General features: G+C 45.3%; 2 long non-coding RNA genes, 1 other non-coding gene and 1 pseudogene across 31 annotated transcripts; 2 read left to right on the top strand and 2 right to left on the bottom strand.

Annotated features, from left to right (window-relative positions):
• Window positions 1–69,487: 69,487 nt before the first annotated feature.
• LOC100457480 (uncharacterized) lies at window positions 69,488–284,907 on the bottom strand. Of its 29 annotated transcripts, none has more exons than XR_010141307.1 (15): window positions 243,252–254,043; window positions 236,852–237,020; window positions 193,265–193,565; window positions 191,025–191,388; window positions 188,191–188,320; window positions 167,741–167,869; window positions 167,008–167,134; window positions 139,799–139,875; window positions 138,358–138,421; window positions 115,539–115,659; window positions 107,026–107,227; window positions 96,938–97,065; window positions 81,864–81,989; window positions 81,027–81,163; window positions 69,488–76,705 (listed from the first exon to the last, which is right to left on the bottom strand). It is a non-coding gene; the product is annotated as an uncharacterized LOC100457480 (long non-coding RNA). The 29 variants fall into 29 exon arrangements; XR_010141314.1 differs by lacking the exon at window positions 69,488–76,705 and adding an exon at window positions 194,976–195,095 and having other exon boundaries at window positions 77,832–81,163; XR_010141328.1 differs by lacking the exon at window positions 69,488–76,705 and adding an exon at window positions 173,822–173,901 and having other exon boundaries at window positions 77,832–81,163.
• Window positions 130,837–157,774, top strand: LOC129047543 (uncharacterized). Its single transcript, XR_008509298.2, has 3 exons — window positions 130,837–131,177; window positions 131,618–131,710; window positions 157,252–157,774. It is a non-coding gene; the product is annotated as an uncharacterized LOC129047543 (long non-coding RNA).
• On the top strand, window positions 166,841–166,913 carry LOC112134857 (U4 spliceosomal RNA; annotated as a pseudogene).
• Window positions 178,211–178,374, bottom strand: LOC112134837 (U1 spliceosomal RNA). Its single transcript, XR_002916184.1, has one exon. It is a non-coding gene; the product is annotated as a U1 spliceosomal RNA (small nuclear RNA).
• Window positions 284,908–288,358: the final 3,451 nt, after the last annotated feature.

Here is a 288,358-nt window from a genome sequence, read left to right as displayed (position 1 = left end):
TCCTCAGTTGAGAAATGGAAATAACAAAACCTATCTGATAGAGTTGCTAGGAGGATATTAGGAATAATTATAAAACAATGAATATAAGACACCTGACCCAGGACTTGATATATAGTAAGTGCTCAAGAAAAACAGTGGCAGTAGAAAGAGAGAAACACCCTAATAAAATCTGGCCAAAAAAAAAAAAGCAAAATGCTTTTGAAAAGCAACTGTTAATATTTTTAAATAATGAAAGAAATAATCACAGCCAGATCACATTGGTTATTTTAACTGTGATGCATTGCTGTAAAATGCAGAGCCCTACTAAAAAGTTCCAGCAACATAAAGTTGTGGAATTCATGACTCTATCGTGTGTGTGTGTGTGTGTGTGAGAGAGAGAGACATCTGTTTGTCTCAGAAAACACTATCATCTTCAGTGTGCCACACAATATGCTGAGGTTACAGGATAAATAGGGCAAGTTCCTGTCATCAAGAAACCTATATTTTATCAATATCTCATCTCCCTCTCTGTCTCTCTGAAGCTCTCTCCTCTTTTTATTTAGCACTTCCTAGGTTATAGGCACTGTGCCAGGTATTTTACATCATTTCACCTAATTCTCATAGCAACCTGATCAGATAGGATCTGTTATTCACACTTCATAGTAAAGAATCCTGAGGCCACATAACTCTTCGGGGCAGAGCAAGGATGTGAACTCAGGTTTCTCTATTAACCCCTAGGTCCTCTATAACTTCCTGTAGGAGCACAAATGTGTGATATCTTTCTTCGTCCTTCCTCGTCGTAAGGATGGCACCCCTATAACAAAAGAAAGGAAGACAAGAGAAAAGCATGATAATTTTTTTAAATGAAAGTTTGATGTGACAAAAGAACCTTCAAAATGAAGACCCAATGAGCTACAGAAAACTATCCATTTTTATGCTTAGATTCAATGAAGGATGGACTGCCATGTAGAAATGTGATCAGGCAAGAGGATATGATCTAATGGTAACAGGGGGGATCTCAGCATGATCTGTCTGTTCCTTTTCTTCTCGGCTTCTCTGGGTGGCATTTCTTCCTCCCAGGTTTGGGGTAGGATTCCTCTGAAATGAGAGCCTGATGACCTACTATCCAATAAGGTAGGGCAGAGAATTTCTTTTTGGCCAGCTCCTCCACAGTAAGGTGGGAGAAAGTTAGTGTAGCATTTCTAGTTTCTGTGGCTGGTTCTGGGCAAAAAAGAAGAGTGGGAGCAGAAGTTCAAAAGGATCTCACTTCTATGAACTCCCTATGTCCTTCCGCTCAAAGTACTCAGCAGGCCATGGTGCCATACTTTGGGGTATCAGGTTCTAAACGCCAACACTCCCAATTCTACTCCTATGAATTGATAAGCATAGATAGAAAGTTCACCAGATACAACATAAAATACTAGTTATGTGGTGCCTGTCTGTGTAGATCGTAACAGCATAGGGTAGGAGCTGAGAACATGGATTTCAAACTTGGCTAGATCTAGGTTTGAATTCTTGTGGTACCACTTAGCTCTGTGGAGAGAGAGAGAGAGAATTGGATTGAAACATGATATAATATAAAGTTTACATAAATACATACACACACACCGTACACACACACACACACACACACATACATGCACATACCACCACTCCCACAGGCTCACTGTGAAAGGTAACTTAACAGAAGACTGAGAAGATCTAATTCAATCTCCTTACTTTGCAGTGGAGAAAATCAACCCTCGGTGGGGACAAGGGCACAGTGGATTTCCTGCCAGTGCTCCCACAGGGAAGGAGAGACTGTCACCATTGGTACCCCAAGCTCCAGCCCTTCAGCCCTGTGCTTTTCCCAGCACTGCATCCCAGGAGCCCAAATTTTCTATAAATGTGTCCAAGTTTTCAAGTGGTTACTCCTGAGGTCAAAGGAAATGGCCATCCCAGACAACGCAGAGTCCTGAAGAGGAAGAAAGTTCCTCTCATTCTGAGATTTTCCTCTATCTGCCTCATAGAGGTCAAGAGAAGGGCAAGGGAAAGCTCCCATGACTTGACTCCTAGGTCTTCACATCCAAGAATGTAGTGGAGGTTTAAATAAATCAGGCTGTAGGCAACAATTCAGACAGGCTCCCCAACATGTTCTATGTTTTTTGTTTTGTTTTGTTTTGCTTTGTTTTGTGTTTTTGGTTTTTTTCCCCCCTAGTGGATACCATCAGCTGTCTTGTTGCTAAGAGACCAGAGTGGGTGGGAAAGGCCAACAGCCATGTTTTTCAAACTTATCTGCAAAACCGGTTTTGCCCTTGCTCCCCCAAGGGGTTCTACTTCCTTAGGAACAGGATATTACAACTAGGCAGATGGAGAGAGTGAGACTACATTTTTCGAGAAATAGACTGAGCTTTTCCTGGACATTTGGTGTCATCCAGCAGAGTACTGGGAGCTGCCAATTACAGGTCTGATGCAATGTTTGGGAAAGAGCCGCAGAGTACACATGACTCAACAAAATATTACGATTTGCATTCCTATCTCTTGGGAAGTTGCACTTATCAGAACCAACAAGTGCCATGCGGTCAGCGAGAGTGCTGGGCTGAGTTTGTCATTGGAGAATTAAAAAGGAATTAAAAAAAAAAAAAAAAAACCAAGAAGGGGTTGTGGGGAGGTGAGTGTTTGAATCATTCCGGGACTTTCCTTTCGGGTTGCATTCCAATCAGACAGACCTAAACCTGGCAGAGCCATATCATTGCTCAATGTCAGAAACATTCGCCTGGAATGTGGGGACATGTGAACTTGGACACCCCCTGCAGCTTCCCTGTGTGGCCCAGAATGCTGAATCCACCATAAACACACCATCAGGAGAGCAGAGGCAGAGCCCAGAGCCGGGGTTAGTGGGGAAGTGGCACATTTCATATAAAAGAAGACACAAAATGTGATGCTCTCGGCAGCATTCCCCCTCTAAGGCCTTTGTACAGGCTCACAATGCACACTGATGACCTAAGCAGAGATGGAAAATGAGCTGGTCCTTTTTTTTTGCCCTTAGAAAAAAGTAAGAATGTGAATTAACTTCCTCCTTCTCTGGGCTTCTATTTGGCAGTCTGAGACAGACCAAAAAAAAAAAAAAAAATCCCTATTTCCAAAGAACTCTAAAACTCTAAAAGTGGATATATGTGGACATCAAATTCCCCGCCCTGCCCCTGTCCAGGGACATTTTCCACCCCAGCTAAGATAGTCAGGGTTCAATCCTTGTCACATGAGTATAAATTAGAACATAAATCAGCATACCCAAAAGCCCATTTACACCTTGCAGCTTGTTCCCCAGCTCAGTCTCCCAGGCAGCAGAGAACTGATCATTGGCAGAGCATTCTGGGTAACTATATGCAAATCACAGCACCCCTCCACCCCAATACAGAAGAAAGGAAGGCATCATAGCCAATCTGCCATTAACAGCAGAAAATAATGGCACAGGGTGCGATGTTCGCAAGGGTCAGAGACACACAGAGTCTAAAAAGTAAAAACAGCCAAGCTAAATCAAATGCATACTATAAACAGGCAGATAGTAAGAATGTGATGGCTTTGTTGTATTTAATTTTCACAACAACCAATGGGATACATACAATAGCTTTTCACATTCACCACTCTGATGATAAACCAGTCAAAATAGCATTGGCAGTCCCTATCACACAGAAGGTATAAACTTACTGCTAAAACAGTGACAATTACTCATGCCAGCTGTCAGAGATGGTGCAATCTTTCACATAGGATAGCAATTAGCCGAAATAATCCCAAACCACTGTTGCCCTTAATCCCTAATTGCCTATCTGGGTTTGTGGTTTTGTCTACCAAAAAAGACACATAGAGTGGCAAGTGAAAGGGCTTGCCAATGAAGATTCTAGGGTGAGGTTGAGTGTGTCTTTTTGGAAAACTGACAGGTGCACAAAAGATCAGTCAACTGAGGGAGACCAAAGGCAGTGTGTTCAAAATTGAGTTTACTGCCTTTAAACTCTAGAATTAGGGAGGAGGTTGAGGTAGGTGGGGACAGAAGATAGAATCACAGTAACTGTGAGCTCAGAGCCGATCCCAGTATGGTTTTGGTTATGAACTGATTGGGTGACATTAACATTTTATTCATGGAGGCAACATAATGTAGTGTCATAGATATCAGCAGCCTTAGTTCTCCTTCACAGTCTGATAACTCTCATTATGTAACATCAGGCAAGTCACTTCTTCCTCATGGGACAAAAGAGCTGAACCCAAGATTACACTTAAAGCCATGGCTATGATTCCTACAAAGGCATTTATAAGTTATCTCTCAGAAGACAGAGTTTAATCAGAGTATATGGCAATAGATAAAACAATGAGTCACATTGAAATCTAGATTTGTATTTTCAGAAGGTAGTAAAAGAGTGTGTCAAATTCTCCTTCGCGGCTGGGCGCAGTGGCTCTCGCCTATAATCCCAGCTGTTTGGGAGCCCAAAGCAGGCAGATCACCTGAGGTCAGGAGTTCAAGACCAGCCTGGCCAAATGGCAAAACCCCATCTCTACTAAAAATACAAAAATTTGCCAGGCTTGGTGGTGAGTGCTTGTAATCCCAGCTACTTCAGAGGCTGAGGCAGGAGAATCGCTTGAACCCAGGTGGCGGAGATTGCAGTGAGCTGAGATCGTGCCACTGAAGACACAGCAAGACTCTCTCTCAAAAAAAAAAAAAAACCTCCTTTGCATTGTGTAGGACATGCAGAAGAATGTTGTCCCCACAGTGGATGTCCCTTAAATAGGGGTGTGCTTTGACATGTGTCCAGTATAATGGTAATCACTGTCAGGTTAAGCTCTAATAGTGTCTACTGAGCCTTTAGGAAAATTGCCACTAGAAACTTGTCGGCATTATAGTGCTAGCATCCAGCACAGTGCAAAGCTGTTGAATAAATGTTTGTTGAGTAAATTGACAGCTCAATGAAACTCAGTTTTGAGTTGAGTTAAAGGTGATATTTCTCTAATGAATATTTGGTCAGGGCCATGACTTTCAACCTCACAATCTTGCCCCTCCTCCTATATTTCCTACATTGGTTAACTCTGTTCCCCCGTTTATGGTTTATGAAATACCATCCCCCCACATTTGCCTAGCAAATTCCTATTCCTATTTTGAAACCTTTCTCAGATGTCTTCTCCTCTGAATGCATGTCCCTGCCACAGCCTTGAGGATAACTGATCACTTCCTCTTTTGTGCCCACACTGATACAAAGAACGCAGTGCCTGACAGATAGTATTACCTCAATACATTTTGATTAATGGGCAGATGAATAAATGAATGGTCTGCAAGAATGCTGACAACTGAGTAAATCAATCAATAGCAATTAGGTGCCTACTTGGTGTAAGGCATTGTGTCTCTGCCTTTTGTTAGAATCGCATATCACAGTAAATGTCTTAAGGCAGGGAGGTAAAGAATCTATGCAATGAAAATCCTTGTAGCTTTTGCTGCGCCTCAATAATCCACTCAGTGCTTTGGATTGGCCCCAATTACTAATATTCTCCAAAACTGAGGAATCAAAGGAAGCATTAATGCCAATATTATCCCTGAAATGTTACTCATTGCAAAGCGCTGTGTTCAGCACCATCTCTGAAGGCCTTCCACCCATTCTCAAAAGAAAAAAGAAAGCAGAAGCAACTGCCTTCCTCCTCTGAAATGGCGTTTGTCATTTTCATAAATGTCTTTGACTCACGCAATTTGTCATTCAGGCACATATTTCCTCCTGGGCCTGTCCCCTTTCTCCTTGAATGGGGAAGGATCATTCTGGCTAAAGGATCCAAGTCCTTCAGGAGAGAGATCTGGTTTGAGGCACTGTCTTCCGAAGCAGAAGTATAATAACTAGAGCTAAAAGCTTTAGCCATATGGAAATGTTAGAATGTCAAGAGGATTCCTGCCATTTCTAAATTCAGTAGGCATCTGGATTTGTTAATATCCAACCCAGACCAAAAAGTCATGGAAAAACAATTAAGATTGTGGAGCCCATTCGACTCTTCTCTGTAGCCAGCATTTTATTTTCATCACAAAAGTTTCATGAACATTCAAGTCATGGACCATTCATAGTGTTGGTGAGGAAGTCTGTACATTTGAACATGCATGTTTCGAATCCCTAATAAAATGTCTAGAAAGATACACAGACAACCCTTCACCCTTGGTTGTCTTTGGAGAGACAAAAGAGATTAGAAGAGTCATAAAGAGGAATTTTTACTATTTTCTCTAAGTGTTCCTGTATAGTTTGATTTTTTGTACCATGGACATATTGGAAATTTAAAAATAGTAATAAATTTATTAAAATGAGAACATAGGATGAGTTTGGACCAGCTCCCTTATATTTCTAACTCTGTAATTTTCCCACCTTTGTCATGGAGCCTCTTGGTACATGAATTTGTTCTCTTGTTCTTTAACATTTATCAGGTCACTCAGTAGGGAGTGAAGGGCTCACAGGGAAGAGATGAGACTAAAACTGGTCCCAGCACTGTCTGAGCCATTTCCTTGCACAATCTCATTTTCATCCTCCTAAAATTCCCACAAAATAAGTACTACTGGCTACAGAAAGTTGAACATCCAAGTCATATCACTGATTTTCAGATTTTCTTTCATCTATAAATGAGTGCTATACATGTCCTTCTATTTTATAACCTGCTTTTTGCATTTACCAGTACATCATAAGCATCTTTTTCAGTAAATGAATTTCATTCCTGTAGTCATTCTTGATGGCTGCCTAGCATTTGTTCATATGGATGTGCTGAAATCAACTCAGCCAAGTCCCTATCACATTTTGAGGATAAGAAAATGAAGTTCAGAGAATTTAGTGTGGTGCTCAGGGCCACATAGCAGGTGAGTAAGAGCAGGAATTAGACTCCTGGTCTGCCAGGGGTCTGGCTCCCACTCTTACAAACGTGCCCCGCATTATGTTCCAAGGACTCCATCCTCCAGCTTCTCCTGGGAGCCCTGGCCAATGACATCCTTGCTGGATCCATCCTGGCACCTTCCCCTATTCATTCTTCCATCAGAAGCAGTCACTCTTTCCAGATGAGCAAAAAAAAGAAAATGCAAAGCTCATGCATTTTACTACCCCTGTGCCTCTACAGTGTGATTGGCAACTTTTCACTGCCAAATTATAGTAGAATTTAATCAGCAACTTTTTACTGACAAATTACAAGGCTTATTCTCGGACTTCCTCATAGTCATCCACCTGTCTGCTCAATAATAAGTTCACTTAAGTCCAAAAAAATAAGACAAAGCACAACCGGAGAATAGAGGAGACATGGCCAGTATGAAAATATCTGGGGGTTTTAGTCAAAGTGGTTCCAGAATGAGTCAGCAGGGAGATGTGGATGACAGGAAAACAGATTTCCACTTTAACAACATTGAAATAACTCAAGTACTAAGAAGAGGGAAAGTCACCATCCCCTTGAATGTAGCACTGGGACAAGTTCCTTAGCCTCTCTGAGCCTCATTCTCATATAGAGAATGGGAATAATGATAAAAAGTATGCATGTAAATTGCTTCACAAAGTGCCTAGCCCATAGCAAGCACTCCAAAAACAAAACTAGTTTTATCACTCTCTCAACAATACTAAAGCAAAGTCTATTATATGCCTTACTTTACAAATTATGAAACTCAGGTGATGAAGCTAAGTGGCAGAAAATAGACTAAAACCAAGTCTGTCCGATTTTGAAGTCCATTTTCATAACCACCAAGTTATTACTTCCTCCCTTAATAGAAAATTTAGAACAAGAAAATCCCTCATAATCTCGTGACCCTGAGATAAACACTTTTACTCTTTTAAACACTTTCAGATTTCTCTTCCATATATAAATGAATACTATTATTCAAAATTGGAGACCATGCATTACATTCTATTTTATAACCTGGTTTTTACATTTACTATTACATTGTAACCATGTTTTAGATCAATAAATGATCATTCCCATAGTCATTCTTGATGGCCATTAGTTAATACAGATAAGCTGTAATCTGTTCAGCCAGTTCTCTGTTGCTAGACATCTGTTCACAATGTAATCAATACTGCAGTGAAAATCCTTGTTGCTAAGTTTTTGTCTTAGTCATTATAGGTTAAGACAATGTAGATACATTGGAGTTTGTTCTAAATTAGCAATTGGGTGGATGATGAGAGTTTAAGACTTATTCCATGAGAAAAAAAAAAAAAAAAAACGTGGAAAAACTGGTATCCTCCTCTCTGGAAAAGTGAGAGTCCATAGGCTGAAGTGGTGGCATGACAGCTGCCCTCAGATGGCCAGGAAGGTGTTGGTGACACAGTAACTAGACTTTCTCCAAAGGCTCTGAGCAAGTAGGACAAGAAGGCAGCAGGCTTCTGATGAAAAGCATTTTCTCACAGACTCAATTGTCAAAGGACAGACTCAATTGTCAAAGGAGTGATAAATGCCCCAGGATGCAAGAAGCTCAATTATATGCTAACCTCCCCACTGTGCAGGGATGTTAAAGAAGAAAGCAATCAGTCTTAATTCTTAGGACTGCCTGAATTTTAAGCATCTAAGCTCTATCTCTAACTTACTGCCTTGCAATGAAAGTTGGGAACCTACTAAACACCGAGCACTCTACAACATTATTTCACTTCGTTCACAGACACTTAATAAAGAATGAGGCACAAGAAGGAAACCTAACTTATTTCAATGAACACAGCTAGTAAGTCTTGGGAACTTAAACCTGTACATTTCTGGTGCCCAAGCCCATGCAGTTTGGTCCAGTGATTAAAAGCATGGATTTTAGAGGAGAACAGACTCAGGTCAACAGTTATCCTTCACTTGCTGGCTGGGCAACCTTAAGTAAGTGATTCAGACTCTCTGAACCACAGTGTCTCATCAGTGGCTGCAGGATAATAACACTCACTTCTGAGTAGGGCTATGAAGGTTGACGGAGTTGACTTATGTAAAATGCTCATTACCGTGCCTAGCACAAATGAAGCACTCAATAAATGTTAGGCAACATTAGCTAGTTGGCATGTGCTGAGAGGTTCAGGAGAAGAAAATTAAGGGTTGCATACTTGGTTCCATAATGTGTTCATCCTTCTCTAAAATGAGTTCATCTGTGTTTTTCCATGAAGTTTTTAAGTGCCCTGGCTTCCAGAGCAAAAATCTTAAACATTGACTTACCCATGCAATTCATTTGTTCATGGTTGGGCACTGGGCAAGGTGCCATGACTATGAAATGAATGGGCAAGACAATTATAGTGTCTACCCTCATGGAGCTTCCAGCTTCCTGGAGAAGACAGATATTAACACATGACAATGATCAAGGATGAGAAGGGTACTATAGGCGAAAAGAGGGATGCTATGGAAACAATTTGCAGGGCTCCTCACTTTGTCAAGGGGAGTTCAAGTAGGCTTCATAAGTGGGTGATATCTAAGCTGGGCCCTACAGGAAGAAGAGGTAGAACAGAGAACAAGGTGCTGGATGAACACAATTACTTAAGGATCAAGCACAAGGGGGTGAGAAGTCATGGAGCAAGTCTGTAAAGCTCATCAGGAGCCCCTTTTACAGCAAGTGCACTTTACTGTGAGAAGAATGTGTACTCACAGTGTGGAGGCTTAAGCAAAGAAGTAATATGAAGAGACAAGCATTTAGAGAGCTCATATGGGTGTAAGAATGGATGAAGGGAGCAAGCCCAGAGTCAGAGGCTTCTGGAAAATAGTAGTGACTTCAAAAAGAGAGTGGCAATGGGACCCAGAAAGTGGTCAGATTGGGGAAACCATTAGGAGCAGTGTTAGCCAAGCGCATTCATTCTGGATGTAAACCTAGAGCATCTGCATGAATAGGGTTTTCTGTCTGGGTTTGGTGTGGGGCTTAACGTGGTAGCTTGCACTAGGATTTTAAAAAGCCAAACAAATAAATATTTTGGTGTCAGACTTTTTCAACTCTTCTTCTTTGAATCCACATGTTTAAATAAGAGGAATTAAGAAGATTCCTTGGTAAGCAAAGCAGAATGATTTCTAGGCTCTGGCCCCAAAGGTGTGCTTCTACAGATCTCCAGCCTCGAGCCAGCTCAGGGGATGGAGAGGATCGGGGAGCTGGAAGAATCAGGAAAACCAGTTCTTAATAATAATAGGTCGCCTCTGTATAATAACAGCTTCTGACTTACAGAGTACTTTCACAGGCATTATCTCATTTGATTCTCACAGTAAATGGAACTGTGGGGAGGTAGGTGGGGAGAAATAGGGCAATTAGCATTAGCCCCATCCTTCCAAATATAAACACTTGTGGCTCAGAGAGAATAAGTGATTTGCCCAAGATTATAAAACTGCTGAGTAGTGGGGCTGGGAATGAGAGTTTTATGACTCTCAGTTCAGTGCCTCAGCGCCCTGTGTTATAGCTATTTTGGTGGAGAGAGAGTGGTTCATTATGCCTACTGAGAAAGATAGCATATATTTACTCATTAACACCTAAGAACGGCAAAGCCAAGGCTAGAAGAGGATCTCTGAGCAGATGAGGTACAAAATAGGACAGTTTTGAATGGAGTGAGCAGAAGATACTCATAAAAAGAGTGCACACACTCAGTGCATGCCCAGTCTGGGGCAGGCTGGGTGTACTAGACGCAGGAAACCACTAGCACTTGTCTGAATCCAAGGAAATTACATTAGGTGAGGAATGGAGTGAGGAAGGAAGAGTAGGCACTCCACACAAGAATCTGGGGGCCTCTGGTTGGCGAGTCCTGCAGCCGAGTCTGAAGGCCCATCCAAAAGTCAGGAAGCAAAAACAAATTCCACAGATTCACCAACTCTGAGCAGGAGCATTCAGGTAAAGAGACCTTACTCTGGTGCCTGTTCATGTCACCAAAGAGTTGATAAGAAAAAGGACCTCAGACTGTGTCTGTACAATTCAGTAAAATCCTCAAAGCAGAAACCTGGCCCATGTGGTCCTGCTAGCACCAGGGTCTGGCAGCTGCCCAGGAGGTTGTGAAAGGGTTTAGTTTCAAGAGCAGTTGAGCTATGCCCTCCAGCCCTGGAGAACCACAGAAAGTAATTTTGCAGGAATGATCCACAATGGCCAACCAGGAAGAAGGAAGGAGAAAACTGTTCCCAGAATCCGCTGGAGACCTCTATCAAAATGGCCCTGCCATCTACATCTTGAAGGGTAAGAATGAGGGCACACAGACCGAAACCAAAGGCACTCTTGGTCCTTACTGCACATCACTGTACCCCCAATTTTCTGCAAAGTCCTTTATGTTTAACACCATTCCATTCTCACAACAACCCTACATTACATTGAGGAAACTGAGACCCAGAGTAGATGTGGTCTCTGCTCAGGGTCCCATAGCAAGTGAACTACAGAGCTGGGATTTCCCAGGAGGTCTGGTAGCTCAGAGCCCACATTCTTTCCACTCCTCACAAAGCCTTGTGAGTTTATGTGCTTGAAATAACATTGGAGGGAGAGAAGAGGAAGGGAGCATGCAGCACAGTGGAAATTGTGTCTTAAGCCACCACCCTGACTCACTCCCTTAGTTAAGCAGGGAATGGCAGCTGAGGTGTCTGCCTTTAAAGGGGGGGGGTGGTGGTTCTAGAATGCCAGTGCTTATGAAGGGGAATCCAGGCTGCCAGTGACTGAGGCATGATTCAGCATGGTGACTTCCAGATCAAAGAGGAAGCCTAAACCAACAGCAGCCCCAGATACAAGAAGAACAGTGCCCATGCTATCTGACATTTCTGAGACCCGCTGTGGCTCCCTGCTTCCATCTCCAGCCTCGTTTTAAACTAAGATGCAAACGGCTGCAGTTTTGTTCTAGGATGCCCATATCAGGAGCCCCAGTGGCCTTTGGCCTTTGCTCCTGAATTGGTCCCCATTGGGAATGTTCTTGCTCTTCTCTCTGCCTCCCTAACTCTGAGTCATATTTCAAAGATGACCCCCTCAATTCCCTTTTGTTAGACCAGATTTGTTTACCCTAGTCTGTTTACTCATGGATTCATCCTATCATTCATTTAGCCAATATTTGCTAAGCACCTTCTATTCTTGGGTTCTGTGGAGATTTTAGGATGCGGTGTTTAAAAGAAAATTCAACTCAATCCAGTAAGTGTTTAAGATGCTCACCTGGTGTGTCCATCCTGGTTCTAGTCCCCATGAAGAAGGCAGAGGAGCATCGTCCAGAGGAGACCTGACCTGCACCTACTCATCTCCTGTCCTCATTGCCACATAGGAATACGAAATACATGGCAATAGAGGGTAATAAGAGTAACAACAAGAGCTTGGAAGATGCATCCCTGTTATAGAAATGTTTAACTTCTCTGGTCTATCGAGGGGTGGGAAGGCCTCCAAAAGCAGGTTGCAATCTAGATGTGTTTGAAATGATGAGTGAGATGAATGAACAGCTGGAATCAAGAAACCTGGGTTCTGGTGCATACTCTGCCTCTGTCTGTGCTGACTTGGAGCAAATCATCTCATCTCTTTGGATCTCATGAGGGGGCAGGATTGGCACAACGACGAAGGTCTCTCTTGCCTGAGCTCTGATCTTCATATTGAGTGACTTCATATTAACTTCATATTGCTCATCTTGCATCTCCAGGCTTCCATTTCCTTGTCAGTAAAATGAAGATGCTAATAACCAAACCTTGAGACTCTAGAAGATTCAATAGGAGAATGTACAGAAATACAAACATGCTGAGCCCTGGGAAGGGATGAGTAGGTGCAGGTCAGGTATCCCCTGGATGATGCTCCTCTGCCTTCGTCATGGAGACTGGAACAAGGATGGACACACCAGATGAGCATCAACATGTGCTAGATTGAGTTGAGCTTTCTTTTTCACACACACAACACTCAGAGACATACAGTTATTATCATCTCATCTCAGAATACTCTCCTCCTTCATTTCCATCAAAACACTGAACTCCTCTGTCTAAACCCTGCTCCACCAGCAGCCCTAGCACCATTGCTCCCAGGCCCTTCACTTGCTCTCCTTTGTGGGTTCTTACATTGCATACATGCTGAGCACAAGGCTTTGGGGGAAGGCAGAGTTGAGAATTAAATTCTTCCTAACTGTATGACTTAAACTCACTGGGCCTCAGTTTTCTCACCCATAAGGTAGTAGAAATAATTTACCTACGTTATAGGATTCTTTTGAGAATTAAGTAAGACAATCCATGAAAAGTGTGTGGCAGAGTGCCTGCACATGATAAGTGCCTGTTACACGTTAGTTGCTGCTATTCCTACTCTGTCAATCACTCGCAGTGTGAGTTTGACCAAGTGACTTCACCTCTCCATGCTTCTATCTTTTAGGATTACTAAGAGGATTGGGTAAATTAAAGTATATAAAACAGTTCCTGGCATACATAAACACTACAGTGTGAGCTATCATTGTCATTATTTTTATTATTACTTTTTGCACACAACTTACTTTTATTAATAACTCCTATTATTTCAATAAGACTTTTTTAGCTCATTGATTTTAAAACAATGGCTGCAAATTCTTAAACTGTCTTCCCATGGAGAAGCGGAATCTATATTCCCTCTCCTCGAATCTGGGCAGGTTTAAGATAGCTTTGACTAATAGAGTAGAACATAAATGACACTGTGTGACTTTTAAAGCTGGGTGATAAAAGGTCATGTTCTTCTGCCTTGTTTGCTGGAACACCTCATTTTGGAGCTCTAAACAGCCATGTGGGAAGTATGACCGTCTTGAAGCCACCATGCTTGAAGCAAGCTCAAGCTACATCTAAGGGCCATCTGTAGGCACCTGGTAGCCAGTTCCAATTGATTTCTGGCTTCCAGTTAACCTAGTAGAGAAATTCCACCCCTCAGTTATTTGAACAATCCCCAGCCATTCAAGTCTTCCTAGCTGAAGCCCCAGATAGCATGCAGCACAGACAGGATATTCTTGCTGTGCTTTGTCCAAATCCATGGAATCCTGAAGAATCTGTGAGCATAATATATGGGTATTGTTTTATACCACTAAGGTTGGGGTGGTTTATTTTATAGCAATGAATAGCAGGAATTAACTTGTTTGATAAGCCTGTGATCTATCAGAGACTTCACCAAGATTTATAGAGACCAGTTTGATATCTGTCTATGTTCCAGCTTCCTCAAAGACTTTCTCAGTATCTCTCTTACACTCTCTAGGAGTCTCAGTCACACCCCTCACTATTTCATCTCTTAATGATTTATGGGCATCCCAATGGGCTCCATGCCTGTTTGCAAAATCTTCATCTTTATTCAATGAGTTCTCAGGTCAGATCATGTTTTCTATTTTATAGATACTAAAGCAGAGGCTAAGAAAAATTAACTGACTTGTCCAATGTCATCCAGGTGTTTTGTAGGATGCCTGACTCCCCCTCCAGTGCTTTTTCTACTACAATCTGTCACAATCACAGGGATAAAAATTGTCAAACCTCTATATTCTGCATCTGAAGTGGGGGAAAAAAATCATCCTGGAGCCAGAGGGATTACTAACTCCTTGAAAAACTCTAAGCTTCATTTCTTTATAAGCCCTACAGAACTGTCACCCAGCCTGCCTCTGCAGAAACAACCTTTTAGTGGCTTAATCAGAATGACAGCCAAGCATTTGCTTCAGAATAAAATGCTGCGATTACTCTTAGGTAATAGGTGCATGGGTGCTTATGTGTGTGTATAAAGCACTTTAGCTAATATTGCCAGTCACCACAGCACCTAGAAATCCTGAGTCCTGCCCAGCCATCCACTGCCCCTTCATTCTTTCCCATTCCCCAGGGCCAAAACACAATGAAGATTTGTAATTGTATACTAGTGAAACAGCACTTCAAACACATACACACACACACACGCATGCACACACAATTTCTTCAAAGCCCTGATTTGTAACACTGCTGGTTTCCAGGACATAAACACTTTCACCATGTTCATTTCATGTTAGCGACATGAGGAGCTGGGAAGATGTGAGCATAATAGGCTCTTATGAACCAATGAGTCAGTTTCAGTGCACAAATGAGCCTCACTTCTCACTCTGTTGAAACATAACCACAGAGTCAAGCTGCCACACTGGTTTTGTCTCTTTACTAGTTTGCCTTCTGCAAATTGTCCTCAAAGACCAGTGCTCAGGGAAAAATTTATTCTCAGTACATTGAAGGAGCCATTTTCGGCTAGAACACAACTCATACAAGATTAGAACATTTGTCTGGTGTAGTTATTGCTTGTTCATTCGTGCACTATTTGTATGGGACTTAAAGCTGTTGATAATTCAAAAAATAACTCTTGCATTAGCAGAATTCAATACTCTGCATTTTGGCTTGGAAGCCTAGCATCTACTCAGCCTTTGAGCCCCTAAGACATACAGTTCTACCCGAGATACTAATGTAAAGAAACGTAGAATGATAAAATCCTTAGAAAAGTACCTACACTAATTCAGTATATGCTGTGTGCCAGACATTGTTCTAGACACTCATGGCAATACAACCATGATTAAAATAAAGTCTCTTGCAGAATGAACTTTGATTCAAGTGGAGGAGATAGGTGATAAACAAGTCAACAGGGAAATGAACAAGATGAAGTCATATATTGTCAAATGTTGAAAAAAATATAAAAGGGTGAGGTGAGAAAGTGTGGTATGACTTTAGATTAGGTAGTCAAGGACAGCCTCTCTGAAAAGGCAACATCCAAGCTGAGACTTGAATGGCAAGGAGGAGCCAGCCATGCCAAGAGCAAGGGGAGGAAAGAGCTTGGTGTGTTAGATGAAGGGAAAGGAAACCTCCGTGGCTGGAGAGGTCAGAAAGTCAGAGAGTGCTCAGCTTTATGAGAAATAGTAAGATGTTGGGATGTCATTCCAAATATGATATGTTGACAATTGGAGGGTTTAACTCAAGAAGTATATAATGTGTACTTATGAAGAAAGTCTGGCTGCTGTAGAGAAAAGAATGAATGAAGGTGTGAGATGATGGAGAATGAATTGATTGAAATAGAGTGAGAGTGAAACATATGGGAAGAAGAGAGTGGAGTAGAGTATATTTTGGAGGTAAGGATAGGAGGACCTGATATTGCCTGGGCATGGTGTGGTGACCACTCTTGTTCACTCTCTTGCTCCAGGTGCAATGGGAACATTCCACAAATGTCTTTAACACACAGTGAGTGAGCACCTAATGCATGAATGCATCAAGCTAGGACCAGAAACTCTGCAGTTAAAGTGGCAGGGTCACTAGCTTATTGGGGAGACAGGCACATAAACAAATGACTTTAATATAAGGTGGTGAGTATCACAACACGGCTATGTCTAAATCACCATGGGATATGGCAATGGACTGTATCTACAGGAGTACCAAGAAGGATATCAAAAAGGCAGTAGCATTTCAGCTGGATATGGAGTGACAAACATAGGTTTTTTATGAGGATAAAGAGCCAGACAATGCAGGGAACTACTTCCAGTGACAATAGTGCTGGTGACAGGATGCTAGGCCCAGAAGAATAACACAAGTTGGAGGAAGCTGATGGGAAGATGAAGAAGAAAATCCACTGCACTGGTCTTTGAGAAGACAACCTGAAAATACAGTAAGCTGAGTAACTTTGATTGAGGAAATGGCTAGGACCATTCTAGACCTCCTGGGACCTCAGCTGTGTAGTAGTCACCATTGAAAGACACTTTAATTCATTTCTTCCTTTTGGTATTAATAACTGTCTTCTCTGCTCCTCACCACGAATCAGCCACCAACATACCATATGTGAACACCATCTCTGGGTCCTACTCCGAGTGTCCCCTGGGGCATCTTAGGCCTTGCTGGTGTATGTGGCCAGTGATACTGCCATAATAATTACAACTACTTATTGAATGCCTGCTCTGTGATCAGGCTCTGTGACATTATCCCACTGATCCTCACAAACCTCTACAAGACAGGAATTATAATTCCCAATTTACTGACAGTAATTGCTGTCATGAAGTGAATGCTTAGCGTGTGCCAGGCACTATACCAGGTATCTTCTGAGTATAAACATATTTCATTCATGCAACAGTGTGATGAATAGGCATTCTGTTAGTTCCATTTTACAAATAAGAATACCAAGATACAGACCGGGCATGGTGGCTCACGCCTGTAATCCCAACACTTTGGGAGGCCAAGGGGGGCAGATCACCTGAGGTCAGGAGTTCAAGACCAGCCTGGCCAACATGGTGAAACCCTGTCTCTACTAAAAAATACAAAAATTAGCTGGGCATGGTGGCAGGTGCCTGTAATCCCAGCTACTCGGGAGGCTGAGACAGGGAGAATCGCTTGAACCCTGGGAGACAGAGGTTGCAGTGAGCTGAGATCGCGCTACTGTACTCCAGCCTGGGTGACAGAGCGAGACTCCATCTCAAAAAAAAAAAAATAATAACAGCAAGATACAGAGAGGGGTCAAGTAACCTCCTGAGTTTAGCAATTGGGGATCTGGAATTCAAACCCGGGTCTACCTTACTCCAAAGTTCATCTATAACATGTTAGTTTGACATGCTAGATGGACAAGACCCAAAAGTGACCTAAAGTCAGCGTTTGGGATAACTATATAACTGCTTTGCCTCTGTCATATACTGAAGCACAGGGCTGATTTGGGGACTGCTGTCTCTCTGGACTCTGGTTTTGTTACTTTGCCCTGATGAGACTTCAATGCCATGTCACTAAAGGGCCTCACTCTTCCTTTGTGGCAAGCTTCTAATTCCGGATGGCTGTAAAAGGTGGGAAGCAGGTGTGCCCCATATTCCTACTTCTGCAGCTCAGCTGGACACAGGGTTATACTCCACTTCCTCCTTTCCTCACACCTCTGAGTTCAGAAATGCCACATGCCAATGTCAAATGCACATGACAGTGATGGTTCCCCCCCCATCAAATGCTGAGTAAGAGTCACTGTAACAAACAGCTTAGAAAAAAGTAAATTTTTCAAACTAACATTAGAGAAATCCATAATCTGACAGACTCTGTGAACAGGTTACTGAAATCTGTTTCCTCTTGCTCCTGGGCACAGAGATTGACTACATTTCCCCTTCTTCCTTGTAGTTAGGTGTGGTCACATGGCTGGGCTCTACCCAGTGGGAAAGGAGCAGATGAGATAGGCACCACTTCCTGACCTGGCCCTTATAAACCTCCTTGGGTGACCTCCTTCATGTTCTATTCCCTCTAGGTCACTGGGATAGTTATCAGGTTGGTCTCCAGAGCCACGTTTGGGAGGTAGATAGCATAAGCACCATCAGTTAGGGTCTCTGACTGACCGCACTGAGCAGATTGCTCAGCTCTTAGTCCACAGAACCATCCTAACACCTACTCAAATACTTATACTTCTAAAACTAGATTGTAATTACTTGTTCATGAATTTTTATAGCCAGTGGAATATGAGCTCACTGAATACAGTCATTATTCATGTTTAGATCTTCATAGCCTAATACATCTGGGAAAAAAAGTGGTACCCAATACAGCTTTACTTAATCATTAGTGTTAGCTGCCTTTGTTAAATTCATGAGCTGCTTCTTGTTTTTTTTGTTTATTTGTTTGTTTTCATAAACCAGATTGGGCAAGAATTACCATACCCGCAGGTGGATGCTTGCATTTCATCCTAAGAGTATAATCACTTAGTATAAGCTTTGAACTCTCATTACATACAAAGGGCTCTAAAAGTTTGTGAGTCATGGTTACCTTTGTGCACTAGGGAAACTGGAGTCACCTCCACTGAGAGCCTGAGAAATTTGAAAACCCCGGAAGTAGAGGAAACTTCTACTTCTGGCCAAATTGGAGTAACAGGGATGAGATCTGCCTTTTCACCTAACAAAAAAAAAATGGACAAAATATGAACAATAGTTTGGAAAACACTTGACATCAGGCAACAAAGGACAATAACACATACCTGAGGCATGGTATGGAAATATAAAGAATGTTGACTGGAGAGGCAAAGGCTGGGGTTCTAGCTCAGGTGAGTCCTACGATTGCCCCAGATGACCACCTCGAGAATTTTTCCAGGTCTCAACACAGGGAGTGGGATCTAGGCAGAGCCCAGCAGGCAGGCTGAGTTGGGGAGACAAAGGTGAGTCCAAGTAGAACAATGTAGCTGGAGCTCACAGACCCCAGAACCAGACAGAAAAGAGCTGCCCAAAGAACTGCAGAAGTCTGCATTATGTGCCTATTAGAATAGCTAACATGGGAAAGACTAACCATATTCAGCGTTAGCAAGGGTGTAGAGAAACTGTAACTCTCCTACACTGTGAGTGGAAATGTAAAATGGTACAACCACTTTGGAAAACAGCTTGGCAGCTTCTTAAATAGTTATACATCCACCTACCACATGATCCAGCCACTCTACTTTTGGGTATTTTCACAAATGAAAGCATATGTCCAACAAAAATTTGTACAAGAAGGCTCATAGCAACTTTGAGATAACCAAAAACTGGAAACAATCCATATGTCCATCAACAGACAAATGGATCTACAAATCATGTTACATACATACAATGGAATACCACAGAGCAACAAAAAGGAATGAATGATTGATACATGCTACGACATGGATGAATTGCAAAATAATTACGCAGAGTGAAAGAAGCCACATGCTAAAGAGTATATGATGGTTAATTCTTTGTATACAAAATTCTAGGAAGTGACAACTAATATCACTAATATCACAGTGACAGAAAGCAGATCATTGGCGCCTTGGGGGTGAGGGGACAGGAGGGTTAATATGGACAGCCTGGAAGAAGAGATTATAAAGGGGCAAAAGAAAATTCTGGGGGTGATTGGCATGTTCATTATCTTAATTTCGTGGATGTAGACATATGTCAAAACTTACCAAACTACACACTTTCAATTTAAGTATAAAATATACACACTTAAATAAAGCTGTTTGTTTTAAGAAAACCCTGAGATTAAAGGACATAGGGATATAGGTGTCAATTATAATGAAAGCTTTTTTTTTTTGAGTCTTGCACTGCCACGCAGGCTAGAGTGCAGTGGCATGATGTTGGCTCACTACAACCTCTGCCTCCCGGGTTCAAGTGATTCTCCTGCCTCAGCCTTCCCAGTAGCTGGGATTACAGGTGCATGCCACCACCCCCAGGTAATTTTTTGTATTTTTACTAGCGACAGGGTTTCACCATGTTGGCCAGGCTGGTCTCGAACTCCAGACCTCAAGTGATCCACCCGCCTCAGCCTCCCAAAGTGCTGGGATTACAGGCACGAGCCACTGCTCCTGGCCTATAATGAAAGCTTCTTAGTCTTGTGTAAAATGGGCTTCTGTTGTATCCCAGAAACAGTCACATTGAGGCATCTGCTGGGGCTTCCCCAGAGGTGACTAGTGGGGAAAAAAAGAGTATCAGTTGATATTGGTTGAGGAAGAAAAAGACCTGGGTTCTAGCTCAGACTGTTCTTTTTACACACTGTGTAACTTCACATGGAGCTGTCCCAAAACTTGGTTGGGAAGGAGCCAAGCTCTTATTTTTAAAAAGCAAGAGGAGATAATGGAGAGCATGATTTTGCAAACCAGACACACCTGGATTTGTTTTTCTACCTTGTCGCTGAAGAGTAACACCCATAGACGAGTGCAGGAAGCCCAAGTGTATGGTGATAAATTTTTACACACTGAAATTCTCTCCTGAGCTGCCCACATCCAGATCAAGAATCAGGACACTACCAGGCCCCCAGGAGCACCCCCTCGTGCTACATTTCAATCACTACATACATCAAACAAATCTCGATTTGAATTCAACCTCCACCACTCATCGTCCATGTGACTTTCAGCACATTTTCTCTTTCATAAAGTGGAATTCATAATGCTAATTTGACAGATTTTATTTTTTGAAGAATAAAATGAAATCGCAGGTTTAAATCACCTACCACAACATCTAACATGTCAGAGGGTTTTATACACAGGAGTTTCCTTCCCAAGGAGAAGCTTGGAAGGGCCAGACTCCAAGGGGCAGGAGACAGTAGAGGACTCAGAGGATCCTAAGTTGCATCAGGGGCACACCTGTGGGTAAACCACTTTGCCATTCTGGGTTCCAACTCCAATCCCATGAAACGAAGGCCCTGTAAACACTGGATTCAATATGGTACTCCTTCGGATACCTTGCCAGGGATACAAGGATGAATAAGACATGGCCCTCACCCTTTGAAAGTTTGGAAGTCAGAGCTCTCTAGTTCTGATCTCCTGTGAGTTTGAACTTCAGTTTCTGTAAAATTGTGTAAATATATGTAAGTGTACAAATGGGGAGATAGTGCCATCTTTAAGGATGGTTCATCACAAGTACCAAAAGCTTTTATTTATTTTTATTTTATTTTATTTTGAGAAGGAGTCTAGCTCTGTCACCCAGACTGGAGTGCAGTGGTGCAATCTCAGCACACTGCAACCTCCGCCTCCTGAGTTCAAGCGATTCTCCTGCCTCAGCCTCCCAAGTAGCTGGGATTATAGGCCCCCACCACCATGTCCAGCTAATTTTTAGTAGAGACAGGGTTTCACTTTTTTGGCCAGGCTAGTCTCGAACTCCTGACCTCATGATCTGTCCTCTTCGGCCTCCCAAAGTGCTGGGATTACAAGTGTGAGCCACCGCACCTGGCACAGAAAAATTTTACAACCAGCATCTCGCCTCACACTCCCAAATCAGAAACTCTGGAGTTAGACCCCAGAAATGAGTATGTGTTGCTAATCCCCCAGGTGATTCGGACACAAGCGGTCTACACAGAGCACATGGGAACCACAGTGAAGGAGCCGGGATGATGGAAGTTGTACTGAGCCCAGGACATACATTGCCAAGTTAATCATTACTAATAAATCTCTAAGGCCAATTTGCATCCTTTTCATGTGCCTCTTTTCCCTAAGACATACCAAAAATATACTCTCCTTAATTAAGAATATCCAATTACTTGAGCTCCAAACAAGTCATTCTTCTTTCAAACCAGGATCTAAGTTCCCCATCCCTACTGAACATCAGCTATCAGAAATGATTTGCCTGTTTCTCAGCAGCAACTGATCATGACACGACAAGCCTGTCCTGGGGCCTCCTCTGAATAAACAGCCCACAGCACTGAGAACAAACTGTTCTGTCAACCAGCAGGCTGCTAGCATGGACAACTCTGTACACCTGTTGTCACAAGTGCTAATGGTAAGTGACACTCGTCACTGAGGATGTCTGAAACAGCTTTCCCAAAAGAATGGACAGTTGCATCCAATTTCTAGCCTTGAATTATACAAAATAAAGAATGATAACTAATAATTATAATAATAACAATAGCCAGCATTCACAAGGCATGGATCATATGCTCAGATACTTCTGGGCACTTTTAGTGTGTTATTTCACTTACTCCCTGGTATAGAATGAATTATTGATTTCAGTTCTTCATCTTTCATTTTTCCCTTTTTTACATTCTTTACCATGTGACTTATAGTTGTCCCTAAAGGTGGGGTGTATTTCCCCACTTCTTCCCCTCAGGCAAACCTAGGCTACATCAGCTAACCACAGATGTTTCAGTAAGAATAAATGGTTCAAATTAGTGGATAGGAAGCCACTTACATGGTGACTTGTTACGTAACAACGACTGACCAATTCCATCTCCTAGAACAGTGATTGGCAAACCAAGGTCTGGGCCTAGGCTCTGTTTTTGTAAAGAAAGTTTTATTGGAACAAAAAAAAATCCATGTATTTACATATCATCTATGGCTGCTTTCCTGCTGTAACAGCAGACTTGAGTAGTTGTCACAAAGACCGCGTGATTTACAAAGCATAAATATTTACTATCTGGCCGTTTACAGAAAAATAATTGCTGGTTCCTACCCTAGAACAAGGTTTCTCAAACATTAGCCTGCATCAGAATCACCTGAAGGACTTATTAAACAGATGTAGCTGAGCCCGAGACCCAGAATTCTGATTGGGTAGGTCTGGAGTGGGACTCAAGAATTGCACTTCTAACAAATTCCCAGGTAGATGCCAATGCACTGGTCTAAGGACCACACTTTAAGAACCACTGCCCTACAACAGTGGTTCTCAACTCTGGCTATCTATTAGAATCACCTGGAGAGCTCTAGTGCTGAGCCCTGGGGTATATCAGTAATTGCTGAAAAGCTGGCTGGTCACAGTGGCTCATGCCTGTAATCCCAGCACTTTGGAAGGCCAAGACAGGCGGATCACGAGGTCAGGAGATCGAGACATCCTGACCAACATGGTGAAACCCCGTCTCTACTAAAAATACAAAAAATTAGCCGGGGGTGGTGGCATGTGCCTGTAGTCCCAGCTACTCGGGAGGCTGAGGCAGGAGAATCGCTTGAACCTGGGAGGTGGAGGTTGCAGCGAGCCAAGATCGTGCCACTCCACTCCAGCCTGGTAACAGAGCAAGACTCCATCTCAAAAAAAAAAAAAAAAAAAAAAAAAAAAAAAAAGCTTCCTGGGATTTTTAGATTTAGAACACTACTCAGGAGCAACCCTTTCAGTCATTGAATTATTGGTTGAGCAGCTACCGTGAACAAGCAACTGTCTTGAAAACCGTTTTGAGGACACAGTACTGAACCTGAAGGAACTCCTAGTTTGAGGAGGAGACACATGGGTAAATAGCAAAAGGGAAGCTATGTGCATGCTGGAGGTTAGCATTCAGTGAGAGGGGCATCCCAGGGATGAGCTGTCAGGCAAGGCTTGGGAGAAGAGTAGGAGGAGGTTACCTGGGGGAGGTGACACCAGAAACAAATTTTGAAGAGAGAAATGTAATACACATTTCACCAATAAGGAATGTGGACTCAAAGTTTTAGGTCGCTTGGCTAGGATCACATTCTAGTATGTGGCGGGTCAGGGTCAGGAGCCAAACCCAGTTCTTGGAACATTTCCTTCACACCCCGAAGCCTGTTTATGTTTGTCCTTCTGCATGGCAGGTTAGTCGGGGGTTCTGTTCCAGACTCCAGTCTCATACACGAATGTAATGACATCTACAAAATAAGTACCTTCTAAAATTGTTGTTGTTAAATGATGGATGTAATTGAATCATGGTATGATTCAGAAGGCACATCAGGGTCTTCAGGTGTCTCAAGGCCATCCATTCAAGCAGCAGTCATCCAAATATTCTAGGTACGTCAGAATCCTCACTCATCTACATTGCTGGTTGAAAATTGTTTTGTATATTACAGAGAGACAAGAAGATATCATTTGCCTCTGGATGGAAGTATACACCACCACCTGATGTAGTATTCTTGCCTGAAAATCAAACTTAAATTCAATCAAGGATCTAAGTACCATTTATCAGGAAAACAGGGAACCACAGAGAGGCAATCTGAGAAATCCAGACAGAATGAATAACTCAGTGCAGAACAAACAACTCAGCTTCTTCAATAAATGTAAATTGTGAGGAAAAGTTTGTTATGAGCTAAACTGTGTCCCCTCTTTACAATTAAGATGTTGAAGCCCTAACCCCCAGTACTTCAGAATGTGACTGTATTTGGAGATAAGGCCTTTAAAGAGGTAACTACGTAAAAATGAAGTCATGTGAGTGGGCTCTAATCCCATATGACTGGTGTCCTTATAAGAAGAGGAGATTAGGGCCGGGTGCAGTGGCTCACGCCTGTAATCCCAACACTTTGGGAGGTCGAGCAAGGTGGATCATGAGGTCAGGAGTTCGAGACCAGCCTGGCCAGCATGGTGAAACCCTGTCTCTACTAAAAAACATACAAAAATTAGCCAGGCATTGTGGCATATGCCTGTAGTCCCAGCTACTAGGGAGGCTGAGGCCGGAGAATTGCTTGAACCCTGCAGGTGGAGGTTGCAGTGAGCGGAGATTGCACCATTGCACTCCAGACTGGGTGACAGAGCGAGTCTCCATCTCAAAAAAAAAAAAAAAAAAAAAAGGAGATTAGGACACAGATGGTCCTACAAAGGACCATGTGAAGGCATACAGAGAAGATGGTAACCCACAAGCCAAGGAAAGAGGCCTCAGAAGAAACCAACGCTGCCAAAACCTTCATCTCAGACTTCCAGCTTCCAGAACTGTGGGAAAATATATTTCTGTTGTGTAAGGCCTCCAGTCTATGATATTTTATTATGGCAGCCCTAGTACACTAATATCAGGTTCCTTATCTTTAGAGCCAATGCTTTGGGCATTATTCAACATACCTTTGCAAACAGCCTCCAGCAACTTCCATCAGCTGGTCTGGTCTTTGGTTACAAGTTCCGGCATTACATAATAAAAAGTCTTATCCTTCTTCCACATTTGAACCCTTTATGTGAGGAAAGCTGCCTGCTACTCACAAGACTTCCCTTTTCTGCCCTAAACACCTCAGTTCTCTCACTTGTTCCCAGGCCGCAGCTTCCAGACCCTCCCCAAGCATGGTGCTCTTTACACATCTGAAGAAGGCCTACACCCCTGAAGGCCCGCCTTGCTCAGGGCTTATGAATTCACTGTTCCCTTTGCCAGAGACCATCCTGGCCTCGGATATCTGCTGGGCCCACTGCTTTGCTTTGTTTGGGTCTCTGCTCAAATGTCACTTCATCAGAAAAGTATCCCCTGGCCTTTTCATCCTTCACCCCTTTACTTTGCTGCTTCTCTTTCTATAGCACATATTAGACATTTATACAAATCATTATGGGTTGTCTGTCTCCATCCAATAAACTGCAAGTTCCCTGAGGACAGGTACTCTGTATGCATCCCTGCTGCGTCCGCTGCACTGAGGACAGGGCCTGTTGTTCTGAAGGGGCTCAACCTGTATGTCTTGGATGAGTGAGTAAATGATAGCTGTTTTTAAAGTGAGGCATTTCAGTTCCAGGTCACAGCAAATATCTTTGCTTATTTCCCCTCCTTCCCTTTAAAAAGGCTCAGCAATAAGCCTAAAAGTAGCAGAAGGAAGCTCTGTCAGCGGCCACCCAGCACCCTCAGCATCACTGCCCCCACAAAAAAAAAAAAAAAAAAAAACACACCAGCCCGCCCAGGCTGCAGCTGGACAGCCCAGAGACACTTTGTGGCCATCTGCAGACCATCGGGCCCAAGTCAGCCAGCCAGGGAGACAGCAGGAGGCCTCAGGGACACATGCTTCAGGCAGACACGCATCCACTCTGAGCACACTCGACTTTCTCCTCATCAGACGGCTCGTTTGCATCTGCCCATGTGTACCTTGGCTTCCACAGCCTCTGTTTACAAATCTGGGTCAAGGAAGGACAGGAATTCCAACAACACGCGATTTACAGAAGTCGGCCCGCAGCCTGTTCTCATTTTTCCTTGTAAGAAGGCCGTGTGGAGCAGTGTTGAGTCACTGGAGTTGGAAGTCACCCAGACCCAGTTGATGTCCAGCTGTCATCTGTGTTTACCATCATTGCAACTTGGGGAAAATAGTATGATCTCTGTGAGCCTCTGTTTTCATGCTTTTTAAAAAGAAGATAATGATACAAGCTTATCAGAATTAGAAGTGGTGTATAAAGAGAGTAGCCCATGGAAATCATTCAATAATTTGATATTATTATTTACATTCCCAAGTAATGCTCTAGTATGTCCCATCTCAGGCAGAATCCTGGAGTTGTCCTTGATCCCACTTTCTCCCAAAGACAATTGGCCACAGTTCTACCTCTTACTTTATCATGAATTCGTCTATTTCTTCCTCTTTCTGTGAGGGTCTTCACAGGAAGACTGGCTGTTCCTAGCACAGGCTCAGGAGTTGTCCCCTGTGAGGTTGGCCATGTCTCCACCACTTCTGGCTGGGTGATGTTGAGCATGTTATTTATCTTCCATGTGACTTGGTTTTTTAATCTGTAAAATAGAATGACAATGGTAGGTGTGGAGTCAACACTGTTGATTCCCTACTAAAAGCTTCCCCCAACACTCTTCTCCATTGCTACCTCTTGTATGAAAGCTGAGAAGCCAAGTATCAGAGTTCCTAGCCTTCTCTGCAGCCAGGGGTGTGCTGTGACTCATTCTGGCCCAAGATACAAGCAGAATTCTGCTGGTAAGTGTTGACAAAGCTTGAAGGTTAGATTATAATATCCATGGGAAATGCTTACGGAAAGGACTGCCTAATAGAACAGAGATGCCCGTGGAATGAATGCAGCAAGGTAGAGACCAAGGAGGAAACAGAATTCAACAAGAGGAACGAGATGAGGACCAGGTGCTATGAGAAGATTTCAGGGAGGTGGATGGTGCTGGAAGAAAAGATAGGACCTGGGCAGGGCCTGGACATCCCACACTGCTTTAAGACGATCTCGGAAGCCGCCTGTTCCTTGAAGGGAGCTAATTAAAGAGTCAGCACAGGGACCTACCATTCATCATTGAACCGTGAAGTGGTTATGAATTGGTCTCCATATCATCTGGTTTACATGGCGCACATTCCAGTCACCATTAAGTGTGAACGGTGTCTTTCATCTCACACTGTCTGGCAGCAGTCTCACCAGACAGGGCAAAGCTCGGTGGGAAACCCCAGGACATAGGGTTGTGCACAGCAAGGTCCCCTGGGCTGCTCTGCAGTGGCCACAGCCCCACTTGGGGGAACACTCATGTATGATACCCCCTCATGTGCCCTGTCCCAGCTGGAGAGCTGCTGCACTGTGTCCAGGCCCTTGGAGGCACAAAGGTCATGGAGAGATGTCAGGAAAAATTCCAGTGAATGGGTCTGCTATAATCACAGAAACTGCTCCTCACTTTCCTGAATGTCGTGGGTCCCTTCCAGCCACCCCATGGTAGAACTGCTAATATTGGTGAAGAAGCCAGAAAACAGACAGAAAACATTCCCCTGAAAGAGTGGCTCTTAGGTGTCCCAACAAGGTGACCAATTACGGTCCAGAGAGTGTGTCCAGATTCTGACTCCCAGCAGGGGTGGTGCTAGCCCCAGCTTGGAGATTGTTCAAATATGTAAAAGGTTATATTATGCTAGGCACTCAGTAGCCCTTTTGAAAACATGTTTTAAATACCTTCAGTGTCTAGTTTCTCATAGGCTTAACCTGGAAAACAACCACATAAATGTTCTTTCCAAAATGCAAATCAGACTGTGTCACTTTCCTACTCAGAGACTTTGGTGGCTCTGCCTTAACAATGAAATTGAAGCTCAGCCTGGCAGATGCGTCCACTGTTTCCTCTTTCTCATTTCTCTTTATAGGGATGTCCCAAACTCATTTATATTCCTCAGACACACAGTGATACTCCTCCCTGCTTGCTTCTGCACATCATTGCATTCATTCAATAACATACTCATTCATTGAATGAACATTTATTAAGCACTTACTGCATGCCCATATGTTACTTATTAAGATAGAATGATGAACAAGAACAAATGCCTGTCCTCAAAGATCATATCATCAGGAGTACTCATGCCTGGCAGCACATCAGAATCGTCCACAGGGCTGCTTGAAAGCTCAGAGGTTTGGGCTTCATTCTACTATCTCAGAATGAAAAGAGAGGGAAAGGAAACAGCAAGCAAAAACATCAAAAGAGAATGAGGGGAGCTGATTACAAATTTCTCCTATTACCTTCCTGACAACCAATTGGGTGAATGGGCTGGGCTGTAGAGACAAAAAGACTGGTTCAAAACTCAGGCATTTTTATATTCTGGCTTGCTGGGACATTTCCCTTTTGCATCTGTGGCTGTGAAATTATTACTAGTTCTCCCTTTTACTTTCAAAAGTGCCCTGTTTTGGATGATAAGTTCCGTAATCACCTTATTCTATAGTCAGTTTTACCCTTTCCTACCCGTGAACACTTGGGGGAAATGGCTGAAACTTTCTGAGCCTCAGTTTCATGGTCTGTATCATAGAGTGAGTCATACCTACTTGAGAAGGTGTGAGAATTAAATGAGATGATGTTTGCCAAGTGCCTGGCCCAGTAGATGTTTAATTCACAGAAGCTGTTGTTACTGTTTGCCTTGTAGAAAGTGGTTCTCATCTGGTCTGCATTTTTCACTGTCAAATGAAACGAGACCTCAACGATGAGAACATTGAGATGAAGCACAGAGCATTTATATCGGTGGAGTGGATGGCCTGAGTCAGCAAGACATTACTTGGATAGTCGCTGGCCAGGGTGACAAGCCTGTCTTAAGAATCTCTGTTACAATATTAAAACTTCAGCTCAATGGCCTAGAAAGCTTAACTTTACTACCCTCCTTGTTGGTTTAAATTTCTATAGCATTAGGTCAAATGCCAGCAATGGGCCCAGAAGGAGGAAACTGCAGTCTATTTTGATGTCCAGGGTCAGGCTGAGGAGAGAGACTGACACATTATCTGTCTGGCTGACCGTCCACTCCCCCCCACCACAGTGGTGACTCATCAGATGGCGAGAAAGACCCGTCTCCGCCTGTCTGAACAGTGATTCTGCCGGTGATTCATTGTTGCCCACCAGAAAGCCCCCTTCTTAATGTCCTCTTTCTGAGCTCTTCAATTAGCATTTGAGGCCAAGGGATATTTAGAGGGAAGGGAGGATAGAAAGATCTGCCAGCCGGACCAAGTGTGGCTTCACTCAGTGGCAGTGAGACAACAGGGAGGGAGAAGAGGAATTGCTGGGTATGGCTTGCTCCCAGAGTAGGAACTTGGAAACAGCTAGAGGAAAAAAATATATATAATAAATGGTGAATATTTATAACATTGCAGAGGTCCTTAGGGGTGAAGGAATCTCACCAAAGACAGGAAGAAGGGCCAAAACTTTATACAAATCAGAAATCTTTTTGGATGACATTGCATGAAGGTTGCTATGTGAATGGGTTGTTTAAAAGTCTAAGGTATGTCAGACTGAAGATAAAGTGGATCAACATGAAAAGAATATTTGTAGTCTAGGATAAAAGGAAGACTAAGGCAGGAGTTATCCAGTGCTGTTCTAGAAAGACAGTTACTGAGGCTGATAGATATTCAAGTCTCCAGAATTATCCATAAGTTCTCTAGTATGGACCTAAAAGTGGTTAGTTTTCCCAAAGTGTGATAGGTAAAATTAATAACATATATACACATAAAGAAAAATTCTTTTAGAAGTAATCTATGAGTTCATACCACTTGTACATCAAACCAAGATTATCACAATTAAGTAAAAATATGCAAACTTTTTCTTTCTCCAGACATGCCAAGCTTCAGCTGAAACTCAGGCCTCATGCAGTTTTCTCTGCTTGGAATGTTCTCTGCTCAACCTTCACCTGCCCAGCTTCTTGTCCTACAGGTCTCAAGTCAAATGCCTTCTTCTCAATGAAGACTTCCCTGGCGACCTTGTCAACATAAATGTCATCTGGTTATTCTCTCTCCAGCCTGTGGCCTATTTTTTCTAAAGAACTTTTCAGGCACCAGCATGGCACATGTATACATATGTAACTTACCTGCACATTGCGCACATGTACCATAAAACCTAAAGTATAATAATAATAATAATAAAAAATATATATATATATTTAAAAAAAAGAACTTTTCAGGATCTCATCCATATCTTGGTTTACTTGTTTGTAACCTGTCTCTCTCTTCCAGAATGTAAGCTCCAGGAGAGCAGCACTTCCTCCTTGACGTTATTCCTGCCTCAATCCTTAGCGTCTAGCCCATTGCTTAATACATATTTGTTGAATAAAGATCCATTAAAGTGAATTACGGACTTAATAATGCCATTCTTGCACTGGGGAAAAAAACTGTGGAATTGTAGTAAGGACATGGAGAATTCTGTGTCATCCTGGACATGGCTATAGGAAAGTGTAAAATGTTTGCTGATAATTATACTTTTTTCCCCCTCAAATGAGCCATAGACCTGAGAGTTAGGTAGGGATGAACTGTTTTCCTATGCTGGTAAATATGGATTAGAACACATGGCTTAGAAATGAGTCAAAAACAGGTTTCCCACTCCTGCCTCTTCTGATAGAGATGACTTACTCAGTTACAGCTAGAAAACTGCAAGCTTCTCTCTTTCTTTTCCTCCCTCCTTCTCTTCCCCACCCCTCCTATCACCCTGACTCAGGGAAAGGGCTGTCCCAGGGGACTTGACCTTACAGAAGAGGTAGAAGCTGAGAGAACACCTGTGACTCTGAAAGCCATTCTTTCATGGGGAAGAGCAGACTAGGATAGAAGCTTCCTCCCCAGCTTTTCTGAGATTACAAGAATTTCTATATGGAAGTGGGCTAATGCAGGAACGGGTGGAAGTAAAATGGATTTCCCTAGAGTAAATATTGTGGTCATGCATGTGTCATGGGTGAAAAGGGAAGCTGAGGACCACTGTAAACCACCATCAGTTCCTAGAGATCTGGGATCAGGTCTTCGACTACTATTCAGAGACCACTGATCCTAGCATGTATCTTGTGCCTGGCACACAGTAGTGGTCAATCGGTGTGTGCCTAACAATGTGCTCCGAAGGAATGGAAGACTATATGAATGATTGACTATATGAGTGATTGAGTGAATAAAATATGCATTATACTTCTGCCTCTTGCAAATCTAGTTAATGTGAGTCTAATCTTAAACCCTGCTCACCTTAGAATACAGAATAAAAAATATATTTTTTAGATACACAAGGCTGAAACCAAGAACCTGGACAGAAGTGACCCCACTAATTTCTGGCAATGTTGTAAACCCTCTTGGGACACCTTTTAGCCCCAAGGAATCTGGGGATCTTACAGTGGGTAATTCACATAACCTGTGATGAACCAATAAGCCATCTCTGCCTGCATTCAGTCTCTTGAGGAGAGGTTCTTAACTTAGGTCCATGAACTCTTCAAGGATCAGAAGGCAGACGCCTGGAGGCCTGTGAAGAATAAGGAAAAAATACAGCTTGATTTGCACTTACTTCTAATTGAAATTTAGTATTTCTATCACTTGTGTATGTAGACAACACACAGTTTATTAGCAATAGCTGTGATTTTTGTCATCCACAGAAATGACAGATAATTTCATATCATATGTCAGCTGTGGCAGAAATCAAGAAATATTGCCCTCGTGTCTATTTCAAAGTTACATTAGTTACTGTACTTCTGCTAGATCTTCTTTGATGCCTTCAAATAGCATATAGAGCACCTGTGGTACTCAGGCTTCTAAGATGACCTTCGATGACTCCACCTTCTGGTTTTCACAACTCATATTCAGCTCTCCCTTTAGTGTGAGCTGAACCTACTGATTTGCTTCTCATGGATAGAATAGGGCAAAGATGAGGAGGTGTCACAACCACGAGGAGATTATAAAAGATTATGACTTTGGTCTTGCTCACACTCACTTTCCCTTTTACCTCCTCACTCTGACAGAGCCAGAGGCCATGTTGCGAGCTGTCCGCAGAGAGGCCCACATGGCAAGAAACTGAGGGCAGCTTCTGGCCAAGAATCAGTGAGGAAATGAGGCCCTCAGTTAGACATCTTGTGAGAAACCAAATTCTTCCCACAAGCCTGTGAGTGAGCTTGGAAGCAGGCTCATCCCTAGGCCATCTCAAGATGACTACAGCTCTGGCAGACACCTGAATTGCAGCCTCATGAGAGACCTCGAGCAAAAGGACCCAGTTAAGCCACACCCAAGCCCCTGACCTGCAGAGACTGGGAGATAATAAATACCTGTTGCTCTAATACACTTTTTGTTGCTCAGCAATGGATAACTAATATGGTTTGTGTGTGTGTGTGTGTGTGTGTGTGTGTGTACTGTTCCATAACAGTTTTTTGCTATGATTAATTTCCTTTGAAATCCCATGTATCTTTATTTAATTCATTTAAAGTCATTATTCTGAGAAGAGATCATAGGCTTCACCAATCTGTCATGGATATCTATGCAACCCAGAAGAGCCCCTGCCCCAGACTCTATTTTGAAGGAGACATGGGTTCTTGGAAAAGGGATTATATATCATTATTATATAAATGGTATATGTGTGTGTGTGTGTGTGTGTGTGTGTGTGTGTGTGTGTGTGTGTGCATGTGCGTGCACGTATACATACCACATTTTCTTGACTTGGAGGTGGTGAAGTGGAATTTGGTCCGGCTGATTGTTGCTCCCCTGAGGTTGGAGATGTAGATTCTCTTCCAGACAGCAAGAGACACCAAAGGGAAAGAAGAGAGCAGAGAATCTGTGTGGCAAGTTTGAGCCCAAAGTCTGAAGAGTGACAGAGCAACGGGGCAGATAGAGAAGACAGGGATAGAGTCAGGAATGTCAGAGTTTGGGGAAAAAGAGGCAACCTGAGCTGCAGTAAAACAGGCGTCCTGAGAAAATTCTGTATCCCCAAGTGATTTGGCCTGATTCAATTAAAAGTCTAGATCAGCAAAGAGAATATCATCCCCCCTCCCATTTAGAGTAGAAATCCCTTGCTGTGTGACAGGCATTTAGGCACTGCTTTCTTGCACCTGTTACCAAAGTCTTCCCGCCCACCTAAATGGTAAGCTCCTTGCGGGCAAGGCCCATGTGTCCTTGTTTCCTTTTAATTCCAGAGATCTACTGCAGCATATATGTTCACACATCAAATATCTGCTCAGAGACAGTGCTGGGCCTGGGAAACAGAGATGAATTAGGTTCAGTCTATCTTGAGTTGATTATGGCTAAAGAGGAAGACAGATCAATACAGGCATTGACATTAAAGAGCTTCAGTTCAAATGTGAACTGCATTTCTGACCAGATTTGGAGTCTCTCCAACCCTTGACTTTACATCTGTTAAAGAAAGTTATAACACTCATCTTGCTGGTTTGTGGAACATTAAGTGAAATAATATATTTCAAGAGCCTTACATAAGGCCTGACATGGAGCAGACACCTCTACCTTGCTTCTGATTCTCACACCATTTCCAGTCTTATGATCACAAGGCCACAAGTGTTTATGTGAGATCAAATTCCTGTGTAAAAGCTGTGGCAGACTTCTAAAGACAAATCCTTCTCCCAACAAGCTTTCCTTCTCATTGCAAGATAATGTTCACCCACGTGCCATGTTCTGTGAGCTCTTGGAAGCAGAGACCATGTGGGACTCATTTTTGCAACCCCAGCAAGTAGAAGAGTGCTGCATCAAAGTAGGGTCCGTTCAGCACAGGTTGAATGAATGACTAGGTTGATAAATAACAAATCACAATAAGCTCTCCAAAATCGAGTGCAATAATGTCATGCAAGAAAGGTCATCATGAGCTGGAGGACAGGGGCCTTGACCTGGCTCTTTCAAATGTAGAGGACTTAGTTGAATAGAAGATAACTGGGGTAGAAAATAGAGGGAGATAGTGAAGGCCCACAGTCACCTCTGGAGAGGAAGGAGAAATATTGACTAGGAGGTGTGTAAAAAAGCTACAATGGCTTCTGCCAAGTTTCATTTTAAAAGAGAAAAGATCAGAAGTAACTGTGGCAAATGTCAACATGTGTTAAATATGAGTGGTAAGTGCAAAGGTGATTAGTATATTCCCTATGCTTCTTGCTATGTTGAAAATATTTCATGACAAGAGAGGAAAAAGGATTTTAGGTGGGAAGAATGCCACAGGCGGGTGCAGAGAAGTCAGGAGACATGTGGCAAATACAGAACAGGAAGCCTTGAGGTAGACTTCTTGCTCAGGTCCTACAGGCCAAGTCCCAAGTGAGGGGCAGGGGAGCAAGCTTGGTGCTGTCCTTGGTCCTGAACCAAAACCACGCCCTTGAGCATTGCTATTTCTAGTTAAAAAGCAGTGAGTTCCTGCCTAATCCCCCCAGTGCTCAGAGGTTTCCTTAGTATTCTTTAACTTAATTTTTTAACTTATTTTAAGTTTATGAGTACAAGTGCAGGTAACATAGGTAAATTTTTGTCATGGGTGTTTTTTGTACAGATTATTTCATCACCCAGGAATTAAGCCTAGTACCTGTTAGTTGTTTTTCCTGATCCTCTCCTTTCTCTCACCCTTCACCCTCTGAAAGACCCCAGTGTGTGTTGTCCCTCTCTATGTGTCCATGTGTTCTCATCACTTAGCTCCCACTTATAAGTGAGAACATGCAGTATTTGGTTTTCTGTTCCTGCATTAGTTTGCTAAGAATAATGGCCTCCAGCTCCATCCATGTCCCTGCAAAGGACATGATCTCATTCTTTTTTATGGCTGTATAGTATTCTGCGGTGTAAATGTACCACATTTTCTTTCTCCAGTCTTTATTTAGGTTTATTCCATGTCTTTGCTATTGTGAATTGTGCTGCAGTCAACATACGAGTGCATGTATCTTTATAACAGAATAATTTACATTCCTTTGGGTATATACTCTGTAAAGAGATTGCATGATTGAATGGTATTTCTGTCCTTACGTCTTTGAGAAATCGCCACAGTGTCTTCCACAGTGGCTGAACTAATTTACACTCCCACCAACAGTGAATGTGTTTCTTTTTCTCCACAATCTTGCCAGATCTGTTACTTTTTTACTTTTTTTTTTTTTTTTTTGAAATGGAGTTTCGCTCTTGTTGCCCAGGCTGGAGTGCAATGGCACCATCTTGGCTCACCACAACCTCCACTTCCTGGGTTCAAGCGATTCTCCTGCCTCAGGTTCCTGAGTAGCTGGAATTACAGGCATGCACCACCATGCCAAGCTGATTTTGTATTTTCAGTGGAGACAGGATTTCTTCATGTTGGTCAGGCTGGTCTCAAACTCCTGACCTCAGGTGATCCGCCTCAGCCTCCCGAAGTGCTAGGATTACAGGAGTGAGCCACTGTGCCCAGCCACTTTTTTACTTTTTAATAGTAGCGATTTTGACTGCTGTTAGACAGTGTCTCACTGTACTTTTGATTTGCATTTCTCTAATGATCACTTATGTTGAGCTTTTCTTCATATGATTGTTGGCTGCATGTATGCTCTCTTTTGGAAAGTGTCTGTTTATGTACTTTGCCAACTGTTTATGTCATTTGCCAACTGTTTATGGGGTTGTTTGGGGTTTGTTCTTGTAAATTTAAGTGTATTATAGATGCTGGATATTAAACCTTTGTCTGATGCATAGTTTGCAAAAATTTTCTTCTATTCTGTAGGTTCCCTGTTTATTCTGTTAATAGTTTCTTTTGCAATGCAGAAACTCTTTAGTTTAATTAGATTCCATTTGTCTGTTTTTGCTTTTGTGGAATTTAATATTTTTAAGTCCAACTTTACCCAGCTACTATCACTGCAAAAGAAATAAAAAACTCTAGCAACAGAATACATTTTTTTCCAACCTGATAGTAGTATGTATCTATTATTTATCAAGCTTTTGTATTTTCTGGACACTGTGATAAGCAGTTGTTATATATTGTCTCATATTGCTATAATTATCTTCATTTTATAGATGAAGAAAGACACACAGAATGATTGAGGTCACAAAGCTCATAGATGGCACAGTTGAGATTAAAAGAGGTCACATAAGTACATATCCCAGGAATTAGCTAATCACTCCCTGGAATAGGCAAATAAGGCCTTAACTATGTAGAAGGAAGTAACTCTATGAAGTCACTGTCTTACTTTCTTGATTTTTCCATCTACAAAGGCAAGATTGTGGATGCCAAAATGGCAGTGTAGGTGAAAGTACCTCATAAACTATTAAGTCCTCTGCTAGTGTTGGCAGCTCTCTCTGCTCTCTGTTATTAATAGTGATGGTTATAGTGACAATCATATGTCTTCAGCAGATGCCAGCAACATAAACTAGATTTTACTTCCGTGGCTCATGGAGGTAAGCCAAGGCAATACATACATACATACATACATACATACATATATATGTACATACATACATACATGGTAAAAAAGAGAGAGAAAGAAATAAAGAGAAAGAAAGAGAGAGAAAAGGAGAGAAGGAAGGAAGGAAGGAAGGAAGGAAAAAAGGAAAGAAAGAAAGGAAGGAAGACCCAAAATGGAGTGGGACAGACTTGGATTTGTGGCTTTATTTTAACATATATTAGCAATGTGACTGTGGGAGACTGATTTGATCACTTCCCAACCTCAGTTTCCTCTTCAAAGAAGGGGTTGTGTCAATCCATAAGGATAAAATGTGTGATAGGGCAGCCTAGGAAAAACTACGGCATTGCTGATGACGGTGATGGCAGCTACTACTTATCGATTCCCTTCTGCCTTGTGCCAGGCACTGTGCTTAGGCACTTTATGCACACAGCTCCAATCCTCATGCTGGTTCTAGAAAGTTCCTATTACTATCTACATTTCAAAGATGACAGAAGAGTTACTCAGGGAACCCTTAGTAACTCTCAGCTAAATCAGAATGCAATTTAACTCATCTAATCAGATGGCACTTGGGAGGCTGGATGGCAAGGGCTGGTAGACAAGAAGTGGCCCTGCCCTATTTTTTCCACAGTCTAGGCAGGTACTTCTAACAACAGGACCCATTTCAAGCTGAGAAAGAGAAAATCTCCCAGGCTACCACCCAGTTTACCAAAGTGCCAAATTCCAAGCACAGTGGAACCCAGTCTGGCTCCCCGGATGTTCAGAAGGCAACTGCCTCGGGTCCTCCCCTATGTCTCCCTTTCTCTAGTCTCTGAATCAAAGAAAAACTTGCCCTCCAGGCAGCAAAAACCAGTTCAAGGGAGCTGGGCTCCTTCCTCCTTGCTGGGCGAGCAGGGGAGAGGATAGAGGAAATCGTGCCAAAGGTCACAGTGTTCTGGGTCAGCGTGTCCCAGCTTTGAAGTCAAAGCTGCCAGCAACGAGGCAAGAAAAATGCTGTGGGCTGCTCCATCTATCAGGCCTCGGACAAGCTCTTGCTGGGCCTCGGCCTGCACAGCAGCTGTATACTTCAGGGAGGGCCACCCACACGAGAGACACCCCCTGGTCGCCACAGCAGCACCCTTAGGAACCTGTGACTGCAGAACAGCCAAGACACAGAGCACACAACAGCTTCACAGGTGTGCCCAGGTACCTTGCCCTCTTGCCTCCATCACCAAACTCCCCTGGGGAGAGTAAGCATTTTTGCATTCCCCAGGTTGTCCTCCTTTCTCTTGATACTTACAACTTCTCCTTAATTTGTTCAATCCTGACCCCCACCAAAAATAAATATAAAAAAAGTTAATTGTGCACTTACAATTCTGTGATATGAAAAAGGGCCAGGTAATGGTGGTCAAGTTATAAAAACACCACTGTCCCTGTCTTTGTAGAGTTTATAGAGGGACATAGACATTAACTAATAAATGAAGAAGTTGGTATAAGATTAAAAGTTGTGGTGGCGTTATGAAGGAAAGAGAACAGGGTGCCAGAGGACAGAAGAGAGAGTAATACAGCAACCTCCAGATAGGAGGATAAGAAAGGTTTCTTCCAGCAGGGCCAATGAGATTGAGGACTGAAGAATCAGCAGGAGGCTGCCTTCAAGGCCTGGTGGGGTGTGGGGTGAGGGATTTTTCTGGGAAACAGCATGTGCAAACGTCCTGAGGCAGGAAAAAGAATAAGATAGTCAGGAAAGTGAAACAATATATATAATAGATAGATGTGAATCCCTGATTAAGCTGCGGGACCTGAAGTCTATACTTAAATTCTCCATCTCAGTATTCTCAGGTAGAATCAGGTAAGGATTCTGGGAGGAGGTACGCTTGATCTTAGTATGAGAAGATGCAAAGATAGAGAATCAGAAGACAAATGGCTCCAGTTTAGGGGTTTTTTAAGCAGATACCCAAAATCTCCCAGCTAGAAGGGATAGAACAGCAACTTGAATACACAACTAACAATAACTAACTTATACATGCATATTTTCTAAGTTTCTTCGTCCAGTGCTTCTTCATCATACTTCAAGTTGGTCTAGAGATAAGTTTGTCTACAGATAGGAACGGAAGTAGGAAAAATGAGAAGAATCCAAGTTCCTAACTATTTCTGTTCTCCTTACCACTGGGGTGAACCAGTCTATAGGAATGGGTGAACTAGTCTGTAAAAATGGGTGTTGAAATAGAAGTGTCACCACCCAGCTGTTCAGAGTTTCCTAGTCCAGCCATCCCCAGCAGGCCAGCAAAATCAGACTGTGGACACTTGGATGATTATCAACTCCTAGACCTAAGACAAGCCACTGACCTCTCTGAGCCTCGAGTTGCTGTTCTCACAAGAGAGCAGAGCTGACAGCATAATAAAAATGAGTGTCCTCTTCTTGGAAAAGCAGGGGGAAATTATCATTCAAAGTACTATTAATAAAATATAAAACTATTTCCTTTCTATCAGTCTCTCTTTTGACTTGTCATGCTGTTTTAAATTTTTTATTTAATATAAATATGAGTAAAGCATAATAAATATTTTAAATCATCAGCATACATTTTATCATTCATCTTTATATTGTACAATTCCAGTTTTAAGTGCAAGTATAAGAGCATTGAATCCACATACAGAATCACCAAAATTACCCAATTTGTATTTTCTAGCCTATACATGCAGGTATATTTTGTTCTTACCAAAAGAATAAAAACACTGCCCAAAACAAACTCAGTTATTTTTATTTTACCTTTCAATACACACACGTTATACCAACAGTCAAAATGGCTGGCAGCTTTCATCACACACTTACCTCGTACTGGCCGCGAGTTCCATTGAACTTCCGGGCTCTGTGGGTCCACCAGAATTCTGTTCTCATGGGGCATGGCAAGGACGATATGTGATAAACAAGAAATGTGATACAGTGCCTATCTCCTCTCATCACTTACGTGCTGCATTACCCCATCAGACTTTACTTACAAAACTCAAATTCAAAGATAAAAATCTGTGAGAGTTTCAAGCTAGTGACTGCAGAGCATTAAACCAAGCCTGGGGCTCTTCTGAGCAAGGGGCTGTGTGTGCTCGCCCTTGCCACACCCACATGAAACCTGCAAGTATGATGCTCTGGATAGTAATCCTGACTATATGTGCTTAGTGTCACCAATTATGTTTTGACCATCATAAAATATTTCACCTTTCTGAATCCAATTTCATCTTCCTAGAGGCTTTTGCCCTGTACATGCAGATATATTTTGTTCTGCAGATATATTTTGCTTTGGCAGATAAAGTAGGGTTCATGTGTATAGACTTGAGAACCAGGGGGAAGGTCTCCTAGAAGAGTCCACACTGGCTTAAGTTCTTAGTGAACCTATATTCAAAGCCCTGCTTCCCCACTGAGTAGCTTAGTAACATTTAGCAAGTGATTTAGCCATCTGAAGTCCCACTTTCCTATGTTGTAAAATGGGGATAATGGCTGCCCTATTAGAGAAGGGCTGCTAGAACTCAACACAATCTAGATCAAGTCCCTGAACATAGGAGCAGAAAATTAACAATTACTACTATTTTTAAGTTCAGGTCTGTGAACTTCAGGTGTCCTGATCACTTTTAGTGCCCCCAGTCACTCCCCAGAGCCCCCTCCTTGTTACCCATAGACACATGCCTGGTCTAGGAGGCAGATTTGTGCCATGGAGTGGAAGGTTAGGGGGGCTTCCAGGTCCACTTATTGGAACACAGATTCCAATTTTAACACCATTTACTGTGTGACTCTGAGCAAGTGACTTCACATCTTAGGGTCTCAGTTATCTGATAGACAGCTGGCATAACAGAAACTTTATACCAGTTATCCTCTTACCAAGAAGTATTACGTGGTACCTACTTTATAAAGCTATTGGGAGAATTACATGAGCTCTATGTGCCACTCAGTATTCTATTTGGCACAAATTAATGCTCAGTAAATTATTCCCTGCCTCAATACCTATCTGCAAAATGAGGATACTGGTAGTCTCTACAACAGGAGGTTGTTTTCTGAAACAAATGACAATGTCCATGTCATGTGCTCAGCATGGTGCCTGGCATATGGTTATACCACAATGAAGGTGAGAAAATAACAATAATAATGATTGGCAGTTATCATATTCCTGGTGGTAACAGATAACCACCACAACTCTCACTTCTCCCCACTTCCCCTGCCTGGGGCGACAGTTCCCAAGGGCATCTGTTCATTCAGTATCCATTTTTCTGACTGCACTTCAAAACCCCCATCCTTACCCTGAGAATAGTTTACTCAAGGACTGAGTCTATTTTTGTTTTTGAAGAAGGAAAACAAACCCATGTGCCAAAGAACAGACTTCTTCAAAACAAGGCAAATCCCAGACAAGGCCATGGCCCTGGCTTTTGGGAGTTGGGAGGAAGGTTTAATTTTGAGTAACCTCTTGGCAGAAGATAGTAACTCCATCTCCCCCGCCTCTGTGGTTGTGAGTCAAGGTCTATTGTTCTCTGGTCTAGCACAAAGGGTCATGTGCTTCCCTATTTGAAGCTATGAAATTATCTCGCTTCAAACAACATCAGAACATCAGTCTTTTTCACTGTCCCCAGGCCCCTTTACCCCCTCTTCTGTAACAAGGAGTCATGTTCCATAAACGCTTAGAGTTTATTACGCTGGCCTTAAGTTGCCCCCATCAATGTGCCTTTCTGATAAACCTCTCATTTTCCCCAACACAACTCGATCCACTTTGTTTAGCTCATTTTTTTTTTTTTTTTTTGCACCCAACAGACATTTCTTGAACATGCATTATGTACCAAGCATAGTGCTAGATGCCAGGGACAGACCTGTTGAGTGTGATACAATCTGTTTTCTGTGTGTAAGCAGACTACAAAGGTACACCTACATTTCAATATAATGTGTTAAATGCAATAAGAAAGGAAAAAAGACAGCACCATGGAAACCCAAAATAGAAGAGAGGGCTTAGCCCTATGTGAGGGGTTTAGCATAAGTTGAAAAAGAGGACATCTTCAAGAAAGAAAGTGAAGAAAGAAAATGGCTATTTCTCACTCATAACTTCCCTAGTCATTCATCTCACAAACACAGATTAAGCAACATTTCCCCAACCCACCCATATTCTCTGGCAGCTCCCCTCTCCCATCTCAGCTCTCAGCACACAGTTCTATAAATGCACATTTCATTATCTTACTCCCAGAATAGACTAGGGTCTCTATAAAGGCAGCAAGCAGGTCTGCCATGTTCTCTGTTGTAGCTATAGCCCCTGATATTAGTGCCCAGCATATAAAAGGCACACAATCAATATGTATCACATTGAACAAAACATCTTTTGGCAACCTAATGCTGTGAAGGCTCCATGCTAGATAATAGTAATCCTGCTTAGACAAATATGCATAAAGAAGTAAATAACAATAGAGGTTGGCAAATGTAAATACTAAATGAATGATACAGACTATAGATGTTAGGTAGACTGATATACTTAACTCTGTTTCATTAAATTCAGTCCAATGAATATTAATTGTGCCTTCCAGAAACATTATAGGAACAGGAGGTGATGCAAAAATTAAACAGAAAAAAAAGAAGTCCTTACGCTCAACCTGTTAACGTAGAAGAGCCAATACAAATGCACCAAAAAAAAAAAAAAGAAAAGAAAAAGAAAAGACTATGAATATTCAAGGGAGGGTCACCAGAAAAGATTTCAGAAAGTGTTTAGAAAACACTGGAGTAAAGCACTTCTGTGTGGGTTCAGATGGAGACAGAGGAAGAAATCATTCCAGGAAGAAAAAGCATTTGAAGCAAACAGAAAGAAAGAAAATGGGTGGTGCATTTCAGAAAAGCTTGATTAGACAGCCATCTAAAGACAGTGCTCTGGAGCAGAAAGAGTCTAACTTCAAGTATTCAGCAAGCTCACCAGCTCTTCCAGAATCCTCCTATACCCACAGTGCTGGAACATCATGCATCTGGCCATGACTTCCACACAGAGGCACTGGCCCTTTTTGTTTCCTTCAGCAAGGAAGTAACACAATTAAAAGTGCATCTTAAGAACATTTATAGGCAACTACGCAGGAGACAAGTGCTGCTACTGTCTTCCCAGTCCTTCTACTTCCTTGAAAGAACCACACCCTTTTCCATTCCAAATGGGTCTAATAGGTCTTCAGTCAGGGTAGTCTCACTCTAACCCTCAGTCTCAGGAGTGGATGCAAGAAGGTCCATCGTAAAAACCCATCCACTGTAATAATGACCAGTCCAGTGGTGGGCAGATTCCTCAACAAGAGCCACTCAGAATATTTTTCTGGATCAATACACAGATATTGGGAAAGAGAAGTCTTTTCTCAGCTGATGTTGCTAAACTAGGAGGAAACAAGTTGGAAATATATACAGCCATGTTCTCTACCCCATAGAGAAAGCCAGCCAGGTGGCATGAAGCCAACATGTATAGGAAGCCAGGTTGAAGGATGGAGAAGGGGCCTGACAACATGCTCTGACAGATGGTGTGTTTTAAACCTTGAATGACTAAAAGGACAATGGACCCATCAACAGAAATGCAGAAGTCAAGGGGATGATCTGATTTTCAGAGAGAGATAGTATCATCTCAAATCATCAAACCTTAGAATCAGAAGGGTTGCAAAGGGATTTGGTTCAAACACTTATCTGATGTCTGAATTGCTCTATCTTTTGTTTATGTTTTTCCCAGAATGAGTTTTATTCTGCTGGTGGCCTCATTCAGTCAACAAGTGTTGATTAAGCAGTTGATCGATTTGGTGAATAAAACATGAAGAGCCCTCTTTTTGAGGGGCTTTCCATTTACTTGGGGAGAAGGCAATAAACAAATGAACATATACTATACAGTCAGGTTTTGCATATGGGGTAGTATGAAAATTAAAACAAGGCCCCATAACAGCTTTGGGGTATGCTGTGTTATATCATGTAGCCAGGGAAGGGATGTTGAAGGGGATTATATTTAAGGAGAGACCTGAATGGTGGAAGGAAGTGAGTTATGCAAAAAGAAGAGCATTCCATGAGGTGGGAGAGTGCTTCGCATGCAGCCACAAAGCCAGGCACATGTAGAGCTGGGTAAGTGGAGGTGAGGGGGTCTGGTTGTGGGAGAGGCTATGGTCACCAGTGGACAGAGCACAGAGGACTTTGCAAGCCATGGTGAGTGTGATGGAAAGGTGTTGGAGAGTTTTAGGTAGGCGAGTGTTATACTAGAATACCTAGGAGAGTATCTAACCCAGATTTCATATGTGGAATTCAACTTGTCTTGAAAGTAAAGAAAGATAGATATAGGAACAGGGGAAAGTGTTCCTGGCAGGGCGGCCACGCAGTCCTTGGAGAAGCAGTGAAAATGCACTTTAGCTGCCTGGAGGAGAGTGAGTGGGCAAATGGGGACAGACACAGTGGAAGTTCTGGGGAAAGGCCCAGTGGACCAGAAGCTTGAAAAAAGAGGTTGGAACCCTACTTTAGTGAGACTTAGATGCCAGGCTAAGGAAACAACTCCTTATTAAATGGGCAAAGAAAAGCCATTAAAGATGTTTGGAAAGGAAAAATGACTCCACTCTGCCTCAGCAAAAACTTGTATCCCTGGAGAAGAAGTGTGACGAAGGAGGAATAAGCATGAGCTGGGATTCAGGCAGACCTGGTTCGAATCTAGTCGCACTCTTAACTGTGCAATCTTGGGCAACCACACCAAGAGGATAAAACCAAGTAAGAAAATCAGAAATACACCAAATCACCTCATCTTTCACAAGGAATGTTCTAGAACAGACACTGGCAAACTACTTTATCTTTACAAATAAAGTTTTATTGGAAACACAGACACATTGCGTGTTTGCACATTGCCTATGGCTCTGTTTTGCTCACTGCAATGGCAAAGGTTAGTAATTGAAACAGAGACCTATGTATGACCAACAAAGCCAAAAAGTAATTACTATCTGATCCTTTACAGAAAGAGTTTGCTGACCCTGCTCAGAATAAAACTTTATTTTACAGAATAAAATTTCCCATTACAGGATGGCCCCTTTGCAGTAGGAGAGGAAATAAAAACTTGATGAACTTATCCCAATTTAGGAGACAAGAAAAGCTAAAGAATTTGGCAATTACCTCTAGACTTAAAAGAAACATTATTTTCTCGTGATAAACAGTCAATGGAAGATGTGTTGTGAGACCTGAGACAGAAACAGAGAAATGCGGATGAGAGAAATGAGTACCATGAAGAGGCAGAAAGACATCCATGGAGATGGGCGAAAAGAAATAGGGGGTTGGGCGTGGTGGCTCGCACTTGTAATCCCAGCAATTTGGGAGGCCAAGGTGGGTGGATCATCTGAGATCAGGAGTTCGAGACCAGCCTGGCCAACATGGTGAAACCCTGTCTTGACTAAAAATACAAAAATTAGCAGGACATGGTGGTGCACACCTGTAATCCCAGCTACAGGGAGGCTGAGGCAGGAGAATCACTCAAACCCTGGAGGTGGAGGTTGCAATGAACCGAGATCATGCCACTGCACTCCAGCCCTGGTGACAGAGCAAAACTGCCTCTTAAAAAAAAAAAAAAAAAAAAAAAGGAAAAGAAACAGGGACACAGGGAAAAGGGACAGGCAGAAAACAGGACAGGACAGCTTATCACAAAAAGTACCACCCAATGAGGGGAATAGGAGACATTTTAAAAACTATGTATATCTTATGTGTACACTGGTATTACCTCTCTAGGGTTGTGACAGTGTTTATGTCCTCAACACAAAGAAAATGTCTTGACTGGAAATGTCAAAAAGTCGTTTCTTCACTCCAGCCTGTGCTGGGATGGAAAATCAGGATATATTGACCCAAGGGATACCTGTGTTGACAGAGACCAAGACAAGATCAATATAAGGCTTCATAGGCAAAGTTTGTGGAACATTGAAGAATGTTTCCCGCTTGTTTTTATCAGAAATATCTGTAAAGGTTTATGGGCCCTCCTTTCTAGTCTGTCTTTCTAAGCTTACAAAAGTTCTTTTAGGGGATGTCTTACTGATTGCAAACATGACAAATAGAAGTAATGAGTTGTTTAAAGTTCTCCTTCTCTCCCTCCCAAAAAACAAAGCTATTTCCTGATTTTAAAGACAAGAGGAGGAGTCTGTTACCGTAGGGAAGAAAACTCAGGCAGGCCTTAAGTAAAATTAACACTTCTGTTCAGAGTGCGGGCCATCCCCTGCGACCACAGTGTGATGACTGAACTTGGTCAAAAGCCCTGACAGCTAGGGGAGAGGGCTCAGGATAAAGAATAGGATGGAGGAATGGAGAGAGGGGCCTTCCATGCCATTCACTATTTTTGCTCTGGAATAAGTCCTTGTTCCTGTTATGCATACAAGCAAACCAGAATTTGAATTCTAAATCGGACACATGGATAGGGAGGAGAACGGGGGAATAGGGAGAGGTTGGTCAATGGGTACAAAGGTACAGTTAGACCGACAGTAGCAATAATTTCTAGTGTTCCATTGCACAGTTGGGTGACTATAGTTAACATATTATCTATTTCAAAATTGCTAGAAGAGAGGCTTTTGAATGTTCTCACCACAAAGAAATCATAAATATTTTTGGTGAGGGATATGCTAATTATCCTAATTTAATCATTACACACTATATACATGCATTAAAACATCACCATGTACTCCAAAAATATAAATAATTATTATGTGTCAACTAAAGTTGAAAATAATATTTTAAATTTAAAAATAAAAGGTAAATTAAAAAGAAAAATTATGACACATGGAAGCTGGTTGATCCTGAGCAAGAAGTTCTCTCAAGTTCCTTGGTCTAAGTTCTGTTTAAAGAACTACAAACAGTTTACTATAGTTGGAGCAGGCAGCATTTGTGGGGCTGTGGCAGGAGAGAGTGATAACGATAATGATAATAAATGATAACAATAGCTATTTACTAAGTGTTTCATGTGTGCCAAAGCCTGTTTTAAGTGCTTTAAAATATAAACTCATTTTATTCTCACCACCACCTTATTAAGAAGTGAGTTATTATTCTTATTAGCTCTGTTAGGTAACTGAGACCCAGGATGTGATAGTTAATTTCATGTCTCAATTTGATTGGGACTTGGGGTACCTAGATGTTTGATTAAACATTATTCTGGTTGTGTCTTGAGGATGTTTCTCAGTGAAATTATCATGAAATGGTGGATGAGTAAAGCAGATGGCCTGCTCCAATGCAAGTGAGCCCCATTCAATTCATTGAAGGGCTGAAGAGAATGAGACTGAATGAGAGATAATTCATTCTCTGCCTGACTGCTGCTGACCAGGGACATTGATCTTTTCCTCAGGCCTTAGTACCTGGACCAGAACTATACTATCAGCTCTCCTGGGTCTTGCTGACTTTGGATCTTGGAATTTCTCAGCCTGCATACCCATGCGAACCAAATCCTTACAATGAACCTGTTTTTACTGTATCTATCTCCTATAAATTCTGCTTATCTGGAAAACCTGGACTACTACAGAGATTTAAGTAAAATGGCCAAAATTTGAATTCAAAGAGTCCAATTCCAGTGTCTGTACCACTATCCGCTGTGCTCTCTGTTGCCTCTATAATGAGGCTGGAAAGATAAGTGGGAATTACAGTGTTAGTCTCCTAGAGCTATCATAACAAACTACCACAAAGTGGGTGGCTTATAACAATAGAATTTATTCTATCTCAGTCTGAAGTCTAGGATTCTGAAATCAAAGTGTGGGCAGAGCCACGCTGCCTTTGAAGGCTACAGGAGAGAATCCTTCCTTGACTTTTCCAACCTCTGGTGACTACTGGTAAACCTTTACATTCCTTGTCTTGTAGATGCATCACTCTAATCTATGCTTTCATCTTTGCATCACCTTCTTCTTTGTGTCTCTGTGGATTCTCTCCTCTTCTTACAACCACAACAGCCATTAGATTTAGGACCCACATTAATCTGGTATGATAGCATCTCAATTTTCAACATCTGCAAAGATCCTATTTCAAAATAAGGTTACATTCTGAAGTTCCATGTGGACATGAACTCTGGGGAGATATTATTCAACCCACTACAATTATTTAGGGTCTTGTGTGATTCTAATGCATCCGTGAGATCTAAAGAGACAATTAATTATTACTTTTTAGTCAGGGTTCCTTGGGTCCCAAGTGATAGAAACCTAACTACCTCATACTGGCTTTGGCATAAAAGAAATGTATGAGCTCAGGTTACTAAAAAATTTAGATGTAAACTTTAGGTATAAAAGTTTCAGAGATGGCTGCTTCCAGGAACACAAACAAATGCCATCTTTTAAGTATAATTTCTCCTGTTTTGATTTCAGTGAGGCAGACTCTTCCCAGGAGACGTCAAGGTGGCTTCCATCTCTCCAGAAATAGGACTAAAAGAACCAATGCCCAAATCCACATTGCTTTTATTTTTCTTTGAAGTTATTAATAGTGAGAAGTCAATAAAGTTTCATTCTCTATCTTCTTAGCAATATCAGGTGAAGGACAATTTCTTTTTCTCCAAAGTTAAAAAAAAAATTTTCAGGAATAAATTTCAGTGGACCCAACTGGATCATATTACATCTTCAATTACATCTTCAGTCCCCAGCCAAGGGCAGGGACATTTTAATTAGCCTGGATATAGACCCATTGCATTTGGTTCTACTCATCTGGATGAGTCAAGGATGGTTCCAGAAGGAGAAATTAAGACATTGGATCAAAAGGGAGGATGGCTGCAGGGCAAGCAAAACCAATATATGCCAGCCTTAGATTCAAAAGAGGTGAATGACAAAATTGAATAAACCTTGGGTGTTCAGAAGAAAGCATCCAAGTGGCTGCCATTACATTCAATCTTCCATTTCTAAATCAATGTAGTGCAAAGCAAATAGTGTAGAATCCATAGTAAGTGCTTATTCCTCTAGTAGGAATGCATTAAGAGGACCAATTGCTTTTATTTTCACCATAGTTATTGTTATTGATGAGGCTGTATAATTTACTGAAGGTTTTCAGCATACCCAGTTCTATTTCATGAAGAGCTGTAGCCGCAAGAGCTTGCATTTTATTTGAAGACATAGCCGCTAGGAATTTCACAGGAGACAAAGAGGAATGAAAGGAAACCAAATGACAAAAAATGGACTCAGCTTAATAAGATGTCTGAAATAGAAAAACCTTTCACCCCACCCTGCGTGTCTTACATATAGTATTTTCACAGGGTCAAATCTAATTAGGAGCAATGGTACGGGAGTAGAGTGGTTACATGAATCCTCCTGCAGATGGTTATTATAAAAACTGGATTTAAAAAAGCTTTAAACAATTTAAAGACACTGGAAAGCATCCCAAACCAGACAGTAGCCAGAGGAGAGTTTAATCCTGAAAAACCACAACTGCGAGAAGGATTGGTAATTTACAGCTTTCTCAATTGAGGGTGCTCTGCGATCCCCATGGCTGCAGATGAGAAAACCAATAATCTTACTGGCCTAAAGTGCCAGAGGTCGGAATCTAGGGATAGAAGAGGAGGTAACACTTTAAAGGATGATTCCTGGCAATGAGAATCATAGAAGTAGTGAGATATAAACACCAGTTATAAATTCTGCCAAATTCCTCAGCTGACTGCTAAACTGTACATGCACAGGAGTGTCCCAAAGGGACCAGTAAAGGGCATAAGTAGACCAGCTGGACATTTACTCTTCAAAGATAGAACTACAAAGGATAAGATCTGTGAGTTTTCTATTATTTTTTTTAAATTACGTGTCTTTCCCGTTTTGCACAGCTTGGGCGGCAGAAAAAGGAAGTCTTATAGGCCTGAAATGTCAGGATAGAAAACCTGAGGTGGGTAGACAAACTAGAAATTAGGGGAAAAACCTAGAAGAAAACAAAACTGAGAGGGTGAACCTCACACCGCCTAAATTCTTGGCAAGTAACCAAGTTTTGTAGGCACCTAGGAGATTCCCAGAGAGTCAGGCTAAAAATACAACACTGGAAGCCATAAGAAGAGACTAAGGCTATCAGGTGCTACAAACTACAAGGGAGATAATGTTTGAGCTTTGAATCCTTTTAAGTTAACTACTTACTGTAACAAAAATCCTCAAAAGTACACAACATAATCTAGAGTCACTATAATGTGTTGTCTACAATGTCTGCTTTTCAACCATAAATTACTACACATGCAAAGAAACAGAAAAGAGTGACCCATACTCAGGAAAAAAAGGCAATAAAAAAAAAACATGGCATGGCAAAGATACTGTAGTCAGCAGAAAAGTGTTTCAAAATGTGACATGAATGAATTGTCTAATAAGGAATTCAAATGGGGAGTTAGAAACTATTAAAATGGAAATTATAGCTCTGAAAGAATAATTAGTTAAATTTTAGAGATATCACAAGAAAAAATCAGTGAATATGAAGATACAGCAATAGAAATGATTCGATTCAAATAACAGAAATTTAAAATATTTAAGGAAAACAGAAGTTCAAAGACCTGTGAGACAATATCAAGCATGATCCAACATGTATATAATAAGAATAGAAGTAAAGTGGTAGAAAGGAATATAAATGTTGTTTGAATATATAATGGTCTGAGCGTTCCCAAAGTGGGTATAAAAGATTAATTTAAAGGTCCCCAAAACTTAAAAAACCCATAGCATAATAAGCACAAAGACATATATTCCTGAACACATCACAGTAAAACTATGACTATCTTTGGCCAGAAGCATAACATAAAGCTAAAACCTTGGAAGCAACCAGAAGAAATAATACATTCCAATAGGGAACTAACAATAAAATCTATGGCAGACATCTCATCAGAAACTCTGTAGATCAAAAGATATTGAAACAGCAAAGTGCAGTTAAAACAAAATAAATTATCAATCAAGAATTGTGTTTCTAATTATTTTGCTTAAAAAATGAAGGTGGAAGAGATATTTTCAGATAAATCAGAATTAGTTTAATATTAACTCAAAGATCCATAGAGAAATCACACACAAAAATATCAGAGATATAGATAGAAAACAAGGAATTAAAACAAAATATTAAAAAATACTTGATAAACAAGAAGGCAGGAAAAGAGAGAAAAAGTAAAAAAAAAGTGAGATAAATAATAAAGATAAAAATAGATGACCTCAATACAAATTTACCAATAATTATAATCACCTCAAATAAAAGGGAGAGAGTCCACAAGAATCGCTTGAGCCCAGGAGGCAGAGGTTCCAGTGAGCTAAGATCATGTCACTGCACTCCAGCCTGGGCAACAGAGTGAGACTCTGTCTCAAAAAAAAAAAAAAAAAAAGAAAAAAGAGAGTTTCAAACTGAATAAAAAATTAAGAACCAACTATATGCTGCCAACAAGGGACATATTTTAAAATTAAGACCCAAGCAGGTTAAAGGTAAAAGAATAAAAAAGATACCATGCAATCAATAAGCATAAGAAAGCTAGAGTGGCTATATTAATGTCAGACAAAATAAACTGCAGGATTACTAGAGACATTGAGAGACACTATGATAATAAAGAGGTCAATAACTGATTAGATTTAGATAGATATAGATATAGACATAGACATAGATATAGAAATAACAATAATCAATGGTATTGAATGTCTCTGATCCTGTAATATGAGGATATAGCATATACTGCAGTAGCATATGTAAGCATATATATTTTTTACTAAATTTTACTAGCATATTTTTTCCTCCCCCACCAGAACATAAGCTCACAGAATGTGATTTTTTTGTCTGATTGTTCATTTCTGTATCCGCAGCACCTAAAACAGTGGCCGATGGATGATAGTTACCCCAAAATTTTGGTTGAAAATAGATCTGTGTGACTAAATAAATTAATAAAATGCCATTGAAGAGCTTGGGATAGTGTAGGGGCTCAATGAGTGTTATTTTCCTGCTCTGTTTTCGTTTCCTCCCACATTCAAAGAAATACATCCGCAAGTTATTGTGAGACTAAGTTCACAGCTCAGGACTCATTCTCTTCCCAGTCAAAATAATATGATTACTTGCTGAATGAGACAGGAAATGACCAATAGCCACAACTAATGACACAGTCCCTGGCTGAGGAGATGAATGAACAGCTTCTATGCAGAATAAGCAATAAGGAACCACAGGAATGTGAGGCAGAAACATTTGTTAATGATTTTTAAATGAAATGATACAGCTTGCCTTCCAGTTATTCTTTGATGAATCTGACACTCACCCTACAAAATTTAACTGCCATTTTTTCAGACTAAATTCTCTTTGCCTGCACACCCAATTCTGAGGAAAGTGATAAATCATTTCAACAAGTCAGAGAATTAGAGTTCCTCATCTTCTGCAAGTAGCAGGCCCCTTCCAAGACCTGATGAATAGTATAGATCCTCCACTCAGAAAAATGCATTCACACACAGTGTTTTGCATACACTTTTAGGAGACTGAAGGACTCTGTTGGCCAGATCCATACACTATGTTTTCTGAGGCAAAGTTCTTCATTTTACAGAGGAAAATACCAGGGTCCAGAGAGGAAAATCATCTAACTCAAGGTCACTGGACTTACTAGAAACAGCTGTGAACCAACTCCACATCTCCTAATATCAAGTCTAACGTTATTTTCATTATAATTACTTTGCTTTTCATAGCAGACAAAAATCTTTGCAGCCACCTCTGGCGAATGAGGTGTGTGACTCAGCTAGTTAATATCCATTTTGGAGGGGGAAAATATGAGTAGAAAGTAATGAGATTAGGGTTTGCGCCTGAGAGGAATGCTGATTTCAATCTTGACTCTCCACTTAGCTGTGTGATCTTGAATGCATTACTGAATGTTTCTGAGCTTCTGTTTTTCTTGTTTGGAAAATGAAAATTAAGAACACCTATCTCACATAGCTTTTGTGAAGATTAAATAAGAAAATCTTAGAAAGTATTGGCTGTTAGCAGGAGTACTAGTGTTATCAGGAGTTTAGTACTTTTATAATGTAAAGCAGTTTTTTGAATGGAAGTAGAAAATATTTTGGGTAATGACAATATCATTGGGAGAATTGTCCAGCCATCCACAGAAACAACTACAGCCAGTTCACAGGGCGCTCGAATAATGTGCCTCTGCAATTTAGGAGAAAGGCTCTCCTGTAAGAGCTAATCTCATAATATTCAATAGACAATGAATGTTTGAGTTAGAATATGCTAGTTCGTGCTCCTGTAATAAATCATGAAGGCTTACAATTACAACAAATGTCTATTTCTTATTCACATGACTTGTTCATCACCAGTTGCCTTTGAAACTGCTGGACCCTCTGGGAAGAAGACTCTGTCTGCAACTTCTCCTATCATCAGGGTAGAAGAGAAAGACAACTATGATAAACCACATGCTGCCTTCTGCCTGGTAATGACACGTCTCACTTCCACTCACCTTTCATTGGCCAGAGCAAGCTACATAACCATGCTGTATACCCATGGGGCAGGACAATATAATTCTCCTTCTGTGAAGCCCAGTGAATATCTGTGAACAATAATTCAATCTACCTTGCTTGGTTGGAGCTACCCTTGTAGAACGGGCCACTTTAAGTAATGAAACATGGAGCTGAGGTATTCGAGCCCAACCAAAATGACCAGCTGAGAGGAAGGAGTCCTCAGATGACACAAACAAAACCCAAGGCCATCAAAATTATCACAACTAGGCAATGTGAAAAAAAGAAGCAGATGAACAGAAAGGCCATAGTCTCCATAGGAGCTGGAAAAGGGAGCGGGTGACATAAAATATGAATTCCCAATCATTTGGCAAGAGTGCCCTGGTGCACTTGGCAAGCCTTTTTTGCCTTCGTGATATCTGTAAGATGGGATCATAATAATGAGCAGGTCTTAGAGCAGTCACGGGAATCACTAAACGAAATGATTGATATGTGCACAAGCACAGCACAGTATGTGGTCCATATTAGATGATCATTAAATGCTAGCATGTGTGTGTATACACAGATATACATATATATATGTACATACACACACGCTATATCATCCGTATGTTATATCTCTATATTGTGGATCACATCCAGGGTCTGGACCCTGAGAGGAGGCTGAGTCTGCAGACCCCACCTGGCTCTGTTGCTGCCCTCCATGATCATATCGCCTGGCTTGGATTCCTCACATCTATGTTGTGCATTACCATTTGCAAAAAGTGTATGTCCACCCTCTTTTTCCCATGCAATCCCTGCAAACCCACGAAGTGCAAGATCCCACTGTTTGTAAGTGGCAAAGCCAAACTCCAAGCAGGACTTTACCTGAAGCCTTTGGGATCCAAATCCTGTGCTCTTTCTCAAACAAAATCCTGCCTGAGGCAAAGTTCTGGCCACCTTCTTTGATCTCTCCATCCCCTCCCCACCCACCGCCTACCGTCATTTTCTCTCTCTCACCCTCCCTCTCTGCAATAGCTACTTCAAAGGAACAATATTTGAAGAATAATGGTGCTCAGTTACCCTACTTTTCATTCACAGCGTGTGCCTCCCCTTCAAGTCTCCCGGTGTGTCCAACCCAGGACGTGCCTGGCTTTGGGTTGGTTCTGTCCCTGTTCTGGGCTCCATCTGCCCTGGCACTGAACGCTGGGCCTGCTTCTCATTGTAACAAGGCTGCACTAATTAGCTGTGTTGGATTTTGCATATGGAGAGAGAATGCAAATAAATGCAAAGCAGCATGCAAATTAGCATCATCTTGGCTCTCCCAAAGAACCAGCCTGCAATACTGATGTCAGCGACCAAGTATATTAATAGCCCATCTCACTAAGGCATGCTATTTTTTCAAAGGAGGCAGGCATCAGGGTTTTTCTTTTCTTTTTTTTTTTCTGGAATAATAGTGACTTTATATTGAATTCCGAGTTTATGATCCTCGACAAGAAGTTCATTGACCACAATGCTGTGTTCTCTCTAGAAGGTTCTTGTGAGCAATAGGCTTTGCTGGAAAGAGAGCACAGACTCAGGAACTGAGTCATAGAGATCAGAGTTTCAAATCCTGCTCTTTGCTTGGACAGTTACCTAGTCTGAGCCTCAGTCTCCTCAACTGTAAAATGGGGTTAATAAATCTACTACAGAGTTGCTGATGAGGACTAAATGAGATCACGTTTAAAGTAGACTGAAATACAATAGATTAGCAGTAAGTTCATCTCCTCCTCTCATATTCCTTCTCCGCTTTGAGGAGCTAAGTTGGTAATTCATGGAGACCGGAGGGTGCTCATCTCCCCCTCCTCGTTTTCCCTGTATTGCTTGCCGTTCCATTAAATGTGTTTAAATGTGTCTTTCTAGTACAAAGCTGTGACAGTAACACACAAGCCCAGTCATTTTTTGCAAGAAATTACAGGGCCTCTTACATCTTCCAGAAACGAGATTATGACTCTGTCCTGCTCCCGACAGCCCACCTCTGTAACACAGCAGCTATTCTTACAAAGCCTCTTCTAGCATCCTCCCATCCCTAATGTCGTTCTTGGGTTCCCTGGGAGGTTAGGGGCTCTCCTCTGTGCTCCCAGAACGCCCACTCTGTGTCCCCTTCAGGACTGTACACTATTGCCATAGCCTGGTTTATCTTCCCCCAAAACAGACTAGAAGTTTCTCACAGGCAGGGACTAGTTCTGAATCATCTGTGTGTGCTGAGTGCACATGGAAGACGTCCTGGCCCAGAGAAGGTGCTGAGTATATGTGGGAGTTAGAGAGATGGGGGAGGGTAAAAGGAAAGAAGCATCACCATATATTTAGCAGGGGCCACATAAAAATCTGCATAATTATTCATAACAAAACACAGACAGAAGTGATACTTATATTCTGGAAATGCATGAAAACCTGAGCTTGGGTGCCTGACACTAAGCCCCACCTCAAGCAGAAAGAGGCCACAGGGACACGGATCTTCTCTAACACAGAGATGGTGCCCTGAGGTGGGCACTGTGGGGACAGTGGGGCTCCTGGTTAGGGCTCCCGGTTTCCCAGACCAGGCTCATCCACTCGGAATTGAACATCCCAGTGTTCTGACCAGATGTCCAAGATTCACATTCTGTCACTGGAGCCCGTGTCTGATGCAAAATAAATAAATGGCTATTGTTCGAACTTCCTGCTCCCCCACTGGTGGGGAGGGCACACGCACACATATATACTAAGGGGCACACATTTGGAGCTGCTCACAGGCAACAGACACACACTCTGAGATTAGCTTTATCTTCTTATGTGTTCCAAATACCCAGACACTGCTCTTGGTGGTTACTGGCATTTCTGAAGCTCCACAGATGCCAAGCGTGAAGATAGCCCCAGAGTCCCGAACTGTTTCGCCTTCCCATGCCCACTGCAGGGCCTCAGCTCTGGATAAAGATGGCACCCCTAGGATCCCACTCAACAGTCAGTCTCCAGAGGATCCCTTGCCACTGGGCTGAGGAGTGTCCTGGGTTCTCCTTTTTGGGCTGTTAAGTTAATTTCAAGGCCAAAAGGCAGAGGTATCAGCTGAGTGAGCCAGAGGACCTACAGAAAGGAAACCCTAGCCCCTGGCCCTCAGCTCTTTCTCACGGCAGCTCCTGGGAGAGTTGTTCTCACTTTGCCGGTGAAGAAACTGAGAGATGAGGTGGCACATACACTTGCACTTGGCCCCCGGACTGGAGCCAAGACCACCGTGCAGCCTCCCGGGGCCTGGCCTGGGGACCCAGGTAGATGGTTCCTGGGTCCTGGGTGGATGGTTCTCAAAGAGCTCTGAGCTATTTGAGTAAACAGGTTCTTAAGAAGAAAACAGTCCAAAGAGCTAGGGCAAAACTTCTAAGCCCTCAGAGGGTCTCACCTCTCCATAGGGGGAGGAAGGAGGGATGGGCACGGCCCTTCCTGGGGACAAAGCTGAAGGGTAACATTTGGCCCTTCTGGGCAGAAGCCTCTGTGGGAGGAGGAAACGTCTGGAGAGACTGAGGAGTAAAGCGGGGGAGAGAGAGAAAGAAAAGGGGAAGAGGAAGGGAGAGAGAAAGAGAGGGGAAGTAAGGAATGCAGGGAGAGAGGGAGGAGGAAGGAAAGGGGAGAGGGAGAAAAGGAGCAAGGTGGGGAGGACCATCTACCTTAGAGGGAAGAGTGGGTTCTCCATGGAAACAAAAGTGCCTGTTTGCCTTAGGATGCCACCAAGGAGGAAAATTGTAAATCACTTTCCAGGCAGGAGGCAGGATGATTGCCCTGTCTTTGACAGCTGAATTTGAAAACACTCCTATCAATCATCATAGATCCTGTGGCGCCCACCTATGCCAGGTGCTATGGGGGCTATTAAAAAAAAAAGACAGGCCTCACACACACTGTTTTATCTTACACATTCCTTTTAGACAAATATTATGCAAGAATTATTTCATCTCTTCCCCCATCCTTAACTGCAAAGACAGCAAGGGAGGGAAAGAAGGAGGGAGGGAGGGAAAGAGGGAGGGAGGGAAAGAGGGAGGGAGGGAGGGGCCAACAAACTTATTTACCTGCCGATCACACCAAGAAGGATCTTTCATCCAGACACAGGTGCTGGAGATGGAGAGACTTGAGTCTGAAACTCAGCAACCCCTGTGCCATTTATTGAGCGCTTACTGTGTGCCAGACCTGGTGCTGAGTCACCCACGTTCTCCCATTTAGTGCCTACAGTGTGCCCTGGGAAAGGTATTGTCACTACTCCCATTTTTCTGAAGAAGAATCTGGTTTTCAAGAGATGTCACACAAGTGGTTCAAGTCACAGCACTAGCAGGAGGCAGGTAGCAGGACTTCAACAGACTGAAATAAAAGGTGCTTATTCTCAATTCCCATAAAATGGCACTTTCTCTTTTTCATTGGAGAGAGAGTCTCGCTCTGTCACTCAGGCTGGACTGCAGTGGCATGATCTCAGCTCACTGCAACCTCTGCCACCCCAGTTCAAACAATTCCCCTGCCTCAGCCTCCCGAGTAACTGGGATTACAAGCGTGTGCTACCATGCCCGACTAATTTTTGTATTTTTAGTAGAAACAGGGTTTCACCATATTGGCCAGGTTGGTCTCAAATTCCTGACCTCAAGTGATCCACCCGCCTCGGCCTCCCAAAGTGCTGAGATTACAGGCATGAGCCTGCTTTCCTATTTATATGTCCTAATTCCATGTCAGCAAATGCCATAGTGCTGGGTTGGAGGAAGCCCGGCCTGCAGGAAAAATGACAAGCTGAAGGAAGGAGGTTGACTCCTGCTTGTCTTAACAGGCACTTGGTGGGCCTTAAGAGGTCGCTGTGCATGTGTGCCTGCATGTGTGTCTGTGCATGTGTATGCGTGTATGTGTGCGTGTGTACATGCATAGATGTGTGAGCATGAATGTGTGTTTATGTGCCTCTCTATGTACCTGCATGTGTGTTTGTGCACATGTATGAGAGCAAGTGTGAGTGTATGTGCATGCGTGTGTGTGAGAGAGCATAAGTGTGTATGTGTGTGCCTCTGTGTGTGTGTAGTAGGTGTATGGTGCTTGGTGGCGAGGAGATTGAGCATGACAGGGTAGCTGGAAAGGCATTAAGAGTTCCCTTACTTTACATGCAGATGATGTTTTTCACCAAAATGGAGTATTCTCTCTCTCTGTTTTTCTATTTGTCTACCTTTCTCTCTCTCTCTCTCTCTCTCCCTTTCTCTCTCTCTCTCTCTCACTCTCACACACACACACACACACACACACACATCCTTGTACGTGATTTCTTCTTATGTGTGACAGAGCTAACTGCTTAAAAATTACCTGGCTGGCAGACACTGCGATCATACATTCACAAGCTTTACCCCATGTGGATTCCATGAGGGGAGTGTTGTCACCCTCATTTTACAGAGAAAATGAGACTTGCAGAGGTCAAGTGGTGTTTTCAAGGTCACCCAGGCTGTGACTCAATGGTGGCTTAATTTCCCCTTAAATGTGACTGATTCCAGACATACCAAAGAAAAAGTATATATGGGACCATAATGAGTACTCACGTACCTGCTCTTCTATTTAAGGTAAAAATCCCTGCTTCCCAAAAGTAACTTAGACATTTCTCATTCCCTTAAATGTGTGTATAGTCTGCTGTTTGTGAACAACATACATCCTGGTTATTCTGTTTGCCACTGTCCTACCTAGATCCATCTCTGTGCCCCAGAGACTGCTCCCAGTAGAGGGCATCTCCCAGATGCCCTTGTTATCTGGTTCTTATTGGGTTCAGCCAAAGAGCCTGGCAAGAAATTGCAGCTGGGGCAGGAGGAGAGAGAGATCGGGGTATTTCCTACCGCACTTCTTCCTTGCTATGGTTATGTGATCCTGGGGCCTGCCTGACAGCCTCTCCTCTTACCCTCAGGCCCCCACCGGGTTCCTGTAACACTGCCTCCTATACTTGCCCCTTCAGGTAACTCCCAATTTGCTAGTTCCTGGAAACCTCAGAACCTCCTTGGTTCCTTGAATCCACTATGTTGATTATATATATTCATAAAACACCCAAAAACTAGTGGCTTAAAACAATAACCAGTTCTTTGCTCATTATTCTGTAGGCTGGTAATTTGACTTGGGCTCACCTAGGCAGTTCTTCTGCTCAAAGTGGTGCTGATTGGGCTCATTGTACATTTGCAGTGTCAGCTCGTCCTGGTTGGTAATGGCTGTGGGTTGTATCTTTCTCTCCAAAAGGCTTCCAGTAGGCCATTGCAGGCTTCTTTACATGAAGTCAGAAGCATTCCAAAAAGGTCAAGGCAAAAATCACAAGACCTCTGGAACTCACCCCAAATCACTTTTGCCGCAGCCTATTTGTTAAAACCAGTCACAAAGCCAGCCCAGACTAAAAGGGATGGGAAAATGGATTCCTTCTCTGGGTATAAGGAGCAGCAAATAGGGAATAAATAATGGAATGGGAGGAATCTGTGGTTATTAAACAATCTCTTCTTTCTGAGACCTCTATAAATATCCCTTCTTTTCCTTCTCTTTAGAATTCCAGTTGCATCTGGATGTGCCTTCTGCTTCCTACTGGGACCCTACCAGGCACAGTATATAACATTATTATGATATACTACACCTATTTTTTTTTTTTTTTTTTTTGAGATAGAATCTCACTCTGTTGCCCAGGCTGGAGTACAGTGGCACGATCTCAACTCACTGCAACCTCCATCTCCCAGGGTCGAGCAATTCTCCTGCCTCAGCCTCCCAAGTAGCTGGGACCACAGGCATGGGCCACTCCCCTGCCCCTCTGGCTAATTTTTGTATTTTTAGTGGAGACGGGATTTCACCATGTTGCCCAGGCTGGTCTCAAACTCCTGGCCTCAAGTGATCCACCTGCCTCAGCCTCCCAAAGTGCTGAGATTACAGGCATGAGACACCATGCCAGGCCATATACAGATTCTTCAGACTGTTTTTTATGCTTTACATCATGTTTTTGAGATTCATCTATATTTACTATATGTAGCTCTATTCTCTGATTTTCACTTCTCTGTGATATTCTTTGTGTGAGTTTATTTGTCCATTCTCTGTTGGATGGACATTTAATTTAACATTTTTTTTTTTGGTGTTGCAAATACTACATTTCTGCTTTGCACATGAGCATTCTCTAGGGAGTATAATTAGGAGTAAAGTTGCTGTAGTGTAACACTGCCAAATTACTTTCCAAAGTCAATATAGTCTTTAATAGAACAAATAGAATTTGAGAGCTGAACAAAGCTGGAAAACCAGGTTCCCCTTACATTAAGCAATTATGTGTTTTGAAGAACTGTAGCAATATCTGGTTGGAATGAGCCACCCACCCAATGTAAGAATCCTTTCAACAGTGTTCCCAGGGGATGGTCAAACAATCCTTTCTTGAACTCTTGGAAATCCACATGGGAAGCCTGATACTTTAACTGTGATTCCCTCTGCAGAGCAAGAATAAATTTGGGAAAAAAAATAGTCCTCTTTTTTTTTTTTGCTGTGCTACTGAAGCCTGCACTCACCACTGGAACGTGTGGCAAAAGGAAAAAGGAACAATGGATGAAGGCAGCTGGCAGTAGGCTGGGTAGATGCAGAAGGACCATTCTGCCCTGTAAGAAGTGAGTGCTTTATCCTGGAAGCAATGAAAAGTCACTGAAGGAAGTTAGGCAGGAAAGAAGCATGTCCAGATTTGGTTTTCAAAAATTCATTCAATCTGGAGTATCCACAATGATGGCAGAGGAACCAAAGAGGGAACAGTTACAGCGACCCTGAAGAAAGATGCTAATGCCCAGATAAAAAGATATTAAGGCTGGAGAAAGGAAACTGCTTCAGTGGTTGAGACTAGAACCTGGAAGAGAACTGGTTTATGGCACTTACTTGCCCTATTAACCTCCTTGAGCGTTTGTTTCTTTATCAGTAAAACAAGGGTAATAATGGTACCTATTCCATAGAGTTTGTATGAAGATAAAATAAAATCTCACATTTGAAAAGTTTTCTGTCTGGCTCGTGGTGTGTGCTTATAGTGTAAGTGTCAACTATTGTTATCGTTGAAGAACTGTTGAGAACACTTAGGGACAATAATAGTCAGGGTAGACTAAAGTGCCGCAGCTGAAATCCTCAAATTCGTAATGGTTAAAACACAACAGGATTTTATTTTCTCATACATGGGAGTCCAAGGTGAGAGTCTCAGATTTACAGACAGTCTCCTCGACATGGTGATTTAGGGCCCCTAGTGGCCCTAATCATCCAGCCTGAGGAAAGGAAAAGGACACATCCACTTTTCTTTTTCTTTTTTTTTTTTTTTTTTTTTGAGATAGAGTCTCACTCTGTCACCCAGGCTGGAGTGCAGTGGCGAGATCTCGGCTCACTGCAAGCTCCGCCTCCCAGGTTCACGCCATTCTCCTGCCTCAGCCTCCCGAGTAGCTGGGACTACAGGCACCTGCCACCACGCCCAGCTAATTTTTTGTATTTTTAGTAGAGACGGGGTTTCACCTTGTTAGCCAGGATGGCCTCAATCTCCTGACTTCATGATCCTCCCGCCTCGGCCTCCCAAAGTGCTGGGATTACAGGCGTGAGCCACCGCGCCCGGCTTAGTACATCCACTTCTTAAAAGCCCTCCTCCTGGATGTGGGCACAGCTTTCCTGCTCATGGTCGCTTGGTGAAAACCAGTCACAAGGCCACAGCTAGATGCAAGGGAAGCTGGGAAATGTAGTCACTGACCAAGCAGCCACTTCTGTCTCCACCAGGGCTTCCCAACCTCAGCACTATTGGCATTGCAGGGTGGATAATTCTTTGTTATCAGGCTGTCCTGTGCACATGGTAGGATGTTTGGTAGCATCCTTGGCCTCCGCTTACTAGATACTAGTAGTGTTAGCACAGGCACTAGTACACACACACACACACACACACATACAGAGGATACAATTCCTACCAAGCTGTGACAACCGAAAAGTCTTTAGACATGTCTTCTGTGGGGCAAAATTGCTCCTGGTTAAGAAATATTGCTTTACACTAAAGAAGGGGAGAAGAGATACTGTGAGGCAACTGGCAACCTCTTTTGGAGAGAGAAAATTCAAGTTACTAGCTCAGCTGAATTCCTAGTCCCTACTAGAATGTGAACTCCCTGAATGCATGGGTTTTGTATGCTTTGTTTTCTGCAGAATCTCCACCTCCATACCTACAGTAGCACCTGACTCCAAAAAGGTGCTCAATAAATAGTTGTTAACTAACTGAATGTGTTAGGTAGACTAGACCAACATGTACTAGTCAAACATACCTGGGGTGTTTTCCATAAACCGAACACTGTGCTTATAAAGGATGCCCTCTCTCCTCGCCACAGGTAATAATTAATAATAACAATAATAATAAAAGCCCAGATCCACTGGAAGAAGGAAATCACATGAGATCTGCCAACCCCACCTCTGGAGGTGATGAGCATTGGTACCTAAAGGACAAATATAAAATTCCGGCTCCATCAGCTGCTCCCCACCACTGCTAAAGGGCCTCATGATACCCGAACGCTGGAGATCCCTCTGCCATACCTGACATCAAGCCATTACATTCTCTGAAAGAAGACCTGATTATGCCATAGGCAACAACCTACAATTTCTCATCTGCTAAGTGAGGTTCCGTGGGATTTTAATTCTCCCGTTCACTTTAGAGGCTCCCGTCCCATCTTTGAAGTATTTTCCCTCCTCCTGGCTCTGACACCTCTGTCAACACTACAAGGCAGGAGATGCTATGACATTATGGTTGCCATGGATGAATCTAATGGTTATATTGATTTCTTGGTTACATCTGCTCCAAAAGAGCCACGGAAAATCAGGCCCTGAGGGTCTGGAAAGATAAAAGAAGAGAAAAAATTAAATGGACTTCTTTTTTCTTCAGGGAAATAATTACTATAAACAAATTAACATGTGAGCCCATGTTTAGAAGCGTTTATTACAAGAGACCATGAAATACAAGCACAGCAGTACAGGGCACACACTGTGCAACCCAGAAAGAGTCAAACACCAAAATCGCCTGAAAAAGAACCTCGAAGTTAGCTTCAAGGCAGGATGATTAAAAAGCCAGCCAGATTGTACATGTCATGAAAAAAAGATGTTTACTAGCTTTATGAAATTAAAATCCCTAAGCTGCAATTTCCTCACTTGTAACATGGAACTAATAATATTAATACCTACCTTGCAGAATGATCATGAAAAACAAATGAAACAAGTGTGAAAATACCAAGCAAAGTCTCTGCCACACATTACAGTTTCAATTAATATTATTTTTGCTTCACAGGGAAAAGAAAAGTGGATAGTCAGAAAATATGCATGGCTTTAAGCATGACAATTAATAAGAAGGAGTAAAAACTGGGACAACCACTGAACAACCTCCTATAAATAGAAACAAAACCAAAATGTTGATAAAAACCACGTGCCGTTCCTCCATGACATGAGCAGGCAATAACCAAGAGGGTCCCTCTCAGGAGGCCATATGACATGGAACCCAGACAATGACTTTCCAAACCCCAACATCTGCACCTCTTTCCACAGTCAGACCAGCACCAGCACAGAAGGTTCTATCCTGGCCAGCCTTGGGGAGAGCAAACTTCCCACCTTGCCACCCCCAAGAGACAAACAAATCAGGCAATTAAAAAGGGTGAGAGAGAAAGGGAACAAATTAATTTTTAGAGCCAGTTTGCACATCAAAACCAGACCCCAGCTACCAAAGAAATCAGACAAATTCATGAAACAAGAGTCTGAGGGTCGGTTTTAGCGCAGTGTTACCATCCACACCATGAGGCTAGTAGGGCAAACATTTTGGCTCCAAATCCACATATCTAAGACATTGGCCAGTGGTGGAAAGGCCCCTTCTTCCCTCTTTCCTTGGTTACTAGGCACTAATCTAAGCACTGTGGTATCAGAAGATGATGAGACAGATACTCTGCAGTATGTCTTCAAATGTGGCAACTGTTGAGAAGTTTTGGATAACTCTAGGGATTGTCCAAGAAACACAGATGAAATAGTGCCTCTTGCATTGTTCAGAGAGCCCCCCCAACCCCCAGACATTTTAAACTTGGTCAGGCTAGACCACGGACAGCCTTCTGGTTCTGAAGGTGGCAAAATTTAGATACACTATTTATTTATTTATTTTTATTTTATTTTATTTTATTTATTTTTGAGACGGAGTCTCTCTCTGTCGCCCAGGCTGGAGTGCAGTGGCGTGATCTCAGCTCACCACAAGCTCTGCCTCCTGGGTTCACCCCATTCCCCTGCCTCAGCCTCCCAGATAGCTGGGACTACAGGCACCCGCCACCAGGCCCAGCTAATTTTTTGTGTTTTTAGTAGACACAGGGTTTCACTGTGTTAGCCAGGATGGTCTCGATCTCCTGACATCATGATCCGCCTGCCTCGGCCTCCCGAAGTGCTGGGATTATAGGCATGAGCCACTGCGCCTGGCCAATACACTGATTAAAAGTAGCCCTCCCACAACTAGGGCCTTTAGATGATATGCATCCAGAGTGATCTGGTTGCCTGCAAGAGAAAGAGTCCTGGGTAAGCACCTACAATGCACTAAGCATTGGGAACAGATTCAGAGATGAGAAACATTCATATATTCATTCAGCAAATGTTCATTAAGCTCCCACTATGTGACAATCATGATATTAGGAACTGGGTTCAGAGCAGTAAATTCAGTAGGAAATGAGCATCTTTTTTTCTGCCTTCAAGTTGTTCACGGACATACAGAAAAGTAAACAGAAGTCAAAACAGGAGTGGTAAATCCAGTGGGAATAGACAGGAAGGGCCAAGACGAGTCTACAGGATGAGCAGGAATGAGTTAAGCATAAGGTTTTTTAAATAAACGAATGAATAAGTATGAATTAATTAATTCAAAGGTGAGAGACAGGGACCTCTGAGCAGAAGAAATTAAGTGCAAAAGTGAAGGAGCATGCAAGATCATCAAAACTGTCAGCTAGTAAGTGATCTGGTGCAGCTGGTGTGGGCTAAAGTGGCAAGATACTAACAAAAGCAATGATAAGAACACAATGACGGCTGGCATTTCCTGAGTTTTTTCCATGCACTGTTCAAAGGGCTTTAGGTGCATTATTTCATTGAATATACACAACATTACTACCTCCATTTTACAGATGAGAAAACTGAGGCATTCATGAGACTAAGAATTTCCCCTTGGTCACACAGCCCACAAGTGGCTCAGCTGGGATTCAAACTAATGCCAGAGACTTCCTTCTTCACCTGTGGATCTTGAGGAGGGTTTTGCAGGTCACAGGAAGGCTTCTAGACTCAGTCTTGTCAGAAATTAAGAGGCCAAGAAAAGATGCTACACAGTTTTGGCTCATGAACATCTCACGTTCTCTAAGGAGAGGCAGGCAAGTGCAAAGTCTACACAGGCCTTGACAAGTGCTAGACCATAGGTTAGACAAAGAGACATGCCTGTGCCTCTGACCCAGAATGAGGGTAAGTTGAATATTTCTTTGACAGATTGATGAAGGCTTCATAGAGCTGGTATCATCTGAGTCAAGTCTGGAGGGAAGAGAAAGATATCAGGCAGATGTCACAGTATATGCAAAGGAAGGGAAGGTAGAGACTGCACCACGTGTTGGAGGCAGGTAGGTTTGGAGCAATCTGAAGCATAGGGGAGGAGCGGCAAGAAGGACTCGTTTTTCACTCAGAGCTTGTCTGTGGCCTGGAGTCCAGGGTTTAGGTCCTGGAGAACCAGTAGCTTGAGGGTTCTTCAAATTCAGAGATGGTGGCCCTGAATCACTTAACATGGTACAGATGAAACTTATGCAAGAATGCCCTGCACATACATGGAGGGCTTTCAAGGTACTTATCAACTGTCACCTGCACCTCTAAGATGAAGTGAAGTTGGGTGAAGTCTGCTGGCAAGAGAGTGGGCTGAAGCACCTCGAAAATGTCTCTTTCCTCTTCTCTTTTTTCAATTTCACACACATACGTACAGAAGTTCCTTAATACTGAGAAAGCCCACCAAAAACACCTGGACCAGGAAAAAGGCAAGAGAAGAAGGAGGGAAAGCACCTGAGCACAAATCCCAGCCCTGCCCTGACCAGCTGTGTGCTCATCTTAACCATTTACTCCTCCTGGGGAAGACTACATTTCCCAGCCTCCTTTGCAGTTAGTTTGAGGCCATGGGGCTGAGTCTTGGCCCATGGAGGCTGGGCAAAATGCACAAAAGCCTCCACTTCCAGGCCTAGCCTTTTTGAACATCCTAAGTGACCCTCTGCCCTCTCTTTTTCCTTCCATGGTGACTTTGGGGACCACATGCTCCAAATGATAGGGGCTATAGAATGAAGGACGGCTGCCCTACCCCAGTAAGACTGCAACTTAAGCAAGAAATGTATTTGATATGTTAATCCATTGAAACTTTAGGGTTTGTCTGTTGCTGCAAAAGATATTGATTCTCCAGTGATTCTAAAAGCTTGATCCGCAAGCCCACAGCCTCAGCCTCAACTTGGAACTTGTCTGAAATACATGTTCTCTGGCCAGGCACGGTGGCTCACGCCTGTAATTCCAACACTTTGGGAGGCCGAGGTGGGTGGATCACCTAAAGTCAGGAGTTTGAGACTAGCCTGGCCAACATGGTGAAACCCCGTCTCTACTAAAAATACAAAAATTAGCCGGGTGTAGTGGTGGGCACCTGTAATCCCAGCTACTTGGGAGGAGGCAGGAGAATCACTTGAACCAGGAGGGCGGAGTGAGCCAAGAGCGTACCACTTCACTCCAGCCTGCTAGACAGAGGGAGACTCTGTCTCAAAAAAAGCAAAAGCAAAAGCAAAAGAAAAAAGAAACAGATTCTCAAGTCCCACCCTAAAGCTGCAAAATCAGACAGAAACTCTGTGCTCAGGGCTTAGAGATTGTTTTCAAGCGATTCTGATGCAGCTACAGTTTGAGAACCACTGGCTTCCTCTGAGAGGCTACTGTGTGGCCTTCATGTTTTTGAGCTTTGGTTTCCTCCTTTGTCAAATGGAGATAAGAACACCTCCCTTTCCAGGGTTCATAGGAGGGTCAAGTGATACTGCATGCAACGATGTGTTTAAGGAGTCTGGCATGGTAATTGATACACAGTCAATACATAATAAATGCTATTTCTTAATAAATAAAAATGTTAAATGTTAGTTCTTTTTCTTTTAGCTAGGGGCCTGGGACTGCCAGAAAAACAGAAGGTGGGGATGGGGATTGCCAGAGAAATAGAAGGTGGGGTCAGACTCATACCTCTAATCCCAGCACTTTGGGAGGCCAAAGTAGGCAGATGATTTGAGGTCGAGAGTTCAAGACCAGCCTGGCCAGCATGGTGAAACCCCATCTCTGCTAAAAAATACAAAAATTAGCTGGGCGTGTTGGTGGGTGCCTGTAATCTCAGCTACTCAGGAGGCTGAGGCCGGAGAATAGCTTGAACCCAGGAGGCAGAGGTTGCAGTGAGCCGAGATTGCGCCACTGCACTCCAGACTGGGTGACAGAGCAAGATACATTCTCGAAAAAATTAAAAAAGAAATTTAAAAAGCAAAAGAAGGTGTGATTCCTGTCTCTTGGCACTGAGCTACACAGCTTGTAAGATGCCCTCATTGATTCCTGCCTCCCGGTATTCAAGCCTTTGTGTAATGTACTCCTGTTGCAGGTGGACTGGACCTAGGGACTCACTTCTAATGAATGTAATATATTAAGCTAAGCTCCTTTTAAATGTCCCAGGGGAGAATTATTTGCCTCTTCCAGCTTCTGGAGGCCCCAGGTGTTCCTTGAGTTGTGGCTACATCACTCCAATCTCTGTTTCCTTTTTCGAATGACCTTCTCCTCTTCTGTCTCTTATAAAAATACTTGTCACTAGATTTAGGGTCGCCCATAGAATCCAGGATGATCTCATCTCAGGATCCTTAATTATACATGCAAAAATATTTTTTTCCAAGTAAGATGATATTCACAGGTTCTGAGATGTAGACATTTCTTTTGGGGGTCCACCATCCAACCCACACAGTGCCCAAAGAAGAGTCAGGTCTTGTTCAATCTTAGATTCCACTGACCAAGACACCTCATGTGTAGTGCATGACACAAACTTAAAATTTGACCAAGTTTTTTAACAGAATGGCAGAAGTGCATAACAGTAAAGCTACTGGGCTTTAGAATTAGCTAAACTCCTATTCAAACTTCAACCACTTACAAATAAGTGACGTTAGGCAAATTACTTCACCTCTCTGGACCTCAGTTTCCTCCTGTAGGCATTTTAATAGTGCGTGTCTCATGGGGGTGTGATGAGGATTAAGGTAGTAAATGCAAAGCCACTACACAGTGTCTTGCATCAAGTAGGGCTGCAAAGTGTGGACACGGTGCCTGGCACACAGCGAGTGCTCAGAGAGGCTTGCTATTCCAACTAGCATTTTGAGGGCTGGAGTTGCTGTTGTTCTTACTCTCACAAAACCTCCTAGCCTTTTGCTCTGACTGCCACAGGGACCCTTTCACCTGCTCAGAAAGGAGAAAGAAAGAGGGAAGTCCCTGAGGCACCCAATAGTTCTCCTTTGAGACGCTGTGTACTAAATATCCCAGCCCCGCCCTCCCATCTCCTGGCTGGTTTCCTCCAGCGATGTCTCTCAGAGAAGGGCTGGTGGCGAGCTCACCTAGGCCCCTCATTTTTATTCCTGGCATGAGGTAATACTGCCAGCGTCCTCGGAGGCCCATAAGAATCCCCGCAGTTTGTCTTTCATCAGAGCAACTCAAAGCTGTGTGGCATCCTCCCCAGAAGACCATGCTCCCAACCGGGTTGTGGGAGCCGCCTACTTCCCAGGATGGTCTGGTATGTGCAAGGCAGAGGGAGAGAGTGTGAACCAAAATAACCCAGCCCAGCACTGGCTCGAGGGCCACATGCCTCCAGACTGCCAGGGAGATACAAGGCTTCGTGTGTGGAAAGAAGCTTCCTGGGATTTTCTGGACATCAATGCTCTGAGTCACACTGCAGTAGGCCCACATTCTCACTGCCGTACTGAGTAGCTGTGTGATTCTGAACATTTCACTTAACCTTTCTGTGCTTCAGCTTTGGCTTCTAGGAAATGAAGAAGAGGATAGTAACATCTACTTCGTCGAGTTGCTGGGAGGATTAAAAGAGACAGTGTGAGTAGAGACTGGAAGAAAATATTTGCAGCACGTGTATCTGACCAGGGATTTGTATCAAGGATATATAAATAACCCTTGTGACTCGATAATAAAAAGATAAACAACCCATCTTCCCAAATACAGAAAAGACCTAGACACTTCACACAGAAGATATATGCAATAAGTGCGTGAAACAGTGCCCAATGCCATTAGTAATTAGGAAAATGTAAATAACAACCATGGCGAGACAGCACTCCACACCTACTAAGATGGCCAAAATCAAGAAGACTGTCAATACCAAATGTTGGTGAGGATGTGGAGCAATTGGAGCTCTCCTCTGCTCCTGGCAAGAGTTCAAAAATAATACTGGCCAGGCATTGTGGATCACACCTGTAATCTCAGCATTTTGGGAGGCCGAGGCAGTCAGGAGTTTGAGACCAGCATGGCCAACATGGTGAAACCCCGTCTCTACTAAAAATACAAAAATTAGCCAGGCGTGGTGGTGGGTGCCTGTAATCCCAGCTACTCAGGAGGCTGAGGTAAGAGAATCGTTTGAGCCTGGGAGGCATAGGTTGCAGTGAGCTGAGATCACGCCATTGCACTCCAACCTGGGTGACAGGGCAAGACTCTGTCTCAAAAAAAAAAAAAAAAAAAAAGATACCACCACTTGGAAAAACAGTTTGACAGTTGCTTAGAAAGCTAAAAATACACTTAGCATATGATCCAACAATTCCTCTTCTAGGTATTTCCCCAAGACATATGTCCATAAAAAGACTTGTCCATGAAATCTCACAGCAGCCTTATTCATCATCAATGCACACTTAAAACATCCCAAATGTCCATCAAATAGATTAAATAATAAATAGTGTGGAGTATCCGGACAATGGAATACTAAATAACGATAAAAAGGAAGTGTTTTTGATCTATGCAACAACCTGGATGAATCTCATAAACAGTGTACTGAAGAAAAGAAGCTAGACATGAGGAAAGTAAAGATGATTCTAAGAAGTTCTAGAACAGAGAAAATGCATGGGTAGGACAGAAATTAGAACAGTGGTCACCTTCGTGTGGGGTGAGCAGGACGGAAAATAGAAAGAGACACAAGGAAACTCCCAGGGGTGAAAGAAATGTCCTGTGTCCGTGTTTGGGGGTGAGAGGTACATGGATGTATACATTAGCAAAACACACCAAATTCTAACTTAAGATCTTTGCATTTTGTCATCTGTAAACTATATTGCGATAAAAAAGATTTAAAAGGGATATTGTATGTAGTAGAGAGATTAGCAAGGGGGCCAAGCTCATAGATGGAACTCAGCAAAGGCCAGCTACTAGTAACAAATTGTAGAAACAAGTAAAAATGGCTCAGTTGTATGTTGGGAATTTAGAGCACCGATCTGAACCATGAGCCTCCCTAGTCAGGTCCCCTCTTGGAGAAGGGGCAAAACTTACCCAACGAACCCGAGGCGAAGACTGTTGTGCACTGCCTCCCACGCTTCCTATTTTTTTCTCCGGTAAACAGAGAAACAGAAAAAGTGCATTTAGTGATGCAAAAATGAAAGATGCAGCTCTAGGAGGAGTGGAGCAAATGCAGAGGGTGGCGCTGGGGGAGTAATGAGAACAGGCTCACTAAGCAACAAGGAGGCATGGATGCCGCAGAGTGTCCACAGCTCGGGCTGCTCCATCTGGGGGTTTCAGAGATGCCTGAAGCAGCTGTGGAAATTAGATTGGGCCTAGCCACTGGAGCAGTGGCCAGTTTTTTTTGTTTGTTTGTTTGTTTGTTTTTGTTTTTGAGAAGGAGTCTCGCTCCGTTGTCCAGGCTGGAATGCAATGAGGCGATCTCGGCTCACTGCAACCTCCGCCTCCCGGATTCAAGCGATTATCCTGCTTCAAGAGATTCTCCCGCCTCAGCTTCCCAAGTACCTGGGACTACAGGCACGCACCACCGTGCCCAGCTAATTTTTGTATTTTTAGTAGAGACGAGATTTCACCATGTTGGCCAGGATGGTCTCCATCTCTTGACCTCGTGATCTGCCCGCCTCGGCCTCCCAAAGTGCTGGGATTACAGGTGTGAACCGCCGCGCCCAGCCGGCAGTGGCTTCTTGAAGACTGCATAGGCTCCAAGGGTAAGAAAAGGGGCTGGAGCCCAGCTGCCTCTCCCCGACCATACAATCCCAGGCCACATTTTCTCATACTGGCCTCCCTTAGGGGGCTTCTCCTGCATCGTTAACTCTTTCCTGGAATGTTCCACCCTCTGCTGTGCTGTGGCCTACACTGAAGCAGGAGACATCGCTCCCAGCCCAGCGTGGTCTATTCTACTTTAACTGAGATCTCTCATTGGACACAGGTCTGCAGTGGCTCCCAGGATTGGCTTCGAGTGGCTGCTCGCTCAGATCTCAAGGAGCCTCATCTATTTCACATGAGATAAACCAGATGAGGTGTCCTCCCTGGTTCACAGCCCTGTGCGGCTGTGATCTTCCCATTACTCTGGCTGTGGCTGCTGAGTCTTCTCCCAGAGGTCCAGGGGGCAGCAGAAGAAAGTTACTGATACCGGCAAGCAGGGCCTCCCTCCTGGTCCCCTGCCCAACCCCCACAGTCCACTTTCCAGGTTTCCATGGCCTGACTCCAGCCTTGCCAGCCATCCAGAGATGCCCACGTTTGCATAAAGTAATTGCCCTTTAAAAGCGTCTTTTAAAGAGAACACTCTGCATCTGAGGATTATAACAACAGAAGAAGAAAAAAATAAGATTGCCCTCTCATCCACTACCAAACAGGAATGTCAGTGGCAAAGGGCCCATATTTTAGATGCAAATCTTAAAAAGAACTCAGGAGGCTTTAGGGAAAAAATATATCTATATTTGTAGAAGGTGGCAAAACTATTACCTTTCAGCTAAAGACTTTGTCTCTACCTGTGAATCAAAAGTCAGAAGAAACTGCACTCAATTACTAAACTTGGAACAAGTATTTTGGGATTTTTTTTTGAAGTGAAAGAGTGCTATCATTTCATTCCCACCCGTGACATGCTATGCACCCAGATCTCCGTCCTGGTGTGTTTTGTTTTGTTTTTATCTGCTATTTAATGTCATACTCTCTTGGGCACAGGAATACTTGCAGGGTGAATACAGCCCCTTGAAGACCTACACAGCCCTGCCCCATGGCACAATTATGGGATTGACTCTGACCCTCTTCAGTCTTGGGCACATCTGGGGAAAGGGGGAGGTGGCAGAAGCAGAACTTCACTTACAAAACACAAACTCAAAGATAAAGTGATTAAAATTTTCAAGAATTTCGAGATGGCTATTGCAAACCTTTAACTCCAAGTGGGGAGCCCCCTTATATCTAGCAGTCAGCATAACTGAAAGTGAGAAGCCTCCCCCTAGAATGTCTTGTCAGTCTGGGCTCAAGAGCTGCCCCTCTGCCCTTGGCCACGTTACTGATCTTTCCTGTTTATAAAATGGGGCTAATAACAGTACCTCCTTTGTCAGGCTGATTGGATAATTAGTTGACCTAAGAATAATGGCTAACTCTTCTACAGCACTTGTTGACATGAGTGGCATTAGGGACTAGCCTAATGCCCCACACTGATGTGTTTTAGAAATATCAACTCACTTAACTCTCATAACAGGCCTGGGGGGTTGCTGTTACTGTTTCTGCCTGACAAGAGAGCATGTGGAGGTGTGGAGCATCGCGCAACTGGTCCAGGACCAAACCGCTTGGGCATGGAGGAGCAGCATGGCCAAGATTTGCACCCATCCACTCAGCTCCAGAGCATGCACTTCTGCCAGGTGCCTGAAAGGTAAACAGCGGTTATTGTTTCATTTCATCTAGCTCTCATAATGAGCCTATGAGGTGGGGTTGTTACATTCGAGATCATTAAAGGGAAGGCTACGGAAGCTCAGAGAGGTGAAGGAACTTGCCCAAGGTCCCCCAGCAGGACTAACTCCAGGGAGGAGAGGATGTCGACTGAGGGGAGGAAAGGGATAGAGAAGCTGGGTCCTCTGACAGAAGGGACCTACATGGATGCCTTGGGAGTTTTTATGTAAGCCACGGCTCCAGATAGGATAGAAAGGCAGGAGTTTGAGGGGTATGGAAGAATGAGTCATTATAGCCCTGGGATACTAAAATCCCTGATTATCAGGGCAGGATGGCAGAGTGGAAAGCATATCTATGTCTTAATTTTATAGTTGGGGAAACTGAAGCTGGATGTGGGAAGTGGCTAGCCTAGTGTCCCTTAATTAGAAAACACAGCCCCAAGAGCAGATGACCCCAGGCCAGCATGCTTGCCAGGTCTGTGGCATGTGCTGAGCACATACCAAGGGTCCCAAGTCCATAAATCCAACAGTCCAACTCCTCCTAAGAGGCTGCTGGATAACCACCAGGCAGTCCCAGGCACAGCCCAAATCCTTACAATAAAGCCCATTGCCATTTTGAGCTAGGGTGGGTTTTTAGTTGTAACATTTAGGAAAGGAAAATCACCAACTTTGTAGTCAGGCAGACGTAGAATTGAAAATGGCTTTACCATTTATTAACTGTGTGACCTTAGGCAAATTACTTGACCTCTCTGAGCTTCAATTTCCTCATCAGTAAAATGGATCAAAAGCAAGATCACATCATAGTGAACATAAGTTTCTGGAACAGATTAAATGAAAAAGAAGTTACAGAGTGTCAAACTGCCTAGTGTAAAAGCTAGCACTTAGTAGGTGCTCAATAAAGACCATTCTGCATCCGTCAGCGGCCAAACCTACATAGCATGTAAGAGAAGGGTCTCACAGGAGATGTCAGTTCTAGAGGCACTTACCATACATCTCTGTCTAAAACCCAAAGAGGGGAAGTTCAGCAGAATTTGGGGAGGTCTGAAATAGGGGCCACCATTCATCATCACCCAGGAAATAAGATCTGGCGGTTCTAGTGATGGGAAGCAGGAAAGGGAAGTTGAAAAGGAGGCTTAAGTGTGAGAGAAGTTACATTTTTTGGAGTTTCCTTTCTATTTAAGGTATTGCTAACCACTCGGTAAAACTCATTTCTGGTTCATGTTCTTAGCAGGAAAAGACATTTCATGCTAAATAGTAAGAACAGGCCCCAGCTTGGAAAGTCCTCAGAGGTTCTCATGTTTCTTGTGTCATCTGCAACTGTAGGGTACCATGGACTGAGTGACTCAATTTGAATAATTGTACTTTGAGGATTTCTAGGGGAAGCACCCAGGGCAACCTTCTGACTGGGATGTTATAACACACAGACAGAGTCAAATCAAGATGCTTCTGAGGCCCAGAAGGCTCACTCCAGATTGCAATGCATTCATTCAACAAAAATTGATTGCTCACGCAATGTGTGCTGAAGATGCTCTCAGAGACTGAGGACCCATATTGAGCAACCTGGACACAAAGGGGCTTACACTGTGTCGGGGGAGGCTACCAAAAGAGAATCTCCCGTGGGAATAGGCTGCAGAGCTAAAGGTGTAGAACTTGGGAACCTAGTAATGACTGGGAGTTGAAGAATCGCTCTTCAAGGAGATGGCACTAGAGGTATGAAATGAAGGAGACGAAATAAATGTATTCATCTCCTGGGGCTGCCATGACAGAATATTGTAAATTGGGGAGCTTAAAATAACAGAAAAGTATTTTTCCACAGCTCTGAAGACTAGCAGTCTGAAATCAAGGTGTCAGCAGGACTGTGCTCCCTCTGAAAGCTGTAGGGAAGAACCTTTCCTTGCCTCTTCCTAGTGTCTGGTGGTTGCCAGCAATCCTTGGTGCTCCTTGGCTTGTAGATGCATCATTCCCACCTTTACCTCCATCTTCCCAAGGCCTCCCCACTGTGTGTCTCTGTCCTCAGGACACCAGCCAGTGGATTAGGGGCCACCCTCATCCAGAGTGACCTTATCTGAACTTGATTGCATCTGCGAAGACCCTATTTCTATTATACATAAGGTCACATTCACAGATATGCTGAAGTCCGAACTTCAGCATATCTTTTGGGAGACACAATTCAGCACACTGCAGGAAGCAACACAGGCAGGGTGAGCGTCTAACAAAGCCCTGAGCTCGGCAGCAGATGGAGGCTTCAGGAAGGAAGGAAGCTAGTGTGTCTGGAGCCCAGTGAGGAAAGGGAAAAGTGGGTGTCAGTCAGATCATATGGACCCAGGAGATGGTAAAGAGCAACAGGGGAATTCACCAGTTTTTAACTCTGAGATAGACACACTTTTTCCAGCTCATGCTGTTTGCCTCAAAGAGGTCAGCATCCCGGCACAGAGTTGTGGCCACCCAGTCTCTTCATAGTCTGATGCACCACACCTGTGACTGGCCTGCCACTCCAGAGCACCAGAGGTGAGGCAAAAATAGCTTATGGTGTTGACAGCTCTCTGCTCTGGGAAACCAGAGGCTAAAGGTGTCACCTTTACTGTACAGTTGCTGCCTGAGTGCATCCTGATGGGCAGCAGGGGAAACCAGAAAGGGCCCTTCTCTGAAAAAAAAAAAAAAATGAAACCTTGGACATATATGTGTATATCAAAAGGTTTGTGCTTGAAGTAAAGATTTGTTTTCTGTGCCGACCGTCTTTGGTATAAGGAAGTCCAATCATTTGTTTTACAAATACTTATGGAGTGCCTACCATGTCACAGATACTTTTCTTGGAAAGAGATAAGACAAAAATCACTGACTTCCTGAAGTTTATATTCCAGGGGAGTAAGAAAAACTAATAAATCAACTGAAACAATTAATTGTAGGACCCACTAGGAGACACCAAGAACAATGGAGGAAAATAAAACCAGCAAAGAGCATAGTGAGCTTCATGGAATGTGAGGAAGTTTCAGTGTTAAATTTAGTGGCCAGGGAAGGCCTCATGGAAATGATGATACCCGAGCAAAGACTGAGAAGGGATGAGGAAGTGGACAAATAGGCTAGAGAGGAAACAGCAGGTGCAGAGAACTTGAGGCAGACGTATGCCTGGAGGGTCTGAGTTATGACAAAGGGGCCAGGATGCCAGGGTGAAATGAGATGGAAAGGACGAGGACATGATCAGAGACATCACAGGGCTGCATCCCATGGGCCTCGCAGGCCACAGTGAGGCCTGTGGCTTTTACTCAAAATTAGATGGAACCCTTTGAGGGTTTTGAAGCAAATGGGCTTATGTGCTCTGGCTGCCATTTCAAAGGATCACCCTGGCTGCTGTTTTGAAGACAGATTGAGAGGCAAAGGCACAAGCTGGGAGACCAGCCCAGGGGCCGTTGCAAAAATTCCAGGCAGGAATGAGGGTGGCTTCGACCAAGAAGTGAGAGGAGGTCATAGTCTGGATACATTTGACAGATGGACTGGATAGATAGCATAACTGCCCAAGAGATTCTTCCTGCCCACTGCATCCATGCACCATGGTCAGCAGTGTCCCGCTGGTAGAGATGGTGCCAGAGTCAGCCCCCATCTCTCTGCCAGGAGAACTACGCAGCCGATTGAGCTGGCCTCCAGGCCTGTTGCCAGCTGGGGGCTACCGAATCATACACAGGTAGCCACCAGCACAATCCCACATGAGACTCCAAATTTGTTACTGCCCAAGGGGCTATTCCTGCCCACTGCATAAAGAAAGACCATGGCATTGTAGTATAAAAAGAACTTAATAGACACGAGGCCGGCCACGCCATGTGGGCGATGGAGTTCGTACTCATATCATCTTATTCAAAGCTCATAGGTTAGGGATTTTTCAAAGGCAGTTTGGGGGAAGGGGTGGGGGTGGACAGGTAACAGGTGCTTGCTGCTGATTGGTTGGGGCAGAGATGAAATTGTAATGGGTTGAAGCTGTCCTCCTGTTGGGCTGAATTGCTTCTGGGTGGAGCCATCAGGTCCAGGTGGAGTCATGGGTGTCAGACATGCAAAAAACCTGGAAAGATATTTCAAAAAGCCAATCTATAATAGTAGTGTTATTCACAGGAGTAATTGGGAAAGTTGCATATCTTATAACCTCCGGAATAATGTCTGCAGCTTAGTAGGATTCAGGCTCTTCTCCTCCCCACACCCTGATGGTCCCCTATCAGCTTTACAAAAGTGGTTGAGTTTTGGGCAAGGCCTATTATCATTGAAACTGTAGCCTAAATGTCTTCCAAAGTTAGCTTGACCCAATAGCCCAGGAATAATTAAAGAAAAGGCAAGATGGAGGTTGGGTTAGCTTAGCTTACGGTTATAATTTTCTCACTGACACACCTTTTGCAAAGGTGGTTTCAATAGGATGGATGAGAGAGGGAATAACCAACTGAAGTTCCTCATCTAAACCAAAGCCTTCCCCATCTCAAGGCCTTTGTCAGAACATCTTTCCCATCCTCCCTGCAGCAGGTTCCTTTAGGTCTGGGCTTGACTGTCACCTCCCCAGAGAGGGCTTTGATGGACCCCAGCTCAAGTGTGCTCCCCTGTAATTCTCGTTCCCGTCCATGTGGATGTTGTACTTAAACACAAGTTAGTGGCCTGCTTAGGTTTTGTCTATTGCCTTGATTTGAGTCTGTGTCCCACACTGGATGCATCGATCTCCAGGAGAGCAAAGACCTGGTTTCTCTTGTGCAGTGCCACATCCAAGAACCAAGCTCAGGGCCACTCAGAGGAGGTGCCCACATGATATTTAAATGAGTGCATATTTACATAAAGATATAAAATATCTAACAAGGCATTTGTTTTGGGAAGGAGGGAAGGAAGGGAGGGAGGGAGGAAAGAAGGAAGGAAAGAAGGAAGGAAGGAAGGAAGGGAGGGATGGAGGAAGGTTGAGAGGGAGGGAGGGAGGGAAGGAGAATTTATGGAATTTGCAGACTGAGCATTTAAACCCAGGTTTGCTTACCCAAATCTCACTCACTTTCTACTTCCCTCCTCCACCCCATACAGCCATCAATCAATGAACAAACCCACCCTGCGGCTGGCTGGGGAACCTGAGGGCTTAAGACATTTATAATGTAACTGAAGATGCTAAACTAAGATGCACATAACACAACAGTGACCATGATAAAAAAAATTCATTAGCAAAGTTTGTTGTAGAAGACTATTTAATTATAAGGAAAGATGTTTATGATACAGTTTTAAAAGAACGTTTTAGAAAACAGCATGTAAAATATAATCTCCTTCCTAAAAATATATATATGTACATAGAAAATGTACTGGAAGATTTTACATCAAAATATGAGCTGGGTATATTTGACTGGGGTGATTACTGGTATTAATTTGGCTATTTTGTTTATTTAAATTTTCTATCATGATTCGGTATCACTCTCGAGCAATACAAAAGTAATTAAAATTATATTTCTGCATACATATAAGTCTATAATAAGCTGCAAGGTCAGTAGTGATTCCCATAGAAGGGGAAGGTCAGTGGTCAGGCAAGGCTTCCAGAAGGAGGGAAGGCGTGGACTGAGGTGGAGCACGCAGGCGAGAGGACATTTCCTGCTGCCGTTTTCCCACAGTGACACTGGGTGGTGGCCCCAGACTCCTCTGGGGTGTTCTGCCTCTTCAGACCTCTGAAGGAGAAATGCAACTTGTTGGCTGAGCCCCTGAGAGGACCCTCCTGCCTGGCTTTGACCTAGAGGTCTCTTGGCCTCCACTGCCTTCATTCCAAAGCACTCCTGAAAGCATCCTTCCTCGGAAGATCCAGGAGAAGCTCACAATTCCATATCAGCTAGGGATGTGTGATCATGTGACCTGCATGTCGCCATATACGATGAGGTGGAGAACAGGAGTCAGAGTGAGAAGGCCTGGGTGGGAGGCCCACTCTCCACTGCTTAGCTAGGCGACCCCGGGGGAGTCACTTCATCTCAGAGTATTAATTGTCTGTAAAATGGGGTAATGAACCTCTCACAGGGCTGTAGTAAGGGCAAAGGAAGATAACTTTTGTGAAATTAATGGGAAGAGGCCAGAAAAGCTGGTTTCTGGACAGTAACTCACTCACAAATGTTAGCAAGCAATGATCCCATGGAAATTCAGTGCATGACTCACTCTTGCTGGTAACAGAGAAGGAGGGCACAAAAGTCCCTGTCCACAGGGGCTAGGATCCCTGGGGGTCTCGAGGGCTGGGCAGAAGGCACTAGGGTGCACCAACAGGAACTTAGGTGCTACCAGCTTGTTCAGCATGAAGGAAACCTCTGCAGAGGAGGGGTGGACTGATGAAGGGGAGCAGCAGAAGACAATTTCACACCGAGTGCTTACAAAGTGCCAGGAACCATATTATTTCTAATATAAGACACCCTGCCAGGTAGTTATCATCTTCATCATTTTAAAAATGAGTAAAGTGAGGCACAGAATGTTATATAACCTGTGCAAGGTCACACAACCAGAACATGGCCTCTCTACCTTCACTCTACACGCACTAATCTCCATCCCCAGGGCTGAGAGGCCGCAACCGGATGGTGAGGTTTAGTCTTAGCCCTGATGGTGGGGTGGGGAGGGGACAAGGGTGACTTGAAAAGCTCTCTGTTCCCCTTGGCAGCTGTCTTTCCATTTGCACCCCCTCCTGCACTCCTCTGTCAGGCCTGCTGATCACAGAGGCACCATCCCATCTGCTCAGCCTAGTTCAGAATCTCCCGAGGTTTCTGAAGCCTCCAGCACTGTTCTTTGTGACACTCTAAACACAGCAGCTTCTCCTCCTGGGGATGAGAGAGGGTCAGCCAGAGCCCTGGGCCTCTGTTCCCAACCCCTGAGCCCAGCCCTGTTCCCAAGGCTGCACACTACAATTCCAGCCCCAAGGACATGGTGGGACGGGGGGAAGGCAGAGAGGAGAGGGGACATAGGAACTGCCCCTAGGAAGGGAGACCCTGAGGTCCAGAGAGGGGAACAACTTCAGGCCTGGCTCATGGAGACGTGTCCAGCCTCAGAGGGAGCAGGATCAAGCAGAGTTCCAGGTGCCGGGTAGGGCAGAAAAGGAGGGTGGTCCCAGAGCCCCATCTAAGTCCCTGCAGGAAATCTCTGAGAAGGAGCTGGCTGGGGACAGGCTGGGGTGCAAAATGCCTGTCCACTGGCTGTGGGGCAGGAGAGGGCAGAAACTAAGAGGGGAGTTCTTGTCTGAAGCTCATCCCTACACTGATGGCCCAGAGTGCAGCTAGGAAGTATGGACTCTGAAGCTGGACTGCCTGGGTTTGAACCCTGGCTGTGTTACTTAATAGATTCTCAGGTAAACGAGTTAAACCTCTCCATGCCTTAGTTTCTCCATGTTTACAAGGAATGATAATCACACCTGCCTCAGTGTTGATAAGAGAAAGGAAATGAGTCTGTGTGGTTGAAATTTTCACAGGGAGCCTGGGGTGCGGTTGGCACTGCCTAATCCAGCGACTGGCACACCTTTTCTGTAAAGGGCCAGAAGGTCAATATTTTAGGCTTTGCTAGCCAGATGGTCTCTGTTGAATATTCTTTTTGTATTCTTCAACCCTTTAGAGACATAAAAATTGTTCTTAACTCAGAGTTCTTACAAGCACAGAACACTGACCAGATTTAGCCCAAAGGCTGTAGTTTTTGTTTGTTTGTTTGTTTTGAGACAGAGTCTCACTCTGTCGCCCAGGCTGGAGTTCAGTGGCACAATCTCAGCTCCCTGCAACCTCCACCTCCAAAGTTCAAGTGATTCTCCCGCCTCAGCCTTCCAAGTAGGTGGGATTACAGGTGTGCACTACTATGCCTGGCTAATTTTTGTATTTTTAGTAGAGATGGGGTTTCGCCATGTTGGCCAGGCTGGTCTCGAACTTCTGACCTCAAGTGATTCACCTGCCTCGGCCTCCCAAAGTTCTGGGATTACAGGCGTGAGCCACCGTGCCTGGCAAAGGCTATAGTTTACGGACCCCTGATCTAGACTAAAGGTGACCCTAGAGTTGTAGGTGTGGTTAGGGGCAGACATGTTGGCAGGCTTCAGTTAGAAGCAGTTTCTAGGCCAGCCTGGTGAGGCACAGGAAACAAGGCAAGACTGGGGGCCTGGGTGGGGTGGAGCACAGCCGCTGTGAGCTCTCATGCTGAGCCCTGGGCCCACCTGCTGCCATCATTCCCATCACAGTTTAAGAAGCACCCGAGGCTGGAGCCTCTGAGGACAATGACAATGGACAGTGTGCCATTCAGAAGGGATGACCCACCATACATCCTCTAATAAACATTTACAAGTTGTTTACTATATGCTAAGCACTGGCCTAAGCCATGAACAAGGCAAAGGGGCCTGGGTTCAACCCCTGGAGGTCTCAGCTGGCAGGCTGCACCTTTGACAGCCCCAAGCTGGGTCTTCATCCTGAGTCTCAAGATGCAGTAGCCTCAGTGAACTCCTCAGCCTCCAAGGGTTCCTGGGGTGATCCTCTTGGTGGGGCTTGTGAATCTGGGAGCCCATTATTCTGTCCTTCTGGAGAGAAAGAGAAAAAAAAAAGGATCCACTGACTATAAAATGGTAGCAGGACGGTGGCCCACCCACATTGCTCAGCTGGTACAGGGGACAGGGCACCCTTCAAGTGAGGACCTCAGAGCATTTGACACATGTTCACTCATTTCAGAAAGCCCTCCTTCACCGCTCTAGATACCAACGTCTCGAGAGGCTCCTAACTGTGGGCCCTGCCCATCAAAGAGAGTGACAGCATATAGTGAACACTGTCATTTTACAGATTGGAAAACTGAGTTTGAATAAAGCTAACTAAGGTGTCTAAGATCATGCCATTCACCATGATGGAAAAGTAAATCAGAATCTTATGTACCCTGTGCCCCACAGACACAGTGGACTCCTTCCTGTACCCCATCAGCATTCTATTCTATAATATTACAAAGCACAGTTGTACCTGGTTGGTTATCTTTTTTTATTTTGACTCATGTCCTCTGTGCCCTGAGCCTACTTGTTGCAGGACCCATGGTTAATCCCTAATGAATATACCAGCAATTGACAGATGGGTTGAGTTTCTTTTCACAAAGAAATGAAAGTAACACCATCTTACATATGAGATCTGGAGGGCACAGAGAAGCCAGTTATGACCATGCCGAAAGAGCGTGGCGGAATCGGAGTGGAAAAGAAAAGTCTCCATAAGTATCTTAGAAAGGGCCTCGAGAATGCGTACCTCAAGCTGGTTCCTTGTTTTCAACTTGTGGCTGACCGCAACACTAACAAACAAGGGAAAATGAAATCCATGATCATCCTCAGACAGGGTCACCCTGACATTCAGAGCAGAAACCACAAAGTTTTGCTGTAAAGAGCCAGACAATGTATATTTTAGGTTTGGCAGGGCACAGGTCTGTCTCACGATTCCACTCCCCCACTATAGCAGGAAAGCAGTCACAGACAATATGTAAAGAAATGGGCATAGCTATGTTCCAATAAAACTTTATTTACAAAAACAGGCTGTGGGCCATAGTGTGCCAATTCCTGGTTGAGTACAGACAATGGCAATGTGACCACTTAATGAGATTCTATCATGTGCCAGGAACTCTACATTTAATCTCCTTTCTAAGGCAGGTGTTTGCTGAGTGCTCACCCCCAGCCAGGCACTGTTCTAGAAGCTGGGCTTCAGTGCAGAAAAAGACAAAACCCTGCTCCCTCAAGCTTACATAGTGGAGAACCCTGCCAACACCCCACCCTCACCCCAAGAAAAAGCATCACCCCCACTTTTCAGAAAAAGAAAAAAGTATGAATCCTAGAACTTGTGAGGGGCACAGCTGGGATTCCAGCCCAGATTCCAAATCTCGGTTCTTTTCAGGATGCCATACCATCTCTCAAAGCAGAATCAGGACCCTCAATTTCAGCCCAGAGGCTGCATCTCATCTTAAGCCAACCCAAACTGCAGCTGCAATCTCCTATGCAACAGCAGCCCAAGTTTTAAAATGCCCAAAGCAAGAAAAGATGCAGTGGATGCTGTCCAGCCTCTGATAAACCTAATAGAAGTTTCTCTCCGGGGCAGGCCATGCAGGGCTGGCCCCATCCACGTCTGGAATCATGAGATGCAAAAGACGCAATGGATTTAAACGCTGCCTGTCCACCAACAGTCCCATAGACTGAGAGGTCTGGGGGAGGCTCTGGAGCGGGAAGGTGGAGCTGACAAACACAGCTCTGCTGTTTGACGCCTGGTATGGGCGTGGAACTAGTTCAGAGTCTCCCTGTCATCCTTTTTCTATGGTTTTACATGGCTTGGACCCTGAAATAAAAGAGCCCTCTGTGAAAGGGAATGAAGACAGGGAGGAACAGACAGTAGAAGAAAAAACTTTTCTTGAGTGCCCACTTGATATCAAGTACTTTAACATTTTACCCACACACGATGGGTAGGTATTCATCATTGCTCCTGTTTCATACACCAAGGATCAGCACAAAATTTTTTTGCAATGGGCCAAGTAGTAAATATTTTGGTTTTGTGGGCCATCCCATCTCTGTTGAAACTACTCAACTGTGCCATCGAGTGAAAGCTCTGCACACACCAACTATAGCTTATGTAGACAATACATAAATGAACAAGCACAGTTGTGTGCCAATGAATCTTTATTTACAAGTGCTAATGATAGAATTTCCTATAATTTTCATGCTATAAAATTACATCTTGTGATTTTTTTATTTAAACATCTAAAAATGTAAATGTTTATATTTGCATTTAATTTACACTTACATTTAAAAATGTAACATTTTCTATGTAAAAACCATTTAAGAACATAGCAAAAATCCTTAATGTGCAAGCTGTACAAAAAACAGGCTGTGGACTGGATTTAACTTGCGGATCATAGTTTGCTGACCCCTGTTTTAGAATTCACAGCTGTCATTTAGGTGACCTGGCAACCTGATGCAGAGCCTGGGTTTGCAGGTGCATACGCCATGCTGCTGATGTGGCATTAAGAGGGTTGGCGAGGACTGTAGCAAAAACCTATCCATTTTGACAGTTTCAAGTAGAACAGTAAAGGCCTTTATCCATTCAATCATTCAATCACTTATTCATTGGTTCCTTAAAATGTGCAGAGCTGGCACGGCGCGGTGGCTCACGCCTGTAATCCCAGCACTTTGGGAAGCTGAGGCAGGCAGATCACGAGGTCAGGAGTTTGAGACCACCCTGGCCAACATGGTGAAACCCTGTCTCTACTAAAAATACAAAAATTAACTGGGCGTGGTGGCGTGCACCTGTAATCCCAGCTACTCAGGAGATTGAGGCAGAGGAATTGCTTGAACCTGGGAGGCGGAGGTTGCAGTGAGCCGAGACTGTGCCATAGCACTCCAGCCTGGGCGACAGGGCTAGACTCTGTCTCAAAAAAAGAAAAAAATGTGCAGAGCCCTGAGGGAGGTGATATTCATGCCAAAGGCCTCTTTCAAGCCTTATAGCAACTCTTTTTATTTTTTGAGACAAAGTCTTGCTCTTGTCCCCCAGGCTGGAGTGCAAAGGCGCGATCTCAGCTCACTGCAACCTCCGCCTCCCAGGTTCAAGAGATTCTCCTGCCTCAGCCTCCTGAGTAGCTGGGATTACAGGCACCTGCCATCAAGCCTGGCTAATTTTTGTATTTTTAGTAGTGACGGGGTTTCACCATGTTTGCCAGGCTGGTCTCGAATTCCTGACCTCAGGTGATCCTCCCACCTCGGCCTCCCAAAGTGCTGGGATTATAGGCGTGAGCCACTGCGCCCGGCCAAGCCTTACAGCAACTCTTAAGAGGGTTGGTTATTTACAATGCTTATCCCCATTTTACTGATGAGAGAACAGAAGTGGGGAGAGAAGCCCAAGCTCTTTCCATGATCCAAGCTGCTTAGGCATTGTGAGGGTGGAATCTTTTCCTTAAGGAATATGGCAGCAAATAACCAAAATAGAAATAAAAAAATATGAAAAGATCAAAAAAGAAAGACAGATCTTAAAGTTGCATATATGTATTATTCCAGATGCGGCAGTCGGAAAAGTTTGGTGGAGGAGGCATCTGGGCAGGATGGGAGAGGGCAGCATTTCAGCCACAGGAGGTGGGGGCACTGTGGGCAGCAAGAAACAGAAAGAATAGAAAGAATAAAGCCCCAGAGAGTGGGATGGAAGACTGAGTAGATGGCAGGAGATCTCCTAGTGGTGCAAAAGTTATTAGGTTGATGCAAAAGTAATTGCAGTTTTTGCCATTATCTTTAATGGCAAAAATCGCAATTACTTTTGCATCAACCTAATAGTTTGGACACTGGGAAGTGGGCTGGATCAGTCAGAGGAAGGCCTGAGGCCCCTGCCCAGGGGAGGGGAAGGGAAGAGCTTCAGGGAGCTGGAGACACCTGAGCCATCTGTCTGATGTGACAATTAAGCAAAGGTTGGTGTGTTGATAGTACAGGACTAGGGAGTTTCAGAAGGTGCTGGAAGGGGAGATGGAAAAGGAGATAGAGAAAAATAAATGAGACACAGCAGGGGGGCTGATGGATAGCTGAAAATTCTGAGCCTAAGGGTTCTTTGCAGCTTCCCAGCCCCTGCACTGGGAGGGTCAGCTGGGCCCGCCCGGTGGGATGGAGGGATAGGTGTCACCACCAGGCCCAAAGCTTGCACACGGCCCAGGGGAGAAGGGGAGAGCTCAGTCCAGTTGTTGACCTGTTAGGCTTTGGCTTTCTCAAACTCCTCTCATATTCCCACCCTCACAACCTTATGAGGACAGCTCTCAGCAACCCCACAGGACAATGGGGACACTGAGACCCACAGGCCACAAAGCCTGGAATGGAGACACACCCTGAGTTTTCCTATGGCTGCTAATGATGCCAGCTGGCACCTGTGGGGTGCTTATGATGTGCCAGGCACTGGGCTAAGCTTTTACCATCCTCACAATGTTACAAAAATTTATTACATATTATAAATGTATGTATATATACATGAAATACTGTATATTATCCTGATAAGTAACTTTAAAGGTAGAGCAGTTGTTCTGTCCCACACTGAGTATGCAGCCAGGATTGAACCCAGCTGTTTTCTTTGTCACCTTACCGCTCTTTCATGTATCCCTCTAGAGTCTAAGCAGCACCTCTGGAGAACAGAGAGTTATCAAGAATGAAGAAGAAAGGAAAATCAGTTGTCTTGGGGACACTGGAGCCCCATTATCTCCCCAGATGAGAATGTAAAGGACATGTTGGAGGAGGGGGGGGTGAGCCAGGGTGCTGTGTGATGCGGGCGCTGGAGGATGATTCTGAATAAAGGTCAGGTTTCTCCAGCGTGAGAAAGCCAGCTGGAAAGGAGTGATTCCCTCACCCACAGCAGTGCAGGCTTAGCCGACAGCTGGGACGAGTACCGGACTTGGCCCGGAGTGCAGGTTGTATAATCATCTCAGCCCTGCCGGTCACTGCAGAGCACCAGGGCAACCTTGGGACAGGAGAAACAAACTCATGAACGCCTGCCAGGCTGGGACAGTCCGAGGAGTAAACAGAGGAGTGATCGCCCCCAGGGACCTAACACTCCTCCCTGTCCTGCTGGGCTAAAAATAATCACAGTAACTAACATTTAAGGAGCACTCACATGCTAGGCACGTGTGCTCAGAGCTTTAGTTACATCCTCCCTTTAATCCCCCAGGAAATTCTGTGGGAAAGGTGAAAAAATTATTCCCATTTTACAGACGAGGAGCAGGAACTGACCTGGGATCATCAAGCTATTTAAATAGAGGAGCTAGAATCGAAACCTGGCAATCCGACTCCACAAGCTGCACCCACGACCTCCATGCCACAGGGAGACCGCTGGGCATGTGGCAATAGAAAAAAAAATATTTAGGAGCCTAGATTATGTGGAATCAGATCTTAGCTCCACTGCTTCTCACTGGAGGATCTTGGATTAACTATGCTCAGCAACTGTTGTCTCAGTGGTATAGTGGGGACCCCAGGTCCTAGGGTGGTAATGAGCATGGGGGGTTGACATTAATGAGCAAAGTGTCTGCCAGTAGTTCCTTCATAACTGGTGTCTGATCTCACGGGACCCACAGCCCCTGCCACCTCCCAGAATATGACCTGGGTCCTCCCCGAACCTCTAACTTCTCCTCAGCCCCCCATCCTCCTGGGCCGCACTCTCTGTTTGGTGAACTCCCAAAGAGGATTCCAAAGCCTAACAAGTGACAAAAGGCTCCCTAAGAAACACGTTCTCTGAGGACTTAGCCCCCCATCAAAGTTAGCCTTTAACTTTTCTCTTCCCTCCATTGCCAATTCATTATATCCCATCCATGGAACAATAAGGGAAATGTAAAAGGTGGGCAATTCAACTGCATCAATATGTCTACTTTCTGGAAGTTTGGGCACACAGTCTTTTGAGAAAAGAAACAGAAACCGTAAGCTCACCAAAGGCAGGTAAAGACAGTCTTCTGTGGAGTTACTCAAACCTATTTGAAAGTAAAAACTCCAGTCAGGCCCTCCTTGGAGGTAACGAATTCCATATATATAGAAAACTGCTGGCCCTGGGAAAGACTTTTTCTTTGTCTGCAAAGTATCTCCCCACTACTCCATAAACATCCAGGTCCCTGTCCCATAGATTGAGTGAGGTGGAGGGGAAGGCCCATGTGTAGAACTGAGTTCAACGCAATTGGTTTTCTTTGCAATCCTTTGAAATAAAATCCGAGGATTTTGTTACATGCATTTTAAAAGCATTATTCTGAAAAGATGTCCATAGCTTCTCTAGTTTGCCAAAAGGGTTTATGGTACAAAAAATGTTCCAAGCATTTCTGATCCTAGTGGGTGAGGCCCTAGCGAACTCACATGTTCCTTACTCTTCATGAAATCATTCTCTAATGGTTTCTAATAGGTTTATAGATAGGATCCTGTTGTTTTCCCCTTTCAGCTTCCCTGTAGAAATCCTCCTGGTTTGTCTGCAAATATGTGTAACAGAGAAAGAGAGAGAGAGAAACAAATAAAGAACGATTTTCTTCTAATCTGGACATACTTTTCCAATTATGACCCCCCCACCACCCTGCTATGTGTAATTACGTGTTTAATCATCTGTATGCCCTCATGGCCTGCAGATTCCAGAAGGGCAGGGGCAATGTTGAATCCTTGCATCCCAGTTATAGACTGAACATTTGTGTCCTCCCAAAATTCATATGCTGAAATTCTAACCTCCAGGGTAATGGTATTGGGAGGTGGGGCCTTTTGGGGGTGATGGTCATGACAGTGGAACCCTCCTCATGGTTGGGATTAGTACAATTATTGGGGGGTGATGGTCATGACAGTGGACCCCTCATGATTGAGATTAGTACCATTATAAAAGGGACCTCAGAGAGCTCTCCTGCCCCTTCCTTCACATTAGGACACTGCAAAAAAGTAATCATTTATGAACAAGGAAATGTGCCTTCACCAGACACAGAATCTGTCAGCACCTTGATGTTGGACTTCCAAACCTCTAGAACTGTGAGAAGTGAACTTAGTCTTAAAGTATTCCGTTGTAGCAGCCAAAATGGACTAAGACAGTAGGTCTCTGATCACATCAGTTTTGGCTAAGTGCTTGAGATGAGAAGGGGTGTCACCACACATAGCTCCTCTCATTTCCATGGGTAAATTTCCCTCCCTCCAGTAAATCTCAAGATATTTTCCCCTGGTCTCAGCGATCTGTTTAGAGTTCTTGGCCTTTTCTTCTTATTTGGGCCACGTGGAGGACAAGTTGGCACAGCACCTGCCTCCTGGGGTCAGGGCCTGGCAGTGCCTTCTCACCCACATGGACTTTTTCCCTCTCTCCTCCTCTGAGCTCACTGCAGAGTGAAGACTACATTCTCTCCCGAAACCGCTGGTCTACACAACTAGCAAAACAGCCTCTTGCTTATAGGTTTATCTGGTAATCATGGCAATAAATGAAAGAATAAGCTTTTCTTGAACAGTGAGTCTATACCAGCTGAGTACTGGACCTTTCACAGTTGATATTTATGGAACACTCCATCCCCAAACTGCAGAGGACACATTCTTTTCAGGTGCACATGCAACATTCGTCACAGAACACTGAGCCAAAAAATAACCTCAATCACTTTCAAAGGACTGCAGTCATGTACAGCATCTACTCTGAGGACAATGGAAAGAAACTAGAAGTTAACAATAGTCAGTAGGTAGACAATCCCCGAATACCTGCAAATGGGGAACCTCGCTCAGTGCTTGGCACAAAGTACGCTTTCAATAATATTAGCTCCATCCCCCAACCCCTACCCCGACATCTTTCTCCACCTCAGGTATGACCAACCCTTCTGCTGCTGCTGAAAGTAAAGGTAAACCAGCAGCCAAGGACATTGCTGAGGCCCTGAGTGTGTCTTTCACTGGCCAGTCTGCACCATGAGCTGGGACCGTGAATTAACCTTGGCCCCCGCACTGAGCCCATGGGCTTTCACCAGATCCATGCTTAGTCAGGAAGATCTCCACCATTCTGCCAAACAAGGCACCTACCTTGCTGAGGGGGCTGCCCAGGTGTGGGGTGAGGCTTGATTTAGTAATGGATCTTGTTCTGCTTACTCAGAATATTCTCTGGCAAATAAAATCAAACTTGTTTTGTTTGGAGAATTTAACTGTTATGTCTTGAGGAAAAAAAACAAGTAGCGGCTGGGCACGGTGGCTTACACCTGTAATCCCAGCACTTTAGGAGGCTGAGGTGGGCAGATCACTTGGGGTCAGGAGTTTGAGACCAGCCTGGACAACATGGTGAAACCCCATCTCTACTAAAAACACAAAAAATAGCCGAGCGTGGTGGCACGTGTCTGCAATCTCAGCTACTCGGGAAGCTGAGGCAGGAGAATGCTTGAACTTGGGAGGCGGAAGGTGGAGGTTGCAGTGAGCTGAGATCGCTCCACTGCACTCCAGCCTGGGAGACAGAACGAGACTCCATCTCAAAAAAAGAAAAAAAAAACAAAAACGTAGCACATCAGGAATGTCAGCAGAGTTAGAGGGTTCCCATGATTGCAGCAACACAGAAAGCCAGCAAAAACCTTGGTGAGCCAATCATTCAAAGTAAATAGGAGGCGTAGCCCTGGCATTCTTTGGGTTGGAAAACGAGGTGGGCCCCTTAGTTATGCTTAAGAGTTTGCTTGAGCTTTTCAAGGCCAATAATGGGCGTGATCCATGTTTTCGATTCATTAACTAAATGGGCAGTTGTGGTGCTAATAATCTGCCATGCATAAGAGCCAGGTGGAGGGACACATTATTGCCAGACGCCTGAAATGTGTAAACAACCACAGTTTACAGAGACAAAGCTGGTTGCAGCATCATTTTCCTGCAAACTAGGATAATGTCACCTAGGCACAAATGAGTGGAAAATTAAGATCTGAATTAAAATACATCTAAAGAGACTGATACATGACAAAACATCCTTGGCAATCAGTTCATGGAGGCTTTCACTGGGATTCCATCGAGGGAAGGGAGTTTAAAAAGGTACGATTACAGCCCAGTTTTGTCACATCTGAGCTGTGGAACCATGGGCAAGAGGTTTCACCTGAGTTTCCTCATCTGTGGAAAAGGGGTGGTAGTGAAAGAACCTACCTCAGAGGGCTGTTGAAGACTGAGATAATGCACAAAGACGCTCCACAAGTGCCAATCACATAACAGTAAACAATATTGGGCACTGACCATGCAATCTAAGCAACGACACTGCATTACGACAATTCTGGGAAGTAGATAAGAAAATTAAAGCTCAGGAAAGCTAAGACATTTGTCCAAGGCCATAGCTGTAAATCATAGAGTCAAACTCAGTGTAACTCCAGAACCTCAAGAAACTTCCACTCCAATAGGAGTAATCAACAGAAACCACTCCCAACAATTCCAGGAGCGCCAGCCATGCAGCCCCAGGGACAATATGCTGGAGCCAAATGCAGCCAGGGCCCACCCTGTAGGAACAAGGAGTTAAACTGTCCCATTTGAGCTGGGTCTTGAAGGATGTTTTGGTTTTTACCAGAAAGAGAAGGAGGTAAGAACGGCCTTATCGGAAAACCCATACTGAACAAAGTAAGATGGTATGGACTAAAAGAAATTCTCTGTTTAGGTAAAGTTGATAAGACAGCTGTTGTGGTGTGAGCTTTGGGTTTGTTGGAGCCTCTTATGACTATTTCTGTGTCTTTGCAAACATTCTGGTTAGTACAGTGCTGTGGGTATAAGTACAGGCTCTGGTGTCTGATGGTCTAAGTTGACATAATCAAGCTGTGTGACTTTGAGGAAGAGACTTAACCTCTCTGGTCCTGAAGTAGGTTTGCCTTTCACATGAGGATTAGCATAGTAGCACTCTGGGCAGCTGTACTGACTGCAGAGCTCCATGTGAACACTTAGCATCAAGCCTGCTAGGAAGCTGATGCTTATGTTTCTGTCCCACTAGATGTGGCCCTGGGTCTCCTTGTGTCATCCTTTTGCCCACTGCCTAGACCCCTTCTGCCCATTGGCTGGAATACTCAAGGAACTACTAGTTCATGTCCTAAAAAAAGGAAATTCTCAAGAACCAAAGAGAAATGGGGCTTGGACTATTACTATTACTAGGGATGAATTACTGCTGAAAACAACTTATTGACTCACAGCCAGATTTAGGGATCTGACTTCATCCCTTTTGCAAAATATATTTTGGCTAAATAACTGTGACGTGATGTCATTTGAATTCTAACCATTTGACGGCTGACAAGGAAGGCACTTTTTGTCTGGACCACAAGGTTGTCTGCACTAATCCTTGTGTTTTATCATATAAAACAGAATGGCAGATTGGAGACTTTCATACAAAGGTACATTTGCTTTAACGTCTCCTCTTACACTTCACAAACTCTAATCTTGGGGATCTTGTTTTTCGCTCTAGGTGCTTATGTTAATCAGTCTTTAAATCAAAGATGCTAAGACATACATCTTTTCAAATTTCAGTATTTCCAAAATAGGTATGTGTCCTACAACCAGTGGCATACAGTAATGCAGTAGTTTAATTGGAAGCATTTGTTTCTTTCTTAGTACACATGAATTAAGGGTGAGTCATAAAATGAAGGCACTTAAATTTGAGAAAATATTGTTTGTGTGGAGAAGCATGCTAGGTTTTGGACAAAACTTGCTTTTGCTTGAAACAACAACCACATCAATATATCTTATCACTCTTAACTTACAGATGAGAAATCTGATGCCCAGAGTGTTAAAAAAAAGGGTTTTCTCATGATTGCCTAGTACGTAGGAGGAAGAGTTAAGGTGGGGTTCTCATTACTATTGCAGATTACAGATTTACTGCAAAACTTAGTGCTGTAAAACAATAATTGTTTCATGTTGCATGATTTTTTTGGTCAAGAATTTGGGATGGGCTTGGCTGGGTGGTTCTCACTTGGAGTTTCCCATGCCCTTGTGGTCAGATGTCAGCCAGGCCGCGGACTTTTGAAGGTGCAGAGGGCCTACATGTGCATCCAAGATGGCGGCTCTCAGGGTTGCTGGCTGATGCTGGGAGCTCAGCTGAGGCTACAAACAAGAGCACCCACCAGGGACCTCTTCGGCTCGACAGTCCCAGTGCTTTCCCCGGAATAAGTATGCTCAGAAAACCAGGCAGGAGCTGCATAAAGCAGTCACAAGCCTGCACAGACTCAAGGAAAAGTCATATATCCCATCTTTCAATGGAAAGAATATCAAGGAACAAGGTCATTTTGTTTTTAAACCACAGACGGGAACCTCGTTCTGACTGGTACCAAGACCCCATATTTGGAATGACTTGTCTGGTGCCTAGGAGCAAAGCAAAAAAAAGAGAGCGTGAACTAATCATGATGAAGAGGATTTTTCAACAAACGTAAGAGGGTTCATCCAGTCACATGTAGCTTCATTTTCACTTTCATGTATTCACTTTGGAACCTCAAACACTGGTCCAGCATTGCTCCCATTATTCAGAACATATCTAGAGCTTTCTGGGAGGTGGTTTCAGGGCCAATTTAGCAGGCTCATAAGAAACATCAGGCTTAGAATTGTGTCAGCTATACCTTATTTCTAACCCAAAATGGCTTTTTGTAGTTTAACAAATATTTAGTGATCACCTGCTACAGAATGTTCTGGTTTCTGTGGATTCCTTGATGAACAAAACAATACCTCATTCTTCACTTGGCTTACATTTTGCTGGAGGATGCAAAAAATAACCAAATTTGTAATAACATCCGCAAGTCATCAGTACTACAGATAATGATAGGAAATGAGGGGCGGGGGAAACTCTTTTAGAGGGAGTGGTCAGAAAAGGCCTCTCTGAGAGTTGACATCTGAGCAGAGAGCCAGGCAGATGTGCAAGGAAGAGAGAGTGTTCCAGAAAAGGAAAATGGTATGTGCAAAAGCCCTGAAGCCACACTGGTCTCAGATATGTCTGGCCCACAGCAAGGAGGCCAGTGTGGGAAGTAGGATAAACAAGGGGGCAAAGTGGCAGAGGAACGGTGCACCTGGGGTTCACTAAGGACAAGAGAAGGCACTTAGGATTTTAATCTGAGATGAGATCCATGGGAAGATTTTGAGTGGTTTAGTCCCATGCTTTGGTTCACATTTTTAAAGGATCCCCTGGCTGCCAAGGGGGGATAAAGGATAGAGTAGAAACAGGAAGATAGATTAGGAGGCTCCTGCAGTAAATCAGGCCAAAGGTGGTGACAACTTTGTCTGAACTGTCCTTGGTGGAGAAGGTAAGTAGGGGGTAAAAAGAGCAGATATTTGTTCCATAGGATTTGCTAATAGACACACCTACCAGTTGATCCTTTAAACCCATGAACAAGGTATATTTCAAAATATTGCTTAGTGGCTGCCCAAATTAGAGTGGGACCTCGACAGAGGTGGCAACTTGGATGGTAGAAAAGGAGAGACCCAGGTTACAACAGTTGCCTCAAACACCAGCTGAGGATCTTGACCCTCACTGCATAGAAAGGGCAGGAGCTCAGGCATTAGCCCTTCCTTCTCACTCTCACTCTCTGGCAAGAAAGGTATGAGGAGAGTCAAAGAATAAACCACTAGTTGGAAAGACCCTCTCAAAAAAGGAGTTCACAGATAAGTCTAGAGCCTTCAAAGGGGGCTGCCAGGAGAGACCCAAGCCCATTTGCATGGGCAAGTTTGGGTATTTCGGCCATTCAGTTGTTGACACGACTTGGTAGTCACAGCCTCTCCTTTGCAAGCCAACGTTCTCTAAGGAGCCTTTTTTTGTCAAAAAGAAACCACCATTGTGGCTGCTTTGAGACAGATTTTAGGGGGAGTTTCATGCTCTATGAGCCTCAGTAGTGAAAGGGTGAAGGTTCTGCTTAAACACCACAAGTGGCCCAATGATGGGATCAAGATGCAAACCCAAGCCTATAATAGTGACTACTTTTCTTTTAATTTTACTTTGACAAGCACACCTGCAGCCAATTACAATGTGCCAAGCAATGTTCTAATCATTTTATAAAATGTTTAGTCATTCAATGATCCTAACAACCATATGAATTCAGTATCACTATTATCCTTTATTCAACAGTCAATACACAGTTACTGAGCATTTTATACATGAGAAAAGCGAGTCACAGAGAAGCTAAGTGACTTGTCTAAAGTCACGCCACAGAGCCAAGATTAGAACCCAGGAACTCTTGCTCTGGAACTTTGGCACATAGGTACCACGTTAAGCTGCTCTACACTGTGCTTTGTTGGAAATCTGTATATCTATTAGAAATAATTTCAGCTGAAAATAAGAAACAATCCAAGTTAGAGTGACTTAAACAACAGGATATGTTGTACATAACAAGAAGTCTGGAGATAGTCATCTGTCTTAGGCTGATGGAACAGTTCAACAATGCTATAAAAAATCCAGACCTTTTCTATCTTTGCTGCTCCACTATCTCAGTCTATTGACTTGTCACCTCATAATTACAAGATAGCTGCCGCACATCCAGGTATCATGTCCAAGATCTACGGAGGAAGAAAGGAAAAGAGTAATAAGCTTCCTTTGCAACGGGCTTTGCCTTTTCATTTGAGAAGAGACTCTCTCCTCAGCATACTGTTCCTAACAAGACTGGGTAACTTGGCTGCCATTACCATATCTAGTTTAAACCAGTCATGATTCATCTCACCAGATTGGGATAAGAGTCTGACTTCCGTGAGACTTGGTGCCTCCTGCCAACTCTTTGAACATATTGATGTTCTGTACAGTGGGAGGCAATGGTTTTGAGGTAACAAGGGACAGCGTCTGCCATGGATGTTACTACCCCATGATGGGAACATTGCAGCTAGAAGGCACAAGGTTAAGATCACATGACTGACAATATGGCTGCTCCAGAATACTAATGCAGGTCCATCTAACTCTAAATCTCATTATTTTAACTGTAAAGTAGTACACTGCTAAGTGGAGTCGAGAATGGATGGACACACATGTGGCTTTACCACTGAAAGTTGTAGCACCCCGAACAAGTTATTTAACCTCCCTAAAGCTCAATCTATTTATCTCTAAATTGTGGCTAGTAATGATGCTGAACCAAGGGGCAGCTATGAGTGTAAAATGAAATAATATATGCAAAGACCCTGACAATACTAAGCAATCAATAATTCTTGGCTATTTTTTATTATTGTTGTCACTACTATTATCACTCGTTACCCTACGAGACTTTGTAGCTACAGTGGCCTTATACTCAGATTAGAACACCATTTTGGGCATCTTTGGGCAATCTGGTAATGGCAGTCAGTAGTGGGTAGGCCTGAAAGTGACGGGGGGTGGGGGGTGTTCAATGCAGTACTAACTACAGATTTAAGAATCTTCCAGCTTGTCTTGCTAGAATGTAGTGAGTCAAGGACTGCTGGCTCAAAATATAGGTCTATAGATCTACAAGGCACAATAGTTTAGTTTTAGTCTTGGTTCTCTTACTAGTAAAATGCCGTTTGGCCAGAAGTATCTCATTTCTCATTTTGGGACCTTTGTGTTTTCATTTGTACGGTGAAGTGGTTTTTCCATAATTGGTATTCAGTGTGTAGTGGACACTAATTCAGCAACTAGTGTCCACTATGGTACTCATGGTGTACTCATGGTACTCATGGTGCCATGGAACCCATAGAGGAGCAGTGATAGGGGATGCGGATCTCACACTCAGAAAGCTTAGAGGCTTAGGAATCTTCAGTGTTTCTTTCAGCAACAACATTTAATAACATTAGCCAGAAGGCAAGGCTAATAACCCCCAACCCAAAGGTTTATTCTGAGAATTAATCATGTTAGTGACATGGTAACAAAAAAATCTCTGAACAAATGCAAAAAACATATAGCTATGGCAGTTTCCTAATGAGCTAAACATAGTCTCACCATGTGATCCAATAATTGTGCTCCTTGGTGTCTACCCAAATGAGTAGGTTTCCTGTTCCCACAAAAACCTATGTATGAATGTCTGTAGCACCTTTATTTGCAGTTGCCAAAAATTGGAAGCAACTAAGATGTCCTTCAGTAAGTGAAGAGATAAACAATCTGTGGTATGTCAAAATCCCAGCAAGTTATTTTGTGGATATTTACAAGCTGATTCTTTTATAGCGAGGCGGAAGACCCAGAATAGCTGACACAATACTGCAGGAAAAGAACACACAAGCTGGAGAACTGACACTACTCAACTCCAACACTTCCTATAAAGCTATGGTCATCAAGATGGCGTGGTATTGGCAAAAGAATAAACAAGCAGATCAATGGAACAGAACAGACAGCCTGGAAACAGACTCACATATATATAGTCAATTGACCTTTGACAAAGGAGCAAAGACATTGCAATGGAGGAAAGATAATTTTTTTCAACAAATGGTGCTGAAACAACCAGACATTCATTTGCAAAAAAAGAATCTAAACATAGATCTTAAACCCTTCACAAAAATTACCTCAAAATGCATCATAGACCTAAAAGTAAATTTAAAATGATAAAACTGTCAGAAGATAACAAAGGAGAGAATCCTAGATGACCTTGAGTATGGCAATAACTTTTTAGATGCAACACCAAAGGCAAAATCTATGAAAAAACTAATTGATGAGCTGGACTCCATTAAAATTAAAAACTTCTGATCTGCAAAGACACTATAAAGAGAATGAAAAGACAAGCCATTGACTGGGAGAAAATATTTGCACAAGACATGTCACTTAAAGGAATTTTATACAAAGTGTACAAAGAACTCTTAAAACTCAAGAACAGGGAAATGAGCAACCCAGTTAAAACATGAGCAAAAGACCTTACCAGGCATCTCATCAAAGAAGGTATACAGATGGCAAATAAACATATGTCATCAGGGAAATGCAAATTAAAACAACAATTAGATACCACTACACACCTATTAGAATGCTGAAATCCAAAACGTGAATACCAAATTCTGGTGGAGGATTTGGAGCAACAGGGACTCTCATTGTTGGTGGGAATGCAAAATGATATAGCCACTTTGGAAGACAATTTGGCAGTTTCCTATAAAGCAAAACATATTCTTACCATAAGATCTAGCAACAGAACACCTTGATATTTACCCAAATAAGCTGAAAACTTACATCCACATGAAAACCTACACACAAATGTTTATAGCAGCTTTATGCATAATTGCCAAAAACCTGGAAGCAATCAAGATGCCTTTCATTAGGTGACAGGGTAAATAAACTGTGGTAAATCTAGACAAAGAAATATTATTCAGCACTAAAAATGAATGAGGTGTTAAGCTATGAAAAGACATGGAGGGACCTTAAATGCATATTACTGAGTGAAAGAATCAGTCTTAAAAGGCTACATCCTTGGGAGGCCGAGGCGGGCGGATTACGAGGTCAGGAGATTGAAACCATCCTGGCTACCATGGTGAAACCCTGTCTCTACTAAAAATACAAAAAATTAGCCGGGCGCATTGGCCGGCACCTGTAGTCCCAGCTACTCGGGAGGCTGAGGCAGAAGAATTGCTTGAACCCGGGAGGCAGAGCTTACAGTGAGCCGAGATCGCACCACTGCACTCCAACCTGGGCAACAGAGTGAGACTCCATCTCAAAAAAAAAAAGAAAGAAAAAAAGAAAAGACTACATCCTATGTGATTCCAACTGTGTGATTCTGAAAAAGACAAAACTATGGAGATTAGTGGGTTGCCAGGGGTTAGGGGGAGATAGGGAGTAATGAGGAGAGATAGGGGAAGCACAGGGGAATTTTAGGGCAGTGAAACTACTTTGTATGATATTATAATGGTAGGTACATAACACTATGCATTTGTTAAAACCCACAAAACTATACAACACAAAGAGTGAAGCCCAATGTAAACTATGGACTCCAGTAACTCTTAATGTATCAATATTGGTTCATAAATTGTAACAAATGTACCAGAATAATAGGGGATATGGAGGGAGAAGAGGAGAATATAGGGGAATTCTATACTTTTGACTCAATATTTTTGTAAGCCTACAACTGCTCAAATAAACAGCCTATTAATTTACATACACACAGAGAGCTGAGCAACAGTCATATCCTTTGATCTAATGATTCCACTGATGAGATCCTCTTGAGATACAGGACATACTAGGAAGAAAACTTTATTTACAGAAGGGGAAGAAAGTCAGCAACCTGTAGTTTATCACAAACAACCACATGGATAAAAGCAAATTTCAAAATGGTAGTTGAAAAGGTTATGGAATAACGTGGACAATGCTTGTGGAAAAATGTAAGTGGAAAAAAAAAATTGGAAATCACCTTAAGATAACAACTATGTAAAAAAAAAAAAAAAAAAGAAAAAAAGAAAAAACTCCAAAAACAAAACAAAACAAAAAAACCCTAACTAGCCAAGCGTGGTGGCTGGTGCCTATAGTCCCAGCTACACGGCGGGGTGCTGAGGTGGGGGAATTGCTTGAGCCCAGGACGTCGAGGCTGCAGTGAGCCAAGTTTGCGCCACTGCACGGCAGCCTGGGCAACAAAGTGAGACCCTGTCAACACTTGTATAAACGGACATAAATGGGGTATAGCACATTGATAATGATAATTGATGGTATGTTACCAAGGGCACAAGATTAGGATAACTATTTTATTCATTTTTTCAATTTCTTATAATATTTTTGACTTATCTTCTAAAAATATATATGAGGTCTCAAATATATATATAGTCTACGAATCCTGTTACAATTAGGGGGAAAAAAAGACAAAAACTGGTAGTAAAGCCAGATGGCTAATAACAATAGTACCACCTCCACCTCCTCCATTACCATTTCTTAGGAACTTACTACGTGGAAGTCACTGTTCTTAGTACTAAGTTCTAACTAATCTGGGCTAACTCACTCAAAGTCTCAGAGCTAGATAGCATGGGGTTGCTTACGAGCAAGTAAGAAACTGATCACTGAACCTCTGGCTTATTCAAAATATACTTATTGAGAACCCAGTAGAGTCACCAGGTGCTTCAAACATGCAAAGAAAAATGAGAAATAACTTAGAGAACAAGGAGGGAAGGTTAAGAAACCACTTACTCACTCACTCGCCTACCCAGCAAGCATTTATGTATTAATTCTTTACAAGAGGCTAGGCACTGGAGATACACATGATTAAATGTTATCTCTGGCCTTTAAGAACTGCCACTCTACTCTCCTCAGAACCCTACATCTTCCAACCTGTGACACTTCTAATCGTGGACAGGCACGCTAACTGTTTAAGAGGCTGGGACCACAGGCATAAACTGAAGCTCCACCAGCAACCCTGGATGTGTGATCACCCTAAGTCAGACTTGGAAGTGCAGCTCCTGAAGGGCAGGAACCATCCCCACGACCCCTCTCTGCCCATTCTAGTTCACTTGAATTGACTTTTAGGGTCAGGAAATTTATTTTTGTTTCTACCCCATCCACCAACCCCACACCACCAAGCATTTCAGATCAAATATCTGTGAATCATAGGTCAGGTTGACTCATTTCTTAAAGTTTCCAGGCTGTGAATGAAAATGGTATTGATGGCTGGGAAGATGATCAGATGCAGGGAGCGTCAGTGTGACTTGTTCTGCATTTATCTACAAAAATGCAAACCAGATCTACAAAAATGCAAACCAGATCTGCAAGCATTTTATTAAAATGAGGAAGGCAGCTGCTGAAAAATTTGCAGTCAGAGAGGCTTGATAAATGGAAACGATCACCATTCCTGTCTTAGAAAACTAATTTATCATGTACACCTTCCTAATGACATTTTCTCTATTCTTGATACTGCCTTTTTGTTTATCTTGGTTAATGTGAAAAAATGCCCAGGGTGGGTTTTTGGAAGCTCAGTTATAGATTCAGTGCTTATAAAATTATGAGTTATTTTTTCCATATAAAACAGGAAAAGGGAAACAAAAGAAATGTGGATTGAGCACCTATTGCAGAGTCTCATTTCACCCCTTGAAGCCCAAGCAGGTTAGGAAGCAGATGCTAGGAGAGGGTTAGTCACCTACCCCAGCGAGCTCAGCAGCGGAAAAGCACCACAGGCTTTGGTCTCCTTTGGTAGAAACCTGCTCAACCAGGGAACACTTAACTAAGGGGTGTTCAGGAACAGAAACTCACAGTAGGGGCAAAAAACAACGTTCTGGGACTAGGGGAACCAAAACCCCAGACACTTAGCTGGGCTATGCCTCCCATGTGGCTTCACACCCATTTACACTGACCTTTCACCTTCAGAACCGCATTGAGTCTGCTGACCCATATGAAACACCCAGCAGGGGGCCATAACTCTTGCCCTACATGGAAAGCCTGATTGGGCCCCCTAGGGAAATCCGCTGGCATCTGAATCAGATCCTGTGACCTCTGTGGTCCTGAGCCTCAAAGCAGGGGAATACCCTTTGCCGTGGATCCACCACAAAGCCTCAGGGCCTAGGTGAGAAAACTTCACCTGTGAATCATGGCAGCTCAGCACCTTCTCTGGGCCTCTCTTGGAAGCCCCTGAAGGGCTTAGCATGTGTCACCAGGGGCCAGGACAGCTGCAAATTCTCCTGTGAAACAAGGTTTCATGGGCTCTGGTGGTCTCTGAGGATGCCTCATCAATTCATGAGATGACCTATTTGCAGGTGACAAGGCTCACAAATGCCAAATGAATCACTCATAAGTGAGTGTGGTTTTCAACTTTTCAGTGTCATTTAAGTGGATACCTGGCTCATTTGGAATTGTGATGTCAATAGACGGAAGCCCAGAGAAGGTAAGTGACTTGCCTAAGAACACACAGCTAGAATTAAACAAATTTGGAAGTAGAATTCAGGGGTCCACAACCTTTTTTCCCATCATCATACCGCCTTGCTTAGAACAAAGACAAACCTAAGCAAAAGAAAAAATATATATTCATTTTAATTGGATGGCAAAATAGTAGGAAAGAGGAGGAAAATCTAAAGACAATACATTCCTTGCCACTCATGGGCTCTTTGAGACATTGTCTCACCTCAGAGCTCTGGGCTGGAGCTTGGAGCTTTATCAGGAATTGCCTTTCCCCACCCCAACATGTAGTGAAGGGTGAGCTAACAGGACGTTCTTTATGTCAATCCTGGTGGCAGTGTATAGGCCCAGTTATTCAGTCTAAGAGCTTCAGGCTGCTCACTGAGTCCACTGTGCAGATAAGAGAAGTAACGTCCCGGGAGAAGAAATGATCTGCTCAAGGAAACCCAGCTGGCTGTGGGCAGAGCAGACACCAGATCACTGTGTCACAACACAGAGGGAGTGGTGGTCAGCATCACTCACTGTCCAACCCTGTGGGGTTCCTAGAGCACAGGGTACTTCTCTAGACTGTGAGGACAAAGGAAACTCTGGTCCCTCTGACAACCTTTTGAATTTTACATAATCTGTCTACTGGTTTGATATAATTTCTAAGGCAAGTGGCTGATTTTGATAAAATGTGTTGTAGCTACCAAAAGACAGCAGTGAACCTGGCTGGGTTTGTCAACTTACACATGAGAAGCGATCTGGAAGTATAATGAATGGGAAAGCAGATAAAGAATTTGTGTATTCGGTCCAAATAAAAGGTGGGTACATCCACATGATGCAACAAAACAATGTAGCAGTTAAAAAGAATAGAGTGGCTACCATGGATAGCACTCCTCAATATATTGCTGAGTGAAAAGGGGTAAACCACAAAATACTCTACCAGAGGCGTACACAATGTGTACTCAGTGTGTGTATGTGCATGCGTGTACACTTAAATGAATTAGAATGGTCTGCAGGAATGTGCTCTAAAAGATAACAAATGTGACCTACACAGAACTAATGAGGAGACAAGGATTGAGGATGGGTGAGCTAAAAGGACTTTGGCCTTACGTGGAAAGTTTTTAATTTTTCCGAAATGAATGCAATCATTTAATATTTACGTAATAAAAGATTTTTTTTAAAAAAGGAGAAAATAGAAATATAATTTTAATGATTCATCGATCTATTCACTCACTATTTGAGCATCTATTATGTGCCAGGCATGAAGAAGGTAAAAAAAATCCAGCCCCTGCCCACAAGAATATGTTCTAACATAGAAGGAGGAGGTTTCCTGCTTATAAGCATGATGAGATATATTACAAGTGCTCTGGTGAATGAAGAAATCAGAGCAGAGTATGAAAATAAAGAAAGGGATCTCCATGTTTCACAGGAAATCCAAAGGCCAAAACAGAGTCCCCAGTAAATTCTGCCAAGGCCTGCCATCTTGGAAAAAAATGAGTATTATGACAACAGTTTGCAAAAGGACACATCTTTTGTAATTTTGAAGTAATATCCATGATCTCTCACTTCAGCTAGAGTTCACAAATGAATATAATAGTACAACGGATAGTTTGCAGTTTGTAAACATTTAACCCCCATGAATGGAGAGAGACGGTTTTGTTACTTTTTAAAGAGACTAACTCTTTGGCTGCATTTATCAGTACATATGGTTTACTCCACTAGACTAGAAATGGCTCTGCCAAAATTGCTGCTTAAATTTGGGTTTCTAAAAATAACTCATGGGAAGCCTGCAGTGTGAGAGGAAGATGGTTGCACACAGCTCCAGGGAGGAAAATCTCAAGCGTTTGATTTGAATTACCTAAGAGCTGAAATTGAGTGCAAGTATCTCCTTGTAGCAACTACTATATAATTAGCCATCCTAACGGAATCCTTTCAAAACCGAGGCAGTTCAGCAAGTTATTTTAATTGAAAATAAAATTTCCCGACCAACTATTCTGTCAAAACCACATTAAATGAAGACAGCTCGGCAGTGACCAAATCACCATAAAAAGCATTATGTGTTACGGGAGAAATGAGCAGGAAGGAAGAGGGGGATATGCCTTTTTTTTTTTTTTTTTTTTGAGACAATCTCACTCTGTCACCCAGGCTGGAGTGCTGTGGCACGACGTCGGCTCACTGCAACCTCCGCCTCCTGGGTTCAAGCAATTCTCCTATCTCAGCGTCCCGAGTAGCTGGGATTACAGGCATGCACCACCACACCACACTAATTATTTTTTTATTTTATTTTTTTATTTTTAGTAGAGATAGGGTATCACCATATTGGCCACGCTGGTCTCGAACTCCTGACCTTGTGATCCGCCCACCTTGGCCTCCCAAAGTGCTGGGATTACAGGCGTGAGCCACTGTGCCTGGTCGGGATATGCTTTTCTATATGGGTAAAATGTGGCAGTTTTCTGGGCTCCTTTTTCTAGCTTCATGTGTCTTCTGGTCTCTTGGAAAAAGTATTCCATTTTCTCTGCATCAATGTTACTGCTGGGGCTATCACCTGAATACAGTGCATCACTGTCTTCTGAAAAGAAGCAGACAAGTTAAGATCTCAGAGATAAAGAGGGGAAGAGAAGAGAAAATGGCACTTGCTTTCTGTCCTGTTCATGACTAGCACAAGGACACCTTCCATCCCAGGAGGGTCACATTCATCCATCAGCTCTTGGAGAAGACTACAGAGACTTGGAACTGCCTCTGCACTTGGACTTTCATCTTTGCTACTTATCAGCTGTGCCGAGTTATTTTTAGCATCTCTGACTAGCAGTTTTCTCATCTTAAAAAAAAAAAAAAAAGAAAGAAAAATTGTTGTTATTCTCACACCTCCCAGGATGGTCAGGGAGATCAAATGTGTGCACAATCAATCTGGTATTCTAGACAGTATCTGCAACCACCTGTGTGAGGAGGACTAGGGAGGGGACCAGACCCCTCCTCATGAGTTGAAATGGGTTGGTGCATGAGGAGGGCTAGGGAGGGTACCAGACCCTTCCTCACAAGTTGAAGTGGGTTGGTGCGTGGACCAGCGGCATCAGTACTGCCTGGGAGCTCATTACTAGAGTAGATGCTCAGCCCCACATGGAAAAATTGGTCAAAACTCTGCATTTAACAAGGACCCCTGGAGATTTGTGTGTGGTTCAAATTTGAGCCTCACTGGCTGGCACCATCTCCCAGGTATGTGATTCTATATCGGGTGACCTGTGTCGAAAGGAAGGGAGGGAGGAATGAAGGGATGGAGGGAGAAAAGGAGGGAGAAAGGGGTCAGTTAAATTAAAAAACAATAAAATTAAAAGATCTTCAAGTTACTAGTTATGCAGGTTTAAGTTAAAATGTCCTGCCAAGGAAATCTAGACCTTGAAGCCATCCTTTTTGCTTAAAGCCACATCACTGAGCTTGCGATCCCCATTCAGACTGAACATGCGGCCCCTCAGACCCATCACCAGGTCTACATCTAAAAATGCTCAGGTGGGCCGGGTGCGGTGGTTCATGCCTGTAACCCAGCACTTTGGGAGGCCGAGACAGGCAGATTACTTGAGGTCAGGAGTTGGAGACCAGCCTGGCCAACATGGTGAAACCCCATCCCTACTAAAAATACAAAAATTAGCTAGGCATGGTGGCACACAACTGTAATCCCAGCTACTTAGGAGGCTGAGGCAGGAGAATTGCTGGAACCCAGGAGGTGGAGGTTACAGTGAGCCAAGATTGCACCACTGTACTCCAACCTGGGCAACAGTGAGACTCTGTCAAAACAATAAAAATAATAAAAATAAAAATAAAATAAAAGTGCTCAAGTGGACAAATGTGGTAAGGGAATGTCTCGTGCGACAGAAAGCTACCTGATTTATTTTTCCCCAAACCGCTAGGCACTGTGGTTAACCAACCTTCTAAAAACACCAGCGGTGCCTGCCTCCAAACCATTCAGCTTGGTTAAGAAAGGAAACATCTCTTCCAGAAGATTCTGAAATTCTGGTTTCCTGAGCCTCGCAGTGACTAAAATGGAGTTGGGGGGAAATGACTCTTAGACTTTTTGTCAGTGTAAGTGGAAATTGAGATGTGACACATAATATAAAGTGACATATAAAATCCTAATTTTGGAATAAGGAACGCTAGAGATGGTCAGCTTATAAGGCACTTTTAAAATCCTTACTGGGAGGAACTATAATGAAAACCTGATTTTAAAAATAAGGAGGTGGAGGCTCTGCAAGGTTGACTGGTCAAATTAGGAATTGAGCACTGTGTCTTTTCCATCCCATGCATGCTTGCTCTATGGCCCAGTATCCATGTCCCTAGCCACCTTCCAGAAATGATCCAGTCATGTGTTAAAAGAATTACACTATGTCTTTGTGGTCTTTGTCACCGAGTCTTCACCTGAAAATTGATTCTACTGATGAGGGGAGTAATGGTGATATTCCCTTGGATAAAAGCCCAGCTTCGGAGCCAGAAGCTTTTGGATTCAAATCATGGCCCTGCTACTTATAACTAACTTTTGGTAAATTGACCCCTCTGAACCTCTCGATTTCTTCATTTTAAAAAATGGCAACAATAGTAGCTAATAAGTATCAAGTGCCATTCTAGGCACTTTATGTTTATTAACTCTGTGAGCAGGTGCACTATACTATTATCATTCTTCATGTAGAAATGAGAAAGCTAAGGTACAAAAAACTGAAGTGACTTTCCTAAGGCCACATGGCTGATAATCGTCAGAACCAGGATTCTATAAGAGCCTGTGATGTGGCAATAATATATCAATGCTCTCAGAGGGCTGCCAAGAGATATCTATGAGATCGTAGAAATAAAATGCTTCCCAGGCCACCTGGCAAAGATAAGTGCTCAACAAATTATAACTATAAGGTTTCCATTTCTTTTATTTTTATTTATTTATTTATTTATTTTAGAGACAGAGTCTCAAATCTGTCTTTCAGGCTGGAGAGCAATGGTATGATCATAGCTCACTGTAGCCTTGACCTCCTGGGCTCAAGCGATCCTCCCACCTCAGCCTCCTAATTAGCTGGGACCACAGGCATGTGCCACCAAAACTGCTTTTTTTTTTTTTTTTTTGTTTAATTTTTATAGAGATGGGGGTCTCCTTAGTTGCCTAGGGTGGTATTAATCTCCTGGCCTCAAGTGATCGTCCCGCCTCAGTATCTAAAAGTTCTGGGATTACAGGCAGGACCTGCTGCACCCATCCTATAAATTAATTTCTTGAGCTAGCCAGAAACACAAGGTTACTATGGCATCCACATGGCTGATAAGAAGGGGAAGTTGCTGCTTGCAGAAGTGATACTCTCTGACAGGTATTCATCTCCACCTGTCCTCAGCAGGCATTCTGCTTTGACACTATGGTGCAGGGCAGGAACTTTGGTGCTCTGCCCTTTGAATCTTTCTATTGATTTCTGTCATGCAGAACCTGCATGGGAATCTCAGCTGGAGCAGCTGGTGTGGAAATGGGTCTCATGTCTGCCTGGCAAAAAGAATTGCCGTTTCCAAAATGAGCTGGATGGATCTAATCCCCAAAGCAATGGACATGTATGAGTGACTCGCTGCTTCTGAAATTCTCTGCAAATCAAACAGATGTGGGGGAAGATCCCTTGTATAGAAGAGGCAGCATGCATGCAAAAAATTGGCAAATGCAGAACTCTGATGTAGAAGACTCTGTTGGCTGCCAAGTTACTGATCAGCCACTGCTCTCTTCTCCTTTATTAAAATATTCCCAGTTCTATTCAAGGATAAGGGAGATAGCAATGTCCTCAAAAGAAGTCCATGGCAGGGGGAAGAATTGGCCCTGGCTTGAAACAGCCATGACAATCTTGTTATCTCTGTCAGGGACTGGCTGGGAGCTTATCTGGCCCAGTTTGGCCATTGAGACATAGGGGAAGTCTACTGGGGATTTCTGGGGAAAATTTTCTTCCCTAACAGAAGATAGGGAGTCACAGTAAAAAGGCCCCTTTTTTCCTGCCTGATGCTTCTTCCTGCTCAAAATGCTGTTATGACAAAGTGATGTCTGCAGCAGAAAGGACCATCACAGGGATGCTAATCAAGTGCTCTGATGCGGTTGAGCTGTCAAATGCATCCTTTTTGATGCATCTGCCAATACCAGGTGCTGGCGAGGACAGACGGAAACAGAAATCTTGAGCACTGCCTGTGGAAGTGTAAATTGGTACAGTCATTCTGGAACACAATCTGGCAGTACTTGTGAAATTAAGTGTGAGTGTGCACTATGACTCACCCGCATCACGGTCCATATCGGAGAAACTCTCCCACAGTCCATATGGGTACAGGTGTGAAGAGCTCATCACAGAACTAGGCTGTGGTTACCTCATGTCCACTAGCAGCAACAGGAGAAGCAAACAGGGCAGGATCTATGGCAAGGGCAGGGTAGATGCAGCCCCTCAGATGAACCAGGTGAACACAGAACACCAAGACTGGCTCTGAAAAAGAGTGTTGAGTAAGCAAAAAAACCAGATTGAGATCTATAGCAGAATCCCATTTGTCTAAATTAAAAACAGATACCCAATCAGAACAAGACAGGGAGGATCCTCATGCAGGCCCTCATGCAGGGCCTGCAGCAAGCACACTGGAGTGGCTGCCTATGGAAGAGGGAAGGGAATGGGAATAAAAATTCCACACTTGTCTCCTCATCTCCTCTTGCAACAGAGGAGGCAAGTGGCTGGGGGTAGGGGACCTGGTAGAGATCAATAATGATGACAATAATGACAATGAACAAAGAAGGCATTCATAATAAAATTCAAAAGAAAAAAACACATCCAGATTTACAGTCAGAGAACCCAGGCGTGAATGCTGCCTTGATCCTTACTGGCTACGGCTCTTTGGCAAATCACAGCACCTCAGTTTCCCCATCATGAAGAGCAGGTTTGAACAGTGGCTCTGCAGAGCTGTTATGTGAGCATCCAAGGAGATAGTGTGGGGAGATTCTAAGCTTGGAAGGTAGCAGGGGCTTCCTGGATGGCAACTGCCAGGAGCCCTAAGGACTCAGCTCTCTCCTCTATAAAATGGGGATTTACATCACCCACCCAGCACGATTATGGTGCAGTTGAAATGAGACATGACCATGAGGGACAAAAAGCAAGATCATGATACCCAGGAGCACCTCCTGCTCTGACCCCTGTATGCAGCAGTGTGCGCTGTGCCCATGCTTGATACAGCAGCGAGGGTCAGGCTGTCCTTTTGTGACGTCATTCCTAGTGGAATATGGGCCTTACACATTCAATATATATATTGCCTTTTACTTTTTTCTATGGTAATGACTGAAGTTTAACTGAATAAGACAAGCTATAAAAAAAGAGAAGAGATGAGATGAAAGAAGAGAAAAAAAGAAGCTGTCATGCTCTTATTATTCCAAGTAGGCAAAACCTTCATTTTTCCAGTGAACAGCTAGCCTCTCTCTATACAGGTTTTCTGTAATCTCAGGAAGGACGCAACGCCTTATGTAATTGTCACATCACAGATTGTCACTGCTCTCCTTAAGGTGCTGCCTCTTCTCCATGATGACCCTTCAGATGTCTGGGAAAGATTCCATGAAACAGAAGGACCCTGGAGTACGCTTTGTTTCTAATTTTGCCCTGAGGTGCAATAGGCTGCAAGAACCCCCTTTTGGCACACAGCTTTCTCGTTTTCTGGAAACTCTCTTCTAAATAAACTTCCCAAATAGGGATACAAGGTCAAAGTAAGGCTTTGATGCCTCTTGACAAATTGTTACTCCAAAAGAGCAAATTATGCTGCCACCGGCAATGGAGGCATATGCCAGGCTCTGACACGTTCTTAAAATAAACCCCAAAACCGGCCGGGTGCGGTGGCTCACGCCTGTAATCCCAACACTTTGAGAGGCCGAGACAGGTGGATCACGAGGTCAGGAGATCAAGACCATCCTGGCCAACATGGTGAAACCCTGTTTCTACTAAAAATACAAAAATTAGCTGAGTGTGGTGGCGTGTGCCTGTAATCCCAGCTTCTCAGGAGGCTGAGGCAGGACAATCGCTTGAACCAGGAAGTCGGAGGTTGCAGTGAGCACTCCAGCCTGGTGTCAGAGCAAGACTCCATCTCAAACAAACAACAACAAAAAACACAAAACCTATTCTAATTTTTGGCAACCTGATGGGGGAGGTACATTACCATTGTCTGATTTTCTGGTGAACATCACTGTGACTCCCAGGGACTCCAAGTTCACTGATGTGCTATTTTCCTCATATGAGGTCTGTGTAAGAGCACCCACATCTTGTTAAAGTGGGTTTTCTGCATAGAAAGAGACCTCTTTCATATAGGCAGGCCTGAGGGGTGGAGTGGTGGATGGACAGAGAGAAAGTCAGGGAGAGGAGAGTGGGAGCCTAAAGCCTCTGGGAAAGAAGGAAACAGGAACAACAAATGAAAATGTTTGTATAAAAAACTGCAAAAGAGAAAAAAAAAATCTCACGTCCACTGAGGACACATCTCTACAAAATGTATGCAGGCACAGCAGGAACGGGGGCAAGAGGCCAAGCAGACGTGAAGGCAAGAGTTGTAATTGGGTGAGATGATGGCTCTGGGGTTTGGGCATTCTTTAAAATTGTTTTTATAGATGTGGTTATATTGATTTTCAAATAAGATAACCAAAAAAAACACAAAGTATGTTAGTCCAAGAATAGAAAAATAAGAGCAGAGTCAGGAGAAGAAAGGCAGAAAATGAAATAAGGGCACGAAGACAGTATGATCAGTCTCTTCCATCCTTAAAACCCCTCTAGGGCATCCCTCAGGGCTAAGGATGAGGTCAAGCTCCTTCCTGCAAGCAGGGAGGTCCCACATCACTCCTCCAGCCCCGTCCGTGGTCGCTGGTCAGAGGTTGCTCCAGCTCGCCCCTAACTCCAGTTATCCAGCCCAGGCCTGGGTTGGGATCTCCACAGAGCATTCCTCTGGCCCCTCTGTTGGGTTAATCCCCACACCTTCTTCTGGGAAGAGCCTAAACATCCTTTCCCCTGGGAAGCCTCCCCTTTCCCCTAAAGTCGAATTGCTGCCTAGTCTCATCCTGCCAAGACATCCTGTGTGTTCCTTTTCTGAGTGTCCCACTGCAATGGCTTCTACTGAGCTGCTCCAATATAGACCTTTTGATTAGAAGTCTAACCATTTCAGGAAGGGGACATCACACGGGGACTGTGCCAGCCTGGAAGGAAGGACTGGCCTGGGAGACGGGACAGGCAGAATGGGCTGGACAATGCCCACTAGATAACTCCACGTCAGTTTTCCCCTTCTAATCTCTAGCCCCACACCACCAATCCAATCAACTCTTTAAAAACTTATTTCTCAAGTGCCTGTTATCACCAAGACATTGCAGTGAGAAATTGCAAAACCCAGGCCATTCCTTGAGTGTATAACCTAGTTAGGGAGTCGAGACTTCAACATGAGGATTGTTAGATAACCATGCAGCAATGAAGTATAAGATAAAACAAGATTGTCAAAGATTAATTGAGTGTGGGCACTGTGTGGTCTGGGTTCAGGAGAGCAGGGTCACTGTGGCTGCAAAGGAAAGTCCTCTGAGAGCCAGACTTAAAGGATACCCACAGGACAGGTAGGTTTGCAGGGGGTGGGGTGAGAGGATAGCATTCAGTGATCAAGGCCTAGAGCAGGGAAGGGGTATTGCATGCTCAGTGGCCAGCAAGAAGTCCCCTGAGGGAGGGTGTGTTAGGGTCAGAATTTTAAGAACCTTAAAACCCAATGAGAAGAATCTGTACTAGGAAAGAGACGAGCGAAGAACCACATAAAGCAGAGCAGCTGATGAGAGTCATTTATGAGGATAGATGCTCAGGACAGACTAGAAAAAGATCCTGTTAAGAACCTCTTATGAAAGTTAAAGCAGGAAGACAGGCATGTGGTACCAGAGCTGCCACCTCCCACCTACAGGCGTGTTGGTCAACACCAATTCATTAGAGCCCACTTTCCTACCAGGCCCAGTTGGGACCTCAGAGTTGTTTCCCATTCAGGGCCAAGAAAACCCCTACCAATGGATCCAGAGTGACAGTTCAAACTTATTTTGCCTTGCAGGTTGTATTAGTACTAGTCAGAAGTGATGCTGTTATGCTGCACTAACATGTCTTTCCAAATTTTAGTGGCTTAAAGCAACAAAGATTCATTTCTTTTTTCAGCTGCATGTTCATCACAGGTCAACCTGAGATCATGCTCAATCTCAGCATCATCCAGACCAGGCCAACGTGGCAGCCTCTACACATAGCACTGATCAGCAGCAGGCCAGAAGAGAGAATGACCTCTGAAGGGTTTTTCACTAGAATTCCAACATGAAGGCCAGAAATGACATGTCAATTCTGCTCACTACTCCTTGGCCAGAATTGCTCACAATGGGCAAGAAAGTTCAGTCTTACCCTGTGGAAGGCAGAATCAGAAACAATAAATGGCCTAAGTATATCCCCTTTCAGGTCACGTGGAATTTACTATTCATCCATTCAACTAGCAAGAACTTATTTTAAAATGGCATGCTCTGCACCCAGCCACTTTCCTTCTCATTATCTTCTTCTGTTTTCTTCATAGTAATTGTCACTATCTGAAATATCTTAACTGAAATGCCTTGTTTATTGATCTGTCATCTGTTGTTGCCTGTGTCACAGACTAGGTTCTAAGCTCCATATCTGCCTTGTTGGCAGTGTGGGGCACACAGTAGGACGCTCAGCAAATATTTGTGAAATGAGTAGGTGAATGAATGAAAGGTTCCACAGGGCAAGGACTCCGTCGGCTTAATTTAGTGTGCACAATGTCCAGCACATTGTCAGAACTCAGTGGGCTGCTAAGAAGTTAGCCAGTTTTTTATGTGTCTGCTTGAAGTGACATGACTCAGCACTTCTTCCCCCCTTGGTGCATTTCCTCTCTCTTTCCCCCTACAGGGACTTAAGCTGAAGACTGGTCTTGACGGATACTATGCCTATTGATTTCAACCCTGAGATCCCCCAACTAACCTTTCTTCCTTACCCTCAGGGTTCAGGGCCAGGTTTCAGACTGGCCTGAGAACACAGGGACCAAAGGGAAAAAAAACAGCCAGAGTGAAAGAGAAATGAAGAAGAGACTTCCGGCTGGGCGTGGTGGTTCACACCTGCAACCCCAGCATTTTGGAAGATTGAGGTGGGTGGATCGCTTGCGGTCAGGAGTTCAAGACCAGCCTGGCCAACATGGCAAAACCCTGTCTCTATTAATGATACAAAAATTAGCCAGGCGTGATGGCATGTGCCTGTAATCCCAGCTACTCTGTAGGCTGAGGCATGAGAATCACTTAAACCCGGGAAGCACAGATTGCAGTGAGCTGAGATTGCACCACTGTACTCCAGCCTGGGAGACAGAGTGAAATTGTGTCTCAAAAAAATAAAAACAAAAAAGAAGAGACTTCTGAGAGGGATGTAACCAGCCCTTGCACACGCATGCATGTGCACGTAAATTGTAAATGCTTCACTCTAGTCTGGCCTCTTCAGGAACTTGCTGTGCAAACTTGGGCAAGTCCTTCCCCCTGTAGGCCTCTGTTTCTCTGATAGTAAAATCTGGGTATTGAAGAAGGACATTTCTAAAGGGCCTTCCAGATCTAAAATGCTACAAGCAAGAAATCATCTAGGGGCATATTTCTCAGAGCAGGGTCCATGGGGTTACAGCTTTTATAAGGCTTTTGTAGGCCTCACACACATTGTATCAAATACATTAATTGCACTCATATCCTTCATTAAAAAATAATTCCTATGTAACTGTGAAAGTTGAGGCGAACTTGACAAGTTGACATAAAGTTCTATAAAACATACAGTATAACTATTTCTATTTTGCAGTTTTGTTTTCATAATTTTCAGCTAAGAATTTTACATGTTTGTTCTCAAGGCTGCTTGTGGGTCTCTGAAATATCAATAAGTCCCAGACATTCTGTTTATAGCACTTAACTGGTCAAATGGGACTATCTCAGATGTTCGGTAAAAATGTCATTTGCAGGCAGGGCCCCACCCTAGACCCACTGAATTAGAAAATCTGTTGGGGGAACCCAGGAATCTCCATTATAGCACGTTTCCCAGATGATCATTTGCAAACTGAGGTTTGAAAACCACTGCCATAAAAAGAGGCTGAGGAAATGGGCTGGGGGAGGCAATTAGGGAGGAGGAAGGAGGGTTACAAAGGTGACCAAACAAGGGTGAAAAGATGACGGTGCATGGCTTATGTTTTGCATGTGTGCAAATGTGCTTCTGCCCATGTGAGCCCACATGTTCCACCAGAGTAAACACATTTTGCAAAACCATGAATCGCTCTCTGCTGAGTCCCTCCTCCAGACCCGGAAAATAATACTCAAACTCAGTCTGAGACTGCATCCCCTCTGGTGATTTGCAGGAGGAGTTAATATTTCTAGCATATCACTGGGCACCCAGCCTGAAGACTGAAGGTGTTTCTGCCAGGGACGGGTACTGCAGGAAGGACTATCAATAGCGCTGTCACCCAGATGCTTGCAGCAATGAGTTCTAGCTTTGGTTAGTAATACATACTGGTTCCATCAGTGAGCAGTCTTAACTCATCTGTGGGGATGGAGGTTTTCTTTAATCTTTTTTTTTTTTAATTCACAGATAAAATTGTATGTATTTACTATTTACAACATGATGTTTTGAAGGACACAGTGGATACATTATGGAATTACTAAATCTAGCTAATTAACATGTGCATTACCTCATGTAGTTATCCTTTTTGTGGTAAGAACGCTTTACATCCACTCTCTTAGCCTGGTTCATGAATACAACACATTATTAACTATAGTCAAAATCGACTTCTTGTACTTATTCCTATCTAACTGAAATTTTATATCCTTTGGCCAATATCTCCCCAACCCCCTCCCCAGACTCTGATAACCACCAGGCTCCTTTCTACTTCTTTGAGATCAACTTTTTCAGATTTCACATACGAGTGAGATCATCTAGTATTTGTCTTTCTCTGCCTGGCTTGAGACACACACACAAAAGTTGCATGTGTACATGTGTGTGTGTGTCTGGCACACACATAAATCTCAAAATTTATTTATTTATTTTTTGAGACAGAGTGTCACTCTGTTGCCCAGGCTGGAGTGTAGTGGTGCAGTCTCAGCTCACTGCAATCTCCACTTCCCGAGTTCAAGCAATTCCTGTGTCTCAGCCTCCAGAGTAGCTAGGACTGTAGGCATCCTCCACCGCACCTGGCTAATTTTTGTAGTTTTGGTAGAGATGGGGTTTTAACATGTTGGCCAAGATGATCTTGAACTTCTGACCTAAAGTGATCCTCCCACCTCAGAATCCCAAAGTGCTGGGATTATAGGCTTGAGCCACGGTGCCTGGCCTGCGTGTGTATTTAAGCATCTGCAACAATTACAGATGAAACCTAGCAATAAGAAGTCATCAAACTGTACTGCTGAGTGCTGGTTTTCATGGTGCCAGGAAAGACCAGGATAAAGGTGTAGGTTGGAAAGAAAGGGTAAACTAATTCAAAAGGCCAAGTACTGTGCTAGGGATTGCCTAGTATGTCTCACATCAATCCACTGGGGAGAGCATTATCTGTCCCTTTCTTCCAGTGAGGAAACCAAGACACAGAAAAGATCTGTGACTTGCCCCAGATACTGCAAGATCAAACCCTGACCCAGCTAACCACAAAGTTCACGTTCAGTGCCCCGTGCAGTGCTGCCTGAAAGTTCCCTAGCTTTAAACATAGGAGGGATGGGAGAAGGAAGCCTGTTCTAAAAAGGGGGAGCCTGAGGAAACTGATCTCTCAAATCAGAAATAACAACCCAAGTAATTTCTCAACAATTTAATTCACAAGCAACCAGTGGTTATTAGAAAAAAAATAAATCACAGATTAGCAATAAGAAAAAAAATACACATATAACCACATCCTCCCCCAAGTAATGGTGTTTTTATACGTCTATATTTTTACTAGCAAATACATATTTTTTCTAGCCTACAAATGACATGATACTATTTTTGAAATTTATGAAAATTTATATAATTTTGCCTTTTTAAGAACATGGATAATGTGTTTGCTTGCCCAGTTCTCACCTTCTGTGAATTTATGTCAATCCATACACTTCTTTCCACCTTCTAAGGGGGAAAGAGGAAATCCTTCACTTCTTTTTTATTTGTTTGTTTCCTGTTGTTGCCTGCTCCTCTGAACAGATGCATTTAGGAAGGGTTAAAGAGTATCCTAGGAAATGTTGTGTTCTGGCAGATAATGTGGCCTTTAGAAACACACTAAACAAAAATTAAGTTGGTTTCTTCCTCCTCATAGATGAAAATGAAGAGTAGGTTTTGTAGCAATTGAGAGAAAATAATTTTTTAAAATTATCTTAATGCCAAAGGAAAAAGCAGCTGTCCTGTCTCCCCCTGCACCGCAGGGAGCAGCCCTCCAAGTGCCCCCATCACCCCTTCCAGGCATCCACCAGTTGGGAGAGTGAAAAATGGCCTCCTTTTCACTCCCCTGTTGTTAAGGAGGCTCCCTATTGAGATGCAGTTAATCACATCAATTAAGAGCTTTCCTTGCACGTGGCCTTGCCTGCCAGGCACTGGCCCTGTGTCCATGGGAAGGTGGGTAAGATAAGCAGCCAGTCAGGTCATGTGATAAATAAAATACAGATATTTTGCTTTTTCCTCTCTATGTTTTTTCACTGTACATTTTTTTTAAATCGGGCATAAGTCACATGCAGTGAAATGCTCAATTCATAAATAAACAGTTTGATGAGTTTTGACAAATGCAAGTATTCAAATGCACCAAACCAGCAAGATGTTCCTCCCAGAAGATGTTCCTGGGCCCTTCATAGTTTCCTCTGCCGTCGTCCCAGAGATAACCACTGGACTGACTTCTAGCACCGTCATATGAATGGAGTCACATTCTGTGTTTAAAGATAAACACGAATAATGAGCCCAAGAATGAGCAGCTTCTAGCGGAAATGTAAAACAGAGCAGACACTTTGGAAAAGAGTTTAGCAGTTGCTCAAAAGGTTATACACAGAGTTACCATATGACCCAGCAATTCCACTCCTAGGTAGATACATGCCCAAGACAAATGAAAACATACATCCATACAAAGTCTTGTATGAACCTTCAGAGCAGAATTAATCGTAACAGCCCCACCCCCAAAGAAACAACCCAGTGTCCATCAACTAATGAATGAATAAATAAAATGGGGCATATATTCATACAATGGAATATATTTTGGGCATAAGAAAGAATGAAGTATATGTTGTAACTTAGATGAACCTTGAAAACATTATGCTAAGTGAAAGAAGTTACTCACAAAAGGTCATATATTCTGTGGTTCCATTTACATGAAACGCCTACAATAGGCGAATCCATGGCCAGGCACGGTGGCTCATGTCTGTAATCCCAGCATTTTGGAGGCCGAAAGGGGCAGATCACTTGAGGTCAGGAGTTTGAGACCAGCCTGGCCAACATGGCGAAACACCATCTCTACTAAAAATACAAAAATTAGCTGGGTGTGGTGACTCACGCCTATACTCCCAGCTACTTGGGAGGCTGAGGCAGGAGAATCACTTGAACCTGGGAGGTGGAGGTTGCAGTGAGCTGAGATCACGCCACTGCACTCCAGCCTGGGTGACAGAGGAGACTCCATCTAAAAAAAAAAAACAGTGGTTGCCTAGGACTGGGGATAGAAGGGAGATTGGGAGGTGATATCTAAAGGTTACAGACTTTCTTTTGAGATGAGGAAAATATTCTAAAATTGGTAAATTGTATGGTATGTAAATTATATCTTAACAAAGCTGTTTAAAGAAAAAAGAACATTCAGAATCAAAAAGAGTAAAGACAATTGTAATGGGCAGAAAAGACAGACCAGTTTTCCTTCATCGGAAGTTTAACTGCAAAAGTGTTTGGCATTGTGGCCTAAGGACCCCATGCCACCTGGGAAGCATAATTGGTGTTCAGGAAAGAAGGTCTCCTTCCCTCCCATGAGAAGGTTGAGGAGTTGTCTGCTTTCCTTAGGAGTCCCTGCCCTGTTCCCAGAGTTTAGACTCTGAGAGTCCAGGAACTATTCATCAGATTCATTTGTTTATTCCACAAACATTTATTACGCTTATGTTTAGTAGGAAGTACATAACCACATTTAGTCTTGACATTGCTATCAAGTGGCTGCATTTATAGGGATATCTTGAATGCCTCTGTGTGTCTGGCCCTGCGTTTAGCAGGTGATCCTAGGAGACTAGAGTGGTGGAAGGAGCTCATCATGAGAGCGAAACCAAGAACTTCGAGAGCAACGAACTGGTTCTAAATTCTTTCTTTTTGACGGAGTCTCGCTCTGTTGCCCAGGCTGGAGTGCAGTGGCATGATCTCGCTCACTGCAAGCTCCGCCTCCTGGGTTCACGCCATTCTCCTGCCTCAGCCTCCCCAGCAGCTGGGACTACAGGCGCATGCTGCCACACCTGGCTAATTTTTTGTATTTTTAGTAGAGACGGGGTTTCACCATGTTAGCCAGGATGGTCTCGATCTCCTGACCTTGTGATCCAACCGCTTTGGCCTCCCAAAGTGCTAGGATTACAGGCGTGAGCCACCACACCCAGCCTCTAAATTCTTATTCTACCATACATTAGTGCATGACTTTCTTTTTTCCTGCCTCACAATTCCTCACCTGCAAAGACCAATGACTTACCCTATGGCTGAACGATGAAGAGTCCCAGCTCTAGGAACCAGAAACCAACTCTACCACTTCATGCTGCATGTGGCTTCAGGTAGTTTCTGAACCTCTTTGCACCTCACTTCCCCATGTGTAAAACGGGGATGGTATGATAACTGCCAACACTATGCGGGATTGGATGAGCTTACACCTGTAACCCAGGGGGTCAGCAAACTCTTCCTATAAAGTGCCACATACTCAATATCCTGGGCATTGTGGGGCCACCTGGCCTTACTGCCCCTCGTCATCTCTGCCATTGTAGCATAATGCAGTCATAGGAGATATGTTAAGAAAAAGGGTCTGCTATGTTTAATAAAATGTTATTTATGGACATTGAAATTTCCATTTCCATTTCATGTGATTTTCATGTATCACAAAATATTCTTCTTCTCTCGATTTCCTTCACTACCACTAAAAAATATGAAAACCATTCTTCACACTAGGATTGTACAAATACAGTGGTGGGCACAGATTTGGCCCATGAGGCATAGTTTGACCACCCCTGGTGGACATGTAAACAGTGTCCAGCACATAGTCAACTGCCCTGCCCAGCCATTGAGCCTGGGCAACAACGGCTGAGCATTCACCTGTGTTGAGCTGCATACAGAGCCTTTCCCTGCCATATCTCATTCAAACCTTATCATAATTGTACAAAGGGGGTCCTCACATGAAAAAGCCAGGACTCAGGCGAGAAAAGAAGCAGAGTCATTGTAAATCCAGGTCTTTCTGACGTGAGCCATTGCTTCTATCCATGATAAAATATGTGCTGGCCACCAGGACACAACAGGGAACTGACTCACTTGGGCTCACCTCCAAACAATACAAATCATGATTTAATTAATCTGAGATGTGTGTTGCACAAAGCAAGGGCTGGAAGGAGGAATGAAAGGGAACTCACTGCACAGTAAGCAGTGAGGGAGACCCTCTAAAGAAGGGATGATGGCCTGAGAACAGCCATGCGTCTGGCGCAATACGGAGTGCCAAACAGATGAGGCTGGAAAGGTAAATCCACCCTGAAGCCCTGCTGTGGAGGGCTCGAGGACATGGTCGTCTCTCACGCTGGGGGTGGAGGGAGACACTGGTCCCCACTTTATGAAAGGGAACTCTGCAACCTCAATAGCCTAACCAGCGCTTGTTTCAGCCATTCTAGTTTATGGGAATATGTCCTAATAAAGTAGGGAAACATATTCACAAAGACTTAGCTTTAGGAATGTTCATGCCAACACTGTTTATAATAGTGCCAAAGTTGAATTCATTTCCTAAATGTCTGCCCTAGACACTTAGAAAAATTCAAAGGGTTTTGCCACTTAGGTCTGAACAACGGTGAAGGCTGGTGTCCAAGCAATCAAATGGTGATGTAGTAGAAGTGCACATGTTGATGTCAAAGTATATTTATCATGTATTTAGTAAAAGAGCTATTTACAAACTAATGTATATACCACCATACAACTATACACATACACACACACACACACATGCATCAGTTTGTTTAATTAGTTACATCTAAGTGATATAAGGGTTTTTCACTTTTTCAGGAAGAGGTATGTACTGCTTTATAATAAGACGTGAAATAAAACTGATGTTGGACAAGAGTTTAAAACTCCCAGTGATTTAATTGGTTAGGTCGAATCACTATTCATTAATTTACTCAATACATCCTTAGGAAGGATCCATCACAAGCTAGGAACTGAAGAATCGAGAGAGATGAGACAGACAGAGCTCCATGTTGAGTAGGAAAGCTGGTCAGGTAACCACCTCCATTCATTCAGTGGCGCTGATGTTCTACAGTATTTGCAGAGAGGAGCCCCAGATCCTGATGAAGGGTCCAGCCTCTTCCCCTAATTTGATCTCAGGGTTGGCTTACACCCCACACAATCAGCTTTTGATCAATTTGACAGAAGACCTTCTGGTATCCATGATGAGACTAGTGTTTGGATTGAAAGCTAGGCCAATGATACCACCATGTGAGCCTTTCTTTTCCTCACTCACAAACAGGGTAACCTCTCACAGCTGTCAGGATAAGCCAAGGCTCGGGAAGTGTTCTGCAAAGGGCAAGTCCCTGCACACACTGTGGGGGAGATTTAATGCCGAGATCCGAACCTCATTCTACAAGGATGACAACCTGGAATTTAAACGATGATGGATGCCAAAATGCAGGGAGGAAAGCATGTTTATGAACTGAAAGGCTGAACAGAGACAGGCAGTGAGCAGTGGGATTCTAGGTCGCCGCGCCTTGGAGGGACGGACACCTCATTCTGTACCTCCCACCTCAGCCAGTGCCAGGGTGGCTCCTGACTTTCTGGTGCTTGTTTGTAACCCCAAAGACAATCTGTACATTTGAAATTGGATAAAATTTCCCTGCAGGTTTTTGTTCACATATATTAAAGAGAAGTGTATTTAGGAAGAATTTAGGACCTAGGGCCATGAAAACAAATCTTAACATATCTTTGCCGGTATAGTAGAAAGAGAAAGGGGTTTTTCCAGTTAGGTCATAAGGGTTTGAATCCTTGTTCTGTGCCCTTTTGTAAGCTATTATCCCTTAGCTTCAGGGTAATAATACCTTTTCTACATGGTAAGTAATAAGAAAAGCAACGTTTGTATACAGTATTGATGCTCAATAAAGAGCAGTTGTAATTTTCTTAGTGGGAAGGCCTCAAGGAACTTACAAAGCAATGAGGTCATATCACCCAGAAACTGGACCTGGGGTAAATCAGCTCACTCTGAATGGGAGGGAAGCTCAGGGTGGTCTGGTTGTCTCACAGCTAAACTTGACGTCAGCTCAGCCTGGAAGTGGTGAGGTGAGAATACCCTGTCTTTCTCAATGATGCGGGAAGCTAAACTAAACTAAAACTCCAAATGTGAAACTGGCCCCGTGTTCTGTACTCCTCTGAGATCACAGTTGTGCATGAAGAGAATGCATTGAATTTTTCTGGGGAGGGAAAGGAAAATGAATTAACCAGAGAGTAAAGAAGGTACTGCTGGGGCAAGCATGGGCTGCCAGGGACCCATCACGATCAGAAGCGCCTGTGACGTTTCTATCAGAATCACCCTAGAGCAACTCGCGAAATAACCAGATTCTAGGTCAATCTCTTGGAGTCAGCAGGCCTGGCGTGGGGCCCAGGATTCTGTATTTTACCAAGACCCACTGATATACTTCTGATACATCCCAAGGGCAGTCTTGGCAACCATTTGTGCGGTGGAGAAGGCACTAGGCATTGGCCTCGGGAGGTCCCAGTTCAACATCCAGCTGAAGACCAGCTCTCAAGCGCAGTAATAAAATTTTCTCAAATACACTGGGGCAGGGCCCAGGTTAAAGCAGCCTGGGACTTGTGTACAGGCTGCAAACATATGTATAAACAGGGAAACATCTTTGTGAGCTATGCATGCAATTTTATGTATATACGCAATGAATATATATTGTATATATAAATATATACACATGCAGGTGTATACGCAGACACATATGTATGCATATATGAGTATACGTACATGCACATTCAAATGTAAATACATGAACGCATGTATACAGGCATGCATATGCATATAGGCATGAATACACACATACTCCTATTTCAATTAATCCTCACACAAGTTCCACTTTAGTATCAACATTATCCCCATTTCCCTTATAAGGAACCTGAGGCATGAAGGAAATAAGAAACTCACCTAAGGTCCCATAGCTAGTCAGTGGCAGAGGCAGGATTTGAAAAGGACAGGCTGACTCCAGAGTTTCTGTTCAGAGGTCACTACATTATTACAAACCAACCCAAGAGGTTAAGCAGAGTAGAAGCTGAGAGTCATAAACTTGAAAAGCAACTTGTGCCCAGGGTGGACTGTGTCCAGTAATGAGTGATATGAGTCCTCCCATTTCTGTACATGCATATTGTTTCTCCCATCAAGAGTTGGAGTTGGTTTCCCTGCCTTGAGTCTGGGCTGGTCTGTGGCTGCTTTACCAGGGGAAGGTGATGGAAATGATTCTGTCCTAGGAAACTTTCACATCTACCCACTTGGGATTCAGCTACCCAACCTACCATAAAGAAGGTTGAGCTAGACTGCTCATGATGAGAGACCTCATGGCAAGACAGAGGCCACCAGCCACTCCAGTCACCCCAGCTGAAGCACCAGACTCCTAATTTAATGCAGCCACACACCGATTCCAAATGCTCCCATGTGGAACAGAAGAACCACCAGCAGAGCTCAGCCAACTTATAGAACTATGAGAAAAATAAGTTGTTTAAAGCCACTACATTTTGTTATGGTTTGATGTGCAGCAAATAGAGAACTGATTCATGCATCTACATGGCTTGCAGTAAAGTATAAAATTTAGAATAAGCAGCATTATGTGTTGAGCACTAGGCCAGGCAGTGTATTAAGTGCATTACATTCATTGTCTTGTTTAGTCTTTATTGGCATTAATGTAGGAGGTGTTAATATTATTTCCATTTTATTGATAAGGAGACTTAAGCCCAGAAAAGTTAAGTAACTTACCCTCAGCATTGGCAGTTCTTGGAGCTGTATCTAAATCTGTCTCATTCTAAAGTCTGTATATTATGATGTCCAAGGTTTTTAAAATAAAAATAAAACAAACACAAAGCTTGCATGTAATATCAAGATTCTCCAAAGAAACAGAATCAATAGAATGTGTGTGTGTGTATGTGTGTGTGTGTGTCTGTGCATGTGTGTGTTTGTAGGGACATTGAGAGATTATAAGGAATTGACTCACACAATTGTGAGGACGGTTAAGTCTAAATTCTACAGGGCAAGTTGGCAAGATGGAGATCCAGAGAAGCCTTGATGTTGTAGTTTTAATCCAAAGGCATCCTGGAGGCAGAATTTCTACTTCCTTAGGGAACCTCATGTGTTTTCTCTTAAGGCTTTCCACTGATTGGATGAGGCCCAACCACATTATGGAAGATAATGTGCTCTACTCAATGTCTGCTGATTCAAATGTTAATCTCATCTGAAAAATACCTTCAGTGACATCTGGACTGGTGTTTAACGAAAACCTGGGTAACTACCCAAGGTGACAGATGGAATTAACCATCACATGGCATTTCTCTTACTCTGTGATCTGTGTCCCTGAAAACCTGGGCCCAGCATTCCCAGTCACAGTCATGATTCACACAAGCAGCAAAATAAATGAAAACTGCAGTCAGAATCTGTCAGATTAAACATGGAGTGCCCAAATCATGTGGCAAGAGGCAACCAGACACATTGAACCCATCAAGGAATGAGCCCAGAAGACAAGGAGAACTGACACAGTTGAAGCAGGCCATCAGTGTTTCAATCAACAGGTGCAAGGAACTGAGGATGGCAACAATTAGGAAGCCATGGTTGGTTCAGGGAGTCAGCTTTACCCTCAACTTGCTGTGAGACCTTGGGCCATACCTCACCTCTCTGAGCCTCAATTCTCCATGTAAGCTTGCTGTTCTGCAAAGAACTGTCAAGTTCTTTCCATACTTCTCTTCAACTTCATCTTAGGCACAGGTCATTGCCATAGCAACCTCCTTTCAATTGTGGGAAAAAATCTAACAAATCCCATTTTGCCACTACAAAGAAAGTGGGGTACAGAGTGCATCATGCACTTCCTGGTGGCAATAAAGTAAGTCACTGGTGAAATCTCAAAAATTTGGGAACCCCCAAAACTCAGGCTCTTCTCTTCCTATTTGTTGGGAGAACCAATAGGAGGTTCTCACCCTGTTGTCACACACTGGATGCTAACTTAGCATTTGTAGGAATTCACATCCTCCCACCACCTCCTACAGTCACCAGCAGATATGCAACCCAGAACCCAGACTGGCAAGAGGTTATCATTCACACTGGATTTTGCTTTTTTGTCCCCACTAAAGGCAGCTGTTTCCTACAAATTTGTGTCAATCAGGCCAGGAAGTTTCTTTTTCCCTGCAATCCATTGTATGCAGGAAGATCAGAGGGCCCTGTCAGATACAAGGACGGAACCAGCTGGGCACTTGGAGATACAGGCTGGCTGCCCTGGCCTGGCCTTGCCCCAGCCCTCCTGGTTGCTCAGCCAGTCCACTGTGCTGGTGCAGCTGTACCTACCGACAGATGCTGAGAACAGGAGACTTGTTATGATAATTAATTAGGAGCACTGGCATCACCGTAAAGAGCCTCTGTTCTGTTCCAAAGCCAGCTAAGAAACTCACATCACTCACATCCTTTCCTGTCTCATAAACATGCTGCCTCTAGTCCACTGAGGGGCAAGGGATTGAGCTTGTGTCCTAGGGGTAACCTCTCCAGTAAAACAAAGCCATTCTGAGGAGCCTGTGTGGACATCAGGCTGGACTACATCACATTCTCATCTCATGGATGAAAAAGCTAAAGCTGATAATGATACCTATATATATTAATACCTATATATATAATACCCATATATATAAAATACACATATATAGGTATATGTGCATAAAATACACATACATAGGTATTTTATATATATAATATATATAAAATACATACACACATATATATATATATATGTATATATACCCCTCCAAGATGGCAGATGACACTGTCTGAGCACCCACTATAATCTACACTCTCATTTTTTTCGCCATTAATGTAAGATTAATAGTAAATTATTAATGCATTTCTTCCATGTTGATCTAATAAAACCAAGACTTAATGAAGTTAAACAGTTTGTTCATAGTCACTTAGTGATGAATGAGCTCAGATCTCAATCCAGCTGTGTTAAATTCCTAGATCCAGGTCCCTTCCTCTTTACTATGCTGTTAACTCTGTGCCCAGAGCATAAACTGCAGTGAGAACTTATCCAAGAAACAGGATAATGACCCTTTGTTTCATGCACCACCCATTTGCTGAGCATCTTTGCTGGGGTGGTCACTAGAAGAAAGCACTAGAAAGGTCTGGCAGAGTGGGTAGATACACAAATCCTGGAGCCACTGTGAGGTTTAAAATCCTGGTTTTACCATCTACTGTCTTCATGGGAGAGCTAGACCACATTACTTAGCCTTTGTGTGCCTTGGTTTGTTCATCTGTAAAGTGAAGTTAGTGACAGTATATCTCAGCTGGGTCTAATGAGGAAAAAATAATTTGGTAAACATAAAGAACTTAAAACTGTGCCCTACACATAGTGTGACAACAGCACTGGTTTTATTGTTATGACTGTGGTAAACACAATTGACCTCATTCTTCCCCTTACAGGATCCCAATCTAGTGAAGGAATACAGATGTGAAATAAACAAAACTAAATGTATCATTTTAAATAATACTTTGAAGAGAAGAGTAATGTGAGCAAGATGGCAGAATAGTAGTTTCCAGTGTTTATCCCTTCATAGAAACAGCAATTTGAACAACCACCCATGAACAATATACCTTCACAAGAGCTAAGAAATCCAGATGAGCAATTACAGCAGCTGGGTGGAGCATAGAATAATAAAAGATGCATTGAAAAGGGTAGGAATAACAGTTTCACATCACACACATCACCCTTCCCCCAAGATAGCACAGTGCAGCATGAAGACAGAAACCCTTCATGTGGAGGAAGGAGAGTGAAGTAAGCACCCAACAACAGGGCAGATCCTAGTACCAGGTTGGCCTTCACAGACCCATGCTACAGGCATGAACACAGTCAATAAAGCCATCCCAGTGTATCTCAGTGCTAGTCTGGCCCCCAGGGACCCAGAATCTAGGCCTGTACCCATGGACTCAGGCACCAGGCTAGCCTGCTTAAGAATTCCAGCAGTAAACCTGCCCTCAGACCCTGCCAGCCAATCCACCCAAAATATCTTGACTGGTGAACAACTTTCTTGGCCAAAGCTAATTGGTAAAGAATAAAAGAGATCTCTACTTCTTAAAATATGTAGACATCAACACAAGACCACAAGGGTTACAAATAGACAAGGAAACATGACTAAAAAACAAACTAAAGCACCAGTAATCAATCCTAAAGAAATTGAGACCTATACATTGTCTGACAAAGAATTCAAAATAATTGTCTTGAAGAAACTCAACTGAAAGAGAGCACAAACAACAAAATCAGAAAAACCATACATAAACAAAGTAGAAGTTCAACAAAGAGAGATAAACCATTAAAAAAAGACCCAAACAGAAATTCTGGTGGTAAAGCGAAATGACTGAACTGAAAAATTCTATAAGGAACTTCAGCAGCAGACTTGATCAACCAGAAGATGGAATCAATGAGGTCAAAGACAGGCCATTTGAAATTAGTCAGAAGAATAAAAAGAAAAAAAGAATGAAAAAGAAAACCTATGGGACTTATGGGACACCATCAAGTGAACTGAAATACACATTATGGGAACTCAAGAGGAGGCATAAAAGCAGAGGAGAAGGTGATAGAAAGTTTATTTAAAGAAAAAAATACACAGAACTCTCCAAATCTGGAGAGGAAAATAAACATCCCAATCCATGAAGCCCAAATAATTTGTAATTTATTAAACATAAGGAGATCTTCATTGAGACACATTAAAACCAAATTCTTAAAAGTTAAAGATAAAATTATGGGCATCCATCTGAAGGGAAGAGTCCTCCTCTCCTTGGGCACAGAACTTCCCCCAGTCCCCAGTCAGCACCAGATTCTCAGCTACCTATGTCTTATGCAATCCAGGCTTGGCACAGATTCCCAATAATGCAACCTTCTCACTGGGTGATAGGCTATGTGAAGACAGAGTCTTCATTTTATGCATCCTTACAACTCCAGTGTGAAGCACAAACACAACATATCATGTGCACTCAATCAAATTTCGTTCAATGAAAGAACAAGTGACTCTCTTTCATTCTCTTGGAGTTGAATACTCAATGGTCCCATAAATGGTTCCAGTGCTCAAGCTGAGAATCTTACACCACAGCCAATGCCCTGAAGAAATTGAGACTGTGCTGGGAAGTCAGACACAAAAAGAAAGAGATGAGGTCCACTCTTGCTGTCAGACATGAGGAACTAAGAGTCTTTCAAACAGAGGAAGATGACTTTGTGGCAGAAAAACCCACAGAGGAAGTGAATGATGGAATGGAACTTGAGGACAGGTGGAGTTTGAATAATCAGTGGGGTAGTCAATTAGAAGGTTAGGGAAAGCCCCATTCATTTATCTGACAAATCAAGCCCCAGCAGGAGTCTTTAGTCAGGTTCTTCTCACAAGAACCCTGCAGGCAGGAACTATCAGCCCAGGTTAATGTCAAGGATACAGAGGCTTGGAGTGGTGAGGTGGCATTCCTAGGGTCACAGAGCCAGCAACTGTTGGAGGTGAGGTCTGAATCCAGCACTCTCTGAAGCCAGAGCCCATGGATCTCTCAGGCATCCAAGGGAGAAAAAACAATGGGATCAAAGCACAGACGTCAAGGAAAGCAAGTAGTGTTTAAAAGACAAGAAGTGAGACCTGTTTACCAGAACTGACTCCCCACATAAGAGGCTCGGAGGCATTCAGTCTTTATTCACAGGCTGGAGTGATGTTGTGGTGGACTTAATGCCCCCTGAGAGGTCTGACTTCAAGCCTGTGGGTGACATGGAGCTACTGTTTTTGAGTTGGATAGGGACATGGTCAGAACTGTGCTTTCAGAATTCGGACTTGGCCACTGGAAGAAGAGACAGTTAAACTCAAGTTGCCCAACATGAGGCATGGGATGGGAGAGGTTGGGGGAGGGATGGAAGGAAAACAGAGTGGGCACCAACAGGAAGGAAGCAAAGTCAGGAACTGCTGGCTGGAATGGGTCCAGGGAGAGGGAAAACCACTTCTCCTTCCCTTTCTTATGATTGCAAGATTAGTACTTGAGAATTAGGCTGCACAGGCCAGGACTTCCCAAAACTCAGGAGGGAAAGAGCCCAGAGCATGTGTCTCCAACGGAGGCTATAGCTCCAAATCATGTGATCATCAGTCATCTCCTTGCCCAACCTGGAGCCCTTGTCCCCAGTGTACTTTGGGCTCAGACAGTCCCTCAGGGGCTACAGCAGTGTCCTTTCCTTCAGCATTCAGGGCAAATGAGAGGCAAAGAGATCAATGGAATGCAAAAGCATTACTATAGACGAGAAGTCAGACGCACAGAGAGGTTCCACTACTTGCCTAATATCACACAGCAAGTACGTGCCAGAATCAAAATTTAAACCTAGAGCCCCTGTGTAAACCTTACCTGAATCAGTCAGGGAGCAGCAGGGAGGCAGTGGAAGAACAGGCCCCCAGACCTCACTCCCCAGCTGCCTTCCCATCCTGCCAGTACCTTCCAAACAGATACCAGAGAGCACGGCAGCCCCGTGTTGCATCCACCCTGATAATGCATCCACGCAGGTCAGCCTTCTGGGCACAAAATAAGGCAGAGAAGAGCAAGGAGTGGACCTGGAGGGGCCCATGGAAGCTCCCCAGCACCCACCACTCCAATGGCCCAGCCCCTGGTAGGTCCGCAGTGCCCTTTACCCTACAGAGCCACAGAATCCCCAGGCCTTGACTCTGCCGCAAGGGCCCGCCTGCCTCTCAAGAGAAGGGCAGGGCCCCACACAGGCAAGTGCTCTGCCTCCGCCCAAAGCTGAGCATGCATCTCACACTCCCACCTTCCTTCCTCATTCACTCTCCCTTGCCCTGCTTCTGTCAGCGGCTCCAAGATGCAAACATCTCGAAATGACCTACTTCTGTGTAGGTCAGCTAACAGGAGTGCTGTCTTAAGAAATGAGGGCCAGCTGATGCCCACTACCAGGCCCAGCCAGCCCCTCCCAGCCTCCCTGCCAGCCCTGCACATGGAGGCCTGGCGGCCAGGAAAAAGAAAGGGCTGCTATCTCTGATTCCTCAGGGCCTCTGATAAGAAATGTCATCCCTTGCTGGGTAATATTACCAAGCCAGATAAAAATCTCTATCAAGCTTAAACATATGGCTGGCTGTAGAACACAGAGCCCAGTGGAGAAGGGTAATTTATTTGCTTAAGCTGAAAACCCTGGGCAGCCGAGAGAAGTGCCTGAATAAAAGAGTAAGAGCCAAATTATAACCTCTTCTGACTTGGCATGGGGATTTTTCCCGGGAAGGATGAGACACCTGAGAACAACAGGGGGCTCTCCACACATTTCTCCTGACACAATAAGCACTTTCGCCTTTCTCTTTCTTCAAAGGGCACTTTCACTTATGTTATCACCTTTAATCCTCACTACAACCTCAAGAGAAGCATTTTTAGCTTCCTTTTACAGATCCGGAAATTGAGATTCAGCAAGGTTAAGTAAAGTGGCCAAGGTCACACACGCAGCCATGCTGGAGCGAGGACCCAAACCCCAGCAGGTCTGACTCATCATCAGATGGGGAGGCTGATCCCAGCTTCTGGAGAGGATCAGCTCATACATTCACTTAATCAGCGAAGTCAGATCTGCCCGACTTAACTGACAATATCAGCTACACATTGTAATCTTGAAGGTCCATTTCAAGGCTCTCCCCTGTCTCCTTGTTTCTCTATAGCCTAGAGGATAATGAGAAAGCCTTGCAGAGCATAGAAACTCAAGGAAAAGGATGGGAGGCCAGGGACAGTACCCAGGAGAGCAGTGAGTGACCTCAGGGCTTAGATTCCAGCCTCATGTGCTCAAGGAGTAGCAGGTAGAAGGAAATTGTGGAAAGAAAACTCCTCTCTCTGTTCATTCATTCATTCACAAATATTAGTGGAAAGCCTATTGTGTGCCTTCTCTAGCTTGGCCTTGGAGATACCAATGCAAATGGTCAGGCTAGGACCTGCCTTCATGGAGCGTCTGTCTTCTAGAACTGACTTACAGGTCAGTAAAGAGGCAATAGCCACAGAGTGTGTTAAGTGTGTTTGTGAATGCAGAAGTTCACATAACTGATCTGGGGTTGGTGGCTGTGCATTAGTGTGTAGCTGTTAGCATACTCCACACACTGTTCTAGGCACTATTCTTTAAAAAGTCAGCATTGTTAAGGTTGGCTTTGCTCTTTGGTAGTTAATATAGCTTCAAGATTGTTCCCAATTACTTCACATAGCCACTAATTTTTTAGATTAATTTTTGATTCACAAATAAAAATTGTATATATTTATAATATATGATGTGAAGTTTTGAATTGTGTATACATTGTGGAATGGCTAAGTTGAGTTAATTAACAGGTGCATCATCTCACATACTGATTTTTTTTTACTAATTTTTTAAACAGCTGTATTAGTGTTCCGTTTTATCACAATTTAATCAACCAATCACTAACTAATGAGCATTTAAGCTGAGTCTCATTTTTCTATGTCAAACAATGTTGTAATGAAGATTCTATTCTCATCATGCATGTGTTTCTGCACGAAAAATTCTTAGGATTCACCCAGTGTTTTTTAAGCTTGGCTTTTCCTGTGCTCTTCACTGTAGCAGTAGCAAGGTCTCAACAGTGTCCTTTACAAGATAATGGCTCCCATGCACCCATCCTCTTCAGACCCTGGTGGGGCTCTAGTAAAAGGGTTTTAGTTCTCTTTAGTGAGCAACTGCCACCATTTCCACAAAAGCGCACAAGAAAACAAAAACATTTCCCTTCAGGTGGCCAAGAAACCACTCCTCTTATCCCTGCCTCCTCTGGCCCGTGGTGACTTAGTTCAGAACCAAGCTGAACTTAGCAGCAAGACACCAACCTCTCTTCTCACAGGTCATTCCTAGAAAGTGTCAGCTTTCCTTTTCTTCTGGACTCTGAGGGATTCAAGAACACAGAAAGCCCAAGGCTAGCAAATCTCCACTGAAGCTCAGCATTCATCAAAAACGAAAGCCTGGCCTCAGAAAGCACAGCAAATGTCAACTGCACACTTTGGAGCCCAAAGTACCTTGGAGGAAGGCATCAGTCCCAAACAGAACACCTTTGGATAGTTAAAAGATAAAGAGAGTATGACTCCATGGCTGGAACAAAGTAGAACCTCAGACAAGAGGACATCCTGTTCATGAGAGGTTGGCCATCCACTGAAGACACTGTGGGGGGCCGTGAAGGGAGAACAGACATGAGAAAGGCAGAGCCCCGCTCATTGGTCCCCTGGAGAAAACCAAAAAAAGGGCTGTGATCTATGTGATCAGAGATGGAGAAACTAAGAGCCTGGGAAACAAAGAAAAGGGCCTTACTCACTCTTCCTGGACAAGTTAGAGAAGAGGATATTTGAGTTAGATATTGAAAAGTGAGCATTTAGAAGACAGAGAAAAGGCAGGGGACCTTCAGATAATACTAACAGAGAAGTGTGGCATGGAGAGTGAAAGAATGTTCATCCAGTGGCCAGGCTGTAAAGGGTATTTCTCAGGTGCTGTGCTAAGGAGCTGGGCTTCTCCCTCCAGATGCAATGGGGGGCTGTGTAGGCTCCAGAGCAACAGAATGACAGATTAGAACTATGCTTCTGCATCACCATGGAGCACGAACTAGTGAGAAGATTCTCGGCCATGTGGGAACCGGTATCCCACAGTTCTAAGAACATCCCAGAAGGCAACAGATGCAGTGACTTAAACAGGGGCCTACGGAGCCAGGCTCCCGGTCTTCAGATCCCAGCTCTGCCATTCCCAGGTTGAACAAGTTACTGACTGACCCCATGGACAGTTTTCTCATTTGGAAAATGGGGATGATATCAGCAGAGGCCTCTTAGGGCCATTTTGTTGGTTGCGAGCTGGATGAGTTAATATAAGTAAAGTGCTTAGGACAGTGTCTGGCACACAGTAGGGGCACAACACAAGACAGCTGTTGGGATGGCTGCCATCTCTCTTGTCCCCTTGGTTTCCTCTTTCAGCATTGTCATTTCTTCTGAAAGGTGAGCAGCTATGAATCTGAGCAAGAGTGAGCAGGTTTGAGCCAACACTTGCTTAGGAGAGCTGGAACTACATCTGAAATAGTTTGGGGTCTGTAGCTTCTTGTTAGTCCCCAGAATCCCTATAACAGGGATGCTCTAAGACTGTGGTCCTCAAATTCCACTGCATAATAGAATCACCTGGGGAGATGTTATAAATCCAAATGCCCAGGTCCCATTTCAGACAAAATCAAAATCTTTGCAGCTGGGGTACTAGCAGCAGGATTCAAAAAATCCTCTAGGCAATTCCAACCTTCAACCCAGTCTTAGAACAACTGATCTAAGAGTCAAATCCAACAGGAAAGGAAAACATGGCAGAGAGGAAAGCATCCCCACCCTTGAGTGGTGTCATCTGCAGAACTACTTCAGCTCATTATGAAGCCTCTCCTCATTACACCTTACAGGGCAGCTCGGCTGTCACATGGAGTTAGCAGACTTGAAAGTTGCCCTGGATCATTGCATTTGTAACACACCCTTCCAAAGTCTTCTGGAAGCAGGTAAGGGTAGAAAACACCAACAAATACAGCCATGTGGGTAACTCTTGTGGAAAAAGCATTGGGTTGCATGCAGACAGCTGGTTCTGGCCCTAGGCTCTTTCATTAATACTACGTAACTTAAAAAGCATATAACACTTATGCATCAGTTTCTTCAGTAGTGAAATAAAGATAAGAACTTACTTACCCATTAGATAAAGTGTTTTTGGGGTACAAGCCAGAAGACATAGGTCAGCTGTTGCAAAGCATTTTTATTTAACATGTTTTCTAGGTCTTCAACGGAACATGAAAAGTTTAGGAGTGAGAAATGTCCCCTTAAAAATTTTTTTTAATGAGAGAAGGGAGGAGTCAAGGAGTAGAGTTGGTCGGCCACATGAAAGCTCCCTTCAGAGCAGGCTGCAGTGGTGCCTGCCCACAAGGGGTACAAGTGGGGCCAGTGATAGGGCAGGAGCTCAGGGTGTGTCCAAGGGCTGCCCCAGCAAAGACGTTAAGATAGGATATGTTATCTGGGAACAATGGAACAACTGTACCGTTGTCCTAAACCTGAATCTGCCAAGAGGGGATAAGACTCCAGGAAGCATGTCCCCAAACCACTGGCCAGAGTGGCCCCAACAAACCACTGGCCCATTTGTTCATTCCTTTATCTACTTACTCATTCATGTACCTTACAGTAGTGTTTGTCAACTACATATCAAGAATTGTATGGATGTACAAGATTGTAGGAATGCTGGAATGAATAAGGCTCACTCTGCACCCTCAGAAGGGACAAAGATAAGTAGGGCAAACAAGTGGTATTTAAGTACAACACAATGTGCTAAAGTATAATAAAATAACAAGTATAATAGTAAATAGCCACCACTCCTTGATGGCCAACTATGCACAGGCACCATACTTGGTATTTTATATTGAACATCTCAAATCCTTGCTATCTCCTCAAGGTAAGGATCTTTCTGGGGGCAAAGATGGTTGTTATAAGCATTATTACCTTTATTTAACATTTACTGAGTCCTTACTGTGTTGCAGGCACTGTGCTGAGGTTTTGTTTGTCACCAGCAGGGAGGCAGTAATGATTTAGATTAGAGCATGGGCTCTGGGCCCAGATTTGCCTGTCAGTAGCTGGGTGATTTTGAGGAAGTTACTTTACCTCTCTGTGCCTGACGCTGGGTGTGGAGGTCATCTCCAAAATAGAGACTTATGCATTTAACAAATATTTAGTAGGCACTTACCATTTTCCAGGGAATAAAGCACTTAATAAAATTAACAGAAGTCTCTGCATTCCTGGGGTTCATGGGGGGCTGGGGGTGTCAGACTGTCAACAAACAAATGAACAAGTAACTATATGGTGGGTCAGATGATGATAAGTGCTATGGTGATCAATTAAGACAGAAAAAAAAAAGGAAGATGGAGGTGCGAGGTGGGTGTTGTCTGCATAGAGTGGCCAAGAAAGGCTTGTCCAATAAGATGTTTGGGGCTAGATGCGGTGACTCATACCTGTAGTCTCAACATTTTGGGAGCCTGGGCAGCAGGATCACTTGAGCCCAGGAGGTTTACACCAGCCTGAGCAACATAGTGAGACCCCTTCTCCACAAAAAAAAAAAAAAAAAAAAAAAATCAAAAAATTCACCTGGTGTGATGGTGCATGTCTATATTCCCAGCTATTTGGGAGGCTGAGACAGGAGGACCACTTGAGCCTAGGAGGTCAAGGCTGCTGTGATTGCACCACTGCACTCCAGCCTGGATGACAGAGCAAGACCCTGTCTTTAAAAAAAAAAAAAAAAAAAAAAAAGACAAGATGTCCGGCCTCCTTGTGTGTGTGTGTGTGTGTGTGTGTGTGTGTGTGTAGGAAATAGTTTGGGAAAATACTTAAGTAATACTATACAGCAGTTAAAAAATAATGTATGTGTACACACACATATGGACACACAAAGATCTCCAAAATATAATGTCGACTGAAAAAATTGAGATGTTGAAATACTTGATTTTCCCAAGCTCTGAATGCCATGGAGTCCACAGAGCCAGAGACAGCAGGTGGAGGACACAGGGATCAATCCCAAGGGGATGGGCTGCTGAGGCTCCTGCTGTAGGCCGTCTCCTTCTATGAGCGAGTGAATGCCGTGCACTCTAAGTCTCTAGGCAACAGCGTCTTGTGACCCAGCTTCCAGTCTGATTTTGTTCTCTTAGTTCCTTGAAGATACTTACACTGATTTCAAAACAAAACAAATCAAAAGAGCTTCCCTCACCTCCTGACCCCCAGCCTGTGAGAAGCCATGGAGAGCAATTCATGAATGCTGAGTTGCAACGTGAAGTCCTAGGGGCTTTATCCAGCTACAGATCTAACCCACAGGGTGTTTCAAATATTTCTGAAGTTATTGCCTACATCCAAAATGCAGAAATTTTCATTATATTCAAAGTCCAAAAATTAATTTGGCAGCACTGAACGCACCCTCCCACAATACAACATTAAGTGGATGCTAATGGAGGGCTGGCCCCTTTATTTAGGGAAGGCACCCTCCCATTGACCCATCCCCACTCCTTAGAAAGCACCTAGTCCAAGGCTGAGCACAGTGGCTCACGCCTGTGATCCCAGCACTTTGGGAGGCTGAGGCAGGCGGATCACCTGAGGCCAGGAGTTCAAGACCAGCCAGGCCAACATGGTGAAACCCCGTCTCTACTAAAAATACAAAAATTAGCCAGGTGTAGTGGTGCAAGCCTGTAATCCCAGCTACTTGGGAGGCTGAGGCATGAGAATTGCCTGAACCCGGGAGGCAGAGGTTGCAGTGAGCCAAGATTGCGCCACTGCACTCCAGCCTGGGTGACAGAGCAAGATCTTCTCTTAAAATAAAATAAAATAAAATAAACCACCTAGTCCAATCTCCTCATAGATGGTGATCCCACTGCTCAGACAGGTGAGAAGGCTCACACAGCAAGCCAGGGCAGTACCAGAACTACCATTACCACTCAGTATTCCTCACACAAAGACCTGTGTCTCTTCCTCCTGCCAGGCTCCACTCCTTCTTCTTCAGGACCAATTACAGTCTTAGAAAGTAGATGATCCACTTGACATTAGGTGACATGGGGCTAGAGCAAGGCCCTGAGGAGTACCCTGTGTCCTGCACATCTTGGGGGGAAGTGGTGTTCTTATACTGTATGATGGTCCAAACACATTGCAACACTATCGCCATAATTAGTCCAGGCCTGGTCATCAGGAGGACTCTTGCTCAATATTATTCTTTGCTTCTTGGTTTCCACATCCAGAGAAATAATACTTCTCTAAAAATCAATTGCCCCCAGCAACCCACCTACACAGTTCTTGGAAAATATGGGTTAAACATTCTGCCTTACAAAGAAAACAAGGAACAAAGAGGGTGAAGGAAATTCATCACCATGGTCCTGCACTTTGCATTATTCACACCAACCGTTTTTCCAGTCACCAAGTTCAAATGACCCTGTCCCTTGGGGCTGCAAAACTATTTGTACCAACACTTGCTATTAAGGAAGCTTCACATGCTTTAATAAACGGGATTACTCAGTACCAAGAGACGCTAAATGGCTTCAAGAGACTGGAGGTTAGGGGAACTGAAAATGGCATGGAAGGAAGATGCCAGAATAATCAATTTCTGACACAGGAGAAGGAATGGCTGGATGCCAGTCTGCTGCCCAGAACACTGGAGGGACTGTGATACAGGAACTGCAAAACATCAGTCAAATACATAGGTGGCCCCATGAGAATCCCTTCCCAAACTTCCAGAAAAAGGAAGGAGATAGATGGCTCTCCATGATGACATCCAAACTGTTTTAAGAAGAGGCTGCCTCTAGTAACAGGGGATGCTTGACACATAGCAAGTGCTCAGCAACCAATACAAACAGACACACACTAAACACATGCACACACGAACAACACACACACAAACACACACACACGAACAACACACACTCACAAAATACACACACATTCACCACACACACACACAACACACATGCACACACACACCAAACACACGTACACACACACAAACAACACACACAAACACACACACAACACACACACAAAATACACACATACATTCACCAAACACACACATGTACAAAACACACATGCATACACACACAAACACACATACGCCAAACACATACACACCAGACATACACACCAGACACACACACCACACATACATGCCAAACACAAACACACACACATGCACACAAACACAAGAGCACAAACACACACATGCATACAAACAACACACACATACACATATGCACACAAACACAAACAACACATGAGCATAACACAAACATACAAGCATAAACACAGATGCACACACATGCACAAACATGAGCACAGCACAAGCATACAAGCATAAACACACAGATGCATACACATGCACAAACACACAAACAACACACAGACACACATGCGCACACACACAAAAACACATATGCAAACACACATGAGCACAAGCACAAAACACACAAACACAGGCAGAAACACACATATAAGCAGAAACACACATGCACACACATGCACAAACATACACACAATCACACACAAGCACACATAAACATATGCACAAATACACACAAGCACAAAACACACAAACACACATGCACACAAACAACACACACGAGCACAAAGCATACAGAAACACAAAAGCATAAACACACACACAAACATATGCACAAACACACCCAAGCACAAAAGACACACATATACAAGCACACACATGCACAAACATATACACACAAACACATGCACGTAAAGAATACACACACAAATACACAAGCACAAATGTACATACACAAACACACAAGCACAAACAACACACACAAGCACTCACACACAAGCACACACACACAAAAGCACAAAAACACATACAAACACAGAAGCACTCACACCCAAACACATATAACACACACAAACATACACACATAATTTCTGAATCTCTTAATCTGTGCTGTGCGGCCCCATGGACTGGCTCCTCTCTGCCCACAATTGTCTCTTGATGATCATGCTCATATTTAAGGCTTAAATAACTTAAGTCCCAAATAGAAATCAGAATATCCATTTTTGCATAAATTTTGGATATCCAAATTTATCCCTTTCTTCCATGTGTTAGGATTTTCCAGAAAAACAGAATCAGTAGGATGTGTGTATGTTGAAGAGAGAGACAGAAAGAGAGAGATTTTAAGGAGTTGGCTCCTGTGATCATGCGGGCTGGCAAGTCCAAACTCTGCAGGGCAGACCAGCAAGCTGGAGCCCCTAGGAAGAGCTGTTACTGCAGCTTGAGTCCAAAGGCAATGTGGAGTCAGAATTCCCACTTCCCATTTCCTCAGTCTTTTTACTCTTAAAGCCTTCAACTATTGGATGAGGCCCATTCACACTGTGGAGGGTAATGTCCTTTCCTCAAAGTCTACTGATTTAAATGTTAACCTCATTCAAAACATATTCCATGTGACATCTCAACTGGTATTTGATCACATGTCTGAGTACCATGGCCTGGCCAAGTGGACACTCTGGATCTGTACATGCAGCTGCCTCCTTACCGTCTCCACTTGGATGTCTGACCAACATCTCTAACATAACAATTCCACCTCTATCCACAAAAAAACAAATAGGCACTCCTGCTCACCCTGAGGATTCGCCCATATCAATAAATGGAAACTTCATTCTGTAGTTGCACAGGATAATCAACAATCGGGATCATATTTCTTATGGCACCCCATAGCCAATCCACCAGCAAATGCTACCTTTGAGATATACTCTGAATCTGATCATGTCTCACAATCTCCTCTGCTTCCACCAGTCCAGGATTACTGCAATATCCTGGATTACCACAATAGCCTCCTGATTGGTCTGTCTTTCCATCTTTGCCACTTCCAGTCCACTTTCAACACAGCAGCCAGAAGGATCTCATTAAAATGCAAATCAGAACCTGCTAAAAAGTTTCTGATGGTCCCATCTCAACAGAGAAAGAGCCAAAGTCCTTACCAAGACTCCCTCTGAGCCATCTCATCCCTATCTTTTTTGCTCTTTGTGGCTAGACTGTCTCCCCCACCACCATCTCCCCTGAGGTATGGCTGCCTATCTCTCATGACCAGATGGGGCATTTCCTGAAACCCACCCAGCTACAAGGGGAAGCAGCACCCATCAGGGCCTTAGAGGCTGAGCAAGGGCCATGACTTTAGGGCATTAACTTAAGGACAATAGGAAGGGAGGGAACACTGAAAGGTGTTAACTAGAGGACAGGTGGGCACAGGGTAGAATTTGTCTCTTTGGACGATTCCCCAACCAGCTGGTGTAGACTGTTCTCTGAACTGTATTTTAAAAGAGAAGAATTAGGTGGCTGCCAGGTAAGGAAAGGTGGGAGGAGGGAGGAAGGGGGAAAGGAGGTGAGGCAAGAACCTGAGCAGGTGCTCTGCAACCTTCATGAACTCCCCTGCCAAGCAGCTACTATTTCCCACAGCAACAGTCATTGACTCACAGGGAACAAAGGCAGAAAGAAGAAACGGTGTTTGATTGTGGCCAGAAGAAAGAAAGCCTTCCAGTGGCCAAGAGGAGGGGCACCTGGTGCTGAGTAGGTTGGCTCAGCAAATGGAGCTGATCTGTCCCTCCCCTTCCTTCTGCCTCCCTTCCCTCCCTCAGACAGTACCTGAGCACAAAGACACAATGGCTGCAAGATCCCTTCTGTGTTCTGATGACTTGGTTGCAGACATCTGGAGAGGGAGAGAGGAATTACCATCTTTCCTACTGAAGAACATTAAATCTCCTTCCGAAGACCTGCCCAGCTCTCAGCAGGGTGCTTTGTCCACCAGGCCAGATTCAACATACCTATAAGGACTCCTCTTACTGAATCTAGTGAGGCAGGGCTGATCCACTTCTCAGAATCCCTCTCAATTAGCAAGACACAGCCTACTGCAGAGTACATTTTTGCAAGCAATAGAGGATTCCATCCCCAAGGAGTCAACTAGCAGGAACTGGGCCCTGTCAATGAATCTGTGAAATGATCCTAAACAGGCCAAGTGAAGACTGTGCTTCAGGGCAGGACTGGGAAATGGGTGACTTGATTATTTCCAGAGGCTTGTTACTCCAGAGACCAGCACCCTCAAGCCCATTCACGTGCCGTACCTCCCTCTTAGGACTTATCACTGCTGGAAATGACATTCTTTCTTTCTTAGCCTCCCTCACTTGGCTACAGACCCCATTAGTACCATAGATGCATGTGCTGTTCACCGCGGCAACCTCACACCCAGGGAAGTGCCAGGCATGTGGCGATCACTGAATAAATACATGCTGAATAATGACACTGCTCATGCTAAAAGGGGACAAGATAGGATGGAGGCTCCCGGGGAAATGTGGAGCTCAAAGAAACCTTCCATCAGCATTTGATCCAAATTCTTAATTCCAAACAGCAAAATAAAAGTTTATACCAGTGATTCCAATCTCACGACTCCTCCATGGGGGTCCTCAGTCTATTTTTCGAAGGGTCAAGAAGTCTACCAGAAATTTCACCTTCCTTTCCAATAAGACCACAGTTGTCACCTAAAATATCAAGCTTCTTTGTTCGATACTGGCCAGAATTATATCAACTCAGACTGCTGACCCAGATCAGGAACTCCCACTGGCAGATATTTTTAGATAAGAAAGTAGAGGAATAAATACTTAACAATGAAGTTTGTTCGGTTGATAAACTCCCTCACAGGGAAGGAGAACCACTAAAAGGGATTTCTGATATAGCAAATGTTGGGAACCACTAGTCTACACCAGCGGTTCTTCATCAAGGGTGACTTTGCACCCTCACCTGCCCACCAACCCCAGGAATGGCACTGAACTAAATGTGCTGCTGGGCTCTAAGCCACCAACGCGAGCAGCATTTGTGTTTACCTGGAAGGCAGGGGCAGAGACTGAGCTTTGTGTGCTCCTGAGAAGCTCTGTGTCCCACTGAGGCATGGGGTTCAGAACCCAGGCTTCTCAGCAAGGGCAGAGAACCTGGGAGGGTTGGGTGCCCCCTCTGTCTGTGGGCACAGCCAGCCTAGCGTGTATTTACGCTAAAAAATGCATTGAGATCCTCCCTCCAAATGGACTGTACTTACAGGCCAGATGCTTCAAGGCTGTCCCCCACTTCCCTTTCCAAGCCTGTTGCTGACATGGCCTCAGGAATGCAAACAAACTGCAACAACACAATAACAATGACAATTGCATTTCCAGGTGGGGAAACGAACATTCTCTACAGTGAATCAAAGCAAGCTCCCACAAACCCACACCTGAAAAATCCATTAAAAGCATAAATTATAGAATCTCACCTGGGATCACCTCTACTCATTGTGTGACCATGAGTCAGCCAGCCTCTCTGTTCCTCAGTTTCCCCAGTGGGAAGCAGTGATAATGATTACTCCCCTCTGAACATACATGCAAAATGAAAACAAATGGGTGTATGTCCCATCACCAACTGAAAGACACGCGAGGAGACTGTAAAATGGACCCAGTGGCTCCTGCCCCTCAGAGGTGTGGTGACTGCAGGGCCTAAGGCCCCAGCACGGTGCCCAACTTCCCCAGAAGTGCTGGGTCTCGGGCACCCCTGCCTCCTCCCATTGCCTGGGGGAGCCTCCATCTGTGGACCTCTGGCAGTGGCAGTGGCTGACTGGTCAGGAGGAGAGGGGCCCAGGCAGCTATTTGGTGAGAATCTCAACAGCAAGTATGCATCAAAATCATCCCAAATGTCCCAGGGAAGGAGTCCAAATCCATGGTGGGCCTGGAGGCAGCATCCTCAATGCAGCAGAGGCAGGCAGGAATGGAACAGCAGGCTGCAGCCAAGTCCTGGCCCTAATGAAGCCTCAGGTTTCTCTAACAGTCACTTGCTCAACTGTCCTCCAGGAGCTGCTTTGACAGCCTTCTAGTACCTTTCTGGCAAAACCCAGGTGTGGTAACCCTGCAGCAGTTTCCACTCACTCCTACAATGCCTGACAGGTACATGGCAGGGGCGAGATTCCCGTTTACTAAATAAAATAATGATGTATGCTCATGAGTAGCTTACAGAGGTAAAACTAAGGCTGCCTGTGAACTGCAGTGCCTGGGAGGATCAGGAGTGAGTGACTGTTTCAGAATAGCCACTAAACTACTGAGGCCCCAGCACAGTGCCCAGCCCCCCAGAAGCGCTGGGTCTCGGGCACCCCTGCCACCTCCCACTGCTAACTTCTAAATGTCTTATCAATCCTATCCACAAGCCTTAGCCCAGAACACCTCTGCAGACATTGCCCTGCATTGTGACATCCCTGCAGAGAGGTTCTCCAGCATCCAGTGCCCTCCTGTCGATGAGGAGGTGCAAGAGGCAAGGCATGGGAGGAAGGTGCTGGGGTACACACTGCGCTCCAGACAGCCAACTTCATGTGCATTTCACAGCTCAATCCTCACTACCATGCATGAGATGGAAATGACTATTACCCTTATTTTATATCACGATGTTACATCAGATGACAGACAAACCTGGGGCTTTGAGAAGTAACATGGCAAAAGGCCCCTTAACTAACAAAAGGTGAACGTGAACTTGAACAAAAGCACTGGGACTCCAGGGATCTACCTTGGAACCACTGAGCCATTCAGTCTCCTTCATCACTAGGGAAGTGGTGTTAACACTTATAATACCGCAAGGACACATTGTATCAGTTCCTTTTGCTGCTGTAACAAATCATTGCAAACTTGGCAGCTAATAACAACACAAATTTATTCTCTTACCCTTCTGGAGGTCAGAGGCTGAACTAAGTCATAAGGAACTAAAAGCAAGGCATCAGCAGGGCTGGGTCCTTCTGGAGCTCCAAAGGAAAATCAGTTTCTTGTCTTCCACTTCTAGGGGCTGCCAGCATTTCTTGGCTCCTGGCTGCATCACTACAATCTCTGTTTCCATGGTCATATCTCCTTCTCCTCTAGGGTAGTCAATCTCCCTCTGCCTCCCTCTAATAAGGAACCACTAATAAGTAACTAGTTGCGATTGCTTTGGGTCCACCTGAGTAATTCAGCACTCTTCCCATCTCAAGATCCTTAACTTAATCACATCTGCAAAGTCCTTTTCGCCACATGAGATAACAGTCGAAGGTCCCAGGGATTATGGTCATCTTGGGGGGCTGCTGTCCAGCAGACCACATGTGTTGACTTGTCTGTACCCTGCACTGTCTTATTCGTCATCACATTCCCAGCACCTAGCAAGGCTCAATAAATGCAGAAGGAGGGATGAAGGGTAGGAACACAAGCATTCCATCCCTTAGCCCCCCACAGAGTGTGAGAGCAGAGAGAGATGGGCTCAGGTCCAAGGAAGGCTGAGCAGACACATACATACGTACTGGGAACCCTTAGAAATTGCAAGGTGTCAGCACCTCATTGGCTTGAGGACGGAAGTCCCCAATGAGTCATGTGTTTGTTTTCCTAACCCTGTGTGTTCCCACAGCTATTGCAGCCTAAATAGCAGGCCCACAAGCAGCAGGCAGCTCCTCTCATGCCAATTTCCTGGGAACCCAGGCAGGGCTAGAGTAGCCAACAGGTTTACTGCTGTGCCCTGGTGAAGGCACTTTTCCTGCATGACAGCAAACAAAGCCAGACAGAAGAGAAGCCTGCAAATAACTGGATCCTTGCCACAAATGCTTTTATTGCCCCCTACCCCTGCCCGCCATGTGATACTATGAACAGTTGCTTTTCAGGGTAAATAAAATAGCTACTGCTCATGCCAGGACTTTGCAAACATCATCTCTATTCTTTTCAACAAATCAGGCAAATCAAGTGTTTCTACATTTATTTCACAGATGGGGAAACTGTGGCAAAGGCAGCAGTGAAGTCACTTACTCAAAGTCCCCTGCTTGGGAAAAGGCAGAGCAGGGTTTCAAACCTGAACCTGTCAAACTCTAAGGTTGAGCTCTTTCAGCTTTGGCACACATTTGCCAAGTGTGAGGAATAAATTGTGTATATGGAGACGCAGGTCTTGTCTGTGTAACAGAGCCAGGTGTTCCAGCTTCCAAGTTAGAGCTAAGTGATCTGGAGCCCAAGCTCCCTGCTGAACTAAGGGTGTCCCTGCTTGTACCTACATTTGTCCATTTTGCACATGTATGTTTAGCTTCCATGCTGTGTTTGACACTGTAGTGGGCACAGAGGACACAGAGATAAATAAAGGAGCCACAGTCATCCCCTTCAAATGGTTCAGTTGACACACACACCAAGAGATGAGCCAGAACAGCACAGGGTGTTCTGGACCAGAGCAAAGCCCTGGAAGTGTGATGTTCCAAAATGGAGAGTCAGCAACTCCACCCAGGTGGTGAGAACGGTCTTGTGGGAAATGGGTTTCTTCCCCCAGATCCAGAAGGATGAACAGGAGTTTTCCAAGGGAAGAGAATACTAGTTCCTGCAGAGAAAAGGGCATCCTCCTTATAAACCTTTAGTTCACTGGGAAAGATAAATACATCCCTGGATTTATGTTTGGCACAGAATAAGTGTAGAGAGGGAAAGAGGAAGAAGAGGAGGAGGAGAAGGAGGAGAGAAAAGAGGGGGTGGGGGAGGTAGAGAACATCTTGTTTCTATCTCCCTCATTCAAAGTTCTGCACTTTGCTTTTATTAGGCCAAAGGTCAGGGCCAAAAAAAAAAAAAAAAAAAAAAGATGCAGAAGTGCAGATGGTACCACCTGTAAGCTCACAGCTCGGCAGGGTTGGGGAGGTGGCCGGCAAGGCAGACGGCTGCCCAGGCTTCTGACTTTGGCCACCCAGGAATCACTTTCAAATATGTCTTCTTAACATGGGAAAGCAAGTAAAAGTGTGGAGAGAGGCCTCAGGCAGGCAAGTGAAGAAAAGTATTCCTAAGGGAATGGACTTCAGGATACAGGCCAAAGACTTAATTTGGCATCTGGACTCCCTGGGGCTATGCCATGGTGAAGGGGGACAAAGGAGGAGGGGAAGCAGCTCCAATTACACAAGGAGGAATGCCTTACTTCAAGGCCATTATCAAAATCGGAGCCCCAAGTCCGTTTCAGTTCTCAAGACTGGAGATTGGTGAGGCTCCAGCCTGCACACTATGGCTAATTTATGGCTCAAAGGCCCCATTTCTCCATGACCTATCTCAAAAGACCTTCTTCTGAAGACTCCAAAGATTTTACGAAAAATCCTCTGCTATGTTCTAGCCTCTGGGGTGGCCACCCAGGGAAAAGCTTGTGCAAAGCCTGTGGCAATAGCAACCTGTGGAAAGGAGGTCACAATTTCTCTCTCCTAAAGCTTCTTTTCCTTCCAGCCTCCAGCACCCAAGCAACACTGTGAGGGAGAACTGGCTGCAAGAGTCACATAAGTCTGACTTGGGCACAGGTTTGGGTTCATACACACACATACACACACACACACGGGAACCAGGCAGGTGACATTTCAATGCTGGCTGAACCACTGCTCTGTTAGGCAACCTTGATAAAGCCCCCTGGTCCCACAGAGCCTCGGAGAATCATACCATTGATCTCCTTAAGTGGATTGTTGTGTATTCAGTCACTGCTAGGTGCCTGTTAGTCTCTTCTTCTTTCTAACAATGCAAATAGTTTTAAGTAAGGATGACAGCAAAGCTCAGAGAAGCCTGAGGGACAGTTGAGATGACATCACCTGTGATCAAGTGCAAACAGGTCCTGACTCTTCACCCTACCTACACCCTCACCCTCCACCATGTACCTCTGCAGTGCCTTCCCACTCCGACACTCAGTGTGGTGAGGTCACTCGTCTCAGCCAATGGGGTGCTAGCAAAAGAGAGGCCAGCAGAAGCTTGGAAAGGGCTTGCTCACCTAGGAGTGGTCTTGTCTTGCTCTGTGCTTTTCACCATAAGAAGGACATTCCCCCAGCTAGTCTGCTGGTTTCAGAAGGAGATGAAAGACACAGAGGGCAGAGTGGAGACACCCCAGCCACTCCAGCAAAATCACATCAGCCACCAGGCAGCCACACCCCAGACATGGAGGCAGTCCAGCCAAGATCAGCAAGGCTGCTTGGCCAATCTCCCCAGATATGTAGATAATAAATGCTTAATATTGAAAGCCACTGAGATTCTGCAGTTGTTACTTGGCATTGCCGTGGCAAAAATTAATTGATGCAATTATGGTACACCATGATAGAAATATAATATGCATCTCCCAGGGCTACTGATGAGATTAAATGAAATAAATGAAGGTCTTAACTCAATGAATGGTAGCTGTGATCCACCATCTCATAAGAGGGCTTGAGATCACCACTAAGCTGTCTGGAGAGGTCAAGGGAACAGCCTCAGTTTCCTGTACTGAGGGAACAATGAACGTTCATGAAGGAAGCAGGAGTGGGGCAACCTCCTCACCCTTCTTGCTATAGCCCCACAGGTTCCAGCAGCCCTGGGCCCACTCACACAGTCAGGATCCAGAGCTGTAGGCACAGCAGTGTGGGCTGTGACCATTTCTACACCCATGTCCTCCTCCTCAGCTCTGGGCCTCACAGAATCCACCAAATGACTGCTTGGGTCTTCAGCCGTCTCCTAAGGCCCGGTTTCCTGGGATTTCAAAATGACTCTGCCTCCAAGGCTTGTTCTCAGGATCAACAATGAAAATGGATTTGAAATCCCAGCAAGAAGCAGATTGCTATACGAAATGAAGGGATGTCTTCCTCCTTCACCACCGCCATCGCTATCATCGTCATCGTCATCATCGTCATCATCATCATCATCATCACATGGTTGTCCTCACTATCATAATAATTAGGGGAACACAATATTCCAAAGGCTAGGGGGAAGCAATGGGGAGCAAGGTGGCTATAGACCAGTGTTTCACAACCGCAGTGCCCGGTTCAAATGCCGGATTGTCTTCTCATGTGCTGTGAGATCTTAAGAAAGTTACTTAACATCTCTGAGCTTCGATTTTCTCATCTATAAAATGAAGATAACAGTATTACCTACCTCTTAGTGTCATTATGAAGATTAAATGAATATAAAAATCAGTTAAAATAGTGTTTGGCATATATGAAATGCTCAGAAAGTATTAGCTGCTACTGTTATTACTACTGTCACTGTTATCATTATTAGATGCACACACACACAGAGTAGGCACTTTAACTTATCAACCTGTCTAATCCTCACAAAAACTCTAAGAGTTTGGACTCATCCAGTCAGTTTTGCAAGGTGAAGAGCCTTGCTTATCTTCCAGGTTAATGGTTTGTACACAATACCAGGGGCCCTGGCAACATGCAGGCAATCACAGGGCCCAGAAATGCTCCCCGTGCCTCCCTACACCCCATACCTATGATCAGGAAACAGGCTGATAAGCTCCCTGGCAGTTTCCTGGGTCGTTTTCACTTTATTTGTGCTGCTTTCTGCAGCTTTTGTGTTCTACAATGCCCTTGGCTGGGCGAGCAGCCCCTGGGGCATCAAAGGCCCCGCTAGCAGCAAATACAAAGCCACAGCAGTGCCAAGGGTCCCTCCCCTGCCAGCCACCCGCCACCCGCCACGCAGCCCGGGAGATTCACAAGAAGGAGGTGCCCAGCCTCCTAACCACTCCAGGTGTTACTTAACCCTCAGCCTTGTGATCTGTCCCGGAACAGGCCAGGTGCGCCAACCCCAGTGTGACAGGCAGGGCTGATGTCCAAGTTGCTCCTGGACTGAGGGCAGCAGGCAGATAGCTGTCAACACGATGGTTTGGAGAACTCTGGCGTGAAAGAGCTCAGAAAAGCTTCATAGGGAGGGTGCTGTCTTGAATCCAGAATGGAGAGATCCCTGTTTCCACAATTCGATAGTCATTTACTGAACACTTGCTCTAGGGCAGGCCTGAGACTGGGGCTGAGGGATTCAAAGACAATCTGACATGGTCCTGGACTTGGGTACAGAAGCTAGTGAGGGGGCCATGTAGAAAGACATGTTCAATGCTGTGATGAGCTTTGAGCAAGAAATGAGATAAAAAAGAAGACTGAACTTCCTGTGTCTATTCACTCAGTAACCATTAACAGAATGTCCACTTTGCGGCAGATGCTGGGGAGATGACAGTAAGTGAGGCACACAGTCCCTGTTCTTAAGAAACTTATGTTCTTGTTGACTCTGCCTTGGGGAACTCCAAAAGCCTTCCCAGAGAAGCTTCTGGATGTCAGCTGTGCCTCAAGTAGCGTAATTTTGGGGAACTTATGTTGCATCTCAGCACTTCCAGGTCCTCAACTGTAAAATGGATATAACATGTTTGTATTATAACATACCAGGTGGCCCTGAAATATTTTCCTGCAGAAAAATTCCCTAACAGAAAAAAAATTCAACTTACATTAAATGACAAAAGCTGGTTACAAAACCAGAGGAACCTATTTTTTACTTTTTCAAATATATGTATATGCAAGAATCTGTATTTAATATGAAATGAAATATATATGAAAAGTACATAAAATGCATTACATATGTACATAATATAATAGGCATGCACTGTTATGTCCATATAAACTATTATTACACATGGTTATAAACTAGCAATTCTAGTGTGTGTAGGGGTATGCATACGTGTGTGTACATGTGCACACATGAGTATATACGTTGGTAGGATAAAAAGGTTTTTTTAATTTTTCTTTTTCTTAAGATGGCATCTCATTCTGTCACCCAAGCTGGAGTGCACTGACACAGTCACAACTCACTGCAGCCTCTAACTCCCAGGCTCAAGTGATCCTTCCTCTTCAGCCACCAAGTAGCTGAAACTGCAGGTGCCCACCACCATGTCCAGCTAATTTTTTAAAAAAAATTTGTATAAAGACAAGATGTCACTCTGTTGCTCAGGCTGGTCTCAAGCTGCTGGGCTCAAGCAATCCTCCCATCTCAACCTCCCAAAGTGCTGGGATTAGAGGCGCAAGCCACAGCACCCAGCAACAAGTGTTTTTTTGTTTGTTTTTGAGACAGAGTCTCCCTCTGTTGCCCAGGCTGGAGTGCAGTGGCGCGATCTCAGCTCACTGCAACCTCCACCTCCTGGGTTCAAGTGATTCTCCTGCCTCAGCCTCCCGAGTAGCTGGGACTACAGGTGAGCGCCACCACACTCAGCTAATTTTTGTATTTTTAGTGAAGACGGGGTTTCACCATGTTGGTCAGGCTGGTCTTGAACTCCTAACCTCGTGATCCACCTGCCTCGGCCTCCCAAAGTGCTGGGATTACAGGCGTGAGCCACTGCGCCCGACCACAACAAGTATTTTTTAAGTTTTCTTTCACTTATCTGAATTTCTTAAATTGTGCAGTCAGCATGTACTACTTTTGAAATTTAGAAAATAGGAGGCCGGGCACAGTGGCTCACACCTGTAATCCCAGCACATCGGGAGGATGAGGTAGGCAGGTTGCTTGAGCCCAGGAGTTCGAGACCAGCCTGGGCAACATAGTGAGACCTCGTTTCCTGCAAAAAAAAGTCAAAAAATTAACTGAGGGTGGTGGTGTGCACCTGTGGTCCCAGCTACTTGGAAGGCTGAGGTAGAAGGATTGCTTGAGCTTGGGAAGCCAAGGCTGCAGTAAGCAGTGATAGGGCCACTGCACTCTACAAAAAATAAAATAAAATAAAAAATTAGCCAGCCATGGTGGTGGTGCTGTAGTCCCAAGAGCTGCTTGGGAGGCTAAGGTGGGAGGATTACCTGAGTCCAGGAGTTTGAGGCCAGCCTGGGCAACATAGTAAGACCCCATCTCTATAAAAAATAAAAAAATTAGCCAGGTGCAGTGGTATGTGCCTGTAGTCCCAACTACTTGGGAGGCTGAAGTGGGAGGATTGCTTGAGCCCAGGAGGTCAAGGCTGCAGTGAGCTGAGGTCACATCACTGCACTCCAGCCTGGGTGACAGAGCAAGACCCTGTCCCCAAAATAATAATAAATAACATTTAAAAATTTAAAAATAGGAACAGGAGACCCCTCTTTCACACGAGTCTTTTAGGCTCCAATGCTCCTCAGCTACTAGAATGATGATCCCCCACATATTAACAGTGCTCCCCACAACTCCTGTTGAAGACTTAGCTTTCAATGTGCTAACCTACAGTATTCATCACCCTTCACTGTGCCGGTGAACTGGGTGCTCTATGCTCCCCACTTACAGAAGAGAAAACTGAAGCATGAAGCAGATAGGTCCCTAGCTAGAGATGGCAGAGTGAGGCGCTCGACACTCATCTGAAGCCAAAGCCAGCGCTCCTACCCTTTGCCCAGTCCTGCCTCTCCTCAGAGAGCTCAGAACCCAGCCAGGCTATTCCTGCTGCCAGTTCTCCTTTGTGGAGACAGAGGCTGTGGGATGCACTGCCTGGGACAAACCAGAGGGCTTCACTATGGAGAACAGGGAGCCTGGGAAAGGACTCTGGGCTGTGGGAACAGCCCCAGCCGGCGGCCCTGGACGCAATGCCCATGGCAGCTGAGGAGAACGTCCAGGCATTTCTGTCCCCATGTGAATGGGCCTGGGAGCAGCCAGGTCCCAGGAGCCAGAAAGGCGGGAAGCAGCTGCCAGCGCGCCGGCACCAGCACCCTGCCTTGCACGCTCGGGCCAGCTTGGTTGGCTGCCTGTCAGGGCTTCAAAGGAGTGTGCAATGCAGGCTGGGGGACCTGGCTGGACTGGTTTGCCTGAAACTGAGGTGGCTGAACAAAAGGAGGCCGTGTGGGCTGGTTTGGCGGGAGCCCATGGCGGGACGGAGGGCAGGAAGCGGGAGACAGCAGTGGGAGGGCTGGGGAGAGATGCAAGGTGCACTTGGCACTGGGCAGCCTACGCCTGCAGGAGGGGACCAAACGCCAGCTGGGGGCCTCAGGTATGACCCACATACAAGGGAAACAGGCTCAGGGAAGGCTGTGCCTTGGCAGGAGATGGCCAGCAAAGTGCAAACTCTTGTGCTGGTTAAACTCCAAGGGATTCGGTGCAGCATCTGTGCATTCTGGGAAATTCATTGAGTCATTTCTCCATTCATCCAACAGTGGCTGAACACTCACCATGAGCCAGCACTCAGTAGTGCTGAGAACCTAGCTGGGGGCCAGAACACCAGGGCCCCTACCTTGGCCACCTTGCACAGTGCCACAGCCCAGGGAGGTAAGAACCCAGGGTCTCTCCAGGATGAAGAGAGGGCAGAGACTTGTCACATGGCACAGAGCATAGACACAATGCCTGGGCTCCCTGGTGATTCCATCACTGACTCTGGGACTCAAAGCCTATGACTTCATCCCCTGAGCCTCAGTGCCCATCATTCACTATATGCTCAGTAAGTGTTGGCCAGGCAGTCAAGCCCATCAGTGCATGGGTAGGAGTGGGTAAACCCAGGATATAGGATGCCTGTCCCCACCCAAGTTCCCTTCTGACTGCATCCTGCCCACTCCCAAGGGAATCACCACCTTGTGGATGAGAGGTTCCACTCTCCAGGGACCTCAAACAGTGAAGTCCTGGGCACAGAGCCTGGCACTCTAGGTGTCCAGCTAAGGGGAGCACTGTTAGTGCTGCCGGGGAATACAACACGGGGAGGAGCAGTCACTTGACTTCAGAGCCACACAGGCAGGGTTGGGACCCAGATCCAAGGGACTCGGAGCCTGGCTTTTTCCTCAACTTCAAGCCAGCACCAAAGAGAAGGTCACAACCTGACCCCTGTCTCTGAGATTCTTATGTAAGAACAGAGGGAGATCCACACATAAATGGAAGCAGGGGAACCGTGCATGGTGTCTTGTAATCAACGGTCACAACAGATGACCCATTAGAGAACTCAAGAAGATCAAGGAAGGCAAAGAGAGGGGCTGGGAGATGGCAGACAAGAACGCCTCAGTGCACAGGCCTGGGAGTCAGGGGTCCCGGATTCTGCTCCAGACTCTGCCATCTCTTCTATGGAATGAGGCCGGTCACATTCCCCACAGAGCTTCTTCTCATTTGGTAAATGAGAGGGCAAGAGCAGAGGATCCACAAGGTCTTTCTTTGCACACTACAGTTCTGTGCTTCCAGAGGGAGGGTAGGTGGGAGACTATAAGGAGAAGGCCAATATTTGAACTTTTCTGGCCTCTCGAACAGGATCAGCAGAGCTGGAACAGCTCTGGGTGCTGCCTGCCCTCCCAGGGGTCTAGCCAGCCTCCTCACCCTCCAGCCTGCCCTGGTGCAGCTGATCTCAGTCGTAAGCCAAAGTGGCATGCAGAGAGATAGGTTGCAGAGATGGAGACAGAGGGATCTGGGCTCATTTTCTACCCACTGCTAGATGTGGGGCTTGGGGAAAGATATTTCTCCTCTGTGAGCCTCAGCTTCCTCGGGTGTAAATATGGACGAGAATAACATCTGCTGCAAAAGGTTGTCAGAGAGATTAAATGAGAGCCCAAACAAAAAACAGCGCAGAGAAACATGAATTCCTCTCTCCCTACTCTCACTTTATTTGAGCACAAGCCCTTTGAATAAAAAAAAAAATACAAATAAAAAAATAAAAAGTCTTCTTAAATGTCCACTACTACAAAACAAGAGTGAATCAGAAAGAAGGCTGGGGCTGGGCGCGGTGGCTCACGCCTGTAATCCCAGCACTTTCGGAGGCCGAGGCAGGTGGATCACTTGAGGTCAGGAGCTTGAGACCAGCCTGGCCAACATGGTGAAACCTCGTCTCTACTAAAATTGCAAAAATTAGCTGGGTGTGGTGGTGCACACCTGTAATCCCAGCTACTCTGGCAGGAGAATCACTTGAACCCTGGAGGCAGAGGTTGCAGTGAGCTGAGATCACAACATTTCACTCCAGCCTGGACAACAGAGCAAGAGTCTGTCTCAAAAGAAAAAAAAAGGAGGCTGGACTTTCATAAGGAAGATCTGGGCTGCAGTCTCTGCTCTGATATTTATTCTACATTAAGGCACTGGGGGAGCTACTCAAGCTCTCTTGGTCTCAGTTGCCTCACCTGTAAAATGGGGCTAAAAACAATGCTCCATTCAGAGGGTTTGGGAGACCTTAAGTGAGCTAATGTATGTGAAAATGCTTTGGAAATCAGGAAGCTTTCAACACGTTAATTATTGCAATGCTCTGTCTTAGCAAGGCAGATCCTCTTGTAAGAAACAGCCTTGGAAATAGTCTCTCACATAGTTCCAACAGGAAGGGAGCTATATTGAGATTCTGCACGAATTTAAATCTTCCCTAACATCTAATCAAAGGCAGGCAGTATGACAAATTCTTTCTGATGTGGCCCAAATGGTCTGGGAATGGTGCAAGACTGGGCATTTGGAGAAGGGTGCCTGGGGTGAGCTGGACAGGAGACTCTCTCCCCTGAGGGCTGAAGGTGCCTGGTGCAGGGCTCTCAAGGCACCTTGTCAGTGTTTGTTCTGTGCACATTGAGCAGGCCTCCTGCCTTCTCCTCGGGTACATTAGGTGATGGTGGGATTATTACCTGCCTGACAGGTAGTTGAGAGACAGGGGTACATAGAGGGCAAGAAACAGCTCCTCAGAGAAGCTGCCAGCCCAGCAGCTGGCCCCCGAGGCCCGGAACACCCAGGGTGCAATGACGGAAGGCATCCTGCTTCCATACCCCAAACCACTGAGCAAATACACAAGTGTGGCAGGTGCCCGGGGCTGCTAGCCAAGTAGGGCTCCTGCCTGGCCAGCGCCAGCCCAACCAGCTCCCTGGCACTGCTCCCACTCTCTGAGCTGGCAGGCAGAACAAAGGATAGGTAGATGCCGGGGCAGTCAGCATGAGGGGCTTCTCTCCTCAGATCCTTGGAGCTGTTGTCTAGAAATGGCATGTCTGGGGCTGGGCACAGTGGCTCATGCCTGTAATCCCAACACTTTGAGAGGCCAAGATGGGATCACTTGAGGCCAGGAGTTTAAGATCAGCCTGGTCAACATAGTGAGACCCCACCTCTATAAAAATAAATGAATGAATGAATGAATGAATTGATTAGAAATGGTACACCTGCAGCTAGCCAGCCCTCGGGCCTCTTCCCAAAAGGCATCCTCCTCATGATGCTGACTTGCTTCCCTGAAGACAGCACAGGAGCATAGGAGCAGCTCAGGTGTTCCCTAGTGCATCTTTTGTTGTTGTTGTTAAACTACAGTGCTTCTTTTAAGGTGCTCACGTGGAGACCTAGAAACTGATAATGCCTCCATGGGAAACTTTTTTCTTTGAGACAGGGTCTTACTCTGTCACCCAGGCTGGAGTGCAGTGACACAATCATGGCTTGCTGCAGCCTGGACCTTCCTGGGCTCAGGTGATCCTCCCACCTTAGCCTCCTGAGCAGCTGGGACTACAGGCACGCACCACCATACTAGGCTAATTTCTGTTATTTTTTTTGTAGAAACGGGGTCTCGCCATGTTGCCCAGGCTGATCTGGAATTCCTGGGCTCAAACCATCCACCTGCCTTGGCCTCCCAAATTGCTCCCCAAAGTGCAGGGATTACAGGCATGAGCCACTATGCCAGCCCTCCACAAGCAATTTTTATCCAGGAATTTCAGTGACACCCACTGGCCCATGAGATCTCAATAAGTCACACCAAGGGCCCTGGAAGGGGTATCAGGTAATCTGGTTACACTCACTGCCATGTAGCCTTGGGCAGGCCACTTCCATTCACAGGTGCAATTCCTTCATTGATAAACAGGAGCTTCACCTGGATGCCTGCTGCGGGCTCTGCAGACGGTGGTGGGGTGTTAAGAGGCTGTCGTTTGCTGTGAGGTAGCTCTGGATCTAGAAGTTCGAGCTGTTACCTCCTTAGCTGTGTGCTCTCTGATCATCTATTTGATGTCTCTGAGCTGTTTTGTCCCCTTTAAAAATCAGGAGAGCAATTTTTCCATGCAGAATAGATAAGAAGTGCCTGGTGTAGAGCAAATGCCCAAAATATGTGGACTGCTGTTTCTTTTGTTCACTCATGCTGTGTTCTCAAACTGATACTGATGTCAAGCTGTTTTCTCCTTGAAGAATATAACAGGCTTGCCTTGAAGCCAGGGACCCAAATTACTCCGTAGATCAATTGACATCTCACGTAAAACTAGGAACCTAGCTACTTCACGTCTCTCTCTCTGAACGTCCAGCAAATGGCATTTCCACTCTTAAAGAATTTCAAGTGAGTGGCAGTGATTGCAGCCTACTAGAGATGTTCTGAATAGAGAAATCAGGTGCAAAGGGGTTACATAATTTATCCTTATAAGACCATTCGGTCATTCCAAAAGTAGTTGATGTATCAGGCAATGCATGTAGCACTAACCAACCCATGCCCTGGCAGGATTTGAATCCAATAGTTATTACTATTGTAATAGTAATAGTTATTACTGAGTTTCCCACTGTATCTATTACCAAAACAATGGTGCACAACAAGCTCAGTGGCATAAGCACTAAGTGTCCACATATCTGCGTGGTCAAGTAGGTAGCTTTGGTGATGTTGGCTGGGCTCACATGGAGGTCTAGGAGTTGGCTGGCTGTCAACTGATCTAGGTTGGTGTCAACTGGGACCATTAGAGCACCTGAGTTATGTTTTATGTGTTATTCTTTCTTCTCCCGGAACCAGTGACTAGCCCTGAAATCCCTTTTCATGGTGATAAAAGAGATTCAACAGTGGAAATGGAAACAGTATTTCAAAGCTCAGCTTGCAGCCGGATACAGTGGCTCATGCCTATAATCCCAGCACTTTGGGAGGCCAAGGCAGGCAGATCACATGAGGTCAGGAGTTTGAGATCAGCCTAGCCAACATGGTGAAACTCTGTCTCTACTAAAAATAACAAAAATTAGCCCGGTGTGGTGGCACACTCCTGTAATCCCAGCTACACGGGAGGCTGAGGCAAGAGAATTGCTTGAACCCAGGAGGTGGAGTTTGCAGTGAGACAAGATCAGGCCACTGCACTCCAGCCTGGGCCACAGAGCGGGACTCTGTCTTAAAAAAAAAAAAAAAAAAAAAAAATCTCAGCTTGCATCATGTCTACTGACAGCTTATGAGACACAGTCAGTCCAGAATGAGATACAGGGAATGAGTGAAGAGTTAGGGCCATTCCTGTAATCAGTTTACCACATCATTTTATAGATGAAGAAGGGAGGGTCCATATAATTATGGTACTTACATAAAGTTACTGAGCTCAGTATCTGAGTCAGGATTTGAACTTGGTCTATTTCAACTGTACCAAGTTCCATGCTGCTGCCATCAGATATCATGGGTACAAAGGAGAGGCAGCAAGAACTTGGAAGGCCAAGAGTGAACCGGACACCAGATTTGGCCCTGCCAGGAATTCTTCAGTGCATCTCATGTGTGGAAGGCCTTTGTGAGTGCAGAGAAATGCCTTCCTGGCCCAGGTGGAGATCTAGCACAAGCTCTGGCCAACAAAAGCTATCCTCACCCTATACAGAATGAAAGCAAATAGCATGGAATTAAATAGCCGCAATCAACCAGCAGCTTTATTTGGGAGAGTGGATACGAATTAAGCAGTTCCTCAGAGAAGAATGCAACTTTCCCTTTATTTCTAAGCCCCATAAATCCAGGGTAAAGGTCAAGCCAAGACTCCAAGTTAATTGATCCACTCCCACCCCCTCCCCACCTTAAAATGTCCTGGTTTTACTGGGGATAAGGAGAGCACATTGTAACTCACCTCCATACAAGGCCTGCAGCTCTGCTGGGTTGACATAGGAAAGAAAAGGACAAACAGGGTCTAGAGCTGACACCCAGCATCTGATTCAGTGGTTCTGGGCAGGAGCACAGAAGCTGACTTTTCTTTTTTTTTTTTGAGACAGAGTCTTGCTCTGTGGCCCAGGCTGTGGTGCAGTGGCATGATCTTGGCTCACTGCAACCTCTCCCTCTCGAGTTCAAGCGATTCTCATGCCTCAGCATCAAATAGCTGGGATTACAGGAACGTAATGTTTCCCCACTCCTGCACTCTCCCTCACTCCCAGCACCTTCTGTAATGCCACAAACATAATGATGCATGCCATCTGAGCTCAGACGCTAATCAAGAATGAAGGAGAAAGGACACTGAAGACCTCCCTGCCATATTAGGCATATTGCCTACAGTTGTTCATTAAAATAGCACATAAATGAGTATTTATTCAGTTCTTTTTGCACTATTTTAAGATGGATGTCTCCAAGGACTTGAAAAATCCCAGGAGTATTTTTAGCACACTCACCCTGCAACAGCATTTCTGTTTGTGGGGGCTGCTTACACTGAGTATAAAGATGGCCTAGACAGGCCGGGCGCTGTTGCTCACGCCTGTAATCCCAGCACTTTAGGAGGCCAAGGTGGGTGGATCACGAAGTCAGGAGATAGAGACCATCCTGGCTAACATGGTGAAACCCTGTCTCTACTAAAAATACAAAAAATTAGCCGGGCATAGTGGCGAGCGCTTGTAGTCCCAGCTACTCGGGAGGCTGAGGCAGGAGAATGGCGTGAACCCAGGAGGCGGAGCTTGCAGTGAGCCGAGATTGCGCCACTGCGCTCCAGCCTGAGCAAAAGAGCTGGACTCCGTCTCAAAAAAAAAAAAAAAAAAAAAAAAAAAAAAGCACAAGTCCTGGGGAATCCGACTGGAGAGGCAATGCCCCTGTCCCCAGTAGAGATTGTGAATCCTAGGCTGGGGGTTGAATCCTAGGCTGGGGGATGTGCCCTGGATTCAGTAGGAACAGGAAGCCCACAGGATGTCTGTAGCTAGGGAGCGATGGAAGCAAAGCTGCACTGCAGGAAGATGCATCTGGAGGCAGTATGAAGGATGGTTGGGCAGAGGGAGGGCCTGGAGTTGAGAAGACCCCTAAGGAAGCTACCAAAACATCCCAGGGGGTCTGAAATAGGAAGCCAAGGCCCACACTGCAGTGGTAAAAATCCACCAAGCGGTGATTATAGGCAGGTGGGGGACATGAAGTGTTTGGAAGATGTTAGAACCTGTTCATTCAGGAGCAGCAGGGCAAGCTGGGCTGAGACACGTGAAAGTGAACTGCCGGGACTTGAGGGTCCCCTGTGAAGGTGCAAACACGCTCTGGAAAAAGAGGGGCCTGGAGTCTGCATTCCCAAACACTAGGATCCTGTATTAATTTTCTACAGCCACTATAACAAATTACTACAAACTTACTGGCTTAAAACAACACATATAATTACCTCAGTGCTCCTTAGGTCAGAATGTGGGTTGGCTCAGCTGGTTTCCCTGCTCCTGGTTCACGAAGCTGAATTCAAGGTGACAGCGGACTGGGCTCCTATCAGGAGGTTCTGGAAGGATCCTCTTCCAAACTTATTCATGTTGCTGAATTCAGTTCCCTGCAGCTGTAGGCCGGGGGTCCCCACTTCTCTGTTGCCTGTTAGCTAGGGGCCACCGTTAGCAACCAGTCTCTCCCTCCAGTTCCTACAAGTGGGCCCCACATTTCAGAGCCAGCAGTGGCACATCAACTCCTTCTCACACTTAGAATCTTTCATGGCATCTTCCTGATCACAGTCAGAGAAAACCTCTGCCTTTAAGGGCCCGTGTGATTGGATTGGGCCCACCTGGATAACCAAGGCTACTCTCCCTATTAGAAGTCAATTGATTAGCAACCTTAATTACAACTGCAAAGTCTCCTTTGCCATATAAAGTAACATATTCATTCATGGGCATAACATCAGAGATGAGGGCGTAGGCATCTTTAGAGAGCCATTCTGTTTACCAGAGCTTCTCTGCTTCTCCACAGGAAACAGGTTGAGACATCACACAATAAATCATAAGGGGTAGAGAGCCCTGCCACAGAAGGAGGCCTGGGTTCTAAGCATCATGGAGAAGAAGGACTTTACCCAGCCTCAGTGAGGGGTGGTGGAAAAGACGAAAATCAAGAAACATTTCCCAAAAGAAAAATGAGATTCTCTGATGGAACCTGGAATTGAGCAGAGCAAAGGGATGTGTTGCCAGCAGAGTTGATTAGGCTACAGGTCATTGGAAGAACATATTTAGAAGAAACCGAAGCTAGAGTGAACTCCAAGTAAATGCCAAAGTTTACTGCTTTGTCCACTGCAAGTGGACAGCATTGCAGGAGCTAGCCTCTGAGTGCCAAGCTGCTGCCATTCCCGTCTCCTGGGGGACCGATTCTGCCTTTCCAGAAGCAACACAGTGCGCCTTCATGGAAACCCCATCCCACAAGTGAGAGAAGCTAAGTGAATCTGCACATGCTGGTCTAGGAAGACATCCGTGATACTGTAAATAAAAATGGCATGCTTATCAATACCATTGCAAGTTTCCATTTCCTGCCTCCCTCAAAACGAAGTACAAAAAAGCAAACGTTGTGAGCATGTATGCGCTTGCAAAAGCTGATTGTTAAATATTCAAGAAATTTGCGAACTTGTTTTTAAAGCTTTGTTTGCCTGAAATCGGCAGTGGTGGGATTTCGCCATTGAAATCGACAAACCTACAATTCAGAGTTTTTGTTTCTCCTCTTGAGAAGTTTAACAGTGCACCACTACGTTTGCATAAATTACCAAATTGATAACAGGGATTATCTCAAGAAGGGGCGGGATGGGTTTCAAGCTGGTGTTGGTTACTCTCCCTTCTTTATATTATTAATTTTTAAAACTGGTGCAATTATAGCAATTTTTAATTTTTTCCATTATCTTCCAGATGTAAAAAAATTAATGAACATAAAACAAAACCACCAGGCTGTAATTCCTTATTTTCCGAGTTCTTTTCCTTGGAGGCAGCAGCAGCATCCTGGGCACCATGGCTGCCTTCAGCTGGTCCAGACGCAGTGGCTCTGACGTTCTCTGGCAGGCGGGAAACGCTGCCTGATGGCCAGCGGCTGCTCATCGCTGATGCACTGCTAAGAACTGGGCAGCCCAGACCAGCTAGACAGCTGAGGTTTTCCCGGGAAGCTGGACACACCTCCCCAGAGAAGAGCCTTCCTTAGCTGCAGACTGAGTCATGGACCTCGGGGCTCATCTGCTGCAACCATTATGAATCATACTAGGATTATCAAGGAACAATCTTCTCCAGGATCAGCCCTTTCCCTACCACTGTCAGATTCAGGGAATTTTAAGTGGTGGGAGGAGGAGGGAGGTAGCCGGTGTATTCCAGACAGCAACACTAACTGCCTGTCCTGAGGATGCAAGATTTTCTCATTTGTAAGGCTCTGCGTAACACACTCATCCTAGCACACAGGGCTTCAATGTCAGGATGCAGCCTGCTTCCCAGGAAGCTGGCTGGACACTAGGTCACAGACGAGCTGAAGCTCTCCCAAGAATACACCCCCTGTTTGACCCTGACATTCACTGCTATGGCCACCTGAAGCCGAGACTTTCCATCTGGAACATTTCGGTACCTACCTCTCTGGCATTTCTCCAGCACTCTTTTCCTCTGTGATTGTTTAGCCCAGTAAGCACACAGAATGGCATTACACATAGTGGTAAAGAAGCTGTTACATGTGGTGATGAAGACGTCATTACACGCAGCAATGAAGGGGGCTTCCAGAAGCCTAACAGAGGTGGCAGAGGCACAGAGGGGCAGCTGCCCACTTCCTGGGAAGAGCATCTACCAATTCCCAGCCTGTGTGTCTGGCACAGAGCAGCTAATCATGACATGATTGCTGATCTGTGGGTGACTTTTTGTGACCTTTTACAACATCTTTTTCTTTCCTTATCGTGTCATCATGCCATTTGAACAATTTGCATCCTGTCCCTTTTCCCCATAATGTAGTCATTTTTAACCCTCATTTTCACGTTTAAATGGCTGAAGAAAGAATTCTGTGCACGAGCTGGAGGGCCTTCAACCACTCCCCTCTCACAGGAGATTGAAGCTATTTTGGAGTTTTCATGGTTATAAACACACTGCAGCCAATATTTTTGTGCATATGCGCAACAGGATTCTGAAAATGTTCTCTGAAATAATCTACGTATTTATAGATTATTACAAACTTCCAGGGTGCAGGAGGGTAAGATGTGCTGGTATTCTATCTGATCCTGGTGAACACAGGAGCTGAATGTGACTTACAGCTGGGCCACATGTGGCATCACCCCTGACACAAGGAGTGAGAGCCCCAGAGACCTCATCTGACATGTGGCAGGCTGTGATGGCTGCCAATATAAATGAGGCTGTGTGTGTCCAGGTCCTATTAATTCATGTTAAAAAATTAAGGAGGGCTGGGCATGATGGCTATACCTATAATCCCAACACTTTGGGAGGCCAAGGCAGGAGGATAACTTGAGCCCAGGAGTTCGAGACCAGCCCTGGCAACATAGCAAGATCCCTGCCTCTAAAAAAAAAAAAAAAAAAATAGCGCTTGGTGGCATGCACTTATAGTCCCAGCTGCTTGGGAGGCTGAGGTGGGAGGATCACTTGAACCTAGGAGGTTGAGGCTGCAGTGAGCTCACTGCACTCCAGCCTGGGCTACAGAGCAAGACTCTGTCTCAGAAACAAAACAAAACGAAAAAATTAAGGAGGAGGCAGCTGGCCATGTAGTTGTATAGACCATACATTCTTAATGTCTCAGGAACTGGGCAGCAGAATTTTTGCTGTTGCAGGAATCTTCCCACCTGTTCTTCTGTGGTCACTTCTGCTCCATTCTCCATTGCCCTCTGGCACACTGAGAAAGCCCTTTGACATGGAGACATTCAGAGGCAAATTTTGGAAAATAGGACTCTGGGACCTCCATACAAGGGCAAGAGAATTTAATTCAGGTTAGAAATGTCTGGATTTGAGGTCCACTGGATTTGTACAGCTGACCATATGTCCCCCAACCTCTCTGAGTCTATGCATTTCCATCTATAAGCAGGTGGGGTGACGATGGCCAGATAATCTCCAAGAGCCCCTCTCTGATGTTCTACACCATCTTGGAATCTTTTTTTTTTCTTTTGAGACAGGGTCTTGCTGTGTTTCCCAGTTTTGTCTTGAACCCCTGGGCTCAAGCCATACTCTTAACTTGGCCTCCCAAAGTGCTGGGATTACAGGCATGAGCCACCATCTTGGAATCTAAGCTGCTGATCCAGGAATGGCAGGGAACTCATCCTCATCCAGACTGAGACATCAGACCCTCCAAACTTCAAGTTTCCACAGCACTGAAGCTCTGATTAGGAAAAGCCATGGTTTTCTGGCCAGGATAACCATGTCGTGTCACCTGGGTAGCTTATTCAATTGTGAGTGTTTAAAGAGCAGTACAGGCATGAGTCATCTTCGTCTCCCTCACAGTACCAGTTGTGTGGTGAGCATGTAGGAGAATTCGTGCTGTCTCCTTTGTAGTGAAAACAAAACCAAAGACAATCTATAAGATACCAGCAAGGGAGGAGTTAATGTAAATCATGATCCAGCTGTAAGCGTTAGCCATTACATTCATGGTGGAGATCTATCCTTAATAACACAGAGAGATGTCTACCACATATTTCCAAAGGGATACATTAATTTCAGGACACACGAATGGTCCTGTGAGGCCATGTGTACCTACAAACAATCCACAAATAAGTAAGGCCATAGTTGGTGACACATGTTATGCAAGGGTAGGTTCACAAACCCAACCTCACTTATTCTTAAGCAACACTAAGGTATTTATGGCAGAGAATGGTGACCATCCCCCTTCTTTTTTTTTTTTTTTTTTTTTGAGACAAGGTCTTGGTCTGTTGCCCAGGCTGGAGTGCAATGGTGTGATCTTGGTTGACCTCAATCTCCACCTCCCAGATTCTGGTGATCCTCCCATTCAGCCTCTTAAGTAGCTGAGACCACAGGCATGTGCCACCACACGTGGCTAATTTTTGTATTTTTTGTAGAGACAGGGTTTCACTCTGTTGCCCAGGCTGATCTCCAACTCCTGAGATGAAGCAGTCCTCCCACCTTGGCTTCCCAAAGACCATCCTCTTCTAAAGCTCGTCTAGAACTTATCCCTGGCAAGTGAAATGATTGCATCCTACTTCCAGGAAGACGTGTTTAAGAAGTGGTGTGCCTTCTCTCCTGTCCTTCATCTCCGCTGCCAGCTGGAGTGACTTCAAGGTCTCAGGGATGGCAGAACAACAACATGGAAGAGACCTGGGTCTCTAGATCACAGAATGAAGAAAAGCCAGCTAATGACCAGGAAAACCCTTCTCAAACTTTTTTTTTTTTTTTTTTTGAGACAAAGTCTTGCTCAGTCGCCAGGCTGGAGTGCAGTGGCGTGATCTTGGCTCACTGCAACCTCCGCCTCCCAGGTTCAAGCGATTCTCCTGCCTCAGCCTCCCGAATAGCTGAATCTACAGGCGCGTGTCACCATAGCCAGTTAATTTTTGTATTTTTAGTAGAGACAGGGTTTCACCATGTTGGCAGGATGGTCTCGATTTCTTGACCTCGTGATCTGCCTCCTTGGCCTCCCAAAGTGCTAGGGTTATAGACGTGAGCCACTGCGCCCAGCTTGAAACTATTATCTGACTTAGAAAGAGGTGTCTTTGAGCTACTAAAATACTGAGGTTTATTTGTTATGTCATCTAGAGTTACTCTAACTAAACAATCACTTCTCGGACAGGCACAGTGGCTCACACTTGAAATCCCAGCATTTTGGAAGGCCGAGACTTGCAGATCACATGAGGCCAGGAGTTTGAGACCAGCCTGGTCAACATAGTGAAAACCAGTCTCTACTAAAAATACAAAAATAAGCCTGATGTGTTGGTGCATGCCTGCAATCCCAGTTACTCAGAAGGCTGAGGCACGAGAATCACTTGAACCCAGATACCAGAGGTTGCAGTTAGCTGAGATCGCACCACTGTACTCCAGCCTGGGCAAGAGAGTGAAACCCTGTCTCAAAAATAAATAAATAAATAAATAAATAAATAAATAAATCTATTTCTCTTTTCTTTCTCTTAGGTGAGGAAACTGAGGTTCAGCATGGCAAATTAAACTTGACAAGGATACACAACTCACAAGGGTGGATTCCCACTAGTTTCTTGGACAGTTTCTAAAGTCCGTGATCTTTCCACAGCACCCAGCTGGTGGCATGCTAATTGCTTAAGTGCCCCTAGAGTCCAGATGAAGAAAGTTCAGGGCACAAGACTCTGAGAGTATAAAGCATTCCAGAAATAAGCCAGTTGCATTTGTCATTAGCTTTCCTGTCCACGTTCCCTTTTCTTAGTCAGGTTCAGTCCATCTAGAACTTCAATTTCAATGGAAACAGAGGAAACGAATGTGGTAGCAGACATCACTAAGCACTCTCAAAGCCTTCTTGTTACTTTGAAATGGTCTAAAAAGCCCATTCTTTCTACCCACTGGGTCCCCACCTTCCCTGCCAAGTCTGTGTTCTCTGTTCGGTTCATTATCAGCACCGCCCACGGCCAGACACGGCCAGGCAGCTTCACAGAAGCCAAAGAGCTTATCAGAAATAAGTACTTTATTTGACAGTGAGGCCAGATGTGCATAGAGAGGCATTTCAAGGCCTTCACTTCTCTTCTCATAATTAGTCAGCTTCTAGCAATGATGAGAGTCTGAAGATGTCGCAAAATAATGAATGACCTTCTCAAGCAGCTCCCATGAGGGAGCATTGTTTCAGCACCCATCACAGGATTCTAGAACGTCAGCATTGAGGGAGATCCTCAAAATACTGGCTAACCCCCCTTGTAGAGATGAGGATAAATTCCCAGAGAAAAGCTATGTCGTCTGTCTGGCCACTCTCTGTGTATCCACTGTGCACCTGCCATGTGTCAGGCAGTGACCTAAACCCTGGGAGGGAATAAATGCAAAAAAGACACATTCCCTCACCTTGATAAAACAGAGCTTCATGAGAGACACTGACCCATTTATCTCAGGCCTATACATGTTTATTGCAGGGCCCACTAACACTTGGGTCCCCACTGCTCACCAGAACAACAGCTATGACAGCAGCTACAATGGTCCACACCTATCCTCATATACGTGTCTATAGTTCCCAGAAATCTGTAAAGATTTCTGTAAAGGTCTTTTGTGACTCCAGGATTTAACACAGCATCTCAGGATGTGATGTTTAAGCTAAATTGAGTCAAATGAATTAATGAATGAATCACACTGGAATAAAATGAACAAAAAGTTATTTTTTTGAACAAAAATAACTTTTTGTTCATTTTGTTCCAGTGTGATTCATTCATTAATTCATTTGACAAAGCACATTTCCTAGCCCCAATGATTAGGACTTACTGTTGAGGGATAGAGAGGTAAGTAATCACAGTAAGTCCCAGGACACTATATGTGGAAGGGAAAGAAAGAATGCAGGTGACACAACTAACTCTGTCAGGAGAGTCTCCCCCACAGCAAGGTACGAATAAGACCATTTGTTCTAGTCTCTGTAGCATCCTAGCCTATTTCCACTTCCTCTTGTCATCATCTGTCCTCTTCAAAGTTCAAATGGCTCAAGAGGTAGAGATTGCGTCTCTCTTGTCCATTCGTCTGCATTCAGCAAGTGTTCAATAAACATTTGTGGAATGAATATATCAGGTTAGGGACACAGAAACACATTACAATTCCATAATAGAAATAGAAAGTGATGATATGCTTACACACAGGAAGAAGTGGCTAACTCTGCCGGGGGAAAAAAAAAAAAACTGGAACAATATCTTACATACATTTATACGCTCACACACATGCAGCTACTGCAATGATAACAACACCATTAAGCAAGACTTATTTGTGGAACCCTAACTATTCAACAGGCATAGTCCCAAGAGTTAATGCTCACCACAGACTTATAAGGAAACTAGTATTATTATCCCCATGTTACAGAGGAGATGGAAACAGAGGCACAGGGAAGTGGGGGGTGGCCTTTCTGAGGTCACAGAGCTAGTAAAAACAAGAGTTGCAGTATAAATCCACATGGCACCCCCCTAGACTATGACCTCAAATCAGGATGGCTTCAGGGAGGAAGGAATGAAATCATTTCTACAAAACCAAAAGCAATTGGCACAGAGCTAGCAGGCCCTGGGAACATAGCGGGCCCCTTCATGCCTCATTCCAATAACCCATGAACCTGAATGTGCAAACCTGCCCCACACCAACAAAAATTTGGTGATTCTCAACCATCTAAAGAGATTTTTTCAAACACCAAAGCCCAGATCCCTCTCCAGATCAATTAAATCTTAATCTCTGAAGTAAGGTGGGAGTGGGGTGGATATTAGTAGATTTTGCAAGCCCCTAGGTGACTATGGTATACAGCCAGGACTAGGAACTCCTAGAGTGACTTGTTTACAAGGTACAAAACAGGACTCTGGCAGGAGGAACAGCCAAGAAATTGCTGAGGATCAGCAAGAGTGCAAGAAAGAATGAGTTGACTGTTTGACTACTGGTTCACTAGATTAATTATTCATGTGACTTGAAACAGGGTCTCCATCAACTCTGCAAGAATTCCTTGCACACCCAACAGGGCCAACGTTGGCTCACATTCATTTGAAGAGGGTGCCCAACTGTCTGCAACCCTAATGCTCCACCCAAGAGGAGTTGAAGACCTTGCTAAACTCACTCAACTCTTGAAGCCTCCATTTTCTCATTTGCAAAATGAGAACAATAAAAGCTGGTTCAAAGGGCATTTGTGAGCATTAAAGGGGATATTGATGTTGATGAATTTACCAAAATGCAAAACAAACAGAAAAGCATCAGCCTCAGAGAAAATATTATTTCCACCTTGGAAAAGGCTGAGTAGAGTAAAGAGTACAGTAGAGACCCAGGTCCAAGCCTGGCTTGGCCTTTCCTAGCAAGTCTAGAAATGACTCTGCCCATGTATTCCTCTTCTGCCAACCAAGGTACCACAATAGCTCCTTCATGCATTCCCTCATTCAGCAAATGTGTATTGAATGTCAACTGTAATGTTTTGATATAAATCATGGGAGCTAATGTACTCACAAAAATGCTTTGGAAATTTTAATGTGCTCCACAAATAAGAGGGAATTGTTTCTGTTTGTAATGATTCACTGTGAGCTCACAAGTCCCAAAGTCTATAGGGACCTTATGGGGTCACACCACAGTGCAATGCTTGGATCGTTTCAGCCCCACCCCCTGTCAGTAGTAATACAGTCCCTGTGTGGATATCTCCAGTGATGAGATCCCAACCACTGTCAGAGACAGAGCATTCTCTCAGGTTCCTTTTCCTTTTATTAAGTTGCTTTCCGTTTGCCTGCTGTTTCTACCTTTCCATTTTGGTTCTGATCTTTGGGGCCACAGGAAGTATATTTGACCTCTTCTCAGCCTTTCACTAATTGAATGTCACCATCATCAAAGTCCAGCCTCTACCTCCTAACTCCTCTCCACATCTTCTCTCTGTGAAGCTAAGATGGCCCTAGTTTCCTTGTATTACTCTGTTTGGAAGGCCATAATAGACTGCCCCAGACTGGGTGGCTTAAATAATAGAAAATTCATTTTCTTACAGTTCTGAAGACTAAAAGTGCAAGATCAAGGTGCCAGTATGGTCTGTTCTGATGAGGGCCCTCTCCTTGCATTGTGGATGGCTCCCTTCTCATTGTGTCCTCACATAGCAGAGAGAGAGAAGAGAGACAGTAAGCTCTCTGAGGTCTCTTATTTTGAGGGCACTAATTTCATCACAAGGGCCCCACCCTCATAATCTCATTTAACCTGAATTATCTCCCAAAGGTCCACTTCTTAATACTGAATACATGGGGGTAGGTTTCATCATATACATTTGGGAGGAGGAAAACAATTCAGTCCATAACACTCCCCCACAAAAGATTATCTTGCTAAACAGAAGCAATTCTGATTGAGACATTGACTAAGTACCCACCATGCCTACAAAACATGACTCATATATGCTGAGGAAATCAATTTGATTGCCCTACCATCAAGACCCATATAATCTAGAGATTGTTACCATCTACATTTTAGAGGTCCCTGCACCTTAAGACAGAATGAGCCAGAGGCCTGGGTCAGGGAATTTACAAATAGAGTCAAAGAAGTCAAGGCAAGAGAAAAACATAGCCCCACCCTTTGATTAGATTTTATTCTAGAGACTAAGACTCCCGAACCAAAATCACAAAATCTCAACCCATTCACTGTTGACTGATTGCCTTCTTTGGACCATGCTGCAGAGATCACAGCAGCAATAAACATGGCAGGCAAATGTATCAACCCTTGGGGAACTTTAACTTGTTTTCTGCTGTTGTAGTGAGATCAAGTGTGTGTGATTCAACGAGACGGGTCATGTGAAACTTCCCTGTACCCCTCAAGCCCAGCACAGAGCCTCATCCAGAGTAGATGCTCAATGATGACACCTTATAAAACAACAAATAATAGCCAAGACCTCTCCTAAGTCTGCTGAGGGGTAGCCACATGGCTTCTTAAAAGTCAGAGGCCATTTGCTATTAAAGAAAGCCATGAGCTTTGCGCAGTGGCAGTATCATAGCCAATGAGGTTTCTCCGAGGTTCGATTATTGCTAATAGAAAGCCATGGATGGTCCTAGAGACCAGAGCCATCAAAACCCTTGTTCTTGTGCAGAAAAGAAGGCAAACCAGGGACAGAACTTGGCTTTTGAAGATGACTCACCACCAAAATCCCAGGTCTTGATGACAGGTTAAATCTTGTAAAACTTTAATTTGGCGAAGAAGTTGGCTGCTGTATTACTCCGTCACATGTCTTGGGAGAGGTCCAGTTTCTGTCACCCTAGCATTAACTGAAAAGTGGGATGAAATATGAAGACATTTTGCAGTTTATAAGAGAAAAGCACCAGGGAGTTTTAACAATTTGGAGAAGTATCATCCTAAAATTGGACTCTAATGGTCGCTGAAACCATTGCTGCATTCAGTAAAACTGGGTTGCCTAAAGCTACTGCCATGGAGAATCTAAAACAAGACATAGTTTAAGAGGCACGAATCAGTCACATAGAGGCTTGATGCACAATATGTCCAATGAAGCTTCCACTAGAGAACTGAAAAGCAGTATCTCAGCAGAATTGCAACTTCTGATTTTAGGTTCTTGTCAATCTATTCTAACTCTTAGCAAAAGATTCTTGCTGCTCAGCCTCAGAAACAATTTTATCTTATCAGTTGACTTTCCTGAAATCATGCTGTATTGAGCTATGATTCTTACTCAAATGTAGTTCCTATGTCAGAATCTCATCAATGAGAAATTTTGCAAGATGGCGTGCCAAAATATCCAGTACCACACTTGCATATTTTTAATTCAAACAGAATTAGCATTGCATCTTAGACACAGTGTGGTTTACCCTGCTAGTCATCTCAAACACTGAAGATGGTGACTGTACTACATGATTATTTACCTGCTTAGCTCAGGTTCCCATTGTTCACATTCACATCAAGACAGATCAGCACTGGCACAACCACTGCTTTCATTGGGTGTATCAAGTGTTAACAGATCCTTCAATGTGTTTCTCAAAATCTCTGTTGGCCTATGATAAAGAAAAATAAAATCTATTTTGAGATTTTATTTTATCACAGAGCTCTAGTTAAAGGTCCATTTGATACCACCTATATGTCTTCAGTGTCTTTAGACAGAAAAAAAAAAGCTTTACAGTTCAATTAATGTTTCCCCTTTGGGTGCAATTTAACAGAGAGGGCTTCAGAAAAAGAATGAACGAGGGCTATTAAACACATTTCTTATATAAACATACTTGTTCTTATGCAGGACATATAGAATAGGCCTTTTTTGTAGCAAATATTTTAAACAAGAGATATTTTGTTATGTGATGCTTTTTTAGCTGCAGCTAAAACAATTTTTAGTTGTGGAAATTCTGAAAAGCTTGTCATTTCTTTTATTATACTTACTAGAATATGATTACTTTTGTGGAAGGACAATATTTTCCCCTCTTTTCCTTACCCTGTGGCCCCCAAAAATGTTTCTGCTAATGATATAAGCAGATTTCTAATACTTTATCTGCTTTTAATCTGTGAAAATTAGTATGTGGATACTTCATAATTATCTTGATTATGTCACTTGATAAAATAGTGATATGTATTAATGTTAGTTCAACCATATATTTATACTGCCTGGGAATAGGTGGCTGCAATTCTGTGGTGAGCATAATTTGGCAGTGTTCACTAGCTTGCAAAAACCTACTGCAAGAGCTTAAACATCTACATAAACACCGATATGAAAAAAGCATGTAAGCCTGACCATAGCTTCTAGTTCCTAGATGGACCTGGCTGTGGTTTTCAGGCCCCAACCTGCAGGGAGCCCCTACAATCTCATCAGCTGAGTGGGCAGAATAAAGACATCACGCCTGCACATGCTCAGCATTGTGCCCAGCATGGTCAGAGATTGATAAAAACACTTGTATATTCTATTTTTATTATTATCACCACCATTACAATCATTACTGACAGATGCATCCTAGAGACATCATGTCAGAGAGAAGCAGAGGAACACAGAAGGCAGCAATGAAACTAACATTTAGAAGCAACACAGGTGATGGGGCAGCCCAGAAAGCTGAAGACAGAAACCATTTCAGAGAATTAGCTGCAAAAGAAGTAGGGAACAGGCATGAGAAGGGGACAGTTCTTTCTGGAGCTAACTCACTGAACACCCCAGAGCCTGTGGGAGCATACATTTTTGCATCAGTTTCCTCACTGATAAATTGGAAGAAAGGTACATGGTAGGGAAGGTTACATTAGTCAATATTTGTAACAAGTCAGGGCATATAATAGGACCTCACTCAAGAGAAGACACTTTTGTTCTCACATCTCCCTTCTTAAATTAAGGAGCATCTGCCCTGAATACAATCCTGCACAAAAATAAATCCACGTAAACAAAATTTCACAGTAACTACAAAAGCCTAATGATCATTAAAAATTCCTAGGAGAAACAGATGACCATTCACTAATTAATTGGGTTTAGATAAATCAAGCACCACTTAAAGAATCACTGCTCCTTAAAGAGGTAAAAGCAATGATTGTCACATGGCAAATTTCTAATTTTTCATTTCTCTGGGGAGACCAAAATGATACAATCTTAGAAATAAATTTCTCTCTAAAGTTTCTGAGGACGAACAATTTCCAGCCTCCTCAGACAAAGGTAAGATGAGTCAACTAGCATTACTGTCAACAAGTATGACATGTAGGCCACCTTTGTGTCTACAACTAACAAACTTTGTTAAGGATCAGATGTAGGACAGTGGTTTGTGGAGTGAAAATTAGGTGGGTGTCCACTGGGCAAGACATTGCACAGCACTGCCTGTGCTGGAAAATGCAAAAGAGAATAAGCTGGATGGGAAGACATCAAACCTAAACCTACACGTGTAGAATCACACTCATGCATACAACCCACATTCTTACTGTTTTCCCATTATCAGGAGACATCAAAAAGTAAAAGGTGTCTCATACCTTCCAAACACATTTCCCAGAAATGTCTGTTAACAGGAAGTACATACCCTTCACAGAATTTCTCCCATGTGTAGATAAATATGCATATGCACTATATTGTTCTGTCTTGCCTCTATAAAAATGGGCCAATTCTATACAAACAGTACTACAACTTATCTTTTCCAATTGATTGTGGACACCATCCCATATTAGTACATATAAATGTATCTCATGGTTTGTATTTAGGTTTTTTTTTTTTTAGTTTTTATTTTAAAATAATTTCAGATGTACAACAGAGAAATTCCATTTAGCCTTGCAACTTCTCAATTTTGACATCTTATATACACAGTACAATTATTTAACTGTGTCAGGAAGTTAACTTTAGTACAATACTATTGCCTAATCTAGCAATTTAGTACAATACTATTGCTTAGTTGCTTAATCTAGAGATGATATTCAAATTTCATCAGTAACACTTTTTTCCAATGCAGAACGCAGCCCGCAGTCATGTCTTGCAGTTACAGTTGGAACGTGTCCCTTTGTCTCTTTTAATCTGAACTCATTCCTCAGTCATTCTTTGTCTTTCGTTTTTAAAGAGTGCTGATCAGTTGTTTACTAGAACGTCACTCCATTTGTGTTTGCCTGATATTTCCTCCTTGTTAAATTCAGGTTATAGTTCTGTCAAGGACAGCACAGCAGCAATGGCTGATTCCAGGGCTGGAGCAGGCAAAGTATATACTGAGCCTAGAATATCTTGTGGGGCCAAAAGGTAAGACAGTGCTCAAAAAACAAAAGTAAAATGGCAAAAATACATAGAACCCAACTTGAAGGGCATCCCAATGTAAATTCTAGAAAAATCTGAGCACAAAATGTATTATAGTCATGGGTTATAACCAATATAATGAGAATCCATGAGTCCATACTGATTTTTAAAAAATTGCATTTTTTCAATATAAAAGAAAATATCTTCCTTATAGTAAAATTTTAATTAACAAATGTAGAAGTAATGATGGAAGTAGAAAATTACTGTTTGGCACACATTGTAGTAATAACTGTTTCAGACAAGAATTATCCATGAATGCTAAAATTAGTTTGGTGAAAGTATGATGAGAAACAAGATACTTACATAGGTCCAAAGTATCTCCTGACAAGATACTTATTCATTACACAGAAAAAAAATAGAAACTTTACAATAGAGAAATCTGGCAGACATCACCTTAATCAAGTGATGGAAGTAAACATCATTAGTAATGTGACAAACCAACACCAGGTGCCTCCTGATCTGAGGCACTGAGAAGGACACAGCATCTCATTCTTTATAGTGGCAGCCGAGTATTGTACTGTTGACCAGCTAGGCTGTCTTCAAGGTTCTGATACATTACTAATGCTGTTGAATAAATATCTTTTGAAACTTCTCTCACTATTTCTAGGGTACAGACTCCGAGAAGTGGGATTGCTGGGCCAAAGGGTGCATATACTCTAAACTTGGAGAAGTCCTGCCCAAACTTCCCTTATCTTTTTATTATCATTATTATTATTATTATTATTATTTGAGACAAGGTCTCACTCTGTCACTGAGGCTGGAGTGCAGTAGCACAATCTCAGCTCACTGCAACCTCTGCCTCCCAGGTTCAAGTGATTCTCCTTCTTCAGCCCCCGAGTAGCTGGGACTACAGGCGCACACTACCACATCTGGCTAATTTCTGTATTTTTGGTAGAGATGGGGTTTCACCTTGTTGGCAACTTGGCCTCGAACTCCTGACCTCAAATAATCTGCCTGCCTTGGCCTCCCAAAGTGCTGGGATTGCAGGTGTGAGCCACCACACCTGGCCTTGAAACTTCCTTTAGAGTGGTTGGTCCTGTTCATCACCCTCCACCTTTCAGCAGCAGTGTGTGAGAGTACCCACTTTCTTTGCTAGCACTCAGCACTACAAGCCACCAGAATGCTGAAAGCTGGGGCAAAGGAAGCCATATGTGGTTGTGTCAGCAGCTGGACAGATGCAGGGAGTACAGCAGGAGCCAGACAAACCGAGAGTACTGGATGCATCCAGATGCAGAGGGATGTTCTGAGGTTTGACTAAGTCAGGGCTCCAGGACACGCTGCAGTTAGCAGCAGGTACATGTACAAAAGATAGCAGGGGAAAGAAGACAAGACTAACATATCTGTTGGATGCTATTTGAGAGGTTGGCTATTTAGAAATGACCTAAGAGCTTAAACTTGCACCAAGCCCCACCTGGCCCAGTCTCCATCCTTCGATCACAGCTCCTTAAAAGTCTAAGACGGGGGTGTCCAATCTTTTAGCTCCCCTGGGCCACATTGGAAGAAGAAGAATTGTCTTGGGCCACACATAAAATACACTAACACTAACGATAGCTGATGAGCTTTAAAAACAAATAACAAAAAAATCTCACAAGCTTGGTCTAAGACAATACAAATGTAGTAGTGACGTTTCCCAGTCAAACTTATTAGTGATAGTTGCCAACTTTGTGTTGTAACTTTTTTTTTTTTTTTTTGAGATGGAGTTTTGTTCTCATTGCCCAGGCTGGAGTGCAATGGTGTGATCTCCGCTCACTGCCACCTCCACCTCCCAGGTTCAAGCAATTCTCTCGCCTCAGCCTCCCGAGTAGCTGGGATTACAGGCATGTGCCACCACACCCAGCTAATTTTGTATTTTTAGTAGAGACGGGGTTTCTCCATGTTAGTCAGGTTGGTCTTGAACTCCCGACCTCAAGTGATCTGCCCTCCTCCACCTCTCAAAGTGCTGGGATTACAGACGTGAGCCACTGTGTCCAGCCTGTGTTGTATTTTATAATCAATTTCATGTCACTTTATGTGGACTTTGCAACAACATAGAGAAAGGCATTGTTACATTTACAGGTAACAAAGAGTGGAAAATCAGAGAGGGAAAGTAACTTGTTCAGGGCTGCACAGCTGCAAAGTGAGGCAGGTAATTGGTATTTGAAAGGCTACTTCAGTGGTATCTGGAGACTAGTCTATCTCCTGGCCCGGGCTTCTCCCTGTAGCAGGACCACTGTTGTCCTAAGGCCACAAATACATTATCTCATTTCATCTCTAGAGCCATCTGATGAGATGGGTACTATTGTTGCTCCATTTTACAAATAGGAAAACGGAGATTGTGCCCAGGGCTTTACTATCAGTAATGGGTGGACTCAGGACTCTCTCGGCAGAGAGGGAAGTGAGGGGACGAAGCAGACCCAGCTCAACCCCACCTCCAGGATAAGCAAATGTAGAGAAAGGTGAAGAAGTGCTGGCACCTGGATAAAGCCCTCCCTTCTCCCCCACCCAATAAACCCAGTAAATGCATAGTTCTTGATTACCTACTGTATACAAACTGGCTGGATTACACGGACCTGCTTTACAGACTAATGTTCATTATAATTCACAAGAGTCAAGGGGATCTTATTGTACAGTGAAATACAGTAGTTGGGGCCTGCTGTGGACTGAAAGGTGCCAGCATCCATTCTGCATTCATATGTTGAAGTCCCAACCCCTAAAGTGACTGTATTGGAGATAGAAACTTTATGGAGGTTAGTAAGGTTAAATGAGGTCCTAAGGGTGAAGCCCTAATCTGAAAGGATATGTGTCCTTATAAGAAGAAACACCAGAGAACTCTCTCTGCTCCTACAACTATGTAAGGACACAGAAGAAGGCAACCATCTGCAAGCCAAGAGGAGAGCCCCCACCAGAAACTGAATCAGTTTACACCTTGATCTTGGACTTCCCAGCCTCTAGCACAGTGAGAAAATAAACTAAGCCCTTCATTCTATGATATTTTGTTATAGCAGCCCAAATAGACAAAGACAGGGACCCTACATAAATCAGATTGGTGGCCTGATTAATTTGTCTGTTGACTATGCCCTCATCAGTCATGTTGGAGAATAGTCCCCCAAATCTATATAAGAACTCACTTGTAATTTACACATATACATATGAATGCCTATACTATTATTATTATAACAGGGATGAAAACAAAGACGTTTTATAAAAAAGAAATAAACAGGCCAGGCGAAATGATGCACACCTGTAATCCCAGTACTTTGAGAGGCAGAGGCAAGCAGATCTCTTCAAGACCAGCCTGGGCAACATGATGAAATCCTGTCTCTACAAAAAATACAAAAACTAGTCAGGCATGGGAACACATACCTGTAGTCCCAGGTACTTGGGAGGCTGAGGAGAGAGGATCGTTTCAGCCTGGGATGTCTAGGCTACAGTGGGCCATGATCCTGCCACTGTACTCCTGCCTGGACAACAGAGAGAAGAAGAAAAAGGAGAAGGAGAAGAAGAAGGAGGAGAAGGGAGGGCAGGGGAGCAGAGGAGACAGAAGAGGAGGGGAGGGTAAGAGAGGAGAGAAGAAGAGAGGAAGGAAGGAAGGAAAGAAGGAAGGAAGGAAGGAAAGAAGGAAGGAAAGAAGAAAGGAAGGAAGGAAAGAAGGAAGGAAGAAAGGGAGGGAGGGAGGGAGAGAGGGAGGGAGGGAGGGAGGAACGATAGTCTAACACAGTGAAATCCTGTCTCTACTAAAAATACAAAAACAAACAAACAAAAAAAAAAGGTGTGGTGGCAGGCTCCTGTAGTCCCAGCTACTCGGGAGACTGAGGCAGGAGAACTACTCGAACCTGGGAGATGGAGGTTGCAGCAAGCCGAGATCACACCACTGCACTCCAGCCTGGGCAAAGAGCAGGACTCCATCAAAAAAAGAAAGAAAAAAGAAGGGAGAAAGGAAGGAAGGAAGGAAGAGGGAGGGAGGGAGGGAGGCAGAGAGGGAGGGAGAGAGGGAGGGAGGAAGGAAAAAGGAAGAAAAGAAAAAAAGAAAAGAAAAGAAAAGGAAAAAAAAGAAAAGAAGACAAAGGAAGTTGTAACATTTTCTCCTTATACTCTGTTGTGGTTTTAACTGTGTCCTCAAAAGTGTTATGTTGAAGTCGTAACTCCCAGAACCTGTGAATGTGCCTTATTTGGAAATTGGGTCTTTGCAGATGTAATCAAGTTATGATGAGGTCATGCTGGATTAGAGAAGATGCAATTCTAAGAAAAGGGAAATTTGGACACAAACACACAGGAGAGGACACAGGAGGATGGAGGCAGAGACTTGGATGATGCAATGACAAGCCAAAGAGCACCAAGGATGGCCAGCCTCCAGCAGAGGCCAGGAGAGAGAAAGGGAGGATTTTTCTGGGCGTCTGCAGGGAGAACACAGACCTCACAACTCTGATTTCAGACTTCTGGCTTCCACAACTATGAGAGAATACATTTCTGTTGTTTTGAGCAGCCTAGTTTGTGGTACTTTGTTATAGCAGCTCTAGGAAACTAATACACACCCTGACCAATCTGCACATCCTACTGAATAGGAAAGAGTAACATGTAAAGCAATGGGAGGAAAATGTCACACAGGTGCAGAGGCCAGATTGGAGAGTAGTGGCTCGTCATAATGATCATGCCCACGGGTCCCTGGGAACCGAGGTGGGCTCCTGGCCATGGGGAATCACCCAGGGCTGATGTGAGACTCAGGCGCCTGTTAGGGATTATCCAGGTCTTTCACTCATTTATGCATTTCAGCAATCAGCAAGGATTCCTGAGGAATATTGTCAATTAATCACTCAAGTTTCACCCTCAGAAACATAAAGTTCTGGCATCAGAGGGACAGAAAGATTGTTGACGTGCCTGGTCAGGAAGGTGAGTTTGGTCGAGCAGGATTGTGCTGGGGAGCCACCACGGTCTGAATGTTGGTGTCTCCCCAAAGTTCATAGTTGAAATCCCAACCCTCAAGGTGATGGGGTTTGGAGGTAGGGCCTTTGGGAGGTGATCCAATCATGAGTGTGGAGTCCTCATGAATGGGATTAGTGCCTTGACAAAAGAGGCCCCAGAAAGTTTTCTCGCCCCTTCCTCCATGTGAGGATGCAGTAAGAAGACACTGAACCAGGAAGCAGGTTCTCACCAAACACCAAATCTCCCAGCGCATTGATCTTGGACTTTTAGCCTTGAGAACTATGAGAAATAAATTTTTGTTGTTTGTAAACCACCCAGTTGATGGTATTTTGTTACAGCAGCCCACATGGACAAACATGGGAGCAAAGGGGCAATCATGGAAGGAGGATTGTTTTCGTTCCATAGGCAAACCTTTGCCACTCTGTGAGTGGCTCAAGGTCAACAAGGGAAAACAGATTCCTGATCTGGTGGGGGCCAATGGCGAGTCTGAAAGGGTCACAGGAAGTGTGTCAGCCTCTGCCTTCTGGGACCCTTGAGCAGCCTGGCACTGGTGCAGAGGAAACCCCCCAAGAAGCACTCAGCCCACATTTCCCCCCAGCTAGCCTCACTTCCCCCCTCAGCACTGCCCTGGTTTATTTTGACAAGGTTGTTTCCACCCTGCATGGTCACACACCCTTACAGACACCAGGGAGTCCTGCCCACTCTCGGAACCATTGTTCACTGTGGAAAACCCGAAGAGTCACCTTTATGCACAGCAGGCTGGGAAACAGGGCTGCTGGCGAGCCCCTCAGGAGCAGTCATGGTTGTGGGCAAGCAGCAAAATGGGGTGCAGACAGCACGCAGGGCTTCCTGGCACAGACCTGCAGGTGAGTGGTGGGCGGTGAGGTGGGGGGCAGTGGCAATGCCCTGGGCCTCCAAGTGATGAGCTTGGAAACCTGCTTCAAGTTGAACTGAGCAAAGGATGCAAAGGTAGGAAATACAGAAATACACCTCGCAAGAGAAGAGGAAACATACCAGATGTTTTAACGGGTAGAATTTCAGACAAAAAACAAACCCTGTATTGAACATGGAAAAGGCACAAGGGGGACAATGAGGTCTGGGAGAAGAAGCAAGTACACCCCTTTGGTGATGGGATCTGCGGGTGGAATGATCAGAACTGAGAAGCCTGGAGGACCTTGCAGAGCTCCAGGCTGGGCTGTCATCTCTGATAGTAGCACAACGCAGCTGGTTCCAAGTATGGGAATAAACAACAACAACAAAAGCCCTATACACTAAAATCAACTATTGCTATGGGACAAAGTCCTGCTGCCAGGAAAGTATTGCTACGGTGACACTGTCAGGCACAGGAGGCAAATGGGAAGGGGCAAGGCCCTCCGCCCTTCCCACCTGCCAGTTTTCCTTTGAACAGCCAGGTCTGGCCACTCTGGGCCTGCAGACTTTCAGGCCATAATCAGTAGCCACAGACTGGCCATTTCCCCCTTTATACTGGGCCTACACAAGGACCATAGTCAAAACATTTCTCAACAACTGACTTGCTATGCAACCAGGGAGGTGCCTGACCACTCAGAGCAGGTGCTGGCCTGATCTCCTGGTTCCTTGTTACCTCTGGTGCTTCCAGTTCTACACCAAGCCCTCCTGACTGCCCAGGAGGCCCACATCACTTATTTTTATTGCCTGCCTGGCCTCTGTAGACAATTGAGTTTGGGACACCTGGCTGAGAAGGAAGCCAGGTGGGGGATACTACATGATACATCAACTGTTTCATCCTCATTCTGTGTGCCTCATGTCCCAGGAAAGCAGGGACATCCCTGATGGGGCTAACCAAGGGGTTCTAGGAGCAGTGTGCAGGGGAAGAGGTTGTATGGAGTGGGAGTGGCATGGGAAGGAAAGGAAAGCAGGAAAGTCTGTCAGTAGGAGGACAGGAGCAGAACAGGACAGTCCAGAAACCAGCAAGGGCACATGAAGCCCAGGGAGAGACACATTCAAAGGCCTGTGAGCATAACACAGTGTCCCGGTTTGCAAACATCTAGGCAGGACACATTTCGGAGTCTCTTTCTACATGCACCTGACTCATCTTGATTTTTGTTGAATGAGACCACGTTGACCATAGGGAAAAGTCCAATGTTCTCAGACAACTGCTCTTGCCCCATGTGAACTTTCTAACATCTCTGTTCATTACCTTCTTTTGTCAATCAATGTGGGCAAAAAGAAAACAAGTTTGCTAAAAGTGGATGGAGGCCGGGCGTGGTGACTCACGTCTGTAACCCCAGCCCTTCTGGAGGCTAAAGTGGGTGGATCACCTGAGGTCAGGAGGTCAAGACCAGCCTGGCCAACATGGTGAAACCCCGTTTCTACTAAAAATACAAAAATTAGCCAGGTGTGGTGGTGTGCACCTATAATCCCAGCTACTCGGGAGGCTGAGGCAGGAGAATCGCTTGAACCTGGGAGAGCGAGGTTGCAGTGTGCCGAGATCACACCAGTGCACTCCAGCTTGGGCAAAAGTGCGAGACTCCATTTCAAAACAAACAAACAAAAAAAATGGGTGAAATGTGGTAATGAATTAGAGTTGGAGACAGCAGTATGAACTCATAGTTAGCTTAACATAGATAAGACGGATACCTGGAGAAATATTTACACATACGTGCATGCACATGGATGCATACACACACATGTATTTATTTATGTATTTATGTATTTTTAAAATTTTTCACAGGGAAAAGTGCAAATGCAGTCCCCCATTACCACAAATGATGCAGTCAAGTCTCCCACAGTTGGGGGAATCACAGGGGTCAGCACATCGGGAATGCAATGGATAAGCCTCACCCTGGGGTAACCACCTTCGTGATCATGGTATCTCCCCTGCCAGGTAAGTATTCATATACGTGTTAAAAAAAAAATTGTTCTCCTCATCCCCCCTATGCACATATATTTCACTGCTCTGTCAGTTGAGAAGATCTGGAGGAAACAACACCTCAAGCACATCTAGCACCCAGAACTTGGATTCTAAGTCCTTTCTCCAGTAAAATGATAGGGGATCCTTGAAGAAATGGCTGATTCTATAACTGGGGCTGGAAATATACAAGATAAGCCCTAAGCATCTTATAGTGCCAGAAAGTATGGCTGCACCAAAAAAAAAAGAGAGAGAGAGAGGGAAGGAAGAAAGGAAGGAAGGAAGGAAGGGGAGGAGGAGGAGAGGAAGGAGGAGAGGAAGGAGGAAAGGAGGAAGAAAAGAAGGAAGGAAAAGAAAGGAAGAAAAAGGAAGGAAGGAAGGAGAAAGGAAGGAAGGAAGGGAGAAAGAAAGAAGAAAGAAAGGAGGAAGGGAGGGAAGGAAGGAAGGAAAAAAGGAAGAAAAAGGAAGGAAGGAAGGAGGGAGGGAGGGAGGGAGGAAGGAAGGAAAGAAAGAAAAGAAAAGAAAAAAGAAAAGAAAAGAGGGAGGGAGGGAGGGAAGGAAGGAAGAGAGAGAAAGAGAGAGAAAGAAGGAAAGAAAGAAAAGAAAGAAAGACAGACAGACAGACCCATAATAAGAAAGTATGTCAAATGGACACAGGAAGTAACTGAAGAGTTCCCAATAGCCAAGGAAGAAAAACCATGAGCAACAGAATAAAATCATATTGGATTATAACCCAAATAAATTAAAAATTATAAAATAAATACCTGCAAGTCCATACTGATATATAAATAAATAAATAGGAGAGAGGAGTTAAATCTCCCAGGTAGAAAAAGTCTAAATAGTTCATGTAGATCCTCCAGCCGTGGAGAAGGAAGAGCAGGAATGCCCTCTTCTTAGGGGATGGCTATGCACAGTGACTTTCTTCTGAAGAGTTTAATATAAAAAGGGAGTTAAGAAAGAACAAAAACACAAAAGTATCTTTAAAGTGGACAAACCTGACAAACGATACCGCAGCCAGGTAATCAAAGTCAACATCAGTGATCGGTCATGCTGATGGTGCCCACCCTTGATTTCGTAAAAGCAGAACTTTACCTCTGTGGCCTTCCTCCATAATCCCAATCTAATAATAATAAGAATCAGACAACCCTAACAGAGGTACGTTCTATGAAATACCTGACCAGTCGAAACTGGTCATCAAAACTCAAGACTGTCAAGGTCATCACAAACCAGGAGAGTCTGAGAAAGCGGCACAGCCCAGAGTGGCCTAAGAAGACAAGATCACTAAATGTGATGTGGGATCCCAGACGGGATCCTGGACCAGGTAAAAACTAAAATAATGTTTCAACTTCAGTAAATAATAATGTATCAATATTGGTCCATTAATTGTGGCAAACGTGCCACACTAATGCAAAGCGTTAGTAACTGCGGAAACTGGGAGCAGGGTATATGGGAACTTTTTAAACTGTTTTCACAATTCTCCTGTAAATCTAAAACTCTTCTGAAAATAGAGTTTATTCTTTAAAAGTGTCTGGAGGATGTGCACAAGGGTGTGGAAGCAGAGGAGCTACAGGTAAAAAATCATGACACCCGGAATATTTCCTTCAATTTCTGCTCCCCACAGTGACTATCTTACCCTGTTCCCACTAAACTCTGAACAATGTCATCAGCCTGAAAAATGGATTGGCATAAATGTGTAATGTCGAAGCTGGGAGGGACTATGGCGGCCATCCAGGCCCCTGCTTTCAATTACACTTGGGGAAAATCAAATCCAAAGACAGGAAGCGGCCAGGCTCGGTGGCTCACTCCTGTAATCCCAGCACTTTGGAAGGCTGAGGCAGGCGGATCACCTGAGGTCAGGAGTTCGAGACCAGCCTGACCAACATGGAGAAACCCCGTCTCTACTAAAAATACAAAATTAGCCGGACATGGAGGCGCATGCCTGTAATCTCAGCTACTGGGGAGAATCTCTTGACCCAGGGAGGCAGAGGTTGTGGTGAGCCGAGATCACGCCATTTACTTCAGCCTGGGCAACAAGAGTGAAACTCTGTATCAAAAAAAAACAAAAAAAACAAAAAAAAACAAAAAAACCCGGAAGCAAATGACCAGTGAATGTTTCAGTTCAGTGCCCACGGGTAGAGCTGAAATCCTCAGGGTCCTGGAAGAGTGACGGACAGCAATGTCAGCCTGTCCTCAGAACAGCCCACTCTGCAGAGGAAACTGAGGCTCACAAGAGCCAAGAGCCTTCTTCCCAGCCAGAGGGCTGGCAAGCAGCAAAGCAGAGAGCCAGGCTCAGGTCTCCCTTCCGGCTTCACAGAAGCGCTACCTCCCTACTACCACTAACCCTCACACCCCCGACCCCTGTCCCCATGGCCAGTCACTTTCCCATTTCCTCCCACAGCAGCAGGGGGCGGTGGCTGAAGACTCAGGTAAGATGCAACTCAGGGAGGATGGCACTTAGATTGGTTTCTCTTTTTTTTTTTTCTTGATTCTGTCTTTATGAAACTTTTCTTTAACCCAACATTGTTTAAATCCCAATCTGATTTCTCGTGAGCTTGAAGCCAGGGTGCCCACGCTCTGCAAAAGAAGAAAAATGCCAATATGAGTCCTTGAGGCTCAGTGTTGTTGTGCAGTCCGTGGACAGGCCAATGTCCTCATTTCGAGGTTTCATTTTTGGAGGAAAAAAAATTCCTCAGGATGCAGGATGCCCTGCATCCCACAATGAGTATACCCCGTTGCAACCAGCTCTGGGAGGGTGACCAAACTAAAAAGGAAACAGTTCCAAGCAGAAGGACACAAATTACCAGCAGAGTCATTATTACTCACAGCAATTCAGGCCCAGGGTCTATGTGGTGCAGGGTTTCTGAAACTCGGCCTATACCTGGGAAGGAGGGAAAGAACAAGAGGCCTAGATGCTGGGTGGAGGTTCTGTGATTTACTTTGTTACAAATTTAAGAATAAAACCTGCTGGATCAGGAGCTTTTCCTAGCTCCTCAAATAAACCTGGATCCCAAGAGGAACAGAAAGGAGAAAGGTGAGTGTGGGAGAGGAACTGGAGGGCAAGCTCAGAGGTCCTTGAGGGAGGGAGGAGAAGGTGTCTGCTTTGGGGAATGACAATAAGAGGTATGTTGGGATGGAGATACCCAAATGTGTAGCACTTATACCGATTTAGCAAATGGTCCTCTCATTAGTAAAAGCTTCTAAACGTTAGCCTTAAGTTTAAAAAAAAAGGACATTTGAAATTATGCAAAGGCCCAGAGCACCAGTATGTGCTTCACATACGTTCCGCAGGAAGATTCCTTCATTTGCAAGCTGGAGTATATTACATAATCATTTCCATTTCCTGGCAGGTTGTGAAGAGTAAATGAGATCATATAATGTAAAGTGCTTGAAACACCATGAATAATACATTTGAGCTATTACTATTTTTACCATGATTACTGGTGGATTAGAAGTAGTCTCTTCATGGCCATCTTGATCACTACTAGCACTAACATGACCATCACCGCAAACACTACTACTACTAGAAGGATAGTACTTTATTAGTGGTGCTTAATAGAATCTATTATAATTCTCAATACTTAGCATATTTCAGGAGGTAAACTGACTGATGGACTGATATAATGCACAATTAAGGAAACGAACAAAGAAATGGATAGATTCCTGTAATGTGTGGGGTGTATCTTAAAAGAAAAGCGGTCCAATAAGTTGCAAAGAGCAAAACCAGGAATCAAGAGCTGTCTCTAGTCCCAGGAGCCGGATGCTGTGAACACAGGAGTGTTCAATAAATACCTAACTGCTGTCTGAGCAAGGAAGGGACAAAGAATGACAACAGTCAATTGGGCTCAGCTTAGATAAACACTCAAAGCCAGGATACACACAGAACAGGACAAGAGTGGCTCTTACAGTCACTTGATTCAGGGTCCTTGTTTTAATGATGGGGCTGAGAAGGATCAAAGGTGTCAGCTGGGGCTCAACACTCAAAGGGCAGCTTTGGGCCAAGTCAATCAAACCAGCCTGGTGAACTGAGATGCACGTTACCCAGTAAATACAGGTATTGGGATAGACTGTGTCTCTGCAGTGTGATGGTTAATTTTGTGTGTCAACTTGACTGGGCCAAAGGATTTCCAGAGAGCTGGTTAAACAGCATTTCTGAGTATGTCCAGATGAGATTATCATTTCAACCAGGAGACTGAGTAAAGCAGATGGTCCTCTCTAACATGGGTTGGGCCTCATTCAGCCCACTGAGGGCCTGAATAGAACAGAAAGGCACAGGAAGGTTGAATTTCATCTCTGCCTGATTGCTTGTGCTGGGACATCGATCTTCTCCTGCCCTTGGCATTCCTGGTCCTCAGGCCTTCGAATCTAGACTGGAATCTACACTACAGGTTCTCCAGCCCTCTGCCCTTTGTGATACAACAGGTTTCCTAGGTCTCCAGCTTGCAGGTGGCAAACCACAGGACCCCTCTGGGTCCATAATTGCATGAGCCAATACCTTATAATAAATAAATCTCCTAGATATAGATATAAATATCAAGGTAGATATCGATATAGACATGGATACGCATCTATCTTCATGTTCTATTTGTCTTGTTTCTCTATAAAACCCTGACTAATACATCTGTATATTTTAAAGACTTTTAAGAAGGACAAAGCTCTTTTTTATCCACTCTGTTGACTCCTCATAGACTATCTCAGCACCTGACTCATAACAGGAAAGTGGACAAGGGCAGACAGGACAGGAGAGAATGGCTACCTCCTGCCAGTCACCACCACAAAAGGTGCTGGGGAGGTGGGTTCAGTGAGACCCAAGGCTCTGCTCCCAGGGAAAGTTGGAGAGACCGTGTTCCCAGGCGAGATCCCAAACACAGCCCCCTGTCAGCAGATCCCTTCCCACAAAAGGCACTGTAGAGAGAAAGATCCTCATCTTCAGAAGAAACAGAGCTGAAGGAGAGGGCTAGGAGTGGGCAGAGGACAATGGTGGAGAAGGAGAGATGGATGGAGAGGGGCTGAGGAGCAGCACAAGAGAGTACAGAGAATGTGCCGGGAGAACAGGTGGGCACAGAGCAGGTGTAAGGGATTCGGAAGACTCATGTCCTGATTTGGGAGCCACCATCCATGAGCAGGGTAGGATCTCAAGCAATGCAATTGCTCCAAGCCTCCAGTCCCTTCATCTGTGAAATTCTGGGATCCATGAAGCTGGCTTCACTCCCTGTGATTTCCTTCAGAGAAAGCACAGCGGCTTTTCTCGTTTATTTCAGGCACCCTGCACAGTGGCACAGTGCAGGTTCTCATTCGATATTTGTGCAATACAAGAAAGGAGAAAGGATGAGGAATCACTTTATAAACTGTAAAGTCCTGGGGAGATGACAGGGCTGCCTTTGTTTCTTAAGGCAGACTGGGGAGCTTCTGAAAGGGGAATACTTTCTTCCTCATTTTGCCTTTCCAGCCCCAAGTCAGTGTCCTGAATTCAGTCAACCCAAGAAAACGTTCTCCAAGCATGTCCTATGTGCTGTAAAAATGCCAAAAGCTGGAAGCAGACAGAGAACGAGACCCAGACCCTGCAATCCAGGGGAGAAGAGCTGATGTTCAGGAAAGTGAAATGCTGCTTCTGGAGACAGAATAAATCCCCCCAGAGAAAGGATAAGAATTGATAATTCCAAAGTCCAGCCTTTCCTCAAAACCATAATGATAATCATCACCCATAGTAACAGCTACAGTGGGTGGTCACCTGTGTGGCCGGCTGCTAGATGAGCTGGACTGAAAGAGACTCAGAAATGCTTTCGTTTTCAGGTGGTGGCGCAGCCACTGCTCCCCGCCTGGGCCTAGTGCATTGCAGACATCACGGAGGAAGCTCCGTGTCTGTGGGTGTGACGGTGTATGATCAGTGAAAGATGTTATCAGAAGAAAAAAAATTAGGCACATTTTCCCCTAGACTTACTAATCCTTCCTCTGCAATTACCCTCATGTTTTGACATTAATTGAACTCTGTCTTTATTACTAAAAATAAACTCCAGAGCAATTGCAATGCACCAAAAACCTCAATATGAAACCACAAGAAAAAGTAATAGAGAAATGGGCCAATACCAGAGGTGTTTTGAGAAGATGTTTCTGTTTCAAGTGTAGAGTTCCGAGTGGGCCAGGAGTTCTTTAAAATCCTGTGGACACCAAGTACAGGAAGCAATCTTTACACACATACCTTGTGGTGAAAGACTGGTGCTGGCTTGAATCCTTTGACAGGGAAGCGGGAGCCTGCTGATGCTGGGGGCCAGCATGACCAGTGTGGCAGTATCAGGCAGGGAGCCAGCAGATGACAGCAGGGGGAGGCAAGGCCGGAAGAGGAGTCCAAAAGAGCAAAGTGAGGGTCTAAAGGGAAGAAGCCCATCCTGTCTGCACATCCAGGGAGCGGGGACAGGGGTGAGCAAGAATGACACTGAGAGGGTCAGGAGCTAGACAGGTCAGGAGCTGGAAGGAGAAACAAACAGGCTCCTGTTCATTGCCCATTTCCTCGGGCAAGGTTCCGTCATCCTCACAACCAGACCAAGTGGCTTCTAGTCCATGATGTGGCTGGGAAAATTGAAGTCTGGCTGGGTGTGTGGTGTGCGCCTGTAGTACTAGCTACTCAGGAGGCTGAGGTGGGAGGATTGCTTAAGCCCAGGAATTGGAGGCCAGCCTGGGTCACATAGCTAAGACCCTGTCTTTAAAAAAATAAAAGAAAAAAATTTTATGTGTGTTTTGAGACAGAGTCTTGCTCTGTCACCCAGGCTGGAGTGCAGTGGCACAATCTTGGCTAACTACAACTCTGCCTCCCAGTTTCAAGTGACTCTTGTGCCTAAGCCTCCCAAGTAGCTGGGATTACAGGCGTGTGCCACCATGCCCAGCTAATCTTTATATTTTTAATAGAGACAGGGTTTCACCATGTTGGCCAGGCTGGTCTCGAACTCCTGGCCTCAAGTGATCTGCCCACCTCAGCCTCCCAAAATGCTGGAATTATAGGCGTGAGCCACTGTGCCTGTTGAGAAATTTTTTTCCTTTTTTTTTTTTTTTTTTTTTTTTTAAAGAAAGAGAGAAGTTTGAAAAGCTGTAAAAGACTTGCCCAGAGTCAAATGGGCAGTGGGAGGTGGAGCCTGGGGTAGACCCTAAGTGTCTGACTCCGTGTTCCTGGTGCCTTTGCTGTACGGCAGGCAACAGTCCCGACCCATGGGTGGGAAAGGTGAGGATGCCCTCCTATTGGTGTGCGTCCCAGCCAGGCTGATTTCTAGGCAGGTACAGACAGGCAGGCTCCCAGTGTGAGAACTGCCTTTAGGACAAGTAGAACTGCACACATAGATGCAAATGCCTGGGCCTTTCTTCAGGTTCTGTCATAGAACAGACTCCCTGAGGCCGTGCTCAGGACTGCAGGACTCGGAAACCCAGCACTTGCCCCTGCTCTGCCTTTCTGCTCCCAGCAGCTGAATTCTAGGGAAATGTCTCTCCGTCACCCCACCCCGAGACAGACCTGCCAAGCTTCTGGCTTTCAGATTCTCTGCCACATGACTGAGGTCCCATCAGCCCTTTTCCCCAATATGAGAATAGCTTGTTCCAGCCCTCCAGGTGCAACAGGGCATGGGGATCAGCTGGAAAGGCTGCTGCCCCTGTACGCTCTCCTGCTCCCTAAGCCTGCCTCAGAAGCATGGGCTCCCAAGCCATAATTCAGTGACAGTCCCTGAGGGTCAAAAAGAGCTACGAGGCCGAGGCGGGTGGATCACGAGGTCAGGAGATCGAGACTGTCCTGGCTAACATGGTGAAACCCTGTCTCTAATAAAAATACAAAAAAATTAGCCGGGCGTGGTGGCGGGTGCCTGTAGTCCCAGCTACTCAGGAGGCTGAGGCAGGAGAATGGTGTGAACCCGGGAGGTGGAGCTTACAGTGAGCCGAGATTGCGCCACTGCACTCTAGCCTGGGTGACAGAGCAAGACTCTGTCTCAAAAAAAAAAAAAAAAGAGCTACGTAGGGCTCCCAAGGAAGGCTTGTCGGCTGTAGACATACATTGCAGTAGCAGAAGTGAGAAATTCAACAATGAAACGAAAATGAATGCATAATATGAATGCACAAAGGTGCTGAGCTCTGAACAATGGAAAGGATTTTTAATTGCTAAACAGCAGCTCAGCTCCCAGTATGCTTTATTCACAAGCATCTTTCAAGAGTCACAAGAGGCAGCACCTGCTCCAGGAAGCCTCCCGGCATGGAGAAAGTCCCCTCCACCATCCTTACAGACACCTAGGGAGTATGGAATATCCTATGTGTGCCAGTATCCCCACCTTGACTGAAGGGCAAGGCCTCATGCTCTTCACCTCTGCATGCCACAGGAATGCTGACTATCACAGCAGATTTGAAATGCAAATGCACTTTTGAAAATTTAAGGCACAATACAAAAGATGACATATGTAGCACAACAGGAGTACAATCCTCTGCTATGCTTTCAGTTCTGACTTCTCTGTCTTCTCACCAGTCCACACCTTCTCACCCACCTTTCCACCCTTGCATAGCTTTCAAATTCATGATAGGAATCATGTCAGTTTCCTTTTCATCATGTCATTTATTCTTTCCAACATCTTACTTAAAAAAAAAAAATTGCAGCTGACCTCATTCTTTCCTCTGAACCTTTAAAAACTTTCTTCTTTTGGTTATTTCTCTATCTCTTTTTCTCCTCCTTTCAATTACTCATTCGTTTGTTATTTCACCCTCGGTCGGGCACTATGCCAGATCCTGTGATGTGTAAGACAGTCCTTGCTCTAAGCAATTTCACCAGCAATATGGGGAATGGGCAGGGGAAGGGGCAAGGGACATTTCAACCCAGTGCAGTAGCCATGGTATAATGGAGCCATGTCTTCACTAGCCTGCTGCCATCCAGGGGAGGGGGGAATCAACTCTGCTTTGGGTAAGGGGCTGGGCACAACTGGGAAGGTGATTCTCGGCTGTTTCCCAGGCTGACCTGGTGATAGGTGAAAGGCTGGGGGACAGCAAATGAAAGACTTCAAAATAGCCTGGTACATGGAAGGAATTCTAAATGGTGTAATTGATGAATAATTTGCAAAAACTCTCTTCCATTTTGGAGCATTTCTTCCTCAGTGCAAGGCAGCCTGCTAAGCTGTTTTGCTCCAATATCAACACAAACAACATCTTCATGAGGTAGGCACTAATACCATCCCTATTTTACTAATGAGTAGACCAAGGCTTTGAGAGGCTGAGTGACTTGTCCAAAGTGAGGCAAGTAGCAAAACCAAGAAAACCCAAGTCTACCTGACTCGCTCGGTCTTAACCTCTAACCCTTTACCTCCTGCACCCTTAGCCTTAGTGTGGAAGGAGCATGGAATTCAAGGAGGTGAAAGGAGGAAGCACGGATTGGCTGGGAAAGGAGGAAGAGCTCACGTTCTGGATGTCCCAAAGGTGTTTCAATCTAATTATATAACTCTCACCCCACCTTTTCCTCTTTTCCCCAAGGCTGTCTCCACATGTTTTCACAAGACAGCTGGAGCATCCTGCACCTTCTGCTACAAGTGGGGCATTCACTAGGAGACAGTGGGCTCCTCCCTCCACTAGGGACAGCGGGAGAGCTTCCTAGGCACAATGAATAAGTGGACTAGACTCTGAGAACCAGGTCGGGGAGAGGTTATGGGGAGCCAGCTTCCCGAACACATTGGAGCGGCACAGGAAGACACACTGAGAAGTCAAGAACCACAACCCAAGTTGTGCTGCAGGAGATCGTCAACTCCAAAAGCTGTTTTTGGTTTCACAAGGATCAGGAGGATAAAGTCCCTTACCTTAATTCTCCAATCTCAAAATACTCCAGCTTTAGGTCACGTAAGGACAGTTCTCAAGTCCGTCCAGAGTGCTGAAAGGATATGTATTTTTTCAGATTGACAGTGCCTAAATCCCAGGTGTAACAGGATTCTAGAAACACACACAAAAAGGGTACATATTAATATCAATGTTTACCTTGAATAGATTTGGTAATGAGATGTTTCATTCATTTAAAAGATAAGGACTGCACATTTACTATGCACTGAATGAGGAGCACAAGAAGAGAAGACATTTAATGAGCAATGCTTATGTGTCAAGCACTGTGTTAGGCATTTTATATACATTAAACTGTTTAATCCTATGAGATAGGTTTTGATATCCCCCATTTCTGAAGTCACACAGGCAGCCAGGGCAGAAGTGATGGTTGGGTCTTTCTAACTCATAAGCCCCCACCCATTAATCATGTTTCCCTCCCCTACTAGAGCATTTTCATTCATCTTCTTCCAAGAACATTAGGTAGAGAGGAATAAGAAACACACCCAATAACCCCATTCTGAGAATAGCCTGTACCTGGGTGCCCAGCCCATTTCATACACAGTGGGGATCATGTGAGCCATGGAGGCTGCATCAGATTAATTTTGTTGTAAGTTTTATCTGACCCCAACACTGTCATCTGGTAACATGTGTTCAGTGGACATCATGCATTATTCAGGAAACAAAAAAATGTAGCCTCACTAGAGATTCTTATCTTAACTGATCATCAAGATGGCTAGATGAGGTGGTCAAAAGGGGTGGGACAGTGTGGAGAATGAGGCCCAGGGGCCACCCTTCTACGTTATCCTAAAGCAGCGCCTGGTACTTAGCCTGGGGATCCAGGCACTGACCTTCTCTCCTGTCCTTCAAAGAACTGTGATGCTCCGGCATGGCCCCCACAGAAAACCTCCTTCGTACATTTACAGTACGGTGCCCTTTTCCCTTTTCAGGCCCCCCCTCCCATCCTCACTGGCAGCCAAATCATGAATGAGATGAAGCTTGGTCAGCACAAACTCAGAATAAAGAACCCTGAAAAGTTCTGAAGGGGAATTTGCTCTCAACTCTGGAATAGCTGGTGAAACATCCTTGCCCCACAGGCAAGAACAGTGGGCAGATGGCTTGTATTCCCCACTTTGATTTCCTCATCTCTCCCCAAAGAACAACTTGGCCATAATTGTCTTCTCTGAGGTACTCTGGGTGTCATATTCCTTCCTTAGATGTGTTGGTATCACGGACAGATCTGCAATCGTTCTGCAAGCCTCAGAGTCCTCGCCTCCTCCTATTCAGTGCTGGCTTAACGCATCCTGCACCCAAGAGCCCAGTTCCCAGCAGCACAGAGTGAATTCCCCCTTACTCTGAAAAGTCCCCTTGACTGGCTAGGCAAGCAGAAAGATGCTGTCCTCAGCTCCTCTGGGCTCCCCAGTGAGCAGCCTCCCACACGTCTCAGGCATTGTGACTGGGAAAGCACTTTTAGCCTTATTGTCAAAATGTATTTGCTTCGTTACCCAAAAAGGGCAGAGGCACAGCCTCCTGGTTGACGGTGGGCTCTTCTCAGGCTTCCTGGGTTGGCATCCCAGTTCTACTACTTAAAGAGGCTTTTTAGGACCCTGAACAAGTACTCAAACTTGAGCTCTCTGAGCCTCAGTTTCTCATCTTCGAGGCTTGTTCCTGGTGTTAAGTGAGAATCTTTGCAGAGTTTAGCACTTGTCTCTGGATATTATAAGCCCATAGAAATGTCAGCTTTTATTAGCACCACTTAGGCAAATGCGAGAGACTTAACTTCTTCCTCTCCTCCCAGGAGGAAATGAAAAGGCCTCCCCTCTTTCTATTTCACCACAGTGACTTAGTGTAGGGGCTCAGCACATGGGGCCAAGGGAACAAATGAAGGCAATGAGATTGGGCCAAAGCCTGGGGCTTCAGTCAAAGGTTGTCAGCTCCAAGCCTGGCTGTAACCCTCCCTTTCCAGTGTACTCATCTGTGAAAAAGAGTGGATTCAAATACTACCCGTCTGCCAGGTGCGCTGACAGGATTAAATGAGACAGTGCGCAAAAGAGGCACTCTGTAAACTACCAGGGAAATCCAGCTAATTATAACAACAGCACCTTTACTAGCAAATTCTGTAGAGGACATTTCACTAAGGACTGTCCTCCTGGGACCTCACTGAACACACACAGAGTCCCCAATAAATCAGGAGACAGGCATAACCTTTCTTCCCATCTTACAGATGTGGAAACTAAAGTTCAGAGGAGCTAAGGAGTCTGCCTGACACCAAGAGACAAATCCACCAATACAGGGCTGAAGTGTTGGTTTGCAAGCTGATGTCCTGTCCCCTCCTCCTTGTAAGGGTCTGGGGAGAGGGGGTTGCAATAACCCAGCACGTTGGCTCCTGCAGAAAAAAGAACCTCTTTCCAAGGCAGCCAAACTGATTAATGTTTTTAATTAATGTTTTTAGCCACACACACAAAGCAATGTTCCATGGAAATTAAAGAAATTAAAATTTCTAAGCTTCTCCCAGGAGCTGCCAAGAATCCTGGGCAGGTCAGGGTGTTTAGAGCCCGGTGCAAAGCAGAAGGTCATAGCCCTACCTCAAAACACTGAACCTGCTCAGCAGGGGGTCACTTCCCACCCACAGAGTGACAGTCCACAAGGAGAGAGCTTGCTCAGAAATATGCCAATGCCAATAATTGGTGGGAGAAGCAGGGAGTGAAGAGGAAGGTCTGATGGGAGGTGCTAGAGCTTGGGACTGAAGGGTCAGGTGGCTGCCCCCAGACCCTCTGGCTATCCTCCCACCTAACACAGTTCTCAAGGATGGGATATCCACCTGCTGTGTGGTTGACTGAGGTACCTGCACCTGATGCGGCCAAGCAAGCCATGGGCTTTCTAAGGACACTGACAACACTTCCCTGATGTTGCCTGGGACCGCAGAAGGTCATGCTGGGCCCAGTGCTGTGCTTTGACGTCTGAGGAGCCTGAGTGCCAAGGACAGGCTGACTCAGGTCCTCCGAGGCTCCCAGGAGGTTCGGGGCAGAGGTGTGCTCTGTGTTAACATCTGTTCTCCTCTCTGCCAGCAGAATATCAAGCATGCCACAGTTTCAGATCATCCATTCCTCTCCACAGGCTGAGAGGCAGGGCCGTATTGTCTTCCTTCTCCAATCAGAAGGTGAATTGCACAAGGGCTAGGTAACCTGAACAAGGAGAGGCAGTCCTACATGTAAGGCAGGTCTCTGTTGGAAAGATGGAGAGATCCAGGGTATAACACACAACATTGACTAATCACCATCTCTGCTACCAGCAAGGTGGCTCATCCTGCACGGCTGCTGGCCTTGGATGCCACCAGAACGTGGCCCAGGCAGTGGGGCCAACTGGGTGGGCAGATGGCAGCCAGGACCAGCCACCAAGGGCTGGGGTAGGAGCCCTTGGCCACTTGGCAGGAGACAGTGAACAAGCTTCGAAATGAGCAACAGCACTTGGGTTCATGATGCGGAAATCATCAAAACGCCATCGTTCACTGCAAATAGATCACGGAGGTAGACTATGGTACCTGCAGGAGCTGTAGATGGCAGAGAGTGGAGCAGTTTCCCCTGGGAAGCTCCTGAGTGCAAGCTCCAGCTTTGGGATATGTTCTTTCCCTCTGGAGAAGGCCCCAGAAAAGGACACAGAAACAGATACTGCTTCTCACAGGGAGTCAGCAGAGCCTGGCCCCCACGCTTGTTAGATTCTATCAAATCCAGCAAGCCGACCATGGGGTGCGGGGCAGGGTGGGAAGTGCATAGTCTGTCCAGCTCTGAGCCGATCCCCACTGGTTAGGAGCTGTGTCAACATGGGAAGTCAGCCTAGCTTCTCTGGTCTTCATCTGTAAATCGAAGATTAAAAAAAAAAAAAAGCAGCTACTCAGCCGGGCACAGTGGCTCACGCCTGTAATCCCAGCTCTTTGGGAGGCTTAGGCAGGAGGATCGTTTGAGGCCAGAAGATCAAAACCAGCCTGGAAGGCTGGGCGTGGTGGCTCACGCCTGTAATCCCAACACTTTGGGAGGCCGAGAGGGGAGGATCATGAGGTCAGGAGTTCAAAACCAGCCTGGCCAAGATGGTGAAACACTGTCTCTGCTAAAACTACAAAAATTAGCCAGGGGCAGTGGCAGGCACCTGTAATCCCAGCTACTCGGGAGGCTGAGGCAAGAGAATCAGTTGAAGCTGGGTGGCAGAGGTTACAGTTGGGCGACAGAGTGAGAATCTGTCAGAAAGAAAGAAAGAAAGAGAAAGAAAGAAAGAGAGAGAGAGAGAGAAAGAAAGAAAGGAAGGAAGGAGAAAGAAAGAAAGAAGGAAAGAAAAGGAAGGAAGGAAGGAGGAAGGAAGGAAGGGGAAAGAAAGAAAAAGAGAAAGAAAAAGAAAGGAAAGAAAGAAAAAGAGAAAGAAAGGAAGGAAGGAAGGAAGAAAGGAAGAAATCAGCCTGGCCAACATGGCGAGACCTGCGTCTCCACTAAAAATACAAAAATTAGCTGGGCATGATGGCACATGCCTGTAATCCCAACTGCTTGGGTGGCTGAGGCAGGAGAATTGCTTGAACCTGGGAGGCAGAGGTTGCAGTGAGCTGAGATTGTACCGCAGCACTCCAGCCTGGGCGACAGAGCAAAACTCTGTCTCAAAACAACAACAACATAAAACAGCTACTCCTGGACTGGGGTGGGGTGAATGCGAGTATTGTGCTGCAGTGTCTGCAGAGTGCTTAACACAACCTCTGGCTCAGAGTGGGTGCTTGATAAACACTTTGTTATTCTCAGGGTCTAATTGTTGTCCTTATTCCTGTTGCCTGGTAGGCAAATTAGGTTTCAGCACAGATAGTCTGGATTTGAATCCTAGCTCTGCCACTTGCTGAGAATGTGACCATTGAGAAACCACTCGACTTCCCGAAGCCTCCATTTTCTTATCTACAGAAATGTGGATGTGACCACCAGCCATGGGGGACCACTGAGGATTACAGAATTAAAGCAAGTGGTGCAGTATGAGCTTTCAAAAATAACAGTCTCAACCCAAACTGAGGAGTGTTTCTACAAAACAACTTACCTGGACTCTTCAAAAATGTCAAAGTCGTCCGGGTGCAGTGACTCTCACCTGTAATCCCAGCACGTTGAAAGGCCAAAGTGGGTGCATCACTTGAGGTCAGGAGTTCGAGACCAACCTGGCCAACATGGTGAAACCCCGTCTCTACTAAAAATACAAAACTTAGCCAGGCTTTGTGGCACACGCCTGTAATACCAGCTACTCGGGAGGCTGAGGCAGGAGAATCACTTGAACCCAGAAGATGGAGGTTGCAGTGACCTGGGATCATACCACTGTACTCCAGCCTGGACCACAGAGTGAGACTCTATTTAAAAAAAAAAAAAAAAAAAATCGAAGTCAAGTATGACTGGGGAACATGAGACACAGCCACTAAATGCAATAATGACCTATAATTGGGGAAAAAAAATGTCAAAAAGGACATTATTGGGACTACTGATCAAATTTTGTGTGGCCTGAGGATTAGATAATACAATTGCAGCAATGCTAAATTTCCTGAGTTTAATAATTACACAGTCGTTGTGTAAAAGAATGTCGTTATCCTTGGGAAGCACACACTGAATATTTAGGGATGAAAGGGCATGTCTACAACTTACTCAAATGGATCAGGAAAAAATAGCGTATTTGGTGGTGGGGTGGAGTGTGAGTTAACAACTGATGATCTGGGTGTGCAGTAGTTCTTCATATCTTCATAATTTTTTTCTACGAGTTTGAAATTATCATAAAATAAATAACGACTACAAGCTACAGAACAAGAGGGCGAGAATCACCCTGAAGAGCCTGGAGTATTAAGTATCCATGCAAGCAAGAAATCAAAGCCTTTCTCAGAAAAACCCATGTCACCTTAATTATAAATGTTAGGATTTATTACGTAGAAAACTACAAAGGGTAAGGCTGAAATTTCATTTGAACCACCACCTCCGTCCAAGAAGAAGAAAGAAAAATGGATGGCTACTCCTGTTCCTACAGCCCACGGCCAGGCTGACAGGGCCATCAGGGAACAATTAGGCCACATCCGAGCCATCCAGCAGCCTGGCGCATAGACGAGCTGGGATTTGACCCCAGGCTGCCTCGACAGGAGGCCAGAGGGAAGCAGGTACTCCAAGTCAAGCAGCAGCCATTCCCAAGATCAGCCCTTCCTCTGAAGCCGAGGCCCCACGCACTGTAAGGCTGAGCCCTTAATACGACTGCAAACTGCAGGGGGAGCCCAGACCCGTGTCTCCCTGCCCTGTGTACTCCCACCACACTGCCCCCACCACTGTGCACAACAGGTGCTCAACACTCGTCTGTAGATGTACTCATGGACACACATCTTCTTTTCAATAATGCACAGACTCTTTCAGGAAGAAGGAGCAAGAAATCTGCAACAACTGTGTCCCAGGGAGGAGAAACAGGGGTCTGGGGACATGAGGGTTGGCAGTCTTCATTGGAAAACTTTGTATACCTTTTGGATTTTGTGTCTTGTAAATGCTTTACTTATTCAAAAAGTTTTGTTTTGTTTTTCTTAATTCTTTTAATTGATTCATTTATTTTATTATTTATTTATTTTTGTAGAGGCAGAGTCTCACTGTGTTGCCCAGGCTGGTCTGGAACTCTTGAGCTCAAGCCATCCTCCCTCCCCTGCCTCCCAAAGTGCTGAGATCACAGGCGTGAGCCACTGCACCCAGCCATTTTGTTTTTTTAATACAAAAGGAAAAAAAGAAATTGACAAAGTTACCTGTGAGGCTGCCATGAGTGCGAAGTCGTGAGTAATCCCATGCTACTTAATGCTGAGTCCCTGGCACACAGCTGTTGCTCACTGTGCTACACATCCTCTTGTTTTCAGAGGGTGAAGAGACTAGAATGATTAAAGACTCAGAGTCAGCAGCATCGCTGATTTTACTGGAGAGTGTTTAGATTTGATCACCAAAAGTCCAGTCCTTATGTTTCTGAAACTCTAGAGCTGCTATTAAAACAAGGTAGGAAAGCCAGCCTCAAGTAATCCTAACATCGTTATCCAACTCCAATAGGTGCCAGGAACTGTGAAGATGTTTTCATCTCTACAACAACCCAAGAAGGTGGGTAGGTGCTCATATCATCCCCGTCTTACATTTCAAGAAACCAGGTCACAGAATGGTCACAAAAGGCACCCAAGACCTCTGCAGAGGGAGAAGCCTGGTAGGTGAAGAAAGGAAGTCTAGCACCAGAGATTGGGCTTCTAAAGTCTATACATCCCCCTTGAAGGGAATGTGAGGACCACCACTGTCCCAGGAAAAAAGGATTTTGACTCAGAGAACCCTGGGTTCCAAGCCAAGCTCCCTCCAAAAGCCGCAGGTGTGGTCAGACAGCCTTTGGTGGCACCACCTCCTGGGAGGACTGAAGAAGATAGTATGTGAGGAAATGCTTTGGAAACTGTAAAGTGCCATGCAAATCTCACCGTAGAAACAGAGGATGCAGTGGGGGCATGGGAAGGAAGGAGGCATCTGGAAGTTCAACCTTACCAGGAGGTTTTCCCTGAGCCATTAGAAGTATTTCCACTCCTAGTCTTCTACCTCAAACTTTCCTTTTTGTACTACACTTACATTCAACTTTCCCTCAAAAACATCCTCCCACTTCAGAGGTGTTAAGTTATTAAGTCAGCCCTAAATGTAAACAGTTTTCATTTCTCTAACCCCAAAAACCTCTCTTCCCGCCAGCATGCTTTGGTCTTGTCACCCAGAAGATCAAAGCCATTGTTTTCTGTAAAAGCGTTCTGATCACTTGGATGACTTGTGCAGATAAACACCACCCACCACATGCCAGGCTGTACAGCACCTTCCTGGTGCCCTGTCAGGAGGTGAACAGGCCAGGAAAAAATGCTGAACTCTACTGGCAAATGCTTTGCACATGGTCACATGCCCTGCACCTCTCTCCAAGCTCTTTGGGTAGCCTTGGCCAGTCCCTTCCCCACAAGGGCCCTCTTGCAGAGGAAGGAGGTTGGACCAAGCAATCTCTAGTTCTCCTTGAGATCTAAAATTCACTGATTCCATCTCATCCTCCCTGCTCAGAACTTCCTGAAATAAAATAGTTCATTTACAAACACACACACACACACACACACACACAGAAGCTAAGTAACTGCGTATAAGCTGGGCTCTAAGCCTGGGTGCGGTAGCTCACGTCTGTAATCCCAGCACTTTGAGAGGACAAGGCAGTGGATCTCTTGAGGTCTGAAGTTCAAGACCAGCCTGGCCAACATGGTGAAACCCCATCTCTACTAAAAATACAAAAATTAGCTGGGTGTTGTGGTGGATGCCTGTAATCCCACCTACTCAAGAGGCTGAGGCAAGGAATCACTTGAACCCAGGGGGTAAAAACTGCAGTGAAGTGAGATTGCACCACTGCACTATATCCTGGGCAACGGAGCGAGACTCTGTCTCAAACAAAAAAAAAAAAAAAAAAAGAAGCTGTAGTTTTTGGTGACTCACAGAGGAGAAAATATATTTTTCCACTTAGCTCAAAAGAATGGTTCCTCCATTCTTCAATTACTCAACTGATGTAATGATGTAAAGTCACCAAGCCAATGGGGCACCTGGGGAAGTTCCAGGCTCCTGGGAGTTCAAACGTCAATGAAGGTAAGTGAAGCAGGGAATTTCCCATGGTGGACAGGTGCACCCAGAGGTGGGCTGCCACAGAGAGTCCCCTCCCTGAGAAAACATCCCATATCCATTCAACTCTCCAGCTCAATAAGCCACCTTCTAGGGAACCCAGGAAACACTGAGCCCAATGCTGGCCCAGAGCCCATCGTCCAGGAAGTCACGCCCCCAGTATGAAGGTTGCCTCTTCCAGGAAGTCAATATTGAGCCACCGCTCAGCCCAAACCCCCTAGACTATAACCTCCATAAGGGTAGCAATCGTGCCTGGCATGTCATAGGAACATAATAGATCATAAATATTTGCTAAATGAATTACTCACAGTGCTTCTGTAAAGCTTAGGTAATTCCATTCCCCAAAATACTGGGTGCTTTTATGTACTAGATACTGGTGATAAAATGGTAAGCAAAGCAGATATTTGGCCAGGCACAGTGGTTCACACCTATAATCCCAGCACTTCAGGAGGTCGAGGCAGGAGGATCACTTGATGCCAGGAGTTCAAGACCAGCCTGGGGAGCACAGTGAGACCCCATCTCTACAAAAATATTTTAAAAATTAGCCAGATGCTGTGGTATGGACCTGTAGGTCTAACTACTTGGGAGGCTGAAGTGGAAGGATCACTTGAGCCCAGGAGGTCGAAGCTGTAGTGGGCTATGATCATGCCAATGCACTCCAACCTGGGTGACAGAGCAAGACCCTTTCACTAAAAACAAATCACCACCACAACAAAAAAACAAAGCAGATGTTTCTCCATCCAGGCTTCTCTAAAGCAGTTACTAAAGTGCTGGCAGATGACCATCAGCTCTCAGCCCTCTCTGGGAACTGCCTTGGCTGAATACAATCACCTTGTTCAAGATTAGGCATCCTTTGGGTGGTGGGGTCGGGGGGCACATGAAATGACTGATCAATCCTCACCTCAATTCAGGACAATTCTGAAGGATCAGTCTAGCTCCTAGGCTCCTCTGGCATTGGCCTTTGTTGGGACATTGTTACAGCTCCACTTCTCCCTCTGCCCAACTATGGTTTCTTCTCCTTCAGTTTCACAGCTGTTGATCCCAAAGGAATCCCATAATAAACATCCTACTTGCTAATCTACATCTTAGCGTCTGTTTCCTAGAGAACACAGCCCGCATCGTGAAGGTTTATATGACAGATGCTCAGGCCTTGTGCCACCAAGATGAAGGTTCCAGGACCAGAAGGGCAAACATATCATAGCAAATGGGAGCTACTTTGTGGGAACACCTTGCTGACAAGGATGCAAAGCCTGGACTCAAGGCTGGCATCAACGAGCAAGGGTAGTGAGCAGTGTGCAAACACTCGTGACCGTTTGAATGCGTGGATGAATCCCAGCTCATTGAGTTAGACACCCATTTTCTTCAACTTTGTTCACCTACCACCTAACATAAAAAAGGAGTTTGGTAAAACTTCTGTTGGGTGATTAGATGATGACTAGATGGACAAATAGATAGACGAACTTACACATTTGGTTGAGTTTATTGTTAGACAATAAATGAAAGACGATTATTTGGTACAGGTTAAATTGTGTCATTTGTGTAAAGTATTAATCACAATGTCCAAATAACAATAATGCTAAAAATGGCAACTGCCAAGGCGGAAGGGTCACTTGAGGCCAGGAGTTTGAGATCAGCCTGGGCAACATAGTGAGACTTACAAACACACATACACACACAGACACACACATAAATAAATTAGCAAGGCAGCTTAAGTCTAGGAGTTCAAGAATACACTGAGTTATGTTTGTGCCACTGCACTCCAGCCTAGGCAACAGAGCAAAACCTTGCCTCTAAAAAAATTATAATAATAATGGTCCGGGTGCGGTGACTCACACCTGTAATCCCAGCACTTTGGGAGGCTAAAGAGGGCAGATCACCTGTTTTCACGAGTTCTAGACCAGCCTGGACAATATGGTGAAACCCCATCTCTACTAAAACCACAAAAAATTAGCCAGGCGTGGTGGCACGTGCCTGTAATCCCAGCTACTCAAGAGGCTGAGGCAGGAGAATCACTGGAACCCAGGAGGCAGAAGTTGTAGTGAGCTGAGATTGTGCCGCCTCTGCACTCCAGCCTGGGCAACAGAGCAAGACTCTATTTAAAAATAATAATAATAATACTAATAATAATAATAATAATAAACAAAAACATGACAACTAAGGCTGGATGTGGTGGCTCAGGAATGTGCATTGGGAGGCCAAAGCAGGAGGATCACTTGAAGCCAGGAATTTGAGACCAGCCTGGGCAACATAGTGAGTACTGTCTCTACAAAAAAAAATTTTTTTTTTTTTAAATTAGCCAGGTATGGTGGTACACACCTGTAATCCCAGCTACTCAGGGAGGCTGAGGCAGACGGATTGTTTGAGCCCAGGAATTTGAGGCTGCAGTAAACTATGACTGCACCACTGCACTCCAGCCTGGGTGACAGAGCAAGACCCTATCTCTTAAAAAAAGAGAAAGAGAAGTAAGCTACTCATGGAGAACTTCCTGTAAGAGGTAACTTGTGATCAGCAGCTTGAAAGAAGTGACAGTGTGGAGGTAAGCATGCAAGAGAAGAGAAGAGCAACAAGACATTAGCACATAACCCTGACTCTGCTCTGCTCATCAGATGCTGGGGTAAATATAACACTGTCACTAGGATAGCCCAGCAATGCATGGGGAAGCATGCTGTCACCTAACACCCATCACCATGGATGTGGGTGAGAACATGCCTGCAACCAGGGGAGATGAACAGTTGACAGAAGGCACCGAACTTACAACTGCGGTTTACAGACTTAATCCTTATAGTGATAAGAAACCTTCAAGCTTATGGAACTAAGGTGTTGGGTGACAGCTAGTAATGCAAGTGTCAGAACTGATACAAGATATCTTTTTTTTGAGACAGAGTCTGGTTTCGTTGCTGAGGCTGGAGTGTGGTGACATGATCTCGGCTCACTGCAACCTCCTCCTCCTGGGTCCAAGAAATTCTCCTGCCTCAGCCTCCTGAGTAGCTGGGGTTACAGGCATGTGCCACCATGCCAGGCTAACTTTTTTGTATTTTTAGTAGAGACAGGGTTTCACCATGTTTGCCAGGTTGGTCTTGAACTCCCGACCTCAAGTGATCTGCCCACCTCAGCCTCCCAAAAGTGCTGGGATTACAGGCATGAACCACCATGCCCAGCCAAGATTTCTTAAATAATCCAGCCTTTGAACTGTCCACAGTTTCTTCAGGTATCTGCTGCAGCAGATGGAGGCTTAGGAAGTACCAGGAGCCTCCATTCTGAGAAACCGGCTTCAGGGGCAGAATCTACATTTGAGAAGCCCAGACTCCAGCTTCAGTTTCCCCCCAGGAAATGTACACACCCTGGAGGCCATCCTCATTCAGATGCCCACCAGACCTACTGGACATCCTTATTTCTGAGGGTGATCCCTGGAGAAACAGATGAGAGGATTAAGGACAAGGGGAATAAATTAGAGCCTGGGCTTTGTGCAAACAAGAGTAAGTGAAGAGGACAATAAGAAAGGGATAGTAAAGTTTGGTTAGGAAAATCACAAAACCAGTGGCGTCGCAGAGGCTATTTGCTAAGTGGTACGAAGTATTCTAGAGAACACTGATGCCTTTAGCCTATTACTACACATCGTGGATCTGGGAGCACCTAAAACACTAAATACTGGGGCTGTCAGAGGTGGCAGGTGGGATGACAACTCAGAAAACCAAACTCCAGGGCAGGCTGGGATGCTGTGTGTCAGGTTGAAGGTCACAAGTCACAAAGAGGCAGTAAAGCTCAGAGCTGAAGCAGACAGGCCTTGCTGCTGAGCTACCTGGGCTGGAACTGAGTCTCCACCACTTCCTTCCTGTGTGACCTCTGTGTGGCAGAGCAACGAGCACCTCCCTGAGGCTCAGATCTGATCTATGATATGGGGATAAGGATTCAGAGCTCCCAAAGTGTCTGTCAGAACTGAACATGACCTGTGCCAAGCCCCTGATGCCTGGTTAATGTTCAATAAGTAGGTGCCGGTGTTATTATAACCATAGGTCACAGTGCCACCCTTTCCAACTGTACTCCACAAATCCCTAGGCTCTCTCACTCAAGAGAGCCTCCTGAGTGACTTCTGGGGGCCAGGTGGAGATGGGAGGTTCAGCAGGAGGGCTATAACCCTATTTTTATCAAAGCAGCTCTCCTTTAACCGGTTACAGGTATAAAGCTTGCATATAAGATTTCAGTAGCCAGTGGAGTTTGAGGGCTTTAAGACAGCAGAAGAACTTCAAATATTCATCCTCTTGTTTATTAGTAATAATAATAAACACTCAAGAAAGCAAGGAACTCATCTAAACTCACCTGGCAAGTCAGAGGCAGGGAAAGGGAAGCTGCAGCTGCTGGCCCTGAATCTCCCACACAGGCAATTAAAGCTGCTCTGGAGAAGGGTTGGAAGAGATGACCTCTGAGGTTTCTTTTAACTCTGAGATTCTGCAACTGCAAGTTGAAATTCTAACTCCCATCCCTTTATTCCCCCTGAGTTAAATGTGGGCATTTCTGTAAACCCAAAGATGTAAGCTCCACTCTTCCTTAGAGACGACAAGCCTCTTTAAAATCCATCCTGGCTTCTCCCTGCTAGCCTCAGCCTTCCTACAAAGGAAGATTCCAGCTGGAGAGCTAAGGAGGGCTCCAGGCACTCAATGTCAGACAGGCAGAGACAAACAGGGCTAGAGAAGCCTCCAGCTCCACAGGATGTGGTGAGTGAAGCAGCAAGAGAAAACCAGAAAAAACCATCTAGAAACACAACAGCCCCACAAATAAAGAGACAACATGAACACACAGGGACTTCTCTTCGTTTTTCAAGCTAGGAAACCCAAAAATAGTTGAAGGAGCTGTATCTCAAAGCTTTCTGAAGAAAAACCCTGCCTAGCTCATAAGACATATCTAGGGGGACAACTGTTAAGTTTGAAGTCATAAAGACCATAAGGCCAGTTCAGTGATTTCATGCAGAACCCCATGACGTGAAGAGCAGGGTGTTGCAATCCCAGCCTTCAAACTCAGGGGCCAGTGTGCTAAGCCGAATTTCATACAAAGGCTCAATGTTGAAGCTCACTCATTTTAAGTCAAGGCTGCGTTGCAACTGGCACAACTTGAAGGCGTCCACATGGAAAGTAACGAACTTGGCTGGAGGAGCAGGCAATGTCAGCATTCCCAAAGAGAGTTGGTAAAAACACAGATGGAAAAAAGAAAATTGGCCTCACTAAGGATAAAAAAATATATAAATCTAACAAGAGACCATTTTGCACCCATTGAATGATAATTTTTTTAAGCTAATAATACCTAGTGTTGATGAGATTGTGGTGAAACTGGCATGTCCACATGTTGATTGAAGCAGCATAAACAACCTTATTTGAAAGTAATTTGGCAATGTGGGTCAAGAGTCATAAAACTGTGCCCTTTGACTCAATAATCCTGCTAAGAATCTGTCCAAAAGATTTTCCAAGAAGAAAAAAGTTATATGCACGAAGATGCTCATGGCACCCTTAGAAGCGTAACAGCAAACTACTAGGCACTTTAATTTTTAACAACAGAGAACTGATTTAGAATATGACTTGTCCACTTGATGAACCATTATACACTCTCTAAAAATGATCATTTGTAAGCTGCTTTAATAAAATGAAAAAATATTTAGGGTACATCAAATGTTTAGGATATATTATAATAAAAATGTTTCTGCTTTAGGATAAAAAAAAAGTGACTACAAACTATTCCCTACACCTATGACTATATAAAATCATTAATTAATGTAAAGACAAAACATATCAGATATCTGAAAACAATCTGATTAGTCAAGGAAGAGTTACTGATTTTGTTTTCTCACCTGTATCAATTCTTTGGAAATACAATGCTGTGTGTGTAATAAATGACATCAATAATGATGATGGGCTGGGTGCAGTGACTTGCACCTGTAATCCCAGCACTTTGGGAGGCCAAGGCAGGCGGATCATTTGAGGTCATGAATTTGAGACTAGCCTGGCCAACACGGTAAAACCCCATCTCTACTAAAAAATACAAAAGTTAGCCCCGTGTAGCAGTGCGCACCTGTAGTCCCAGGTACTCAGGTGGCTGAAGCAGGAGAATTGCTTAAACCCGAGAGAAAGAGGTTGCAGTGAATCAAGATTGTGCCACTGCCCTCCAGCCTCGGTGAGAGTGAGACTCCATCTCAAAAGAAAAATTAATAATAATGATGATGATGATGATGATGATGATGAAGACATTTTATTGGGAAAACTTCAATAATGTATAAAATTAGGATAAAACTCTGGGGAACTGGAAATTGAATTCAGGATATGAGAAAGGATCAAACTCAGAGGCATTTGAGTATCAAGTCAAAGAAATATGATCTCTAATCAGAGAATGGAAACTGTAGGCACCAATGGGGTGATATATTAGCAACGTCAGCTCTCCAGGCCCCATGGCACATCCGGCAGTATCTGATCATCTCAGCTTTGTAAGATTCAGTCTTCTTCCTCCTCCTCCTCACACAGCCCAGTGTTCAAAGAGGAACAGAAAAACCCAATCTGTGTAATTTAAGTGCCCACCCTTCGAAAACATAAAGCCCTGCTGAGAGGCCAAGAAATAACTTAAATACTGAATTTCCTAAACTATGTCTTCTTTTTTCTTTTTTTCTGAGACGGAGTCTTGCTCTGTCCCCAGGCTGGAGTGCAGTGGTGCAATCTAGGCTCACTGCAAGCTCTTCCTCCCGGGTTCATGCCATTCTCCTGCCTCAGCCTCCCGAGTAGCTGGGACTACAGGCATCCACCACTACGCTGGCTAATTTTTTTGTATTTTTAGTAGAGATGGGGTTTCACCATGTTAGCCAGGATGGTCTCGATCTCCTGACCTCGTGATCCACCCGCCCCCCCACAAAGTGCTGAGATTACAGGAGTGATCCACCGCGCCCAGCCTTCTTTTTTTTTTCCAAAAAGGCAACTTGGGTCAGCTTCTACACTGGCACTAGAAGTAATGAGGAACTTCAGTTTTCCATCGGGTGGGACCTAGTTGGGATTTCCAGTGTGGACCACAATCCCAACACACAGTTGTCCTCACTGACAGTCCAAGCAGGGATGGCCAAGGCAAAGGTAGCACTTTGGAATCTCAGGGAACCTAAGTCTAGTTCTGACTCCAACACTACCAGCTCTGTGCCTTTGGGCATGTTATTTTACCCTCATGACCTCAGTATTCACATCCATAAAATGGGGACATTTCAGAACTTTCCTCCTAGCAGCATGGTGAGGACTTAGCGTAGCTCCTGGCAGTAGTCGCGGCTCACTAACTGGTGGCTCTCTCCATTATTATTTCCTATGTACCCGTCATTGATTTGTCTCCCAGGTCTTCAGGTACCAGGTGTGCACACATGGCAAGGGAGGGCACACAGGTAAATGACTAAATGCAGCTGAACAGCCAGGCATGGTGGCCCACACCTGTAATCCTGGCACTTTGGGAGGTCAAGGCAGGAGGATCGCTTGGAGTTCAAGACCAGCCTGGGCAACATAGCAAAACTCCATCTCTACAAAAAATATATACATATATAAAAACTTAGCTGGACATTGTGGCATGCACCTGTAGTCCTAGCTACTCGGGAGGATTGCTTGAAGCCAGTAGTTCGAGGTTATAGTGAGCTATGATTACATCACTGCACTCCAACCTGTGTGACAGAATGAGACTCTGTCTCTAAAAATTTGTTTTAATTAATTTTTTTTTTAATATACAGCTCAAACTTGGCTGACATTAGGATTACCTGGGAGCTTCAAGAAGCACAGATGCCCCAGTCCTTCCCAGAACAATTATGTCATCAGCTTCTCTGGGAGTGGAACCCTGGCAAAGCTATTTTTATTTATTTATTATTTTTTTTTGAGACAGAGTCTTGCACTGTTGCCCAGGGTAGAGTGCAATAGCGGGATCTTGGCTCACTGCAACCTCCGCCTCCCGGGTTCAAGTGATCCTCCTGCCTCAGCCTCTTGAGTAGCTGGATTACAGGTACCTGCCACCACACCCAGCTAATATTTTGTATTTTTAGTAGAGACGGGGTTTCATCATGATGGTCAGGCTGGTCTTGAACTCCTGACCTTGTGATCCGACCACCTCGGTCTCCCAAGGCACAGCTATTTTTAAAGTTGATTCCACTGTGCCACTGGGTTGGGGCACATCTAATTCAAGCAGGAGCAACACAGTGATAACTGACTTAGGCCACAGTTCAACGGCTTCAATTGAAACCATCAAACGCCCTGTGAGTGACCAGCAAATAAATGGCAAGGGGCTCTCCAACTCGCTGCCTGCTGCTCAGCCCAGTGACTTTCTGCAAAGCAACAAAGCTGGCCGGCTGGAGTGGCCCGCCACACGGAGGCCACTGGGAAGCACCTGACCAGTACGGGTGGTGCTCTGACAGTCTTGGAGGGAACACAAGCCCCTGGGGCAGAACTTCGCCCCAGCACGCAGCTTGAAGGTCTTGCTGCTGCCGTCCCAACGCTGGAGTGCAGCAGTAGTTCCTGAGGAATCTGCAGGCTCCTCAGGAGCAGGTGTCCAGGGAGGCTGAGGCCAGATGCCTTGCCTTTCCCAGCCCCAGTGAAGGACAGCAATTCTCAGATTGGCTTTCCAAGGGTGATCTGAGTAGAGGAAGGGCTTGCTGGGCCGTCTTCACCACAGTCACCTGCCTGACAGTCTTACTTGCCCGGACTGTCCAAAGACCAGCATTCTACTCTTCCTTTCTCCATTTCTAAAGAATCTTCAGTAAACAGCCTGGAGCCTCGATAATAACAGCCCGTTTCTGTCCTGGTGGTGACAGATATGCTAAGAATGTTCCATGCACACAACCTGCAGTAGCTCCTGTAACCTCACAGTGGGCATTTAGGGTTGATGCTGTCTTTATCCCCATTTTACGGATGAGAAAAGTGAGGCCCAGAGAGGTAGTCTACCTTGTCCAAGGTCATAGCAGACTGGAACTTGTGGCCTGGCATGGGTTCCAGAGGCTGGGCTGTTCTATGCTACACTGCAGTGCCCTGGCTTGAGGGCTGCCCTCTTCATTGGTTCCTACCTTTAATCAAAAAATATTATTGGGCCCCTGCTCTATGCGAGTGCAGGGCAGGGGGCTGGAGCTATTGCATGGGAAGAGATATAGGCGTCTTCTCAAGAGCTCTCACCGAAAGCTAAATCTCACAAACAATCCCTAACAGATCATGTACTCTTGGAAACCTCTCTAAGCAGTGTGGGCCTGGACCGTCTCCTGCAGAAGCCCAGCAGGGGACGGAGGCAGAGGAGCAGGGGATCAGGGTGCAGGCTGCAGGGTCAGGCAGACCTGGAGGTGAATGCCAGCTGTGTAGGGACTGGCTGCATGATCTGGGCAAGCTCCTCCCTGGCCCTCGGCTGCCAAGGCCTGCTATGCAGAGCAAATGAGAAACTGTCTGCCCTCCATAAAAAAATAGCTCCGACTAGTTAGAAATCAGAAGTGCAGTTTAGAACAGGGGCCGGCAATCTTTTTCTTTAAGGGTTAGACAGAAACTATTTTAGGCTTTTTGTAGGCCACAGGGTCTCTGGTCAGGACCAGACTCTGCTGTTATAATAGTACCTAAGCAGCACTGATAGCACATAGAAGAATTGACATGGCTATGTGCCAATAAAACTTTATTTACAAAAACTGATAGCCTGTCAGTTTGCTGGCCCCTGATTTAGATGACATGAGATGGGACATGTAACAGCCATGACATCAGTTAGCTGAGTGATAACCTGCTCTGTTTTCATTTTGTTTTGCCTCCTCCTAGAGCACTTGGGCTTTAAGGTAATAGTGATTCCCAGTTTTTTGAGGTTTCCTACTTTCTTTGGTGGTCTTTAGTTTTTGTTTTTATTTTTTGGGGAGGTGTCTTACATAGCTTTATTTAACCCTACAGTGCCCCTAACCAAGGTTGAGACCCCAGTCGTAAGTCTTCCCCCGGCCCCTGTTAGGCTGTGACAGAGGGTTGGAGATTGACGGCTAGTAAAAAAACAAGTCGGCCGGGCGCGGTTGCTCATGCCTGTAATCCCAGCACTTTGGGAGGCCGCGGCAGGCGGATCACGAAGTGATCTTGAGGACTGAAGATCAAGATCATCCTGGCTAACACGGTGAAACCCCGTCTCTATTAAAAATACAGAAAAAAATTAGCCAGGCGTGGTGGCAGGCGCCTGTAGTCCCAGCTACTTGGGAGGCTGAGGCAGGTGAATGGCGTGAACCTGGGAGACAGAGCTTGCAGTGAGCCGAGATTGCCCCACTGCACTCCAGCCTGGGCGACAGAGCGAGACTCTGTCTCAAAAAAAAAAAAAAAAAAAAAAAAAATTCATGGCAGATCGAGAGGAATGTGAATGCAGACAAAACGCTGTAGCTTATGCTGAAATGTGTGCCCCCTGCGGGTCTGAGGAGACAGAAAAAGGAGAAGAGAAGGTTAGGTATAGCAGGAAAGGTGAGTAAACCACACGCCTCGATGCACAATTCCTGCTCATATGGTAAGGCCTTTCCCTCTTATCCAAGAGCCAAAGCGGGGTTGGGCATACTGGCTCCAGGCAGAAAGGGCTGCTGGAGACCATGGGTGTCAGAGTCCTGTCTTCTTGTCTTCTTTTCTGGGAAGAAAAGTTCCACTTCATCCATGCAACAAGTTCCTATCACCCCTGGTCCCACTGCAAAGAAGATCACCCAGACTGGATGGACAGTGCTGCTCCTGCTCTGTCCTCTGCAGACAAGATTTCATCCTGGGCTAATAGTGGCCCCTATGTCAGACAGGCCAGGGTTCAATCCCAGCACTTGCACTGGTAAACTGTGTAGACCTTAGGCAAGTTTCTTATTTCTGAGTCTCACTTTCCCATCTTTATCTTGGTGGTGAAAATAGCTTTATTCATCCACTCAGCAATCATTTACTGGAGTGGATATGACTCTCTACTTCCTAGCACTGTACCCAGGAAGGGCTGAGAGAAGCCTGGAACACAGTGAGTGCTCAGGAAGAGGCAGTATAGAGGACAGCAGACTCCTTGGAAGCCCAGCACAATGCTGACTCACAGGAAACAAACAGGAATGTTTGAGTGGCTGCATACCAATCTGAGGATGACTTGAGCCCCCAGATGGTCAGTGTACAACTCAGAGGGCTGTAGAACTTCAGAACATGATATGTGGTGGCCAGCAGGGGCGTCAAAAGGCATCCTGTAAAGGCCAGGGTCTGAAATGAATAGATTTTAGGTGGGTCAGAAAAGCTCTCGGCCAGGGAGAATCAAGATAAAGGAATGGAATCAAGATAAAGGAATGGAAACCAGCAGAGCCTGGGGGTTACCACCTGGTTGATGCAAACTATGGGTTGGAGGCTTGGATTACCAGATTTCAGAAGATTTAATGACAAATCCTATGACATAATAAATACCCATTAATAATGAAGAATGAAAGAGAGGATTCCCAGCCATATCAGCAGAGGCAAATGTCAAAGTTTGCTTATAAACATGCAATTCCTTGCTCTAAATGGAGTCTAGGAAAGCCATCACCGCAAGACATGATGAGATTCCCTTCTGTATTAGATTCTCAGGGCTGCTGTACAAATGGTCGCAAAACAGGCGGCTTGAAACAACAGAAATATTTTCTGTTCTGGAGGCTGCAAGTCCAAAATCAAGGGGTCAGCAGGGCTGTGCTGTCTGTGAAGTCTCCAAGGGAAAACCCTTCCTTGCCTCTCCTGGCTTCTGGTGGCTGCCAGGAATCCATGGCCTCCTTTGGCTTGGTGCTGTATCCATCTAATCTCCACCTCCACCATCACATGGCCTTCCTCCCAGAGTGTGTCTGTATCCACATGTGTCCTTTCTCTTACAAAAAAATCCTTCATTGGATTAAGAGCTCACCATACCCCAAGATGACCTCACCATAACTTCATTACATCCTCAAAGATCCTTCCAACTAAGGTCACATTCAAGGGGACAGGGGTTAGAACCTGAACATATCTATTTAGGAGGTACAATTCACCCACTGTACTAACCCTTTTAGGGCCTCCCTGATACACCCCACTGGCTAGCTTTTGCCTAAGCCAGGCCTCTCGGTGTGTCTCCAGTTAACAGGAACATAATCCTGAGTCCCTGGTGGCAACTGTAAAATCAGAGAAGCTTCATGTGCCGACCTCATCTCCAAGAGCACTTAGGTTCTGCATCCACGTCAGTGCTGTGTTGGTGTCTCCATAATGGTATTTTTGAAAGAGGTTTCAAACCACCCCCCATCCCACCCCACCCTGCAGCTGAGCCAGCACTCTACACTCAAGAGGCATCCAGATGCATGGTGTCTTAACAACAGACATCCCCAGATCTGCAACAGTTAGTAAGCCAGGCAGTTAGTGAGGGACCATCGAGGACAGATCCTGTTCCCAAAAGCCAGGCAGGAGGGTCACTTTGGAAAAGGGACGTATACACCCCTGCCTGTTTTGCAGGTTCTCCCACTCAGTTCTGACAGATCCAGAACTTCTCCCCAGCTGCCATTTGGAAAACCCTATGCAATCTGTGTATGGAGTCAGCCAGGCAGGCCTTCCACAAACATTTGTCAGGCTCCACTCTCCTACACAGGATTGTTGGCTGAGCACAAACGTGAACAAAGGTCAGCGCCGTGTAGGAATGAGTGCTCCAAAGCCATAGGTTTCCAGAGCCTTCAAACCCAAAGCACCCTCTCAAGGCAGCATCCAAGCACATACTACAGGCACTCAATAAATGTCAGTGGAGGCAAACTGACCAGAAAGACTTTTCCAGTCTGTAAAGGGAGCCTGTGTGTGCTCAGATACTCAGCAATGAATCTCCTGTGAGATGTCTGGCAAATTACAGAACCATCGTGAGCTCTTCTCCTTATCTGGATGTAGAAAGCTGACATTAAAAGGAGTCTTAAAGCACTTGCCATACTTTTCCTTTCCGTCTTTGTGACAGGAGCGGTACTGCCCAGGCAAGCTGTCCTTTATTCAGGAGATGGCTCAAAGTAGGCTGGGAAAATACAGGTTGAGCCTTTCCTGATGAGGCCTTATTCTTGGCAGGGCCACAGAGCACCCTCTGGACTGAGCTTTGTGGTAGATGCCAGGCAGAGGCATTTACTGACCTCGTGGTACTGTCCAGAACATGCACAGATGAACACACCACTTGCTCAGGGTGGCCCCAGTGCTAGCCTCTGCCGTTTTTCTTCCTTTCAGCCAGTATGGTATTACAAGCCCACTTTGTGTCCCATACGGGAGGAGACTTGGGCAAACCAGAGCGCAGCCTTCATGGGACTAATCCCAAGCTCCTCTCCTCCTTCCCCCCTCTTCTCTAAGTCCCCCAGAAGTTAACCTCTCCTCCCCAGTTCACTGCCCAGTTCATTTTTCATCTTCCAGGAAGACCCCGGGTCAGGTTTTCCATTCAAAGAAAGGCCCTGTCCTTCTGACCTGTCCCTTTGTCATCAGTGGGTGGGTATGCAACCATTCTCACCAAACAGCATCCAACCTGCAATCAGCCCTGGGGTGGGTGTCCCATGAGCCTCCAGAAACAAACACTCATTACCCAAGGCATTGTCAGGTGTGCCACCCTCGAATTAAAGTCTTCCAGGGCTAGCATCAGCAGCCTCCTCGGGATTTTCCTTTCTGGGCAAAGGGGCCTAGGGCTCAGGACCCATCTCAGCCAGCAAACCCACTAGCCACAGCTCTTGGATACCCATGACGGGGCATGGAGTCTCAGCACATCAAGGGAAGAAAAAAAAGAAAGGCATTCTAATATCCCCATCAGCAGGTACTCCCCACCATACCCCTAAAAGATGAAAGGACAATCCCAACAGTCAAATGGTTTCCTGAAAAGTCCTTCCTATGTCCCATTGTGGCTCACACTTGACTTTTACAGCGCTGATGTATGCTGTCCAATGAGGTGGCCACTGGCTACATAGCGAGGGCTATTTAAATTTAAGTCTGTTGAAATTAATTCACACAAAAATTGCAGTCCCTCAGCTGCTATAGCCCCAGGTCAATTGTTCAACAGCCCCATGTGGCTAAGGGCAAGGATGTCAGGCAGTTCAGGTTACAGAAGGCTCTTCACTGCTCCCAAGGCCTTCTCTGGCTGCTGAGAAGAGGGGCAAGCCCCATCCCCCATCTTGTGCCCCAGTTATGTCCCAGTTTAGCTTCTTAGAGGTATAGTGGAAAACAATTCCATAGTGAGAGAAATGGGCATAGCTCAGAAATCAGCAAAAGAACTAGTGTGGGGTCTTTTCTAAGACTCAGGGTCCAAGTGCAGCTCTGTTACTTACTAGGTGCATGACCCTCAGCAATTCAGGTCACCTCTGAGTGTCTCAGCTTCCTCATCCCCACAATGGCAGCAAAAAATACTCTCCCTGCCTCTTTCCACAGCTTTTGGGACAATTATGAGACTCTATAACCCAGGTAAATTCAATACCATACAGTGGCAGGATCAAAAACAACACTGTACTATTAAGGTTTGCATTCTCTTAGACGCTATTATTATCATTCTTGTTTTGTTATGAAACCATCAGCTACATTGATCCACCAGCATTTATAGGGACTCTAAGTAATGCAATTTAATTTAATACAAATCAAGCAAGCTACCCCCTCCATGTGCCTCCGGCAAAACCTCTAAAACTGGACTTGCAATTATACTATTTATTGTGACATTCTCTTTCACTAGTTTTCCAGCCCTGATTCTGCATTCATATCAAAGTAGTCTTTCCAAAAGGTAAATCCTGTAACCTCCTTGCCTCTCCCCTCACCTAAAGTCTGCATCATCAGGAAGGTAGGATGGAAGCTCTTCAGAGCTTCAAGCACAGAACTCCTGGCAGACTCTGAACATCCTGCTCATCTCCTGCCAATCTCTGTTCTGCACCCAACACCTGACTCTGTTAGTTCCTAGATGTAGGGCAGAGGCTCGGACACCCAGCTCAAAATGGACCAAAAGGCAGCAGGCGGTGCGGGGAGCCGCCTTCTCTAAATAACTCTACCTGCATCTGAAGTGCCTGCAACTGACACATCCAAGGGCAGAGCGGACAGAACAAGCAAGGAAGGGTCCCCCAGAACCCAGGATGGCCACTTGGCTTTAAATGGGGGGTGAACAGAATTGTGTCTTTGGCCTCTCTGTGACTGTGCCAGGATGATGCCACCTTCCCAGTGACAGATGTAATGCCACAGCCTACAGCAAGTCTTAGAGTGAGCAGCTGCCTGAGAAACCAATCACAACTGTCCAGCCCCATGGTAAACTCTGTCTGACGCTGTGAGGGGTAAGGGGAGCATGAGGCTCTGATGAATCTGCCAACTGGCTGTGAGAAAATGTGTACATTATACCCACTTAGGGGGCAACATTTTTTCATTGGTGAACTTGGGTAAAGTATATGAGGGAGTTCTTTGTACTCTTCTTGCAGCTTTTACTCAATGTGAAAGTGAAATTATATCAACAAAATTTTAATTGCCTTTTTAAGATATGCATATATTTCTCATATAAGATAAGAAAAAGTGACAAAACCACAGAAAAGAGCATCTGGATATGAGGTCTAAGCCTTGGCTTTCCCCAGAAGTGCTGGGGCCTACTAGTGTGGGTTGAATGCTGTCTTCACCCACTGAAAAAAGATACTGCCCTTAGAATCTGGTGCCTATGCCCTTATTTGGGAATAGGGCTTTTGCTGATGTAATGAAGTTAAGAATCTTGGATGGGTATGGGGGCTCATGCCTGTAATCCCATGCTGTGGGAGGCTGAGGCAGGACAATGGCTTGAGATCAAGAGTAGGAGAGCTGCAAGGGGAACATGGTAAAACCCCATTCCTAAAATAAATCAATAAAATAATAATAAAATTAAATAAAGTTGTTTAAAAATAATAATCTTGAGATGAGATCATTGGAGGCCCTAAAAGATGAGGAGAGATGGACATAGAGAAGGTACATGGAGACAAGAGCAGAGATTGGAATGATTCCGCCACAAGCCAAGCAACATCCAGTGCCACAAGCAGCTGGAAGAGGCAAGGAAAGGCTGTCCCTTAGCACCTCAGAGGGTGTCAACCTCGCTGACACCTTGATTTCAGACTTCTGGCCTCCAGAACTGTAAGACAATACATTTCTGTTGTGTTAAGCTACCAGATCTGTAGAAATTTGTTACTGCAGCCACAAAAAACGATAAGGGCCTTTGCCTCCAGCAGGAGAAGGAAGCCAGGCTTTGACTCAGGAGGGTCTGAAGCCCAGTGTGGCTAGAACCCTTCCTAGGACCTCCATCATCCAGTTCTGCTCCCACCGGTGGCTTCGGTTGGTCGCTGCTGTATCTGCCAAGCTGAGAACGGGCCACCACATGACAGGCATAACCAGGAACTATTTCTGAACCAGTGAGCTAATGGCCTCCCACTCTGACATCCAGGTACATGCAGGCCTGCTGCGGGGAACACACCACCGAACATTTGGGAATGACAACTGACAAAACAGGACTCCCAGCAGATGCCGCTCCTCTCCAGGCATGGCTGACTTGCCCCTCTTTGCCCAGCCTTCCCTGAACCCATCTGCTTGTCCTGGAAGGATGCTCCTGGGGCTCATGATCATCATGGCACTCCTCCATCTGCAGTAAGCCTTCGCAGTCCCTGTGGGGTTCCCCCTCCAGCTGTGAGTTCCCTGATGGTGCAAATTCAGCCATTCTCCACTGGACATTCAACCCTTGACAAACATTACTGGATGAATAAACGATCCTAGAACTGAAAACAGAATATGAAGATATTTCTATTCCAACTCTTCAGTCAATATATATTCAAACCAAGAATCAGAGAAGTGGAGGGAACCACCAGGATCAGGTCCCAAGGCACGCAGGACAAAGGCCACGCTGGATTTAGGGCAGGACTCCATTCCTCCATTCCAACCCCACCTGGGCCCCAGCTAGATCAGCTTCCTCCCCAAACATCATTCCCTGATGTTTCCCAAGTGCCAAAAATGATGCCTGACACAGAGTACATGTTTGAGTGAATATTTATTAAATAGGCCCAGAAGTCAGAGTGGGGATGTACAAAGTTGGTTTCAATATTTGTAAATGCTGCTGCTTCAAAAAAAGGTGGAGGGGAGCGGGAGGTGCTGCCTTCTATGGAAAAGTTAAAAATATCTAAGGGTGCTAAATCCCCCTGTGTTAGTAGTTCAGGGAACTTTTCTGCCACACTTTTTCTCAGAGGAGGCAGGAGTGGGTGAGAACAAGAATTGAGTGATTTCCAATAACAACGCTAGTGCAAACAACCACACTCACCCATGCACCAAACAGGTGGCAAGTCTCACCAGGTGTCAGACACTGAGAGAAGCACCAGGGACACACAAATGGCAAACCCCAGTCCTGCCCCCTGGACCGCACAGTCCAAGGTAGAGGGCAGACAGTCACCAACATGGTGGCAAGTGGCTGATGCGAGCCTAGGACCTGGGATAACAGAGCATGGTGTGAAGTCAGCCTGGGCAGGGGCAGGAAGGCTGCCGTGTGAGGGGTGGAAGATCCCAGAACTTAAAAGATCCTGTCTTGGGCACTTCTAGGAGGAAGAGAAAGCTGCTGGGCAGGGTGAGACCCAGACTCTGTTGAGGAAAGAGAGGAGAGCTGGCCAGCCCGATCTCAATCCCGCAGGCCAGAGGTCCATTGGGGCCCTCTTCCAAACACCTCCTCTTCCCTGACCACCCCCGTGAGGATCTGACACTACTGCCCATCTGCAAGTCTCAGTCTGCTCCTTTATAAAATAGAGCTAAAATGCAGATTAGGCCAGGCATGGAGGCTCATGCCTGTAATCCCAGCACTTTGGGAGGCCGAGGTGGGAGATCACCTGAGGTCAGGAGTTTGAGACCAGCCTGGCCAACATGGTGAAACGCCGTCTCTACTAAAAATACAAAAATTAGCCAGGCGCAGTGGTGTGCCCCTGTAATCCCAGCTATTTGGGAGGCTGAGACAGCAGAATCACTTGAACCCGGGAGGCAGAGGCTGCAGTGAGCTGAGATAGCACCCCTGCACTCCAGCCTCGTCAACAAATCGAGACTCTGCCTCAAAAAAATAAAATGCAGACGAACCTCCAGAAGACAAGGACAAAAAGCCCAACCTGGGTGTGAGAACACCTTAAGAGGGATGGTAACTCCTAGCCCTATCATTTACAAAATAAGGTCACAGCAGAACTAGATGATCTATAATGTCACAGCTGAAGTTAAAAAATTCAATGAGTTGATCACACCCAACTCAAGGTGCTGGCTTAAGGATTAAGAAGGAACACACGTGTTCCTTCCTTCCTGTAACCCCAGAGGCTCTTCGTGCACCGCGTTCAGGGACTTCTCTCTTGGGTCTCCAGTGCATCCCTGTCTCCTCCAGCTCAGGCCCCGTCACCACTGGCCACCAGCTTGGACCTCCCTCTGATCTTGTCTTCCTATGGCAGAGGCCATGCTTTCTGAAATGCTAATCTCTCCCTCTCTCACCTCTGCTTAAAATCTGCATCATGAGACCATCGCCCGCAGCACAAAGTCAAAATGGTCTTTCTAGGATCTGGCCTCTGCTTACCTTTCCTGTTTCCCTCCTGCCTCTTCTCTGGGCAAACTCCTTCCTTTCCCTGACCACCCTAAGTCCACACCCTGGGCCCTTCTGTGTGCCTATGGCACCCTGTGTCCCCAGGCAGGCACCTTGGCTGTGATTATCTGATTTCTCATCTAAATTCCTCCCCTATTCGTGCCCCCCTCCCCCCCACACACACACACAGGAGAACAAAAAATATCTAAGGAAAAAGAGCACTTCCAACTCATTCCTGTACTTCCAGAATGCATGCAGCACCTTGCCTGGCCCGCAGTGTGTGTTCAATTAAACTACTGCATAATGAGAAATACCCTATGTTTTGAAGTGTCCAGGAACTTGAAACAATAATACCCTCTCCCCACAAAAAACAGAAAACAGTTATCTATGCCTCAGTTTTTGTGTCTGAAAAATGGAGACAGACTCCAGAACAGGGTTGACAGGAAGGAAGTACCTCAAAGCAAACCCTGCAGAGGCCTTCAGTGATAAGTGTTCACTTTCCCTATCTTCAGCCTGCTGATTTCCCTATCATGGTGCATCCATCCAGAAGGCCACAAAGATCCTATCTCCCACCAACTGAACTTCAAAAGCATCTTTATCTGCAGAACCCACCTCAAGGAAGGTCGATTCCTAACTTCTCTCGGTGATCCTTTTATTCTGGGCTGGCTAAGCACACCCGCCCAGCCTTATCTGTAATGTCCCCAAGCTGTTGTCTTTCCAGGAAGGGTGTCTCCTATCTACAGGCCTCCAGGAGGCAAGACCAGGGAGGCAAATGGAGGAGAGCACCTCTGAGGCCTGAGATGTGGCTTCTGCCACCCTCAAGCTGTGTGAGCTGGGACAAATCAACCCATTCATCAGAGGCTCAGCTTCCCCATGTACCCCTCTGTTCAAAAAAGGGAGTAGGCTCACAGACCCTCCAACTTGGGAACTGCAGTAACAGGCTGTACTGGACATGTTGAATGAACACCACAATGGCTGCCTAAGCCGATCCCCTCTAGCAAAAGAGGGAGAGTGAAGCAGAAAGAAATCAGGGAAATTTCCAGAAATCATGTCATCCTGGGTTGCCTGCAGACGACAAAACTACCACGTACAGGAGACCCCTTCCAGGAATCACATACTGCATCCGGGGAAGGCCAGAAGTAAGTGCAGATATACGTGAAAAGGCAGGCATTAGGGATGGTTAAGTGGATGCCAATTCCCTGCTTCCAGAAATGAACTCAGCCTAATGAAAATTCTCCAGGGGCCTCACCTGTATATTGCATTTGGGGCTAGGAGTGAAAGCACCCAGGGGCTCCTGAGGGGCTGCTGACCTAGGTCCCAACCCCGTTCTGCCATTTTCTAACCGGTTTGTTCTCAGCCTCTTTGAACTTCAAATGCTGAGCAGCTTAACAATGTCTGAACAGCCTAAATCAGCCTCTGGCCCATTAAAGATGTCTGTTTCCTGCCTCCTTTCCTTAAAGAATTTCAATAAGAAGAGCTCCTTTAAGAGTAGGCACTGGGTCTTTTTTTTTTTTTTTTTTTTTTTCTGAGACAGAGTCTCGCGCTGTTGCCAGGCTGGAGTGCAGTGGTGCCATCTCGGCTCACTGCAACCTCTGCCTCCAGGGTTCAAGCGATTCTCTTGCCTTAGCCTACCAAGTAGCTGGGACTATAGGCACGTGCCACCATGTGCAGTTAATTTTTGTATTTTTAGTAGAGATGGGGTTTCACCGTGTTGGCCAGGGTGATCTCGATCTCTTGACCTCGTAATCCGCCCGCCTCGGCCTCCCAAAGTGTTGGGATTACAGGCGTGAGCCACCGTGCCCGGCCTGGGTCTTTTAACTTTTATATCCCCAGAGTGTAGAATATTTAGAATACCAGAATTCCTTTATAAATGCTCACTAAATGCATGGATAAGATAAAAACGTAAGACAAGAAGCAATCAGGGGACTGATAGTCATCAATTCGCTTGGTAAAATGCACTCACATGGCTAGCGCTCAGGAGACATCCCAAATCTCCCTCCTGCTCTTTCTCCCTTAGAGCCACACAGATGCTCTGCAGGCCTGAGCCCACCTACCCCACCCCACCCTGCTAAGGGGCAGCACAGAACAGCAGCAAACCATGAGGACCCAGGCCGCCTGCTCGGTTCCCATCTTGGTGCTGTGACCGTGACAACTGACTGAGGCCCTTAAGCTTCCCCTTCAATAGTACCCACTTCACAGTGAGCTAGGAGGACTCTGGAAGTTCAAATATGACATGTGCTTAGAACCAGGCCTGGCACATGGCTCCCGTGGCTGTCGGCTATGGGATCATTCATGCTACTATTGTTATTCTGTACAACCAGATGTTGGAAAAATTCTGGAGTCACTGAGACACAGAAGGCACACATCCAGATCCTAGATTGCAGCTGTCAAGACACACTTTGAGCCTTGGACTTGGAATCCTAAATCACTGGGTCAAATCCTGGCTCTCACCTACCTCTGGCACCTGACTTTCTCCTCTCTGAGCCTCAGTTTCCTCCCCTGGAAAGCAGACCTTTCAACCTGCCCTGTCTTCCCCAAAAAAGGGATCAAATAAAACAGAAAGCATAGGCCGGGCATGGTGGCTTATGCCTGTAATCCCAGCATTTTGGGAGGCCAAAGCGGGCGGAATGCCTGAGCTCAGGAGTTCAAGACCAGCCTGGGCAACACGGTGAAACCCCGGCTCCACTAAAATACAAAAAATTAACTGGGCATGGCGGCGTGCACCTGTAGTCTCACCTGCTCGGGGGGGCTGAGGCAGGACAATCATGTGAACCTGGGAGGCGGAGGTTGCAGTGAGTCGATATCGCGCCACTGCACTCCAGCCTGGGTGACAGAGCGAGACTCTATCTTAAAAAAAAAAAAAAAAAACAAGAAAAGAAAAGAAAAGAAAAACAAAAAAAAAAAGAGAAAAAAAACGGAAAGCATGAAGTTTTCTAAGGTTGGTATGGTAGGTGCTGAATAAATATATTCATTTAAATGAATAGATTACAACCTCCTCCACACTTAGATCAGCCAACCAACCACTCTGTCCATCCTGTTTGATGCCACGCCCATGTTCCCTTCACCTCACCGCCTGTCATTCCCATGTGCCTCTCTGCTTTCTGTTAGGGGCACTCAGCTTTGATCACCCAGCAGGGCTTTTGGTGCCAGATAATTAGAAACCATGGCCAAGATGTGAGAACACGTCTATCCCCATATCACACAGGCTGCCCGCTCTTTCTCAGCCTTGCCCTGCAGAACAAGGCACGGCAGGGAAGCTGGAAAGTGCACCCACACCTCCCTACCATGCACATGCCTGTGTGCACCTTGTGTGTGTGTGCACATTCAGGGGTTGCAGTGCTATCAGCTGCGCAGCACACGCTGCAAAGCCTCCCAAGGCAAAGAGAAACACTCGCTCCCAGGACTGGGAAGGCCTGAAGAGGAACGAGCTGTTTGGCCCTAGGCAAATGACTCCTCCTGTACCTCAGTCTGTTCACCTACAAAATGAAGACCATGTCCCCCATGGCCTGCAGAAGATTTTTTTTCTTTTCTTTTCTCTTTTTTTTTTTTTTTTTTTTGAGATGGAGTCTTGCTCTGTCACCAGGCTGGAGTGCAGTGGCGCAATCTCAGCTCACTGCAACCTCCACCTCCTGGGTTCAAGTGATTCTCCTGCCTCAGCCTCCTGAGTAGCTGCACGGTACAGGCTTGCACCACCACACCCAGCTAGTTTCTGTATTTTTAATAGAGATGGGGTTTCACCATGTTGGCCAGGATGGTCTTGATCTCTTGACCTCGTGATCTGCCCACCTCGGCCTCACATAGTGCTGGAATTACAGGCGTGAGCCACTGCGTCCAGCCAGAAGACACGTTTAAAACCACCCCTGAAACTTGAGTCTGAAGAGGGCTTCCTATCACAGGCTATCACGGTGCTTTTCCTAGTGCTTGGGAGCAGAGTGTGGATCCTGCCATCCCCAAGCTGTGTAACCTGGGGCAAGTGACTTGGCATCTCCGAATCTGCACTTCCACATGTGCAAAATAGGGATGGTACTAGTAGCTAAAGTAGAGGTAAACGGTGGTTGAAAAGTTCTTTGAAAAGCATTAAACCACCATGCAAGCTAGGCCAGTGATAACTGGTTAATTACTAGAGAGAATAAAAAGTGATAATGATAGTGATGATGATAATAATAATAGTGCCTACCATAATAGTGAGGCCTATGAAAGGCCATTCTTAAGATAAAATAAAAATGAATAAACAAGAACAAGCTTCTGCTAAAAGGAGGGCTCTAGCTCAAGTGTGAAGCAGATCCTGTTTTCATGTTTTGCAGAGAAACATGAGACTTATAAAAAAATCAAACTGGCCGGGCGCAATGGCTCACGCCTGTAATCCCAACACTTTGGGAGGCCAAAGTGGGTGGACCACAAGGTCAAGAGACCCAGACCATCCTGTGCAACATGGTGAAATTCCATCTCTACTAAAAATACAAAAATTAGCTGGGCGTGGTGGTGCGTGCCTGTAGTTTCAGCTACTCCGGAGGCTGAGGCAAGAGAATCTCTTGAACTCAGGAGGCAGAGGTTGCAGTGAGCCAAGATCATACCACTGCACTCCAGCCTGGCAACAGAGCGAGACTCCGTCTCAAAAAACAAAAACAAAAAAAAAGGCAACAACAAAAAATTAAACTGCAGAGCTGTGTCTTCCCTTCACCACGGAACCTGGAATAGAGATGGCAGTCCTTTCTCCTGCCACAGCTCCCTATCTGTCCCTACACAGTGTGGAAAGACAGAGCAGACTTTGTTCAGCACTCCCTTCTTGCCAGCCAAGGAAAGGCCTTTGATGGTGCTGGATGGATGAGGGGCAGGCCCCTCTCAGCCTCAGCTCCATCCCCAGCCCTGCCAGCCTGGCTCTGCACCATCCTTCCTGTAGAACAAGCACTAGGGCTCAACCTGGAACAGCTGAGTGCTGGGGCCAAGGTCGAGGCTCTTCCCCTTGAGCATGGGTCCCAGATGCCCTTCTCACCCTCCATTGTGACATACTATAGTTGTAGATGTGCCTGTCTGCCTCACCAAGCTCTGAGAGGGCACTAACCCAGGCTATCTCTGTCAAGAGGTGGTACAGTATGACAGGCAAATTCAAAGGCCTAGAGGCCAGCTACCCAGCTACAAATTTAGCCCTTGCAGAAACTAATTGGGCATCCTGGGCAAATTACTAAGCCTCTTGGAGCTTGGCTTTTTATTTGCAGAATAGAAATGATATTACAGCAGGGCGTGGTGGCTCACGTCTGTAATCCCAGCACTTTGGGAGGCCGAGGGGGGCAGAACACTTGAGGCTAGGGGTTTGAGACCAGCCTGGGCAACATGGAAAAATCCCGTTCCTACTGAAAATACAAAAAAAAATTAGCAGGGTGTGGTGGAACGTGCCTGTGATCCCAGCTACTCAGGAGGCTGAGACATGAGAATCACTTGAATTTGGGAGGTGGCGGTTGTAGTGGGCCGAGATTGCGCCACTGCACTCCAGCCTGGGCGACACAGAAAGACTGTCTCGGGAAGGGGAGGGGAAAGCAGGGGAGGGGAGGGGATTACAGACTCTTGGGCATAACTCTCAGGCCCACTGTGTGTTGGAAACTTAGTATCTTGGCCTGAACTACCATGAAGCTGTTTATGGATTTTATTTATCCCACTTACTATGAAAATTCATATATTTCCCTGTAGAAATTTTGGGCTTGGTTAGAGGCACTGCCCCAGACACACGGTATATTGGTCTGCTAGGGCTGCCATAAAAAAGGAGTACAGACTGGGTGGCTTTAACAACAGAAATTTATTTTCCCATAATTCTGGAGGCCAGAAGATCAAGTTGAAGGTGTTGGCAGTTGGGTGTCTCCTGAGGCCTCTCTTTGGCTTGCAGATAGCTGTTTTTTTCACTGTGTCCACACATGGCCTTCCCTCTGCGTGTGCGCATCCTGGTGTCTCTGTCCAAATTTCCTCTTCTTACAGGGACTCTAGCCCGGTTGGCTTAGGGCCCACCCTAATAGCCTAATTCTAACTTAATTACCTTTTTAAAGGCCCTACCTTCAAATCCAGTCACATTCTGAGGTCCTTGGCACTAGGACTTCAACATATGAATTTGCAGAGACACAATTCAGCCCATAACACATGGTATGATATGCGTACTGTGTTGCCTTTCTAAAATCTCAAAACAGGATAAACTCCCAAACATAATTCATCCTAAATGTTTTGAATAAAGGATGGAGGACCTGGAGGACAGGCTTGTAGGGTGGTGCAAAGGATAAATGTGGCAGCACACAGAAAGCCCTGGCCCATGGTACAGAGCTCACAGACTCCCAAGACCAAGCCGAGCACCAGTTGCAGAGCAGCAGCTCAGTCATTGCTTCATGGAGGAAATCCACGAACTCAAACAGAGGCCCGAATCCTTCTTCTACACTGTATGACTTTGGGGAAGCCACTCCCTGGGCCTCAGTTTGTTCACCTGCTCAAGGCAGGCAACTCCCACCTAGGAGAGGCACTGGGGGGCTGAATGACACCCACAGGTAGAAGTGAGTACTTGTTGGCCGGGCGTGGTGGCTCACACCTATAATCGCAGCACTTCGGGAGGCCGAGGCGGGTGGATCACGAGGTCAAGAGATCGAAACCATCCTGGCCAAAACGGTGAAACCCCATCTCTACTAAAAATACAAAAATTAGCTGGGCATGGTAGTGCGTGCCTGTAGTCCCAGCTACTGGGGAGGCTGAGGCAGGAGAATCGCTTGAACCCGGGAGGCGGAGGTTGCAGTGAGCCGAGATGGCACCACTGCACTCTAGCCTGGTGACAGAGTGAGACTCTGTCTCAAAAAAAAAAAAAAAAAAGAAGTGAGTACTTGTTGAGTCTCAGTCACAGCAGTCACACAACCACAACAAGACAATTCATCAAAAAGCATCTGTTCTAGTTAAGACATAGGCATTGCAGGCCTCTGTTATCCCTCAGAATGATTCTCAAATAACATTCTGAGGCCCACAAGGAAACTTAAGAGTAATGGAGGTCAACTTCACCCTCAAAGGCAAATCTTTTCTTGAAGCAATGTCAAGCAGTGGCAAAAGCCCATGGTTTTGGTTTCTTTTTGCATATGGTTGTGCCTTACTGCTAGTAATTAAGAGATATTCAAGATGATCAGTATTTCAAGTTTTGTGCATATTTTCTCCGAAGTCCCAGAGCCAACCTGCCTAGGCCATGCTTTGCATTTATGTATGTATCTTCTATAGTTGGGATTCTACTGGGAAGGAGAAATTATGAACCAGGCACCTACGTGAGCTGTAGCAAAAGAAAAGAAAAGAAATGAAAAGAAGAGGAAAGGAAAGAAATGAAGAAAAAAAAAATGTTCCAGTCATCTAGGAAGTCCACATAGAAATGACCTCACAACAGATTTCTTGGAGTAGGGAGAAGGGAATGTCTTCTCTATCTCAGGAGATCTGGGTTTCAGCTCCAATTCTGCAAGTTAGAGTTTCAGTCTCAGCTTTTTTATCTGTAAAATGGAAGCAAATTACCCGTTCAATTTATCTCATGGTTAATTTGGGAGGGGTGTGGATAGTGCTGTTGCTACCAGAGCAAACAGAATGGTTTCTGGTACTAAATACTAAATAAATGTTACTATAATACTAAATACTAAATAAATGTTAGCTATTATAATTTATTCTTCTAACTATCTTTATGGCCACCCCCTGATAAAGGTATTCCCAAGAGCTTGATTTTTGCAGATGGAGACAAGAGTGGGGTTTGAGTCAGGTTCTCAGGCAATCTACAGGCTGATATCTCCAACATCAAGGTCTATCTGTTCATTCATTTTACACAGAGTCCAGTAAAAGCATTCCTGCACAGGGAGGTTGCAGTAGGGTGATCTCCCAGCAGATCGGGGCCAAGATACTCCAGAACAATTCAAAAGGACAGAGATTGCCCAGCCCAACCTTCAAAGCAAGAATAAGTAATGTGCTGTAACTGTCAGTTCAGGGCCAAATTCCAGGCAGGCCCTTGTTCTCCCATTGAGGAAGGACAGAGAAGCTTCTGCCTACTGGAGAGAATGACCTGAAAAATGCAGGCACGGGCCGGGCGCGGTGGCTCACGCCTGTAATCCCAGCACTTTGGGAGGCCGAGGCAGGTGAATCACGAGGTCAGGAGATTGAGACCATCCTGGCTAACACGGTGAAACCCCGTCTCTATTAAAAACATAAAAAATTAGCCAGGCGTGGTGGCGGGTGCCTGTAGTCCCAGCTACTTGGGAGGCTGAGGCAGGAGAATGGCGTGAACCTGGGAGGTGGAGGTTGCAGTGAGCTGAGATCGCACCATTGCACTCCAGCCTGGGCCACAGAGCGAGACTCCGTCTCAAAAAAAAAAAAAAAAATGCAGGCACAACCTAGGTGCAGACACAGCTTGCAATTCTAAACCATGAGACCTTGCTGAGCTCCCCAGACTGTGCCTCTGTTGCCTCATCTGAAAATGAGGGCACATATTACATTTTGTTTCAAAGTATGACTATAAAGCCAATGGAGAAAAAAGACTTAGCACAAAATAGGTACCCAAAACATGCCAGTTCTTTCTAGAATAGGGTGTTTAAAGAAAAAAATGGCAGATCTTCAAGATGTAAAGGAAGCATCAAATGAAATGAGTAAGGCAGCCAGGGGGCTGGAAACAGGGAAGGGGCTTTGCAGCCCTGGGGAAATTTGTGCTGAGTAAGCAATGAGACAGTGAGTGTTAAGACAGCCTCAGAGCTCAGGGAGCTCAAAGGGCTTTAACAGACATGATCTCACTGGGATTTTTTTATTAGCTTCTTAGACAGTTTAACAGGTTCCTCCATCTCTGCTGAGACAGTGAAACTGTGGGCTCCTCTGGCCTCCCTGGGCACATGGAGGCCAGGGCAGTCTTTCTGAACCTGCTTGGGTGGCAAAGGCCCAAGATCTGTTTCTTGATCTACAATTGGTTGTGAGCCAGGCATTGCGGAAGGAAATCCATTTTTTAAAAATAAATTTCCTAGAGCAACATTAAAAGAATTCTGTTTTTTGGCCAGGCGCGGTGGCTCACGTCTGTAATCTCAGCACTTTGGGAGGCCAAGGCAGGCAGATCACGAGGTCAGGAGTTTGAGAGCAGCCTGGCCAATGTGTTAAAACCTCATCTCTACTAAAAACACAAACATTAGTCGAGCGTGGTGGCATATACCTGTAATCGCAGCTACTCGGGAGGCTGAGGCAGGAGAATCGCTTGAACCCAGGAGGCGGAGGTTGCAGTGAGCTGAGATCATGCCACTGCACTCCAGCCTGGGCAACAGAGTGAGACTCCGTCTTAAAAAAAAAAAAAAAAAGAATTCTGTTTTTGTTTTTCTAAGGAGCAGAGCAGCATGGAAAGAAGGGAGGCTTCGGGATCAACCCTGGGCTTAATTCCCAGCTCAGCTGCTTCCTGGATGTGTTTCTTAGTCTGCAAAATAGGGCAAACAGTTATTCCCTTGAAGGGCAGTGCCAAGGACCAGTGCAATGACAAATGTGAGGTTCAGGCACAGTCTAGGCATGTGATGACCAGGAGAGGCTTGCTGTTGATATTGTACTCCTTTGTTACATGCTTTTTAATTTCTCCTAGGGGTATTCATTCAGCTCTAATCTCAAGACCGTTCTGTGATCTGACATCTCTCAGATGTCAGATCTATGCTGTGACGCTGTCTTCCTTTTGATCAGCCTGAGGCCTGCATCAACTCTACCCACTGGCCTTGCCCTGGGCTTCCTACCCAGGGCCCTACCCTTGAGCTCTCTGCTGGTGCACAGGTATGACAACAACACGGCTGTGGACACTGCTGTGCAGGGAGCTTTGCCTCAGGAATATTGAGCTCCAGCAGTGCACTGGGGTAGAAGGAGCAGGTGGGATGAAAGTTTCCCAGGAAGGTCCTCTACCTCTCTAAGGAAGCCTTGGTTCCCTCTTCAGTAAGACAGGGGCACTGGGTATGGTGGCTCACGCCTGTAATCCCAGCACTTTGGGAGGCCGAGGCAGGTGGATCATGAGGTCAAGAGTTCGAGACCAGTCTGGCCAACATGGTGAAACCCCATCTCTACTAAGAATACAAAAATTACCCAGGCATGGTGGCATGTGCCTGTAATCTCAGCTACTTGGGAGGCTGAGGCAGGATAATCGCTTGAATCTGGGAAGCGGAGGTTGCAGTGAGCCAAGATCACACCACTGCACTCCAGCCTGGGCGACATAGCAGGACTCCATTTGGAAAAAAGAAAAGAAAAGACAGGGGCTTGCATTCCCATGTGATTGCCCAATGGAGTGAGATAATGTCTGTGAAATGGCTTATAAACTGTAAAATTGCTGAGCAGACTGAGCTGTTAGCCATCCTCCCTCCTACACCTCCTCACTAGAAGGTGCTCCTCGTGGGCACCTGAATCTTGAGTGTGAGGGAAGGAGACATAAAGGAGAATTCCCAGCCCAGGCCCTTTTGGGTGAAAGTCAGTCCTCCCAGGTCAGTCTTTAGTTCTGACGATACATCTGTCTCCTAAGTGACTGCCAGCTGTCTCATCCCATCCCCCAATCAGCTTTTCTCCCAAGAGTCCTTTAAGCAAATTCCATCTGAGCCTGCTGACCCCTGGGCCCCGGTGCTTATCTGAGACAGTGGGAAACTCCTCCACCTTCAGGTTCAGGAGTGGAGGCAGCATGGAGCAGTGGTTGGAGCTCCCACGCTTGAAGCAGGACCAGCCTCACCTGGGAAACTCTGGCCGCATCTCCCCACATGGCACAACAGCTTTGTGGCTAAGGGCTGGACAGGCAGATGGCACACAGGAGCTGGGACACCCAGAAACGCCTAGGTCTCAGCCTCCCACTCCTATGCAGGGAGAGTAATAACAGCACGCCGCCAAGGGGCTATTGGGTGTTAACCGCAGGACTTGGCACACAGTAGCACCCAAGTGAGGTGAGCCACTTTCTGCGGTTAGCATTCCCACTGTCAAGCCTGCATCATCAGTAAAAGGGAGATTAGAAGAGCATGTGCCCCGGAAGTTTATTAAAAGTATTAAATGAGAAGATTCATGTAAAGGGCTTAGCACAGCTCTGACACTTAGTAAGTGCTCAATAAATGAGCGTTCTGATGGCTTCAGTTGGAGGGAAACTCCCGTACTCTGGCATGCAGCTTTTCCAGGAACCCGGGCCGCCAGGGAAGGCGGGGGACAGCCTCAGCTGGAAGCAGAAGAGTCTCTGGCCTGTGACTAAGGCACAGCGAGTCAGAATCCAGCCGCTGGGCAGGGCCGGCTTGGGCTGATGCCTGGCCTGGCCCCCGTTCAGGGTGATGCGTTTTTACCGTAAGGTCTGGGTAACTCCACAGCCAGCACTGGGCCTCCCTGTCCCTGGGTGGGGCCTGACACTCACCCATCAACCATGAGAGCCGCTTCGTAAAAGAGGCGGGGACTCTAGAGCAGTGAGGGCCCAGTAAGAAAGGGCAGATTCACGGGTTTCAGCGTCATCTGCTAAATGCCACCCCCACTGGTTTAACCATGTGAGAGGTGTTAGTGTAGCACGGCAGGTCTGGGTGCCAGGCTGAGCTCCAGGACAGGAGCCAAAGTCAATTAATACCAGGGATGGGGGGTGGGGGTGGCTGAATAGGGAGAGGATGCTGATGGGCAGTGGCAGTGAAGGGAGGCTGAGCTCCCTCCCAAAAACAGGAGGGAAGAAAGGAAAGGCTGGGGAGAGAGGAGAGGGAGAGAGGGAGACAGATACACACACACACACACACACACACACACACACACACACACACACACACACACACACACACACACACACACACACGGCTCCTGGAATTCAAACGTTCCAAACGCAATGCAGCAAATGGGAGGTTCCGGTCACAGGGGGCTGGTCTTCAATGTGTCCCACAGGCCAGGCACTAGTGGGTGGGCCCTTCACCTACATAGTCTTATTGTAACAACAGCTGGGACAGCATAGTGATCCGGTGTGTGGGCACCAGAGACCAACTACGAAGTTCCACATGTTGACCGGCCCCTTCCTTGCTGACTAACATGGGACAGGTTAATTAACAGCTCTGTGCTCCACTCTCTTCATCTGTAAAATGGGAACAATAGTATCTCCCCTCCCCAGCCGAAGGCTACACATGAGGATGAAGTGTGTTCAGACATGGAAAAGGCTTAAACAGGGCCTGGCTCGCAGCGAGCCCCCGACGAAAGTCGGCTATTCCTGATGCCTCTTACCACAGCCTGTGAGGTAGAAATTCTCAAACTTCTTTTTAGAGCTGAGACCAAGGGGGTTCAGAGAGGGTGAGTGACTTGCTCATGGTCGCTGTATTGATCCGCCAGGGCTGCTATAACAAATTTTCACAGGCTGGGTTGCTCAAACAACAGAGGTTTATTTCCTCACAATTCTGAGAGCCAGAAGTCCAGGATCAAGGTTGGTGTGGGCAGAGTTGTTTCTTCTGAGGCCTCAGAAGGGCCTGGGCTTACAGATGGCCACCTCCTCCCTGTGTCTACACGTGGTCTTCCCTCCTCGTGTGTCATCTTGATCACTTCTTCCGATAAGGACACCCACCAGTCTGACCGTATTAGAGCCCCGCCACGTGAGCTCAGTTAACTGTACCTCTCTAGAGACCCTATTTCCAAACACAGTCACATTCTGAGGTATGGGCAAGTAGGACTTCAACCTATGGTTTTAAAGGGGACGGAATATCATCCAGTCATAGTCACCAAGCTTCCCTGAAGCTCTCCTGGTCTGGAATAGAGAAATCAGAGTGAACCAAGATCAAAATCTGAGGGCAACCTTGGCTTTCCCCTTCTACACAGAATTGGATGACAGCTAGGAGACGGATCTATGAATTTTCTCCCCTGAGAAACCAGACGGGACCACCTAGAGCCGGTCTCCTTCCCCCAAATGCCCTGGACCTACCATGGGCACAAGCTGGGGCTCAGGGAATACCTCTGTGCTCCACCACTCGGCAGTTGCTTTTCAAGAGAAAGCAAACACTGCTACACGCCATCCACAGCCACCGCACAATACTGTATCCCTTTGTCAGGGATAATAAAACAGAGGGGAAGTCACTCAGGGACTTACTATGGCCTTGGGTCAAAGGCAGGCTGACCGGGGCTGGCAGAAGAAAGCTAAAACTTACTTCTCTGGGATTCTAGGAATTTCAACAAACGAGATCAACAACAGATACTTTCAGATTAAAGAAAGGCAGTGTGTTCCCAAACTTTGACCCCTGTGCACAGGCTCTGCAGAAAAGCTGTCACTTTGCACTCAGTTTCCTTGTAGGTAAAATGGGGATAATAATATTCTCTGTCTGCCTAATTTGTACAAGGCTCTTACAAGAGGGTATAGCACAAAGTAAGTGCTTAATAAATGTGAGCTTTTTTTTGTATTCCTGTTTCATAGTATTTGTAAGTATTTCACAAGATTCAGAAACCTTGTCCCTGGACTGTGATCATTGCCTTTTCTTCAGTCTTCCATTCACAGACCCAGCCTCTGGTGGGCAGTCACAACACAGCTGGCCATGTCCAAAGAGGTCCAGAAACCTGCCCCAGGTGTCAAAGCAGCTAAGAAACAGCGCCAGCTGAGACTCTGCCTGACTCTTCCATTCTCCCAAATCTAAGCTAAGCAGTGATTCCTATGCCCACCTGGGAGAGCAGAAACCTGAGGCCCACCTTGTAAATCCCTGCAGGCTCAGTGTGCCTGGCATTGGGCTGGGCAGGGGAGACAGAGGGAATGCCAAAGAAAGAGCAGTTATAAAGACCACAGGTCCAGGACGACGGGACTTTCAAGGGCTTGTTCGTGGTTCCGTTTTTGCCCAAACTCTCTCGATCCACCTTTGAGCAACAGTAATTATCTCTTTGCCTCCATCAACTTCATTTACCATCCCTGTCCAGTTCTTTCCCAATAGGCCAGAGAATAAGAGTGCAGACATTAAAGGTCAGATTTTCATGGTGCTGAACCCATTTAACCCAGCTGTGTGGCTTTGAGTAAGCTACCTAAGTTCTCTGAGCCTCCATTTCCTCGTGTACAAACCGAGGAAAATACTCACCTACTTATTAGAAGGAAAGAAAAGATTGAGTACCTGCCATGTGACAGGCCTTCAACAATGGACCACCTCTTCTCATAAACAAAAGGCACATTCTGAATAAGTGATCACGGGGTTTAACTTCTACACAGGTATTATGAAAACAACAAGTCTGCATTTCAATAAATATTTGTTACATAAATAAACAGGACTGTTCCCAGAGCCTGCTGCTTGGAGGAAACTGGGGAATAAGGAACTCAAAAACAAGGTAAGAATGTCAGAGCAGGGAAGGGAAGGGAGGAGGGAGGGAGTCGTGACCTTGGGTCAAAGGCAGGCTGACCGATGCTGGCAGAAGAAAACTTAAACTTACTTTTCTGGGATTCTAGGAATTCCAACAAGTGAGACCGACAACAGATAATTTCAAATTAAAGAAAGGCATTGTTCCCAAACTTTGGCCCCTGTGCACAAGCTCTGCAGAAAAGCTATCACTTTGTACTCAGTTTCCTTGTAGATAAAATGGGGATAATAATATTGCCTGTCTGCCTAATTTGTACAAAGCTCTTATAAGAGGGTCCAGCACATATAGTAGGTTCTCAATAAACGTGAGCTCTTCTTTGTATTCCTATTGAATAGTCTTGCCATCATTCGTCCGTGGTTTTCCTTTTCTTGGGAATCAGCACTTTCTCAGACACAAACTAGTTACCAAAGCAATGGAGATGACCGCCATTTCCTCGCTATCATGAGTAACAGGCTACCTGGAAACATTTGAAAGATGGAAGATGCTTTCTTGACATGGGGTTCACCTTCCTACAAATACTTAACCTCTTCCCCCTTCCTCCACTAGACTATACGGCCCACAAGGGCAGAACCATGTCTGTTTTGCTTGCTCTTATATCCCTAGCACCTAGGAGTGTCTGATATGTTAGGCACCCAATACAATTGATTGAATGACTTGTGCATAATAATAACCCAACAAGCTGGGGAGAGTGAGCATGAACAGAAAGGCCAATCACCCTAAGTTCCCTGCCTTGGATGTGTGGCTGGTACCCTGACAGACCAGAAGCAATTTGGCCTGCAGCGTTTTTCCTGGGTCTGCACTCCAGCGAGCCCTGCCTTGTTTTGTCTGTCTCTAAACCCCTTCGTACACATTCACATGTGTTACTAACTCTTTCTTTTTTCCAACCACAGCGAGGCTGGTAGCTTTAGTCCCTTATTACAGAGAAACAAAAGGAGGCCCAGAGAGCTCATGGGTCTCTCCCTAGGACACAGAGCTGACTGAGGACGGTGAGTGTCCCAAAAGCCAGGCCTTTGGTTCCACATCCTGTGCTGAGTAAAGTGCTAACTAATGTTGGTTAGTTGAAGGAAAAAATGAATGGATGGGAACAACAGTGGAATGTGATTATTTTCCAAAGAACTCAGTCCTGTCTATGGCTATGTGACAGAAAAAACTGCTCAGTGGGAGGTCCAAAACTGACACTCAAGGCAACAAAAGGAACAGGGAAAGGGAATCATTTCAGATAAGCAATGGACGAGATCAGCGTGTCCTCCTAGGTTGTCAGGGCACAGGCCGGGGACTATGAGGATTCATGCTGCCTTTGGAGGGCCTTCAGCATGGGGCAGTTGAGGGCAGGCTGCCCATCCCCCTGGCAATCAGGGGAACTACCAGAAATGGCATCACCCCCATGAGACTGGCAAAAAGCAAAATTCAGACCTATCAAATGTGGGTGACCAGATGGGGGAAAACAGGGCTCTTGTGTACAGTCAGTGGGACTACAAATTGGCATGATTGTTCTGGAGGGCAATGTGATCGCGTCTTATAAAACAGAAAATGTTCCTTAGCCTCCATGGCAGTGAAGTCGCCTCAGCGTATAAATCCTGGAAGAGCTCTCACATAAGTGACCAAGAAAGCACATGTGGATGTTCCTCCCAGCAGTGTTTGTAATATGGGAGAATAAAAAAGAAAGAAAGAAAAGAAAAAAAATGCATCAAGCACACTGTCTCAACAGGGGAATGGTTAACTGGCCCTTGAAAAATACTCGGCAACTGTTCATTGTTCATTCTCCTCTGATCTGACTTCCCACACACACACTCACCCCACCCACTTCAGGTTCATTTTTATGTTTTATCAGCCTATGGCCTTGACCCCCAGGGAAAGTAGAATTCACATATGAAAAAAGAGGGTCAGACTCCCCGGAAAGCTTTTCTATGTCCTTTGCCCAGGAGAGGTTCCCATTACAATCGGGCCTGGACCTCAGCCATGAGCACGCGGAGGGAAGGAACCAATTTCATTCCACTTAAACCAATTTGCCGGGCCCAGACAGCAGCTAATGAGCATCCTGCGCCCTCGGAGTCATCGATACCACTTTCCAAATCAAGTTACCAAATTGGTCTTAAAACCACTTCAAAGGGGCCGGGCTGACTGTTACCAGTGAGGCATCCTGCCGGCCATATGGCCACGCTTCTTCCCACTGGCATCCTCCTCCTTGGTATCAGCTGCAGAGGGGATGAGCTGGCTGGCTGCTTTTGTCTCTGCTTTGGATCCCTCCTTCCCCTGAATGCCTGATCGTCCATAATGGAACTTGGGTCACCATTTTAAAAAAAAAATGGGACAACTGTGGCAGAGGGATTCATATAAAGGAGGGCCCATTCAGGCAGCACAGCCACTAGCACAACAGCCCGGCGAGGTCAGTACTCTTATTGTCCCCATTTTACAGACAAAGAACCTGACAGTATGAAAGCTGGGCAAGGTCTCACCATGGCTAGCAAGTGGCAGAACCAGAAATTGAACCTGGGGCTTCCTTAAACCACAATCCATGCTCAGCCTCTAAGCCACGCAGGCTTTATAGTTTAGATCTTCATGACTTACATTCCCTTCTCTACAATCAAGCATAAAAAATAGTCAAATGGGCCAGGTGTAATGGCTCATGCCCATAATACTAGCACTTTGGGATGCTGAAGCAGGAGGATCAATTGAGCCCAGGAGTTCGAGGATGCAGTGAACTAGGATGGCACCACTGTACTCCAGCCTGGGCCACCCCCATCTGTTTAAAAATAAATGGTCAACTGAACCTTGAACAAGGGCCTAAAATAATTTTCCTTAAGAGGTTTTTTGTTACTATTCATAAATATGACCCCTATTTTTTATTGAGTGCCCATGGAATGAAAAGCACTAGACTATCTTGCCTCTTTAATCACACAAAAGTCCTGAAGTAGATGGGATGATTTTTTTCTCGCACATGTGGAGTAATATGTTCCATGTCCTACAGCCAGGAACGGAACACTCATCTTCCACATTGGGGATGAAATTCACTTTAAACCCTCAACTCAGTTTTCTTTTCCCTAAATCCAACTGTCCATCAACCTATCTGTCTTTAAGCAGAAGGCTCTGTGGAAAAGCCCATGTCAGCCCTATTAGGTGGTCTCTAGATTAGTGGTTCTCAACAAAGGGAGATTTTTGCACACACATATGCACACACCACCACCACCACCACAAAAGAACACGTGGCAATGTCTGGACACACTTTAGGTTGTCCCAACTGGAAGCTGGGGTTGTGACTGACAGCGCTACTGGCATCCAGTGGGTAGAGGCCAGAGATGCTGAGCAATATCCTACAATACATAGGACAGCCCCCACAACAAATCAACTGACCCAAAATATGAACAGCGCCAAGGCTGAGAAACCCTGCTGTAGACCCTACCTATGTCTTTGCAATTTCTTCATGGTCTTGATATCATACAAAGAGAGCTTCTTTATTAATCAATACAATAAAGTAATACTTACTCATTTGCATTAAAGCTGAGCACAACTAATTTTTGCAGCTAATGGACCCACCAGGGCTGGCCAGAATAAAGGGCTGGGCTGGAATTCATTGCACGAAATGGTGCTAAGATCACTTGAGAAATGTGTCCTTTCGCTTGAGATTACCAGGAGGCTACTATGTGTCAGACTTAGATCTGGGGAGGGCGTCAACGGGCAGGAACACTCTGTGCAGGACCTCCTTCTGTCCCCAGAGGACACACATCATCTTGCTGAGTCACCAGATGGTCCATGGGACATTTCCAGGCCCCCCACAACAGCACATTCTCTTCTTTCAGGACCTCAGGAGAGAGGCTCAAGACAGAACAAAAGGAGACCTGGGAAGATGGGTCACTCAACTTGGAGAGGAGGCCCTGAGGCAGGCCCTGCTCCCTCCTCAGATTTTATTTCTCAGATCCTAAGGAATAATAACCACAGTTAAAATGACAGTCTATACAAATCTCAGCATTGGACATGACAGTTTCATTCCAGGCTTTCCAAAGCCATTTCAGAACAGCCACTACCTAAACAGCACCCAGGACAGGAAAGCCGATGCCCGGCTTCAAGGAGGGACTGAATCTCACAGTCTTTCCCACTGAAAGAAAATAAAGCTGGAGGCTCCAATACTTAAAGCAAAATGAGGCACCAGCTGGTCAGGCAAGTCAGAACTGAACCCAGCTCTACTGAATGAGAACCTTCAACATTGACACCAGGTGGCTATAACTCATCCTGATCAACAGTACATGGTGGAACTCAGAAAGCTCTGGACACTCCCTGGGCCTCAGTTTCAGCAGCTGTAGAATGGGTTATCATGTCCCCTATGGCAGCCTTGGGGGGCTCTTCCAGGTCAAGGGGGAGAGGTGAGTGACATCAGTTTCAATGCATGAAGATGTAAATTAGGTGTTTTCCCACCACTGGCTGTGTAGTTGCCTACAGGAGAAGGCTTAATGAGAGAGGTGGCTATGGGTCAACAAGAACAGAATCACACCTGATTTCTTTCCTGTCATCACAGGGAGATGAACCTGAGTTGAGATGCCAGCTTGATGACCTTAGGCAAGCCATGGAAATTCTCCATGATCCCTTCCACATTGCTCAACGACCTTAGGCAAGCTGTGGAAATTCTCCATTATCCCTTCCACATTCACACAGTGGGGATGACACTTCCCAACTGGCAGAACTGACAGGCGAAAATGTCTGGCCAAGGCAAACATGGCCTTGTGAGTCTTAAGAGCTACATGCAGGGAGTTACAGAACTGGGGACATGGGATCACACTCTGACGGCCCAACATCTGTGGGCCTGGGGACCTGGGACTCAGGGTGCCCTTGGGAAGGGAGTCATCCCCTGAATGAGCCCACAGGGGTGGTGCCCTGCAGGCTGGTTCGAAGAGTCAAGGGCCCCAAGGAAGACAAAGGGGATGGTCTCCGGAAGGAGAGGCATGGCCCACTTCCCAAAAGAGAAAAGTCCCACCCCACACACATGGCCCAGAGCTGAGCTGGTGCTGGATGAGGGGCTCTGCAAGAAAGAGGGGCCCCTCAGGCCAGAGAGACACTGGCACCAGAGCAGGAGACTGAGTGTGTCCTGGAAAGACATGCATTACCCTAAATCAGAATAAAATTTGAAAAAGGCATGATGATCATGGTGTTCACATATATACTATAATACCAAAATAATAATAACTCTTTAAAAAGTAATGCCCAACAGTAGCAAACTGGCTAAATAAAGCATGACATTTCTACCACTAGAGTAATGACAGCAAACATTTACTGAAGATTTACTATAGACCAGATACTATTAAGTTGACCTTTTATAGGTCAACAATTCAATGCTGCCAAATTCATATGATTCTACATAATATTTTAAGCGCTTTACATGTATCCATTCACTTAATCATCACAGCAACCCTTCTGAGGTACTGTGTCAGAATACCTGCCACACCTCATTCCAATCAAAGAGATGCCCATGTCGGAATTTCCTGGAACCTGTAAATATGTTGCCTCCCATGGCAATAGAACTTCCTAGATGTGATTAAAGCTAAGGACCTTGAAGTAGGGATTATTCTGGATTATCAGGGTGGCCCCAGTCCAATCACATGAATCCTTAAAATTAGATAATCTTTTCTAGCTGAGATCACACAGGTGAAAAGAAGAGGGAGAAAAGATTTAAATCCTAAAAGGAACTGGACCCACCATTGCTGGACTTGAAAATGGAGAGAGGAGGCCACAAGCCTAGCGGGGAGGCTTCCAAAAGCTCAATGCAGCTGGACAGCCAGCAAGAAAACAGGATCTCAGCCCTACAACCTCAAGGAAACGAATTCTGCCAACATCCAGAATGAGCAAGGAACAGACTCTCCCCTGCAGTCTCCAGAAAGGAAGGCAGCCTACAGGTTCCTTGATGTTAGCCTGGAGAGATCCGCGTCTGACCTCTGCCCTAGATAACTAGACATAAGCCGGACATAGTGGCTCACACCTGTAATCCCAGCACTTTAGAAGGCTGAGGTGGGAGGATCGCTTGAGTCCAGGAGTTCCAGGCCTGCCTGGGCAAGATAGTGAGACCTCGTCTCTACAAAAAATACAAAAAATTAGCTAGGTGTGGTAGCTTACGCCTGTAGTCCCAGCTACTCTGGAGGCTGAGGTGGGAGGATCCCTTGAGCCCCGGAAGTCAAGGTTCAGTGGGCCAGGATCACACCATGCACTCCAGCCTGGGTGACAGAGCAAGACTCTGTGTCAACACTGCCCCTGCACCGTCACCCCCCAAAAAAACTATGCATTAATATATTATGTTATATAAATGCTAAATTTGTGTTAATATTTTATGGCAATCATAGAAATTAATTAGCAGGATAAAAAGCATTCGTAACCACACCTGAAGGCAGATGAGAATATGAATCACAATGCCCAAGGTCACTCAGCCAGCAAGGAGCAGAGCCGGGTCTGACCAGCTCGTGGGACCTCTGGCCCTGCCATTCTGTTCTGCAGTCTCATGGAAGAACAATTCCAAATCTAGTTCCCAGACGGCAACACAAAGACTGTATTTTGGGCTGACTCTACCAAAAGTTAGGGTTTAAAAAAAAATGCAGTTATTATTTTCAGTAATTAAAATTGTTAAAAGATCTTGGCTTGTCCAGGCCTGGATGATGGCAATAAAAATGTGGCTAGAGATGAACTAACATAGGGGTTGGGTGGGGGAAATAATGAGTCTAGAGAGACCAGGCCTGATATTCAGCAGGAACTCACTCACCTGCAGTGGTTTTGTGAAAGGCTGAAGCGGTCCCATAGCAGCGAGTAAACAGATGCCTCCCCATGAGGGCAACTGTTGTCCCCCGTGTCTAGGCATGTTCCCTGGGGGAACATTCTCCCACCCACCTCCACAAAATTCAGAGTTCAGGCCTGATGCAGAGTCTCAGAACATGGCACCATGCATCCCAATGCCTCAGACTAGAATATTTGACTATCACCCCCAAGGGATCAGAAAGTTAGGAAAGTTAGAAAATAGTGGGCCCAGCAGGCAGGTGCCTTTGGACTTACCTAGAAGAAAGGAAAAGATCTGCTTTGCTCAGGGCTCTAAAGATATGGAAAGTATGTGGAAAATGTACAGACCCTTAGGTCTGGTCTTAGGCCTGTTTCAATCATCTCTTCATATTCTTTGTTAGCACATGGCCTCCGGGAAGCCACTTACCTCTCCAAATCTCAGTGTCCTGGCAGTAAAAGGGGAACACCAAGGGAGCCACGTGCCAAGCAGCTCAAAGGGGAGATGACTCAGCCTCCACTCAAAGTACCATCACAATGGCTGTATGTGCCCAGGTCACCTGTGCACCTCGGGAGAAGGCTCCAGGGAGTGTAGTCAGCTGCAGAAGCAAAAGGTACGAGTGTCAGTGCCCTGGAGTCAAAAGCAGGCCTCACAGAGCACAGCACTGCCAGGGACTCGAGGCTTTGAGAGACCCCGCACCCGGCTCCCGTGCTGCCTAATGCGACTTTTCTCCAGCACCCCCACCTGCCGGACCATACCCTGTCCATCTCTGCTCCATCTGCCATCCTAGGCCCTCATCCATGAAGACTGTGTGCCTTAACCATCCCATATCAGGGTGCAGGGCCACGGTGCTGGTTGGGAAAGTGACGCAGCCCCACCTTTGTACATGGAGCCCTTAAAAAATGTTGGTCAAGTGAGAAGGCAGGTGAGGATAGGGGAGAAGAGTCACAGGGTTGCCAAGACAGACCCCAGCTCTTTCTTCCTCCATAACCACAAAGCCTTGGCCTAGAGAAAGCGGAAGCAAGAAGACCCCTTGGTCCAACCCCCATAGTCCAACTTAACTTCCCAAATAGAGAAAGTACATGCCACAAAAGAGAATGAGGCTTCTGTGATACCACTCAGAAGTCCTAAATTGCTGCATCCCTCTCAGCCTCAGTTTCCTCATCTATGGAATGGGCATGATGCCCACCTGTGCACCTCACCAGAGGAAGGACTGCTCAAAGGAGACGCTCAACAAACTTCCCTGTGTGAGCATGCATTCTGCCACGTGATGACTGCACCATCGAACGAGACCCACTCGCCTGCCACACAGAGACCCTGGGGCAGGGGAACGCCTGGGCAATAAACCTAAGATTTCGGACATTAGTAAAAACAGACTGGAATTTTCACTCATTTTCAGGGACATTTCAATCTTTCTCTTCCATGTCCCCTGGTGCTGCAGCTTTGAAAACAAATGGCATTTCTTTTTAAGAGTGTCATTTTTCTTTAAACACCTTAAGAAAAAAAGTTAGAATCCCAAAGGGATCTTACATTTGCGTTCTTGTGTAATCTGTTTTGCTAGAAGCTTTCAAATACATATATTTTTGAAGCCACAGGATACAGCCCCAGGGTGAGGTCTTGGGTTCCTATCAGCAGCCCCTCAAGGCTCTGGGAGCATCTCTTCTTTTCATCTGGAGCAGCTGTCCTTGAGGAACATGCCATGGACACAGTTGTAGGATGAGTAAGCCTCATCTCTGGCCAAAAGGAAACACACTGTGATTTGGGGTCTCTCTGTCTTAGGATGGGGCTTCCTCGGAGGCCTGAAGCCATGCGGGACAGCATCCTTTCCCTGGAAAGTGCTGAGATTGTCAATCTCGCTCATATTTGATCAGGGCTTGTCGCCTCTTCGTGGCCCCCGCTGATAAAAGCAGGGCTGGCGCTGTTTCTAGAATGATGTGAGGGATACCACCCCCACCCCAGCCCTAGGAAAAAACAATATCATTCTCCGGATGGCTATGCTCCTTGTGAACACCCCAAGGAGGTCACTTGAAAAGGTTACAAGGCCAGTGATTCCCATCTGGCTTCCGCTGAGGGAAAGAGACTGATCTTGGAGGAATCAGACTGGAGCCTGATGAGGAAAACTGAGGGACTCCAGTGTCGACTTCCACACAGGCTCTGAACTAGACGGAGCATGTAGCACGATTTAACGTGACAGAGACTAAATTCTAGCTCTGTCACTTTCGCAGTGAGACTAAAAAATGTCTTCCCTCTCTGAGCCTTGGGTTTGACTTCTGTAAATCACGGGTAGTAAATAATGCCCTTGTTTGATGCCCATAAAGATTGAATTGAATTGGGGCCAGGCTCACTCCTGTAATCCCAGCATCTTCCTTCAGAAGGAAGAAAGCATAATCTATATGCTGGCTGGCTCTACGCAGCAGCAGGTATCACAAGCAGTTTTTGTCTGCCTTTGCTTCTGAAGGTTAACCCACTACCTACTTAGAGAGGCCAGGTTGGTCCCTCTCTCTCTCTCTCTCTCTCTCTCTCTGTGGGGGTGTGTGTGTGTGTCTTTTTCCCTAGGGTGGGCATTTTCATTCAGGCAGGTGGCACCCTGCCCAAGGAGGGTGGATCACTTAAGGCCAGACTTCGAGACTAGCCTGACCTACATGGCGAAACCCCGTCTCTATCAAAAATACAAAAATGAGCTGGGCGTGATGGCACACACCTGGAATCCCAGCTACCCAGGAGGCTAGATGCACGAAAATCACTTGAACCCAGGAGGCAGAGGTTGCAGTGATCCAAGATCATGCCACTGCACTCCAGCCTGTCTAAAAAAAAAAAAAAAAAAAAAAAAAAAAGAAAAGAAAAAAGAAAACAAAAAGAATGAATTAGATAATGTGCCAAAGCATCTCAAGATTTGCACCCAAGACTCGTCAGTTCCCTTGCCCCTGCTGTCAAATTAATTGCAGTTTACTTGTAGAGGTAAAGAGGGTGCCCACAGCAAAGGGACTGAACCAGATAACTCAAGGTAATCACCCAGTGGATGATGCGGGCTGCAAGCCCGAGGGGTTAGGTGACTTGGTCTGGACTTAAAACGGGGACAGGAAATTAGATACCAGCATTCATTTTTCTGATTTACAAATCTTTTCCTGCATAAAACTCTTCCAAGGCACATATGTGAACATACACAGTTATGCTTCAGCCGGTCCCTCCCACCTAGAGAATCCAACCAAGGACACACAGGGTGTCTAGGGAGAAGAGGTTACTCTGTGGCACAGGTGGCTCTTTAGAGGTGGGTGCCATGCCAAGTCCCACGGGAGGGTATGTTCCCAGCGAAGAGTTTAGAGCAAAGACCTGCTCAAGTTCATTAGGGGTGAGGCTCCTTCCTGAAGGCACCCTCAAGCAACCCCTCACTGGAAGCAGGAGAGGAAGCAGCTCAGCCCTGAAGGCTGCAAGAGCTCAGCAGTGCCTACTGTCTTTGCTGACCTTTGAAGGTGGACAATCACGGTGGGAGGGAAATGATTTCTCCAAAGCCAGGACATGGAGCGGTAGGACGCACGGATCCAACCACAAATCAGATACAGAAAGTGTTAGACCAGCATTGGGGCAGCCATAGGAAGCCAAAGCCACACCCAGCACCACCTTCCTCCTTTCTGAGAAAGGCCACCAAAGCAATATGAGAGCAGCTGGCACGATGGAGTGATCCTCATTCAATAGAGAGTTCTAGCCTGGGCACTTCAGGTCTACAGTTCTGCTTAGAGAAGACACTGTTGACCAGGTGGGGTGGCTCATGCCTGTAATCCCAGCACTTTGGGAGGCCGAGGCGGGTGGATCACCTGAGGTCCGGAGCTCGAGACCAGCCTGACCAACATGGAGAAACCCCGTCTCTACTAAAAATACAAAATTAGCCGGGCGTGGTGGCGCATGCCTGTAATCCCAGCTACTCCGGAGGCTAAGGCCGGAGAACGGCTTGAACCTGGGAGGCAGAGGTTGCTGTGAGCCGAGATAGCGCCATTGCACTCCAGCCTGGGCAACAAGAGTGAAACTCTGTCTCAAAAAAAAAAGAAGAGAACTTAGGAGAGGGCCTGGTTGGATAACAGAGCACCTAGGTACAGCAGTTAAAATCAAACAGAACTCTCCGGTATTGTTTGTAGCCCAACGCCATCTGGCCCCAGGAGCAACAAAAGTGGAGGCTGCCTAAGCAATTACCAAATTTTATCAGTTCCATCCCAGCTCCAGGCCCTCCAAAAAACCATTGATAAGTCAAAGCCAAGAATTTAGCAGCTTCTCAACTTTTCCCCACACACCTGGAGGTAGACCCTTACCCCAAGGAAGAAAGTCTTCATCCTGTTAGAAATCTATGAAGGGAACATGTAAACAAATGTTGCAGAGATAAGGAAGCCTGCCATGAAGGAGTCAGTTTGGAATCTCTAGCCCAGAAACTGGGAGAAATGTACCCATTCACTCTTTCCTGACCTAAGACCATTCCAGGAGTCCCTAAACAAAGGCTGGCCATCTCTTTCCCCTCTATCTTTGGCAAACCTATTTCAACGATCACTGAGGCACTTTCAGACCAACTTCCTCCCATTCAGAGAGAGCCCAGACCATCCTGGGGAGAAAGACACCCAGAGGGAAGGCTTCAAGGGGCCCAATGCCTCAGCAGTCCCCACCCCAGTCACCACCACCAGACTGGTGGCTTGATGAAGATGAGGATGAGGCTGTCTTATTTATCGCCTTTACCAAGACAGGTACCTGGGGCAAAGTAAGCATTCAATAAATTTTTGTTAAACCCTGGAATGTGCAGCATCCTTCCCCCAAAAAGAACTGCATGGAGTCACCTCTACTCAATAAAATGCCCAACTAACTACTGAAGTTTCTTTGCCCCTTTGAAAATATGAAAGGCCCTTTTTCAGTCACCTTAGCCGATGGCCCATACCAGGGAAAAGGAGACCCATCAAAGGTTAGTGAAAAGGGCTCAGTGTTGTATCCTGTAGCTGAGTTGATGGCTCCAGCAACTGCAATGTTGACTTACGAGCAACCTACAGCTCTGTAACCATCACAGCTAGTTAAGAGTTAGCTGTGAGGCTGAAACCCTGCTGAAGGCTTCAAATGCCCACCTCATTTGACTGTCCCGCTTTAGAGGCTCAAACAATAATTCCCATTTCATGGATGAAGAACCCAGGATGTAGAGAAACTGTTCAAACTTTCCTAAGGTTGCTCATCTAGAAAGCTATGGAAGCAACATCCCCACACGGTTCTGCCCGGCTCCTATGCCCAGGCTCTTACACTGCCTTGGAAGAAATGGCCACTCCCAGAGAAAGCAGCAAGCAAGTAGAAACAGCACATCCTTGGCCTCTGGGTGACCACACACTAGGCAGATGTCTCCAAGGTCCCACCAAACCCAGAGAGGCTTCACCTTGCCCCTTCCAGCATAAGGGCATCATCCCCTCACCAGTCTCTCTCCCGCCCACCCTGTACACAGCACACATCTCACACACAGGGTCTCCACTTTACGATGGTGTGCCCAGCAAGAAACTATACCCACAGGTTTATGCCTCTCTCCATGGGAAAGCAGAGAACAGGAATGAGTTCTATTTCTAAATGCAGGACATAGTTTTGCCCAACACACAACAGGCACTTTAAAAATATCCATGATACTGGCCAGGCACAGTGGCTCACACCTGTATTCCCAGCACTTTGGGAGGCCAAGGCAGGTGGATCACCTGAGGTTGGGAGTTTGAGACCAGCCTGACCAACATGGAGAAACCCTGTCTCTACTAAACATACAAAATTAGCCAGATGTGGTGGCGCATGCCTGTAATCCCAGCTACTCCAGTGGCTGAGGCAGGAGAATCGCTTGAACCCGGGAGGCAGAGGTTGCAGTGAGCCGAGATCGTGCCATTGCACTCCAGCCTGGGCAACAAGAACGAAACTCCATCTCAAAAGAAAAAAAAAAATTCATGAAACTGAGTTTGCTAATAAATTAATTCCCATCTATAAAAGGGCAATAATATGCCCTTTTATAGTCTCCAAGGTTGTTGGAAGGAAAAAATAAGATAACCCATGAAAAGAACTGCTAAGATCCAAATTGCTATAGATAAATCCCTAATCTCTGACAATCCTTAAGACTGATAAATAGAACACAAAAATTAAATGTGAGGATGACGTGGCACAACACTCCACATGCATTGGAGATAGATACGCATATACATGCATGTACGTGTGTGTGTGTGTGTATGTATGCATAGTCAGAGATGTGTATATCTAGCTATATATCTATCAACTTATTGAGATAAAAATAAGAAACGTGTATTATAAGATAGAAACATAATGTGTATTATGTTTTCATTTTTTATTTTTAATTAGCAAAGAAAGAAGGGGTCTTGGATGTGGAAGGTGAAGCTGTACGTAGCTTGGTGTCCATCAGGTACCATGTCTACGAACAGCGAATCTGCACAGAGTTCAATGGGAGTCCAGTGATGTGCCCATAACAGGCTGGGACTCAGCCACAGCGTGGGGAGTTGGATAAGGCAGGTGCTGGGAGGAGTAAACGGTACTGATTTCCGTTACTGCTCACCTGCGAAGTCCTACAGACAGGATAGAAAGAAAACTCATGCGACAATAGTTCTCCCATTCCCTCCCATGTTCGAGCCTCCTTGGGATAATCCATCTCAGACTTCCCAGGGAAGGCCTTCATTATTCATCCCTTTACCAGGAGAGGGGCAGAGGGGAGGGGGATCAAACCTAAAGCAGACACCCGTTAGTAATGGGAGAGGAGCAGAAACATGGACCCCCTGCCTCCTTGAGGCCAATCCCGCTCTGGGAGCGCCTTATACCCATGGCTGGGCCTCACCTGTCTCGAGTGCTGGCATGGGGCAAGTGGGCTGGGAGTGCACGGCATTCCCAGCAAAGAGGCAGGCCCCACTCCTGACGTTCCCACCCAGCCACAGACTGTCCACCGCCAAAGGCCAGGCCCTCCATGGTGGTGTTCCCAGGAATCTGGAGAAAATTCAATAGAGGAAGCCTGAGGATGGGGTGGGAGGAGGAAATGGGGCAAAGAAGCCCTGCCAAGTTTTCCAGAGGAAATGAGTAACCCGTTGTTATGCAGTCACACAGCGCCAAGCGAGGAAGTGGCATTGTCTGGGGACCAGCCGCAGGGCCTTACATAATAGGCACCCCTCTCACTTTCTGGCCCTGGCCGTATTTGGGGATTGGCAAAAACATCTGATGAGCACCTCCAGCCTGTGTAAACACTGGCTTTATTAGGGTGGTGGACAGAGGTCTGGACGGGAGTTCTGCTTGGCTCGCGCTGAGTGAAATCGATTCCCATGGCCTCATCCTGCAGGCTCCCATCCGTTGGGTGGCAGTGCTGCTCAGTGGTTAGCCCCAACTCTGAGGCCAGGCTGCCAGCACCTATCCAGATTCCAACTCTACCACTTTCCAGCTGTGTGATCTGGGCAAGCTGCTCAGCTGCTCTGTGCCTCAGTTGCCTTGTCTATAAAATGATACTATTTGACCTGACTGCTAGGGTTACAGAGGATGAAGCAGAATCATACACACACAGTGCTCAGAACAATGCTTTGCACACAATAAGCTTTCAATGATGAGCCAGTCAGGGTCCTAGAGATAAATATAGTGCCCCTACCTTCAAGACAGGAAACGGAATAAGTAAAATACAGAGGTGGGGCCTGCATTCAGTAGAGACTGCACTGGGTTTGGTGGCTGGGCAAAAGAGAGGCAGGGCAATCACTTCCCCCCAGCACCCTGGAAACATAAATGGAAAAGGCGTCTCCCTGGGAGCAAATAACAGAGGAGATAAGCTTGGAAATAAGAAACACCAAGTTCTTGGCCAGGCGCAGTGGCTGACACCTGCAATTCCAGCACTTTATGAGGCTAAGGTAGGCAGATGGCTTGAGCCCAGGAGTTTGAGACCAGCGTGGGCAACATAGTGAAACCCCATCACTACAAAAAAATACAAAAACTAGCTGAGTGTGGTGGAGCGCACCTGTAGTCCCAGCTACTAGGGACGCTGAAAGGGAGGATCCCTTGAGCCTGGGAGGTTGAGCTTGCACTGATGGCACGACTGCACTCCAGCCTGGGTGACAGAGCAAGACCCTGTCTCAAAAACAACAGCAACAACAAAAACCCCATCAAGCTCTTGCTGGAGATGTAGGAAGATTCTAGCCAAGTTTAACAAAACCTTGAAATTCATTCCAATTAAACTCCCAGGGTCACAGCCCACGATATCATCATGAACCTGAAAATATGCTATAAGGGTGCTCTCAGCGGAGTCTGTATATCCACCCACTGCTCTACACAGACAGACCTGAGCATGTCAGTGAGGGGGTACGAAGGGAAAGAAAAACCCTTGACGCCCCAGGAACTGGTACCTTTACACACCCTGCTGGGGCCCCTACATTCCTATTCACAACAACTCATAGACGGGGATACACACACACACACACACAAACATGCACACACACACCATCTTTGTTTTGAAAAATGAGGAAAGAGGCACAGAAAGGTTATGTTCCCTGGCTGAAGTCAAACCCTGAGTAAATCTAAAGGGTCAGAACTCAAACCCAGGTTTATTTTATTCTCCACTGAAAAGATTACTGCCAGGCATGATGACTCACACCTGTAATCTCAGCACTTTGGGAGGCCGAGGCGGGTGGATCACTTGACGTCAGGAGTTTGAGACCAGCCTGGCCAATATGGCAAAACTTCGTCTCTACTAAAAATGCAAAAAAATTAGCCAGACCTAGTGGCGCATGCCTGTAATCCCAGCTAATTGGGAGGCTGAGGCACAAGAATCGCTTGAACCCAGGAGGTGAGGGTTGTAGTGAGCTGAGATCACGCCACTGCACTCCAACCTGAGCAACAGAGTGAGACTCTGTCTCGAAAAAAAATAATAATAATTCCGCACCCCCCCTCCCGGAGGTTGGTTTTTTAAATTATTGTTATTTGTGAAATAATCACAAACGTGTTGGGAACACAGAGCAAATCCTTTTCCCCTATAGCATGTAAGAGGGAGTGGTGGACCTGAAGCCCTGTACTTCCATGTGCTTCATGTGTATTTTTCTACAGAGTACTTCCATGTGTATTCTTCTAAAGCAAAGACATTCTCCCTTAGGACCATATTCTATAGGAAGATCAGGAAGCTGACACACATACATAACTAACATCTAATGCTCCCAGCCATCCAAGGTTTGACAATTGTCCAGAATCAAGCTTTGCATTTAATTCTCACATCTCTTTAGTCTCTTTCAGTCTGGAACCATTCCTCAGTCTTTCCCTGACACTCATGACCTTGACACTTCTTTTTTTTTTTTTGAGACGGAGTCTCACTCTGTCACCCAGGCTAGAGTCCAGTGGCACGATCTCAGCTCACTGCAAGCTCCACCTCCCGGGTTCTCGCCATTCTCCTGCCTCAGCCTCCCAAGTAGCTGGGACTACAGGCGCCTGCCACCACGCCCAGCTAATTTTTTTTTGTATTTTTAGTAGAGATAGGGTTTCACTGTGTTAGCCAGGATGGTCTTGATCTCCTGACCTCGTGATCCACCCACCTCGACCTCCCAAAGTGCTGGGATTACAGGTGTAAGCCACTGTGCCCGGCTGACTTTGACACTTCTGAAGATTATAAGGCAGTTATTTTGAAGCACATCCTTTAATTTAAGTTGGTCTGATATTTCCTCATGATCATGTTTTTCTTTTTTTCTTTTCTTTTCTTTTTTTTTTTTTTTTTTTTTTTTTGGAGGGGGACGGAGTCTCGCTCTGTCGCCCAGGCTGGAGTGCAGTAGCGGGATCTCGGCTCACTGCAAGCTCCGCCTCCCAGGTTCATGCCATTCTCCTGCCTCAGCCTCCCAAGTAGCTGGGAATACAGGCGCCCGCCACCATGCCCGGCTAATTTTTTTTGTATTTTTAGTAGAGACAGGGTTTCACCATGTTAGCCAGGATGGTCTCGATCTCCTGACCTCCTGATCCGCCCGCCTCGGCCTCCCAAAGTGTTTTATTTTCTTTTTTAAAAAATTTTCCCTGGGAGCACAGAACATATTAACATTTATTTTTCTTTTGCCTAATTGCAAAGCAAGAGTTGGGAGGAAGATTTCCTGGAAGAAAGTAAATCATCTAAGTCAACTGTGATGACAACCCACACCCAATCATTTTTAATTGGGCGAGGCAAAACGGTATACTAGTTTATGGCTTAGGGAGGGTTCCAGCAGTCTGCCTGTCTGGGGAAGGACTACAGCTTTTACACAGCCAAGTAGATCCTGGCATCATTTGCTCATGCCAGCTTTGCTTACAAATAAAAAAAAAAAAAACCAGAAAAATGAAAAACTGAAAACCCTCAGAGTTCAGCTTAAAAAGACCTTTCACGCAATGCCAGGACTCTCCATTTCCCACCCCCTAAACCCCCCTCGCTTCTGTCCCAAAGTACAATACATATGTTTATCTTGCTTCTAAGTAGGGGTATATTAAAATACTTGAGGATTTTCCCCTCCTAATTCTGGCATGCTGGCTCCCACTGGCTGTGCAGCCACATATCATGAAGTGCAAAAGCAACAGTAAATTATACCCTTTACAAACACAGGGATCTTTCCTGAGGTTGGAAGTCGCATCACTTGAAAGGCTGACTTTCTTCAAACTTCCAGGAACTGAGTGGCCCAGAGCCCATCTATTTAAAGGTCAACCCAGCCCTGCTGTATTTGGAGGGCTGCCTCGGACACAGGCTTATTCTCGGCCCCTCTCTGCAGCCACCGCAGCAGGCCAGGCTGTGAGCAGCACTGTGTCCCTTTCAAAGGGAGAAGGGAGGCCAGAGACAGAGGAGGGCCAGAGAGAGATGGGAGACTGGAAACAACCAGTTACCACCCCCTTACCCACCGCACCCCTCTGGGGGATAGGGTGTGGTGATGGTGGCTAGCAGAGTAAACTCCTCCACCATGATTAAATCTCAGAATCGAGCTTAGGTCCCAATTTTCAGGGACAAGATGGTCCATTTGGTCACACTTTTAACTCAGCTGCCTGGGCTTAAGCTCTGGCAGAGCAGAGCAGATGGTAAAGAAGACAATTCAGGAGCATCCTGATAGGTACAGGGACCACAGCAAGGGGAATTTGCAGTGTAGGAGAAAGACAGGGCTCAACTCGATACAGCCTGAGCCTGAGCAAGTGGAAATTCACAGCCAAGAAGAAGCAGGGTCGGGGTCACAGGATAGAAAATTACTAACAGGCAACATCAGGAGTAAGGGGGATTTTGGTTAAATCAACCTATCAAGATTCTTGCTAAAGGCAGGCCAGGGTGACCAGACATCATCTGGAGGGTGGTAGAAGATGAGGAACCCTATCTATCAGATATGGAAGATATTGAGGGCGGGTGGTCCTTACCAAACTTACTCAGCAGAGTTTTTTGCTAAAACTAGATTTTACAGGAAGTGCACAGATGGGCCTAGGAAAAGACTTAAGTGTCTGATTAAATTGGGTAACTGGGTCAAGCAAAGAATCTTTGTCAGCAGGTAGTCGGAGATGGCCCCTGTACCAGCTTGGCAAGGCAGCCAGAGGGGACGACAGCCCTTCTCGTCCACCAACCACACTGAGAATTTTTGGAAAGTATTTAACCCTTAGCTTGGTGTTAACTTACACAGGTCTGTGTGTATTTAATTCTATGAGCTTTGCTCAGTATTTGCTCATTCTTCAAACTGCTCGTGAATTCAGAGGATGCCAGGTAGTGAGAAGTCACTGCTGACAGAGCACCTGCAGCGGGCACAAGGGTTCTGTGGTTGGGGGGTCAGCACAGCTTACAGATGACTTTCAGGATTGTACAGTCAGTTGCCTAAAGTCACCCAGCTAAGGAGGGGGCATGGCCAGAATCCCAGTGCTGATCAGTCTGACTCCGGAACATAGCCTCTAATTTCATCACACTTTTCATACACCCCCACATTCATGAAGTGAGCAAAGTTGTAAAGAAGACAGGCCCCACAGATCCTGGACCATGCAGCAAGCAGTGCTAGGATGGAAAGAACTCATTCCCCCAAAAGGCATCCAAAAGGGCTTCATGGAAGAGGTAGCATTTAAATGTTGCCTACAATGGGGCTTTTTGACAGGTCAGAGAGAAAAGGAAGAGCAACCCAGGAGAAAAGTACATGAACAAAAGCAATGAGACCAGAAACGGGCCTGGATGAGTGATGACAACTAGCTGGCGAGGCTGAGCCCATGCATGGCAAGGGAGCCCAGGACTTCTTCTGGATGTCTTTCCAGCCTGTGTGGAGACGGTGTCCCCTCGATGCTAGTCACTGTACCACATCATTGACCCAGATTATTTCCGATCCCCACAACAGTGCAAGGAGTAGAGAAGAATAGTCCCATTTTCAAAGAAGAAGTTCCCGGTTAGAGAAGCCACCACTATTGAGTGCCTGGCTCCTGAGCAACAGGGCCCGGACTTGAACCCAGGGCTCTTTGCTACCAAGATCCATGAGCTTCCCATGCAGCCTTCCCACGTCCTTTTCCCCTTTCTGCTGAGGTCATTGTCAGCACAAAAAAGGATGTTCAGGGGGAATGAACGGAGGAGGGAAGGAAGGGGGGAACACTGCCAAGGCTGTGATTCAATGCAGACCTTTCCTCGTGTCCGATTAGCCTGAAAAGACTTGGAAATCAAAACCAACCAAACAAAACACTCAACAGACCAGCCCAGGAAGCTTCTATTCTCCGGAACAGAACTGAAAAGAGAGCGAGCAGGCCAAGGATCTCCAAGTCAGATACATCATCAGAGGGGACTCAGGAAAGGGAACGTGTTGCCAGATAGTGTCTGAGGGTGGGCACCCAGGGACAGATCCTGAGGAGGGAATGTCTGTCTGTGTGATTTAACCAGGAGCAACCTCAGGAGAAAGGAAGGGAAGGTGGCAGAGCCAGGCAAGGGAAGGAGGTGGTCTCGGCTGGGGACCAACTCAGGCCATCCACAGGATGCCCTGGAACATGAACTGCACCATGGAGTTTACCCCACATGGAAACAAGGAGGAGCAGCCCTTTGCACCCCTGAGTCAGCCAGGGCTGGTGCAGGGTGAGCAACTTCCCGGATGAAGCAGCTCCAGTTGGAGGAAGGCTAATCTCCAGAGAAGGGGTGCTGTGGACATTAGCAGCAGTGGACATTAGCAGCCGCCGTCTCGGCAGCTGGGGTGAGTGTACCGGTCCAGGGAGGGGGACCTGGGGCAGCCCTTCAACAACAACCACTACAATTAGTCACAACGGAGTGACTGTGCGATGCTCAGGAATGATAACAGCCCCCATTTTTTAACATTTCCTCCAGTCAGCTTCCCTAGGCCAGACACTGCCTGGGCTGAATCAGCCTCTCAAATGGGTGCTGGAAACATCTGGGTCTTAGAGGGACACCAGGGACAGGAAAAGAACCATTCTGGGGAGAAGAGAGCCAGCCAGAGACCATGACTGGAGGGAAGTGGGCAGAACAAGAACAGGACTGCAGAGAGTCCCACCTTTTCTCCACGCCTGTCTCCTAAAGAGAGCTGACATCTGAAATCAAATGAAACGAGCTGAGAACACAAACTCATGCTCCCATTCTTACACCCCAAAGAAGTCTAAAACTCAACTGGGCACGGTGGCTCATGCCTGTAATCCCAGCACTTTGGGAGCCCGAGGTGGGTGGATCACCTGAGGTCAGTAGTTCGAGAGCAGCCTGGCCAACATGGTGAAACCCCATCTCTACTAAAAATACAAAATTAGCCAGGCATGGCTGTGGTGCATGCCTGTTGTCCCAGCTACTTGGAGGCTGAGGCAGGAGAATCGCTTGAACTCAGGAGGCAGAGGTTGCGGTGAGCTGAGATGGCACCACTGCACTCCAGCCTGGGCAACAAGAGTAAAACTCCATTTCAAAAAAAACAAAAACAAAAAACCTCTAAAATTCACAGAACAGCCTCTGATAAATCTTTTCACAAGACTATATAATCTCAATAATTATTTTCAATAAATTAATTAATGAATCCTACCATAGTGCTCACCATATGGTAAGTGCTGAATAAAAGCTGAATGGCGTGTCCACTGAACACACTGTAACATCCACCATATGCTTACAGATAACCTCCTAGATCTTTCCCAAAATAGTAGAGGCTCTCTTTTGTGAAGTTGAGTTTGGCCTTAATCACATGATGCTGGATTTTTCGACTAGATTTTTTTTATTTTTCAACTATATATTTTTGATTTTTCATCTTGATTTTTCAACTAGAGCTTTGCTGTCCCCAAATGTTCATCAACAGGTGAATAGATTTTTTAAAATGCAATATACCTGTGCTAGGGAACATTATTCAGCCCTAAGGAGAAATGACGTGCTGATCTATGCTACAACGCAGATAAACCTTGAAAACATTACACCAAGTGAAAGAAGCCAGGCACAAAAGACCATTCCAGGATAGGTATATTTGTAGTATAAGCAGCTCAACAATTTCTTAGCACTCAGAGAATTGTGGGAATAAAGAGGTGACTGCTAATAAAAACGATTTCTTTTTGGGGTGATCAAAATGCTCTCAAATTGATTGTGGTGATGGTTGCACAACTCCATGAATATATTAAGAACAATTGTGTTGGCCGAGCACAGTGGCTCCTGCCTATAATCCCAGCACTAAGGGAGGCCGAGGTGGGTGGATCGCTTAAGGCCAGGAGTTCAAGACCAGTCTGGGCAATGCGGCAAAACCCCATCTCTACTAAAAATACAAAAGTTGGGGCCGGGCGCAGTGGCTCACGCCTGTAATCCCAGCACTTTGGGAGGCCCAGGCTGGCGGATCATGAGGTCAGGAGATCGAGACCATCCTGGCTAACACGGTGAAACCCCGTCTCTACTAAAAATACAAAAAATTAGCTGGGCGTGGTGGCGGGCGCCTGTAGTCCCAGCTACTCAGGAGGCTGAGGCAGGAGAATGGCATGAACATGGGAGGCGGAGCTTACAGTGAGCCGACATCGAGCCACTGCACTCCAGCCTGGACAATAGAGCGAGACTCTGTCTCAAAAAAAAAAAAAAAAAAATACAAAAGTTAGCCAGACATGGTGGTGTGTGCCTGTAGTCTCAGCTACTCAGGAGGCTGAAGCAGAATAGCCTGAATCCGGGAGGCGGAGGTTGCAGTGAGCCAAGATGGCACCACTGCACTCCAGCCTGGGTGACAGAGCAAGACTCTGTCTCAAAGAAACAAACAAACAAAAAAAAATTGTATTGTATACCTTAAATGGGTGAGTTTCAGGTGAATTATATGTGAATTATATCTCAATAAAGCTGCTATATATAAAAAAGAAAGGAAGAAGTTTGCTCTGATGTGAAGGAATAACACCAGCAATGATGGATCCCAGCCACTGTATGGAAACGCAAACTGGTGGCTTCTAGAAGAGGTCTGAACAGTTCCATGAACACACAGACATATGTCCCCAAACACATTCCCCTGGAAAGGAGGAAGAGAATAGCTGCTGCCCGCCGCTCCCCAAATCTCTGATCCCCGGCCTCCAACACCATGCCAGAGGGGGCATGGAGCAGACAGCCAGGAACTCTTATTTTGTCTCCTGCCCCGAGCAATTCCTAAACAGTGGGAGTTAAATATTTATAAAGCCGTCACTGTTTGTTTAATGTTCAATCTGTACTTGGGAAGGCTGATGCAGGGAAATGCTGAAGTGACAGCTGATTATACAACCCGGGAGAAGCGCGGCACACCAGGATCTGACACTTCCCAGGTCTCTGGCCCTCACCTTCTCTCCCTTTTCCTCCCCAGCACGGGCTGCCTTCCTCCTTCTCCATGTGCCCCTGGGTTAGGGGGAGGCTCCTGTGTTTAGTCTCCTCTTCCCAGCTCCCGTGGAACAAGACAAAATAGCCCTTTTCACCAAAAGCCAGAGTCTCTGTGCTTTTAATGTGATGTGAACAGTCCCTGAGACTAGGATGCTATTGGGGAGACATCTTCCTTCATGGAACCCACTGCATTGAACCCTCTGCCAATAGAAGATCCTGCTCAGAAGCGGGGACCCAAACCAAGGCAGTGAGAACTGCACACTCAGACCAGGAACGCCTTCTGAGGCCTCCCCCAAATCATCCTCCTTGTCCTCCTCTGAGCATGTCCCGCACCAGGCCCCAACCTGAATGCTTCATTGAAGATGAATGTTGGAATCCAACTCACAGCCTTCACATCTGGCTTTGTCATTTATCAGCTGTGTGACATTAACCTGCTCTGACTCAGTTTCCCACACTCCGAAGCTCAAATGAATAGCCCGTCTGCTTCACGGAGTTGCTTGTGAGCATTAACTAAAATAGTACTTTGAGGCAGCCAGCATCGCTATGATGAACTCAACGGTGACCCCGTCACCTGCTTCGGAGTCCTAACTCTAAACCTCACTTGTCTATGACCGTGGGCAATTCCAGTCACTTGTCCCAGCCCTCCTCACTGGTCTACCCAGCAAATGAGATTACCATATAATGAGATAAAATAAGATACCTAATAAAATGATACAAATGAGATATACAGTAAGATAAAATGAGATAGGGTGAGCACTGCCCAAAATATGGGTCAGGGCTTAGCGGTGTCGCTGATACAGCAAGGTGGGGAGATGGCCGCTAATGCTTCTTCATGTCTGGGACTCCCGTGACTCTTTTAGGGGCCCAGATACCTCTGAAAGTGGCTAGTGCACAGGGATTATCCCGCCAGCTGCAACCAGTAAGAGGTTGCCAGAATCTCCAAATTGCCTTCCCCACTATGGTGTCACCAGTTGGTCTGGAAGTAAAGAGATGGGCCTGGGCTAAGTAATGGTGACAGACCCTGTCCAGCCTGCAGGACCTCGCCTGAGCCTGCCGCCTTCCCTTCCTACCACTTTGTTGGCAGTAGAGTGGGGGACACAGATGGATGAGCAAGATCTCCCTCCTCAAGGAGTCCTGGGTCCCACAGTGAGCTGCACACATAAAGAAACCCCTAATGAATGCAAGGATAGACGTAGGAAGGTAGCTCAGAGAGGTGCAGTCAAGGCAAAGAAGAGTGAACTAGGCAGAAGGAACAGCAGGAGCTCTGCAGCCATGGAAAACTGAGGCAGAAGAGAACCTCATTACCCCAGAAAAGAACCCACTTAAAATAGGTCCAGATATTTAATGTAGCGTATGGGGGAGTGGAGTTGCAGCATCTTGAAAAATCAAGCTTCATCACCTGCTTCGGATTCCTAGCTCTACCCATTTGGCTGTGATCCAGGGTGACTTTTGTCACTTGTCCTAGACCTCCTTGGAGGGGGGGGGAAGATGGGTATCTTGGAAAAGGCAATAAAGAATTATAAAAATGACTTTATATTTATTAGTATACAATTTATAATTACACATAAACTATACATAAAATAAGATTGATCTTGTAGTTTGAAACCTGAACTGGCTGGGTGCAGTGGCTCACGCCTGTAATCCCAGCACTTTGGGAGGCCAAGGCGGGCAGATCACGAGGTCAAGGGTTCAAGACCAGTCTAACCAATATGGTGAAACACCGTCTCTACTAAAAATACAAAAATTAGCCAGGCATGGTGGCACATGCTTGTAGTCCTAGCTACTTGGGAGGCAGAGGCAGGTAAATTGCTTGAACCCAGGAGGCAGAGGTTGCAGTGAGCCAAGATCGCGCCACTGCACTCCAGCCTAGGCGATAAAGCAAGACTGTCTCAAAAAAAAAAAAAAAAAAAACTTGAACCAAAAATTATAATTTTTTTTAATTTATTTATTTTTTGAGACAGAGTCTCACTCTCTTACCCAGGCTGGAGTGCAGTGATGTGATGTTGGCTCACTGCAACCTCTGCCTCCTGAGTTCAGGCAATTCTCATGCACAGCCTCCCAAGTAGACAGGATTACAGGCATGTACCACAATGCCCAGCTAATTTTCTGTATTTTTTAATAGAGATGGGGTTTCAATATGTTGGCCAGACTTGTCTCAAACTCCTGGCCTCAAATGATCCTCCCTCCTCGGCCTCCCAAAGTGCTGGGGTTACAGGCAGGAGCCACTGTGCCTGGCCCCTGAAATTATCATTTTAAACTATGATCTAATTTGCTGAGTTGTGTACAGAATGAATCTAATGTCGAGGCCTTCCTTAGCACACATTTTCTCACAAAATATAAACTTCTTTGACTCCACTCCTTCATCATTGATCCAAGGAATCATTTTGCAAAACACCTTTCAAAGACCTCTCAATTTTTTTTTTTTTTAATTTTTAAATCACTTTCCCTTGATTTGCATAGAGAGCCATCATCTTTCCTTTCTCTTCTCCACGGTTAACAGCTCCGATTCTGCTAGTGCTCCCCAATTGCTGTATCCTCAGCATTACTCAGCGCCCGGCACACAGGAGGTGTCAGTAAGTGTGTGTGGTTCATGCAGCCTTTCACAGGCCTTTGCTGATTCCAGGAAACCCTGCAGCTGGTACAAAACGTGCAATTTCTGGCAGCTGATCTGCCTTGGAGATAAAAACCCCTGTTCCTCAATTCTGCCACTGTCATTTCATTGAAAGTGTAGGCAATTATAATGACCAACACTTAAATATTTTATTATAGTTGCATATTTATTAACCAATCAAAGGGTAGGATCTTTTTTTGGCACGCTGACTGGAGATGCAAATTGTCTTCCATGCAAAATACGCACTCACAAGTCGACATCTACAATTCCTGGTTTCAGTTTCTTTAAAGCAGTGCCAAAGTTAATCACCTGTAAAGCATATGGAATACAAACTATGGTTTTACAATTGTTTACAGCTGTTTTGCCTTTAAGTTATTTGGTGACAATTTTTTTTAGCAAATCAATATTATCCATTCTATCCAAAGTACTAAACTTTTCATAAAACAACTCTTTATAAACTCAATTTTCATTAGTTTATGTAGTATTTAATTACCAACACAACAACTTTTGGCAAGCACATAAATCAACTAGTAGTAACAAGCCTTCTGGGCACACCAATATCAATAGCTAACATTTATTGAGTGTTTACCGTATCATAAAACACTGTTCTAAGCCTTTAAAAGTACTAATTCATTTAATGCTCATAATCACTTCAGAAGGTGGGTACTAGTATTAGTCTCATTTTACAGATGCAACACACAGGCACAGAGAGGCTAATTAACTTGCCCAAGGTCACACAGCTAAGAAATAGAAAAAACTTTGAATATGGAAAGTTGGGCTTCTGGGTAATCCAGAGAGTCTTCAATGAGCCTGGGGCCTCACTCAGTTTGCTTTTACAAAGGGAATGAGTAACATCACTTAATTCAGTGAGTAGGCCAAATGGAGGTCAGCTACGAGTTTCTGCTGTTCTTGCAGTGGACTGACAGATGTTTACAACGTCTGGCCATCAGTAAATGACTGATTATCATTGGATGTGGGTGGGCTGAATGTTGGCAGTGAGTTTATTCATGCATATTTTTGTTAGGATGACTTTTGCCGTCCTAGGCAAGCTCTGTCTGCAGGAACACAGATAACGCAGGACCCCCTCAATTTCTGTGTGGCTAGAACATGAACTGCTGTTGGGGACAAGAGGAGAGGCTGGGGGAGACTTCAAGGCCAGATGTGTCAGGCCAAGTGTTTTGGATTTAACTCTGCCTATAGATGGCCAGAAATTGCACCTGCCTACCGCTGCGAAGGGATAAGATTCAGGAGACCCCCAAACTGCTGGCACAAAATGTAGAGCAGAAGGAAAGGGAAGAAAACCTGACGGTGGAATAGTGGGCCTGTATGCGAGGGCTTGGAGGCTTTCCTTCCACTTCTGACCTTCCCCGAGTCCCCAGGACACCTGCACTGCGGGATGGTGGGCCACAGTGAGTGAGGACAGGAAACGAAGGTAGGGACCCTGACCAGAGGCCAGGCAGCTCTTCCAGGCAGAGGGAAGGTCAGACATCTGATCTCTGGGCTCTCGGTCCAGCGTCCTTTCCACCACCCCATGCCACAGTCGCCAACAGAGCCGGAGTGGGTAGCAGGATGCTGACTGCTCAGGGGAGGGGGCAGACCCCACTCAGACTGGATGAAGAGTGAGAAAAAATATATAACATTGCACAAAAGTGGGGAGAAGCCTTCAGTCTCCAAAGCCCTGCTCCTGAAGCCCAGACAAACAGACTGTGTCACTAAGTCAATAACTTTCCAGAGTAGAGGGTTAAGAAGAGGAAATGGCTTTGTTACCTGAATCCTTTTCACCTGTTAAAAGGAGTCACCTTCCTGCTCCTTGAAGTAATCAACATCAAGGAGGAATGCCGAGAATTTTCAGCTTCTCAGCCAGCTGACAAGGTGCTGCGTTAGAATGTGCACACTCCATAGCAGCCCAAATACTACTTAAAGTGCAGAGGCAGGTGGCATTAGAAAATAAACAAGCCAACAAAAGTAAACCGGGCTTCACTGCTCCCTGGTTAGCAGAAGCTGAGGGCTGGCCAGGCTCCTGGTACCCGACGTGCAATCACATCTCTAGGGAGGGAAGGCCCAACGCACACTGCCTTCACCAACCTGACAGCTGTCACCTGAAGAAGGGTGTCAGGACGGCCCCAATGATCAGAACCCAGAGAGCTGGAAGAAAGCCCCCACGACCCAGCAAGAGGAAGAACATTAGAACTCTGCACACCATCTTTCAGTGGTAGTGAGTGCCCCGTCAGTGGAGGTATTCCAGGGCTGACTAAACAGACAAGTGGCCAGGTTGCTACAAGTGGGGGTTCAACTTATCTCTTGGGTGGTTAGAAAAGAATGCAGCGACTCAAGGCTTGTGCATTTGCTCACTGCATTACAAATGCATATCAGAAAGGTTGCACAATCTAATCTGACCCTTTGTTCCTTCACATTCTTTCTCTCTAGGGCTTTCTTTGCAAAGCTAGAGGAGCTGTATGGATGTCAGGAGCAAAGTGTCCTTTCTTACTTTATGGAGGGCCTACTATGTGCCAGCACTGTCTGGGGAACTCAGATGAATCATGCAACCCCCTAGTGCCAGTTCTCTAGAGCTATGGCGCAATGGCTTCAGTTTATCAATGAGACTAGAAGCCAATAAACATTCCTGAGGGCCTAGTGGTTCCAGTTGTGAAAGCCATCGTCGTTGGTGGTAATATTATTCTATTATTCCCACTGACAAATGAGGACACAGATCAGGGAAGAGAAAGGACGCCCTCCGTTCACCGAGCAAGTCCATGGAGGAGCTGGCTTTCCAATTTAGCCAGCCATACCCAGCTCCAAGATCCACACTCTTTCCCTGGCTGTGCTGCATGGGGCGACACACAGTTCCACACCCCCAGGAATGTCCCCTCCACCAGGAAAGTCAGGACTTGTCTCCACTCCCCCATCCACTGCCTTCAGGGGTCATTCCACCATTTCCTCTATATTTCACCATTGGCCCAACTGAATTCCGGTGGCGCAGGCCGCCCCCGAGGCATGGCAGAGACGAGCAGGGCTTTGAGAGCAGAGATGAAAGGCAGCGCTGCAGAGCGCATGAGGTCTCAGCACAAATGTCAACTGCTTTCATCAGGAAAACCCAAAATTACCCACTCTTACACGCAGTCTTTCATCTGCTACGAGGCAAGCAGAGGCTGCTTATTAGAAATGCTGCCTTGTCCGTAATCTCCTTGTGGGGGACAGGGTTGAGGGGCAAATGCCAGCGTCACTCTCAGAATCACGGCACTGCCTCACTCTGAGGGGCAGCTGGCCTGTCGGAAACACAGGCTCCACTCTGCCCTTGGCCACCAGACGCTGACTAACCGGACAGAGAGGAGGTCTGCCTGGGCCAGCTGCCACCACTGCAGAGGCAGACTCTGCCAAAAGACGGCTGTCCCCAGAGCGGGCTGCAGGAGCGTTGGGCCGGCCAAGCCACTGCTGTGCACCTCCCACACATACAGCCTGCAGCTCCAGGAAACAGAGGTTTGAGACCGCAAACTAAATGTACAGGAGGGCTGACCGGCCCCTCTATTTCTTCCTTCTCTCTTTCTCCAGCAAAGCCAGCAATTGAGAACTCCACATCATAGATTACTGTGGCTAAAAGGGGCCTCTTGAGGTCACTGATATGGTTCCCCTGGATCAAGACCAGTCTGTCCTGGGTCATCACAGGAGCCAGGCTATAATCCTCATGAAAGGGATCTCAAGAGAGAGCTGGTTTCCTTTATTGCTACCAGAGCAGCCTGCACCTTTCTGAATCCCAGCACTCATGACATTTGACTTTTGCCTTCTATTCCAATATCTATCGCCTCCTCATGATCTGTGGATCCTTAAGACCAGGGGCTGTTTTAGCCTTTTCTGTGTCTTCAGGACTTAACACAAGGCCTGGTCCAGAGAGCTGGCTAGGAAATGTGGGTGGGTGGATGGGTGGTTGCATGGATGGATTAGTAGATGGTAGTGCAGGCAGAAAGGCGAAGAGACAGAAGAGAGTTGTAACTAGGGGCTATCAAACACATCTACTCTAGACTGCCACAATCATGGAACTTTTGGGCCAAAGTAGTGGGCTTGAGAGATGCTCTAAGTCTCACTGCCACTCCTTATTTTGCAGAGGAGAAAACTTAAACTCTAGCACTCACTGTCTTGTGCAAGGTGAGATAATCCATCCTAACATCTAAAGCTTTTGGCAGCCTCCATCAGAAAGAATAAATAACAATCCATCCTGCTATCAGAACTGAAACGATACTCATGCTCCCCTAGCTTGTGCAAGAAGTGCTGCCTCTAACCTGCAACCCAGAAAGCTTCAGCTCAGTGCTGCTAAAAATACAATAAAATCAAGAGGGAGTGGGGCTCAGGAAGGAAGGAACACAGGCCTCCCACCACTACAAGCCAAGCTTAAGGTGATGGCCCACAACTTCCCAACAGGAAGGCCAGTCCTCTCTGCTTCTCACCTGGATCACACACCTCACTAGGATGAGAGGAGGACAAAGCTGAGCATTTGGATCTTCCGGGAATAATTCCTACTATGAGAGAAAATGCAGCCAAAATCCAGAGACCAGAATGAAATCATCTATCTCCTGCTTGGTTATGGTGAATACAGACACATTAATCCATGACTACTTCCTGAAAGCCTGCTGTACATTCAGTCCTGGGCTGAGCACACACAAAGACAAGAAGTCTAAACCCTGACCAGGTCCACATTGAGGTCATTGACCTACTACTCATTCATGCACTTGTTCACACAACAAATCATTATTGAGCACCAAGCACATGCCACAGCACTAGATTCGGGAGTCTGGGTCTGTTCTCTGCTGAGTATGCAAGAAGCTTGAACTTGATTCCAGGAGAGAACATCTAACAATAATCATCATGCACATCACTCATGTCTGCACAGTGCTTTTCCATTCTCAAAGCACTTGTCCCTACGTGGTGTGTTTAATCCTTACAAAACCCCAGGGAAGACATCAGATAAGTGTTCTCATGCTCTCCACTGCACATTTAGGGAAACTGAGGTACTGAGGGTTACAGGCACTCATCCATGACCACATAGTGGAACTGTGACTCAAACCCACATCTTCTGTTTTCTTTTGGCTATAAATATTTGCTCCCCTGTAAGTGGGATGTGGGGAGTCCGTATTGGCCTAGTGGCCAGGGTGGGCTGGACAGTGAAGGATGTGAATATGTGGAAAGCACAGGGCAAGGCTGCATGAAAAGACATAGATCTGGGCTCTTCGGGGTCAGGTGATGTACCCATGGCACACAGCACTTGGCATGAGCCAAGAATCTGAAGCAAAGCAAAACAAAACAGAAGCTGTCCACTGCAGAGGAGGAGGAACATAGAAAAGTGATCAAAAGCAGCATTCTAGAGTCAGACCAATCCTAGTTCCACTTCTACACTGTGTGCTCTAATGGAGCCTCTACTTTCTCATCTGTAGAATAGGGCTAATGAACCCATCCCATCTCTATAGAATCCACCAGGTTTAAGTGCCAGACGTAGTGTCCACATATACTTTTTTTTTTTTTTTTTTTTGAGATGGAGTTTTGCTCTTGTTGCCCAGGCTGGAATGCAATAACGCAATCTCGGTTCACCACAACCTCTGCCTCCCAGATTCAAGCAATTCTCCTGCCTCAGCCTCCCAAGTAGCTGGGATTACAGGCACGCGCCACCACGCCTGGCTAATTTTGTATTTTTAGTGGAGACAGGATTTCTCCATGTTGGTCAGGCTGGTCTCGAACTCCTGACTTCAGGTGATCCGCCACCTGCTTCGGCCTCCCAAAGTGCTGGGATTACAGGTGTGAGCCATTGAGCCTGGCCCACATGTCTTCTTTTAACCTGATGGGATCTGTGATGTCACAACTGCTTTAATTGAGGTAAAATCTGCATAAAATAATATTAACCATTTTAAAGTGTACAAAATCAGTGACATTTGTTTAGTACATTCACAATGTGGTATAATCACCATGTCTATGTAGTTCCAAAACATTTTCATCACCCCCAAATAAAACTTTGTACTCATTGGCCAGGTGTGGTGGCTCACACCTGTAATCCCAATACTTTGGGAGGCTGAGGTGGGTGGATCACCTGAGGTCAGGAGTTTGAGACCAGCCTGGCCAACATGGTGAAACCCCATTTCTACCAAAAACACAAAATTAGCCGGGTGTGATGGTGCATGACTGTAACCCTAACCGCTCAGGAGGCTGAGGCAGGAGAATCACTTGAACACGGGAGGTGGAGGTTGCAGTGAGCTGAGATTGCACCACTGAACTCCAGCACTCCAGCCTGAGAAACAAGAGGGAAACTCGGTCTCAAAAAAAAAAAAAACCAACAACTTTGTACCCATTAAGCAGCTACTCCCCATGGCCCCCAGCAACCATTAATCTGCTTTCTGTCTCTATAATTTTGCTTATTCTTGAAAATTCATAAAAATGGACTCAGACAATAAGTGACTTTTTGTGCCTAGCTTCTGTCACCTAGAACAGCATTTTTGAGGTTCATCCATGTTGTAACATGTATCAATGTCCCATTCCATTTTACAGTTGAATACTGTTTGCTATTCTTCCACGGACAGACATCGGACATCTGGGTTGTTTCCACCTTCTGGCTGTTGTGAATAGTGCACATGCCTGTAAAAGCTTTTTGTGGACATACGCCTTCAACTCCCTTGGATATACACCTAGGAGTGGAATTGCTGAGTCATATGTAATTCTATATCTGACTTTTTGAGGAACCACCAAACTGTCTTCCACAGAGACTGTATCATCTTACATTCCTACCAGCAATGTACAAGGGTTCCAATTTCTCTACATCCTCGCCAACACTTGCTATTTTCTGGTTTTGCTTTTTTTTTTTTTTTTTGCTGCTGTTGTCGGTGTTGTTTAATTATAGCCATCCTGGTAGGTATGAAGGAGTATCTCATGGTTTTATTTTGCGTCTCCCTAACAACCAATGCTATTGAGCATCTTTTCAGGTGTTTATTGGCCATTTATATAACTTCTCTGGAGAAATGTGTGTTCAAGTCTTCTGCCCATTCTGAAACTGGGTTATCTTTTTGTTTTTGAGTCCACTAATGTTTTGAGCAAGTGTATAGCAAACTCAATATGCTGCCTCAAGCCTATTCATCTGGCAGTTCCAGACACTACTGAAAAGCAGGGTTGGTGTGAGGCCAGGGGGCTGCTGGATTCTGCACACGGGCCTGGAGAGAACAGACAGCCATGTGTGTGGCCCCAAACCCTTCACTTAGAGAGGCGCTGGAGCCCTTGGAGATGTCCAGGCAAGAGCAAAGGACATGATTAAAATGGGGTGGGAAGCAGCACTTTTGAGGAAGGTTAGAAGAGATTAAGGGAGGGAAAGACTGTGGACGACTTAATCCCACGTAGACCCTGGAGTGTCTGAGTAGGTGATTTCAAGGAATCAGTGACCAGCTGTTTTCCATTTCCCCAGCAGAATAGAAGGAAATGTGCACAGTCGGGGAGAGGGTTAGGCTGAGCACAAGAAAGTGCTTCCATTCTGGAGAGCTCTACCTGGCAGAATCTGCCAACACTTGGCATAGAATACAGACCACCCATGGGGCAGATTGGACCCACCCAAGCAGCAGCGCCCAACAGAACCCAGGCTTAACTGCCCCTGTCCCCCGTGGAAACACCTTCTTCAGCAGAGAGAGAGGGACTCATCACAGTCATGTGTGGCCCAGCATTAACCTTAACACCCCATGGCCTCCCAACATGGGAGGGCCTATACGGGGCCCAGGTCAATGGATCAGGCTAGATGCAGTGAAATCCTGGTTTGAAGGCCAAGTGCCAGGGAGCAGATATGAAGAGCATGTTGTGCCTCACCCTGAGGAATGCATGGCTGATGGGAGGATGCTGGGGAAACCGCTCACTCCAAACCAGCAGAAGGCACAGGCACAATGAAAACACCTGGACAGAAAGGCTCTTGGACAAGGAACTGACCTTCAAAGTTAGCAAGAAGGGAGGGAAGAGGCCAAATGTGGTGGCTCACACCAGTAATCCCAGCACTTTGGGAGGCTGAGGCAAGCAGATCACTTGAGATCAGGAGTTCAAGACCAGCCTGGCCAACACAGTAAAACCCCATCTCTACTAAAAAGAAAAAAACAAGGTGGGGTGTGAAGGGGGTGGGTGGGCATGGCTCACGCCTGTAATCCCAACACTTTGGGAGGTGAAGGCAGGTGGATTACCTGAGGTCAGGAGTTCAAGACCAGCCTGGCCAACATGGTGAAACCCCATTTCTACTAAAAATCCAAAAAATTAGTCTGGCGTGGTGGCAGGTGTCTGTAATCCCAGCTACTTGGGAGGCTGAGGCAGGAGAATTGCTTGAACCCAGGAGGTGGAGGTTGCAGTGAGCTGAGATCGTGCCATGGCACTCCAGCCTGGGTGACACAGTGAAACTCAGTCTAAAAAAGAAAGGAGGGAAAGATATAAAATGACCCAGTATTTGGGGTCAGTGGACATTGTGTTCAATGCTAATGTCACCACTTATAATTTCTGGCAAATTCCTTTACCTTTCTTCCTCTATCACAATAGGGATAATCCAACTTCTCTGCTGGGATGGTGTGGAATAACACAAGTGAGTCAGCTCACAGGAGGCTGCTGCCCTCCCATCGGGGAGGGCTGTGCCTTGGCAGATGCTCTCCTGAATGTGCTCTGCAGCGTCTCCCTGGGTTCCAATCCCCCCTTAGCCACTTACTTGCCAAGGGATCTCTGGCAGATTACTTAATTCCTCTGAACCTCAGTTTCCTCATCTGTAGAGTGGGTGTGTAATCATAGTACTTATTATAGGGTGGTTGTAGGTGTTACATGAGTTAACACGTAGAAATCACTTGGAAGATGAATGGGAAGTGCTCAAAAATTTAAGTAGCTATTATTCTATAACCTTCAATAAAATAAACAATCCTTCTTCCTAAACTATCTACATGTTTAGTATAGATTTCTGCACAGTGGGCTGAGCTGAATGCCAGGATGTTCAAACTGCAGGATCACAGAACTTTATCACATGTGGGATCTGGAGAAACTAATTTTCTGCTCCAAAAGTGAAGAGACAGGTACAAAGCCTCACTTAACTCAGGGCACTCAAATCCAGGTCTCCACTAAAAGCTGGTTACTCTGCTGCCCTCTCCCCATCCACCAACTTCCCCACACTGAGCCGCACCCATTCTTTATCCATTATGAAACAAGCACCACCCGTAAACCTGTGGTGAGGTTCAGTTAAAACAGTTTGCTGAATGTAAAGCTGTTCTTTTGGCCATCGCCTAAGATAAGGGCCTGAGGCCAAAGGGAGTGGGGAGGTCACCCATAGTGCGGACCCCTAGTCACAACAAAAGAACCATCAATTTCTCTAAACAGCACTCCAAGAAGCAAAGAGAAGCACAGCAGAGGGGGCACGCATGCTATTAGACACAGCTGGTGTAAGCCCTAGTTCTGTGACTGTGCCTTTGGACAAGTTCCTGACCTTCCCTGAGCCACAGTTTCCTCAACTGTAAAACAGGGACTACGCAGGGGTGGTAGCGAGGATGAGAAACAGAGGCTTATACAGTGCCTGCGGTTTGGCAGCCTGTTTTTATTAAAGCTGTCATCTCCTCCAGAGACCTCCAGCCCTGCACTTCACAGTGGCCACGGGGATCAGTTTCAGTGATCCACGGGCCGGGGCCTGGCCCTGCAGAGCCTTTGCAAGGCCGGCCAGGTGAACAGCTGGCAGCTGGGGACTGGCGGCCACTCAGATCTGCTGTGCAGGTCAGAGCCACTGCACACAGGAGCACTCCCCTTGCGGTATCTTCAGGGCTTTGAGTCTCAACCCAGCTGTGTCTGGACACACTCAACTGACACAGGCCCAGGAAAACAATGGCCAGAACAAAGGAACACATACAGCATAAGCAAGGGGGTGGCTCTACTAAGAGGAGCCCGACACAGGCTGCAAGTGGCAGAGGAGGTCACTATTCTGGAAGTCCCGCCTGTCTGACCTCCTCTGAGTCCCTGGATGGTTCAGGGCAGGAGGAAGAGGAGATGAAAGTCCAGCCTGCCCCAGGTTCTGGGACTGACAGATTGTCAGAACTGAGTTAAAGCCCATGGCCCCATCCTTCTCACAGCTTCTATAAGTAAGCCTGACCCACCAAGACTGTAGCACAGGAATGCCTTACAATAATTTCTATTGCTCTTCACCGTACAATGCACAATCTCTGTCTCTCTCTCTCTCACACACACACACATACACAAACACACACACACAGCAGACTGATACAATGGTTAATAGCACAAACTCTGGAGCCAGACTGTTGGGGCTGGAACACCAGCAAGCCACTTTCAGCAGTGTGATATTAGACATTATACTTAGCCTCTCCGATCCTCCAGTTTTCTTGTTTGTAAAATGGGGCTAATTATAGCACCATCCTCCTAGGATTATTACAGGAATTAAATTATTTAACAGATGAGACCAAATTCGCACTGCCCAGAAGTTAATAAGCACTAGATAAATGTCAGCTATGATTATTAGTTACTAATCTAATTATTATCATTAGGAAGTCATTTAATTTAACTGATTTGACTGGTAGGTTCTTCATGAGTTATCAATTACGCAGAGATTTACCAAGGAAAGGCCATAAAGAAAAGAAGGAAGAAAATTAGCATTCTTTGTCAGCTTCCTACACATGTGAACCTTTCAGGTCAGGATTTCACATTCCCTGCAAAACTGAGGTTGTGATCCCCAGTTTACAGATGAGGACACCAAAGTTTGGAGAAGCCAAGGCAATAGAGTCAGATTCCAAAGCTAATAAATTTATTATGGAACAAAAACCACCTTCTAAAATGTCACCTTCTTGTGCATGTTTCCACGACCCTGTACCTTTCACACACAACTGCCCCCGCTTCCATCCCCAATCTTCCCACCAGTCCCATCTTCCCCTTGTGTGGCCAGCAGAGACCCACGTCCATGGTGGACACTGCTTAGGCACCCCACTAATTGCTCTTCCAGTGCATGTACAGAGCTGACCTCATAGCAGGATGAGGACGGACGTGGTGTGCAGAGACCCTTCCCTGCACCCCACTCCCAGCACCTTGCGACCAATCCCCACATACCCAGCCTCTGCCCCATGTTGGAAAAATTGCCTCCCACTCTGGTGCTACAGGTATGAATCTCAGCCACAGTGACGACTGTGGCAGCTACAGGCCTGATGAACACCCCGACAAGAAAAAGAGCATCAAGTGCCTGCTTTTCTCTGGTTCCTAAATCATTTGGCCAAACATTTTCCCCACAACCCTCCACTCCAGTTGGCTGGTCACTGCCTCTCAGAAAGAAGTCCCAGGTCCCTGTCAGTCCCAGAGCCCCTGCATGGACTCTGCCCACTGTCCCTTTCCAACATGGAGGCCCCCAATTCTGGGGTCCCCTACACCCTACCCTGTACCACCACATCCCCATGCTGCTCCAGACAGCACTAATCTCCCATGACAGTGGGACCAAAGCAGTTCTTAAAGGTCCAATCCACTCAGTTCTTAAATGAAAAACAGTTGCCCATGAGTCACCCCCAAAGAGCTCCGCACATATGCCAAACATTCGATGTGCACTCTTTCAACTGATCCTTGAAACATCCCCTGAAGCTAGCACTATTATCACACTCATTTTGCAGCTGGGAAAAACAAGGCTCAGAAGGTAAAGTGACTAGAATCACATGCTGGTAAGGCACACAGCCATGATTCAGACCCAGGCCCTCCCTCTCTTGAGATGCATCACTTTGAAGACTCTTTCCTACTGTTTTCCTGTAGTTTCACCTGATGTGGGGAGAGAGCTCTGTTTTTCCAGTAACCACACTGTGAACGCAGCAGACAGCCACTTATATTCATGGATGATCTGAATAGTAAAAGTAGCCAATAGGCAAGGACAAAAATGCGGCCTGCATGATCCATTTCCCTTTAATTTTTAAAAGTCTCTTTCAACCAGGTCTCCTCAGAGTTCTTCATCCATCAGTAAATACGAACTAATGCCATATTGAGGGCCTTCAAATATACAGTGGGCCAAACCTTGTCCTTCCACTGGAAATACGCACAGGATCACGAGAGACATGGACCTAAATGGCAGGGGCCACGTAGGGGAAAAAAAGGGCAGCGTCTACAAGCTAAGAGGACAGAGCAACCAACACTGCCGGGTAAGTCAGAACAGGCTTTGAAGACCCAGCAGCTGGGTTCAAAGCTAAAATTGGATGGGGACTGGAGAGGGAGACAGAGGCGGAGGGTGACCGTACCTCTTACGACTGGTGATGGTGGCTGCCTCACCTCCCTGTGGCAGGGACCCTACTGCTACAATGGTTCAGACACCTCCCGCAGCCCTTCCTCCCGCACTCCAAGGATTTTCTCCATCCGACTCAAAGTCCACCATGAAACCAGCAGTGCTACTGCATCTAATCTCAAGGTCCCAGACAATGGGGTGTTTAGCCGGGAGTCCCACCAAGGGTTAAGAAACTGAACAGGAGGCTGGACGCAGTGGCTCACACTTGTAATCTCAACATTTTGGGAGGCCGAGGTGGGCGGATCACAAGGTCAGGAGTTTGAGGCCAGCCTGGTCAATATGGTGAAACCCCGTCTTTACTAAAAATACAAAAATTAGCCGGGCATGGTGGCACAACCCTGTAATCCCAGCTACTCAGGAGGCTGAGGCAGGAGAATCGCTTGAACCCGGGAGGCGGAGGTTGCAGCGAGCCAATATCATGCCACTGCACTCCAGCCTGGGCAACAGAGCAAGATTCCATCTCGAAAAAAAAAAAGAAAGAAAAAAGAAAAAAAAGAAAAGAAACTGAAGAGGAAGGGATGAAGGGATGAACATGCATGCACAGATAATGAAGATCCACCCTCCTCACGGCCGACCAACGTGAAAATACAAAGCCTGGGATGCCCAGAAAGGACTGTGTATGGAATACTAAAATGTGGTTGCATTTTGTGGAGTTGTGCCATATGTCTCCTTGACTTATCACCCAACACACAAAAAGAAGGCAAATTCCAAAAAGATGAGGCAGCCATAAAATTAAGATAGAGAATGCCATGGGTGATGTGCGGCCACAGATTAACTGAAATGGAATTTCCTCCTTAGTCACTGGAAGGCATAGGAACCCAACTCCAGGCAGGGAGGCCACTGAGCCACTTGAATCAGCCTCTTGTTCGCTGCTCAGAGGGAAACACAATCAGGAAGAAGCTGGGTGTGGAATGTGCTCCTTTCTGCAGCACTTTTTCATTTCTTCAGCTACCCCCCTCCCATCCCAATCCCCACCCCAACCATCCCCTCCTTACAACCACTGTAAAACCTTGCCTTGGAAATCCAAAATCCACAATTATTAGGGTGATAGCTTAGAAAACAGGGTCTGAAACAGTGAGGATTTCGTTGAAAAATATAAAGATTTAACACAATCTTTCTGCCATCTGGGCTTCCTGACCCAAATCTGATCATTGGCAGCGCTGCATACTAATCCAGGAATTCACTGACAATACGGTCTGAACTGTTTCAGTGGTGTTTTCCGCCCTACCAGCCCTGTCCACCCACCCCCTGTCCAGCATGCACCCCAGCCAGCCCACAGAGCTGCAGCAGAATTTCCTGTCATCCTCCGGAGTGCTGGCCACCACGGCTGATGACTTCCGGAGACCCTGCAGGAGAACAGGCACTGTAAACATAGCAGGCCCGTGTCACTTCCATCAGGCATAAAGATCCAGTCTCCTGAAGGCTAGAGTGCCTTCAAAGGGCCGGGCTGTCCATCTGGGACCAGAGCCCTGTCATTTACAGCACTGCATTTCGACATGTCTGGGGTAGGAAGCAGGCAGTCTGGAAACATGCTCAAGAGTGCCAGGGAAGGCCGGGCGCGGTGGCTCATGCCTGTAATCCCAGCACTTTAGGAGGCCGAGGCTGGCAGATTACCTGAGGTCAGGAGTTCAAGACCAGCCTGGCCAACGTGGTGAAACGCCGTCTCTACCAAAAAATAAATAAAAATTATCCGGGTGCGGTGGCACATGCCTGTAAACCCAGCTACTCGGGAGGCTGAGGCAGGAGAATTGCTTGAGCCTGGGAGAGGGAGGTTGAAGTGAGCCGAGATCGTGCCACTGCACTCCAGCCTGGCTGACAGAGCAAGACTCTGTCTCAAAAAAAAAAAAAAAAAAAAAAAAAGAGTGCCAGGGAAGGCTGGGAATCCCAGCTGAGTCCTTAATGGCTGGGTGTCTCAGCCTCTCCGAGCCTGTTTTCATATGTGTAAAATGAAGGTGATATGACATTTACATCTTTGGGTCGCTGAGAGAAATATTTAAATCCCTGCACATAGTAGGCATTCAATAAAGGGTAACAATTACATAAGAATGGTGACATTAACACCTGCACATTGACACCTCAACCATTATGCACAAGACCTTAACATCTGACAGAATGCATGGAAACAAGACTCAAGCATGAGACCCCAGAAGCATCGGGAAGGCACTGGATTCTCCGGATGGCAAAACAGAGTCCACCCCCCATCCCCCTCTCAACTCCTAGGAGCAGGGGACATCAGATGTGTCCTTTAAGCCACTTCTCACACCAAAGAGTTACAATCTGCTCAGCCACAGCCTGAACTTCCCCCAATTTCTCCTTTTACCATTATCTTCGGTGCTATCTCAACATTTATCATCCTCAGGAAGATGTAAAATGCTGGTGTTGTCTGAATTCAAAATGCAATGTCAACTGGAAACCTCAAAGCCATTTGGAGGATTTATTTTGGTGCTAACTAGAGAGCAAATGAAACCCCAGGAATGGCTTAATTAACCCCGTAAGCAGCAGCCAGGCATTTTCTTCCTGTCTGGTTCTGGCTCTCAAGGTTCCCTTAGGTTATCAGCAAGGACAAAGGAATTGACAGGGACAAGAACATAACGCAGGTAGTCATTAGGGTCTGTCCATGAAAGCAGAGTGGGGAAAGGAGCTCTCATTTGGAAGAAGACCAGTCCGGCTCTGCCCGAGATCTGCCATACACCGATTATGTGACCATCTGCAAGTTCCTAGCCCTCTCCAAACCGCTCTCAGGTTATAAGGATAACCAGGCTTCATGTATACTTGGTGCGTGTGGGGTGTTGTGCAAAATTTATCTTACTGAAACCTCAGACCCTTCCTACACAGAGCAACTAGTATAGCCCCATTTTACAGATGGGGAAACCGAGGTCAAGAGAAGTTAAATAACTTGCCTCAGATCACATCTGCAAATGGCAAAGCCAGGATTCAATCCAGGCCAGCCAGCTCAGGCCCCCGAAAGCCACTGCACTCTTGCACATGACACAAAAGACTCAGACTGTGATGTCAGGTAAATTCAAGATGGGAGATTCACTCAACCTCTATTTCCTCGCCTGAGAAATGGGGGTGACAGCAACAACCTCACAGTGTTGCTACAGCAATGAAATGAGGTGGAAGACATGTAAAATGACAGAACACAATTATATATACTCAAAAAAACCCCACGGGTCCTCAATTTTTTAGTACACTGCCCTGCACATAGTAGGTGCTCAACAAACATTCATACAAACATTCACCTGAGTTGAGGTGCTCATCTCAGAGATGACCAATGGATGTGAAAACCTTACAAAGTTGTTGTAAGGATTAAATGGTGCCAAAAATAAGAATTGCCAGCATGCTAAGACCACAGGAAATACATATCCCAAAGGAAATTCTCTTCTCCATGTGAGGCTCCCCCGGACATAACCCCCAGGGCACCACGCAGGTGGTCTATATCCCTGTAACCAATCAGTGCCCAGAAGAGATAGTGAAGCTCAGCACAAAAGAGCAGGTGAGAGCTCCCAGCCCATGGCATTTGCCCATGTTCCTGAGTGGGAGAGAGAAGGCATGCTAAAGCATCACCCCCAATGTTGCATCCCCCAAAATCACATTAAGTCATCAAGTCACAGACAGAAGCTAGTCCAGTTGGATTCCTAAATATTCTTCTGAGTGTTTGTGTGTTTTGAGGCTGGGGAAGGGCAGGGGAGAGAGAAACTTTTCCCCAAGGAAGCCAGGTACCTTTGACCACCACAGGGGCTCATCAGCAGATAGACCAAAGCACTGCAGACACACAAAACACAGCCTGGACCCAGGATGCTTGGCCATGGAAGTCAATACGAAGCCTGAACCTTAGTCCTGCCCTAGGACCTGCTCCTTGGACATACAGTCTGTGCGGGCACACAGGGCTCCTGGCTCAGAGGGGCCCGAGCTTGGTTTAATGCTCTGCTGTCAGCATCTAGAAATTCTTCATAATTTTTGCACAAGAGAGCCCATATTTCATTTTGCACTGAGCCCCACATATTACGTAGCCAGCCTGGCCTACCACAGACCAGCCAACAGGCCCAGGTGCTCCCCGTCACTGGCCTCAGTCTGTTAGTGGTAAAATGGAAGCATAATGCCTGCCTCACAGTTGCCAAAGCTGGCCAGGGACCCATACACTCAACACTTCATGAGTGTGAGACGCCATCCCCCTAACGGAGGGCCATGGTTTGCTGCCTGGCAAATGGGATTATTTTCCCAGGTATTGGCTACCACATGGATGTTTTGCAGGTATAACGAGGCCAGAGATAGACACACACCTCATAAAGATGGATGTTGACATCATCATCATCATCATCATCATCATCATCATCATCATCATCATCTTCATCTTCATCACCGTAAAACACTGAGCTGGCCCCAGAATGGCTCACATCATTTAGGGGTCTGAGAGTGCTGCACAGCAGGGCCAGGGGCAGTCAAATTCAACATTGGTACCAACATGCATCCTCTCTCCTGGTACCAACCTGCAAAATTGGATAACCCACCAGAACAAAAATATCCTTAAATCCCTAGTACCCAATAATAAAAGAAGATATTGCCCAGGCTACAGTAAGACCCCCCCCTCACAAGTGAAATGCCCCTACTGCATACCAAAGACAAGTCGTAAGTTCCTTAAGGATAGAAAACAAGGCTTCATACACACATAAATAACATAGCTAGTAATACTTCTAACCAAGGAGGTGAAAGATCTCTACAAGGAGAACTACAAAACATTGCTGAAAGAAATCAGACATGACACAAATAAATGGAAAAACATTTCATGCTCATTGATTGGAAGAATCAAAATCATTAAAATGGCCATACTGTCCAAAGCAATTTATAGATTCAATGCTATTTCTTTCAAACTACCAACATCATTTTTCACAGAAGTAGAAAAAACTATTCTAAAATTCACATGGAACCAAAAAAGAGCATGAATAACCAAAGCAATTCTAATAAATAAGAACAAAGCTACAGACCTCACATTACCTGACTTCAAATTATACTACAAGGCTACAGTAACCAGAACAGCATGGTACTGGTGCAAAAACAAATACACAGACCAATGGAACAGAGTAGAGAACCCAGAAATAAAGCTACTTATCTACAACCATCTGATCTTCAACAAACTTGACAAAAAGAGGCAATGGGGAAAAGACTTCCTATTCAATAAATGGTGCTGGGATAAATGGCTATCCATATGCAGAAGAAAATGAAACAGAACCCCTATTTATCACCACACAAAAAATAACTCAACATGGATTAAAGACTTAAATTAAGACTTCAAACTATAAAAATCCTAGAAGAAAACTGAGGAAATACCCTTCTCAATATAGTCCTTGTCAGGAATTTATGGCTAAGTCCTCAAAAACAACTGCAACAAAAACAAAAATTGACAATTGGGGCCTAATTAAACTAAAGGGCTTCTGCAAAGCAAAAGAAACTATCAAGGGAGTAAACAGACAAGCTACAGAATGGGAGAAAATATTCACAAACTATGCATTTGACAAAGTTCCAATATCCAGAATCGATAAGGAACTTAAATCAAAAAGCAAAGAAGCAAAAAATCCCATTAAAAAGTGGGCAAAGCACGTGGATGGACACTGCTCAAAAGAAGACATTCATGCAGCCACCAAACATGAAAAAATGCACAACATCACTAGTCATTGGAAAAATTCAAATCAAAACCACAATGAGATACATTTCATACCAATCAGAATGGTTTTCATTAAAAAGTCAAAAAATAACAGATGTTGGTGGGCCTGTGTAGAAAAGGAGACACTGACACACTGTTGGTGGGAATGTAAATTAGTCCAGCCACTATGAGGAGCAGTTTAGAGATTTCTCAGAGAACTCCAAGTTGAACTACCATTTGACCCACCAATCTCATACCTCGGTGTATACTCAAAGGAAAATAAATTATTCTACCAAAAGTACACACGCACCCATGTGTTCATGGCAGCACTATTCACAATAGCAAAGACATGGAATCAACCTAAATGCCCATCAGTGGTGGACTGGATAAAGAAAATGTGGCACATATACACCAAGAAATACTATGCAACCATATAAAAGAATGGAATCATGCTCTCTGCAGCAACATGGATGCAGCTGGAGGCCATTATCATAAGCAAACTAATGCTGAAACAGAAAACAAAATACTGCATGCTCTCACTTATAAGTGGGAGCTAAACACTGGGTACACATGGGCATAAAGATGGGAACAATAGATGCTGAGGACTACTAGAAAGGGGAGGAAAAGAGGGGGACAAGGACTGAAAAACTAACTATTGGGTACTATGCTCAGTACCTGGGTGATGAGTTCAATCATACTCCAAACTTCAACAACATCCCGTATACCTTTGTAACAAACCTGCACATGCATCTCTTGATTCTAAAATAAAAAGTGAAAAAAAAAAAGAAAATAGAACTTCAGCTCTGGAGCTCTGATGTAGCTCCAGAACATGCAGCCTCGCACAATTTCTTGCACACATCTGGAACCAAGTATACACAATGACAGCACTAGAAATGACTTGTGAACTGTCAAAGTGCTTGATGCTCAGTGGTATCATTCAATTCACAGGTAGGGTGAACGACCATCCCAGTTTGCACAGGACTGAGGAGGTTCCCAGAATGTTGGACTTTCAGTGCTAAAACCAGGAAAGTCTCTGGCAAACCAGGACAAGTTGGCCATTCTGTTCACAGGTATTATTTCTAAGGCCAAATGTGAACAGAGGTTACTCCTCAGTGGAGGGTTATGGGGCTCTTTTTCAACCATCAACACATTTCTACGCAGTCTAAGTTTTCACCAAAGATCTTGTATTAGTGTTATCATCATGGGAAGTGTTGAAGAAGTAAAAAGGTTATTTCATAGTATGCACTATCCACTACCAAATCCAAATTTTCTATTTCTAATCATACTTTTCTTAAAAAAAAAAAAAAAAAAAAAAAGTACCCTTGGCCAGGTGCGGTGGCTCAAGCCTGTAATCCCAGCACTTTGGGAGAACAAGGCAGGAGGATCACTTGAGCTCAGGAGTTTAAGACTAGCCTGAGCAACATAGTGAGACTCCATCTCTATTAAATATAAAATTAGAAATTTTTTGAAAAAACTCTTCTCAAACTGTCTGTTTAATCTTCCCTTGTGACTGGACATGGTGGTTCATGCCTACAATTCCAACACTTTGGGAGGCCAAGGTAGGGGGATCACTCAAGTTCAAAAGTTTGAGACCAGCCTAGGCAACATATCAAGATTGTCTCTCTCAAAATAAAAAGAAAGAAAAGAAAAGAAAAGAAAAAAAAATCATCCCTTGTTCGTTCCTGTCAGCTTTTTCCCACAGCATTCAACTTCCTTCCAGCAGTTTCCCCCTCCTGACCTTTACAGACCTGCTGCCCTGAAGTGTCCTTCTGGGCCACCGTGGGCATCTCAATCTTGTCTTTTCTAAAATGTGCCCGTGCTGTGGGCTTTGCTAGAAGCCCCAGATCCTGGCTGAGACAGGCTCATAAAGTGGTTACAGCAACTCTGGGTCCCCCACCCCTCTTCCTGCAATGGGTCACTTGGGTAACCCTCAGTGAGTGAGGGCCAGAGCCAGACTCCAGCCAGCCCCTCCAGCAGCCCTCTGCAGCAAGCCCAACTTCCTCCTCAGCTCTCCACCGTGCATCTAACTCCCCAAAAGCCCACAGCAGTGGTGCCTGGGACCTCTATGTCCAGCCTCATGATATCCAGCCAGGCCCAGACAACGCTGTTGGCTTCTTCACAAGTGTCTTCTCAACAGTAATGTCTTCATTCACACCCCCACTCCAGGCCCCTATTTCTTTTTTCTTTCTGCTGCTTCTGCAAGGGGCCCCCATTATGTTGCTCCTTCCACACCCAGACTCTGGACCTGCCCTGACACTTGCCTTGTCCCCTTCCAGAATTCATCCCGTTCAGGCGTGTCATGAGCTGGTACCTGGTGTCGGGCATGCTGACTGGCAGAGGGATATAGTGGTGAGCACCACCCATCCCTGCCTTCAAGAAGTTCCCAGGCTCTCAGGGAAGGAACCTAGGAAATAGTGCCAACTAGAGAGTCATGTGGCAACCTCCAGTCAGGCTGCAAATGTGCATGCTCTGTGCCCTGTACTCCTGGGACACACCCAGACATGCACCTGCAGCCCTGTGCCAGGATGCTCATGACAGCATTGTTTACAAAAGCAAAATTCTGGAAACAACCCAAGACTCTGTGGCATAGGGAATGAATGAACAAGCATAGTAGCATCATCTGCCCAGCATAATGCCGGGAGAAAAGAGGAAAGTGCAGACATCTTATACGTTATGTCACCTACCTAAGAATTTAAAAACACACAAAATGGTGCTACCAGTGATCTTCAAATAGATTTGTAATGAAATTGTAAGAGCATGACCTGTTATACCCCAAGTTCAGGAGAGGTACTTGTATGAAGAAAAGGATGGGGAATGGGAGACAAGGCTCATAGACTTCCCATTTATCTATTTTTTTTTTTATTATTATTTCTTTGAAGACAATAATCCAGGCTGGGTGTGGTGGCTCACACCTGTAATCCCAGCACTTTGGGAGGCCGAGGTGGGGGGATCATGAGGTCAGAAGATCAAAACCATCCTGGCTAACACGGTGAAACCCCGTCTCTACTAAATATATAAAAAATTAGCCAGGTGTAGTGGTACGTGCCTGCAGTCCTAGCTACTCAGGAGGCTGAGGTAGGAGAATCGCTTGAACCTGGGAGGTAGAGGCTGCAGTGAGCCGAGATTGCACCACTGCACTCCAGCCTGGGCAACAGAGCAAGACTCCATCTCAAAAAATAAATAAATAAATAAATAAGCAAATAAATAAATAAAGAAATAAATAAAATAAAGACAATGATCCAAAGCAAAGTATGCCACGTCATGAGCACGTGCTAATCCACGGGTGGGAATACGGCTTTCGTCACATTGCCCTTTGTGGCTTTCTGTTTTGTGTTTCAGAGCTAGATATTCACACTATGCAGAGATCACCCTGAAACTCCATAGCAGATTCTAAAATCCATGGAGGCTTTGGGAAAGACAGTGGAAAGCCGAGGAAGCCAGAGAGCTCCAGGCACTCACAGCACAAGAGGGAGGCAGACCACCAGATCATGAGGTCTCCACCAGTGCCTCAGCAGCCAAGCACTGCCTGGCCTGAAAGGAATGTGCTCTATGCCCTCACTTCCACCAGCTCCAGGCTCCCTCCCCGAATAATCAAAAGTCAGGCTCTGCTCCGCTCTCTTTTCCGGATGTCTCTGTGGATGAAATGCAATCCCACAGAGTGGTGTCATCCAGCTCTCAGGCAGTTTCCCAGAGGTGACTCATCTGTCCTCTCAACAAGCGCGTGAGGGGCACAAGACGAGGACTGTCATCCCATTGAGAGATGGGGAGCCAGAGCCTCACAGAAGTCCCAAGAACTGCCTGAGCTGACTCAACAGCCGGAAACTAGGACAGTCACAAAGTCAATCTGACTTCCAAATTTAAATGAGATTCAGGGCTTACTATGCGTCATGTTCAGAGAGGGGAGATGGACAACTGGCCAGTTTTACCTCCCAGATCATCTCATTTTCACAATAACAGGCTTCCCAAAGGAGCAAGCGAAGGCCCAGAGAGGCCAAGTGTCCTCCCTTAGCTCACAGAGCCAGAAAGCCTCAGGGATTTTCTAACATGCCTCAACAACCTCCCCAGAGCATTTCTCCATCAGGAAAACTATTTTTATTATGGGTATCCTTATTTTCCCTGCAAACACAACAAGAAGCTTCTGGGGCCCCCCAGTGAGCAGAAAGCTGAGAGCTGGGGGCCAGCCAGTGTTTATTTGTTTATGCCATCATCTCCCACTGAACCCAGTTCCAAGCTACTGAGTGACTCAGAGACCTGACCACCAACAGCTGTTCTTTGGTTGGAGCCAGATAAGCCAACGGGGGTGGGGGCGTCCATTGCACTTCCCAGTAATCAGGTAGGACACACTCTTTCTGTCCAGTACCCCCACCCCTTGGGGAGTGATAAACGGTGACAGACAGATGAGAGGGAAAGACCCCCATCCCCAGCAACTACACTGGAAATCCAGCTATCAGCATGTGGCCACTATTTTAACAAGGCTACAAGACAGAGAGAGAGGGAAGAAGCCCCGACGTCACCGCCTCACCCCCCACCACAGGGAAATAATCTGCCTCCTGGGAAGGTGAGAGGGAAGAGAGCCACCAGGGCCACTGGAATACAGGTTCCAGCCAAGGCCACCCTGAGGCCCAGAGTCTCAGGAATGGGCCATGTTTGGCTCCAGTCTAGTGTGGCCCATCAATTATGGTGACTTCACTGCCTCAGTCTGGTCTCCAGCATGATAAGTAAAGGCGCTTCCCTGCCTAGCTTGGTCTCCAAAGCCTTTTCCCTGAAGGTTCCCTGAGCCAGAAACAGAATGTATCTTGAGGCTTTACCTGTCCTCAAAAGCCTGATCTCTGCATCCTACTCCACTCATTTTAACTGAAAGCACCACTCAGGTCCAAAGGACAGAATAATGAATCTTTCTTTCCTTTATTTTCTTTCTTTACATTATTTTCTTTCTTTACAGTCTTTTCTTTCTTTACATTCTTTTCTTTCTTTCTTTCTTCCTTCCTTCGTTTCTTTCTTTCTTTCTTTCTTTTCTTTCTTCACGCAGGTACAAAGGACAGAGTATCTTTCTTCACTCAGGTTCAGAGGACAGAATAATGAATCTTTCTTTCTTTCCTTCTTTCTTCCTTCCTTCCTTCTTTCCTTCCTTCCTTCCTCTCTCTCTTTCTTTCTTTCCTTTCTTCCTTCCTTCCTCCCTCTCTCTTTCTTTCTTTCCTTTTTCTTTCTTTCCTCTGTCCTTTCTTTCTTTCTTTCTCTCTCTCTCTCTTTCTTTCTTTCCTTCCTTCCTTCCTCTTTCTTTCTTTCTTCATTTTTGGAACTGGGCCTTCTTCTTCTTCATTTTTGGAACTGGAACTTCTCACATAGCCCCTTCATCTGCTCTTCCTATGGACAGCTGAGAATCATTTTCCAACTTTATCAAATATGCTCCCTTCTCTTAAGATAGCCTGCCCTGGTTGCTCCCTATGTCTCTCGCAGGCTAACCAGGCGCTGTAGGGAAGAGGCCCAAATGCACCTACCTGGCCCAGATATCCAGAGGCCAAGGCCACGGTCCTGCCCCACAGCGTGAGAGTTCTTCTTTGCAGTGCCTACAAACCTATGCTTGCCCCCAAACTCTCTCAGGGATAACGGGGTTGGGGAAAGGGTGGAAGGTCAAACAGAGACCCTCTTGGAATCTGTTCCCTTCATTAACTTTGGAATTCCACAGGCCAGTGTTTTCTCAAGGCTTGTTACACTGAATACTCCCCCAGGAGGAGGGGGCTGCAATCTTCACACCCACAGGCTCTAGCTGGGAAAGCCAGGAGACAGCTTCATGGAGTGAGGTCAGCCACCGCCCGCCCAGCCCCCAGGTGGACGAACTAACATTTAGAGAGCAAACACTAAATAGCTAGCATTAGAGTAACAAACAGAGATTCAGAGGTGTTATGGTTTGCAGATGAAGAAAGTGAGGCTCAGAGAGATTAAAACACTTGAGCACACTGGGGCCTGTGGGGCGGGGGCGGGGGGAGGAAAGGCATCAGGAAAAGTAGCTAATGCATGCTAGGCTTAATACCTAGGTGATGGGGTGATAGATGCAGCAAATCACATGGCACACGTCTACCATGTAACAAACCTGCACATCCTGCACATGTACCCCAGAACTTAAAATAAAATAAATACATACATAATAAATAAAAATAAAATAAAATCCCTTATACAGAAAAAAATAAAAATAAAAACTTGAGCAAGATCACACAGCAGGTATAAAACAGCAGAGCTTCAAAACCTGATTTAGTTTTGTTCTAAAAACCACACTCTTCAAATAATTGTAGCTATCAGTCAAAGAGGGCCAAGATTTCATGACACAACCACTCTTGAGACAGGACGCTGAGTGACTGTCCCTGAAGCCCAGGCCTGCCAGACCAAAAGCCCACTCAAGTTAGCATTGAGGCCTATGTGTAATTCAGGGATGGAACAGTGTGTCTGATACCATTCTAAACTGACCTCCCAAAACTCTCTAAACTGACCTTCCAAAACTGTCACTGAGACCCCTCCTTGTCAATGCAGCACCCCCTGCCAAAATGCACACGCCTTTACGTTTTACTATGTATGGATATCAGAGCCTAGGACATAGTAAGTCCTCAATAAATGTCTGCTAAATGAACAGTAAGGGAACTAGCCATGTGAAGGCCATCTTCTAAGTTTACTGTAAAAGCCTAATGAAAGCACTGCGCATATACTGCTTAACAAGTCTCACAGAAATATTACATCTTGTAACAATTTTTTCTTCAGTGTTTATGACCCAGGAGAAGTTTCTGCCTTTCAAAGACAAACATGTTTCCTTTATTTAGGCCAAGGACAAACTACAGCTTAAAGACCCATTGCCAGTTCTGGTAAATAAAGTTTTATTGGCACACAGCCATACCCACTCATTTACATATTATTTATGGCTACTTTCCAGATACAAAGGCAGAACTGACAAGCAGTACAGAGCTGCGTGGCCTGCAAAGCTGAAAACATTTATCACCTAACCCTTGATATAAAAAGTTTGCCAATCCTTACTTTAGACACAAATATAACCTACTTAGCATGTTGTGTTAATTAGGAAGCTCAGAGCTAAATGTAATATTAAATTTTAGTAACTCACTCATCTTCAATATTTTTTATACCTTTATGCCTATATGCTTTGATCTTCTAATCCCATTTTAAAATTTTATTTAAAAAAACTAGTATGCCCTGAGTACATATTATATGCCTGGCACTGAATGAAGCCTTTTAATACGTTCTCTTATTTAATTCTCATAATAAACTCATGGGGTAGGTAATATTATCATTTATTTATTTATTTATTTATTTATTTATTTATTTATTTGGGAGATGGAGTCTCACTCTGTCACCCAGGCTGGAGGTGCAGTGGTGCAATCTCGGCTCACTGCAACCTCTGCCTCCCAGGTTCAAGTGATTCTCCTGCCTCAGCCTCCTGAGTAGCTGAGATTACAGGCGCATGCCACCAAGCCCAGCTAATTTTTCTATCTTTAGTAGTGATGGGGTTTCGCTATGTTAGACAGGCTGGTCTTGAACTCCTGACCTCAGGTGATCTGCCCACCTCGGCCTCCCAAAGTGCTGGGATTACAGGTGTGAGCCACTGTGCTCAGCCCTTACCTTCAATTTATTGAGACTAAATGAATGAAATGAATACATGAATAAGTCACCAATTGATTGCATAGTGGAAATATTTACTATTTCATAATTCAATCCCAGAGAATAATTAACTCAGGAATTGACTGAAAAACTTTGGGTGCTCAATGAATACAACAGGCAAGGCTGAGATAGTAACTGCAGGCAATTTGAGCTGAATTATAGGATTGTAAAGTGCTATCGTTCTGGGATCTTTATTGTTTTCAATCTAGCTTCAGACCAAGCCGGGCAGTCACTTCATCATGAATCTTCAGGATTTGGGGAGAATCAGCAGACATGACACAGAGCTACTACTCAAGTCACAGGCTCAGACACTGCCTCCAGTGGCATGGCCAGAGCCACAACAGCCAGAGTACCGCAAATAGAAACAATTACCGGTGCCCCAATGTAGTCCTCTTCAGGAGGACTAGATCCACATGTCACTAACAGTATTTTTGAAAAGTTGACCTTTTCTTAAGTACCAACATCCTAAGCACAATTATCTGCAAAATCACAGGTCTCACGTACTAATTGTTGTCTTTTTATAATTTGAGTTAAACACAAAACAATTTTTTTATTCTTATCTATAACGTGAAATCATCTTGCATTGCTCATTAGCACACTTTGAGAAACACTGGCTGGACAGGAGTAGGGGTGTCGAGGCTGACAGATGGGACTGCAAACACCAGCTACTCTGCTCTCTCCATCAGTAACCGTGGCAGCTTTCTGGATCTCACTGAACCTCAGTGTGTTCATATGTATAAGGAGGAGACACACCCCCCTCGCCAGATTAGAAGGTGAACTGGCACATTCCAGGTATTCATACACACCAGCTGTTAAGCAACCTTGGGCTGTTCACCGAAGAACCCCTGGAGATGATCAAGTCACAGCCTTTCCCTCATTGCCACCCTGGGTAGACCATCAGGGGCTCCAGGCACCCCATGGGGAACAGGTCCAAGATGCCAGGCCATCTCCAGGAACCTGGCCAGGATGTCATTGTGGGTGGCAGGGCAGCCCGTACGACTAGAGAGTGTGCTGTCAATAATTCCAGGAGCCCATCAAGTGAAAACAACACAGGTTGGGACTGCTGTAGCAGCAGTCAGGGATAACAGGGCTCTTCTAAGTGGCTGAAGGCAGGCTCGTGACATGAAATCAGAACAGCAAGTTCCTGCACCACAGTAGAAATGCAAACTGTTCAGGCAAAAGTCCAGGGAAAACTGGGAGAGCCAGCCTTGGATGCATGATGCACCAGCAGCACCAGCACCCACCATCTAATTGATGAGTGTGGGAGCCACTAGGCCTGGCTTGCCCAGCTACATCCTCGTGTGCACCTGCCGTCCCAGAGTAAGTGATATAGCACCCCTTTCACTCTCAAGTCTCCCGGCTGAGAAGAGAAATTAGCCAGTTTCTCTATGAATGAATGTACTAAGGCCCAAAAAGGAGAGGTAGTTTGCCCAAGGTCACAGTCACCAGTGGCCAAGAAGGGAGAATGTGCATCTCTCAGCTCCAGGCAATGTTGTGCAGTGGCTTTGGAGTCAGACAGGGCTGTCCAAATGCTGCCTGTATTCCCTGGGGACACTTGATTTCCCTCTGGGTGCTCCAGTTACTTCAACAGTAAAACAGGCCAGGCAAGGTGGGTCACGCTTGTAATCCCAGCACTTTAGGAGGCCAAGGCAGGCAGATCACTTGAAGTCAGGAGTTCAAGACCAGCCTGGCCAACAAAAATTAGCCAGGCATGGTGGCGCACGCCTGTAGTCCCAGCTACTTGGGAGGCTGACGCACGAGAATCACTTGAACCAAGGAGATGGAGGTTGCAGTGAACCGAGATTGCGCCACTGCACTCCAGCCTGGGTGATAGAGCAAGACTCAGTCTCAAAAAAAACAACAAAAACAAAACAAAACAAAAAACAGTAAAACGGATAATCACCATAATGGTGCACATCTCATAGCTCTGTTTTGAGGTTTGAATGGAAAAACATGTGCTGTGTGCCCTGTAGAGAGCATGGCTTAATAAATGGAGATTATTACTACATCAGCGTCCTTGCTGACACATAGAAGGAATCTTATTCATTGCCATAACCATTCTGTGTCCTTTGGTGTCTGAGCCCACTCTGGCCCTACTGTGAAGAGTGGGAGATAACCCAGACCACCACAATTGGGTTGTTCTAGGCAGTAACTGATAAAAGGGGAAAAAACAGAGCTATGGACCATGTGATAAGTGAGGCACAGCTGCCACCACGATAGGGTGTGGGGAGAGGGCAGGAAGGGGTGAGAGAGGACTGGGAAGGCACAAAGGAGTGGGGAGTATCTGCCTCTGTCTTTCCCAACTGACCCCCTCCCATCCCAGAACCTCTCTGCTCACCGCTGAGAGCCTCTCTCCAGACCCTCAGCAGCCCCCTGAAATGGCTCCTCTGCCTGCCCCTACGTGACCACAGTCAAGCACAGCCCAGCACCTGCTGCAGCTCACCGTCACACACACCCTTCCCAAGACCGCAAGGAAAAGTCTTCAGCAGAAGGCGCCTTGTTCGGTGTAAAACACGAGGCAGTTCTCAGCTTCTGGTTCTGTCTTCTCCTGGATAAATAACCTTGGGGAAGGTACATGGCCCCTCAGAGCCTCCAGGTGCTCAACTGTATAATGGATACACCATTGCTCTCCTAGTGGGATTGCTGGGCTAAGTCATATATATACTCAACAAAAGAGTGTTTCCCTTCTGTCTGACCTTTTCAAAGAAACCAAGAGAAAACCACAGAGAGTCACCATATTTGAACAAGGCAACTGTGATGCAACAAATAAAATGCCTACTATGTGTCTAGCCTGTGTGCAAGGCAAATGCATTTCCTCAACTCAGAAAGATTACTTTCTAGTGTGAGAGAAAGACAGGAAACCCAGTAAATTGCACAGATGAATATACAATTAGAACATATCTAAGAGCTATGGGTGAGAACAGCATGTAACACCCAGAGGGACGTTATTTACTCTAGGAGGTCAGGAAAGCCTGTCTGAGAAAGTGCTGTCGGGCATGAGCAGAATTAGGAATCCAATCAAAATCAGACTCAAGGCCCCACCCCAACTGTGGTCTTGGCCGCCACCTGCCAGGTGGCCTCAAGTGGTCTGAGAGCTGGCTCACTTGCTGTTTGAGCTGCAACTCTCCTTTAGGCAGCTTGGCACCACTCATTGCTCAGAGTTAGCAGCCTCCCAGGCCACCAGGCCTGGACCCGAGAGGCCAGTCCTTCCACTTGTCAGCTGCAGAACTGCAACAGGCCTTTGTGGCCAACCCAGATGCTCCCTCCCTCCAGCTGGCATGAAACTCCATTTCCTCATCGGCCACTGACTTGTCACTCTGCCTTCCCATGGACTGCAGGGAAACTGTGACCTTTAATCAACTGTCCACGCCAACCAGCTGTGCCCAGGTCAGAGTCCAGCACTGCCTCCCTGGCTCTGCTCAGAAAGATCATCAGGGCCAAGAAATGTCCACCATCCCCAGAAGCTACCCCCAGCCAACATCACCCACCACACGCTGAGTGTCTGTCATGTGATCAGCATTTCAATGTCTACTTGGCGATCTTCAACTCCAGTCCTGTGACATCTGATAATACTTAACCCTTCACTGCAGGGAAAGGAATCCATCAGTCTGCATGGAGGCACGCAGTGTGTATGTGTAAAAGAGTCACACCCAGGCCTGTCTGCCTCCACATGCATCTGCCCACATACAACCCTCACAGTACCAGCCATATGGCCTTATGTTGTTCCTAGCTCTGAGCACAGAGCCAAGAAATTATCCCCCCATGCATATCTTTCCATTGAATCTCCCATGTCTTCATTCATCAACAATCCTGTCTTAATTTACCCTTTCTGCAGTATGAGAGACTGTGCCAAATGCCACACAATGTCTAAAGGACACAGGACCAACAGCAGAGGCACTTTATAGGGAGGTAGATGGTGACAGATACGTAAACTGGGAACATCAGAAAATGGTGACAGGTACAATAACACACGTCAGGGCAGGGAACAGTAACGGCTTCCAGGAAGGACTTCTTTAGTTCCATCTGTCTCCCCCAGGCACCCAGCATCACACCAACCACACAGAGGGTGCTCATTAAATGCCACCTCATTGAGACAACCAGCCACATCCCAGTGAACCCTCCGCGACCAGCCAGGACAGCCTCACCTCAAGCCCAGCTGAGCGCCGAATAGAACGTGCATCAGATGCTTCACCAGGAAGAGTCGGGGTCTTATATTCCATAGGGAGACCCAAAGGAAGTTGGCAGAGATCTAAGTAAACAGAGATCTCAACCCTCACAGCCAGCTGCGGTCCTTCGTCCCCCATGGACATCCAAGCTGTAAGAATCCATGAGGCATTCAGCCAGGGCCTCCTTTAAAACCACTTTTAGTATCCTGAAATGTGCCGGACGTGTGTCATTCCAGTGCATGGTTCCACCAGCGTTATTCCCCAAACCACTGAAGATCACTGTAAATCCATCAGGCTCAGAAAATACTTGAACGAAGCTCCATGCAGCTGACAGGCACAGCCATCTTGAGGGGCATCCTTTTAATCTCCTTCTGGCCAAAAGATCAGGCCTGCAACAGGGAAGAAGAAAAAAACAGTCTTGTCACAGTCACTGACCCAGAGCAGTATTCAGTCACTCTTTCCTCCTTGTGTTTGGCCCTAACAGAGTGTAACTCACTAAAAATAATTCTCCATAACTGGTAACACACAAAGTTGAGACTGGTGTCCAGGGAGGCCTTCAGGTGAGAGCTGCCTCCCCTGCGGTACCAAGGACCTCTCAGACAGGGAACTGCCAGCTGCTCATAGCCTCAGGACCACCCTGGGAGGGAAGAGGAGGCTGTGGGGTGTCCATTATAAGTTGAGGGGAGAATGTTTGTGACTGGCTTAGAAAGCTGACAGCAAGGCCAGGCCTGGCACACAGCCTGGGCTCCCCTGCAGGGCTGAGAGGTCCCTGCAGAGAGCTGAGGGGTTTAGGGTCAGCTGGTAGGAAGTAGTTCTTTGTTTTGTTTCTTTTTAAAGACAACCACAAAACCCTGGCCTGGCTCCAGGCCTTGTCCTGCACTGTGAGCCTCTTCAGGGCGGGGCCTAGGACCTGTTCTGTTCTTACTCATTCATTCACTAATTACTGAGCACCTGCTAGGTACCCAGCACTCTCCCATCAGGAGGGCGATAGCTTTGTCTTCCCAATCCAGTGTATTTAAATTATTCCAAAGATAACTGAAGAACAAATTGATCCACAATGCCTAGGGCTGGAGGCTCAATATTCCCCAGCCACCCAATATAATAATAACTGTCCTTTGGGGAATGTCTATGATGTACCAGCTAAAAACTCTGGCCTCTCCATCTGATATGATCTCTCAAACACCCTGGGACGCCTGCCCCTATTTTCCAGATGAAGAAGTGGAGGAACAGACAACCATTCTACTTTAGACTAGTAAGAAGCCTAAATCTGAATCTAGACAGTCTGTCTCCCAAGTCTGTGTGTGCCCTGATCCACCTCTCTAAGTTACCTAGTGAGGGATTCCTGCCCAGAATGGCCGCAGCTAAAACTTACTTCCAGGCTTTCTGCATGTATGAAACCCTCATTTCATCCTCACAAAAAACTGTGAGTTGTAGATTATTGTTAACCGACTTTAGAGATGAGAAATTTGAGGCCCAGAGAAGTGAAGCAACTTCCACAAGGTCACACAGCTTTAAAAAAAAAAAAAAAAAAAGTCACAGAAAAAGGGTTTGAGGCTGGGTTCGGTGGCTCACGCCTGTAATCCTAGCACTTTGTGATGCCGAGGCTGGTGGATCCCTTGAGGCCAGGAGTTCAACACCAGCCTGGCCAACACGGTGAAACCCTGTCTCTACTAAAAATACAAAAATTAGCTGGGTGTGGTGGCGCATGCCTGTAATTCCAGCTATTTGGGAGGCTGAGGAATAAGAATCGCTTAAACCAAGGAGACGGAGGTTGCAGTGAGCCAAGATCACACCACTGCATTCCAGCCTGGGCCACAGAACGAGACTCTATCTGAAAAGAAAAGAAAAGAAAAGAAAGGAAAAGAAAAGAAAAGAAAGGAAAATAAAAGGAAAAGAAAAGAAAAGAAAAGAGAAAAGAAAAGAAAAGAAAAGAAAAGAAAAGAGGGGTTTGAAACAAGGCGGACTGGCAGACTGGCTCCAAAGCCCACGAGCTTGACCACTGCTCCAACTTACATCAAAAGCAGCGATTACTGCCAAAGAAATGTTTACAAATGTAGTGGTTTAAAACAGAAAAAGAAATAAAAAATAAAACAGCACACATTTATGATCTTACATTTCTGGAAGTCTGATATGGGTCTCACTGAGCTAAAATCAGGCTGTTGGGAGGGCTGCATTTCTTTCTGGTGGCTGAGAGGGAATGCGTTTCCTTGCTTTTCCAAGCTTCTAAAGCCTGCCTCATAGGCCTTGGCTGTGGCTTCTTCCTCCATCTTCAAATACAACACCAAGGCATCTCTTTGACTCTGCTTCTGTGGCCATATCTCTGTCTCTGAATAACTCTCTGCCTCCATCTTCCACTTCTAAGGACATGTGATTATATTGGGCTCACCCAGATGATCCAAAATCATCTGTCCACCTCAGAGTCCTTAGCCTTACTAGCATCTGCAAAGTCCCTTTTAACATGCAACATATTCACAGGTTCTAGGGATTCGGATGTGGACATTTAGGGGGACGTTATTCTGCCTGCCATACAAGAATAACAGAGGGCACCCATCTCCTGTTTTAAGAAGTCTTCCGTGAGGAGGCACCACTCATTCTCAAAATGGAAATCAAGCTAGCTACCTCACCCTGCCCACATTGCACACAGCCACACACACTTGCAGCGGCTAGGGAAGAAATCATGAAGGAAACAGTAAAGTACGTTTTCTTCTTAAAAAACATATCCAGCCTGGCGCGGTGGCTCACGCCTGTAATCCCAGCACTTTGGGAGGCCGAGGCAGGTGGATCACGAGATCAGGAGATCGAGGTCATCCTGGCTAACACGGTGAAACCCCGTCTCTACTAAAAATACAAAAAATTAGCCAGGCATGGTGGTGCGCACCTGTAATCACAGCTACTCAGGAGGCTGAGGCAGAAGAATGGCTTGAACCCAGGAGGCAGAGGTTGCAGTGAGCCAAGATCATGCCACTGCACTCTAGCCTAGGTGACAGAGTGAGATTCAGTCTCAAAAAAAAAAAAAAAGAAAAAAGAGATAGAGTGAGATTCTGCATCCAAGTTGGGTTTGACTCCAAAGCTGTTTTCTTTCCATTCTGGGACACACTCTTTCTTATTTAAATAAGACAGTGTTTCTAGGCCAAGCGTGGTGGCTCATGCCTGTAAATCCCAGCACTTTGGGAGGCTGAGATGGGTGGATCGCCTGAAGTCAGGAGTTCGAGACCAGCCTGGCCAACGTGGTGAAACCCCGTCTCTACTAAAAATACAAACAATTAGCCAGGTGTGGTGGCAGATGCCTGTAATCCCAGCTACCTGGGAGGCTGAGGAACAAGAATCACTTGAACTCGGGAGGTGGAGGTTGCAGTGAACCGAGATTACACCATTGCACCCCAGCCTGGGTGGCAGAGCACAGAGTGAGACTTTGTCTAAAAAAAATAAATAAATAAATAAGACAGTGTTTCTAGAAAGTTCCAGAACGTTCTGGCAATGGTTGAGTAGTTCCTATTGAAGCAGCTCCCTGGTAGATAGCAACTATAAACTCTGAACAAATATTTTTAAAAAATAAAAAATCTAGGCACCAGATGACCAAAAGTAGGACATTCTGAAGTGTGATCAAGACTTGGACACTCAGCAATCCAGTGAGTTCCTGCTTTTGGTCAATTTTAGCCGGAGTAGGCCCGGTTCCGCAACATATGAGTGGCTAACCCTCAGATGGTGTTGCTGCACTGAAACATCAGGACAGATATCAAGGCAACACAATAGGTGAAAGTGAAAGAAGAAATTCTGGTAAAAAGAGAGTTTCCAAAAAGTGGAGTTCAAATTCTGTGTACAAATGTTCCCTAAGTCACT

Source organism: Pongo abelii, chromosome 7 (genome assembly GCF_028885655.2).
Source record: "Pongo abelii isolate AG06213 chromosome 7, NHGRI_mPonAbe1-v2.0_pri, whole genome shotgun sequence".
Taxonomy (NCBI): Eukaryota; Metazoa; Chordata; class Mammalia; order Primates; family Hominidae; genus Pongo; species Pongo abelii.
This window is presented reverse-complemented; position numbering and strand designations above follow the sequence as displayed.